Here is a 252,004-nt window from a genome sequence, read left to right on the forward strand (position 1 = left end):
TGAATGACTGCGTTACAGTAATTACCTAAGAGTATTAGAAAACACAGATATTTACATTATGAGTCATAGCAGTAGCAAAATTACACTTATGAAGTAGCATTGAAAATAATTTCATGGTTGGGTGGGGGGTGTCACCATAACAGGACACACTGTGTTAAAGGGTTGTAACATTAGAAAGGCTGAAAAAACACCACAACAGATGAATCTCAAATGACTGAGAAACATTTAATGAAATGTTCAACATTCTCAGTCATCCGGGAAATGCAAAGTAAAACTACTCTGAGATTCCATCTTACATATGTCAGAATGGTTACAATCAATAACACAAGTGACAGCTCATGATTTCGAGGACGTGGAGTGAGGGGAACCCTTCATTGCTGGTGAAAGTGCAAACTTGTACAGCCACTGTAGAAATCAATATGGCAGCTCCTCAGAAAACTGAGAATTGATGTACCTCAAGATCCAGTTGTACCACTGTTGGGCATATGCCCAGAGGGTGCTCCATTTTACCACAAAGATATGTGTTGAACAATGTTGATTTCAGCTTTATTCATTATAGCCAGAGACTGGATATAATCTAGATGTCCCTTGACAGAAAAATGAATAAAGAAAATGTGGTACCTTTACACAATGGAATATGACTCAGCTATTACAAAAATGACATCATGAAATTTGCAGGCAAATGGATGGAAGTAGCAAAAATCATCCTGAGTGAGGTAACCCAGAACCAGAAAGATGACAATTGAATGTGTTCACTTATAAGTGGATATTAGCTGTTAAGTAAATGGTAACTAAACTACACAATCTGTAGATCCAGAGAGGTTACATAAAAGGAGGGGGTCTATGTGATATGTATGATTCTCCCTGTGAAGGGAGAAAGAGACTATTCTAAGGATGGACTGGGAAGCTGGAAGTTGGGGGTGGAATCAGGTAGTGGGAAGACACAGGTGGAATGGGTGGGATTTTGCCAGGGGGTTAGAACCCGAGTGAAGGGGAAATTGTATAGAATTTACTAGAGTGATCCTAATGAGGATTCCTAGTAATGGGGAACATAGTGCCTTAACTGACTATCTCTTGTTGCCAGGCAAGGCTTCTCTAGTGGTTGGACTGGGTTGCATTCCTTTGAGATTGCAAAGTTTCTGTAAGGCTAAGGACACTGTCAACAAAACCAAAATGGCAGCCAACAGACTGGGAAAGGATCTTTACCAATCCTACATCTAATAGAGGTCTAATATCCAATATATACAAAGAACTCAAGAAATTAGAATCTAGAGAATCAAACAATCCTATTTAAAAATGGGGTTCAGAGCTAAACAAAGAATTTTCAACTGAGGAATATCGAATGACTGAGAAGCATCTAAGGAAATGCTCTATGTCCCTAGTTATATGGGAAATGCAAATCAAAACAACCCTGAGATTCCACCTCACACCAGTCAGAATGACTAAGATAAAAAACTCAGATGACAGCAGATACTGCTGAGGATGCAGAGAAAAAGGAACACTCCTCTACTGTTGGTGGGATTTTAAGCTGGTACTCTGGAAATCAGTCTGGAAGTGCCTTAGAAAATTGGACATAGTAATACCTGAAGACCCAGTTATTCCACTTCTGGACATATACCTCAAAGATGCTCCAACATATAATAAGAACACATGCGGCACCATGATCATAGCAGTCTTATTTATAATAGCCAGAAGTTAGAAAGAACCCAGATGTCCTTCAGTAGAGGAATGGATACAAAAATTGTGGTACATTTACACAATGGAGTACTACTCAGCTATTAGAAACAATAACTTTACAAAATTCCTAGGCAAATGGATGGAACTAGAGAATATCATACTGAGTACAGTAACCCAGTCACAAAAGAACAGACATAATATGCATTCACTGATAATTGGATACTAGCCCCAGAAAGTTCTGAAGAGCCAAGAAACAACTCAAACCCTATTAAACTCAAAAAGAAGAAAGGCCAAAATGTGGAAGCCTCAGTCCTTAGAAAAAAAATAAGTGTATAGCACCCTCTTAGAGTGTTGTACACCTAGACCTTAAATAATTAATAATTCAATCGCTAAGAATGCAGCCCTGTGGCAATCCTTGGTATTTAAAAATCATTATGTTTAATCTTTACACACCAAAAAATTTGACTATTTCCATGTTACATTTTGTTTTATATGTACTGTATGCTCATTGTAACTAGTAAGTTTTCAATGGATACTATCAAACCTTAAAAAAAATCAAGTACTGACAAAAATATTCATATATTTTTATGCAAAAGTGTTTTTTAAAAAATCTGTACATTATCTGTTGTTTAAAATAAAGTTGTTTAAGTGAAAAAGAGAAAAAAAATGAATCCTCCATAGTTTCTTCTCTTCTGATTTATTCAACTATGTACATTTCACGCCTAGGCTAGACCTAGCACTGACTTCCCAAATTGTTTGTTTGTTGTGTGGTTTCGTATAAGGTATTCAACCTTTTTGTACATCTTTTTTCCCCCCATATCTTAAAATAGGATTGTTTTCAGATGCCAGCAGTGGAGTTGGTACAAATTCTGAGACTCCAGGCCTAATGAGGCCTCTCCTGGCAGCTAGTTAATGGCCGCTGAAGGGGGAAAAGTCATTTTCTTTAGGTACGTGATCACTGGTAGGTTCCCCAGGCCCCATGGATGACCCTATGTTTATAGGCAGCATCACATGGTCTCAGTAGATAAATAAATGAATAAATAAATGACGTTGAGGGGCAGATATGATAGAGTCCCTTGGGAAAAATGAGATGTGAGTATGGAAATTGGTATGATAAGACTTACTGGATTCATGTATGAAAATTTTCAATACCTAAAAAAATGTAAACACTAAAGATGACAAATAACTACTCCATAGGTTTCCAATGCATGTTAACTGAGTCATATGGGTAGTACCTGACATATAACTGTACGAGTGTTAGCCACTGTGTTACTAGAAGCATTAAATGTTGTTGCCGTTGTCGCTGTTGTTGTTGTTGTTTGAGTATATTTTAAACAATCATTGCTAATTTATCTCAAAGAAAATAATAAAATTTAAATTCCTTATTCTAATTTTTTTTCACTTTTTCCCTTTTATTGAAAATAGATTCTTTCTCATTCAATATATCCTAAGTTTAGTTCTCTTTCTCTGTCTCTGTCTGTCTCTGTCTCTGTCTGTCTCCTGTCATACAGGTCCTTCACTTGCTTAGTTAGGGTTACACCAAGGTATTTCATTTTGTTTGTGACTATTGTGAAGGGTATCTTTTCCCTAATTTCTTTCTCCGCATGTTTATCCTTTGAGTAGAAGAAGGTTACTGATTTTTTTGAGTTAATTTTATATCCAGCCACTTTGCTGAAGTTGTTTATCAGCTGTAAACATTCTCTGGTGGAATTTTTGGGGTCACTTAAGTATACTGTCATGTCATCTGCAAATAGTGATATTTGACTTCTTACTTTTCAAATTGTATCCATTTACTTTCTTTTGCTGTTTAATTGCTCCGGTCAGGACTTCCAGTACTATGTTGAATAGGTAGGGGGAGAGTGGACAGCCTTGTCCAGTCCCTGATTAAGTGAGATTGCTTCAAGTTTTTCACTGTTTAATTTGATATTGGCTGTTGGTTTTCTGTATATTGCTTTTACTGTGTTTAGGTACGGACCTTGGATTTCTGCTCTTTCCAAGACTTTTAACGTGAAGGGGTGTTAAATTTTGTCAAATGATTTCTTAGCATTTAGTGAGGTGATTATGTGTTTTTTTTTCCTTTGAGTTTGTTTATATGGTGGATTATGTTGATGGATCTCCTGTATTTTTTGGGTTAGGAGCTTTTTGGTTTTTGCATCTTCTCTGTTTTATGTATGTTTTCTATGTTGTCTTTGGCCCCTGAGATCTTCTCTTCCATCTCTTTTCGTCTGTCGCTGATGCGTGCATCTGTGACTCGGGATTTCTTTTTTAGGTTTTCTATTTCCAGGGTTGTCCCTTTTTTTGTGTGTTTTCTTTATTGTTTCTATTTCTGTTTTCAATTCCATCATCTGTTTGGTTGAGTTTTTTTGTAGTTATTTGAGTGATTCTCCTGGTTCTCATGTAATCTTTTATGAGAATTATTCACAAGCCTTTAGTTATTACAGGACAATAAAATTAAAATAAGTGGAGGAAACTATAAAACCAATAAAATATAAATTAGAGATATTCATTTAATGTGATAGGTAAGATTTGGTTGAAAGGAAACTGTTACTTATAAAAACTCATTTTTCTAGCCTTGGGTCATCTGGCTGCCTGTAATATTTTATATGATGACTCACTTTTACCACCTTAAGAAAAGTTTAACTAGAAGGAAACCTTTGTACAGACTTTCATGATGTCACTTTGTCTTCATGTGCCGAGGTGTCATCCCCTAAGTATTCAGTCCATCCCAGTTCCTTCTCATTAGTAATGATCTCTGCTGGCAGCACAGTTAACACACCAGTCATATAGGTAGGCATCAAAGCTGAGTGGAGCATGTAGTCACCAAAGCAAAACACCCATGTTGTCTTCTAAATGTATTATCCTAACACGAACATCAAACTATGCTGCCTTTAAAAACTGGCAGAGAACTCTTAACCCTTCACAGGTCTTGCCAACGACATTTGACAAATAATAGTTCACTGATTTTTTTCCCCTGAAAGACTGGAGATATCACTAAGTTTAAAAAATTTTTAAAAATTTAAATTAATTTTTAAAGGAAAGCACATCTTATAAGGAAGTGATAATATGATTTTAAAGGGATGATGATGTGGGTAAGAATGGATTGTTTGGAGAAAAAACACCACAAAATGGAATATATGTTGAATCTGGTATTGTAAAGCAAATTTAATTTTATAATTGATCCAAGAAATACTAAATCTGCTTATTTAGTATTTAAAAGCAGTGTAATAGGCAAATCAGAGTAGCAAGCAACATAGCTCTTAGACATTAAAAAAAGTCTCTTTAAATATGTGATTGGACTGCTAAAATATCATTGTTGATGGAGCACTTAAAATGACACTCACTGTCCCTGCACTGTAAATTCACATTAACTGAGACCATTTTTTCTTAATCAAACTACACCATACACTCAGAAAAATCAAAGTTCTAGAGAGAGTTAAAATGAAACAACTACTCTAAAACACACATTTGTTAACATTTATGTTGAAAAATGACTTTTGGCCCTTTGAACTCTCAACTGTACAATAAATTCTTCCAATGTCTGAATTTCCCACTCCTTGATGAAAACATTAGCCAGCTACATTGCAATGTCAAATGCTAAAAGCAAGCATGGAATGCATCTGTTTCAAAAAGTCTAGTAGAGGAGAATGCTCAACATAACCGCACTGAAAGCATTACCTAGAATATATCAGCAAAGCCATTTTTAATTGACCTGAATTCAAGGGTAGAAATAAATATATTAATGTTATGACCTTTCTTTGATGTGATACATTTATCTAAACAAATGGACAAAGGAAATAGATGAACCAATAATGAACCCTGTACATTATGACTTGAAATTTGAATTTAGTTTTATTTTTTATTTTTGGGAAATACATTAATTCTTGAACATCATGGCATAAAGGAGAGAGCAAGATGCTCTCTTAAACTGTTACATGATTTCCTGTTTTTATAAGTTGATTCAGGTCCTTATAAATAGAAGTCCAAAGAAGACAGAAATACATTTTAGCTATATATAACTTTTTACATATTACTAAAGGCTATGTGCTTATTTGATGTATGTAATATATAATGATCAAATCAGTGGAATTATTATTTACTACAATGGAAACTTTTATTTCTCTGTTACTCAAGTGTGTGTGTATGTGTGTGTTTACATGAATATGGGTAAGCATGCATATGTATTCTCATGAGGGTGGAGGCCAGAGGTCAGCTTTCAGTCTTTTCCTTGAAGCTGTCTGTCTTGCTTCTTGATCCAAGGTTTTAGGTTTCTCAACAGGTTCTTCCATGCACATGTCTGGCTGGGAAGACTGGCTAGAGAACTTTGGGAATCCTCATGTTTCTACCTCCCAAGAATTAGTGTGATAAACACATGGCACTAGACCCAACTTTTTGCATGGATGCGAGAGATCAAAGCTTGCATGTTAGCTACTTTTCTGACCAAAATTTCTTCTCAACCCCTAGTCCCCTCTCTTATTTCTTTAAAAAAAATAAATAAGTTGTAAATTATAGTAAGCCTACTGTGTTGTAACACTAGATATTTTCTACACGTAGAATTGTATTTTGATATCCATTGTCCGACTTCCATTCCCCACCCCCAACTTCAAGTGATTATTCATCTACTCTATAAAAATCAACTTAAAAAAAAGTTCTTGCATCTGAGAGCATGTGACATATGCCTTTGTATACTTAGTATACTTCAGTTAACAGGACATATACTTCAGCTCATATTGATGGAAATAAATATTTTATTTCCATATTGAGATATATTTTATTGTGTTACATACCACAACATCATTATCGGTTCCTCTACACACTGTGTGTGTTACTCTTCTTGTTTCTGTAGCCAGATATATGAGAAAAGCTACTGTGTAAGAACAGTTCCCTGGGCTCTTATGGTTGAATGTTTTGTTTGTAGTTGCTGAACTTGTAAGAAAGGATCAAGAGATAGGGCCTTGTTGGAGGAGGAATGCCACTGGAAGTGGATTATGAAGTTTCAAAGGCACATGTCCCACCTAGCTTTGCTCCTTCTCTTGTGTGCTTGTGGATCTAATGTAAGCTTTCTGCTACTGCTCCAGCATGTGCCTAACTGCTTCCTGCTGTGCTTCCTTTTATCATGGAAATGAACCAACCAACTCTATGCAACTGTATGCAAGACTCCAATGAAATGTTTCCTTTTATAAGCTACCTTGGCTTCCTCACAGCAAGAGAATGACAACTAAAAGAGTAACTTAAAGGAGAAAGGATTTATTTTGGCTCACAGTTTGAGCAGATACCCCATCATGGTAAAGAAGACATGGTAGATGGAGTTGAGGAAACTGGTCACATTGTATACATAATCAAGCAGAAAGTCTGGATACTGGTGCTTGTTTTCTCCCTTTGTTTCAGTCTCAAACCCCATCTCACGGATTAGTATCATCCACAGTTAAGGTCTGTTTGCCCACCTTAACTAACCTAACATAAAAGTCCCTTGATGACATACTCAGAGGGCTACCTGGTAAATAATTTTTGATCTTGTCAAACTGGCAACATTAATCGCCACACCTTAGTTAATTCTATAGACCTCAGCTAATGAAAATTTTTATTATACAGACCTTTTTACATGAATGCTTAGATTTACCCAAAGATATTTTATGTTATTTGAGGCTATTATGAAAGGTGTTGTTTCCCTGATTTTATTCTCAGTCTGTTTGTAATTTGTATATAAGATGGCTACTGAATTTGACTTAATTTTATATATATCCAGTTTGCTGAAAGAGTTTAACAGTTGTAGAAATCCTGGTGGAATTTTTAGGGTAGCTTATGTATACTATCATGTCATCTGCAAATAATGATACTTGGACTTCTTCCCTTCCAGTATGCAGCCGCTTGATCTCTTTCAGTTGTCTTATTGCTCTAGCTTTAACTTCATGCACCAAATTGAATAAGTATGAAGAATATGCACAATCCTGTTTTGTGAAAAGATTTTAGTGAAATTTTTTTGACTTTCTCTCCATTTAAGTTGATGTTTGCTATTGGCTTGTTGTATATTGACTTTATAATGTTTAGGTATGTGTCTGTATCCTTAATCTCTCCTGGACTTTTATTATGAAGGGGATTGGATTCTGTTGAAGGTCTTTCCCAAATCTGATGAGATGATTATGTAATTTCTGTCAATATGTTTATATTCTTTCAATATATTTTTATGGTGGATTGCATGTATTAATCTTTGTATATTGAACCATTTCTGAATCTATTTGATCATGGTGAATGATCTTTTTGATGTGTTTTTGGATTCAATTTTCAAGTATTTTATTAATCGTTTTTGTATCTATGTTTATAAAATAAAATGGTGGGAAGTTCTCTCTCTCTCCTTCTCTCTCTCTCTCCCTCTCTATCTTTCTATCTCTGTCTCTGTCTCTGTGTCTCTGTCTCTGTCTCTGTCTCTCTCTCTCTCTCTCTCTCTCTCTCTCTCTCTCTTTCTCTCTCTGGCTGGGTCTTTATATGGTTTGGGCATGAAGGTAAGTGTGGCTTCATCAAATGAACTGGGCAATGCTTCTTCAATTTCTATTTTGTGAAATAATTTGATAAGTATGGTGTTCACTCTTCTTTGAAAGTCTGGTAGAATTACTACTGTCTGGACCTGGGCTTTTTTCTTTTTCCATTGGGAGTCTTTTAATGACTGTTTCTGTTTCACTAGGGGCTATAGGTCTATTTAAATTGTTTATCTCATCTTGATTTAACTTTGATAAGTGGTATCTATCAAGAAAATGATACATTTTCTTTTGTTTTAACTATTTGGACTATTCATTGCTGGCTATGGTAGGATTGTTATATTACAGTGGAGCCATAGGGCCCAGTCTTGTATTGTTTATTTTTTTGTTAGTCTCTAGGTTGGGATTGGGAAGATGCCTTGTTTTGTCTTTGTAGGATGGGTGTTTCCCCCCTTGGCTTCTGTTTTCTCTGTTTTAGTAGAGTTTGAAGGCTGTGTGTTACCTGGTAGAAAATTTTGGATCTGGGAGTCATGGCCATTGGAGGTACCAGGTAAAGTGAGTTTCTGGGTATTGGAATCTGACTCATAGAGATGGGGATAGGGTTGGGCTCTAAGAAGGATCACAGAAAGGAGTAAAGTAGAATGTTCCACCAGGATCTGGTCATTTAATCTCTTTGTATTGGAGGAAGAGAATGAAGACAGGTTACCCCAGAAGGTCTGCTGTAGATCTGGGCATGAGTGACACTGGGGGGTTGGATCTAGAGGAATGGAGAGAGAGGTGAAGATCTGCAGAAAGACTGCTTGCTTCCCTGACAGGAGTGACCTAGTGTTTCACAGGGAGTGCTGCCTGGAGTTGGGGGCTGGGATAAAATGAGTAGGGGGAGAGAGAGAAGGAGGGATGGAATGCATGGGAGATGTGTGGGTGGTGGTGGATAGGAAGACTGCAGCAAGTGTTCTTTTGCAGAGCTAGGGGTGAGTCTCAGGGAACAAAGGGAGAGGTGAAGATGGCTGTCAGTCTGCCTGCTTCCTTTCATCCCATTTTTTAACAGTATATGCTGGAGATCTTCCAATGACCTTATACTGAAATGTAGCTTCCTTGCTTCCCTGCCCCATTTCTTAACAGTATATCTTAGACACCTTTCAATGACTTTACATTGAAATGCTGTGTTCCCCCAATGGCTGCCTCTATTCTGTTGTGTGTAATAGTTAATTAATTCTTTATTTATATCTTTGGAATTGTTTACAGTTTTCTGGCAGGAATGGCAAGTACAAAAACTATAGTTGTTTATTTTCAATTATGTAAAACTTGGTGACTATGTCAGTCAGAATAAATCAAGGTTATGATTACATAAATTAATTTCTTACTCATGTTAAGCTTTTAGCAGGTTTAGGTGAGTCATCAGAAAAATTGTTTCAATGTGTTGGTTCTTAATTATGGGACACTCTGTTCTTATATTTTACCTACATCAGCAAAATTTTTTTATCATCACCGTGAACTGGAAATCCAGGTAGTGGCAATCATAGTGTCCTGGAGAAGATGACCTTTGCTACTCAATTAAAAACCTAAGAAAATCAAATAGTAATGTTTATCTTCATGAGATCAGGATATATCCTTGTTCTTAGGCCTAGAAATACAGGAAGTCTCAAGTCTGACACACAGAGCCGGATTCAGTGATTATGGAGAATAAAGGAGTTCAAGATAACAGAGGTTGTAACTGTGAGAGAGCAGAGGAATGCTGGTAATCAAATCCTAGGCTTCATCTGTGAATGATCAGTTAACTAAGATAGGACAAGGGCTTCAGGAAGAAATGGAATGAGAAATAATACAAGCTCCTCACACTAGAAGAATGGTCTTGGCAAACAGTGGACATGGAATTTCCAACTGGAGAACAAAAGGAGTGATAGTGGTGAAAGAGAAGTTGTCGTCTTAGTTTGGTGGGCAAGGAGTTGTCAGGAATAAGAATGTGAGTATGGTGTTCTGCCGTCAGATCAAATGGTTGGAGAACAGGACTGGGGAATCCACAGTTGATGCCACTAAAACTCTACCCTCACAACTGGCTTTGGAAAATAATATGAAATAAGGTTCCAAGTCAGAGATGTAAAATCTGTGTGACATATGACAAGACCATTACAGTATTGCTTCTGGGTTTATGAGCACGTCATATATTTTCGACTTCTAGAATCTAAATATAGAATGATTATTATAGAAACTAAATCTAGAATAATTATTACTTTTTTAAAAAGCAATCATCTGTTAAAAATTATACAGCTGTCGCACACTTTACTATATACTCAATTGTGCTACTTGTCTGTTTGGGTAGAATTGGTTTTTGTCCCAAATGTCCCCTTTCTATGGAGTCAGCCACTTCAGAAATCTTGGTGCCCTGTTTCTCTCTTGCTTCTGTGATGGAGACTCATCCACTTCCATACATTCTACCTTGTAGTTTCTCTTCAAACCTCCATTAATTTCTCTACATCACTGTCATCAGCATAGCTTAAGCTGGAATCATATATCCCAGATGTTAATATTTTGTAATTGGTCTAGGTTCCTTCACATGGGCTCCCTCTAAATTATCACCCATATGATCCATACTTGTAAACAGAATTAATAATACATACACACCCAGGACTTAAAATTCTTCAAATGTTTTTCTATTGACTTTAGATTTGAGAAAAAAATACTGTTAATGATCTACAAGGATATTAGTAGTTTGGTCACAATCTACATTGACTTTATAAACTCACAACACAACGTGTCTTGGTCATCCAAAACAGCCTGTCCTGGCTGTTTATTCATCTGCCTCTTCTCTCCCTGTCCTGTCTCTGATTGTGCAAATTCCATTTCCCTGTTGTGAATGCTGTTCCCACCATTCCTCCTCTGAATGATGTGAGTGCATCTTTCCAATCTCTGCTAAAACTGTTCTTTAACCAATGGAGCTGTCTTAGTTCATTTTCTGTATCTATAACAGAATTTGGGTAGCTAGGTAATTTATAAAAAGTACAAATTATTTTTACACATAGTTCTGGAGGTTGGGAAATCTGAGAGCATGATACCAGTATCTGTGGGGATTAAAGTGAGGCTTTTATACTACTTACTACATCTCATGGCTGAAAGTAGATGAGCGAGGGGGCATCTGAGAAACAGGCAAGCTCAAGAGTTCCTCCCTTTTAAACAGCCTACTCCAGTGTTTCTTAATACAGTCCCTCGTGAGTGGATATTCACTAAGTAGAAAAACACACAAATCTATTTTGAGGTTTCAAAAAATGCCAAAACAGAAAAAAGGAAAGGAAATGTATGCTGGGCTCAAGCTAGAAAGAAGGGAAGAGAAACTTTTGGAAAGTAAGACAAAACAAAATACCAGTAGATTTGGTGAGCAAGATGTTAGAAAGGCCTTGAAGAGAGAAGCAATAGATGTAATAGCCAGACTTCAGGAAATCAAGGGAAGGGAGGAATACTTCCAAGTATGTAGATTGTTCTTTTCAAGAGAGCTTGATCAGGCTTACACCTAAAGGTAGAGGAAACAAGCTATGGTGTGATAAGAGAAAATAATTAGAAATCAGCAATGCAAAATATTAACTACGGGGAGACAATGTACGGAAGAGCCAGAATGCTGAGCTTTACATCGACAGCAGCAAAGCAGCTCAAGTTAGGGGAGACTCAAGAGGAAACATTAATCACCCAGTAGGTGAAAAGGCTCATATGGTTTCTAGTGTTACATGCGGGGAGAGCCCTATAACTTCACTGTTATGGCTTATTTCCACAGGCCCTTGACTTTGGTGAGGATCCTTGGAAGAAAAGAAGCGTCTACTGAGAGGACAGTTGGTGCTACCTAGCTAAAGGTCTAATTGTGAAGGTTTACGATTGTGTGTCCAGCCCTGAGTCCTGTAGTGAGAGCCTCGAGGCTCCTGGCATTTTAGTTTCCTAACCTGTGAAACCATTATCTGTGAGGGTCAGCACTGAGCGAAGGTTGACCATGCCATGTCTACATATACATGCCAATTTCAAACACATCATCAAATTTAATGTCCATATTGAACCTCTGAGGCAGATTCTATCTTTTTTTAAAATTTGGTTTCTTAGCATAATAGTAAGGGGTGGGGGAGAAGCGAATGATATTCTGAAGATAAAAGTTGCATCTCTTGCTAGTCGGTTGGCACTAAGGCTGAGAGAGGCTTTCAGAACTGGTGTTTGGTAGACAAATAGGAGACCCTGTTGTGCTCTGCGGTACAGTTGCCAGAATTTTATACTGGGTGGACTGGGATGGAATGTCTGTTTCATGAGTATCATATCTCATGATTTTTCAGAGGTTGTATAGTGGTATGGATAGAGAATCTTATGGCTTTTACCTAGTGACACTGATTCGCTAGAGAAAGATATCTCAGAGGACCAAACTAGGAACTAAAAGGAAAACCTGGAAACCAAGAAGAAACATCTCTGCAGCACACTGAGACATATAAACAGTCGGCAGTACAGTCAGCAAAGATCCAGAGAGATCTGTGATATTTCGGGAGTCTGCTGTACTAGACTCAGGATTTTGCCTGAGGAGGAACTGGAGCTCCTGAGACTTAAAACTTTTTGGTCTGTTGATGGACCTGAAAGTCTTGAAATTCCAGATTTTCCTGAAAGTTATGGCCCTGTGGGTGTGATTTACTTTTCCTTATTAGAAGTAGTTTCCCTCTCTTTTGTCTTCCTTCTTCCCAACATTAGAAACTGCAGAAGATACTTATCTAAGTAGTATGCCAAACTTTCATCTCTTTCCTTATTAGTTCTCACCTTAAAAAAACAAAACAAAAGAAAATTGAACAGAGGTAGCTTATATACTGGGTGAACAGTGCTTCTCCCAGAAGCCCTGGGTTTTTAAGGGAAAATCTACAGTGCCAGGCTTGGGATACTTCCTTATAAGTTGCTGCTTACAGAAAGGCCATAGAGGCTTTAATGATACAGGTCATTGCCTTGTTCTTGGTTTCCCACTGTAACCTGCTGGCACAGACCCTATGCTGAAGACACTATACATGCTGGTTGTAGGATACAGAGCTGTGAAACTACAGTTGGCTTCTTTCTGGTTAATTTACATTATGCCAGAAGATGATATGCAGGCTGTCATGGAAGGAGAGTTATCACAAGTCTTACCCAGCATCTACATGCTATAGTATTAACGTGATAGACAAGACCTCATGATGGAGGAGAGGGTATATATGTGTATACACTTCAATGTTATCTGTCTATCTATCTATCTATCTATCTATCTATCTATCTATCTATCTATCATCTATCTATCATCTATCTATCTATATCTATCTATCTATCTATCTATTCAAATCTGTGTTTTTACCTGTAAAAGGAAGTAGCAATACCACACAAAACACAAAATTAGTTCTTTTGTCCTTAGGACCTATGACTTTAAAAAGTTATTGACATTTCTTTTCTAATAGAATAATTTTAATTATTATAGGAAGATACTATATATAAAGGATTAAACAGTATTTGAAAAATCATAGCTACCTAGTATATAACAGAGATGAGAAATCTAATTATCAGATGATCATAATGGAAATTTATATAGATGACATCACTCTCCAAAATGGTCAGCTAATGACATTTATGACAAGACTGAGGACAGCAAAATAAGTTTAATTTTTGGCAAGTTTTATGGGCCTGTCTTGGGACTAGACAAAATTACACATTTAGAGGAGATGAAGTTCCGGACTAAAGGGAGCTTGAATTTAAAATGGGAGATGAGTCATCCGCACAGCAGAGATTGCTTGTAAGCTCTCAAAACTCTGATTGTGTCTATAGTGGTAGTCAACCTCTGAGAACTGATACTTACAATTACTTCATTTTTAATAACAATACGCTTGACAAAGCACCAAGTAATGCGACACCAACAGTGGTCGTATGAGGTGAACATCATGAAGGGTTAAACAGGAGAGAGCACGTAGTTTAACATGAGGTCAGTATGAGTTTATGTTAGAGTTGACTGCTGTTATCCACAGGTGTGAAGTCACCACAGCACAGAGGGGCACTGGACAACACACAGGTTCATTTGAGCCTTTGGTTAAAATATCTCCCTCAGCAATCGATGACTATAAACACATATCTGTTTATATTTTGTTTTATTTATTTGCATGCAAGTGTGTGTGTGTGTGTATGTGTGTGTGTGTGTGTGTGGTGTGCTTGTGTTTGTGCATGTGCACATGTTTTTCAATGTGTAGACTATCCATGTTAGTCAGTGTATTTCTATATGTGCTGGGGTGCATGTGGAGGCCAGAAGCTAAAGTCAAGTGTGTTCCTTCTTTGCTTTTTGATTTATATATTGCATTAGAGCCTCCAGCTGAACTTAGATCTCATCAGTTTGGTAAGTATAGCTAGCCAACTTGCTTCCAGAATCCCCAGTCTCTGCCACCTGAGGGCTGACATTACATACTTGACTGCCATTTTTACCTGGCATTTTTTTCTATGGGTTCTAGGAATTAAGCTGCTGTCCTCACCAAGACATCTCCAAGTCTCCATTATATTTAAATCTTAACAAATATAAAACATTGTGATTTGGTAATATCAAACCCAGGACCAACAGCACTGTACCTAATGTTTGAGTGACATTGAATATGACCATTTTCTTTGTAAAGCTCAGCTAGATTTCTTGTGCATACGTCTCAATAACAGGTCAACACTTGTGGGTCAGTTTAAACAGAAAAATTATGAATAAAGAAGAGAGATGCAAAGCACATGGCATCAAGGAGACAGTGAAATGAGACTTGTTTGCACAAGGAAAAGCTGTTCTATTCAACTGAGAACATACAATTTCATATATTTCTTTAAAGGACCTCAAAAGTTTAATGGGTATTGATTTGGCAATTGTGGTAGTGGGCAGTGACAGTGGTCGTGGACCTGATAAGTTTTAACACATAATAAAATCATGACTAATGAAGACAGGCTGTGTGTTGTCAGCCCAGCGGGCATCATTGAGGAAGTGGCTTTGCAGGCAGTTGGAGCTTAGCAGTGAAGATGGTAATGGTGCATGAGCTTTGTTCTCATGGGCTATCACACTCTCCAGGTTCTGACCACAAACCCCATCCTTAGTCTCGTTTCCCATGTTGTCCTTATGCTGGATCCTTGAACTTCATAGCTTATTACAGGAGTTTTATGATAAGACACAAAAGACGTCTAACACACTGAATAAATACTCTCCAACCTTTCTTCATATCTAAAGTAAACTTCTGTCTGTGAATTAGAGAAGTCTGAAGATTTCATTCTTGTAAAAAGTTATTAAGTTATGAAGTAAAAGTTTTTAAGACTTTGGCCAGCTGTGGTGGTTTGAATAGGCTTTCCCCTCTCCCCAACCTAGACTTATATATTTGAATGCTTGGCCCATAGGGTTTGGCCTTGCTGTAGTAGGTATGGCTTTGTAGAAGGTTTGGCCTTGTTGTAGGTATGGCCTTGTTGTAGAGGACCTTGCTGGAGGAAGTGTATCACTATGGAGGTGGGCTTTGAGACCACATATGCTCAAGCTATGATCAGTGAGACAATCTCCTCCTGGCTGCCTGCAAATCAAAATGTAGATCTCTCAGTTCCTTCAACACCATGTCTGTCTGGATCATGCCATGCTTCTCACCATGATGATAATGGACTGAATCTCTGAGATTGTAAGCCAGTCTCAATTAAATACTTGCATTTATAAGAGTTGCCTTGGTCATGGAGTCTCTTCACAGCAATGAAACCCTAACTAAGATACCCATCCATTACTAATCTTCAAACAGGAGAGATTAATACTATACCCACATTCAACAGAGCTGAAATAAAAGATTGGAGGGTGGTTAACGAGAGCCTTTCAAGTTTCCCTACTCCCTAAGTTAGCTTATGCTATCTTGGACTGCCTTTGTTAAGTGGGAAAAAATGAGCCTCCACCCCCCACTCTATATTTCAAACATTACATCTCAGTAGTGATAAAAATAGCATGTAGGTATTAGTCTAAGATTATTTTTTCAAGATTTGGCTCAATACCAAACTAAAACTTCCATGTGCTCCAGTAAACCTAGTGTTTCTCATAGGTTGCTATTTTTGATCCCCGTTGCTATGACAATGGACTTTACATCAGCAGAAAGGGGATGAGGTATTGAGTGATTTATACCCACTGTTTGATATTTTAAGCCATTCACCACTGCCCTTTTCCTTTTCTGTAGAAAGAGTATATAATATTTTTTCTTGTAGAGTTTTAGGATCTTCAGATAGGGGACTCAAAAAAATCCAGCCGTCTAAAATCATGACCATTGTCTCTCTTACAAGATGTGTGACTAGAAGCTGCAGTGATCCTAGAGAACACAGAAGTCACAGTTACTGGCCTCATCTATTCAGAACTGTTCAGTAGAAATGAAAGTTCTGTAAGACATTATTTCTAGAATGCCAAGCTCGGGGGGGGGGTCATTTAAAATTATTATTAAAATAAACTAGCTCAAGAATGACTAAGAATGACTAATTTCCCTTTGAAGGCTAATTTGTTCCTTGATAAGTCCAAGACTACAGAATCATCACTAAATAGGAAGGTTTGTTTCCAATGGTGTTACGGAGGGGAAGCTTAGCAACTCTATGGCTCATGTTCTGTGGGCATTGCTATTGATTATACATTAAAGGAAACACTTCATTGATCAAAAGTCAGTTAGGAAAGGGGTCATTGGTACATGAGGTTATGATTTGCTTCCTTGGGCTAATCTCTCCTCAAATCCCCCAAATACAGAGGTAAGGGGTCCCCTCCATCCACAAATAATACATTGACAGTCTGAACATTTGACCAAGAACTCAGGGCTTTGAGATTCTCAGTTGTCAGCAAATATTGTAACTTTAAAAGAAGATTTAAACTGGCCTTAGGATCGGTGAGCAGAGGCCCATATAAACTTACATAGTTGATGGTAACTTGAAAATAACACTGACTTCCAAATGGTTAGAAAGTGTTTGAATTCACTGGAAATTAGTAACCAGTTTAGTATTTTATGGAAACCAGCCTCCTTATTATTTCCTTCCAGTTGGGGTTGGGGGACATAAGCCATTTTTACAACTCTTATTTTTTTTGTTTTAATGCAGAGAGAGAATGATCCAGCTGGCTGTAATTATTGTGCTAAAATGAATGAATCTTTTCCTACTTTTGTTTTTCTGGTTCCCCTTCTTTCATATGGTACCTCCCTGTCTTTCCCACTTCAAATGGAGAAGAAAAAAATTTCCCATCTCCCATTCCTGTGCCATCTGGAAACCTGCAAGCTAGGTTTCAGTCCTGACCCGATGGACATTCTTTATTGGTTAGCATCCTTCCCCAAAGAAGCTTCTCCTTACAGCTGATAGAGCCACCACTGAAATGTACGACTGGACACAAGACAGAGATGAATGGATGCGGAGGATCCCAGCCCCTGTGAAGACATCTGTGTCCCAGCTCCTGTGTCTGTGGCTAAAGGAACATAGAGGAAGAGGGGACAAAGAGACTCTAAGAGCCAGACTCTCAGAAGCTCTGCTGTGAAACAAGTCTCTTTTAGAGATGGCTGCACAAACAAGACCGCAACCATGGGGCTATACCAATAGATGTGTTAATATGATAGGAGGGAAGTTTCATGCGATCCCACCCCTATGCAAAGAACTATGGGATACTAGTAGCTGCTGGGAAAAGAGAAAATTAGCCAATGTAACAATTCTAATGAATGAAAAAGAGGCTATCAATTTGAGACCAGGAGGCCATGGGAAAGGTTGGAGGGAAGGGCTTGAGGGAGGGAAAGGAGGGGAAAGTGATATAATTCTATTTAATTGAAGGGCATGAAAATTGAACTTCAAAAAATATTTGGAAAGGTTAAAATTCGTTTCAGTTATCAGGTTTCAAGTAATATATGTGCATACATGTGTAAACATCTCCATACATATTCTTCCATCTGATACTGGACAGACTTGATATTCAGGGTTGTTCTCTTTAGAAAACAAACTATATTAGCTCTGGGTACTCAGTTCCTACTGATCAGAGAGCATTAATAATTGCGTGATGTAAATTTTATAATTCCAGTGTTCCAGTGTTCAGTGAAAGGGCGGAATAGAGAATGGGAAAAAGTGAGTTTCCCTTGCTACAGTTCAAATGTTTGCTTTAAAAGCACTTAAGAAGTTCCTGGAGAAGCTCTTGCTCTCTCTTTTGGACAAATACAGCTTGCTCCTCCTATGGGAAGGTTGATGTTACCAGAAGAGTTTAAATAAAACGTGTGGTACAAGTCAGCACAGGCCGAATGCCTCTGAATGCCTCGGAGTTCTTTTGGTTCTTGTGCTGGCGAGTGGGTGGAATGCATATGCAGGATTTTTTTTTTAACATGAGGAATTCTAAGTACTTAGAATATCTGGGTGTAAGAAGACTCAAGGTAGTCACACACCTCCTCATTCGAGGACTCTTCCTTCTCATCAACCCTTCCCCATGCCCCCCCTTCTCGTGGGAAGGCTCTTGACTGCTTGCCAAAAATAGAACACCAAAAGGGGAGAGCCCCTCCCCCACTCTCCATCTATGTTTTCTTACATCTGCAAGCATAACTCAATGCATGTGAAGAAAAATAATCCATTTTTTTTCTTGTGATAACATGTTTTTCTGGAGGCTGTGAGGAGGGATAGTGAAATATGAAGTCTTTGGTTCTGTGTTGAATTCATATCATCTAATTATTACACTAATGTTTTTTAATTGTGAAAGCTGTGTCTTAAGTCCTCACATGATAGACAGAATGAAGTCTTGTGCAAATGATGCATTTGTTAGGAAAAGAAAACTAATAGTGAGGAAAACTTGATACCTGAGCCCCAAGCTCAAATTGCTATAGGCAGAATCCTGTGGTACTGATGCCTTCATTGTATTAAAAGACAAAATCCTTTGAGTAGGGCTCAGTGATTTGTTCCCTTTCAACTCTGCTGAAAGGATGTTGGGTCTCTAATGATCAAGTCATGTTTTTAATTCTGAAAACCAACTTTATGTTCTCTTGCATAAGCATTCTTCCTAAAAAAAACTATAGTATTTTTCTTTCCTCTCTTTTTCTTCAGACTTTTACAAATTCTAGACCCATGAATCCATTAATTGATGAATCTACAGTGTCATCTGGATACCTTCCCTGGGGTAATCAGGCTGCTCACTGAGGCCAGAGAACTCTTTTGTACATTATCCGTGAGACTGGACAGCTTAGCTTACCTAGTTCTTGGTGTCTCAATTTGCTCATTAGTAAAGAGGGAAATTATAGAACCCATCTCATGGAGTAGCTGAGACTCTGGGAAAACGTTCTATACACGTGGGTGCTCCTAGTGTATAGTCCAGGGACAGCATTATTCCTATGCAGTTTTTGCTTGCTTATCACTCAAATGGCTTTTCTACTCTTCCACCTGAGTTGGACCCTTTCACATGTTCCTTATGTGAACTTCATCAGCCAGAGGAAAGGGAGTTGAATTTTATTCCTTCTCTTCCATCAGCTCTATGCTCAGTTTATTATCAAATCCTACTGACTTATAATATGGTAAAGGTTCTGGGCTAGAGATATCATTCTCGCTTATTTTGGCTACATGGAGAAACTTCCAGGTGATCCTTTTTTTTGAACTCACTCTTCCATCCTTTCTCCTTACCATAGGCATAGTGGTTTGAAGGTAACCTGATCGTACCCACCTCAGGTCCCATAGTTTCTTAGATACTAAGAGCACTTATGAAACTCCTAACCACTGTGTAGGGAATCTCTCATCAGGTTTTGCTTGCTCTCTGCTCTCTGACCTCTAGTTAAAAGCTGCTCCTCCTCTCTGTCTTCCTCCTCTTCTTCTTGCTCCTCTTCTTCCTCCTCCCTTTCTTCTTTTTCTTTTGTGGTTCTCATGTTTCTGACTGCAGGGTCTCCTTGTTTTTTCCTTGGCCAAAATATTTATTCTCTCTTCTCATCCCATGGTTGATTATTATTAATTAACCATGGTTAGCTTAAATGGTATTCCTTTGGTCAACCAAGTTGGGTCAGTTTATCATATATTCAAATTGGTTCATGCTTTATTTTTCATAAAATTCGTTAAAATGCAACTTTATCACCACAGAGCTCTCTTTCAGCTGGGAAGCAAGTTCCATAAAAGCTGTGTTTTAAGTCCTATTCACCACTCACCAGCACAGCTCCTTGAGAATATTTGACATTCATTAGATGTTTATAACATGACTTTCCTCACTTGAGAACTTATAAATAGTTAAATACACAGGAAGTCCTGTATTTTAAAAATATACATACCAGGTGTAAGGCATGCAGCTCAGTGATAAAGTGTATAAACCCAGGCACTGGATTTAATCCAACAATCCCCTGCCTCCTAAACCATTGCCACCAGCTAGTGCAGTTTTTAGGTACTATATTCTAGACAATTGACAGCACTCACTCACTAAATGCTGCTTCTGAACATTAGGTTTGATTGGGCTTTATGGCTTGCATTTTAAACTTAATGTAATTTATATTAGTGGCAGTTTGCTATTTTTCTCACCTATTGACAGAACTTACCCACTAGATGTGTGCTACCAGGGTGAAAACTCTTGAGTGCTCATTTATATTATAATCTGAAAATGGTTTCAATGCTATTAGGTGTGAAGCCAGAGCTAGGTGCCATGAGGGAACCGAAGTACATAGGAGGCAAAGAACCAACTGTTTTATAACACCGGTCTTTAAAAACATCTGGGTGAATTAGTTGAATGTAAAGTTTGAAAGCAGCTTTCAAATTAACAGAGGAGGTAAGAGAAGCCTTTGGGTATCGTGATTACTTGTTTTTGTTGTTGACTTTACAAAACTCTTCTTAAGGGAGGAACAATTTATTTTGAATCTCAGTTTCAATCTGTCTTAGTGAAGAGGTTGTGGCAGAAGAGCTCAGTTCACATCCGGTAGGGACAGGAAGCAGAGAACAAAACAGGAAGCAGTTAGGAATAATATGTGGCAAGGATCTGTCCCAGGAATATACTTCCCTACATGTGTGGGACCTCCACAAATACCAATTACTTTTTGAGAATGTGGTAGACTCTACACATTCAAACCATACTATGCAAATGCAATAGATTCATGGTGGGGACAGGATCTACTAAGAAACATTTCTACCTCATCTTTCATTCTTCATCCAAATTTAGGACTTTGAAAAGTAATAAGCCTCAAGATTGTTTGCGTTTCTCATCTTTCCTCTTATTATAATCATCCAGGGAGATAGATGCCATTTATGATGTTTGAGTTCTCTCTCAGTTTAGTTTGAGATGCATCAAGGGCATGTTTGGTGCTCTTCATGGTATCAAACAAACACATCTGTTTGGGGAAGGACCCAACTCAGGAAGGCAACCTTGGGCAGCAAAGGTTAGGGTTGGGGAGGAGTCTCCTGTTCAGGTGTGCCATTAGTGCATGCCACTTTCTTAGATGTCTATTGATAATGTCACATAAAAATGTTCATGATCATAATACCGATCTTCAGAAACATCTGGGTAAATTAATTGATTTTTAAATTAGCAACTAAAATGTATTAGAACATGAACAGTAAAATTATCAAACTATGCCGAGGAGAAAAATATGATTGGACTAATAATGCTTGGCTTTAAACATACTTTAGTTAAAGCTATTCTAACAACATAGGCAATTGAAGTAAGTGTGTATTTCAACATTTGTGGAGGGGAAGCTATATCAAAATAAATTCAATTATAAATCAAGTCTGAAATGTAGGGATAAAGAGATCTTGGGGCTCATCTTTTATTTTAAAGTGAAGGCTATAGGAAATCAACCTTAGGTGGCTTGCCTGGGTCACACATTAACTTTGTAGGGTTTTTTTTTTTCATACTAGCTAATTTTTAAAGGAAGTAGAAATAGTGATGTTAATTCTGGAGATTTTCCTTTAAGATAACTCACAAGTTTAATATTATACTTATCACTGTTTCTGACAGTGTATTAATCAAAGATCTCTAGAACTGTAGTTCTCAACTTGTCAATTATGAGTCCTTTGGATGTCCTGCATATCAGATATTTATATAACAATTCACAACAGTAGCAAAATTACAGTTATGATGTAGCAGCAAAATAATTTTATGGTTGGGGGGTCACTACAACATGAGGTACTGTATTAAAGAGTCATAGCATTAGGAAGAGAACCACTGCTCTAAAAGAACAGAACAAATACAATAAATATATACTGAGATGGGGTTTATTAGACCGGCTTACACAATATGGTCTTAGTCAACCAACAACAGTAGTCTCAGCGGAGAGGCTGAGAACTTGTTACTGTTCAGTTCATGAGGCTGTACGGCTCAGTCATCGTGACTTGAAGGCCTGAAGACTTTCTTGAGAAATGTTGGTGTTCAGCCTAGACTGGACGGCAGAAACTGGGTTCTGACATAAGGGCATGAGGCTTACTGGAGCAGCAACAGTAGTGGCAGATGTAGTATAGACAGAGTCTCTAGCAAGACGCACAGTTAATCAGTTACAAAGAAAAGCCATTTTCTCTAGAGCCTTTGTCTGGGCCACAAGAGGAAAATGTTGCCCACACTTAGTGTGGATCTTCTCGGCTCACATAACTCAATCAGGAAGAGTCCTAAAAGGCGTGCCCAGATCTAGGCAATGTGACAACCAAGATTATCTGTCACAGATTGTGCAAATTTTTGTAACTCTGACATTAATCAATGAATTAAATCAATTACTCTTTATTTAGCATCTATATACATTTAAAAATATATGTTAAAATTGCAATTATCATGAACTTTAGTGTAACTATAAAAACGTGTCATTGTAAAGACATTTATGTTTCTAGCAAACAAACCCCATTTGACCTCATGTTTCTTCTTGCCTACTCAGATTTCATGATTCTGAATAAGAAATGGTAAATCAATGCGACCTCATTTAAAGAATGATTACTAACTGTGCTTTATGAAACAGTTGACAAAATCTGGGGCTTTGCTATCAACATGTAACATTGTTTGCACCAGACATCTTGAAAGGCTAGTTTCCAAAGGTGCCAGGAAAAAAAAATCTACTTGCAAATAAAAATTCTTCCACTAAAATATGAGCAGATTATTATTATATTTTGTATCAGTTCATCTAAACACAGGACTAAGGATTATGATAACATTAAAAATGGAATCTTCCAAGACCCACAGATTCAAATCATAACTGCTATGTTGTGTTGACTAGCACTTTTGTTGACTCCGAAGGCCTGGTGCTTCATAAGAATGTTAGCGTTCAGTGTCTGTGTGTGGCCACATTTATGCAGAGTTGATGAAGGGAGGCCTTTGGCTCTTGGCAGCTGATTCTTTGTGTGAGGTCATTATTTTCCCTTCCCTCACTGGGATAAGGTAGTCTCTATATTTCAAGGATCATCTCATGCTGACGGCACAGCATCTGGTCTGCATAGCTTATGTCTAAGGTCCCGGAGCCTCATACTGGTAATCATTTTTAGATTCATTTCTCCGTGGATGGTCCACATGTTTTGTTTGTTGTATTATTCCAGATATTGTTTTTCTTTGATATCTTTCTTTTTTTTTTCTCACCATACTTTTAGTTAACCAAGATACACTCAGATCTTTAGGTGCATATTCTACTGGAGTTGAAGAATTTTGGAGTCATCTTATTTTACACACACACACACACACACACACACACACACACACACACACACAAACACATAACCTATACCTTATGATACAATAATCATCATTATGTATGATGCTTTGTATTTATTCTACACTTTATAAACTCTATGTTTATATCTACCAGATCATTCTATTGCAGAAAGAAGACAGTGTGGCACACCGAAACTCTCACTGGTTGAACTTATTCCTCTATTTAAAAAAAAGTTAATTTAGTCACAAACATAATTACACTTTTTATATGTCTTTTCTCACACGTTGGTTAATTTGCTGAGAATTCTGCTTAATGCCTATTTGCAACTTTAAAATGTTTTTCTCTTTACCAAAATGTATTTGTTCTTGTTGTTCACAAAGTTTATAATAATTGAGTGGGGTGTTTTATCCTTTTCTTGGTTTAGGCTGAGATTGCCCAGTTATCTGGTACCAACTCTTACCATGGCTATTAACATAACAGTCTATGATGGCAGAGTTAGCCTCTGATTGCTGCTATTATAAATGATTTTGAATGTGGTAGACTATTTTCCAGATGGTTGAAAGCAAAAAAAAAAAAAAAAAAATAGACACTTATAAAATTTAATATAAGGATATTGGCATGTGGACAGAAGCTTTTAATTTAGACATTTAATTGATTTTAAGTGAACTGATTTTAGAATATTTGATTTTTGGCATAATGGCTTGATTCCCTAAGAAATACACTATGTCATTTGAAGTTTACAGAAAGTCTGATTCGCATACTTCTGAATAATTCTTCTTGTTGGGGACAAGGGGATGCACTTCATATTCAGTTTTCTTGGCACAGATGAGTTGAAATGCTGTGACTCATGCCGTGAAGCATAAGCATTACCATTTTATACTAAATGAGTATTGTAAAATTTGATCTCTTAGCTAAAGTGGCATTTGGCAAATTTTTCTATTATTATTATTTTTCTCTTTGCAATTCACTGTAGTCTGTATGGGAGTGTCTTTCATAATGTATACATGCTCTCTATATTAAACTCTTACCCAGTGGTTTTAGGATCTTTGCATAGTTCCTGTTTGAATCAATTATTATATGGCTGATAATGCGAAGAAAGTTTTCTAAAAACGTTATTTTTATTTTTTTATGTGTATGGATGTCTTTACACTACATGCATGCAAAAGCACATAGAGAATATCAGACTCTCTAGATCTGGCACAACAGATGTTTGTGAGCATCTGGAGTTGCTAGGAATTGAACCTCTTCCTCTGGAAAAGCAGACAGTGTTCTTGAATGCTGAGTCATCTCTTCAGCCCAAAGCTTCAATAAGATTTCTTCTATGTGCATATATTAGCTGCTTTGTGTATTACTGAGATAAAATGCCTGACAAAAATAAGGATAGAAGAGTTTACTTTTCCTTATAGTTTAAAGATAGAATCCTCCCTGGTGGGTAAAGGCACAGAAGAAAGGGAATAAAGCAGATGATCACATTGAGTCTGCAGTTGGGAAGCAGAGTGATGGGTGTTGGTACTCAGCTCACTTCCTCCTTTGCTTCAGTCCAGGGTCCCACCCACATTGTATTTTCCACCTTTACTTAACACAATCTAGAAAATCCATCATAGTTTATTCAAAAGTTCATTCTTGTGGTGATTCTAAGCCAGTCATTGACAATCTGGATTAGCCATAGATTTTTCAAACAATGATTTATTATTATCACCACTATACTTTATAATCAGCTTCCCTCAACTCTGAAGTCATGACTATTCTTGAGTTTTTATGACTTTTCTTCATTAGAGTTTACACTTCTCTATGCTTAACACACACACACACACACACACACACACACACACACACACAAACACATACGAGAGAGGAGAGAGAGAGAGAGAGAGAGAGAGAGAGAGAGAGAGAGAGAGAGAGAGAGAGAGAGAGAAGAGACCTTAGTCTTATCTCTCAGACCCTTTGTCTGGGATGTAAAATCATTAATATTTGAAGGGGACCATATGGAACTTAATGTTCTCACTGTTACTAAGTCTTTGCCCCTTTCAGGCCAGAGCTCATAGTTAAAAATAGGTCAAATTAGGCTAGGTATAATGGTGTGAAGTGGAAATCTCTGGTTTCTTTGGAGACTCATTGTGTCCTGTGATGTCTTTCAGGAACTGCCTTATGAGAGGTTATTTTGCTGAAGCAGACACATGGGAGGATATTTTGCTGAGAACAGACTCTCAGTGTTTTTCTGAATGCTGCCTAGAAAAAGGGCATGTGATGTTTTGCTGGAGTGGATGGAGGGAACACATGATGTTTGGAAAGAGTATAAGTATAAACCAATAGACAGTGGGTGACACTGTGGCATTTGTTTGCCTTGTCACTCCTTGCTGGTCTTTGTTGGGTTTGCTGACACTTGTCTTTGCTGACAACACTGTGGCATTGGTTTGCCTTGCTTTGTTCTCTGATGGTGTTAGTTGTGACTACATAGAGCCAAACACACCAAAGAAGTTCTCATGATATCCTGGTAGCTTCTGTTCTGTGTGGTCTTGGGCCTATTGGTGGAGCCTTGCAGCATCTTATGTGAGCTCAACAGCTGATATCCTGATAATGAAGATTGGAACCGTCTCCCTCCCCCCAATAAACTATTTCTAAACAGACCCACACTCTCCTTCTCCCTATTAAACTTTTATTTCCATTACCTTTGGTGGGTGGGCAAAAAAGGGAGGTTAGAGAGCCATTATCAAAGTAGGTTTCAAGAAATCTAAGTTTACAGTGGTTAGTGCCTTTCCTCTCATCACTTAGAAAGCAAAGGCACGCAGATTCAAGTGTATTGAGGCTAGCCTTCTCTACATAGTAAGACTCAGGCTACCCAGAGCTACATTTTAAAATTATCTCTGTGGTAGTTTGAAAGAAAATGGCCCTTGTAGGCTCATGGGGAATGGCACTATTAGGAAATGTGACCTTGTTGGAGTGGGTGTGGCACTGATGCAGGAAGTGTGTCACTGGGAGCGGGGTTTGAGGTCTCAGATGCTCTAACCAAGCCCAGTGTGGCACTCTCTTCATGCTGTCTGCACCCAGATAGAAAGCTCCAAGTTCTTCTTCCAGTACCCTGTTTGTACGGCATTATGCTTCCTGCCATAAAACAATCAAATGTCTTCCTTTATAAGAGTTGCCATGGTCATGGTGTCTCTTCACAGCCATAGAAACCCTAACTCATACAGTCTCCAAAATACCAACAAACAAGTCCTCCCCCAAACCCCCCCACACAAAAAGTACATTAAATTGGTACATCTTGTGTCAGGACCTGGCCTTGTGAGTTGACCTGATCCTTTCCTGCTAAGATACTTTTTAATAATCACATCTACACTAGGTCACACTGCCAGCGGCTTGGCTCTTCTAGTTCCGTTCCTAACCTCTCAGCTTAGGATAGAATACACATCTGTGACTATCTGACTTTAAACTCTCTATGCCACATCCAACCACAAGGCCTAACCTCATATGTTGTGTGGGGGCCTAGCTTGGTGTGTCTATTTGTTCCTATCTTGCCTGTTTACTCCCCAATACTGAAAGGTGTCATATAAGGTGACAAAGGAGGGTAACAATGAATACAATTAGTAGTCCTATCCAGCTATGATGCTCACGAACCACAACCATGACCAGCATGTGGAGATGTCCCTAAAGGTTCAATAGTGACAGAAAAATCCTAACAGTAACCAACAGCTGTCTACTTGGACTTAAGACCCGCCCAAGAGAAAGGGAAATACTTCATGGTACTGGAAATATAGCCAGATACACATGACTAATAAAGTCTTGGATTTTAGAGCAGATCCTACCACTGCCATTTTCTTAGACCAATACAATTCTTACCCTTATATCTTGTAGCTCTTCTCCTCATCAAAGAAGCTTCTATTTGCAGCAGACAGAGACCATTATTGAAAGCCACAGTTGGTTGAAACTGGTTGTTGGGTGCCAAGTTCTTATTGATATTTTTACAACATAACATCCACATGTAAGGTTCAGGAAACATCAAGGAAGAGAGAGAAGCAGAAAGATTATAAGAGCCAGAGGACCAGTAAGTCTGTTGTATGATTGTGTCTTCTAGAAATGACAGGGAAGCTACCCCCATAATACTTCAACAATATGGCTGCCCAAACAAGACCAGAATAATACCACACATAGACAGGGCAACTTGGAAAACAGAAATCTCATTGGGTAAATATGACTATTGCCTTAGACAATTGTCACAAGTAATTAACAGTGGCTGAGAGAGATAATTGAGATGAGCCTTATAATTGATTATTCAACACCAAGTAATCAGCCCAGAATACATAAGCATGCTACACCACAAAATGAACCCATCATGTTGTATTTATATATTTATATATAACAATAATAGTTAAAGAAAGAGACCACGAGGAAGGATATTTAGTTAGGAAACATCATTATTTTATAGGGATATTAAAAATACCCATGTACAGGCTTTTTAAAGCATTTGGAATTTGAACTTTACTTGGCCCATATTTTTTTTATTTCTGTTTTAATATTGTCCACTGTAACACCAGTTGGTTACACACAACTTCAAAGGAGAAAAACCTCCCACAAGTCTACCAGGAAATTTGCAGTGATAAAGACACTGATGATTTCACCAAATATTATTGTAGTTACTGGTATTGTTATTGGTATTTTTAATAATGCTGGAAAAGGAGCGAAAGGCCCCATTCATCCTGGGTAAGTGTTTTATCACTGAGCTATATTTCCAGACTTAAAAAATACTTTAAAAAGCGCATGTATACATATTTGGGTGGGTGTGTAGATACAGGTATGTGATCATATCAATCCTAATGACTATAAAGTTTATAAAACTCATAACCAACACAATCTTGCTAAGGCTTTAACTATTTTCTCAGATCCAACCTCTCAAAAAATAACAGGTTAGGTAGGGCTCTGTTTAAACTTTCTATTAAGAAATTCATTCCCAAGGAATTAACCAGGAACAAAGAATCAAATGACGATGTGTCTTGGGATGGCTTTTGTACCACCCTGTATCAAATATTACTGCTTCCTCAGTCTTGGAGAACCTCCTTCCAAGAGGCTGCATTAAACTTCATAGGGATGAGATAAAATTGTTCCACCTCTGAAAGAAGAATTTTAATTTGAACTCTTATGTCCCATTGTTCAAATGATTCCTTTGTAATTAATTGCTCACATCCATCAGTTACAGGTGTGCCTGTATATATTCTGAGCACTTGAGGTGGGACAGTTTGCCTCAGTAGCAACAAGACACTCAAAGACATAGAAGGTGAAGAATGATCTGTTGAATCCCCCTACCCCCCTTGTCTCTCCCTAGTTATCCTGTTGTTGCTCTGTGTGTCATGGATGTCCCGAAGCTTTGGATCAGCAGGCATGGCCCTTTCACAGGTCCCAAGTGTTAGCAGATAATACAGATCTTGGGGTGGGCCAGCTCAGAACCCCGACTTTGAGCTTGGGTGGTAGCTGACCGGGTCATACAGTTATCTCTTCCTTATCCACAACAACACAGCTAGCTTTCCAGCGTTTCTCAGTCTAGGCTACCCAATGTTACCATTGGCAGAAGGCAGGGTCAGCTCTCCTGCTATAATGTCCTCCGGGTTGGCTCATCTGTATGTGTGCCCCATGGGCCAGCTCCGTTGTGCTGCCCAGTCAGACCCACTCTCCCAAGCGCTGCAGTCTGCCAGAAGCCGGAGCAGCTCTCTTGCTCTCTCATCCTTGGGGCTCACCTGTGCCTTCACCATTGGGGCGAGCTCCACTGTGTTGCCCAGGTGAGGGTTCTAATTTCCCAAGTGCTACAGCCACAGACAAGAGAGGGTCTAGCTCCTCTGCTCTCTGGCTCTCAGGACCAGCTCTCCGTACTACTGACTACCACAGACGGCATCACTCTCACACCACGCTACCTCATGGCAGATGAGGCCAGCTCTCCCATACTCTTACCTTCAGGGCCAGCTCACTTCCACCCCCATCACCAGGGACAGCTCTGCTGCGCCGTCCAGTCCCAGTGAGGTGCTCTACCAGGTGCTTCAGGGGATAAGGGACAGGGCTAGCTCTCTTGTGTTTAAGCTTTCCTGACTACCAGAGGTGGGGGCAGGGATAGTCTCTGTATCAATGTCATTCTAAGGCAGACAAATGGAGGAGTCAATTCTCCTACAGTCACACAGCGGGGGGTCTGTTCCTCCACTTCCTCACCATTAGGGCCAGCTCCAATGTGCTGCCTGGCTAGGCACAGGGCCCACTAGGAAATGACAGGTGGGTGCTGCCACCAGTGACAGGTGAGGCCAGTTCTCCAGAGCCAGTGAGGGACAGGGCCAATTCTGCACATCCTCTGGATATCCACATGGTCCCTAATGGGGACACCAATGCTGACCCTTGCTGATGCTTAGCCAAAGTCCCAAAAATGGCCCTCAGCAGCAGCTTGGGCTGGGACATTGCATAGTCATAGGTGGCAGAGCTGGCCACTCACAACAGGCTACTCCACCTCACCCTGGAACCTTCAGTTCCACCTCTGTTCATGACGCTCTATCTGCTCTACTTCTCTTTCTCTTCCACGTGATCACCACACACTCACACACTGTGGTGACCCCTGATGAAGGCTAACCATGAAGTTCACAGGCCCTTAGATGACATCCTTTGGCAAGCCAGTGTCTATGGCCTGCCTATGCCATGTACTGGAGGGCAGGTTTGTGAGTGGCATGGTGGTCCCAGGCCTGTGTCTTCTTCCCATGCTGTGCTGCATAGTGCTAGGCTGGGCTCTGTGTTTCTATGGGGTGGCCATGTTGTGGGGGTAGAGGGCAGGTCAGCGGGTGTCTTTCTTCACCTGTACTGGGTGGCATGGTGGAAGGCACTTCTCTGTCTTCCTCCTCCCACTTTATGATGCCTGGATTTGATCACATTTGTTTTGTTTTGTTTTTTATACATCCTAGGCATAAGACAACTTTGTTCACCAAGCCAGTTATCAAGCTATGATGAACTAAGAACAGCCATTTCTTCTGCTCCTGACTAATAGAACACCACTCACTACCAAAAGGAGTCTCTTTGCCCATTGCCAGGGGATGTTGACTGGTGTGTTTTTAAATTTTTTTAAAAGACAATGTCCAGGACTTGCTCATGTGGACTATCTGGTCAAACTGAAATGGGAGTAGATAAATATGAGGTATTTTTCTACATAGTAGGACCTTTGGGTCTCCTATGATCACAGTGTGCAATTTTAAGCTGACAATAAACTCAATACGCATATAAAATGCAGTAATAATAGCTCAGGCAATTAATCTCGACCTGGTCATCTGACATAGTTATTTGTTGGAGTCACATGAAATCTGTCCTCCATTGACATCATTTCAAACGCTCAGATGTCTTTGCTTTACTTGGGTGGGGTTATTTTTACTAACAATTGGGGAGAAATGAGTCTTAGTGCATGTAAGCTAACATTTTGTACTAGTGAGAGCATATTTTGGTAGGGAGAAGACAAGGGCTAAAAATAGCAACCTGGAAAAGCCATTTTTTTTTAAATATCAGGCTGATTCGATTGAGAAAGGTTCTTGAACTCTTGTCTTAAATATGTGGTCTGTTTTTCCTTTTCAGCCAGCCTCAGCAACAAGAAAAGGTTGATACTGCACATCAAAAAGTTTATGGCTTTAACACAAATAGAATTGTGTCTATGGAGAAGTTTCTTCTAAGGGGAAAACTGGCTAATTTTGGCTCATTTCCCTAGAGTCGCAGCTTCCTATCTGGGAATTCAAGAAGCCTGACTGTAGTTGGGACAAGGCGGTGGGAAGAAGAGACACAGTGGAATTTGAGAGTGCCCTTTTGAACTAGAGGACAGCCACAGAATCCACAGTTTTAGAATTAGGATTATGGCAGCATCTTGAGGCAAATCATGCATGAATCTGAGTTCTGCAGACACAGGACCCATATGTCTTGAATCTGTAGCCACCACACCTGCCTTACAGGATGCATGCACCAGCCGGCTGGCATGAGCCCCTGGTCAGCTGATGTCAGTTCAGTGTGTAATCAGATACTGGGGTCATAATGGCTTGAAAAGATTTGCTTTTTCATACCATTGTGATAACTGGAAATACATGGTAAAGAGTTTTTTTTAATGTAAAAAAAAAGAATAGATTTTTCTAAAGTGGCAAATTGGAAACCCCCTATGTTTGTACACTTCTGTGGGTTTGCTACATCTACATCTATGGAATTATTTCCCAGATTTCTGTTTTATATGGATGATGAGGATTGGGCTGAGTTCCTTCTGTGTGCACAGTTAAAAGTCTACCAGCTTTGCCATCTTCCTGGTGCCTATATGTTGTCTACATGGTAGGTTCTTTAACTTGTATATGCAATATTCTTGAAAGACTTGTGTATTGAAGCAGTGATTCTCAACAGGAGGGTGGTGACCCCCTTGAGTCTAATGATACTTTCATGCTGTTCATATATCAGGTATCTATCCTGAATATCAAACATTTACATTACAATTCATAACTAGCAAAATTACAGCTATGACATAGCAATGAAAATAATTTTATGCTGGGGGGGTCACCACAGCATGAGGTACTGTATTAAAGGGTCACCACATTAGGAAGGTTGAGAATCACTGTGTTAAAGGTGTGGTTCCCAGCACAGCATTGTTGAGAGGTGAGTAAGTTAAGTGGTGAGGCGTGCTGTTGACGTGATTTTGGGGGGCCTATCTCTCTGCATTACAGACTGCCTCGCTGTATGCTCCAGTGCGATTGCCACAGACTAGAAGGCAAAAAGGCCAAGTGATCATGAAATAATACTTCTGAAGCTCTGAACCAGAGTAAACCTTTCCTCATCTTAAGTTGACCATCTCATGTATTCGTTACAACAGTGGGAACCCACTATTATCGCAGGCATTTCTCACATTTTGGCAACTGTGCTTACTGCATTCAGAAGATGTAATTCAACTTGAGAAATATTGATGTTTCTTCTTTATCTGTAAGTCCCTAAGATCTAGATGTCACATACTCATTTCATTGATGGTCTTTAAAAACTTAAGGAGTTTTGTTTGTTTGTTTTTTCCTTTAAAAATAATCTCTTATAAAGCAATATTTTTATCTTAAAATTAAAGTTTTCATATGTTTACACATTTATTTACTTTTTTCTGGAAGAGCTGAGGTTGCAAGGAGGAATACAGGAGGGATTAAATTCTGCTGTCTTTCATTCTTGAGTACAAATGTTTTCACCATTTCCAGTATGTTTTTAACTTGAAACACACACAGGCATATACATATATACATGCTTACACACATACATGCACACTTATTCACACACAACCTAATGATTTTCTCTCTCTAGTTTGAGAAAGGCTGTTGTAAGAAAATAAGGTTATAATTTATGGAAATTCTCTTTGATATGAAGTGATGTTACAGAAGAATTGTAGATTCATAAAGGAATAAAAATTATTAAATGATTTCATCAACATGACACACATCACCTGTAAACTTTTATTTTCAAGAACTGTGTGTGTGTGTGTGTGTGTGTGTGTGTGTGCGTGTGTGTGTACTTTGTACTTTAAGGCAGTACCAGGACCAATGGACACTTTGGGGAAGACAAGGGGAATGGTCTATGTTCCTGCATTCCCCAGTCTCCACTCCCATAGTCCACTTTGTGCTACATACTTTGTAACAGAATTTGCTGTCACAGCAGTGGCTTTGTTCCCTTGGGGATCATGCTGGGTACAGAGAGCTTGCTCCCAATTCCCTCCGAATTTCCTTCTTGGGAGCTTCGTAGTTTCTACGGCTGGTTGATTTGAGTGGAGGAATGAGACACGAGTGACAGAGGCCTGGCTCCTTGCTTCATGTTCAGCTTCTTGCAAAGAGACAGTCCTTCCAAGGAGTCTATGGGGACATGCCAAGGCCTATGCTGAGACTGACATCCCATTCCAACTCTCCCGATGTCCAATCCATGGGAGCATAACTGATGTACACATCTCCCATTCACTCATCTGTATGAAAACATCGGTCTTGGGAGATCATACATGACCAATAGTCAAGTCAAGGAAGCACTTAATTCAAATAAAAGAGAATGGGTTTTTGGTTTGTTTAGCAAGGCAAGACAAATGGGTTTGCTTCTCTGCCAGCAGGCATTTTGTAAGCCCATTGTAAGACTTTCATATATTATACACGGAGTATAGAAATCTCGTATCTCTGACAACCTCTTTATTCTGAGGCAAGGTTTCACAAAGGTCTCTTATTCTTCCCTACATGGGAAGATCTGTCCAACAAGGGAGATTCAACCAATTTGGGCAAGCCCAGAAAAACCCATAGAACTAGCTCAGATGATCTTGTTTGGGTTTCTAAATTGGCCAAGCAAACAGAACAGTGATCAGAACTCTCCACTCTGTATCATGTAGGTGATCTACAATTATATAATAAAGGATGTTTGCTAACAGAGCTGGGTTGCCATTAAGAGCATGACAATACAGTATAAACCAGGAATGGGAGTACCTCTATGGGTTTATGTCTGACCAGTAACCAATACTCTCTCTATTCCTTTAGTAATCTTGTATTTTTTGAATTAGTCATTTTATTTACTTACATTTCAAATGCTGTCCCCCTTTCCAGTTTCCCCTCTGCAACCCCTTATCCCATTCCATCTTCCTACTTCTATGACAGTTTTCACCTCCTCCCTCCTTACCACCCTTAAAGCATCTTTGAGCCTCTACATGACCAAGAGCCTCAATTTCCATTGATGCAATCCTCTACTACATATGCAGCTGGAGCCATGGGTCCTTCCATGTGTACTCTTTGGTTGGTGGTTTAGTCCCTGGAAGCTCTGGGTGGTCTGGTTGTTGGATATTGTTGTTCTTCTTTTAAAATTGCAAACCCCTTCAGCTTCTTCAGTCCTTCCCCTAACTCCTCCACTGGGGTCTTCTCTCTCAGTCCAATGCTTGGCTGCAAGTATCCATATCTGTATTGGTCAGGCTCTGGCAGAGCTTCTCAGGAGACAGCTACACCAGGCTCCTGTCAGCAAGTACTTCTTGGCATCAGCAATAGTGTCTGGGTTTGGTGTCTGCAGATGGGATGGAGTAATAGTAAATGGTAACAGTTTGTATTGAGTCCCAGTAGCTGAAGGTGTGCCTGAATTACTAAGGGGTAAGGATGCAAAACACACAGAGAGAATACAGAGCAACACTTGCTTAGAATGTGAACTTAGTCTCAGAACACCGTTTTGTAAAAAAACAGAGGAAAGAATACACCTTCATCATATAACTTGTATAAATAATTAGAACCCCAATTCTTCTTAGGCTTGGACCATCTCATTTGACTCTTTTTTTTTGAGGGGTGCTGGTGGTTAAGTTTTAAAAAGAGCAAAAACAAAATCCCATGAATATTTTGCTGAATCCCTTCTCTTCCTTTGAATTGTTTAGGTAGATTAAACATATTTGAGACAGCATTTAGATTGAAATACCTGTACACCTCCACCTTCTTAACTCAGTTCTAGGATAACATTCTAATGTATGAGAGAAAAAAGTAAGTGAGCTATAACCCCATTAACAAAGTAACTTTCAGTGTTCCTGTTGCCTGTCCATCGGGCTATATTGGGATAGTTAATGGAATATGAAGGTGACACAAAATGCTTTTATTTCACCCTGCTGTGACAAAAACAAGATGCTATTCCTAGTAACAAAAAGGAAGTCAGGCATGAGACGCCATGCAAGGTACAGCTCATCGCTAATTATTATCACTGAATGGGAGGGAATGACTTTCTTAGCTGGCTTAAAATGTGGCAGCCAAGAAAAACTCCAGATGTAGATTCAAAGGATAATTTTCTTTGCACAGTCTTTGCTGATTGTGTTTATAAAAGTAAATGTCAAGGTAAGCTTGGCAAGGAACAAAAGAAATGAGTTCCATTCCTCCAGTCCCATTCCCCAGATGGTGTCTTTTACCTTTCTGAGTGAGCACAAGTCTGAGGCCCGGGCTCTTCTGGGAAACAGCATGCAAACACTCATGGAACAGCAGGGCGGTCATTTTTCATATACGCTTTGTTTTCATTTCTGCGGCTTGGAAAGACTGAGTTTCCAAATGCAGAAATCCATGTAATTGCTCTGCGACTTGAGACCTGGCTTGCACTCTGGACTTTGTAAAGCAGCTAGGTTTAAAAAAAATGCATTTGGAAGAAGGAGTGTGAGCTTTGGATTAGAACTCCCCTTTCCGTGCTTTACTTTTCTATCAGACAAAACCAAGTTTGTTTAGAGAATGGAAAGGTGTGGATAACACTTGTCATTACCTTGGCTGATCTTTGCTTTATGCATTTTTTCCCGTGACTGCATCTACGCCATCAAGTACTATGTCATAACCCACAAGTGTTCTGAAATGATCTGTGCCTGTGCTTTATACAATGCACTGAATTTAATAAATGTGTCAACTAATTTTCCCATTACTGAATTGGATTGTCTTTTTGCTACTCAATTTTTAAATTTCTTTCTATATTTTAGATCATTATCCTCTGTGGGATGAATATTTGCCATTTCTTATCCTAAAGGATGTTTTCTCTATTGATGCTGTTGTTATACAGAACTTTTAAATTAGGTACAACCCCAATTATCAATTCTTGCTATTATCATCTGACCTACTGAAACCCTGTTTAAAGAGTTCATGCATATGTCCATATCATGAAGAGGCTTTCTCTAGTAATCCAGTTTCAGGTCTTACATCTATCTTTATCTATACTGAGTTCATTTTTTATGAAGTGAAAGAAAGAGGATCTAGTTTCCTGTTTCTACATGGAGATGCCAGTTTTTCTAGACCTGTTTGTTGAGAAGGTTTCTTCTCATTTGCACAAATTAGTTGTGGGTGTTTGACACCACATAGTGTCATTTGGAAGCATTCAATTGATTGACCCATAGGCAAGTCTATCAAGCGTTTTCTTAATTAATGATTGATATGGGAGAGCCCAGCTCACTGCAGAGGCTGCCAATCTTTGACAGAAAGATACTTGTTTTAAGAAAGTAGGCTGAACAAGGCATGAGGAGCAAGCCAGTAAGAAACATTTCTCTATAACCACTTCACCTTAGGTCTTTAGATTCCTCCCTTAAGTTTCTTCCTTGACCTCCTCCCTCAGTGATTGAATGTGACCCAAGTAAGATTTTGGTCATGGTGTTCAGCATAGTAATTAGAAACCTAATTAGGACACCAATGTGGGCACCTTTGTCAGCAATGAGAACAATTAGCTCAGCAACTTGTGTTGCTACCGTCTCTGACCAGCAGAAAAGGAGCGGTGACACAGCTTTCTTCTCAATGTGGTTTATTCAGGAACCTTACAGCATGCCAGTGAAAATCTTTCTGTCTCTTTCTGTCTCTCTTTCTGTTTCTCTTTTGCTTTCCCCCAAGTGCAGTCCCTTTTATCCTCTCTCAACTCCACCTCCTCAGTCCATGTTGCATAGCTGCAGTTCATAGGTCCTCGTCATCTGGCCTGAACTCGAGTCATGGGTGCGCCTGCACACCTCACAGGGTAGGAGTGGCTTGTCTGGGGGGGGGGAAGTCAGGTGCTAGTCACAAGACTAGGCTGGAGTCCTAAGCGCCATCTTTGAACTGCCGCCACACCCGCTCTCCACAAACTTGAAAATCAGTATTGGGGATTTCTCAAAAGTTAAAAATTCACATGAAATATATTTGTGGTCATTCCTTCAAGAGATCAAAGTCAACTTATTATAGAGATAACCGAATTGTCTTTTTTTTTGATTCACAATATTCAAAGTGTGAAATCAGCTTAGGTGCCAATCAACAGATTGTACTGGCTCATGTTTTGTCCATGTGGCACAGGTTAGGGTTATCTGAGAAGAGGGAAACAAAACGAGAAATTGCCTCCCTATGATTGGCCTTTAGGCAAACCTCTGGGCCGTGTGTGTGTGAGTGTGTGTGTGTGTGTGTGTAAGAGTGTGTGTGTGTGTGTGTGTGTGTGTGTGTGTGTGTGTGTGAGTGTGTGTGTGTGTGTGTGTGTGTGTGTGTGTGTGTGTGAGTGTGTGTGATTGATGTGAGTCAGGTCCAGTGTGGGTAGAGCCATATACCTTGGCTGGTAGTCCTGGGATATATCAGAATGTAGGTTGCACAAGCCATTAGGACAAGTAAGCAGCACTTATCCAGATTTTCCTGTCAGTTCCTATCTCCAGGTTCCTGTTTTGAATTCCTTGCCTGACTTCCCTGTAAGATGAAATAGACCCTTTCTTCCCCAAGTTGCTGTTGGCCATAATGTTTTATCACAGCAATAGAAAAATAGCTAAGATGCCAATGGATAATAATGAAGAAAAATATTATATATAACACATTTTTCATTTATAAAGAAGAGTGATGTGTTGTTTAGAGGAAAATGAATAGAATCAATGTTCATCTTACAAAGTTGAACATTGCATACTTTCTCTCAAATCTGGACTCCACAGGCAAGGAGGATGAACATGAATGTATAAAAGATATTTTGATGGATGTTTGGGAGGGAAAGAGAGGAGTGATAAGAAAATCTAATAAAGGGGTGAAATGACAGACCTACACATATGTAACTACAGAAATGCTAAAATGAAACCCTTTGCATTGTCCAGTTATTAGGTGTTGAAATGTTGATCATAATGTCAGGAAGACACCATTTTTATTTATTTATTTTATAAATTATTATTATAGCTCATAAAATTTGTTCCATAAATAATGTATGATGAGAATACACATTATTTTCTTCCTTCTTTTCTTTTCTTTTTCTAAGAAAGACTGAGGCTGCCACATCTTGGCCTTCTTTCTTTTTGAGCTTCATAAGTTCTATTTGTTTTTTTTTCCATTTCAAAGCTTTCTGGAACTAGTATCCAATTATCAGTGACTGCATACCATATGTGTTTTTTTGTGACTGGGATACCTCACTCAGGATGATATTCTCTAGTTCCATCCATTTGCCTAGGAATTGTTTCTAATAGCTGAGTAGTACTCCATTGTGTAAATGTACCACACTTTCTGTATCCATTCCTCTGTTGAAGGACATCTGGGTTCTTTCCAGCTTCTGGCTATTATAAATAAGGCTGCTATGAACATGGTGGAGCATATGTCCTTATTATATGTTGGAGCATCTTTGGGGTATATGCCCAGGAGTGGAATAGCTGGGTCTTCTGGTAGTACTATGTCCAATTTTCTGAGAAACCACTAGACTGATTTTCAGAGTGGTTGTATCAGTTTACAACCCTACCAACAATAAAGGGGAAGACATCATTTTTTAAGGTCAGGAATTGTTCTTTAATGAGGGCTGGATGCTGCTGTCTCAACATCAGCATCTTGAATCCTATTTCTTTTTATTAGCTTTGTTTTTGTTTCCAGACTTACCTAAATAGTTTTGTATTTGTAACCTCACATTGTCACTGTTGTCAGTTACTTCCTGCTGTTTGATTTCTGCCTCATCGCTTTCTGGAAATTTTGACTGTCACCAGTGACGTTTTAGGAAGAGAATGTAAAGACCTTTAAAGGCTGATTCATTGTCTTGACCTTCCCATAGCAGTTGCCTTTTTGATTAGCCACAGTAAACCTTTCCTTATTCTCTAAATTCCAAGAAGCCATGCTATGAAACTGATTCTCAAAACCAGTATGTCTTCTTAAGGGAATCGCTGAAAAGTTATCTCTGATGCATCTTTGTAATATTCTACCTTTATGGTTGTAAATTTCACAGTTCCCACTGTTGTTCAAGTCTAGAGGCATCTTTGTTCTTATCTGAATTTTCCCCTTCATTTCAATCATTACAAAACTACTGTGGTGTTTTGTTGTTGTTTTGTTTTGTTTTTGTTGGTTTGGTGTGTTTTTTTTCTTCTCCATAAATCACTTTTTACTAAATATGTCACTCCATCATAAGTCACTCCATCATATTCTGTGCTTGGGAATGGCTGGAATCAAGCTACTGAGAAACACATCTGTCCTAATGATACATTTTTTAAAATAGTAAAGCACTTCCTGTGAATATGTGGGAAAAACACCCACCAGCATTTGTCATGGATATCAGAACATTGCTCAATCCCCTCATCTTCCTGCAGTAGATGGGAACTAGCAGACACACACAACTGGACAATTTGTAAAGAATGAGAGATTTTGGAGCTCTCATTTCTAAATGGATGTCTTCATGAAAGCCCTCCCTTCAGGGTTCAGTGGTCTAAGTAGAAGAGAAGGCAGAAAGATTGCAAGAGCCAGAAGAGATGGATAATGCCAAAGAAACAGTCTCTTCCAGGGACACTAGGACTGGTGCACATACAAACTATCAGAGACTGTGGCAGCTCACACAGGACCAGCATAGGTTTAAGCCAAATGAGGTCTCAGCACTGAGAAGTATAGAGGAGTTCTGTGAACTATTGTAAGCTATTTGTAATTGATACCTGCTGGGAAAGGGAAACTCAGTTATTTCCAATGTAGTTACACTGAGTATATCAACTACACTCAAGTCCAGGCCCCATGCCTAGGAGTAGTTGACCAGCACAAAATAAACTCTATGCTTATGATTTTTTTTGGGGGGGTTGCATTTATTTATCTTATGCTTATGTGTACAGTGTAGCTGTCTTCAGACACACCAGAAGAAGGTGTCAGGTCCCTTTAGAGATCATTGTGAACCAACTGGTGGTTGCTGGGAATTGAACTGAGGACCTCTGGAAGAGAAGTCAGTGCTCTAAACCAATGAACCATCTCATTCAGCCTGGATTAAAAAAATGTTTTAGTGATTGTTTATTTGTCTTGGTTACATTTTGTGCAGGTGGGTTTTGTTTGTTTGTTTGTTTGAGACAGGAGAGAGATGGCAGGGGAGGAGCTGGGAGACAGAGAGCATTCAGTTGGTAAGGTAGGTGGGGAGGCTCTGAGGGGAGTTGTAACAGTGGCTTTACAGGTTTCCACTCCCACCAGAAATTGGATGAGTGTTCACTTTACTCTACAGGTCCTTGCCAGCATGATTTAAATTGTAAATACAATTTAAGATGTGCTGAGGTAGGCCAATTTGGTCTCAAGCTCGAATTTGGATTGCCTGGGGGCAATGTTCAGAAATAGGGACTCAGTGATAACATGAAGAGCTGGATACTGGAGCTGAGGTGCAGCGGAACCATGTGCCGAACCTTAGAGATGCTAATGCAGAAAACCCAAAGGAGTTGAAAGTAGATGCTATGCAGGGGACAGCTTGTCAGTAGAGAAGGACAAGCATGTTCTGGTTGACACACTCCTAGGGACGGAGTAGGGACGCCCAGGACACGGCAAATCTGCATTTTCTCATTTCTGTTTAGGTTCTTGAGAGCAAACCTGAAAAGCTGGAGACGTGACTCAGTGGTTAAGAACACTTGCTCATGCAGAGGACCCAGCTTCAGTTCCCCAGCACACACGTCATGACTCACAACCATCTTCAGTGCCAGTTCCAGGAGACCTGACACTCCCTTCTGAACTGTGCAGCCACAAAGCATGCATCTGGCACGCACACATACGTAACTTGTACAGGTGAAACAGGTCGGCTGGCTACATAGCAAGGCTAAGGTTTCCTAGGCTGCTTTGCCAAAGCATCGTTTGTCCATGAATTCCTTTCTATGAATTTGTTGTTTTAACTATCTCAATCAAGTACTTGTTTTACAGTGTCTTCTCACCTCTGCAACATGACTTATCTAGCTATTATATGATCTTTCTACCCAGATTACATATTTGCTACCTGTTCTTCCCTAGCTATTTGACATACAAACTAGGATCAATTAGCTCTTGATTAGAAGACACAGGATCTGTCTTAGCTATCCTATCAGCTAACTTAGCTCTCTATCACTCATATGTGCTCCCAAGGAATTCAAGATGTCAGAGTATGCTGGCAAGCTTATAGAACACACTCTGGGCCAGGAAATCATGCAGCCACCAAGGAATCCCTGAGGAAGAAAAAAGCCAAGAAACACAAGTGTCATGGAGAGATGAGCCTGCTAAGTACTATGTCATTGTCATGACTGCTGCCATGAGCTTCATCTCAAACTATGCTGTGTTTCCTTTATTTCCCTCAAAACACCACAGAGCATCTAGTTAAACAACCAACACCTGCCCGTGAAGTACATGCATGCTTTCATTTGTGGAGGGAATCTCTGTTCCTATATTGTTTGAAGAACATTAGGTTTAACTGAGTTCTCAAGTGGAGGCTTCCCAAGGAGGAGATTGTTTAGAGTAGAACCATCAGATTCTAGGCGGATTGAAAATGACAAATTTCTACTAGCCACCTCTTCCCTAAGTCATTTCTTTAAACCCACACTCTTTCTTTCTTTTTAAAAAGTTGAACAACTTTATTTTAAAAAACAAAGATAAATGTACAGAGTTTAAGCATTTTTCATAAAAGTATATAAACACATTTTTATCACTACTTGATTTTTTTAAAGGTTTGATAGTATGCATTAAAATCTTACGGGTTACAATGAGCATAAAGTACATGTAAAACAAGATGGAACCTGGAAATAGTCAAAGTTTTTTTGGTGTGTAAAAATTAAGCTTAAGGTTTTTCATTTTCATTTTTTTTTTTTGGCCTTTGCTTTTCTTGAACTTCATATAGTCTGTGAATTGTTTCTGGGGTGTTCAGAGCTTTCTGGGGTTAGTATCTAATTATCAGTGACTACATATTATGTCTGTTCTTTTGTGACTGGGTTATCTCACTCAGGATGATATTCTCTAGATGCATCCATTTTCTTAAGAATTTCATAAAGCCATTGTTTCTGATAGCTGAGTAGTACTCCATTGTGTAAATATACCACAATTTTTGTATCCATTCATCTACTGAAGGACATCTGGGTTCTTTCCAGCTTCTGGCTGTTATAAATAGGGCTGAAATGAACATTGTGGTGCTTGTATCTTTGTTGTATATTGGAGTTTCTTTGGGGTATATGCCCAGAAGTGGAATAACTGGTTTTTCAGGTAGTACTATGTCAAATTTTCTGAGGAATTGCCAGACTGATTTCCAGAGTGTTTGTACCAGTTTACAACCACACCAACAGTGGAGAAGTGTTCCTATTTCTCCACATCCTCGCCAGCATGTGCTGTCATCTGAATTTTTGATCTTAGCTATTCTGACTGGTGTGAGGTGGAATCTCAGGGTTGTTTTGATTTGCATTTCCCTGATGGCTAATGATGTTGAGCATTTCCTTAGATGTTTCTCAGCCATTCCATATTCCTCAATTGAGAATGTTTTGTTTAGCTCTGTACCCCATTTTTAAATAGGGTTGTTTGATTCTCTGGTGTCTAGCTTCTTGAGTTCTTTGTATACCTTGGATATTAGGCCTCTATCTGATGTAGGGTTGGTAAAGATCTTTCCCCAATCTGTTGGCTGCCATTCTGTTTTCTTGGCAGTGTCCTTAGCCTTACAGAAACTTTGCAATCTCATTCAGTCCCATTTGTCGATATTTGACTTTAGAGCACAAGCCATTGGTGTTATGTTCATGAAATTTTCTCCTGTGTGTTCTAAGGTTTTCCCGACTTTCTCATCTGATAGTTTCAGTGTACCTGGTTTAATGTGGAGATCTTTGATCCACTTGCATTTGAATTTAAAAATATATTATATTGATCATATGCTTTCCTTTAAAGGGTTAATGCCCCATGAGAATTCTTGGTAAATTTTATTTATTTTCATGTTGAACAAACCAAAAGAGGTCAAGTGGCATTTTATTACACACTTTTATTTTTCTAGGAAAAATGGGGTGAATGTTCTATTTATAACAAGAATGAAAATAAAACCAGATGGGGTCTACTTAGTTGTTATGAGCTGTGCAAAATACTGGGTACCTGCTAACAAATTATTACATTCATTTGTCAGAACAACCAGTTAAGGTAGGGCCTATTGTTTTGGTCCTTTCATAGAAATGGACATCATTGGATTCTAGAGAGATGGTTCAGAAGTTGAAAATGTGCTGTTCTTCTAGAGGACCCAAGTTCAATTCCTGTCAGCAATAATGGATGGCTCATAGTAGCTTCTAACACTACCAGGTGTCTGACAGACCCTTCTGGCTTTTTAGGGTAACTTTATACCTGTGGTAGACACATGGGTACATGCAGATTGATTGTGGGCCCCAAGGGAGATAGTAACTCCATGGGAAGACCAAAAGAGTCAACTAACTTGGATCCTTGGGACCCTCAGAGACTGAACCACCAACCAAAGAACATACGTGGCCTGGACCTAGGCCTCCCCACACATATGTAGCAGGTGTGCAGTTTTGTCTTTATGTGGTATATGTGGGATACTTTGTCTGGTTTCAATGAGAGTGGGAGTGCCTAGCCTCACAGAGCAGAGGCTTGAAGTGCAAAGTTGAGGGGACACACAGGTAGGCCTCACCTGCTCAGAGGAGAAGGGAAGGATGCTGGGAGGAAGAATTGTGGGAGAGGGAGGGCAGTGAACAGGATGTAAAGTAAATAAAAAAATAAAAATAAATAAATATTTGAAAAAGAACCTTTCACAAATGAAATGGATATTATTGGTAAAAGAACCTTAGTAATATTCTCAAAGTTACATAAAGAACTGGAATCCAAAGCCTCTTCAGTATTTTATATTGCCAGGGAAGCAAGAACAGCTCAGAGAACTTGTTCTTTTGTTTGATGACTAACTCCTTAAGTTTCTCAGGGTTACTTAGGAGACTGAAATGCAAATTCTCTGGGCCTCTACCTCACCAGCAACTGTGGAGGTGGGGGCAAGAAATCTGTATTTCTGCACACTCTCTAGCTGATTCCAGAATGTTTTAATGTCTGAGAACAGACTGATATTCTGATTATCTGTAACAAGCATCCTCATATGGATTTATACATTCATGAAGTATGCTGAAGCCTCAGTATCTAATTGCTGTATTCTTTTCTGTATCATTATTTACTTATTTGTATTTTGCCACATTTTTGTATACGTGTGGACCTGTTGCTTGCATGTCTTTCTGCATGTACCACATGTGTGCCTGGTGCCCCCGGATGCCAAAAGGCTGTGTTAGATCCTCTTGGACTGTGTTTTTTCTTGTGAGCTGTCATGTGGATATTGGGAAACAGACTCCACATTTTTAATCCTTGTACTAATAAATTCCTACTTTCACTGATTTTTTTTTCCCACTTTCAAATATTATAAATATGTTCAGGCTTTAACATTTGCTCCTTTCTCTATGCGGAATGTATTTTCTCTAAACAACTATAAACAGGTCACCGTTCATATTACTTCTGCCATTATGTCCTTTCTTGTCTATTCTGTTTAAAATGACTTTTCTCACTCTCCAGGCACATTCTTGAGGGTGCCCCACCTCCTACCTTCCAAGGTTGCCTGTTTCCATTCTTTATGATGGCCCTCAGGGCTTCAGTCCCATTCTTCCCCCAATACTTGATCATGTTTCCTCTTTCCTCCCTGCGCCCCCCTCCCTCCCTCCATCCCTTCTGTGATTGCTTTCTTCTCCCTCCCAAGTGGGACTGAAGGATTCTCATTTGGGACCTTCAGCTTGTTAGCCTTTCTGAGTTCTGTTGAAAGGGAGACACTTTAAATGAAATACCCAACATTAGGGTCTGGGAACTTGTAGAGTTCACCTCCAGTAGAAAGACAGAGCATCAAGTGGAGGGATGGAGTTGCCATCCCACAGTAAAAAAATTTGACCCAGAATTGTTCCTGTCTGAAAAAACAGCAGGGACAAAAAGGGAGAAGAGCCTGAGTTAAAGGAGGTCCAGTGACAGGCCCAAATTAGGATCCATCTCAGGAGGAGGCCTTCAAGGTCTGACACTATTACTGATGCTACGGTGTGCTACACACAGGACCTGCCCTTTGAAAGGCCCAACAAGCAGCTGACAGAGTCAGATGCAGATACTTACACTCAACCAATGGACAGAAGCTGCTGATCCCTGTGGTTGAAATAGGGAGAAGCTGAAAGAAGCTGAGGAGGGCGACCCTATAGGAAAATCTCAACTAACCTGGACACCCAAGATCTCTAAGACACTGAGCCACCAACCAGGCAGCATACATCAGTTGATATGAGGCCCCCAAAATCATATATAGCAGAGGACTGCTGGGTCTGGTCTCAGTGAGAGAAGATGTGCCTAAACCTCTGGGAGACTTGAGGTCTGTTGTGGTGGGGTATGGAAGTGAGGCTGGGGGCATCCTCTTGAAGATGGAGGGGTAGGAGGTGTGGGTAAAAATATGAAAATGAATGTGTCAAATAAACATGCTTTTATGAAAAAAATGACTATTTTCACTCCACTTAAACCTTTCTAGCTATGTTTTCATTCTCTGTAATTTCTCTTCCCCTATTCTCCCTATAATAGATTTTAGGTGTTTGATATGTTTCATTTATTTATATTTATTTCTTACACTTTCTTTTCTCTCCTTCCATGCTCCTAGAAGGTAAGATCTACCATGGTAAAGATTTTCTCTATCTGTATTGCCAGAAACTAGAATTTTGCTTAGCACACAACAGTATTATATAATTATTTGTTGACCAGATTAATGTTCTCATTTACACTGAATTACATATTTTTATCAGTTTTGTAAATGAGATTTTGCTAATTTAGAAAGACTATTTTTTCTCTTTTACTGAAAAGCTTCTTTTTTCATATAGTATATTCTGATTATGGTTTCCCTTCCATAACCCCTCTGAGATTCTCCCACCTTCCCTTCCATTTAGGTTAAAATGTGTTGGTCAATCTAAATACAATGAATATAATGAAATGTTAGTGGCTAATATCGTTTCATATTTTAATGACTTCTAGGTTAGTAGGAGAAAGATGCCACTGAATTTGCATTTTACTAAACACCCAGTTACAGCTTAGCTACATTTGCTTCTAGAATATTCTTTGTGAGTAATTGCTCTTTTTTTGTTTATATAACAAAGGTCACTGATAGTAAATTTCAAAAGGATGACTTTCACTGCTTGGACCATCCTTCAATGAACAAGTTTAGAAACAGAATTGACTAAAATCTCTTGCCAAATTAGATAGATGACCCAAAATAGAGCAGAATATTGATGTTCAGCTTAGCACTCAGGACTTCATCTATGTTCCAAACGATAATTAATGCTGAAAAAATCTGGCACGTTTAATTCTAATCCTGATTTTATAGTTGAGGAGAAAAAAAGGGGAAGAAATTAAATGGCTTATTTAAAACACATCAAAGATTAACAGCAAGCTGGGGGTCCATGTAAGCCTCTCTGCTCATGTTTGGAAATTTATTCCTGTCTTGATCTATTGCTAGTACAGTCATTAGTGGCTGGGCCTAGAAAGTTGATAATTGAAAACTGGCCTTCTCCACTGCTATTCTGAGGACTGGAAGCTTCCACTGAAATTTCATTTCTGGGCTGAGACCTGGATTATGTTGAGAAAAGTGGATCTCTAACTGTATTTGTATCATTATTTTGATTTCTCCCAACTCTTTAGATAGAGGGTTAAATCAATAGGCTTCATGAAAATTATACAAATCTCCACGTGTCCAGATGTCAGCATAAGAGCATATCATTGTGTGTTAGTAAATTTGAGGTTGTGGTTTCTTTCTTAGAGGTGATAGGGTGACCACATAACACATTTGAGGACCATCATAACTCAGTTATAGAGATGTACAGGAGAGTTAATTAAAACGCACCATTTCCCCATAGGGAACAGAGAATTCCTTCTGAATCTCACCTGTGGGTATGGACTCCTTTATTTTAGAAAGAAAGTATAAATTATTTGTAATTATACTTATAAAATAATCAATTTGCTGGTAAGATTATTTTGTCATTTATACACACACACAGCCACATACATACACATTCAGGCATATATACATACACAAATGTGTGTGTGTGTGTGTGTGTGTGTGTGTGTGTGTGTGTGTATGTGTATAGGTGTGGTTTGTTCCTCAAATGATTGTCATGGAAAAGTTTCTCTAGTTGCAGCAAGAATTAGATGAAATGGACCATGTTGAGGGTTTGGCAGAGTACTTGGCATATGACAAGTACAGCTTAGTTTATTGGTGTTATCAATCCTCTCGTCCTGTTCCTCCTTGATATTAAATGATGATGGCTATTAAGTCAAGATGGAAACAGTTTCCTCAACGTGAATATGAATGGGGGATAGTAGGTGATTATTTTTTCCTTGCATTTAAAACACTGGCAAGGAACACTTTTACAATCAGATACGAGTCTGACTATTGAGTACTGCAGTAGTCAAGTCACTCGAGGACTCAGAACTGACATTTCAAGCTACAATTAGGCAACATAAGGCAAAAATATATAATCTTATCTTTTACAATGAAGATGAAATGGCAGGGGCACAATATCTGGCTACAGGGGACAAGCAAATCAGTTGTCCCCAGACTGCAGAAGCTAGAGTGAAGCAGAAATGCCACATTACTATTGAGCTGTTGCTTTTCTCAGGCCTGAGATGCTTTTTCCAAGTGAGTGGATGTGTAGGTCATTCCTGTCCTAGGCAAAACCTCTGAGCATGCTTATTAGGACAGACATGTAGATTGTGTGTGTTACCTAGCAAATTATTAACTTTGTTTCAATTAGCTCTTTTGTTCTGCAGAGAATGGAAAGCTAAAACTCCACATTTCCAGCCTCCATTAAGGTAGGGGTATCTGTCTAATGTGATTTGAGTTTAGTCTATCAGATGAGTTCTGTAGATTTATGTTAAGTCGATACATGATTGTACAGTAGAGAGGTAGGCAGAGAAAAGGTAGGAAAATGGAAGAGGAACAGAGATTTAGGGAGCAAGATGGAGCTGAGAAAGCAGACCTAGATCCAGGTGGACTTAATCGGCTATAGGTAGATATGAATATTTTAAGGGTTTCTGTAGGTCATTTAATCTCATATAAAAGGGCAGTTTGTGTCTTTGTCCATTGAATGTAATCTTATTGTATAGAGAGTTTGTGGATTGAGAATTTAATATATAAACCTGTATGAAAAGCTATCAGGCCTTGGAGTAATGTTTGTGCTGGGTGGTAGTGGAAAGAAACATGCTGGGGGCAGTCATATCTACCCGAGAAAGAAACTGCAGGGCAGGCAGAGTGAACCACCTGGGAAGGGAATTGTGTAAAGGGGGTGGCTTGAACTGAGTGACAGATTCAGTGCATTTAGATCCACACTGGAGAGGTGCCCACTGGAATAGGACTGAGGGGGCTGATAAAGTGATAAGTCATCATTTTTAATATTTACTGCAACTGAGTTCATGTGAGACTTCTGTTCAGGTCTTGAATCATGCAGTGCTGAGAGAAAAAGGAGGAAACATCAGCTGTTTGTTTGGTGCAGATGTCCCCAAGTGCCTGGAACAGGGCTGGTCTTAGAGGTAGCTGCTATTAGAAACTGCTTTCTTGAAAGCCCATTTCTATGGTTGGTTCTTGGCAGTTGTTGTAGGATTCTCTGCTCAAGTTTATTAACTTATCTACTCTATACTCATTCTGTAAAACTCTTAATATTTGGGAAGGGTAGTGGCCTAATTTTGTCTAAAAAGCCTTGAATGTAATTCACAGGCTATAGCTGAGCCTTCACTAATAAATTATTTTCTCTTGGTTAGAGCTTTTAGTGTTGAAGTTCAATGACACATGGAATGATGACAATATGTTGGTTTGTTTTTGACATATTCTGTTTGATTTTAATGTTTTCCTTTTTTCCAAATTGTAAGTGATTTGGGGGACTGTGATATGAAATTATTGCTTAAAGACCTTTGAATTTCCACAATTCCTATCACACTGACATAGGTGTGGTGAGTGCTGATGAATACTGGAGAGATTTAACAAGGAACTGTCTAAGTTAGGGTTTCATTGGTGTGAAGAGATACCATGACCAAGGCAACTCATATAAGAGAAATTTAATTGGGACTTCCAAGTTCAGTTAGTTGTTCAGGCCATATTCACCATGGCAGAAAACATGGCAGCAAACAGGCAGATATGGTGCTGGAGAAGGGGATGAAAGTTCTGGCATCTTGATTGGAAGGCAGCCAGGAAAGAACTGACCCTTCTGTACCGGGAAGAGCTTCAAAGCCCACTGAAACACTTACTCCAACAAGGCCACTCCTCTTAATAGTGCCACTTCCTAGGCCAAGCATATTAAAACTACCACATTTTATTTTCTGGACCTCACAGGCTTGTTCAAACCTATGAGTCTATGGGAGCCATACCTAGCCATAGCATAATGCAAAATACATTTATTTCAACTTCAAAGTCCCATGGTTTATAACAGTCCCAACAAAGTTAAAAAGTCCAAAGTTTAAAGTCTCTTCTGAGATTCATACATTTTCTTAAATGTAACCTTGTACAGAGTCAAAATAAAAAAAATTAGAAGATATACCTCAAACTTTACAGAATATACATTACCATTCCAAAATAACATAGTGAGAAAATACTAGAACTAAGCAAGACCAGAAACCAGCGGGACAAACTCCAAACTCTGCATGTTCATGTCTGATGTCAAAGTGCTCTTCAGATCTCCATTTCCTTTCATCTTTGTTGCTTACAACAAACTTCTCTTTTGGGCTGGTTCTACTCCATGTTAGCAGCTTTACTCTGTGGGTATCCCATGACTGTGGCATCTCTAACATCTTGGGATGTCCAAAGCTATGTCTGGGATCCACACCTGATAGTTTGGGCTTCTCCAAAGGACTTGGGTCACTTCTCCACTTCCCTCTGGAGCACTTTCACCATAAAAGCATAAACAACAAGCTTTCCCAGATGTGATCTTGCTTTGAGGTCACCGTTCTCTTAATCTGTTTATCTCCTTGAGCATAGGATCCATTTCCGTTCTACTTCCTGGTGCCCATTTATTCTTAGAACCACACATTTTGTACTTTTCCTTTCTAAGCTTGCTATACTTCATCAAAATACTCTTTATAAAACTAAACCAGAGAGCAAAGCCTATGCTGGGATTTTCTGAGACTTCCTTTATCAATGCGATTAATTGAAATCTCTCTACCTTAGCCTCAGGTGGATCAGGACAAAAAGCAGCCATACTCTTCACCAAAATATCACAGTCTCTAGGGCCACATACTAACATTCTTCTCCTCTGAAACCTTTATAGCCAGGCCCTCAGAGTTGAGATCACCCTTGGCATCAGTACCTTTCATATTCAAACTAGGATGCCTCATTAAACCCCTCTTAAAGCATTTTACTGTTTTCCAATATAAAGTCTCAAAATCTACATTCCTCCAAACAAAAACATGGTCAAGCCAATCACAGCAATACCCCAGTTCTTCCTACCAACTTCTGTCTTAGTTATGGTTTCATTAGTGTGAAGAGATACTGTTACCAAGGCAACTCATACAAGGGACACATTTAATTGGGGCTGACTTACAGGTTGAAAGGTTCAATCCATGATCATAAAGGCAGAAAGCATGGCAACATCCAGGCAGTCATGGTGCTAGAGAAGAAGATGAGAGTTCTGGCCTCTTGACTGGAAGGCATCCAAAAGAGGACTGACTCTTCTGCACTGGGCAGAGTTTCAAAGTGACATTTCCTCCAACAAGGCCATATCTCCTAATAGTACCAATCCCTGTGCCAAGCATATCAAACCACCACAACAACTTAGGAAGGCTACATTTGAATCACCGTGGCTGGGGGGGGGGTAGTTTATCTAGAGCTGGGACAATAAAATGATCACTGATTTCTGCTCAGTTTCTCTTCCTTTCCTTTGAGTTTCAGATACATCCTATCCTTCACTCTGTCATTCTGAGGCATTCCACTCAAATGTGCTGCTATATACTTTAAGCTGAGCATTCTTCAAACTGAACTTACCGACACAGTCAAGCCTGCCTTTCCATTCAGCATGCTGTTAATGAGTCAGAGACCCATTTACCATGCCATTTAAGCAATAAAAAGCTGAGAACAAAGTTGAACAGCAACAACTCCAGAGTTAAGCTCACTTGGTTAGACTCACCCTGGCTCTATCATCTGATGATTAGGCTAAGTAGCTTAATTTCTGATTACTTTAGCTTTCTGTATAAAATGTGACTGACAATCATACCTTCTGTTAGAAGGGTTTAGAATATACATATAGAAAGTGCTTTTTACTATTGTTATTAGATATGTGTTTAATTTTTATCAAGGTTTTAAATGATGTTAATGTTGTGAAATTTGTGCTAAATAAAAGATAAAAGCCAGTATCTCAGAAAATACAGAGATGCCAGTAATTTTTAATATTTAGATACCCCCAACATTTTTAAAATAAATGAATATAGAATAACTTTTACAAATTTACCTCATCTACTAACTTTATCTCTAAAAATTTGTGACCACAGGTAGGGTTAAATCCTGAGCACTGGTTAAGGAAGTGACAGTCTGCTCTGTAAAATACACAGAGAACCACGATGCTTATATAGCTCTTATAGATGTGCACTAAATTTTGACAATTATTTATTCTGTACCTCTGATTTTTAGAGAATGCATTGGTTGTAGTTTGTCAAGTTCCCTAAATTTTATATTATATAAAGTAGGATGGTGACATCAGCAAAAAGACACAAAAAATTTTACAACTAGGAATTAAAATTAAGATGTGCAATGATCTTTCCATTCTTATCCTTTAACCTTTATCTTTAAATTTCAGTATCTGCTGTGCAATAAGTTTTCAGATACATGAAGACATCATACCAATATTAACCATACCCAACGTCTATACAAGTTAGTGAGCCATTTTCCTATTTTGATGGTAAAGTGACTTTAGAAGACTAGCTTTATAGACATGAAAATGTATCCCGAAAGCCAGAAAACTGGTCCATGCTCAATTTTCTGACATAGAGGGGAGATGTTGCTACATCCAGAAGATGCTAGCACTCTGAACCCCTGATGTAGGGCCCTTCCTAGTCAAGTTCTCAGGATCTCCAAGACTCAAAGGATCATCTATCACTTAAGGTTTTCTTTTCACGTCAATTTCAAAAATGGAAGGAACTGGGTTAACTTTTAGGTCCCTCGGATTCTATACAGACTCTGCAAAGTTCATAATTATAAATGGCCTTTCCATCAACAAATAGAAGGGAATTATTTTTGTCTTTTAAGGTTAGCAGCAGGGTTCATTTTGGAGATGCTATTTGTAGAAAGCACAGAATGGCCGCTCTGAGAATGTTTAATTGGACTTAAGTTCTCTGAAAGAGCAGTGAGTCTTCGACTTCTGAACCCTCTCTCTAGAACCTAACGATATCTGTTCCTATAAAGGGACCAAAACAATAGAACCTACCTTAATTAGTTTAGAATTTTCCTTATTCCTGAGGTCAGTCAAGTCAGGATAACCTGAGATGAAGAGAGAGCTGTCTTGCTTGCTCAGTGTCCCTAGGAGAAACTTAAATTCTGTATGACTTGCTGTGTTTTAATTGGGAGTGCTGACCTTAGCTCTCATGACCCACATCAGTCAAGTCTCCTCCTCCCACCCTACCCTCAGTCATCCTCCTGAAGCACAAATACGTTGACAGAAGGCTGCCATGTTTTTTATTTCTGTAGCATGTGTTTTTTTTTTTTAATTGTGAACCGGAAATGTTAATGTTTGTGAGTGCTTCCCAGAATCTTGCTATACGAAGTTACATAATATAAGGGAGGAAGGATTGTAGGAGTAAAGGACATCAGAGGAACTTGGCCCACAGAATCAACTAAGCAGAGCTCATAGGGTTCCTAAAGACTGAAGAGACAATAACGGAACATGTATGGAAATGAGTTAGGCCTTCTGCATAGATGTTGGAGTTTGTAGTTGGCATTCTTATGGGACTCCTAATGGAGTGAATGGTGTCTCTGACTTTTTTTTTTTTACCTGATTTGGTACCCTTTCCCTCTTACTGAATAGTTTTATTCCAGCCTTGATATGAAAGTCTGTTCCTAGTCTTACTATCACTTGTTATGGTATGTTTGGTTGATATCCTAGAGAGACCTGTTCTTTTTTGAAGTGAAACAGAGGAGGAATGGAGCTGGGGTGGATGGGGGGTGGCTGAGGAAGGGACTATTAGGAGTGGAGGGAGGGAAAACTGCAGCTAGGATGTAATATATGGGAAACTAAACCCTACTAATGTTCTGATAGTCAAAAGATTAAGATTTTGAAGCTATAATAGTCTCTTAGATTGTCAGTTGAGGGACGGTGGACTTGAATTTGTATTTGGTGCTAGGGTGACTGGATACACCCTAGCTTACAGATGTAGACCCACCCATTAGATTGAACAAGCTTTCTTTATATTTCTACCATTCCTCTCTGTTTATCTTCCACCTGGAGTTCTGTGACACTGGATACAATTCTGGACATGACACTCTTGCATTGCAGGTCTTCTGAGGAAACTCTTGAGTTAAGATTGCTATCGGTCAAGCATGTACTTCATGTTCTTGGGGACAGCAGAGGATGTGTGGATGCAGGCCCATCACAGCTGATGTGACGTTAGTTATTCTTGATGGCATTAAGTTAGAACTGGGACGCCAGATTTGCTCACTGGTACCCTACTCTCTGCTTTATTTGTAGAATAGAGACTGCTCATGTAAGAGAGGGAAGCTATTATTCATGTGTGCTGTTTCTATGCCTAGAAAATCTTTCATGCTAAATGATAAAATGTTAGTCTGGGAGGGGATAATCTACACTCACAAAAAAACTTCTTGTTTGGATACAGAGGTGCATATGTCTTTCGTGCATCGAAAGGTACCCCAAAATTCCTTGTCACTTTGTGCCTCTCTTAATATAATCTGTGACAGCAACTGTAGAAAGGAGTATGTTCTCTTTAAAATAGAGTCCTACATGACCAAAGGCCTTTGTTCTCTGTAAATTTTCTTTGGAGGTTTTTGTTTACCTTGCTGAGCCAAACTTCTTTCAAAAATTCTATCTGTCCTCTGTGTGATACTCATTTTAAGAATGCTTCTTTGTCTATGTAGCTATGACAGAATAATGTGTTCCTTGCTGAGCAGGAGGTCAAGTAATTTCTTATCCAATAAAAATGAAAAAATGAAGCTGTTCAAAAGAAACTTCCAAGTGTCTCTGTAAGCTAAGCTTCAGAAGGATACCTCAGCAGCTTTGGAGACCAGATAGCCCTGCTTAGGACCTACCCCTCATCTCTGTTTATCTTCCATTTGGGTGGTGGGTAATGTGACAGTCTTTGGAGTTTTGCAATTTCTAACACAAAAACCAAATATTACTATTTCTGGAGACTGCCCCCCACCCTGAAGCCCTGTTATATACAAAGCAAAAATCAGAAGCAGGTCTAAAGTTTACTAATAGTAACTGTAATTGGTTCTCAGTAAAGTCCTGGCTGCAGGGGGCAGCTACCGTTTGTTGAGTCATGGATTAACTGATGTCTACAGATTCATTTCCCAGAAATATGCATGTAACTTTGAAAGTCTCAAATCTGGAAATCTCATGTAAGAAGCAGAGAAAACAAGTAGGTATAGAGGCTTTTAAAATGTCTTTTTAAAAAAGTTTTGTTTCTATACATTATGTTACTTCTTATGTGTGTTTTAAAGAAACAATAATTACCCAAATAATTTAAATTGTTTAACCATGAAATTATTTAAAACTGACATAGTAGATAATAGACATCACAACAAAATTATGTTCAAAAGTCCATGTTAAAAAGCTAGGTCCAAAGAAACAATCACACTTTTTTTTTGCATACTGATTTATTTGGAGACATTTAAAATAGGTGCTGGAACAAATAGTGACAAAGGAAGGACATCAACATAACTCAGCGGACATGGAGCCACACTCATGTTTGAGTCAGCACTGCCTTCCCAGGGATTGAGATTTTGACTCTGTTTGCGGTCTTCTTTACATGGACTCCTTGCATGCTGTGAATTGTTCAGAGGGGGAAAAAGATGATGGTGGTGACAGATGGAAAATAGTAACTAAGTCAATAACCATGGCAAATGAGGATAGCTGTCCAGCATAGGAGAGTTTGAGCACTACCCTCTACATATAGAGCACCAAATAAAGGGCTGAATGAGGTCCAGCAGAAACAGCTGAGCATTTGTTCACCCAGGGCTTTGCAGTTCACTCCACAGGTGCCTGTAGAGTTAGTTCTCTTTACAACCGTAGAACTTAGTATTAGCAAATATTGTCATCCTTCTATTTCAATGATATTAATGTCAGAAGTGGAAAATCGCTGTCTACTCCAAATTGTCATGAATGGGACATACATTCTAGTGTCTCATGTCATTTTTCACCCTGTCAACAACAGCTCATTTCTCACTAGAGACACAAATTCAGGGAGAATTTGTGAAATTGAACCTTGTACTCTTAGGGCAGAAGGAATGGAGGTTATTTGAGTGTGATGACCTCACACTTAGAGTTAAAGGTCTTACCTACAAAGGGTAGACTTGGGGAAGAACAATGGCTGAGAATGGTAGTAGAGAACAGGGAACCAGTTTCTTTATTTCCTGTACTGTTGGAGATCATCCCCAAATAGTAAAGTTTAATGATGAGAAGAAAATGGTTCTTTAGAAAATCCAGGGGCGGAAGGGGGGATGCCTGATACATTTTTGTTTTATTCTTTGCTAATGAAGATCCAGAGTTTTGTTTCCTCTCCCAAATTTCAGCTCAATGCTGGAGGGTCAGAGGTGCTGGAACAAATAGTGACAAAGACACGGTATGTTCTGAACCAAGTGACAAAATAGATGCAAATAAATAACTGAACTTGAGGGCGTCCATCCAAAGAACCCCAGGAACCTGGGAGCAAAGCAGTCTTTGGCTCTTAGACAATTTATAGTCACAGATGACTTTTAACTCTTAAAATTTGAGGCTATATATATCAGACTTGGTTCTCTGGTTCAAAATATTCAGCCTTTGTCATCTTTTATCTATCTATCTATCTATCTATCTATCTATCTATCTATCTATCTACCATGTATCTACCTTATTAATCTTTAGAACCAATTTAGTACAGCATTGAGAGAAACACACTTATATTTTGCATTTATCATCTGCCTCAGTCCTTTGGGGCTGCTATAACAAAGTGCTCTCTGTGTGGTGCACATACAACAGAAATGTGTTTCTTATAGTTCTAGAAGGTATAAAAAGAAAGAAGAATGTATAAGCAGTTTTGGGGTCTGATGAGGGCCTGGAGCCTTGGTCATTGATGCCTATCTATTCACTGGATTTTCACATGACAAAGGAGATGGTGGGGGACTGAAAATATTTTTCTTTTACTACAGTGCTGATTTCATTCATGAAGGCTCTGCAATAATAAATTAACCATTACTGAATCCACCTACCCAACCCAATACCATTATTGTGGTGAAGATGTATCTAGTCTAGTCTCCCTTCCTCTATACATACAGAGTGCCCCTCTATCAATATTCCCCACTAGGGTGGTTCATTTCTTTCAACTGCTGAATCTGTGCTGGCACATTGTGATCACCTAAATTCAGAGGGCATCTTAAGGCACGGGTCCTCAACCTGTGGGTCATCACCTCTTTAGAGAGTGAACGACCTTTCACAGGGGTCACCTAAGACCATTGGAAAACACAGGTGGTCACACTATGATTCATAGCAGTAGCAAAATTGCAGTTATTAAGTAGCAATGAAAATAATTTTATGGTTGGGGGTCGGCACAAATGAACTGTATTAAAGTGTCTCAGCATTAGGAAGGTTGAGAACCACTGCATTAAGTTTTCTTATATTTTCCTCCCATGTGGTGAGAGAAAATATAAGACAGAGAGACTTCATGTGATTCTGGGGTTTTAGGCATGTAAAATAAGCACTCAAGTAAAACATTTGCTAATAAACAAATTAAGAAATAAACTGTTCTTTGGAATACATAAAATGTCATCATTTACTAAGGACAAACAGTTGCCCATGACTGAGACGAAATGAATACACGTTTTTTGCTTTCACATGAAGGACTAAATCTTGTTTAAGAATTTGATGCGGTAGGACATAGAACATTTCCAGCATGTCTCAGAGCTGATTGATATTTTGGGTTTTATAATAATCAGTATTTTGGGAGGGGCTTCCCATAACTATACAGTACAAAATGTCAGTTCATGCTCATTTCAGAAGCAGTTGGAAATTCTGTCTGAATTGTAAGCCAAAATTTATTTAATGCATTTTTTATAAAGCTTGTCAGCAACATGAGCAGATATTCTTTAAATGAAGCATTCGAGCATGACACAAACCTAAGATATGCTAAGTTGGTACTACATGTTGAGGCATAAGAGCATTAATAAGTCTTTGCACTCCATAACTAAACTATACATTTCTAGAAGAGGGGGAAACATCTCATCTACAGTAATAAAAATTGATAGCAAATAATAGTCTAGACTCTTGAGCTAAATTAAAATGGAGACCAGGCATGAAGAATTCCAGAGGAGACAAAAACCAGTCAGGCCCCAGAAGTGACTTTATCCTTGTTTGACTTGAAAACATAACTGAAACTCAACCTGAGCTATTTCTTGTAAATGCCAATATGAAAAAAAAAATGAAACTAAAGTTCAACCCATAAAACCCACAAATTAACTTTTAAATGTATAACTAGGGCAGACCAAATAAGGTAATTTTATAGACAGAACCAAACATTTTTTTTCTTGTATATACTTATAAAAGATGTCTACTTGCAATTCCTGCTCCAGGACTATGTCATTTATTAACCATTATTTGTTCAAATAAACGCTTTCTAAATCTACTGGTTCTTGGGACCTTTAAGCAACAACAGTAGCTTTGAATATGACAATTTAGTAATTTGTACACATACAAATTGGAGCTGTTATAAATAAGACTTAAAATATCCATGTACAATGCATCATGGTGTGTGTGTGTGTGTGTGTGTGTGTGTGTGTGTGTGTGTGTGTGTGTGTATGAACCAAAGCTTTGAATTCTTATAGGTAAGTACTAAGGAGGATTATATTCCCGTGATAAAAAGTGTGCTTGGCTTCATACAAGACAGCGAAACCAGGTTGGGTTTGTAACTCTGTTAGTAGACTGTCTAGCATACACATAGAATGGTGATATATTGATTCCCTTCTCCTTGGGGGTCATTGATCACTGACTCACGAGGGCAGAGGAAAGCCAAGCGGTGAGCAGGGATCAGGCGGCTGTGGATAGGACTTCTGGAGGCAGCTCCAGTAAGACAGTTCTACTTTCATGTTCAGGGATAGGGTATGTAAGGGGGATAACCTAGTACTTGATCATCATGTGGGAAGAAGAGCCAAGTGGGACTTACATGCTGAAACATGCAGCACTTGCAGGAAGCTCTGTGCAGGGTCATCCGCCAGCCAGGTCAGACATCTGTGCTTAGAGACACTCTCCAGATAAGGTCAGTGGAGAAGGGAAAGCCCCGCTGAGAAAGGGAGTCCTCCATTTTATGCTGAGCTCAGAGAGCTATCTGCCCATGGTGGTCTGCTACCTTAATAGCAAAGTCTTCCAACAGCGATGCACATTTATAACCCCAGCTCTCTGGAAGTCGGAGGCAGGAGGACCGGAAGTTGAAGGTTACTCTTGGTTACAAAATGAGTGTGAGGACTACCTGTGCTACAGAAGAGCTGTTTCACACCAAACCAAACAAGAATAAGCCCCTAACAAAGTGTCTCGCAAAATGGCCATGCCCTTCATTCTGCAGCCCCAACAGTGACAAATCAGAGTCCTTGGTGCTTTTTCCACTGGCCAGCATTGGATGCTTGTTGTCAGCGTTGATGACATGATGCCAGCTGTCTTTTCACATGCTGATTTGTCATCTGTGTTGTAACTCCATGTCTTTGCCCTGTTTTAAAATGGGGGTCTTTGTTTTCTTATTGTTGAACTGTAGGAACTGTTGTGAAGTGTCGATGACAGTCTCTCTGTGCCAGTTGTAAACATTGTCTGGAACTTCACTTCTCATTTTCTTGACATTTTATTCAGCTCAGCAGATATTTTATTTTTTATGGATCTTGCCTTCTTTATTAGACTTTTAAAGATCACTTGCCCTATGTAAGTCACCCAAGGCTTCTTTGTCAGCCTATAGGAGTTTTCATAATTTCAACTTTAAATCTGGGTTTGTCATCTACTTTGCGACAATGTTCCTGAAAGTGGTTCTAGATATATTTTTAACGAGGATATCGAATTCTAGCATATTCAGTGAAAATACTGTCCTTTGCCAGAGAAAGATTGTATTTATGAGTCCACTCTGGGTTCCTTTTGTGTTCTCTTCTGTCTTTTGCTTCATAAATGCCACTGTCTTGATTCTTGCAGTCGGATAGTATTAAGCTGTGTCAGTCTCTTCTTAAACTTTATTCTTCTCATTTAGCATTGCGCTGTCTATTATGAATCCCTCGCCTCTTTCCATGCCTTTTAGAATCAATTGTTGACATCTGTAAAATGGCTCTGTGAGATTTTGATTTGGATTAAACTGAGCCTGTAGGTCACATCGGGACACACTAATTTGACTCTGCAGGACTCATCAGGATTCCTTCTTTCCTTAACCCTGGGTTCATGCATCATTATCAGTTTACCCTAGAGGTGGCAGACATGTGCCGATAGTTCCACTCCATGGCTTCCTCATTCTTGTCTGCTTACTCAGCTCCTCTAGTCATTTGTGTCACTGATGTCCTAAGTTAAGCTTTCTTTAATTAGATCCTGATATGATTTCTGTTTGTCTGGTTGGTTGGTTCCCATTGATGAGTGAATATAAAGCATTCAAAATAGTACCTGCACAATAATTTTTCTTATGCAATGGGTATAAACAAAATAAAGAAAGTGGAAATTTATCAATCTATAAGGATTTTTAAAATTCGAGGAAAGTACTATACAGACTCACAACACTTCATAATTTCCAGATCTATAAAGCTCTGAAAACTGAATTTCAAATAAAAGTGTAGAAAACTTATTTGATTGCAAATTGTGAGTTGAATTGTTATGCAGCTATCTGGAGCTTTTATAGTTGTTTATCTATAAGTTTTATTGCAGCAAGATTAATGAATTGCATTTCATTAGACAACCGGACTCCAGTGAGGAGGTCAGGCAATAAATGGAATTTGAACATATAAACTCCAAATGACTGGGTTTATAAATCTACTGGATCTGGGCACAGGGTAGAAGTTGTACAACTCTAGAACATTTCAACCCAGAAACTAAGGGTTAGTTTTTGAAATAGGTCCCATGGAATTGGGTGAATGGCAGAGACAAATAGTAAGGGTATTCCGAGTACGAAGGAAGTTACAGAGAAAGCTGTGGGAAAGGGGAACATGAGTACATGCAGTAAAGTAAATAAAAGTAGGAGTGGGCAAAGAAGGGGGATGAGTATGATCGATATACATAATAAAGCCATCCTATATTGGACATTATTTTTAGGAGTTGGAGAACTTTTAAAGATAACAAATTCGACTTGCAAAAAGGTCATTAAATGGCTGGCTTAGCAAGGATGTATTGGAGATGGGGTACATTTAACAGGCTGCTTTAGTAGGAAAAGCAAGTAAATTGAAATAAGGCAACATAGTTCTAAACAAACAGAGATGATATGAATACAGAGTCTATAAGATATGATAATTAGTTTTATGGGGTGACAGGGTGGGAGGGAAAAAAAGTCAATAGAAATATCCAAGGCAGACAGCACGAGTTGGGAGATGAATGTTTAAGTTAGAATATAGTGAAGGAAGTAAATATGAAAGCCATCTGGAACCAATAAAATTACTGAAGATGGCAAATAAATGTCTGCTTCCCTAAAGTCATTTGTGGATTCACAGGTTGGGTGAAAGTGATTTCAAGTATGTGCATCATTTGAAATTAGCATATGGAGATCTGACTTTGGAATGGAGAGATTTGCTTTCACAAGCACTTCAAAATAAAAAGTTGTGCCAATGCTAAAATGTAAATTGATTTCTGTAACTAAGAATAGAGACCCCCTCATTTTCATATTAGAAATTCACTTCCCTAGTGCATAGGCTGCAGCTCTACAGGCCCAAGCTGACTGGTCACACATTCTAAAAAGAAATTTCAAAATGATTTCATGGTTTAAACTTTAGGATGAGTTCACATGGCCACTCAAGGGTGGTCTGAAAAGTGTTACTCCTCATAAGTGGTTTATTAGACAATGTTCCCCTTCCTTTGTGCAATGTCAGCCACAAAGCCACAGACTTTTTTTTTTTTTTTAAATCATTGCCTAAGTAGCGTTGAAAGTGCAAAGTCATGTAGCAGATGTACCTTTCTTATTATGGAGACAGTGTCTTTCTTATAGTCAAACATGGTTTCTAAATTTACAAGTAGTTTCTTTTGACCAAGTGTCTCTCTTTGTGGTTAGAATGGGCCAACCTGTGATATGTGTCTACCAGGATGCTTTCACTTGTTTGTCAGGATTGCTATAGCAACATAACAGAAACTGAATTTTACCCTCCTAGGCTTGGATGCTAGAAGCCTGACATCAAGGTGTCAGAGAGCTATTGTGAAGAGGTCAGATCTGTCCCAGGCCTGACTCCTTAACTCATGGACACTGTCTTTCTCTATGCCTTTTTGCCTCATTCCCCCTGGGCTTGCCAATGTTGCTATAAATTTTCTCTTTCATAAGAATGCAGGTCACTTTGGATCAGGGTCTACTCTGATGTCCTCATTTTGATAGATCACTTTTATAAAGTCCCTGTCTCCAATTAAGGGCACACTTGGAGGTACTAGATGCTAGGAATCCAGCATTTCTTTTTGAGGTACATAGATCAAATCATAACACATTATCATTAGGTATGTTCCTGTGATTTACATATTTCTGTTCCCCACTACAATTTGGAAGAGGCTACTACATAGATTCAAAACTGGAGAGAACTTGGCTGCTGTGGGCTCACAGTGAGCCTTGAAGCTTACTAATTGGAAGGTGACAATTTGTTTATGGAGCCGTCTGTTAACTGTACAATAGTGTTATTTTCTTGGGATAGGAGTGTAGCTAAATGGTAGAGGATTTCCTTGGCATGCATTGAAATTGTGAGTAATTTCTACCACTGAGATTTTTTTCTGTAAAAAAAATAAAACCTATTATGAATATATATGAATATAGCACAACTGTTTATCTGTGACTAAGAGTAATAATGTTGATATGGATAAAAACCATGAAGAATGGCATTACCATCCTTTCAAAAACATGTTCACTGAAGCATTGCTTTTAGTAGGAACAACTAAAAGAGACATGCCTCCCTGCTTATAGAATGCACAAATAAATATTATATATCTCTGTATAGTGGACATAGTGTGCTTAGCACAATTAGTTTTTATTTATTACCTATGGTAAGTTTCTGATTGCTGGGATGTGTCCTTTGCTCAACATATAAGTTATTTAACTGAGCTATATATGTATGTATGTATGTGTAGCTGTATATATATATATATATATATAATGTAGACGCTCTATTAACTGATGAACATATCACTGATCAGATTCTATTTTTACCACTGATCTATCGTTCTGGGAAAAGAATGAAAAAGAGGGAGACTGGTCTGGCCTCGATCTCTGCCCAGAGCCATAGGCAGAGCAGGCACACTGTGGCCTGCCTGCAGAGAGCTGAGCACCCAAAGGAGACACAGGAGCGTTCTCTCTCTCCTGAGCTCACGGGTGAGCCCACACTCTCTCTCCACTGACTATCTGGGGAGAGACCTCCTGGAACTCTGAGGGTGCAGTTATCACGCTACTGCTTGGGTCTCTGCCCTTTAGGCCTCCATCTGCATCCAGAGCTAGAGCTGGCCCATTGCCATCAGAACTCACAGCCTGCCCATAGAAAGTTGAACACCCAGGACTGATCTTCCTCTGGAGCCAACTGGCCCACAGACGCACAGGAAAGACAAGCTACATTCAGGGACAACAAGATCAACTAACATCAAAGACAAGAAGATGGCAAAAGGCAAGTGCAAGAATCAAAGCAACAGAAACCAAGACAACCTGGCAACATCAGAACCCAGTTCTCCTACCACAGAAAGTAGTGCATATCTCCAAACACCAGAAAACAAGATTTGGACTTAAAATCGTGCCTCATGCTGATGATAGAGGGCCTTGAGAAGCACATGAATAACTCTCTTAAAAAATATAGGAGAACACAGAAAAATAAGTCCTTAGAGAAACACAGGAAAATATAAGCAAACAGATGAAGAAATTAAACAAAACTATCTAGGATCTAAAAATGGAAATGAAAACAATAAAGAAAACACAAAGAGAGACAACCCTCGAGATAGAAAACCTAGGAATGAGGTCAGGAGTCATGGACACAAGCATCACCAACACAATACAAGAGATGGAAGAGAGAATCTCAGGGGCAGAAGATAACATAGAAAGAATTGACACTGTGGTACATTTACACAATGGAATACTACTCAGCCACCAGAAACAATGACTTAACCAAATTCTTAAGAAAATGGCTGCATCTAGAGAATATCATCCTGAGTGAGATAACCCAGTCACAAAAGAACAGACATAATATGCAGTCACTGATAGTGGGATGCTAACCCCAGAGGCTTGCACTCCCCCAGAAACAACTCACAGACTGTATGAAGTCCAAGAAATAAAGAAAACAAAACAAAAAAAATATTTACAAAACAAGAAGACTTTGACTATTTCCATGTTGCGTTTTGTTTTGTATGTACTTTACACTCATTGTAACTATTAGGTTTTCAATGCATACTGTCAAGCCTTTGAAAAAATCAAGTACTGACTAAAAAATATATTCATATAGTTTTATGTAAAAATTATTTTAAAATCTGAAAAAAGTACTGACAAAATGTATAATTTTAAGCAAAAAATGTTTAAAATCTGTACATTTATTTTTGTTTTGTAAAATAAAGTTGTTTAAAAAAAACCTTAAAAAAAAAGAAGAAAGAATTGACACAACCGCCAGAGAAAATATAAAAATTAAAAAGCTCCGAACCCAAAACATCCAGGAAATTCAGGACACAATGAGAAGACCAAACCTAAAGATAATGGGGGTAGAAGAGAGCAAAGAGTCCCAACTAAAAGGCCCAGGAAATAGCTTCAACAAAATTATAGAAGAAAACTTCCCTAACCCAAAGAAAGAGATAACCATGAACATACTAGAAGCTTACAGAGTTCCAAAGAAACCCCTCAAGACACATAGTAGTCAAAACATCAAATGTTCGAAACAAAGAAACTATACTAAAAAGCAGTATGGGAAAAGGACAAGTAACATAAAAAGGCAGACCAATCAGAATTATACCAGACTTCTTAACAGAAACCATGAAAGCTAGAAGATCCTGGACAGATGTTATACAGACCCTAAGAGAACACAAATGCCAGCCAAGGTTACTATACCCAGCAAAACTCTCAAGCACTATAGATGGAGAATCAAGATATTCCAGGACAAGACCAAATTTACACAATTTCTGTCCACAAATCCAGCCCTACAAAGGGTAATAGATGGAACACTCAAACACAAGAAAGGAAATAACATCCTAGGAAAAGGAAGAAGATAATCCTCTTGCAACAAAACCAAAAAAAGAAAGGCACACAAACATAAATCTACTCTAACAACAAAAATAATAGAAAAAAAAATCATTATTCCTTAATATCTCTTAATGTCAGTTGATTGAATTCCTCAATAAAAACACATAAACTCTCAGACTGTATATGTAAACAGGACACAGTATTTTTGCTGCATACAGGAAACTCATCTCAGCAACAAAGACAGGCACTACTTCAGAGTAAAAGGTTGGGAAAAAATTTCCAAGCAAATGGTCCCAAGAAACAAGCTGTAGTAGGCATCCTAATATCGAATAAAATAGATTTTCAACCAAAAGTCATCAAAAAAGACACTTTTTACTCATCAAAGGTAAAATCTATCAAGATAAACTCTCAATCTTAAACATCTATGCTCCAAATACAAGGGCACCCACATTCATAAAAGAAACTTTACTAAAGTTCAGAGCGTATATTGCACCACAGTAAATGATAGTGGAGACGTCAACACCCCACTTTCATCAATGGACAGATCATGGAAGCAGAAATTGAACAGAGACACAGTGAAACTAACAGAAGTTATGAGCCAAATGGTTTTGACAGACATCTATAGAATGTTTCGTCCTAAAAAAAAAAAAAAAAAAAGAATGTACCTCCTCAGCACCTCACTGCACTTTCTCCAAAACTGACCACAGTGAGGGCCAGGCCTCTGTCAGCCGCAATCAGGATCTTTCGGGAAAGACTGTGCTACACAAGCTCTTTTACAACTGGACCAGCAGAGAACCTCGGGCCCAGTGAGGTCAGGCCTTGAGTTCTCAGAGTGCAGAGAATGCTTTGCTGTGCTCTCTGGAAAAGTGTCAGGGTTCTGTCAGCTGGGGATCTGCCAGGAAAGGCAGTGCTCAAAGATCAACTCCACAGGTGCTTTTACACCCAGACCAGAGGTTAGCTTGACTCAGGCCCAGGGAGGTCACACCAGGAATTCTCAGAGAGCAGAAAGTATTGTGCTCTCTGGAAGAGGGTCCTTTATAGCCTAGAGAAAGAGCCAGGTCTCCGCAAGTAGGACTCAGGACCTGTGGGCAGAGGGCTGAGCTCCCAGAACAGCCTCAAAAAGAACTCCCACACCTGAGCCCACAAAGACAGAACTGAGTCACTGCAATCAGAAATCGCTGTTTGCCCACAAAAAGCCAAACACTCAGAAGCAATTTTCTTCCTGAGCCCACAGGCCCTCAGATCCACAGGAGAGACAGGCGCCAGTGACAAGATCACCTATAATCTGATAAAACTCTCCACTAAACCCATCTGGTCCTGGGCTTTTTTGTTTGTTTGTTTGTTTGTATGTGAAGCCTTTAATGACTGCTTCTATTTCTTTAGGTGTTATGGGATTGTTTAGATAGTTCATCTGATCCTCATTTAACTTTGGTGTCTGGTATCTGTCTAGAAAATTTTCCATTTCCTCCAGATTTTCCAGTTTTGTTGAGTATAGGCTTTTGTACTAGGATCTGGTGATTTTTTTTTTTTTTTTTTTTTTTTTTTTTGAATTACCTAAGTCTCTGTTCTTATGTCTCCCCTTTCATTTTTGATTTTTTTTTTTTTTTTAAATTTGGATACTCTCTTTTTGCCATCTAGTTAGTCTGGCTAAGGGTTTATCAATCTTGTTAATTTTCTCAAAAAAAAAAAAGCTCTTGGTTTTGTTGATTTGTTGTATAGTTCTTTTTTTCTCTATTTGGTTGATTTCTGCTCTGAGTTTGATTATTTCCTGCTGTCTACTCCTCTTGGGTGTATCTGCTTCTTTTTGTTCTAGGGTTTTCAGCTGTGCTGCTGTCAAGCAGCTAGTGTATGCTCTCTCCAGTTTCTTCTTTGGAGGCACTCAGAGCTATGAGTTTTCCTCTGAGTGCTGCTTTCATTGCTTCCCATAAGTTTGGGTATGTAGTGGTGTCATTTTTGTTAAATTCTAAAATATCCTTGATTTCTTTCTGTATTTCTTCCTTGACTATGTTATCATTGAGCAGAGCATTGTTCAGCTTCCATGTGTATGTGGGATTTTGTTGTTTTTGTTGTTATTAAAGACAAGCCTTAGTCCATGGTGATCTGATAGAATACATGGGAGTATTTCAATCTTCTTGTATCTGTTGAAGCCTGTTTTGTGACCGACTATATGGTCAATTTTCAAGAAGATACCATGAGGTGCTGAGAAGAAAGTATATTCTTTTGTTTTTGGATGAAATGTCCTGTAGATGTCTGTTAATTCCAGTTGGTTCATAACCTCTGCTAGTTTTGCTGTGTCTCTTCTGTTCAGTTTCTGTCTCCATGATCTGTCCATGGATGAGAGTGGGGTGTTGAAGTCTCCCACTATTATTGTGTGTGGTGTAATACATGCTTTGAACTTTAGTAGGATTTCTTTTATAAATGTGGGTGCCGTTGTATCTGGAGCATAGTTGTTCAAGATGGAAAGTTCATCTCGATAGATTTTTCCTGTGATGAGTAAAAAGTGTCCTTCCTTATTTGTTTTTTTGAAAATCTGCTTTATTTGATATTAGAATAGCTATTCCAGCTTGCTTCCTGGGTCTATTTACTTGGAAGGTTTCCCCCCAGCCTTTTACTCTGAGGTAGTATCTGTCTTTGTCTCTGAGATGAGTTTCCTGTATGCAGCAAAATGCTGGATCCTGTTTACATATCTAGTCTGATAGTCTGTGTCTTTTTATTTGGGAATTCAGTCCATTGATGTTAAAAGAAATTATGGAACAGCGATTTTTGTTTCCTGTTATTTTTGTTGTTAGATGTAGATTTATGTTTGTGTGCTTTTCTTCTTTTGGTTTCCTTGTGTGATTTTATTTTGCTTTTCCTTGGGTGTAGTTTCTTTCCTTGTGTTGGATTTTTCCATTTATGTAAATTTGGTTTTGTCCTGGAATATCTTGGCTTCTCCATCTATGGCAATTGAGAGTTTTGCTGGGTATAGCAATCTGGGCTGGCATTTGTGTTCTCCTAAGGAGTGCATGATGTCTGTCCAGGATCTTCTAGCTTTCATAGTCTCTGTTGAGAAATCAGGTGTAGTTCTGATTGGTCTGCCTTTATATGTTACTTGTCCTTTTTCCCTTATAGCTTTTAGTATTCTTTCTTTGTTTTGAATATTCAGTGTTTTGACAACTATGTGTTGGGAGAAGTTTCTTTTCTTGTCCAATTTCTTTGGAGTTCTGTAGGCTTCCTGTATGTTCATGGTCATCCTGTTCTTAAGAGCAGGGGATTTTTCTTCTATGATTTTGTTGAAGATATTTACTGTGCCTTTTAGTTGATATTCTTCGCCCTTTTCTACACCTATTATCCGTAGGTTTGGTCTTCTCATTGTGTCCTGGATCTCCTGGACATTTTGGGTTAGGAGTTTTTTGGTTTTTGCATCTTCTCTGACTGTTTTGTGTATGTTTCCTATATTGTCTTCAGCCCCTGAGATCCTCTCTTCCATCCCTTGTAGTTTGTTGGTGATGCTTGCATCTGTGACTCCTGATTTCATTTTTTGGTTTTCCACCTCCAGGGTTGTCTCTTTTTGTGTTTTCTTTATTCTTTATATTTCTGTTTTCAATTCCTTTATCTGTTTGGTTGTGTTTTCCCGTAATTCTTTGACTGACTTTTTCCTCCTTCTCCTGTAATTGTTTAAGGGAGTTATTTATGTGCTTCTCCAAGATCTCCAGCATCATCATGAAGTATGATTTCAGGTCTAAGTCTTTTTGGCTCTTTGTAGTCAGGCAGTGAGTTCTGATTGCAGTGACTCTGTTCTGTCTTCGTGGGCTCAGGTGGGAGAGGTGTTGTGAGGCTATTCTGGGAGTTCAGCAGTGTGCAGGTATTCTCTGGCCTCAATGAGAGGAGAGGAATTTGATCCAGCCAAAGTGCTGGGGTAGAAGAGGGAGATTGGGAGAGGGAGCACCTTCATGGAGGCAATGGGAGGGGAGGAGGGATCAGATTGGTGGAAAAGGCATAACATTTGAATTGTAAATACAAAGAATATCCAATTAAAAAAATGAAAACACCCCATTAGAGACAAGGGTGTGTGGGTGTGTGGGGGAACCTGATCATAGAAGCAGGGGTATGGGGATGGGATAGAGGGTTTATGGAAGGAAAACAGGGAAAGGGGATAACTATTGAAATGTAAATAAAATATGTCCAATAAAAATTAAAAAGAAAAAAGTGAAAGAGAAATCAAATAATGGAGTGACAATATCAAATGATCACAACTATACTCTAATTTTAGAACTTAGACACTGGCGTAAGAAGTCAGTAAAAATACTTTTTTAAAGTATTTTTGTAAAAAATACTTCTTTTACAGTGCCAACTGAGGCTCAAAGAGATCAATGTTTCTGAACTTACCTCCTATTTAGCATCAGGCTGAATAGTAACGCTGATGCTGCAGAGAGGAGGCACAGACACTGTGGATGACATCATCTTGTTGCTCTTTCTGAAACAGCAGTCTTTTAGATCTCCAGGTCAGTAGAGGGTTGGCTGATCTCAGCCAGGCTGAACTGGGTGGTCATGTGGGTATCATCTGGGCTCACTCCTATGTCTGGAAGTCAGCTAATGTAGGCTTGGCTTGACTGGATGACTTGGCTCTGTTTTCTGTGCCTCATTCTTCTTCTGGGATCAGTGGGACAACTGGAGCATGCTGTCATGGCAATGGTGGTGGAAAAAGTGAGCAAGTACATGTGCTTTAAGCCCTCTGTGAGCCTCAGGATATATTATGAGTTAAAATTTTATTAGTGAAGTCAAAAGGCTTCAGCCAAGACAAAGAGAAACATATCCTCTCTTCCCACTAAGAGGAATTTCGGAGTCACATGGCAACTGGTATTGATACAGCCCCCCCCCAATCTCTTGCTGTGTATCTTATAAAGAATCACTGACACAAACCTACCACAAATGGTATGAGATAAAAATGGGAGAAAAGTTTATAGGATGTATTCTTCTCATTCCAAGAATATAGTACATGAATCTCTGCTTTAATGTACAACATTGCAAAAATTAGCCATCTTTAACATATAGTAAATAGAGTTTATATTAAGTATTTGTATTACTGTATAATTATAAAGAATAATGCTATTTATCAAATACTAAAATATAGTATACCTTGAATTTATGAATGAAAGTTTCTTTTTTAAAAATTGAACAACTTTATTTTAAAAAACAAAGATAAATGTACAAATTTTAAGTATTTTTGCATAAAAGTATATGAACACATTTTTGTCAGTACTTGATTTTTTTAAAGGCTTGATAGTGTGCATTAAGATCTTACTAGTTACAATGAGCATAAAGTACATGTAAAACAGGATGTAACCTGGAAATATTCAAAGTTTTCTTGGTGTGTAAAGATTTAAGCATAATGGTTTTTTATTTTCTTTTTTTGGCCTTTATTTTTTCTTGAACTTCATATAATCTGTGAGTTGTTTCGGGGGTGTTCAGAGCTTTCTGGAGTTAGTATCCAATTATCAGTGACTGCATATTATGTCTGTTCTTTTGTGACTGGGTTATCTCACTCAGGACGATATTCTCTAGATGCATCTATTTTCTTAAGAATTTCATAAAGCCATTGTTTCTGATAGCTGTGTAGTACTCCATTGTGTAAATGTACCACAATTTTCGTATCCATTCATCTACTGCAGGACATCTGGGTTCTTTCCAGCTTCTGACTATTATAAATAGAGCTGCTATTGTGGTGCATGTGTCTTTGTTGTATGTTGGAGCTTCTCTGGGGTATATGCCCAGAAGTGGAATAACTGGGTCTTCAGGTAGTACTATGTCCAATTTTCTGAGGAATTGCCAGACTGATTTCCAGAGTGGTTGTACCAGTTTACAACCACACCAACAGTGGAGAAATGTTCCTCTTTCTCCACATCCTTGCCAGCATCTGCTGTCATCTGAATTTTTGATCTTAGCCATTCTGACTGGTGTGAGGTGGAATCTCAGGGTTGTTTTTATTTGCATTTCCCTGATGTCTAATGATGTTGAGCACTTCCTTAGATGCTTCTCAGCCATTTGATATTCTTCAGTTGAGAACATTTGTTTAGCTCTGTACCCATGAATGAAAGTTTCTAATTTATCATTCAGGGCTTGATTTGGGGAACAATATGCCTAAACTAAAAGAGACAAAATTATACAGAAAAATCAAGTATATAATGACATTTTCCATCAATGTAGAAGAAGAGTGAGGGGAAACTTTCCTGGCAAGAAGAAATTAGTTGGTGTTATTAGTGGAAAGGACAGATAGGGTAGGGGACTTGCATAAAATTAAATATAAATGTTATGTTGAACCCATTTACCAAAGTATCTCTAGATAAGTGCTTTCCCCTTGTTTAACAGAGTCCTGGGAAATCACATGATAGTTGTTTAATTCTCTTCTCTTTCTACACTTTCTTATATTCTTTAGAATTTATAAATCTGGAGCGAAGACCCAAGGAGCTTGGAACTTGATAAGTTTTACTTTTCTCCTAGCTTCTGACCTATCCCCAACCTTACTATTATTTTTAACTTCAAGTAGAATGTGCACATTCTTATATTCTTTATGCATTAAATACTTTCCAGGAGCTGCCAATGTGTAAAGCATCATATATGATGTGGGTAGGGCTGATGAGGTATGGTGACCACATGTCTGTATACAGGTCAAAGACAAAGGAACTAACATGGTCCAGGAATCTAGAGATTCTGTATTTGCTTCTTTTCTCCTCTATATTGACTTCTGTATTCTGTGCCTCATGCTTTTATCTGTGAACAGCTTCAGCTGAGTTTTGTAGCCTTCTGGCTTCCATTTGGGTGTAGACCAGAGGATGTGCCAGTACGAATGAGAGGCTGAGAACAGCATTTGGTTCCTGCTAACCTGAGGACTGTAGTGACTACATTCATGGATGTCTACTTCTATTCAGCAGGTGAAACCACCTTTTTCCTAATGATGCACCTTGATCGAGATAATTCACAACTGTAAAGCTAATACATATGTTGAATGCCATGTATTGATAATATATATTTTCTTCCAGAATGCAGGACTTTCTGGATTAGTAATACCTTATTTCATTTTTATTTATTTTTCTACACTTAGTTTGGGTTTGGAAATGCCTTTTTACTCTGTCCTGTTTGACTTTTCTGAGACAGTAAGGATAGAATGAATGAACAGTGTGGTATCTTTCTCCTCTCCCCCCCTCCTCTCACACGCCTTGTTTTTTTTCCTTTCTTTCCTTCCTCTCCTTTCTTTTCCCCATCTCCTTTCCTTTTTCTTAAATACTGTGTGGAGGAGGTCAGGAAAATAATGTATGAGATCAGAAGAATGTTTGGGCAAAAGTAGTGATTTATGGAAAGATATAAACATTTTGGCCGATGATGAGATACCTATGATTTCATCTTAAAATTTAAGCTGCTAGTATTACTCATGAATTGCATCCCGCCTTGCACTTCTAGTCCCAGATCTCTCTCTCTCTCTCTCTCTCCAGATCTCTCTCTCTCCAGATCTCTCTCTCTCCAGATCTCTCTCTCTCTCTCTCTCTCTCTCTCTCTCTCTCTCTCTCTCTCTCTCTCTCTCTCTCTCTCTCCAGAACTTCTATGTCTCTCATGGTTTCTTTCAAAAAATTAGTCTACTTCCTCAGTACCTATGACGCATTAGGAATAGGTATAAGTAAGTATTCAAATGTTTAATGGTATGTTGTGTTTTTCCTGTAGAAAACTTTAGCTTAGCTCATAGACACCTTGTGTAGAATTACATTGAAAGCTCCTGCTTGTTGAATTAAGGTAACTCAGGCCTGCCATCAGTTTCCTTGTGGAGCTAAGCCCCTTGGGATGGAACATCAAGCAAGACTCTCCTCGTCTGTCCTCTAAATGATGCTTAATGTGTTTGCTGACTCATCCTTTGATGGTCATCTCTGTTTATATGAAGTCACACTGACCCACTTTTGTTCCCCAAACAGTGTACTTGATGATTTTCCTGGATCTGTTTCGACAATGTAGTTTTTCTTTCTTCTCTTTCTTCAACTTATTTGCTTCAAATGAACAAATGCCTATTCTACTTGGACTCTATCATAAAAATGATTAGTTTCCACAGCTCTTTGGAATTAAGTTCATTCTCATTGTACAGACTGGGAATTTAGGCCCAGAGTTTTTTTTTTTAAACCCAGAATCACATAATTGATAAATATGTAGATTGCTAAGGTACAATTAATTAGAATTTCTGATATTTCCAAATTTTGTGTCTCAATTTGTCAGCAAACCTTGTGTTTATATATTGAAATTCTTGAGATGATTAGGTTAGGAAGAAGAAAAAAAGATTCATTTGACTTGCAGTTATGAGGTTACTGCTCCAATAGTGTTTCAAGGAGGGGGGTTGGGGATACACAAATTGCTGTGAGCCTCTGATGAGACAACACAAAATGGAAAGTGTGTGTCAACTCAAATTCAACAGCAAGGAAGAAAGAGAAGAGACTGGGATCCTCTGATCTCTTTCAAAGGCAAGTTCTTCGTCACCAATAGACCTTTCCACCAGGGCTCATTACCTGAAGGTTGCCTACCTTTTGTAGCTTCCATGCTGGATAGTTTTATGTCAATTTGACACACAATAGTGTCATCTGAGAGGAGGGATCCTTAATTGAGAAAATGTCTTCATAAGATTGGGCTGTAGAGAAGAATGTAGGGAATTTTCTTCATTAGTGACCAGTGTGAGAGGACCCAGACTTTTGTTGGTAATGCCACCCCTGGGCTGATAGTCCTGAGTTGTATAAGAAAGCAGAATGAACAAGTAATGAAGAGAAAGTTAGTATGTGGCACCCATCCATGGCCTCTGTACAAGCTCCTACCTCCAGGTTCCTGTCCTTGTTTGAGTTCCTGTTCTGACTTTATTTGATAAAGATCTGTGATATGGAAGTATGAACCAAATAAGTCCCTTTCTTCCCAGTTTGCTGTTTAGTCATGGTATTTCAGCTCAGCAATAGAAACCCTAACTAAGTCCACCATAGGATCCAAGTCATTAACACATGGAGCTCATAAAAATTCACTCATTTAATGAATAAACTTGGAACTCATTATATACCCAAATTATAGGGATTCAGAAATGATTTAAAAGCTTTCATATTTTGAGCAGAAGACAAGACAGTAAAGACATACAGCACAAAACAGAGAAAAGTTAAATTGTGATAGACAACAGTATCATAGGAAAATTATGGGAAACCAAGAGAGTCTTCTTGGAGAACTTGAAGATAACCCTTTAAGTGTAAGACTCTCTTTAATGCAGTGGGTTTCAGTTTGTGATAGTTGATGCTGTCTTTACTTGAAAATTTGTATTTAAGTAGTTGTCTTAAGTAGATAATTGTGGTCTTGTTATCCTTTTAAACTTCCTTCCTGCAGGGAATGATACCTCTCCGTACTCTGTTCTGTTCCCAGTAAAAGCAATAAAGAGTTCGGGCCAGTATGAACTCACAATTAAGTCTTTTAAGTTTCTTTTCTGCTAACTATGCAGTTAGTAGTTTGTTTTTCTTTTTCTTTTTAAGAGGCTTTTGCTTGTTATTTTTTTCTTTTATTGGATTTTTAATTTATATTTAAAATGCTATCCCCTTTCCTGGTTTTCCCTCCAGAGCCCTCCTATCTCATCCCCTCCCAACCCCCTTCTATAAGGGTGCTCCCCACCCACTTATTCCTTCCCACCTCCTCACCCTGACATTCCCCTACATTGATCCTTCACAGAACCAAGGGCCTCTCTTCCTATTGATGCCCAAGAAAGCCATCCTCTGCTGCATATGTGGCTGGAGTCATAGGTCTCTACATGTGTACTCTTTGGTTGGTGGTTTAGTCCCTGGGAACTCTAGAGGTTCTGGTTGGTTGATACTGTTGTTCTTCTTGTGGGGTTACAAACCCCTTTAGCTCCTTCAGTCCTTTATCTCATTCCTTCATTGAGGACCCCATTCTCAGTCTAAGGAAGGCTCAAAGACTAGTTTCAAGATGCTATTATTTGATGTCCCCTTTAAGACATAACTTACCTAAAGTTATCCTTTAGTTAAGGTGAATTTAAACTAAGTGAAGCAATGAAGCAGGCACATCTCCATGCCTCCACACACAATGCCTTATCTGATGAACACTGCCTTCCTTTGTTCTAAAAACATCAGCTGCAGGAAACCTCAGAGTTTATCTCACTAGCATCCTACCACTTACTGAGGTCAAAGAGCAAACCAAGGGTGAAAGTCTACAGAACTGAAAATATTCTCTAGTTATTTAATAATTTTCACTCTTTTACATATGTAAAAGTCCAGGCAGGGTTTTTTTCCGCTTCATTCGTTGATTTAGTAACAGCTTTTGACTTTATGATGTCTTAAAAATGTAGCCTGCAACCAATAACCCAACTTGAGACCCATCCCATAGTCAAGCACCAATCCTTAACACAATTAATGATACCCCGTTATGCTTGCAAAGCTATTGCAGAGTTATGCTTGTATCAAGTTGTCCTCCAAGAGGCTCTACCCAGCACCTGACTTAGATATAGACACCCGCAGCCAATCAGTGGATGGAGCTTGGGGAATGTTATGGAAGAACAGGAGGATGGATATATAGCAGATGTGCAGTTTGGTCTTTATGTGAGTCCCGAACAACTGGAGCAGGGACTATCCCAAAAGCCATTGACTGCATGTGGGATAAGGTCTTCTAGCTGAGTACCTTTTCTGGCCTCAGTGGGAGAGGAAGTGCCTAGTCTAGCAGAGACTTGAAGTGCTGGAATTGGGAAGGGTTGTATACCTGGGGGGGGGGGGGGGGATGCCCAGCTGCTTAGAGGAGGAGGGGAGAAAATTTTTAGAAGGGTGCTACTGAGTGGGCAGTGAGCGGGATATAAAGTGAATAAGTAAAAAAAAATTAAAAATGTAACCTAAGTTTTAATAGGAGTAAATATTGATTTAGCTAACAAAATAAGTATTTTCAAAAGATAATATGTTCAAATGTAAGCCAACAGAGGGTACGTCATTTTTCATTACTTAAAATGTGCTAGTTTGGTGGAGAAGGTCAGAGTTCCTATTCCAGGATGGGAAGATATAATAATAATATGAAAATGATATATGGAAAGGGTAAAGCTCTGAGAATGATGGTGTTTAAAGTTTCCAACCTGTTTGCCTTATACTTTCAACAGCATGCTAGCCCAAGAATACACAGATGGGTGCTAAGGCTGTAGCAAGTTTTCCTGGAAAATGTGTCACATTGAGAGGCGATAAGTAACTTTATCTTGGCAGTGGCTCCTGGCTCACTTGGAGCGTATTGTTTAATAGATTTTTCTAAGTATTTTCCTAATAGGGCATCTTCCTCACAAGCCTCAGTGCCAAGGGCTTTATCCTGGATTTTACATCTTTCCATTCCATTTACTTAGGGAAGTGAGCTGAACAATTTGTAGTGAGTTTGAAGTAATTAGGGTTCTGTCCTCTTTGCCCTTCCTCTTTATTCCCCTTTCTTTTTCTATTAATTTGGGAACTTGTCTATCCAAGAAGTTTCAAATGGTATTTCTAGGTTTGTGACTCTACCTTACTAAACTCATTCCCAATCTCAGAGACCTAGAGCTATAAACTTATTCATTCTCTGGACTACTCTATCGGACTGCCCATTTTCTATCTACTTAACCTTGTGGTGTTTGGTTAATTCTGATGCCTCTTTCCTCTTTCGTCTTCCTACTATCCCCACTCTCTTCTCCCTGCAAGGCTGTACACACAGCCATCATAGTGAAGAGTTTGCTATGACATGCCTAGGCCACTGCAAAGCTCACTCCTCTCACTCGTTCAGTTCCCCATGCTTCTGCCTTTTCCTATTGCTTCCATCTCTACTTGACCCCAAAAATATGAGAATTATTATTTTACTCTTTATTAAAAATTAGGGGAAGGGGTTTAGCTCAGTTATAGCAGGCCTTTCTAATGAAGGAAAGGTATAAAATTTGGTCCTCAAAGTCAAAACTGATTGTATCAGGGCTAGATAGAGAACTTAGAAGGTTGTTTGTCTTCCAAGCATAGGGACCCTAGTTTGATCTGCAGAACCCACACTAAAAAGGAAACGGCAGATGTAGTGGCACATGCCTTTAATTCCAGCACTGGGAAGACAAAAAGGTAGATTTGTGGATTCATAGGGTTTCTTAGCCAGCCAAGAATGTTTAGGACAGTAAGAGACTCTTTCTCCAGAGAAAGGTAGAGGATGCTTGAGGAACAACACCTGAGATTGTCTTTTAACACACATATGCATGGACACACATGTTTGTGTGCCTACATACACATGCAGAGACACACACAATCCTGCAGGCAAGTGCATACTCATAACACACACCATTGTCTGCTTTTTCTGTTTACCAATTCAGGCCAAATATCCCAGTCCTACATTTTATTTTTTTCTTCTGTTTTATGTTTGAATTTACAGAACCCAAAACTTAATACTCTCTCTCTCTCTCTCCCCCCTCATGTGTGTGTATGTGTGTGTGTGTGTGTGCACATTTACACACAAGTATAGTCAATTCTGGACATGTAAGTTGCATAGTTTTGATTGCAGAAGTTCCTCTCAGATTTCTTTGTACATACTGAATCTCAATTACATATGTACAATATGCTTTGCCAAACAATGGCATTAATTTTAAAGTTTTCTTGATAGTTGATTGACATACATTTAGTAATATATATTTAAAATGTAAATGATTAATTTCCAGTCCATAGGATTGCCTAAAGCCCTTCTTATGGAAAAGAAAAAGAAAACACAATGCTAATTTTAACATATGGACAAACTCATCAAGCTACACAACCATCAACAAACAATAGACATTCTCATTATCTACAAAAGGTTTCTTTTGCCTCTGCAATTTGTCTGTGCCATTCTTTTGAAAAGAATGACTTCATCCTCCCTAGGTAGCCACTAATATGCTTTCTGTAATTACAAATTAGTTTGTAGAATCTGTATTTTATAAGAATGAGATATATAAATCACATGTCTTTTTTTGTTTACAGTATCTTATTCAGCATACCTTTTGATGTACATTCTAGAACACATTATTATTCTATGAAGGAGGAGTATGCCATCATTATGAATACACATCTGTATACTAATACAGTCCTCTCATCATGACTTCTGGGTTGTTTTCAGTTTTGTCTATTATAAAAAATGACTTCTAAGGAGATTCATGTGTAATTTTATATTTATAAATGAATTCATTTCTCTTTGTTAAATATTAAGAATAGCCATACGTTTAAATTTAAATTCTTTGTAAAATGATTGTGTCATCTCACACTCCCATCAACAGTGGATAAGAAATCCAGTTGTTTTCTGTAATTCCTAACTATTAAAAAGATTTATAGTTTTTATTTTGATCTATACTACCCTAATGACTAGTGATAACATTTAATTAATTAATTAATTAATTAATTAATTCGTACATACATACTTATTTATCTTAACTCCTGCTCACTGGCCTCCCTTCTGGAAAGTCTCTTCCACAATCCTTATCCCATATACTTCTTCCCTTCTCCTCTGAGCATGTAAGGGCCCCCTGGGTATTTCATTACCCCAGTACATCAAGTCTCTGTGGGGCTAGGTGTATCCTTTTCCACTGAGGCCAGACCAAGTAGCCCAGCTAAAAGAACATATCTCACATGCAGGCAACAGCTTTTTGGACAGCCCCTTCTCCAGTTGTTTGGAACCCTCACAAAAACCAAGCTGCACATCTGCTACATATATGCAGGGAGTCCTAGGTCCAGCCCATTTATATCCTTTGGTTGGTGGTTCAGACTCTGAGAGCTTTAAGGGTCCAGATTAGTTGACTCCATTGGTCTTCTGTGGAGTTCCTATCTTCTTTGGGGTCTGCAGTCCTTGTTCCTATTCTCCCATAAGAGTTCCAAAGCTCCATCCACTGTTTGGCTGTGGGTGTCTGTATCTGTCTGAGTCAGCTGCAGAGTGGAGTCTCTCTTTCAGAAAACAGCCATGGTAGACTCCTATTTGTAAGCATGACAGTGTAATTCACAGTGTTAGGGATTGGTGCTTGCTCTTGGGATGGGTCTCAAGTTGGACTGATTATTGATTGGTAATAATTGGTAATTTCCTTAGTCTCTATTCGATCCCCTGTCCCTGCATTCCTTGTAGACAGGATAAGTTTTGGGTTGAAAGTTTTTGTGTATAGGTTGGTGTCCTGTTCATTTTACAGGGGGTTGTGCCCGGCCACAGGGGGTATTTTCTTCAGGTTTCCTATTCTCAGTGCTGTGAATCATCCCCATTGGTTCTTGGGCACCTCCTTTATCTCAGGCCTCTGTCTCTTTCTGGAGGTGCCCCTTACTACTACCTTCTCACTGCAGTGAGTTACGGATTTTCATGTACTTATTTATTCTTTCTTTCTCTCTCTCTCTCTTTCTCTCTCTCTCTCTCTCTCTCTCTCTCTCTCTCTCTCTCTCTCTCTCTCTCTCTCACACACACACACACACACACACACACACACTTTGCATTTTACATCACAAAGTTGGAATGGGCAGAGGAGGTGGAAGATGGACCTTGAAGGAGTTATGGGGAAGAATGGAGTGTGAACATTATCAAAATTTATAGTATATAAAATTCTTAACGAATTGAGAAAATATCACATTAAAATTACTTTTCTTGTCTTAGCAAATTAACAAAAGACTAACAAGAATAAATTCTATGCCCTATTTTTGAGGTGGGTTGTTTATTTCCTTGGCATTTTATTTTATTGTATATTCCAGGTACTTACTCACTCTGTCAGATGGAAAACTCGTAAAAATGCCCCCCTCACTACTGTTCACTTGAGTACTACTGTCCTTTGTGGTACAGAAACTTTTAAGTTTCATTTATCAGTTGTTGATCTTAAGTCAGTGTCTTATTCAGATAGTCCTTTCCTGTTCCTAGGAGTTTAAACATATTTTCTGCTTTTTCCTCCAAGAAGAGTTTTGTTCAGAATGAGAGATAAGGATGAGATGTCACTCTTCATTTAGCTCTCCATTGTGTCTAGCCCCATTTGTTGAAGATGCTGTCTTTTCTGTAGCGCATATTGTTGGCTCCTTTGTTAAATAATCAGGCGGGTTCAAGAGTATAGATTTACATGCGGGTCTTCAACTCTTGTTTTATGCTATTGCCATGTAGTTTTTATCATCACAACTCTGTGGCACAACTTGAAATCTGGAAAGGAGATGCCTCCCAAAGTTTTTTTGGTTTTATTTGTTTGTTTTGTTTTGTGTATGATTGCTTTGGCTCTCCCTGTTTATTTTGACAACTTGCTAGCACATACAAATTTAAGAATTGTGTGTGTGTGTGTGTATGTGTGTGTGTGTGTGTGTGTGTAGAATTGTATTGGAATTATGGTGGAGATCAGAATGAATCTGCAGACTGTTTTTTTCACAATATTAACCATGCTAACACATGTGCTTGGTATAGTTTCCTCTGCCCACCCTCACCTTGGTATATTTACTATTTGTAAGCAGGAAGGGCACTGGGTTTTTGGTGTTAATTTTGTATTCTGCTACGTTGCTGAATGTATTCATCAAATATAGGAGTATTCCGATGGAGACAGTAGTGTGTAGAACTATATTATCTGCAAATGAAGATACCTTGAATTCTTCCTTCCCCATTGACATTCCTTTTTGTTTTCTTTACTTGTCTGATTTGTCAGGTTAAGACTTCAAGTCATATGTTTAACATGAACAGGGAGACTAGATATCCTTGCCTTGTGTCTGGTTTTAGTGGAAAGTTTTAGAGGTTTTATGTTTAGGGTGCTGTTGACTGTGAGCTTCCTATCTGTTGCTTTTATCACATTGAGCTATGTTCTCTGCCTTCTTATTCCCTCCAGGATTTTTATCACGAATAGACATTTGATTTAACACAAGCTCTTTCTCCATCTAAGGAGATGGTCATATGGTTTCTGTCACTTAGTCTATGTATGTGTTGGATTTAAGAATTTTACTTATAATGTATATTTTTCATCCGTTATCCTTTCTTATTCCTCTCCTTTTCCATCTGAACCTCTTCATCTTTTGAAAAAAAAACTCTCCTGTAATTAATCACAGTAGCGTGCATAAGCATAATGAATATGAGTGATGTAAAGTTTTTTTTTTTTTTTTTTTTTTTTTTTTAACTTGGAGCATGCAGACTTACCAGTAGCTATATTACTGATTCCTCCGGTGGTAAGTGCTAGCAGCTCCTCAAGCAGAGTGAGTTCTCATGAACTCCTTCTCCATTCATGACAGGATGTGGAATGTTGACTTGACATCTTGTCTACATACTGGCAGCTGTTATAACTCATCTTGTCTACATACTGGCAGCTGTTATAACTTGGTGAAACCTCACTTTCTGTCCTAAGGCTCCAGGTAGTTCTCCTCAGCATCTTTCACTATTCCCAGTCAACCTCTCAGATAACTGATGGCTAAATTAATCTATCCAGTGCACTATGGTTTATACTAATTACTACTTTCAAGCCATCAGTACATGCTCCCACCTATTAAAACACACATTTCATGGACAATCTACTCTGTGAGCCTGGTCTTCTGAGAGAACTTCCAAAGATGATACACACACACACACACACACACACACACACACACACACACATATATATATATATATGGTCTATTATATGGTCTATTGTTTACTTTTGCTTCTGTGTCTTCCTCATTAGATGTTTGCTAAACTCTGACAGAAATGGCATCTAGTTTATGATAAATGCATATTACCAAATGACTAAAAGAATGGGCCTGATCCTACATATAAGTTGGTAAAATGAACTAGAAAAAAATTTTCCGTGGAGAAATTTCCATATTAGTATTCATTAAGATATTCATAATCTTTGACTTTAAAAGAATATTCTTGAAAAAGTATTACAAGGATATCTTTTAGTTGGGAAATGATATTTTGAGATATGACTCATAATAAGGAAATATCAGGTGGACTGAAAGCAGCAATAATTAAGTACAGTAAGATAAAGTCCTTCAACTGAACACTACAGTGTCAAATTATTGTAAAGAATAGCTGGGATAAAATTTATCTTTTTCTTTTTTGCCTTAATTTCTTTTTTTCTTATTTTTTAATAGATGCTCTATATTTACATTTGAAATGTTGTCCATTTCTCCTGCCTCGCTCCTATCTCCTCCCCCTGCATTTGCCTACACAAAGGTGCACTCTCTCCTAATCACCTTCTCCACCCCATTGCCTTAGCATTCCCCTACATTGGGAAAACATGCCCTTCCTGGATCAAAAGCCTCTCTCACATTGATTCTAGACATTGGTACCTTCAGCTACATATGAAACTGGATCAATAGGTCTCTCAGTGTGTGCTCAAAGGCTGGTGTTTTAGTCATGGGAGTTGTGGAGGGTTTGGTTGGTTGATAATGTTGTTTTTCCCATGAGGTAGCAACCTCTTTCAGCTCCTTCAACTCTTTCTTTAGCACCCTCATTGGTGTTCCCATGTTCAGCCTGATGGTGATCGATCATATAGATACATGCCTGATCATATAGATACAGGCATGCTCACCTGTATCTATATGAGTCTGACATAGTCCCTGAGGAGGCATCTCTATCTGGTTCCTGCCAGTAAGTACCCCTTGGCGTGAGCTATAGTGCTTGAATTTGGTGGCTGCATATATATGGTGGATCCCCGGGTGAGGCAGCTTCTGAGTGATCTTTTCTTCAATCCCTATTCCTCTATTTGACCTTGCATTTTCTCCCATGAGTGTTTTGTTCTCTCTTCTAAGAAGGACTGAGGCATTCCCATTTTGACCTTCCTTCTTTTTGAGCTTCATAATGTCTGTGAATTACTTCTTGGGTATTCAGAGCTTTCTGGGTCTAGTATCCACTTACCAATGAGTGAATACCATGTGTGTTCTTTTGTGACTGGGTTACCACACTCAGGATGATATTTTCTAGTTCCATCCATTTGCCTATGAAATTCATGAAGTCATTGTTACTAATAGCTGGGTAGTACTCCATTGTGTAAATGTACCACAATTTATGTATCCATTCATCTACTGAAGGACATCTGGGTTCTTTCCAGCTTCTGGTTATTATACATAAGGCTGCTAAAAACATGGTGGAGCATGTGTCCTTGTTATATGTTGGAGCATCTTTAGGGTAATGGCCAGGAGTGGAATAGCTGGGTTTTCAGGTAGTACTATGTCCAATTTTCAGAGGAACTGCTAAACTGATTTCCAGAATGATTGTACCAGCTTACAATTCCACCAACAGGAAAGGAGTGTTCCTCTTTCTCCACATCTACACCAGCATCTGCTGTCACCTGTGTTTTTGATCTTAACCATTCTAACTGGTGTGAGCTGGAATCTCAGTGTTGTTTTGATTTGCATTTCCCTGTTGACTAGGGATGTTGAGAATTTCTTTAAATGCTTCTCAGCCATTTGTTGTTTCTCAGTTGAGAATTTTTTGTTTAGCTCTGTACCCCATTATTAATAAGATTATTTAATTCTCTGTAGTCTAGCTTCTTGAGTTCATTGTATATATTGGATATTAGCCCTCTATCAGATGTGAAATTGGTAAACATCCTTTCCCAACCTGTTGGCTGCTGTTTTGTTTTTCTGACAGTGTCCTTAGCCTTACAGAAACTTTGCAATCTCATTAAGTCCCATTTATTGATTCTTGATCTTAGAGCATAAGCCAATGGTGTTCTGTTCATGAAAATTTCCTGTAAGGGGCCGCAGCCAATGCCCTGCAAAGATGGCGTCGGTTTCCGGGGCCGTGAGTCAGCTAAAACTGACAAACAACCTAAAAGCGCATGCGTAAAGAGCAAGGCCAGCCAAAGTCACAGCCCATCTTGGGGTGTAATCATCAGACCAGCAGCGAGCAGCCAATCAGGTAGAGACACGTTTCCCCAAGGGTATAAAACTGGGTGCTTTTCCTCCCTTCGGGGTCTTCCTGCACCACTCGCAATAAAGCTTTGCTGCAGAAGGATCCTTGTGTACCGCTTCTGTTCTTGCTGGCGAGATGGTGGCACGGGACAATTTCCCCTGTGCCTATGTGTTCTAAGCTCTTCCACACTTTCTCTTCTAATAGTTTCAGTGTACATGGTTTTATGTGAAGATCTTTGATCCACTTGGACTTGACCTTTGTACAAGGAGATAAGAAAGGATCTGTTTTCATTCTTCTGCATATTGAGTGCCAGTTGAACCAACACCATTTGTTGAAGAGGCTGTCCTTTTTCTACTGAATGTCTTTAGCTCCTTTGTCAAAGATCAAGTAATCATAGGTGTGTGGGTTCATTTTTATGTCTTCAATTCTGTTCCACTGATTTACCTGCCTATCTCTATACCAATACCATGCACTTTTTAGCACAATTGCTTTGTAATATAGCTTGAGACCAGGCTGGTGCTTCTCTCAGAAGTGTTTTCATTGTTGAGAATAGATTTCGATATTCTAGGGTTTTGTTATTATAGATGAATTTGCAAATTGCTCTTTCCAACTCTATGAAGAATTGAGTTGGAATTTTAATGGAGGTTGCATTGAATTTGTACATTGCTTTTGGCAAGATGGCCATTTTTACTATGTTGATCCTTCCGATCTATGAGCATGGAAAAATATTTCCTTCTTCAGAGTCTTGAAGTTTTTGTCATACAGATCCTTTACTTACTTGGTTATGGTTACACCAAAGTGTTTTATATCATTTGTGACTATTGTGAAGGGTATTGTTTCTCTAATCTCTTTCTTAGCCTGTTTATCCTTTGTAGCAGAAGGAGGTTGATTTGAGATGGAACATTCTTAAAAGTCATGTCTTCTTTCAAAAACATTGAAAATGTTTTTTTTATTTGTCTTAGTAATCATATTTTTTTAAAGTGGTCAAAGTCAGGCACGGTGACTACCTTCTATAATTTTAGGACTTTGTAGGCTGAGGCAAGAGGATTGATGTCAGTTCAATGCCAGCTTGGACTATATAATGAATTCCTTACCAGCCTGAGCTACAGAGTGAGATGTTATCTGAAAACCACTAAACTAAACCAAAATGGAAGTCCTGAAATATGAAAGTCATGGTGCTATTATAGGAACACACCCCCTTTATGTAGACTTCTGCTGATGTTTTGATAACAGGTAATGTCCTGACTAAGGGCAAGGCACTAATACAGTGGCTTTCCAAACTACAGAACAAACCCAAATTAGCTCAGCAGTTCAGACGCTAAACACTCTCCTCTCAAACTATATCTTCATGATCATTTTTTTTTTTTTTTTGATACACATTGAAGTGCAGAGAAGTTAAAGCTGTGTGATGCTGTACTTCCCATAGAAAATGACTTCATGGCTGCTCACAAAACACCCTCCACTCCCCACCCCTTTTTTACTACTGAGGAAGTCACCATCTTTAGCTGAGTTATGTTGTTCCTAGTTTCCTTTTAAAGCCTGAAACTAGACTTTCTAGGAAAAAAAGTCATCTCTTCAAGGCTTTGGGAAGGAGAAATGGCCCATCTAGGGGAGAGAGTAATTAGCACCCCTGAAAAGAAGATAGTCTGAACAGGTTTGTGCAGTCTGAAGCTGGAGGCATGTGATTCATGACTCTCTAGGAACACTAGACTCCAAGCACTCACCTCTCAATCAGAGTTGAAACCTCCATGCATGACTTGCTGAGTTAGTTTTCAGAGAAAGAATAACAACATTGAAGGGCTCTTTTGATGCTGACTAGCTACAGGCAAATTCAACAGCAGAAAGACCCATAGCAATGCTGGCTTCACAGCCATTTCCTTCCGTGCTTCCTTCCTTGCTTCCTTCCTTCCTTCCTTATTTTCTTTCTGTCTGCCTGCTTTCTCTCTCTCTCTCTCTCTCTCTCTCTCTCTCTCTCTCTCTCTCTCTCTCTCTCTCTGTTATAAACATCAAGTATGTAAAGAGCAACTAGGTGACCCAATGACAGGCATCATTCCTTCCACTGTCACTAGTCTACCTTGGCATGTAGGGGCTCAAAGAAGATTTAATTCAGTTTTAGAAAAGAGACAAATGAGCCCTCTCTTAAATAATTTTCTCTTCTTAGATGATGAACAGCTAGCTTCTAGACACTAGATCTTACCTCTGGAGGTGCCCATTCCTTCAATATGAGAAAATGAGAAATATGACTATCTCTCCATGCCCTTGAGACATGCAGAATGATCCAAAAGGAAATGATGTCAGAATAGGAGCAATCTGGGCAGAAAGGAAGTAGGTGTAGTGTTTAGGGACATTGACTCTGAGGTCAGATCACTCTGTGATGCAAGGTTTGTTCTACTACAAGTTAATATTAACCTCACTGTGTTGCAATTTCCTCGTCTGCAAAATGGGATGATGATAGAATGACCTCACACCATTGTTTTATGATTTCCATGATTAAATGAAATGATGCGTACAAAACTTAGTGTCTAGCCCATAACTGCCAATGTTACTTCAAATGACTGTGTCTTCAGGTTTAGTAGAAAGTGTTAGAATCAAAATTAATTGATGTTTTCACAATATATTACAGAGGGTTTTGGTATTCCTACTACAAGGTACAAACACAATAAAACATTTCTTAAAAATTACTTGCATTCTAAGAAATGCATGCATTCTTAGGTGAACATCACAATGTTTCTTCAAACTCAGTGACTATGATATCACTATTAGCAGATACAATCTTATGGAATCATCACAGTATGTGTGGCCAGTTGTTGCCTAAAATGTTGCTTTGAGACATGACTAAGATAATAGAATAAAGAAAGAGCGAGTTTGGTGAGGTCAGGAGGGCATAGCTCATGAATGCCCAGCACAGTACCTAAGTGAGTCATGTAGTCAGCACTGGGTTCCATCTGGAAAAAAGTTTACACTAAGCATTCATGATTAGCTTTTAAAACAATCTTTGGGGCAGTCTCCTTTCTGCATTTTCTCCTGTACCCCATTGTATATTAGCAGTATAGTAATGACTTAATTTCCCCAAAGGAGAAATGTTTGCAACAATGAATTCATTATGGTTGCTTCCAAATGAGTTGTTTCTTCCTGGATTCCTAAGAGGTCAAGAACTTGACTCTATGATTAAGTTTCAGATAGGAAACATTGGGGCTCACACTAGACCCTTTGGCCTTCATCTATTCAATAAGGCATCCTCTGCATTCCACAGTGTTCTCACCTGGCCCACCTTGCTATTTTTCCTGATCTTTCTGATTCAATTCCTCACTTTACATAAAGTGTTCCCCTTCACCTCCAACCCTGTTTTCCCTTTGTTTATTCCCCCTCTTATCTTGTTCCAATATCTTGACTATTTCCCCCTGGGTGCATATTCTCCAGACAAGAGACAGAGTCAAGTCATATTACTTACCCCAAACCTTTGAGGGATTGATTGCTTAGTGGACAAAGGCGTGATCTACCAAAACTAATGACCTGGAATTCAATTTCCAGGTCTCACAGGGTAGAAGAAAAGAACTGATTCCCACAATTTGTCCTCTGACTTCCACATCCAGGCCAGGGTATATGCCTACACACACACACACACATACACAGTACACTCAATGTTAAAAAATATTATAAAACTTTGAATGTTTTTCATTACATTTCAAACCAAAAAAAAAACCACCTGATAATCGTGCTCACTGCACTGAAACTTCTTCAGCACTCACAAATACATAGAACTAGCCTGACTGCTGCTCTAAGAGAGCTGTTCTTCCTTTATTTTTGTATATCTGGATCTGTGTCCTCTTCCCTTTTATATATCCCACGACACAGAGTATATTTGCCTTGCTATGGTAGAGTTCAGCAAGAAACCAAAACTTGGCTTCCTGAGAATTCAAACTCCATGGAGTGCTGCCCTCTTTTGGTTATAACAGCCAAGAGTCCCGAACACCAAATATGGAATAGTGCTGGGTGACTCATCTTTTCCTTGCAGTCAGAGCCCTCATGGAAACAAACAAGGCCGGGTGAAATAATTCCACTCTCCCTCTCTTTTTTTCATCCTAACTGACTTCAAAGATTATTTGTTTAGGGAGATTGAAGATAAAAATCTGTATAGGAAACAGAACTTTCATATATAGTAAGCATAAACTCCAGGAAAGCCAATGATTACTTTGAGCACATCCAGCGTGCCAAGGATCTTCAGATTAACACAGACTTTTATGTATAAGTTAGGAGCTGCTCACAGCAAACGTCCTAAAGGCCCTTTTAGATTAAGGACAACTTCCTGATTTAGAGACTGCAGAGGCAAGTGCAGGGTTAGTTTTCAGACTGCTATTAAGCATCTGCACAAGGAAGAAATAATAGAGAAGCTGGCCTAGAAGGTAAAAGTCGCCTTCTTTAGACCTTGTGGCTGTCAAGCCTGCATCAGCCATTTGGTTCTTGAATATTTAGTAGGAGCAACGCAGAGGATGATTTGAGCCCAGTGAGAATTAAAGTCACATTTTTAACAAAGGCTGATTGACGAGAAACTGACAGGAAATAGTGGCCCTGAGGAAATCTCAGAGGATGGAATTGTTCTAGGAGAGTATTATCAGAAGTCATTTCACTTCTCTCTTTCTCCCTCCCTCACCCCATCTCTCTCTCTCTCTCCCCCTCTCTTCTGTCTCTGTCTCTCTCAGTGTCTCTGTCTCTTAATACAGATTGGTGCCTAGCCTCACTCAGCAACTGATGGAAACAGATGCAGAGACCCACAGCTACACATTAGGCAATGCTTGGGGAATACTGAGGAAGATGGGGAGGAAGGATTGCGGGAGCCAGAAGGGACAAGGACACCACAAGAAAACTCACAAAATCAACTAATCTGGACCCATAGGGGCTCACAGAGACTTAACTGACAACCAGGGAACCTGCATTGACCTACATCAAAGCATATGTTACTGTTGTATAGTTTGCTCTTCTTGTGGGACCCCTAACAGTGGGAGCAGGAGCGATCTTGACTATATCCTGCCTTTGATACCCTTTCTGTTCCTGGGTTGGCTCCCCTAGCCTTAATAGGAGAGGAGGCACCTAGTCCTACTGCAACATGATAAACCATGGCTGGTTGCTGTATACAGGAAGCCTGCCCTTTTCTGAAGACAACCAGAGGAGGAGGGGATGGGGGGAATGGAAGGAGGAGGTAAGAGAGCAAGGGACTGGGAGGAGGAAAGGAAGGGGAAATTGAGGTCAGGATGTAAAAAAAAGAAGTGTTCTAGGACTGTTGATTTTAGAATGCTCTATGTCTGCTGTGAATCTTAGTGACCATCAGTGGATACAAAGACAATGACAATAGGCAGGCATGAACTATTAATAACGGGAAAACTCAACCGAGAGTGGCCTTGAGCTTTATCTCACATGTCAGTAAAACCCAGCTTCCTTGGATCTGAAAGGGAAAGGCATTCCAACACTGAAACTCATCAGGTGACAGGAAGCCCTACATCTCTTGGAGGAGGATAGGTTTGTGGGCTGGCACTTGATGTGATCTTGGCACTATCTTTGATTAGGAGCTAATGTTAGCAAAAGGATCAGGTGTCAGTCATGAGAAGAGCTGTCTGCCACTGTCCTGAGAAGGTCAGCAGATCGCTACCCCTTCTTTTTGAAATGTGATCTGGGATCCACAAACAGCTACAATGAGTTGGATCACTGCCACATGCTCTAAATTGGGCTAAAGAGGTTGACTTCATGCCAAGACTTGATACAGGATGCAGCTTGAAATATTTGACTGGGGAGGGGGTTGGGGCTTCTTTTTCATTTTCAATAATGCTATTTGAGGAGATAGGATTGTACTGGGACATCAAAGAGCAAATTAAGTGTGATTTGTCATGCACTAAGTAAAGGGGATCCAAAAATGTCTGAAACTTGCTTGGGTTCAATTTTAGTTCCTGTAGATTACTTGGCAGCATCAGGAAGATAATGTTCTGAGAGAGGTTGGCCTCCTAAAATATTACACGTGCAAACTTTGTAGAGAGGTCCATCAGAAACAAAGGAAATCAGGCTTCCAGACAAGTATATGATTGCATGTATAAATACAGTTTCTTTTATTTGCGTGTGAATTTGCAAGCAGCACCTCACTAGAGCTGAACTTTTGCTGTATAAATAAAACCATCTGGTGTATCCAAGAATTTCAGTCTCTAGAGAATAGGATCATAAACAATCGATCCTCCACAGGCTGCCCAGTGTTTTAGTATGAGGGAAGCTTTCCCACAGTATTACTTCTAATTGTTCTGGTCTTTTTAATTTTCAAAAGTTTCAAGTTCGCTTTTCCAATCATGTGTTTTTATATTTTAGGGGAAAAGTCTACCCCATTATTTTGGCAATGTGACAAAAGAACAATGCACCCTTTCAGGTGTGTTGATTAATGAGTTTTCATTTAATATATACACAGGCAGATTAATTGTATATTTCAAAGAGGAAGAGTTTCATTCCAGTTTTCTGATGGGAAAAAAAGACACAGAGTGATAAGTTCAAGGTCCCATGTCCCATAACTATTATCTTCTAAACATGATCCAGATTTTGTGAGTCCCAGTTGGACAGTCTTTTTTTTCTCACAGTGACTTTAATTTCATGTTTATTTTCATGATTATCAAGCATGTCTCTGGATTAAACATAGAAAATCTAGTCTCTGACCAGTTGGCCAAGTAAGATCTAACACCTAGGGCATTGGTTAAGTTTCACAAGGTTAGATTTCTTTTTTTTTTTTTCTTTAATCTCTCCTTCCTTTCCACAGGGAAACATTCAGTATAATCTACTTTTTAGGAAACGAATTCTAAAACTAGAATATATTTGTTTGGAAGACCAAAATAGACTGTTTGTAAAAGTCACATCATTGAAAGCTGATTAAAGAATATTCACATCCAGAAAGCTGAACAAGAAGCATTAGAGGCAGAAGGCAGAGAATCAGCTTCCATGTGTAGAAGGCTGGACCTCACTAGTCCAGGCATGGCTTCCTAAAGCAATTCTAAATGTTTAGGCTAGGTTAGTGAGTAACTGCAGCTCCTAGAATGGCCATTCATGGGATCGGTGTGGATAAGGGTTCTTATCTTTATCCTAGGACACCTGTTTGTTTAGTAATAATTTAAGTGAACTTAACACATCAGGTATTGAGGAGAAAGGAGGTTCAGGTAGAAGAAAGAATGATTTAAATAATTGAAAATCTTTCCCCAACTTTGTTGCCACATTTTCTGGGACTGATCAGATGGCCAGTGTAGACTTAGTAAGTGAGGTATAGAGATTCCCTATCTTGGCTTAAGAAAGAACTGGCCATGGAACCTCAGAATTTAACAGTATTTGGGTTCCTTTTAATCTGGAGAAACAGCAGTGTTGTTATTAGTGTGATTTATGTTGGCATATGTGTGGCAATTATCTTCACTGCTTTATGCATACACGGATACTTTCTGAGTCATTTGTTTGGGAACAGTATGCACTCTAGACCTTGGTGGACCTACCTAAAAGCCTTCCCCAGTCTAGGAAAAGATGAACTTCAACTAATACAATTTTAAAAACTGTAAGGTTTTAAAGTAATAAAAAGATACAAAGAAGCTCAAGAAATACTTAAAGCTAATATCTGCCCTTTCCTTTGAGAGTCCAGGCTTCACCACTATGTAGCAAGTATGGGAGCTTGGTGAGAAACTATTCATGACTTAGCTTTTACTAAAACCATAGGCAGGGCAGGTCATTGTATCTCAGCTTGAGAGTGAATCCAAGTTTTGTTTAGTGGTAGTATTCTTAGTGGCTCCTTTTTAAAAATAGTTTTTCCTTTACTGTGTAGTTCATGTTTTTCCCAGACTGGAAGAGTGAGCCTTGGTAAGTCTGCAGCTAATACAGAAGCCAGCCTGTCCATTCGAGAAGGCTGGGGTTTTTATTTAACAGGCTTTCCACTACTGCAGGAAAGGGTACAAGAGGGCTAGGTTATTATACAGTCCACAGGCCTTGGACTGCTATTTTGTTTTACCTTCTAGAGTTTGTCAAATTTTGTCAAAAGATATCTTGAAGCTTGTTCTAATATTGTTTTCTAAAAGAGAATTAAAACATGCACATGAATTAAACACACACACATACACACGCACACACACACACATACTTAATGTTTCTTAATATATTCAAGTCAACTCAAAAGAACCAAATATGGTTATGTTTTATAAAGTTTTATTCTGTTTTGTTTTATTTATTTATTTTGTTTTATTTGTCTCTTTAAAAATGTAACAATTAAACAGTTGACATCCCATGATAAGATACCAAGTTTTTGTTGGCATCTGGGTCTATACAGGCTTTGACATTACTTAGTTTAATGATGCAATAGAAAGCAACAGAAATTAGCAAGAGTGAGTGAGTTCTGGTCCTAGCTTCATCATAAGAGCTCTTTGACTTTGCACATGGGAGGAGGATTTGGAACCCACTACAGCAGGTTTACTGTGCTGCATCTGGTGACATTAACTTTTTATTGGCTCCGACATGAAATCTCATTTAGACTTGCATTCAAGGACATGGTATTGGAATGTGTGCTACTTCACTGGTCATCTGTTAGTGGACTGACAGATTCTTCTCAAGAATCCAGTATTTTGCAAATTGTTTGTGAAAGAGACATCAATGCTGGCCCTGATCATTTTCCCCTTTATTTCTTCATTCATCTTTCACTGTTTCCTCTTATGGAAACCAGCATGTGGATCTTGAAGATTTGGACACACTATTTGTCTATTGCATATGTGCAAGGTATACAGTGAACTTTTGGGAATGGAGGGATTTTTTTTTTTTTTTGATCTGGATGAACACAGAGGAAAACATCCTGCTCTGCTATAGCTTCCATTTTCACATGTGCCATGATCAAATAATGGTTATCTATCTCCTACAGAAACCCGAGCAGTACCAGAAGGACTCTTCCCCCTTTCTCGACAGAGTTGACTGTACAGTACCAACCAACTTCCAGGCTCTACCAGGAAGCGCCCTTCTTCCCATAGAATCTTTCCTCACCTCATTTCAAACCCTTCCTCTTTTCCTCTCACCACAGGATGCTTCTTTCTCATGGATTTTAGCAGAAAAACAGAGGTGTGCTCCATTAGATTAAATGTGCATTTTTATTTGGAAATGTTGCTTTCAGTAGAATGAATACACTGTTGGATATTTCTTTTCAAAAGTAAGTTTCTCCAAGGGGCTGGTAAGAGATCACTTCATTGCAACCCTGGTTATGAAAAACAAAAATAGCAAACACTTTTAAGAAGCAGAATATTTTCAAAGAAAATGCCGTGTTAAACGAAGTGGGAAAAGAACACCTATACTTTTGTCTAATGTTTTAATTTATGTTTAATAGGGTCAAATATCTGTCACAACACAAACTTTTCGTAGTTGATAAAATTTAAAAAGTAGAAAGTGTTTTTTTTTTTTTAATCATGTTTACTTGTGTGTGTGTGTGTGTATTATATGTGTTATGTGTACTGCTTGGTGTGGAGGCCAGAGCCTAATGCTAGGTGATCAGTGGCTCCCACCTCATTTCATGAGACAGAGTCTTTCCCTGAATGTGAATATTGCAATTCAGGCAGTCTGAGTGCCTACTGAGCTCCTGGATGCCCTGTTGCTACTTCTCTGAGCTAGAACTGGAGGCCTACACTCCAACACTCTGATTTTTACATGGCTGTCAGGGATCTAAACTCTGCTTGTGTGGTAAGTATTTTCTGTATCTCTAACCGTTCATATTTAAAAATTTAACTGGTAAAAACCCTGAGAAATGAACACAGGGTATATATTGAATAAGTAAAGAATCAGTTATCACCCAGACAATGAACAGTTCTCCATTCTTAGATAGAATAGGAACATTCACAATATTGTTTAAAAAATGAGATTAGACCTAGAAAACCACTGGTAGAAGTATAACAAGAAATAGAGGGTTTAGGCATCTTTGAGAAGCCCCCTCAACACCTTAAACTGAAGAACTCAAAATGTCCTCTAGGTGGAGCACCAGGCTTTGCTTTGTGACGATAAATATTCCTATTTTTGTAAAAGTAACCTCAAAACTTCATTTTAAACAGAAAATAATGTAAAGAACTGAATTTTTTACCATGACTACTTTTACTGTAAATTCTACCTTTAAATGAGAAAAATGTAATTTGTGTGATGTAGTCTAACCTTTTTGTTATTTATTTATTTATATTAATTATATTATTCATTCACATTTCAAATATTGTCTCCCTTCCTGGTCTCCCTTTCACAAGCCCCCATCCCCCTATCTTTTGCCTCTAAGAGGGTGCTTCCCTACCCACCCACCAACTCCTACCTCATGCCTCTAGCATCTCCCTTCTCTGGAGCATGGAGCTTCCACAGGACCAAGTGCATTTCCTTCCACGGAGACAAGATAAGGCAGTCCCCTGGTACATAAGTAGCAGGGACTATGGACCAGCCCATGTACACTTTTTGGTTGGTAGCTTAGTTTTTGGGATCTCTAAAGTGTCCAGTTAGTTGATACTGTTGGTCTTCCTATGGAGTTAAGTTCCTTCAGTTCTTCCTCTAACTCTTCCATTGGGGTCTCCAGGCTAGTCCAATAGTTGGCTGAGAGCACCTGTATCTGTCTTAATCAGGTGCTGGCAGAGCCTCTCAGGGGACAGCAATACCAGTTTTGTTTTTATCTGCAAGCACATCTTGGCATCAGCAATAGTGTTGGGGTTTGGGATGTGCATGTGGGATGGATCCCTAGGTGGTCCCTAGATTATCCAGTCTCTGGATAATCTTTCCTTCAGTCTTTGTTCCACTCTTTGACCAGTCTTTCCTTTAGACAGGAATGACTCTGAGTTAAAAATTTTAAGATGGGTGGTTGGTTCCATCCCTCATTTGCGGGCCATGGTCTTTTAAGGTTCTATCTTCCTGCTGTTGGCATTTTAGCTAATGTCATCCCCCACTGGGTCCTGAGAGCCTGTTGCATCCCTGGTATCTTGTATAGTGATTACCCCTATTTTCTACTGCACATTGCCATATATTTCTTTTGTTTCTCCTGGTCCTCTGGGATACTCTTCTGTTTCCCCCCTCATACCTGATCCTGGTCCCCCCTTTCCACTCTCTCTCCCTTTTTCCACCCAAGTCCCATTCTCCCTTTGCCTCCTATGCTTATTTTGTTCTCCCTTTCAAGTGGGATTGAAGTATCCACACTTGGGCCTACAAAGAACTCAAGAAGTTAGACTCCAGAAAACCAAATAATCCAATTAGAAATCGTGTAGAGAGCTAAACAGAATTCTCAACTGAATAATCTCAAAAATAATGGCAGAGAAGCACCCAAAGAAATGTTCAACATTTTTAATCATCAGGGAAATGCAACCCAAAAACAACCTTAAGATTCTATCTCACCCCAACAAGATAAAAAACTCAGGCAGCAGTAGATGCTTGTGAGGATTTAGAGAAAGAGGGACACTCATCCATTGCTGGTGGGATTGCAAACTGGCACAATTTCTTTGGTAATCAATCTGGTGGTTCCTCAGAAAATTGGAAATAGTTCTACCTGAAGACCCAGTAAAACAACTCCTGAGCATATAGCCAAAAGATGCCCCATTATATCAGAAGAACACATGCTCTACTATGTTCATAGCAGCCTCATTTGTAATAGCCAGAAGGTAGAAACAACCCAGATGTCTCTGAACTGAAGGATACAGAAAATGTGGAACATTTACACAATGGAGTACTACTCAGATATTAAAAACAAGGACATCACAAACTTTGCAGGAAAATGGATGGAACTAGAAAATAACATCCTGAGTGAGGTAACCCAGATACAAAAGGACACACGTGGTATGTTCTCACTGATAGGTGGATAGGTGATAGCCAAAAAGTTAAGAATACACAATACAATGTATAGACCATATGAAGCTTAACAAGAAGGTTGTAATTTATTCTTGGAAGCACCACAGTAAAGTGTATTTGTCTCTAGAATTTACACAGGTTAATCACTTAGATCCAGAGCCTTGAGGTTTCAGATGCAAGAGCTGGGGATGATGCTACAGGTTCCTGCAAAGGACTTAGATATGCCTGAGAGGGAAGGGTGTTGAGGATTGACCCCAGGGTAGGAGGAGGCATGGAGTGGGAAATACTCTTTAGGAGGCAATGGGGAGGAGGGATGGAATGAGTAACTATGGGAGGGGGAAACTGGAAGAGGGGGGCAAAGACTGGAATGTAAATAAATAAAATAATAAAAAAGTAGCAGCATGGCGAGTCTTTATTGCTCTAGTTGCCCCTTCCCGATATCACTGAAATTTGTTTTTCTCTTTTGAATTTTGTTCCTCCAAGTACATGGAGTCTTGGAAAGCTAATAAAGGAAACCAAGGAGTCCCGGGAAACTTCTATGTATAAACAAACATTAGGCATGTGACCATTAGTCACTTGGAAATTTTCAGTCTTCAGTAGTTTGTAAGGAAAATGAAGCCATCGTAATTCTTTACCTTAGGTGATAGCTAGCATGTGAGCCACACGCCTACTTGACCTCATTGTTCTGGGGGATCCTCTAATGATTTATTTTAAAATACAATTTCCCTTTGTTCTTAAACTGGCCAAAGTCAATACATCGTATTTTTTGTAGCCAGAATACTTAAGTATTTCCTACATGTGTCACATTTTTTAACCACGAAGATCCTTACATTAAAATGTTAAAGCATTCAGAAAAGTCTCTGTAAGTCACCAAGAACAATCCAGGACTAAGTCACACAGACAAATCAGGACCTTCTTTTCCAGTAACCCTAGTTGGAAACACAGCTGCAGTATTATGTTCTCCATCTTCTTAGCTATGAGTTTTAATTATAGTTAAGACTAGCTGACAATGTAGTTATAGTATTCACTGAATAAGAGACAAACACTTTCTATTATACCGGAAAATATGCTAAAATCATATCTCAAAATAGCTTTTACATAGATTGTTTTCTGATTATAAAATTACACACACACATACACACACACACACACACACACACACACACATATACACACATTGCCCTTTCCACCCCTTATCTTAAAAATCTATGTGAAATGAATAAACTTCATGTTTTCTTGTTGTAAATTAGGAAAAACAAACTCTAAGATGGCAAAATACTATGAGCAAAAAACACGGTGTCTGAGTCAGACTGAAAGCATGAGAAATAAGGAGGCATGGCACTTTTTTATTCCTGCTCTTAAATCATTCTTGCAAACATCTGGCTGAAATCTGCTATTTATGCTATTTAGGAAATACATCACTAAACCTCATTTTTTTTCGTTCAGTTACTTTTTGTATATCTAGCAAGTGAATCTCTCTCCACTTTGAGAACTAAGAATGTAACATTTAAAAAGAAAATTATTTATTTATTTATTTATTTATTTATTTATTTATGACTATACTGCAACCAGTCTGTGGCCTAACACAGCACTGTGATCTATGACTTGATGGGTCTCCTGTATTGACAATGAACTCTCCTAGAAGCTGTGAAGCCATTGATTCATAATGACATTTTAAGACAAAATTTGCAGTTTGGCCCAGATTGACAAGGCAGAGCCAGAAAGTATAGAATTCCAACATAGACACTGATTTCCAAAAGTGACCAGCAGAGGGCTTCTCTGTTCTTGCAACAAATGACTTTAATGGGCAATAATACCTCACACAATTGAAAAATTACTTTTCAGCAATATTGTCTAGGTTTGGTGACTGTATATGGGATTGATCCCCAGGTGGGGCAGTCTCTCGATGACCTTTCCCTCAGTCTCTGCTCCAAACTTTGTCTCTATATTTTCTCCTGTGAGTATTTTGATCTCCTTCTAAGAAGTATCCATCGTTTGGTCTTCTTTCTTGAGCTTCATGTTGTCTGTCAATTGTTTCTTGGGTATTCCAAGCTTTTGGGCTAATATCTACTAATCAGCAAGTGGATATACCACTGTGTTCCTTTGTGACTGGGTTACCTCACACAGGATCATATTTTCTAGTTCTGTCCACTTGCCTAAGAATTTCACGAAGTCGTTTTTAATAGCTGAGTAGTACTCCATTATGTAAATGTACTACATTTTCTGTATCCATTCCTTTGCTGAAGAACATCTGGGTTCTTTCCAGCTTATGACTTTATAAATAAGGATGCTATGAACATGGTGAGGTCAAGAATTGGATGCTTAAAGGATCCAAATATAGCTGTCTCCCAAGAGGCTCTGCCAGTGCCTGACAATTACAGAGGCAGATGCTTGCAGCCAACCACTGAACTAAGAATGGGGTCCCCAATGGAGGAGTTAGAGAAAGAACTGAAGGAGCTGAATGGGTTTGCAACCCCATAGGATGTATAATAATAACAACCAACCAGATCTCTAGAGCTCCCAGGGACTAAACCACCAACCAAACAGTACACACAGAATGGCCCATGGCTCCAGCCACATGTAGTAGAGGATGACTTTTTGAGGCATCAATTGGAGGCGTGTCCTTGGTCCTGTGAAAGCTTGATTCCTCAGTGTAGCAGAATGCCTGTGTGGGGAGACAGGAAGGAATGGGTAAGTGGGTGTGGGAGCACCCTCATAGAAGCAGAGAAAGGAGGGATGGAATAGGGGGTATCCAGAGGGGATGCTGGCAAAGGGGATAACATATAAAATGTAAATTTAAAATATTCAATAATAAAAGAGAAAAACTGATTTTCTAATGGCTGAGTATTTGGGTTGGTCTTAGAGCTTTGTTAGCAGATGCAATGTTCAAAATGAGCATATTCACAAAAGCACTGCACTTTTATTGTTTCTTTCTTTGTGATAAATTTACAAAATTGAAAAATGGAGTATTATGACAGTATGCTTTCACTTTTCATGAATTTGATGTACTGTATTATAATTTGAGACATTCTTTTGTGCTATGAGAAGTTTGTTTTGTATATATGTGTTTCTACTAATATGATATTAGCAGATATGGCATTTTTAGATTAATGGAATCTACTTGCTTATAAAAAAAAGAAAAACCACTTTATTAATATATATGCTTGGTTTTGGGCAGAAATCAGTTTCTAGACATAAGATTTGTTGAATAGAAATAAAACAAAAATAATGGTTAGAGGAACCAAGTTTATATGACTTTATAAAGTTTAATATTTGACTTAATTACTGTACTATGCTTTTGAAGAGCATAATGTTTATTACTTAGAGAAAAGTATAGGTATAATTCTAACAGTTAGTGAGGTCCACTCAAATTAGATATTGATATATACAGTGATCAACCAAGGCTCTTTAACTGGTTTACCGTGTTGTGCTGGATCCAGCTTTTACTGGCTTGTGAATGTTGATTACTAATTTTGCAGGAATTTTATGAGCCAGTTGCAATTATGTTGTAGCTCAAAGTAGTCAGGAGTGTGAAGATTTATGTCATGGGAACTTGAGGATAGTCTTTTATACTTAAATAAAAAGGCAACCATGGGAGATTTTTTTGATGTCTCATGTTACAAGTATGTTCTCTGCTCATGAATGTTTTGCCTAGACTAGATAGATGTCAGCACAGTTGCCCTGGGAAGTTGACTACAGACCTTCACATCTTCATAGATGTAGTTGGCTCTTTCTCCACTGCTAAGTGAGCTGGAGGCTAGACATGGCAGCACCCTGGTCTCATGTGCAGAGCAAGTTGTAGTGATGAGATTTAAGCAGAGAGGTGTGAATGTGGCTGTGAGCACAGCTCTACAGTTGCTGTCTCTGCATTTTTCTGACTATTTACTCCTCTCTGGTCATTTATATGATGTGGTAAATGACCTTTTGCAAGGTTGATTTGCATTTCATGACTATGTTTCAGCAAAACAATTCATACGGCATCTGCCAGGACTGATGTAGTAATACTGTTCTTTATAAACACGGTAGGATTTAAGACTTATTAACACCACACTCAAGTAATAAATAATGATTTTTGTGTAGTTGATCTTAGAGCACTGTCATCTGTTCTGTTTAGATGACTTTTAATATTCAAGTTCCTTTCCTTGCTAATGTAGATTTGAGGTTTGGTGATGGCAGCATCAACCAAATCCACATGATCATCTGTACTGGCTGGTTTTCTGTCAATTTGACACAAACTCAAATTATCACAGAGAAAGGAACCTCATAAAATCTACCTGTAAAGCTTTTTCTCAACGAGTGCTCAATGGGGGGAGGGCCCAGCCTATTATGGGTGGTACCATCTCTGGGGTGGTAGAGCTGGGTTCTATAAGAAAGAGAGATGAGCAAGCCAGGGGAAGCAAGCCAGTAAGCAACATCCCTTCATGGCCTCTGCATCAGCTCTTGCTTCCTGACTTCCTTTGGTAATAAAAAGCAATGTGGAAGTGTAAGCTGAATAAACCCTTTCCTACCCAACTTGATTCTTGGTCATGAGGTTTTGTTCAAGAATAGAAATCCTAACTAAGACATCATCTCATTAAATACTAAGAAAGCATTCGACAAAATTCAATACTTTTTCATGTTAAAAGTCTTGGAAAGACCAGGAATTCAAGGCCCATTCCTAAACATAGTAAAAGCAATATACAGCAAGCCAGTAACCAACATCAAACTAAGTGGAGAGAAACTTGAAGCAATTCCATTAGAATCAGTGACTAGACAAGGCTGCCTACTCTCTCCCTACCTATTCAATATAGTAATTGAAGTCCTAGCCAGAGCAATTAGACAATAAATAAAAAAATATCCAATTAAAAATAAAAAGGAAGATGTAGGAGTTAAAGATAGCTTACTTGTCTTAGTGTATACCTAAGAAGTAAAATCTTAGGTCTGGGTATGTCATTCTCTGGAAGTGTGTCAGCCAATAGCTGGTCAGAGACTTTGCATGAGCCAGTGATCTCTACTACATAGTTGGTATTTCCCTAGTATGCCTATGACACCACACATTTTTGTTGTTACTTTATAAGTGTAATATTGTTATGGTCATGCATTGTAATGTAAATATCTGATATGCAGAAAAACTGATATGTGACCACAGTGAAAGCGTCCTTTGCCCAGCAATGGGGTCGCAATCCACAGGTTGAGAACAACTGCTCTTATTCAGGAGTTTATCTTAGAGAAAATGGTGTCATCTTTCAGGTAGACCAAAGAGCTAGAGGAGTTGCCCTAAAATCCTTTCTTTTTGCTTACCAACACTGTTTGTGTTAGTACACTTGCTGTTGCAAGATCTTGCTTACCTCTGGCTCTCTCCCATAGCCTTGACTGTGAGCTATGGTCTTTAACTCCCTTTTTTGGTCTCACTGGAAACTCAGTTGCATATTACCCTAAGTTCTAATGTTTGTCAATTTAACTTGATATTATTTAATTAATTTGTTTATTTATTTGATACAGAACCTTATATAGCCTAAGCTTCTTTTATATTTACTATGTAGCCCTGACTGGTCTTGAATTCCTGCTACTCAACCTCTCAAATACTAGGATTAGAATCCCCAATGATCGTAGTACATACCTTTAGTCCTAGTATTCTGGAATGAGAGGCAGCCTGGATTACAGAGTGAGTTCTAGGACAGCCAGGGCTACACAGAGAATGTTTTTCTTGAAAAACAATACCACCACAAAAAGAAACATGAGCTGTTTTCTTGGCATATTGGCATTTTTGAAATAAACTAACAATTCAGTTCATTATGTTTGAAGCTGACATCCACAGAGTCACAGTGTGTGAATTGGAATCCCACAGTTGACACACCAGCATAGTTGAAATAGCCCCATACTATAGGGACTTGCCTTTCCACAGACACTGGCTTTAGTACACTTTAAGAGAAACTGCCTCCTCAAAATGGTTCCCTCTTGAGCATCCTTTCCTGTATCTTTAGCACCTTACTCTTTATGAGCAACTTCCATCGCCATTAAAATGACTTTGTGAAGCTACCTGGAATGGTGCACAAAGTACTAGTACTCTGGAAGACGAAACAAGATTTCATTGTCAAGGTCAAACTCTACATAATGAGTTTCAGGCTAGCTTTGCCACATACTGAGACACTCCTGCCTCACACTCAAGCAAATAAGCAGGAAAGAAACAAAACCACATGACCAGCCAATGAACTGATCAACCAACCAACCAACCAACCAACCAACCAACCAACCAACCAACCAACCAACCAATCAGCCAACCAACTACACAAACAGAAAACAGACAACAAAGGATACCTGTATTTCTGTACATCAGCAGCTCTCTTACCTTCCTAATTCTGTGACCTTTCCTCAGGTTATGCTGAGCCCTAACCCTAAAATTATTTTTGTTACTACTTTATAACTGTAATTTGATACTGTTCTAAATCGGAATGCAAATATCTAATATTTCTGATGGTCTTGGTGCTCCCATGGACAGGTTGTTTGACCCTTAGGTTGAGAACCTCCACTTTATCTGAGTAAAATCCCTTGCAGGGAATCATGCTACCCAAACTTGCATTTTATCCAAGGACTATGGCAATGAAGGACATGACTAATCATTCAATTACTCATCCCGGAAGTCATGACTCTTCTCTCTCCCCACTAAAAAGAAGAGGCCCCCAAGAAACAACAGCCAAACAAATCAGAACAAGATCTGTATTGTATGGGAGAAGAATCTATTTTCAATAATAAAAAATAACATGACATGGAATAGACCTGGAAAAAGGAAAATAAAAAATATTTTTTTTTATTTTTTAAGATTATAATTATATCATTTCCCTACTTTTCCTCTCTCTCTCCAACCCTTCCTACATGTTTTCTTGCTCTCTCTCTCTCAAATTCATATATGGATAGGTATATTTGTGTATGTGTGTGTGTATGTGTACATTCTTGTACTTGTATACTTGCATTTGTGTGTATATGTATATCATGTATGTACTGTAATAAGGAAATGGAGGAGATAGTATCTTCAAGAGGGATTAATATGGATTTTATGTAACCGTGTATAGTTTCTGTTCTTATAAATATAATGACAACCTTGACTATCAGTTCTTCTTGGCTCTCTGTCTTGCTATTTGATCTTTTACCATAGTTCTGCCATTTTAAATCGATCTTCCCTGAGGACCTTACTGAAGTAAATTTTTCTTAGATGTTCAGGCTAAATATTTGTGAGCTAAACATACACCCATTGGAAATAAAAATATTTGCTATTGCAGTAGGAAATTAACTAAGATATACTTCTCAGGAGTAGGTCATTTTATTAGGTAAAAATTTTAAGAAGAAATTCAGTTACTAGGACATATATACACCCACACACACAAACAATGTACAAAATAACATCTATGTATGAAATTGGCTCATGGAGTCTGAGAAATCTATAATCTACAATTAACTAGCTGGAGATCCAAGAAAGCCAATAGTTTAAGCCAGTAGTTAAGTGTCACATAAAACTGAACCTAAAGAAAGAAAAAAACTTTTTGGCTTGTTTTAATGTAACTATATATAAAGAACAAAATTTCTCTAATTTAATTAAAAATTTTTTTCTTTAGGCCCTCAGTGGATTAGATGAGCCCTACTTGTATTGGGTAGGGCAGTATCTTTAATCAGTTTACTGTTTTAATGCTAATGTCACCCAGAAACAACCTCACAGAAAACTCAGAACATTTTGTTTTCATACCTAGACACCCTGCTATCCCATAAAACTGACACATAAAATCAATCATCATAAATGTGCTTCTTTCTGTAAGCTATTATTGTGTAGCAATTTCCCCCAAGATAAAATACTCCATCTTGAAAGAAGCTGGTTAAGATTCTGAATACCTTCCTTTAGAGAGGGAAAGCATTCCATACTGTAGGGAAGGCCTTTAAAACCCAGGAAGTAAACAACTCAAAAGAACCAGGAAGTCCCTGAAACCTACCAGATTCACTAGCTCCTTCTCCTCCCAGAAGGCTTATAAAATAATTAGAACTACCAAGAGACAAGCTCAGATGCTTAGAAGAGGTTTAGACCAGCCAAACAGTGTGGAAAACAAACTAGTTTAATTGTTTGGAATACGTTCAGATCAACTGAATTGCCTCTAAGAGATATTCTCTGACTTGTTGGGCTGCCTGTAAGCTGTGCAATGACTTTCAGAGATCCATCTTTCATGAGCTCCCACCCATGCTGATGTGCGCTTTTGATGATGTCTTCTAGTCATTTCTCTTTGTGTAAGTAACCTATTACTTGTACTCTTCTAGGTAACCGTGGTAAGATCATCGGTTTGCCAAGATGAACTTTGGTTGAATCCTTACCTGTTGTTGATTTTCTATCTGGGACGAACAGAAATTTATTCATGTCTACCTAAGAATTGTGTTACAGAACAGCTATGTTGTAAACAATAAAAAAATACTAATAAAGTTAAATAGAAGTTATTGGAAATCAGTTGTTTCTTTGCCCCTTTCTGTGCAACTGCCTCATTCTATTTCTCAATGCAGGAATACCTGATTATGTTTTCTTATTTAATAACATAAATGTGAATGAAAATGGCTTCCATCTTCAATTCTGTTTCGGACTTCAAAGGCACGGCCCACACCTTAGGACAACAAATATCTTTTGTCACTCTGGGACAGCACATGTATTTATTTGATTGAGAACCAAGTACTTATATGGTGGACAGAGAACACAAGTAATTCATTACTATTACAAGTCATCACTGACTTAGTGACTTAACACAAAACACATATAACTGATGGGTCTGGATATCAGAAATCTGAGCTTATTCCATGGGCTAACAACAAAACAGTGGCAGGGCTACTTTTTTCACTGTCATCTTTTATAGTTTCTGGAGGCTGTCTTCTTCCTCCATCAGCATTTTACTCTGACTCTCAGTACTTATCATCTCTACACTGGGCCCCTGGCCTTTTGTAGAATAATCTCTTCATCTAGAAAGCACAACCACAGCTTTTATGTGTGATTCATTTCCTAGGTTCTTTGAATTAACACACAGACATCTTTTCCTAGGGTTTAACAAGAGAACACTACATCACAACTAACCAGTTGAGAGTTTTGTGGATATGTTGCCAATGGACCAGAGACTGTGAGTGAGTCGGAGGAATTGCTTTGTATAAGGAAGATAGAAAGAGTAGGAAAACTAAATAACATGTCCATGCCATCTTTCCAAACAATTGGCTTCTCTGCAGTGAGCAAGGATGTCTGCCTTTCTCCTCTCCACTTAGTTTTCTTCACATTCTCCTTCTTTGTTTTCCAGAGGAATTCACGTCATTGTATTTATAATTTTCCTATATCCCTTTCCCCCCTACTTGTCTTATATTCTCTTTGTGTAAAGCTAGACTTATTCATTTTCAAAATTTAGATGCCTAATGTCCTTAGACTCAATCAGAAAACACGCATTATAGGGGAGATAGGCTTGGGAATCAGTGCATCTGATATGCTCCCTAGAGAATTCCTGTATACACTAGTTAAAGAGCTGCCACTGTGTTCTAAGTAAAGTTGATAAACTTATCTTGTTAGAAGAGAAGCCGAAGAAAAGCTTCTAAGGGAACTAGGGCATTCTCACTGCAGCTTTTGGGAGATAATGATAACAAGTTTGTATGTAACTTAGTAAGAGTCTAATTCAGGTCCAGCATAGAGAAGAGGTCATGTCAAGATAAGGGGTACATTCTTGCGGTTTGATCAACTGTTATTCAATTCTCATGTCACAACGAATTACTTGGTCTCCTCGGTCGTTTTCATACTGATCTGTGGTCTGCTGAAAATCTTGACAATACCATATCTCCAAAGACAATTCACTAGCAACCTTCCCAGCTGAGAGCACCTGTGTGATCAAACTGACATCTAACATCATCCAGTTGTTACAATGGCAAACATCATAAGCAAGGTTGCTGGTGTTTGAATTGGAATCTTATTATGATAGCAAACCATCCAAACATGGCACCGGGGAATCTGATTAGTTTTGTCTTACAAATTACGTACTATGATCCAAAGGGGGGTTGTTTTGGTGTGCTTTCTTAAAAAGCACCAATTTTGCAGGTGTTTGATTTGAATGATTTTTACTTATAATTAAGCTGATAAAGAAAACAAATATTAAAAATGTACAGAAAGAAAAGCATGTCTCTGATGTTTGTTGTTGCTTTTGGGGATATTGTAGTTTATATGACATCAGAACTTACTAGTAGGGGGTGATAAAATGGTTAACCACAAAAATCATTTGATGGTTCCATGTAGATATAAGTGACATATTCAGAAACCAAAGCAAGAATGGATTTGATTTCCTTCAATTTGAATTTAGGACTTGAATTCATGCTCTCTGGTCTGGGAACCATGAAGCTGAGAAATCAACAAGAAATGCCCAAGAACAGTGGTAGCAGTAGACACATTGATTGATTGATTGATTGATTGATTGATTGATGACTGCTGGCGGGGCGTAATGGCTACATCCTTAACTCTGGTGCTCAAAGGATTATCACAGAAAATGCCCTACCAACCATATATACAACACACAATATATAGAACACACAACTGTAAAGCCCTTAAAGAAGTTCACCTAGAAGGAAGCAAACTCTGTAAGTGGCATCACCATTCTTCTTCAGGACAGTAGTCTTAAAGGTAATGCACACATGTTGATGATACAAGCAGGGATCAAAGGCACAAGAGATTAACTCCCTATCACAATGTTCTAGGTAATGAATGTAAATGCAAGATGTGGTAATAGCGTAACAAGCACTACAAGAGGGGAAGTAAGATCTTCACAAGAGGAAGCTAACCTGTGGAATATTACTTCTTTTCCAATCGGATAGTGCAAACCAATCACTCCATGGCAACCTGGATGTCCTTATAAACTCTAGAGCAATAAACTTTTAGGACTAAACTTAAATGGAAATCCTGACCAAGACAGAATGACTTATGAAGTATTGCATATCCTTATATGCCAAAGTGAAGATAGATCACATCTAAATTAAATTATGTGAAACACCAGAGAAATAGCTGAACAGTACACGGCTTGAAAGCATATGTAGAATTCTACAAACTATCTTATTACAATAAGAATGTGAAACCCAGGGAGCTAAAATTCTTTTAGAATTTGATTTTTTAATTTAAAGATTGATTCTTTTTGGTATCTTGATGATAAGACAGTGTGTTGGGTTTAGCAAAGGTAATGAAGAATGGTTGAATTTTATTAGTAGACTATAATATTATAGGACCTGAATGTTAGTACTTTAGATTTGATCTCAATTCATGTAAGTGAATCTTACATAAATATCTAGGGGAATAAATAATTCTCAAAGACAACACATTTTATTACAGTGTTCCTTTATCACTGACATATATACCACAAGGTCAGAGATTTCATATTATTGCCAGTTGTTTTGAATGTACTGTGTTGAGGCTAACAGATTGTTAGGTGTCAACTTTCCAAACGTCATATTCCGTGTGAGAAAATTCACAATACAGAAAGGGAACTGCTTATTACTTATTCTGAGCTTACTCTGAGCTTGCCTCAGGATTCTTTTGAACCTAGTATCTCGTCATAAACTGGTGGATGACTCACATTTTGTCTAAGTTCTTTTGTCAGGGTAGAAAGAAATAAAAGCTGTCATTTTGACAGTAATAATCACACATAGCAATAGTCATAAATTCCCTTATTTTGTGTGTGTCTCTGGGTTTAATCTTTCATCTAGACTCTCAGTTCTGTTGGAGCTATTCATGGAAGTCTATTTTGCTTATTTTAATTTTGACTGCCATTTCAGGTAATAAGTTCATGATGGAGTTGGTTGAGAAAGAACTTGGCATTTAATTATTGCTTTCTTTGTAATTTCTTCCTTATGAGTAACCTTGATATAGAGGGGCAGAAGACAAGCTACAGTAAGCCTCTTCTTCAAAAAGAATGGCCAAATTCAGGATTTTGTTTTGTTTTGTTTTGTTTTATTTTTTTGTTTTGGTGTGATAATTTTGACTGCTTTTTTTTTTTTTAGACAAAACACCTGCCAGGTTCTGAACACACAGTTTAAAAACAGAAAAATAGAAAAAAGTGAGATGAGACAGCCTTGGAATTTTTAATCTTATTTAGCAAAAATTGAAGTGATGCTTTTGAGTCAAAAGATTCCTATGAAATCTGAGGGAAGAAAGCAGTTGTTCGTTTAATTATTTTCACATGCTGTCAAAGTTTATATGAGAAATATGCAGTTCACATGACTTTTTACTGTTTCCTAATTCTTTCTAGACAGTTTTCAGTTGCATTAAAAAGAATTAGGTTTGTAATCAAACTATTGAATCATAAAGTTTGACTTTGATTTCTTTTTTTTTACTTCGATTTCAACTCAAGATTTTTTCTGTATGTGCATCATTTGTGAAAAAATTAAGTTTCAGGAAAAATTCAAGATGTTAGTAAACAAAAACAATTCTGAAGCATGGTCCATACATCTGTCATATCAAAAGTTATTTATACAGGAAGCCAAGTTATAAAGTAGCCAGGGGCATAGGAGAAAAAATTTAGTAATGTATATTGATTTAAAACATTTTACACAAAAATTTACTTTTCTAAGTTTGAGAAAGTTCTTTGGTGGACAAATCTTACGTTTCAAACAGAGTACAACCCTAGCTTTACAGTTATCTTATATTGACCCACTAAAATGGAATTCTTTTATACTTTTGACTATGGCTTCGAGGGTACATATTTCGGACCAATTTAGAATGTAAATATAATTACTAATTGGACTATCTGTGTAGACTTAGGTAATTGTCTAGTTAGTTCAGAAACAATAGACTAGTAATCTTATAGTAAATACTATCAAATACACACTTTACTTTAAAATGCATGAATTAAAATTTAAAATGAGTGTGCACATGTGTGTCATAGACAGGTACATTACACTTTATAATTTTAATACTGTCTCTTTGTATGTATTTTATGCTTACTGTTTTATTGAGTTGGTATACACTTTGTTTCTTCATTGAATTAGCTGTTATTTATCAGTGGAGACTAATTAAGTCCACATGCAACAATAACACATGATCAATGAACTTGGGACCATAAGAGAGAGCTATGTAGGTAATGGATATTGGATGAGTGAGCCACTGGATACTTTTAAGTCATTGCAAAGGAAGTGTCTGGGAAAGAGCAGACAGTGATAACTGCTGTGTAATCAGATGTTTCCTGATATTATACCCTATCTGCTAAGTGGGAGGGACAAGGGCAAGGAGAGTCATAGAATCTGCCATAGGAAATGTGAACCCATGGCCTAGACATGGCTTTCACTCATTTGTGGGCTTAGATAATCTCTCTGGAGTTCATTTTGAAAGATGATAGTTCTTTTCTGATGCTGTTCTATGCAGCCAATTGCTTCTGGGGAAGAATGCCTCATGGCTAGAATAAGAACACAGACTCCCCACCCCCACTCTTTGGTAATCTAATCAGGCACTAGTCGTTTAAGATGAAAAAAATAGATTATCAAAAAGATCTTCAGTGCCCACTGAGTTGTTTAGTTTTCTTTTTAAAGATAAATATTAGAGATATATTGTTTTGTTTTAAAATCTACACTAGTTCTACAATGTTTAACAGCTCGATGTACCGATGAAAATGCCAACTTATGTAGGCACCATAATAGGATTTCAGTTGAAAATACATGTACATAGTTTTCATTTACTCTTTAAGTTTTGAGAATAAGATACAATATTGTAGCTAATGTAGGAAAAGTTCATTAGATTTCATCCCTCCTGTTTTCAAAGGCTACTCCTTTGGAATAAGTTATTTAATGATGCTAGAAGATATAAATAAGTATTGTTTGGATGATCCTATCCTTCGAAATTACGAGAAAGGCTGATATTGGCTAAAAAAGAAGGTGTATGATGGGCAGGTGTGTGGCTGGCTGTAACTAATCCGGGCTCGGGCAAGAGCCTGCTTTGCATTGCTGATGAGAGACCCAGCCAAAGGGCTGACTGTGAGCTCTACCTAAAACCTCAGATGCTGTGTTGTTGGAAAGCCTGGGGTTTTTCTTTCAGCTGCTTTATCCCCAAACTGTATTCATTTGAATCTGAGCACACAACGAACTTGTAAGATGCCATCATCGTGAAGACCGACAAGTTGGTTTCGGTCCAGGGAGAAAGATTTCACTGAAATGAGCATTGTGAGGAAACTCAGTTTGATGGTACCTTGGCGTGCTCTCTCTCTTCCTATACTGCTGGTTTCGTTACGAGGTAAGAACTTTTGTGTCTTCACCTTCATTTATCACATCTCTCTCTCTCTCTTGAAGCTGATATTGTTTCCTTTTATGTTAATTCTCAAGCATTTTGATGTCGTCAGAGCACATATGTACTAAATCATATTCAGACAACTTGACTGGATTCTTAAGAATGTAGAGAATTTGCATCCTTGGTGTATTTTGAATTTTTTTAAAGTGGCTTTTTAAAACCATGCCTTTGTCACTATATGCAGTCATTCTAACTTACTTCTTTCTCAAACATGATTTACAGTGATTTCCCATATGTAATTTAAGCATTTGAAACTTTAAATAATGACACAGAATATTTAAGGTTACTTCATGTCAGTAAAATCTAAAAATTAAAGAGAGTTTTTAGATCAAACTTTAAAATTTGAGGTTACAGATTAACTTTCCATTTTTATAACAAGCTTACTTGTAAATTAATTTTTATTAAATGTTTTTTTTAAATGGAGATAACATTTAGTTACATGTAATTTTTTTCCTTTTTGATCCCTGATAAAAGGTTTTGAGCTTATAGGGGAAATGGAAGAAATGACAGACATGTGAAAGGCACAGAAAAGTCCCAATCTTCTCATGACAGAGGCACTTAGCTCTCAAGGAGAAAGATGCAGGATGCTGGGCTGGATGCTGTTCAGAGACTGTGGTGGGGCATTGAGACTGGCTTCTTCAACATGATCATTTTGTTTAGCATCATGCTTAACCTTGCCAAACGCTAAGTGTTAGGTCCAGCACTAGAATAGCTCTACAGCTCTACGTCTGGCCCCCCTCTGTTGTGGGACAGCACTTTGTACATTTATAGACATTGGTCATGTTGTATGATGTCACTATGTACATCTACGGACATTGGCCATACTTTTAGGACTATTGCTCGTCCTAGGTTTATTACAGAGCATTTGCTGGTCAGCATCCTTTGAAAAGAATAAAAAAATAGCAATTCTCAATGTATATTTTAGCATGTGGGTAAAAGAATGATCTGTTAAATAGCAGAACCCAGACCAAGCTCTGTCCTGTAGTCTCACCAACCTGTATTTATCTCTGGCAGGATACATCTGTGCATCATCTATCCTGAAAGAAACACCAGAGTGAGTATTTCTTTGTCTTTATGCTCTGAAACATCAAAGGAATGAAAATGTGCCAAACTCAGTAGACAGCTATGTCCATTCTTAAAATAACAGGCGAAACATTGACAAAAAACATGACATGTTCTATGAAATATTTCCAAATATTAGAAATGGCCTTCACTTTTTTCTTGTGAGAAGTCTTGGTGTTATCCACTGCTTGTAGGACTAAAGAAACTTTTTTTAATTTCAAATGTTTGTAAAGAAGTTATATCAAGCAATATGTCTCTTTACATTTTTCCTGTTGACACACATTATTGACTATAAATATACGACATGGCTACATAAAGTAAAACTACTTTTTGCCATTAAATGACTAAAATGGTTCTAGAAATAAATAATGAAAGATTTTTTACTACTTTGCTTAGCGAAAGGCAAATTATGCTTATTTAATTTTTAAAAACATCTTTATTGATAGATGTAATACAGAATATAAAATTCCATAAAACAGATGTATAACTTAGTGAATTAATGATTTGGTTTGGATAACTGCCAATTAAATGTTCTTACATTTATATCACTCTCATTTTTTAGTGACACAGAACAGATGAAATTAGAATATTATGTATGGGAAAGTAAAAGAACCTTTGGTAAATATCTACTTCATCAGATTCATGAAGTTCTAGGAAGAAAAAAAAACTATGCCTGTTGGTGCTACAATGTTACACTATTTTGTTTATCTCTCAATCTCAAAGTTCCTTCCTAAAATTCAGTTTATATCAGAGCCTGAAGAGATTTGGGGACAGTCCCAAATTTTGTAAAACGAGACAGCTCCACCACCCAAATCTCACCCTTCCATAGAGGGGAGGGGGCCCTTTAAATGTTAAACCAAGAAAGGCCTCTTTGATAAAAGTGATGGAGATCGGAGGAAAACACCAGCTCCCTCTGGGGAAAGGCTGTTCAGGTTGCCCAGGGGCCTCTGACTACACAAGTTCTTTGTGTTTTCTTGCAGAAGTGAGTTCTATGAAAATGAACAGAGAAGGGTTCTGTTAGCAGAACAGGTAGGTTATGCCTCAGATGGAGAGAGGCAGAGAAATAACTCATTCTGCTTTGGAATCTGCTGTCACCTCAACAATGAGACCTTTGTGGAGGGAATGAAATGCTCAACACAAGATAGGAAGGAGCAGGGAGAGGCCAAGGCATTTCTCTGCAGATTTTATTTTATTTTATTTTGCAACTCTCAAATATATTCTCAGTCCACATAGTTTGTTCAGAATGAAACACGTTTTTCTTCCTTCTCATTCATCTCAGTTACTTGTGCTTAGGCTCCAGTGTTGATGGGGGTTAGAGACCATCAGACCATCTCTTTGCTAGGACATTTAGATGATTTAGAAATTATCCACAACACTGGGCAGGACAACAGCAACAGGGCAAACACATATAAGAGCAAATGGAGAAAGACTAAAATGACACAAGTTAAAGACTGAAAAGCAGCATTAGACATATTCTCATGTATTGACAGACAGATTTCATGTGTTTAAAAACATCCAAGTCATGAGTATTTCACAAGAGCAGTGTACTGTTAAATTTGAGACCTTGTTGCCTGCTTCCTTTCCTATATAAAGGATAGTGGATAATATGCATTTTCATCAGAGTATAGTTGGAATGTTCAAGTGAATGAGCTTTAGAGAATATTTCTCTGTGGGAGACAGATAAGTTATATTACAGGTTTTATGTGGGAAAGACAGGGTTTTCTATAGAAGTCATGTCATTTGAATATTAAATAGTCAACAGCTTAAATATTCAAGGAAGGCTTTGACACCTGTTGAGATACAAAGTATTTTCTTCTGAAGTTAGTTTTGATTATGTTTAGATGTGTGGGTGTGTGCACCTGGTCCTGAGGTATAAGACCTCCTGGAGTTGGAGTTACAGATGTTTGTGAGTCCTCAGATGTGGGTGCTGGGACTTGAACTCGGGTCTTGTGGGAGAGCAGCAAATTCTCTTAACCAGCGAGCCATCTCTTCAACCTCTGAAATATAGTTGGTATAAGTATTTCCTGGTAGGTTCCTTCCTGTGTGTATTTTATTATAGTAAACTGAAGGGAACAAAGATAGGTCAAATGTGATAATATGGCAGTTCAGATGGTGAAACAAATTCTTTTTTTTTTTTCTCTTAAGACTAGAGATTGTTGTGTATGATTAGATGTTTGGTGTATTTATTTGTATGTGTGCAAGTGAATATGCTGTATTTGCCCTGTGGAGACCAGAGTTTGATGTTAGATATCTTTTTTTTATTACTCTACATAGAGTCTTTTATTTAACCCAGAGTTTGCTGGTCAGTGAGCTCCAGGATTCCTTCCTTAGTGCTAGTATTCCAGGCATATGATGTTTTTATTTATACTTTGAGAACTTCATATAACATATTGTAATTATGCTCACTTTATCTCCTCTTCCAATAGTGTCCATATCTCCCCCTACCTTCCCATGCTCCTCCCAAATTAATGTGCTCCTTTTGTTTCTTTATAATTCCTTACCTAGTCCAGTTAGTGTTGCCCATATACTTATGGGTGTGGACATATCCCCTAGAGGTTGGTTGCCTTACCAGGAACTAGTGCTGTGCATAAATCTGCCTCTGCCTCTTCCAGAGTCATGGACTGTGAGTATCTCCTCAGTTAATCATGGCATGGTCTCGTCCCCATTTCATGTTGGACTGTTGACTGGCTTTATCTTGTGTAGACCTTATTCAGACAACCACAGCTATTATGGGTCTATCAGTATAGCTGTTCTATTACGTTTAGAAGATACTGGTTCAGTCTAGTTACCCTGACCTCCATCTCTTACCATCTTTTGGCACATTCTTCCTCGATGGTCCCTGAGCCTTGGTTGTGGAGTAATATAAATGATTCATTTGTGGCTTAGCACTCCACAGATGTTTATTCTTTGCATGCTGTGCATTTCTGTGTTAATCACCATCCACATCATAAACTTCTCTGAGGAGCTGAACTAATCTATAAACTTAGATATAGGAATTTAGAGGGCAGATTGATACTATGCTTATTTAGCAAAAGAATAGTAGTTGGTTCACCTCTGAGGCCTATGAGCTGCCCAACCATGGTTTATTGACTAGATTTACAATACCAGGTATGTGTTTCCTCACACTAGCCTTAAATTGAGTCAAAGTTCTTGGTGGACCATATAATGTCTGTGCCACTATTGCATCCATAGGCATTTGATGCCATTCAGACCACTCCTGAAGTTCACAGGGTTCACAACGAGATAAGTTATCAATAGGTAACTTCCCATATCCCCTACATGCTACTTGTCACCTTTTGGTACTATGAAAGCTAGACAAAAGGGAAGAAGCTTCCTGATGAATACCAATTTGATTTCTTCATGCTCTGTGACCAAAGTTTATTGTACATGGCGTTGGCTTTTTATGTGGATATCGGAGATGCAAACTTAGGCCCTTATGTTTCTATAACAACCACTTTATCCACTGAATCATTGTCCTGTCATTTTTTTAATTTATTTTTTTATAATTAAGATTGGCAATGGAAACAATATTTCAGTTTAGGAAACATTTTGTATTGGAGAAACTACAGTAGGAGGATTGTAAGTTTGGGGCTAGTCTGGACTATAGAGTGAGACCCTGTGTGAGAACAACACCAAAAAATAACCGAACCCCTCATATATCATGTGAAGTAGTTAAGATGAAGTTTTTTTTTTTTTTTTTTTTTTTTAAAGATAAGAAGGAGGTGTTTGCCAGTGGAGCATAGTAACCAGAAAAATCTATCTATATAACTCAGAATAAAATCTGTTGATGAAAAAGTAAATGTACATTCTGGCAAACACTCTCTACTGAAAAACTTTCATGAACTGTCTATCCCCTAATAATGCAAAAGAAATAAAAAAAATAAATGAAAGCTCTGTGGATGGAACTGAACCTGTGCATTTACAAGCCATCAGGATCTGTCCTACATACTCACTAGGAATTGGGTTCATTCCTATCCTCTCCTACTAAGTTAGGAATATACTTGCTTTGTCTTCTTATCCATTTTAGGCAGGATGAAGAACAGGAAGGAGGCTTGCACTTCTGTTTCCCGTAGCCAGTGGACACTTGTCGAGATCACTTAATGTCGATTAAGGTTTCAAGGGAGAAATGTGACGGGGGCAGTGAGGTTACAGTCAGGCAGTTCACTGCTCAGAAATAGGCTTTAGGGCCATTCATGCTCAGTTCATTCCTCTGCTGTAAGCAAACAGTGCTGATGGATGGATAACTCTCCTCAGAAATATGCTGGCAGTGACGTAAGCAATTAAACCCTGGGCATAGACTTCTATAAATGGTGTACATGTTGGTTGTTTCTGTGACTTCTCTATTCAGGACATGTCTCTGTGGTACTGAACATCCTCCTGTGGAGGTGTGATCTGGAAGGAGAAAGAACAGTTGCCTTCTTTTACCAGTCCTGTGGATATGTGCACCCATGGACGAATTCTTAGTATTGCATTTGTTGATTCTTCTGAAGCAGGTACTGAGACCAAGGCCTAGGTGCACAGTCTCTGGAAAATATACAAGGGAGGGTCAGACAAGAGTGAGAGAAGAAAGGGAGAAAATGCAATTCAGGGGATGTTAATGGGGGCTTCCTGTTGAAGACATCTAAGACTCAGTCTCATTAGGAACATGATAGGTAACCTCTCATTCTTGTTTCTGCAAAGGATGGGGAAGCTGGAATATTTATCACCCATCGATTTCTGTTTCCCTACTGATCGAAGAAAGGAACCACTGTGCCTGAAATATCCTAAAAGCCCTGCTTGGACTCTGTCCTCAGGCTGAGATAGAAAGAAGACTGGGTTTAGAGTCGGAGGTTCTACATTCCCACAGAAACCCAAGTGAATATGATAGGAGCTGAAGAAGATTGCTGGAGTTTGCTTTAGTCATAAAGCCCCAAAATACCACGAGACGCATTTGAACTACATCTTTTTTTTTCCAGTTCAGTTGGTACTTTTTGCAGGTGTGCCAGGAGTCATGTCATGCAGAATAGCCATGCTTATACATTTAGTAGCTTCATGTCTCTAGGAATCTGCAAAGAAATCATTTCTGTTCAAATGGTTCATTGAATCTGAGTTACCATGAATTATTTAATGTTATGTACATAACATAAGAATGAAAAGGCCCTGCTTGTTGAAGTAACATATCTGTTCTGAGTTCAGAAATGCTCCGAAACTCTAATACTGAGTGCAGAACTTGACACTTGCAAAATGCATTATGGTGTTGGATAAACTGTTAAGTGGTCACTGGGATTTCTTTAGAGGGGGTCAAAGTTGAGTGGAGTAAGAAACAAATATATGTATTTTGTTTAGTCTAGTGTATAGCCATTCATGCGCTCATTTTGTATGTATGTGTGTGTGTGTATGTCTGCCTGAGTATATGTGTGTGGTGTGTATGTGTGTAACATGTGTGTGTTATGATACCATGGCATATACATGGATGTCAGAATACAACGGCACCATTATTCTTTTTTATTTATTGGAAACCGAGGCTACGTGGACGAGATAATTTGTTCCAGTCTTTAGGTCAGTGTGAGGCAGAGTTGAAGACACTATACATTTGTCAAACATCAAAGATGAGGGATGGTTTCCATTGTAGGGATTGGGATGAATTATCTCAGAGGCAAAGAGCTTCGAGAGTAGTTTTTGGGCTCAGCAATGCTAATGCCTACTTGATTTAGGCAGCTGGAAACCGTAGGATGGAAGAGAAAACTGAACTTGGCATCGTGGTGGGACCATGCACATGAACTGCTGAGGATGATTTGTTTGAGGACAAGGCAAGTAAGAGTGGAAGGGACGGAGAAGTGAGGATAAAACATGGACCAATTTGTGAGGAAGAAATAATTGTGAACTTGGAGCCCTGGAATGGGAAAAGGAGTTTGGAACTGACTGTTTTAAGAGTCCTCAACAAATGAGAGAATATAATAGAAGTATCACGTAACATGGGTGAGTTCTGTGTAAAGAACATACTGAGGAACTAGGGACTGGACCAGTGGGTACCTGTCACGAAAGCAGGGACCTGCTTGTGCTTTGGATACTCAGTAAAAAGCCAGGCAGAGTGGGGAGGTGCAGACAGGAACATCCTTGGAGCTGATTGGCTAGTCAGTTAAGCTGAATCCCTGGGCTCTAGGTCAGGAGACCCTGTCTCTAAAAATAGAGAGTAGAGAGGAAGTCGAGGAAGGCAGAAAATGTCAGCCTCGGACCTCCACAGGCAAATTCACATCCCTATGTGTGCACACGTGAGGATGTACATACATGTACCCCCCCCCCCACATGCACACACAGGGAAAATGCTCAAATAAAACTTCTCATGTGTGAGAATAAAGATCAGAATTAGAAGTCAAAGATCTTGGTCCTTACATCACGTCACCCGTCCTTCTTATTCTGAATCCCGCTCCAGTTTCCCTAACATCCCCAGGTACTCAATTTGATAACCATGTGGCAGTGTTTGAGTGTATGTCTTCAGGTGAATCTAAAGTACCATTGGCAAGGAAATGATCTTGAACTGTACATGCAATTGGAATTGAGTTGCGCTGATAACCTAACCTATCAAGTGATCAGCTTTAGCAATATATAATTATTCACAATAGTTCTTAAATCACAACATTTCATATGGATTGTCAAAGACAGCAGTAGTTTCTTTCTTTCTGACCTTTTGTGACAGACACTACTCCGAAAGCTTACAGGTCAGTGTTTTCCTCCATTGCTAAACCACACAGTAAAGCGACTGTCATTACTGTTCCCATTTTACAGATGGACAGATGGAGATGCTAAGCTGATAGGAAATGTGCCTAAATAGAAGTAAAGGGTCAGAGGGTTTTAACAGTCTGGTACGCAGGCAGATCAGCACTGACCTGTATCAACTTAGTGTATCAAACCCTTCAACTCCTTTTAACTCACGTGTATCTGAAACCCGCAGAGAGCTGTTACTATTGTATGAAAAGAATCAGTTAAGACAAATAAAGTGCCTTTTCCAGACTTCTTTCTCAGAGGGATGATGAGTGACTAGGGTAAGTGTAAGAAGACGGAGGGCATAGAGGACGAATGCCTTGTGTAAGCAGCCAAAGAGACGAAAAGAATAAAAATGCTTGAAGCCAGCTCTTCTTACCATCACCCCACGGGAACCTTTTCTGCTTTCCTGAGGTGGTCTCCACAATGAAAAGATACAGGAAGTCGGTGCTTTATAATTTCTGTATTTGTAAATGATTTCCAGAATTCCTCTGTTTGCACATTTGGCTTTTGTGAAACTAACTTACATTTATATTTCTCTGTTTTAAAGTTTGAAGCAACCTCTCCGAGATATTTTTTCCATGAAGCTATTAACTGGGGTGAGAGTAAAATAAAAGGTCAGTTCTCCCTGTTGTCTGTTTTCTGAGACAGCACCTGGGTGGGGGGCGGGGCTATGCTAAACCTTGCTGTTCTCTGTTTTCTGAGATGGTCCCTTGCTGTGGGGTATGTTAAATCACTTCTTGGTTGCTTCCATAAGTACTGGGAGGACTGAACCACCCTGGTAATGATAGCAATCATTTACGTTCATGTCCTGTGCAAATCCAAATGATTTTTAGATCGTCCAGAACCAAACATTTAGACGAAGCTGCCAACACTATGACTGGAGAGAGCATGGAAGGGTAGCAGGAGGTTTTCCTTTTGTTTCTAGTCAAAGCCTTGTTCCTTCCCTCCCCACCGGCTGCCTTTTGTCTTAGCAGTATACTATTTCTGTTCAGCAGAAAGTTGGTGGTAGCTTAAAGCTTAAAGAAATAATTCTTGTCTTGTCTGAAGTCACAGTGATTCTTTTTAGATTGAGTCTGATGTTTGCTTTCAGTAGAGTAAGCAGCTTTGTAAATTCTTTTCCAAAAACAATGTGTTCGTTTATCTAAATATGTAGACACCTGCCCAGAGTGAGATAGGAGTATCTTGAAGAAACCTCACACTGATTGTAAGTTCATGTAAAACACTTTCACCTGGCCCCACCCCCTCAACTCACTTAAAATTTACTTAGACATCTGTAGGCTTTGAAATGTAAAGTGAAGGCAGTGGACATATAAGGGGAAAATGATAATAAAGTACTTTGTTTTTCTTGGGTTTGGCAGACCCTGTTTGTTCTTACAGTCAGACACGTGTCTTGGCAAATGTGACATCTTCCAGACAATCCCAGCTTCTTTAGTGATATTTCACAGAGACTCAAAACTGTTCTCCACCCCTGATGTGTAACTGGGGTCCTTTCAGCCTGAGCTTTGCAGTTTCTATTGTCTTCTTAACAGAAGAAACATTTTCCTAGCATTCGGTTGCCTTCTTAAATTCACTCAGGAGATGCGGTTGCGATGATGAGAGTACACTTGTGGCGATTTGCTTATTTTTAATGTATTTATTTGGGACACGTTTTCTTTCTACGAAAGAAAGTATTGGGGGTTGGGGCGAAGATGTGACTTTTGCTTCTGCTTCATCTTTGTTAAGCACTGATTTCCAAAGACTGGGTCATTTATAACCGAGCCTCAGTACTCATGGGCAAACTTCAAAGGAAATGTGTCACACTTCTCATCCAAGGTGGGAGTTTCCTTTTGAGTTTTATGCTTTGCTCGAGCCCTCCCTGAAGTGAGCAAGGTCTGAGTTATTCTTCAGTACAGAGCTTGCTCCTGGAGAAAGGGCTGGTGGGAAGTGTTCCAAACTCGGGTGCAGGGAATCTTCTACAGCTTGGGCATTTCTGGTTCTCATCATCTCGGACAGGGATTCCTTACATGGGAACTTGACCTTTCAATTGCTGGAGGGAGGCTAACCTTTTCTCTCAAAGTACTTTGAGATGTGAGAGCCTGTCTTTCTTGCTTCAGAGCACACATAATGAAATGAATAGATAGAGATTTGATGGCTTAATTCTTTCGTACCACAAAGCAAAAGGCCCGGGTTCTGTTTAAGTTAACAGCGTTACAGTTAGTTCAAGCTAGATCATGACATACTGTGTTTATGTGAGGTGATCCGTGCCAGAAGATAACTTATTATTTTGTCCCTCAGGTTCGTGTCCTCATGAATGCCTTAACGGGGCTTTCTGTTCTAAGACGGGTACGTGTGACTGTCAAATATTCCAAGCTCTCGGGACAAGGTGCCAGATTGGTAAGTTTCAGGGATATTTATGAGAGAATTATGGGAGATGAACAAGAACATTAAGTCATGATTTGGTTGGAAGTGTTCATCCTGTGGGATTTGGGACATTAACTAGGGAGTCAAACGTTTATTTTCATCAGTTTGAAGTAATGTAGAGACACTGTAAAAGAAAATAGACGTGTGCACTCGCCCTTCCCATCGATCTTTATTTCCCCAAGTATTTTCACCCCCTAGTTTTTGGCATTAGCCCAGTAGAACCGTCTTTTTGTTTATGTCTCTTTCACTCAGGAGATTTTACTTTAAGTGTTTCTTCTTTGTATTGTTAGTTGGACATTAAATATTTATATTAGAAATAGTACTGATAATTCTTTAGGTACTGGGGAAAAGGTTTCATTTTTTAGTATTTTTATCCACAGTGTCTAAGGTGGGATCTTAGGTTAGTAATTATCATCAGATAATAACCAATATTTCACCATTGGCAAGACATACATGAGGTACAAGGCAGGGTGTATGTGTGAATGTTATGACATCACTTCACTGATGCTTGATAGATGAGCAATACTGAGTTGAGTGTCTAAAGAAAAGTGCAGGGTATAATACCTACTGTTAGGGAAGGTTGCCTGCAAAACAAGCCATTGCATGTCTTTCCTGAGTGGACCAAAGTTGCCCTGAGCTGACAAATTTAGGTAAATGTTTCAAAAGGAGAAGAAACAAAGATACCTCCTTATCATTTGTTTTTTCCCTGGATTATATCGAAACCCACCTAATGACGTTTTAGCAAATGTTTCTGTTTTTTACATTATTATGAAGTGAAGCATTTAAGATATAAAAAAATGGAATGTGGATGGTGATGTTGCTCAGATGACTTAGCAGGGAGAAGCCCTTATTGCCAGGACTGAAGTTCTATCCCTATAACCCACTTAGGCATAAGGAGAGAAGCAGTTCCACAAAATTGTCCTTAGACATTTTTTTTTTTTTTTTTGCTGTAACCCAATGTGACCCACCCACAGCACACTCAACACAACGATGGATATTATTATCCACCACACAAACAAAAGGAGACCAGAGTAAGAGGGTGTCTAGAGGAGAGGCATGATCATAATAGATGAAGCCCTTTGATTTACAATAAATATTGTTTGAAATTTCACCAGTCTGAGGTCATCATTTTGAGATTCCGAGAAACTGAATGGCTAAGGCTTTCAGCTCAATTTTCAGGCACACATCCGCATCATTTATTTATTTATTAATTTTTTTGGTCATCATTTGTTTTTTATCTTTGGATACCATAAGGAGATTAAAAAAGTCTTATGGAGATTGGAGCATTCACATGCTGCCCGCGCTGTTCTAGAATATTCCATGGTGACCTTTTCTGAGTCACTCATTTGCTGTGTCATTGTTACTGTCTTCTTGTATCATCTTTCTTACTCTTCTTTTCTTCTGGATCTGTCTCTTAGAAACAACAGTTAGGGGAGGTTCTAACATATGTCCTTTATCACAACTAGAAGACTTTTATTTTTTAAAGGAAACTGGATAGTTTTTAGAGTAGCTGATAGTTCAGTGTTACTTGTTTTTATGCCATGGAACACCCAAAAAGGGACAATGATTCTTATTTCAGTGACAATTATAATCATTGTGACTGAACATTTTGAGATCCATGTGATTTATTTTATACTAGTAAATATATTTTTTTAAATTTCCTTTCAGTTCCAAACATGGGAAGTGGCAGAGATGGTATTTGCAAGACCTGGGGACAGTATCACTTTGAAACATTTGATGGGATCTACTATTACTTCCCAGGAAGCTGTTCTTATATCTTTGCAAAGGACTGTGGTAATTTGGTGCCTCAGTACACAGTATGGGTAGGTGGTACTTGACTTTAATCAGTTAAAAATATCACCCCAGGAAAATAATGTTTTTAAGAATATTGAGCAAATAGACAATAGACAAAGATACACATAGACAGTAATTATAGAACACCTAGGGCTCTACTATTAATGGAATGGTCCAAATCTGTGGCCAAATGGAGTGTCATTCAACTGAGAGAATGACTGACATTTTTGCCACAGGGAGTGAATCCATGAAAGAACATCTTACAGGCTGTGGGGAAATATCCTGTGTTTACTTCTGTAGTGACTCTTATCAAAATCCCTGACATTTGGGGTTTATTGATAATTTGGAAGAGGGTAGAGTCAGATATTTAGTAATGTCATTCATATTTTCTCCCTCCTTTCTATTTTGACTGAGATGCCTTTTTTGCTTTGATTTTTTTCAAGTGTTATTCCTGGGCTAGGGTATATATTTCAACAGTAGAACACAATTTTAGCATGCCCAAGGCCTGGTTTGGATCCTTGGCTTAAAAATTAGATGGGTAAATACAAATATAAAACAAAACAAAAGAAACCTTTTGTGTGTAGAGGAAACTGCTGTTTATGAAAGGAACCCCATGGATTATAATATATAACTGCCAGGTAGATTCATCCATCATGACTGGGCTCATACAATCAGCTCTTGGTTTCAGAATTCCCAAATCCAACAAATTTCTAGGAAATATCTCAAAATTCATCTGCAGTTGTTTTCCTGTCCCCTTTCTACCCCTGTAGGACTCCTCTTGACAGAGCATCTCTTTCAGAGAGCATCCCCCTTTCAACCCTTGCTTTTGGTGCTCCATCATACTTGCTGTTTCACAAACCTCTGTCCACAGCTGGAGACCACTCTCAGTTACTTCCTGTATTGTTTTATTTTTTTCGTGTTTCTTGGAAGAAAGGAAAGGTCTGATGACCAGGGAACTTGCGTATTGGTAGGATTTACTTTGAAAATTCTCCTAAGTCCTCTGAGCTCATGGCCTCTGTTGGTGGAGGTGCCTGGTCCTACGTTTGAAGTCCACTACATTTTTTAAGTTAAATGTCTAAAAGGGAAGAGATGCTTGCATGCAAAATATGCATCGAAGGACAAGTTTGAATCCTCGACCTTAACATGAAGAACATTTCTAGAAAATCTGACTTATTTAATGATTTCTGAATATTTTTTCATTCAATCATTTTCTTGTTTCTTAAAACCATAGTTATCTTTTCTTTTTTCCCAGTAATCTGAGATGCCATGACTATATGAAGGTCATGTATTTTGTCCTCTACATAAGGGGCCTTTCATGATTCACCTTAGGAGCACCATTTCTTCCTTTATTTCTTCTATTTCTTTTTCAGAGTTCTGCTGCTCATGCCTCAGAGTTCTTGGACTGAAGGATCTCTTCATTTGCTTATTGATTCTTTTCATATTTTGCAGAATTTTGCTTTTTTGTTCTACACTGTGGAGTTTTCTTTCAAACTCACACATCTTCTCATCTCATTTCTCCTATCACATTGTTAATATTTAGTTGTTTTTACTTAATTTTTTCCTAAAGAGTATTCAATGATCTTTTTAGAGATGTTATATGATCACTTTTCTGTCTGATACTACTTCATCTCTATATGTGTGCATAGCATATATAAAACTTTAGTGAATCATTTTAGATTTAGAATTTAATTATATAGATCACATTTTTTTTTCAAAATAAAGAAATTGGTGCCATCTCTTTGATTTCTTTTTTTCATTGTTTCTTGGGTTCTGTCTTTTATAGTATGGAGACTTTCTTCAAGTGATAAATGATTCATGAATATTTATTCACATTTGAGGACAAGTGTTTAAAATCTGGTTTGGGAATTACTGCTATTTTGGGAGGGCTTCTTTGGCTAATGTGAGGTTGAGCAGAATAGTCTGGTTTCACTTGAACTGCACCCATTCTCCCTGTATTGATATCTGTCAACTTTTCTCCATTTTCTTCTCCAAAGAGAAATTCTGCAACAGTTGAATGGGATTAGAGGATGGGTTCTTGGAAATTAAAAGTATTTTAGTCAAATTCCTTCCCTTGGCTTCTGTATTTCTTGTCTCTTGTCTAGTCCTCCCCTGATTTTTCCACATACTCCACCCTTTCCAGAATTTTTTAGCCTGACATCATAAAGTCCTCCCCCTATATCTTGACATGTGTACACGTCTTTTCTTTATTTAACATTCCTTTTTAATGATATACAACACTACGTATTTTATTTCCATTTTGTACATTTTCCTGTTTTCTTGCAATAGGATATGAATTTAAGGAAGCAGATATTCTTTCTCTTTTGTTGATGGTTGAATTTCAAGAATGTGGGCTAGTTTTGGATACATAAGAAGTTATCAATAACATTTAGTACTTACACATTGAATTTATATCTTTGAATGTCCTAGTAGTAGTGATTTTCTTATTCTTTTTATATTTGAATGTTATTTTCTATTTGGTTTCCATTGCTCTGTGGTTTTGTTATTTATATTTTAGTTTTTGAGCTTCAGAAATTAATGAGATAAGGTAAGAGAATGTAACCTTCATTTTTCTCTTCTAACTGAATCTTCTACTCTTTCTCCTTGTGTTATCACCTTCTTAGTAAACTGAATTCCTTCTAATATCTGAAGAAATAATTATTATTATCTTTATCATTTAGTTTCTCTCTTTTCTAAAGTATCTGGGAGTAAAGAAAATCTATTTTTTAAATGAAGTCTTGTTTACTTTGTTAACATATAAATATAGTGTGATATTGTGCTTCATTGAAAGATCTTTTATGATAGTCTAGAGATGTCCTAACAGAAGCACAAATAATACAAATGTGTCTTCTTGTGGTGCTTATGCCTTTTCTCCCCCAACTACTTTTTACCCCCCGGCATATACCATACAGCTTCAGAAAATTACTGCTTAACACGTAGAGGTTATAGTGAGCTTACAAGTATCCTGAATTAATTTGCATTTTATAAGATTAACTCTATTGTTTGCTTTTGAGCTAACCATGTCTTTCCTCTTAAAAATTCTACTTGTAAGCGGAGTTCTCATTTTGTAGGGTACCATGGGACCAATGATGTTGCAAGATGTAAAGGTATGCTGTGGGTTTAGTCAGCCATGTGGATCCCCGCAGTAATTCCTTATGCTTTTCTCCCTCCCTCCCTTGCTCCCTCCCTCCCTTGCTCCCTCCCTTGCTCCCTCCCTCCCTTGCTCCCTCCCTCCCTCCCTTCTTTCTTTCCTTCCTTTCTACTTTCTTCCAGGTCCATAACAGCCCAAAGTGCCATGGTTCCGTGTATTCCTGTTATCGCTCAATCAGCTTATTTTTTTCAAACCAAGAGGAAATTCGAATCTATGGGCATGAAATAAAAAAGAACGGGCTCAGGTAAGATGAGGGGAAAATGGTGTATGAATGTGACACCGGACATTAATTGAAAATTTAGATGTCTCAGGCCGGAAGTGGATTACAGGGAGGAGGAGGAGAACACTTGTTCTTCAAGTGACTTTCACGGGAGTGTCACAGAGACAGCAGCTCCCCAGGCGGTATGGAATATAGCCGGTTCACATCGTAATGTGTACGATGCAGGTGGGTCTGCAGAGCTGCACACCGGAGGGTCGTGTTCTCCAGGGGTTATCATCAAGAGCTACGTTTATGTCAGTCAACATTAATTACTTTCAGCTTCTTCAGTATCTTCTCTTTTCCTTTATTAGCACAGCTTACAAAAATTGACTTTATTTTCTCTTGCAAGGTACTCTGGAAGTCGTTCCAAGTCTGTGAGCATGAGGCTTGGGTGTCGCTTGACAGTTTCTATTGAAGCCCTGACAAAGACTCTGAGCCAGTAAATAGCTGTCCTTGTTGATACATCAGTGCAGCCATGGTGGCTTCCTGCCTGGCAAAGATATGACCTGAGAGTTTGGGGAAGGCTATGTTTATGTTAGACAAGAGATTCTGTACAGTTAAAACTAGGAATCATGGGGGATAATTTCCCTTCCAATATAAATAATTACAAGGACACCCAGTTTTAAACATTTCCTAGCTGAGTTATGCCAGGATAAGTAAATAGTGAGATGGAACAGTTTTATCCATCATTCAGAACTCACTGTTGGGGATTGGAGCCATGGAATTCTTTTGAGTGAGGTGTAATGATACTGTTGCTTACCCTCCATGCCAAGTCAGCCTAGGGCAGGAGCATCTTTATAAGAAGGGTATTTTGAACAAAGCCTCAGGGAGTGTCATGTCAGTCCTGCAACCAGGAGCAGCCCTCACCGCTTTAAGGATTATTTATTTTATCAATGCCTTTCCCTGTTTTTGTTACAAGATCTTGCCATACATCTCTTCTGGCCTGGTACTTGCTATGTAGACCAGGGTAGCTAAGAACTTCTCTTACCTGAGTCCTCCGAATGTTGGGGTTGGGAAAACAAACATGTAGCAGAGGGCTCAGATTTCCTGGCTTATTGTTTTCTTACCCTTTTCTGTTATTTTATTTAAACAAACTTGTTTGTTTTTAAAGTTTTAATTGTCCGTATAGGTTTAAGCAAAAACCTTAACAGAGAAAGAGAACAGCACTATATGCCAAGAATAGCATACACTCAGAAACGCATGCATGCACGCACACACACACACACACACACACACACACACACACACACACATGAGGTGCTTTAGAGAAAGAGAGAGAGAGACAGACAGACAGACAGACACAGACAGAGACTCACTTACACTGTGCTTTATAATTTTATTTTGATATGACTACCTTAATAAATAAAAGTGAGCTTCTCAAATTTATTTTATGATTTGAACCTGCTCGTTACTGCACCACATATAAATGAAAGGGGCACGGTGTTCTCTTGTTCTCTTTGTGACTCACTATGCTTTTGCAATGTCCATTTTGTTAGTCCTTTCTGATTGGAGATAAAATGAAATCAAGCCAGAACCCAAGGGCATCACATATTTTGGCTATTGCTTTTCTGTACTTCAAAACTATTGAGCAGACATTTTAGATTATCTTTAACTCTATGGATAAAAAGTATTCTTTAACCCTCACTCTTCCAAATACTAGTTTCTGTACTCAACAGGTCATGTATGTTATTTATTATTTTCAGCACTGAAAGGTCATGTATGATTTTCATGGCTATATATCTCTGGTGTTTGAAACACCTAGTACGTTGTAAATATTGACTTTACGTCAACAAAACTTTCTTTAGCTTCTTGTTTAAATATATTAAATTTGCCAGGAATGTTGAGATTTGCTATAGAAAGAAACCTTCGAGTTTTTCACTGCATAGTTTTTTTTCCTGTGTAAAAAATTTTCATTAATCACTACTGAAGTGATCTTGAGAACATGGCATGTATAATTTTTACTAAGTCATAGTTCTGGCTTCACATTGCTCTGTTTTCCAGTTTGTCTCTGCCTCACACAGTTGGGCAGGTGCACTTTGAGAAGCTAGCTGACTACATTCTGGTGAAAACAACCTTCGGATTTTCCTTGGCTTGGGATGGAATATCGGGAATTTACCTAAAACTCTCTGAAGAGCACAAAGGGAAATCATGTGGCTTGTGTGCAAATTATAATGGCATCCAGTCAGACGACTTCGTGATTGAGCAAGGTAAGGAGAATCTAATGTAAGAACGTAAGAAAGGAGCAGCCCCTTTGAGTTGTCTTCCTTCGGCCAACAGCAGATAGTAGCTAGATCACTTGACAGGTGGTGGAAAATCCTTGGCTACCCTTTGTCCACTCCAGTGATTTTACGTGGATGTCAAGATGGAAAGCATTGTCTGGTTACTTGCCAACATTTGATACAGAACTTGCTCATATAGCAAATGTTAAGTGAGCATTTAGTTTATAACTGGAGTTTTATGGATACTATATATACTGCTCTGGGGTCTTGGGAATGATAGTGAACAAAATGAGCAATTCCCCATCCTTGGTGTTCATGGTCTAGTGATTGAAACCTTTTGGCTTAAATGTGTTTACTTTGGGGGAAAAGATATTTTGTATTCAATCTTGACAATAATAAATTAAAATGACTGCCAAATAATAATTTTTGTAAAGATGGTGGAATGAAATCAGGATTACCCACTTGACAAAGAAACTGGAAGGGGTTTTATATGATTTACTGGTTACCTATTGAATCTAAGGGATGAAACTCACCTCAGTGAATCACAAGTTACAAAGTCTACTTCTGTTTGGAGACTATGGAGGAGTAAGAGAACTATAGGGCAGGACTATTATTCATGTGCACATAACAAGGTTAGATAGACAAGAGCATCGTTCTCCGTACCCGTGGACCTGGCCTGGACCATGCTTCCAGTGTTTGTAGTTCTGTAATTGCACCACTGAATCTTTCAGTTGCTGTGGAAAAGGAATTTTGGACTAATTGAGTAATCAGTGATAGTAAAAATATACCTTATTGTTTGTCATAATGTACATTTTGAGCACATAGCAACATTGTTGCTAACCCTCATATTATCTTCTATGGTGTTTAGTATTTTCTTAATTTTATACCAAGATTACAGCCCCCAATATAAAATGCTGTTGGCTGATTCTATTAGAGTTGGATTAGATGTTATTACACTTAATCACAATTAGATACAACTGTCAACAATTGCCTTTAAACTGGTTTGTTACCGAATATTGTTCTGTATTACAAACTTAATGACAGTTGTCTGAATGTTGTACTTTAATGAATGTTAAAAGAACATTCCTGAGTATGTGTTTTGCAAGTCAAAATGTAGGATGAAAATTCTGCTTTGATATTTGTTACACTTTTTAATGTTGTCAATGTGACAGTATATATTTTTATAGAGTGTCAAGGATTAAGTGAGACACTTCTTGTAAACATGTAGATTGCCCATCACGTGAATAACATGGATAATACTCAGGTCATGTTATCTACCTTGTAATTATCTCCAGGGATCCCACAGGAGTGGAAATACATCTTTGTAGATTTTTAAGATGGCCTTAGGAAAATGCAAACATTTTTACTTGCACTCCATGGATAATTTATCATCAGGTTTTGTTTACCAAGAGGTAGATTAGAGAGCCTGGCTCCAATGAGTCAATTTTCTCAGATACAGAATAGAAATAATGAAAACAGCCCTCAGTGTCTCCCAGAGCGTGAATATCTAATGAGAAAATGTAAATGGAAGTGTGCAGAAGTCCGTGAGCACAGTATAAATGAACAGGATCAGAAACACTGTGAAATGGTACTTGCATCCATTAGGTATTGGAAATGAGAAGGCTTACAAATTTGGAGTCCTGAGACTATGGTAGTTAGGAAGGAGTATTTGGAACAAACACAAAATCAATCAAATAGTTATTCTTGATTTAATTTCCCTTCTGATCAAAGTTTCATGAGAAAAATAATACTCAGTCCATTTCCAGTGTGTGAGTTGGACAAGGTTTCTTTGAATGACTTCTGCCAAGACATTGAGAACCCAGTGTGGAGGTGAACATAGGAAACAGCATCTGCCTTGTTAGTGTCAGGAAGATGGACCAGGCACCTGTATGCAGAGACAGTCCACTCAGAAGTCCTGGAACAGAGATTAATTTTAGGCAATGAAGTATGTGAAGGGAACAAGCAAAAGTCTATTAGGTGAAGAACAGTTGGGAAGACCGACAACGTCAAACTGAATTAGGGCTGTGCTTTCAGGGGAGAATCAGACTCTTGGATGTCAGAGGGAGAAGCCAAAGGAAGGCAATTTGCTCCTTCACAGTCTGGCATATAGCTCAAGGCAAAAATCATTTTAAAAACCTCATTTAAAGAGAGAGAGAGAGAGAGAGAGAGAGAGAGAGAGAGATCTTGCTCTTCTATTCCTTCACATGTCATAAAAATCCAGAATAATTTCCAGAGGCAAGCCTTACGCCTTTGGCTCTAAGGTGTCTAGTGTTTGTTTAAAGCTCAGCACATGCTCTCGCAATTGGACCAAGAGTTGGATAGTCTGATGGAATATTATTGAATATGCAGCTTCCCAAGAGTAATCAAAACTGTTTCTCCTTGCTTTCCTACTTATCCTTCAGAGATGACTTTACAAAGCAAAGAGGCGTCTCAGAATTTGTGTCAGGAGGAAGGACTTAATTTGTTGTCTAGCTCAGAACTCCATGTCCCTAGCTCATGTCTCTGTCTTGCTTCTCACCAACACAAAGGACCTGCTCCAAAACTCGATAACATAGCAATTCTTCACAATTGCATCCCCATATGCTTGCCCCATGCATTATTCTACTTATAACATCTTCCATAGGAAGTATTTGTAATTTAGGTTTAGTGGGCTTCTGAGCTAATAGATATGAAATAAAGTCTTAAAATAAATGACTTGTATGGATTTTACTAATACAGTGTAGTAGAACTTGTTAGACATTGGAATCAAAAGCTAATGTAAACTCTAGAGCTGTGGTTCTCAACTTCTGTAACCTTACCGCCCTCTAATATAATTAGTTCCTCGCCTTGTGGTTGACCCCAACTATAAAATTACTTTTGCTGCTTCTTCATAGCTGTCATTTTGCCACTGTTATGAACTGCTGTATAAATATCTGATATGCAAGATATCTGATAAGGAACTCCAACATAGTTTTGACGCACAGGTTGAAAAACATGCCCTAAGTTATTGGCCAGGCTGTTTTGTTGAAATGAGTGGGAGTTTTGGAAATATTTTTGTTCTTCAGACTTATGAAACTGTTACTCATTTCAAGTATGGTGTTTACTTTTGAAATAAAATATGGTCAGATCTCTACTTAAGTAGAACATCAGGATTTCTTTTTCACTTTTAAATAAGTGTTTTAGAGCAGGTTTTGTTCAATGTGTAACGTATCCAACAATTCCAGAGATCACAAAGGAATTCAGATCTTTTTGTAGGATCAAGGATATAATTTAATAAATATTGAACATTTATCTACATTTTCCATTCATGCATTTGGTAAGTATAGTTTGAGCATGGGCTACATGTGACATACTAAACAAAGGATACAGGAATAAAACAGTAAAGTCAGTCTCTCATTTATTGCAATAGAAGGTGAAATATATATGGAAACAAATTAAAATACAATTTCTGTGAGAAATAACAGCTATGTCAGAAAGTGGGAAACAAGATAAGAACAATTGAATAGCCAATGTACGCAATGATCTGAAAATTATATTTAGAAAGTCATATTAAAGAACTCTTAAATGAAGAGAGGAAACTGACTGACCAAAGAGTGCTTCCTTAAAACCTGTTTAATTTTTTCATTTAATATAATTTAATACTGAGTAGATATTATCTTATTATAAATTTTATGAATTGATTTTAAAACATAATTGTAATAAAATACAATTTTTAAAAAACCCGTTTATTTTTAAAATGACCCTGGAGCAGTGTACATGCTAGGAAAAGAGCTCTATCACTAAACTACATCCCAGCCTTCTTTTTCTTTTGAGGTTGAGTCTTGCTAATTTACCCAGATGGAGACTGAACTCACTTGTAGCCAAAGAGAGCTGTATGCTTGAGATCTTCCTGCTAGACATCTGAGAAAAGTGGTTTTGAAGGAGCATGAGGCCCAAGAAGCCACTGGTACTGAGTTGGGGATGAGCAACTCCCAGAGCTGAGGTGGCTGGAAAAGGTTGTGCAATGACTAGGTCAGGAGGAGGACGTAGGAGGAATGGTGGGAACGTTAACAAGGAGCAGAGCATTTCTGTAAACAATGAATGTAACCAGCATTTGCTAGTAGCTCCCACACATAAAATACCTTCCTATCTTAAATGTGCTCAGGGAGAGCAGGGAAATCTTTCACTTAAGACTCAGATTAATCAGCACAGTTGTCATCACTGTCATGTCTGGGTGGCAGAAAAAAACCCAAAGTTCCAAAATGAAATCCTTCCATCTTAGAGATTTGAGATTCAGCATTATCTAAATCTGAGGCAGGATTAATTTCCATATCTTATCTTGAACTTACTTAAAGGCCAGATGGTGAGGCAACTTAAACCCGATCTGTTACAGGCCAACTGTCTGCTGGATCACATATGAACTCTTAAATACTTCCCCTTAATTATTCTGGGATCAGTTAGGCTTCTTAATACTTGAGTGCCTTTAAACCATGTTTCAATATACTGCTCATAATATTCGGATGAAACAGAGTCACCTTTTAGATTTATTTTTGTTGGATTTTTCTCTAGTCTCACATCCCCTCTACGTGTCTTCTGAAGTGTTTTTATGGTTTCAATACATTGTTTTGTTGTGTTGTTTACTCTCAAAATGGAAGAGAACTTTTAAAAAAAGTGTGCAGGTGTTTTGGTGTATATGTCATTTGCGTGTGCATTCATGCATGTGTAGATGTGTACGTGTACACATAAGTGCATTTACATGTGGAGATCAGAAGACAACTTCAGGTTTTGTTCTCAGGATCTCTCACTGACCTGGAACTCATCAGCTATGACAGACGTTCTGGCTAGTGTGCCCCAGGGATTCGTTTCTCTTGGCCTCCCCAGCATTGGAATTAAACGTGTACGCTGCCGTGCCTGGCATTTTTATGTGGGTTCTGCTGATCCAACTCAGGTTCCCATGCTTGTTTGGCAAACCTTGGCTGAGACATCTTACCCAACTGGAGGAATGATTTTAATAAGGTTTGAGAAAATGACACTAATACAACTCTGTTTATGTCTGAATGCAATAGAGGACTACACAGAAGACATTGCTATGTTTGCAAATAGCTGGCTGGTGCTAACTCCAGATGATGCTAAATGTGTCCCCACTCCCTCAGACTTTCCAAACCCATGTTCCAGTGGAATGCCAGCATTTGAGGTGAGTTCAGTATAAAAAAACAAGTTGAGTATGTTGGGCTTAATACTTATCTATTTTTGCATATTTAGCATTCAGTATTTTAGTGCAAATATGGTATAATTAAATTATTGCATTTAGATTATGTAATTGCAATATGGAATTACCTCACATTAATTTCAGAAGTAGGGGATATAATGGGATTCATCATTACAGTAATTCATCTAGAAAATACATAGCTTGAAAATTGTTCATTGCTTTTTTATGTGTGAATGATTTGCCCTTTTCTGGTGGGAACAGAGAATTCTGCCAGTGGATTAGTACAAAGTAGAATAGATATACTCCTGTGCCAGTGAAGTTTCTGATGATTGATACCTGTTTTTGTTTTTGTTTTCCATAGGCAATCTTCTTCAAATGTCAGATATTGTTACAGTTCCCCTTTCTGAGCTGCCACGAATACATTGATCCATACTTATATATTGCTAGCTGTGTTAATGATCTGTGCAAGTAAGTGAAACAATTAAAATTTGCAATAAATTTCTTCACCCCCCCCCAAACCAAGGGCAGATATACTCCTGTAACAGCCATTTCGGCAGCTTGCTACAGAGTGCTAAATATACAGCCCACCCTGGACTAACAAGTAGTTGTGAGAAGCTGACTAACAGGTAGTTAATTGCTTTACATAGAAGATGACAAATCTAATAGCTTTTGAATATTTCATGCCATTGGCCCCTTTTCAGATTCTAGAGATAACTATAGAAACTTCTGTGCACTAATGTTTAAAGTCCTCAAAATAGAGCAATGTTATAAAGGAAACTAGTGGAAGAGTCATCTAAAGAGTTAAAGAAATCACCTTCTAATAGACATATTTCTGGAGGGTGACACTATAGGAAGACCAGCAGTCCCAACACACCTAAACCTCCAAGATCACCCAGACACTGAGCCACCAATCAGGGAGCATACAGGAGCTGGTCTGAGAACCCCCCACCCCCTGACACATATACAGCAGAGGACTGCCTTGGTCTAGCCTCAGTGAGAGAAGATACACCTAATTCTTGAGAGATCTGAGGCCCCATGGAATGGGCAGCTTGGCATAGTGTGGGGTGTGGGGTGTGAGGACATCCTCTTGGAGACAGGGGTGGAGAAAAGGAGGAATGGGATGAGGAACAGTTGGAGGCAGATCAGTAGGGGGATAGAAACTGGACTGTAATAAAAGATTAAAGATAAAAAGCTATAAGAAAAAGTATATTTTATATTTAATAACTGTTAAAATTTGATACCATGAGTGGTGCAAACAATAATTTGTAATTCTCCAATTATAATGTGAAATGAGAACACATGAAGAAAAAACAAATAAGGTGTTGCTGACAAAAGTCACATGTTGCTAATAACATAACATTGTGATATGAAGCCTTTATGCACAATGGAAGGAAATGCTCAATTTCAACTGGAGGTGACTAGAAATAAACCTTTAATGTTTTTCTATTCATGGCCATGAATTGCTTTATGCTAATTGAGTTATTAACAACATCTGGAATAGAAAGTTGTCTAGGCAACAAATTGATCATACTGTCCATCATAGAAATTATAAAAACATTATCCATCACTGAACCCTTTTTACATTTTGTTTATTCTCAGTTATCAAGTACATGTGATTAGTCATCTTGAAGATTTGAGGGTACTTCAGGGATTTTTGTATATTTGAATATTTAATGAATGCCAAGAAATAAAAATAGTATGCTTGAATGGTTTTGTAGAACAGCTGAGTAATTTTTGGTAAAGTAAACTAGTTGAAGTTTTAGTAGCTTGTTATGATCTCTACTTTTATCAAAAGTAATATAAAAAAGGTAGAAATAGTGCTAAAACTATGTTACCTGTAAATACTCTTCTTTAGAGCAATTTCTTATTATAAAAATATATTGAATGTATGGATGTTTTCCAATTATTAAAGCAAACCGATTGGCCTTATGGCTTGTCTTTGATTTGAGTGCAGTCATGCCTTGACTCATGTAGACAGTTTCCAACCCCAGGCGATCTTAAATGCGTATAGAGCTCTCAAATAGCTTTTCTTCTCCAACAGTGCTCAGTGACTTTATAAATTTTTGAAACATTCATCTCTCTCTTTTGAAAAAGTAAACACCATGTGTTTTATCATTGTTCTTTTTACCCAAACTGGATTTTTCCCTTTTCCAGATGCACAAAGGTAGGCATGTCCCAATTATACAGAGTAAAAAAGGTATTATCTTCCCACAACGGCTTGTGCCCATTGTTTGGGAACTTTCCTAAATGGCTTTGTCATACTCATCTTTAACACCCATTTCTTCTTGTGAGCTGAGACAGAGTATCTTTTGGTAGGTTCAGGGAAGTCATTCTCTATTTATTAATTTGGCTGCTTCAAAAGCCAAAGTAACGTGGATAAAATTAAATGGAAGGATTATTCTTTTCTCGTGTAAAGTCCAAGGCAGTAATTGCTTTTGGATTAGCATCATGGCTCTGCTCCATGATTTTCACAGTGACTCCGCAGTCTTGTTGATGCATGATACCCTTGCGCTATTCTCGATTTCAAGACCCAACCTCACTCTTAAGTCTTCATGTTAGCTGTCAGAAAGGGAGAAATGAGAAAAGGGGTAGCATTACTTTTTTACCCTGGAAGGTGGATATACATCCTATAGCCCCCATTCGAAGCCTGTTGGTCTAGGATGTAGAAACATGGTCACACCCAGAGGCATAGAAGGCTAGCAATGTCTTTTGGTCAGTAGCCATACATTCAGGAAATATGCAACGTTATAAAAAGAAAGGGAAACTGGAGAAACCCAGCTCTCCCCTATATCTACTTCATATAAACATTTTGATGAAAAAATGAACATTTTGGTTTTTAAACTGATTTTCCTTTCTCCTGGACAAATGTATCAGAACCGTGACATAGTTACTTTGTAGTGGTTTAAATTAGCTGACCCTTAAGGCGTGTGTATGAGGTGGAAAGGCAGGGTTAGGGACAGGACAGGAGACTATATGAGAAGATGTGTTTGAATTTAGTGAATCCTGCCGAAATGGGAGCAGGACACTATGATTCCACTTCTCCTAGCATTTCTGGGCACACCTTCCTACCATCTTTCTGTCCTTTCCTTAACTAGCAAATAGAGATTCTTTTCTCTTCCACTGTTATGGAAATGATTCAGAAGGATCCTGTTCAAGGCGAGCTGCTTGAAAACACATTCATTTCTTGCTTATATTATGACACATTGGAATTGACTTGACACATATTTTTCTTTAATCATTTTTTTTTTACAGTCTGATCTTTATCCCCTTCCCTATCCACCCTCTGACTGTTCTTCATCCCATACCTACCCCCATCTTTAGGATGATGTCCCCTAAGGCCTCAAATCTCTTGAGGGTTAGGTGCATTTTTTTCTCACTGAGGCCTGACCAGGCAGTCTTCTGCTGTATATGTGACTTGACGCCTGTCTTTATGCTGACCAGTTAAGCAAAGTCACACACGTGGAAACAGAAATTCTAGTGGGATAGAGAAGCAGGTTCCCAGCCGCAGCACACTTCTTTGCTTGCAGCTTGTGATGGAAACAGAGATCACGGACCGCACACAAGGCTCCACATGAGAGGTAGTGTTTGGATGGGAACAGTACACTCCTTGTAATTGTACCTTTCTGGTTTTCCTTGTAAGAACTCATCATAGAAGAAATTGTTTTAATTTTCTGCATGTCAACATCAACTGAATTAGAAACAACTATCATTTAATGCTTGTTTTTCCCCATCTGAGATAACATCCAAGTGGAAAATAAGTTCATTATCTCTCAGTAATTAAGGATAACAATTCCCTGTTTGCCTAATCCTGATGCTTTTCATCAGGTGCCATAAGACTATGTGTCTAGCATGGAGTAACACAGATGCCCAGTAAATATCAGATATTTTAAATATTTGTTGCACCACTTGGCAAGCCCCAGATCGCTCTCAAAGTCCATATTGATTGTAGAAAACACAGGCACATTTTAAGTAAATGTCTCCCAGAAACTCAACAGTTTTCACACGCACTTCTTTTCAGAAAGTCTTTTCTGTTTGCACTTTTAGAACTTTCTGAGCTCCCGAAGTTTATGTGCACAGGCTTCTCCTTGGCCTTCTAAAGCTCTATTAATTGGACTAGATAAGCTAGTTGGTTCTAATTACAGTAGCACAGAATAAGGGCAATTTGAGACGGTGGCTTTTCTATCAAAGACCCAAAATGTTAAGAGTCACAAAATGAAACATTCTTAAGGTCATTAGCTTTTAAAGATGCTTAACTATCCAATTTTGAGTATGGATTGGGTTGAAAACCAAGCTAGCTACCTTATTATAAACCTGTTTATTTTGAAAGCGCCTTGTTAATCTGCTTTGGGAACTGGCAGATCCCACAAGAAATTATTGTTTAGAGAGCTTCTAAAGTGATTACAAGAAAAATAATTAGCGATAATTTACTTGTGGCAATGTTGTAAAACTGTCTAGCTTCAGCGAAAAGCTCAAAAATCTCCTTTTAAATATTAAGTTGAATATTATTTATAGTCTTTCAAAAATTGTTTGGACTGTTATGGCAAGAACAGCCACAGAAGGACTGTAATGCTTAGGAGGGCCACAGATTATTGGGCAATTCAGTATGAGGTGTTTGGGAAAAAATGTTCATCCTTGATATTTTTGTAGAACTATAAATTTATGTTTTAACTTCATTTAAATTTTTATCTGATTTTAACGGTTATTAAGCTCTGAAAGGTCCAGGATACCTTGTGTAGGAGTAAAAAGATATACAATTTTAAAAAATTTAAATATAAATATTTTTCATTATAGTTTTTACTTGACCCATAGAGAAAATATTGAGACTATGGAGAGACGTTGTACTAAGGTGTTGTACTAAATAACATAGTACTAAATTTAGGTAGGTATATTCATCTAGGTTCTCTTGTTTGTGTGTTTTGATCCTTCCTGTCTCCTATGAGGTATGTCATGGAAGACACACATTCTGACATCAGCTAGTAGCAGTGTATTCACCAGACCCCCTTTTAAAAGCTATTGCTTTTAAGACTCAATAGCTATGTCTACACTCCCATGTGAACATGCTCTGTTTATTATTATTTTTTCCTTTCTAGAACGGATGATGATGAGACTTACTGCCGAGCAGCCACTGAGTATGCTAGAGCGTGTTCCCATGCTGGCTTCCCCATTCAGGACTGGAGGGATGACTTCCCAGCATGCAGTACGTTTACCTTTTCCCAGCCCTGTATTTTATAAAAACAAGAATAAGACCCAACCAACTTTGTCCTACAATTCAGAATTCAGTTTACCCAGCTTCTCAAAACTAATCTATTACACGATTTCTGAACAAAAATATAATGGTTTACATATTTGTAAATTTCCATATTTCCTAAACACTCTACTTTTGAAAGAAAGATGATGACATTACCTCATTACCCACTCTCTGGTCATTGCAGCTGATAAATGTGATGACAGTTTTGTTCACCGGGATTGTATCAGTTGCTGTCCACCGAGCTGCACGTTTGATAAGCAGTGTCTTGGGAGCAGTCTTCAGTGCCTCGATGGGTGTTATTGTGCAGACGGTAAGCACTAATAGAGAAAGCGTGCGACGCTCCCCTAAAGTGGTACTCGATTATGTGAAGAACGCATCTTGGTCTTGCTGTCCATTGCCTAGACATCAGGGCCAATGCAGATTATGACATTCGGTCCTTGAAGGAACTGGGAGAAATTGCTTGTTTGTCTTTAATAAAAGGAATGTGGTTTTTCTTGTTCTTTTTCTTTTTGGTAAAAATTTCAAGAGACTCAGATTCTAATATTTTCAGTTCCCAAGATGATAAATTTGTTCTTTCAGCATTTATAGATCTTTAATACTTTATACGGTTTTATTTTCCAGACCATGAGAGTTTAGGGAAAAAAATCTTTCACAATTTTTCCATTATAAGATTTTAGTTTAAAGTTATGCTATGGAGATACCTAATTTATGAAAAGACCAGAAGCCTATAAAGAGGCTGTAACATGCTCAGAACCTTCTCTCTGTGTCTCTATTTCTTTGAGTATGAACATGCCTGGTGTATTGTGCATGCATTTGTCTGCAAGCAGAGATCGAAGACAGATATGATGTGTACTTCTCTATTATTGTCTACCTGATTTTTGATATAAGGTGTTTCTTTGAACCAAGAAACTTGTTAGTTTGGCTGTACTGGCTGACTGCCATGTTCTGGAATCTACCTTTCACTAGTCCAGTGCTGGGCTTGAATGAGTGCATCACTAGTCCAGACTTATGCATTCTAGAGACCCAAACTCAAACCCTAATGTGAACTCAGCAAGCACTCTACCCACTGAGTCATATTTTCAGCTCAACCTCTTCCCCACCCTCTGAAAAATACAAACTAGAAATGTAGAATAGGTGTGAAGATTTGTGAAATGCACCTTGGTGTGCAAAGGACTAGGTTCGATCTCTAGGTCCTCAAAAATATTGGAGGTGTTAAGTGACTTTTTCCAGCTCCTTTTCTGAGTTAACACTACAGTATACTGGGGTAGTCTTAAACAGGCCATAAGGAGCTTATTTCAGACCAAAACTCCATGTGTTACCATGTCAACACTTCTTCCTATAAAACCTTACTATGAAGAAGGCCAGTGAATGGAAGGGCTGATTTACATTCTGCTCTACCCTTATTTCATTTCACAAAGATATAATGAATGCACTACATCGGACCATTGAGTAGCACTGTCTAGTTCTTTGATATCTGGCTAATGGTAGTATAAATCCCCTTTTATCTTGGATTGAACAGGACATAAACCAAGGATATACCTTCTCTATTTTTCTTTCTTTCCTTTCATTAAGTTCAAGGAAGTACTTTTCAGTTGCCTTTCTTCTCCTTGGCAGACTTTGAGACTTTGATGGTAAGTTACAGGAAATGAAAGTAGGAACTCATTGAAAGAAACCTTGAGAGGCAGGTTTCTAGAATACTCACTGACAGTCTAGGAATTTTTTGTATCTAGAACTCACTCTAAGCATGTTATCGACAACATTTGATTGACTTGTTATCTATTCAAAGACTGTAACCCTTATTATTTCTCTTGAGCTTGTTACATACATGTCTCTTAAGCAGGCCTCATAATGGACAATGGAACTTGCATCTCTTTGGAGAGCTGCCCGTGTAGTTTTCATGGACTAGCATATTCAGTCGGTTCAAAAATTGAACAAGAGTGCACTGAATGGTAAGTAGTCTGTGGGTAGAGAATGATTTCTGAGTATTTTTTCTATTTAACACTTGGTCATGACAGGTGTCTTGCAGAGTAAACTTGTTGATGCAGTTTGTCTTTTACTTGAACTGCACAAATTGTTTCTCCTTATGTGCTTGTATTCTTATTACTTCCCTTGGTGATTTCACAAAGTCTCGTGCCTACCCCATCTTGTTGTTTATAATAATTAATTAACACATAGTTTTATTCTTAGAGCTAGATGTCCTTCCTGGGTTTATGTACTTAATACTTTATAAAGTGACTGTCTATTGGCAGTTTGGGTGAATGATCACAAAGATTTACGAGTTCTTATTAAAACTAGGTCAGACTTTGGGTAAGCATAAGATTCCTCCAGGACAGTCCCTGGCAGAAATAGAAGCCTACATGACCACAACTCTTCTCTTTTCTCTCAGCATACCCAAAAGCCATGCAGGCTTATAACTAACCATATTCCCAGTAGCTTTCCTCAGAAACTCCTCTATTTGTGAATACGGGAAGGAGCCTTTGCCTTCCACTAGGAGAGAGCTCTTTCTTCTTGTTAGTGTCCTATGACAGCAAATAGATACATAATGGTTACTCATTTACCAGTCAGCCAACTTGTAACTACTACTGTAACTTTTTAGAGAGGTTTTTCTAGTCAGATAATAGAGAGCCTATTAACTTAATGTATTTCCTATGTTTAGCAATATGCCGAGGCAAATGTTAGCATATGTTCTGTTATGCTAATAGTTTTCTAATTTTGTTTAGTGTATGTGTTGGTGGAGTTTGGAACTGCACTGAGCATGACTGTCCAGGTAATCTACTAAAACGTTAAAAGCCAAATTTTAACATCTGAGGAATATATATATATATATATATATATATATATATATATTGATGTGGCAAAAAAAATAGCATTGATTTGTTTAATTGATCTCATCTATGTAAGAATATACTAAGATCTAACTTCCATATAAAGGATAATTGGAAAACTGAATACCTGGCCACATCAAGTAGGCAACTTTAATACAATTTTGTTAAAATAGGTAAATATAAGTATCCTAAAAGCATATGGAAAAGCCATCATTTAATATTTAAATGAAATTTCATATCTTAATTAGTCAGATCATTAGATCTAAGTAAATGATTTCCTTTTGAGGTACGCCTATTTATGCTAAGTTGTCCATTTTTTTTTTTTAAGCCTTAACTCACCTTTATATCCCTCTCTCTGTCGTCATCTTTGCTTATCCTCCGTAGTTCAGTGTTCTGTGGTGGGTGACTCTCATTTCACCACCTTTGATGGCCGTCATTATTCTTTCATTGGCTTGTGTCAGTACATCCTTGTGAAAGGAACGGGAAAAGATAGATTCACAATCACCTTACAGAAGGCTCACTGTGAACAGGTAAGCACAGCCCCGTCAGCAGGGGAGTTATCACACTTCAAAGTCCAGCTTCACACCCCGATTTCTTGACAGTGTTGCTAAAATAATTCACCATTATTAATGTATTGATTATTTATATGTCATTACTATTAATATATCTTAAAAGAATGAATCATGTTCATCATTGGTCATAATTATTTTTAGATAGGATCTGGTAAGTTTCACAGCATTCTAAAGGAATGTATAACATATAATTAAATAATTTATGTAATATATAATTTTTATATATTATAATATTGTTGTTAGATCTTTTCTTTAAATAAACACACTAATACTTTGTTTAAAAAGAAAAAAATAATTTCAAAAAATTTCCAAAATCTTTAATAATCTTTAATTCCAACAAAAGGTCCTTTTCAGCAAACATTAAACATTAGTTTCAAATTGAAATAATTCTTGCTGTGTAGCACAGGCTAACCTTAAATTTGTACCAATCTGCCTCCTTCAGCATCTGTAGTGCTGGGATTATTAACTGTGAGCTGCCATACCTGACTTCAGCTCTATTCTTATATTGAAATTTATTAATGTTTGAGTTAATTTTATAATTAGTCCTAAATAACTTGGCTGTTTTCTTTCTTGATAAATTTGTCAATTGTAATAAGTGAGAAGCTATGTGTTATGAAAACCAATTACTGTTGATTTGTTGCAAATGTTATTAAACATTATATAGATATGATTTAGATGTAGATGTAGATATATAGATATCACAGCCTGATTATTATATATATATATATATATATATATATATATATATATATATATATATATATATATATATATATATATATATATATATATATATCAGAAATCCACACTCTTTCTCTGTTTTCTCTTTTTTGTCTCTTCCTCCCTTCTCCCACCTTCCTTGTCTCTGTCTTTCTTTCTCTCACCACTATTTTGGCTTTTCTGCAGAACCTGGGCTTGATCTGCCTTCAGTCCATAACTCTAATTCTGGAGGATGACTTTAACAAACAAGTGACACTCAGTAGGGGAGGCCAAATCCTCACCAGTCCCAACCAAGGCTTCACCCTGAACGGTAAGAAGCAATGCTGTGAGTACATTAGCGCCAACAGCAAACCCAAGCGAACGCACCCATTTTCCTCTTGGTTGATGTAAGATTTACTGGGTGCCTGCGCCACTTTGCCAAACACACTGCAGGCTACAATCCCTATTGTTTTTCTCAAGTGGCCTAGAATTTTCTCGAGCAAACAGATTCTCACAATAAAATGAATTCGACACAAGAATTTGTATAGGGCTCTAAGGATTTACTGTATGGCTTCTGAGGTATAGCCCATGCAACACCAGAGAGAGGACTTACAGGGTCAGATGGGTTTCTGAAGGAGGTGATGTATCACTGAACATTTGAAGCTGAACTTAGGATGAAGGATGAGGAAGGGAGGGGTAGGTCTCTGTTTTGGAGATAACTGTATTGACATCACTACGTTCTGAACAGGGTCAGAGGCAACTCAGAGCTGCCATTAGGGAAGTGGGTGGAGTGCAGACAATGTGTAGAGGGCTTCATACATGGGAGTTTCCTGGGATGAACTTGTTTATGTCTGCTTTGCAGCAGAGACATTAGGAATAGTCTTTTACTCTCACAGTGAAAACTCGCTCAGAAATGTTCCAGCCCCTGTTATACATCACATGTCAATGTTACACAAAAATCATACAAGGAAAACTCATGAATATAAAATTGTTACTGTTTGGCCATTTTATGAAATGGTCATCTCACACACTTTAGTCAAATATATGGAAATAAACAGCGAGTCTTAAGGAATTGTAGTTCATTTCTTTCTTATTTTGTCATATATATATATATATATATATATATATATATATATATACATGCATACATATATACATACATACATACATACATACATACATACATATATGAGTTTGTGTGGAAGGGCTTCTGAGATGACAGACTTCAGACATACATCATGCAGCATGTTATACAGTGAGGCACGGCAGAGCCAGGGAGGAGCTGCTCCAAGGCAGTGACAGTGTGACAATAGAGATGGACAGAAAACAGGCTGACTGTCTTTCAGAACACAAGTGACCTACACCTACTGTTGAATCCAGTTGTGGCTGTGTGGGAAAGCAATAAACAGAGTCAAGTGCTCAAAGAATATTTTTCAGATTTATGGTATTTAGAAAAATTGACAACAGTATATGGATATCATATCCATAAATATTATGACAAAGGGGCAAGGAAGAGCTTTTGGTGACAATGTCACTAGCTTAGTTTTGAGGACAAGTTTGTCTCTAAATGTGTCTCATAAAATAACAATTACCAAGGGACATGCTTTCCATTTTTGTGGCATTCACAGACATTTGGAAAAGTTTTGAGGGAATTGGTACTTTCTAATAGATCATGGCTACTTTGGGGTAACAAATCACCTTACACCACATCATTCAGACACAAATATACACACAAGCCATATCCCCAGACAACATACACAAACCACACGTACACACAGACACACAAATAACATAGGCATGTGCATCATGCGCCACACTGCTCCACATCTCGCCCCCCCCCCTGCACGGTATGCCTCCCACCACATGTAGACCCACACATTACACCCCAACCTCCACACCATACATACCACTCAGAGAACTCCACACCACACCTCTCCTACACCATTCATCCCACCACACATAATCAAACACACGCACACATGCACACGCGCATGCATACGCATACGCATATACCTATACATGTGCACCACACACATGAACACGTACCTTATGAAAAAGATGATTAGAATTCAAATATCTACCATCAAGATGTTTGTCAATGGAGATTACATGCCAACAGCAGCAGTCTATCAGAAGAGTAAGGGAACGAGATGAAAGGGGAGAAGCTAGAGAAAAGCAATCAGCCACTAGGGATAGATTTATCCCTGGAACATAAGCAAGACCTGCCAACTAGCTAGCAACCTCCGGATGTCATAGATGGAGAGGCTCAATGTTGTTCACTGCCATTTCAGAACACTGCCTGCATGTGCCGACACTAATTTATGTATGTACTTTTTTTTTTTTTTTTTTTTTTTTTGCAGGCATTGTTGAAATCCAAACTCTGTCATCCTTATTCATTCTTCTCAGAACCACCTTTGGTTTAAAGATCTTGTTTGCTATTGATGGAGAAAGAATTTACATCCAGCTTTCCAGCGCCTGGAAAAGAAGGACGTTAGGTCTGTGTGGCACCTTTAACGGCAATATCAGGGATGACTTCCTGTAAGTATGATTTAAGTGCAGCTTGTTGAGTTTAGTGGCTGTCAGCTTAGAGGACAGAGATTTATTAAAATGTTTACATAACTGATAGGAGGTCAGCAATCACTGGCTGGGAGCTTCACGTACATCATCATACCTGTATAGTTATCCACTAGATTAATATTTTTGTTTCATTAATTAGAGAAGGAACCAAGACTTCACTGGAACAACAAATCATCCAGTTCCTTGTCTTATGGCTTCTTAAAGTTTTCTCACTCAAAACCCCATTACCCATGAAAGCTTATGCAGTCCTGGGAATATAAATACATTATACACACACACACACACACACACACACACACACACACACACACACACACACAATACTATATATATATATATGTATAAACATTGTTTTGCTAAACATGTAATCTTACAATTTATTAACAATGAAAGCAATTTTGCATAAGAAGAAAACGAATGTGCTTGTTCAGTTTTCTATAAAGAAATAAGTTGAATATTCCATACTACAGGGCATATAGCATCCTGTACATTTCTTAGGGTCACTCAGGTTTTGATTTTATAATCAACACTGAGAATGTTCTTTCACACAAATATATAGTATAAAATGGCAGATATTTTTGAAAATTCTGTCCTAATCTTAAGCCAAAATTTAATGACTTTAAAAATATAACTTACAACAAGTAAAACACTAATTCCTAAAAAGCAAAAATTCTAACGTAATACAGTCCAAAGATATATTAATTTGATACTTATTTGGAGATAATGGTTGCATAAAATATTAAAAATATATTTCCTAAAAGGAAGCCATATGTTTTTGTAAGAGTAAAGGTTTTTATACAGTAGAAACACTGCAATTCATTACATTCGATAGTCTCAAGTCTGAGATGAGGTGCTCTAGGAAGCATTTGTTGATGTGTGGTATGGCAGTGTGTGACACACAAAGTGTGAGTTGTGTGTTCAGATCCAAAGTTGCAGTGGAGTCATGGAGTGCTACATAGGTGATCGTTGAGAGAAACACCTGGATTCATAACATATCTGATGTGAAGTGGTGTGTGTGCATGTGTGTGTGTGTGTGTGTGTGTGTGTGTGTGTGTGTGTGTGTGTGTGAGTATGTGTGTGTGTGTGTGTGTGTTTTGTGCACCCAAATTCAACACTGAATGTTACCACTCAGGTGCCACCAACCTTGGTTTTTTTTGGTCAGGACCTCTATTGGCCTGGAATTCATTGACTAGGGTAGGCTATTAGGGTATGATATCAGGAACCCAATTGGTTCTACCTCCCAGTGCTAGGATTATAACTGTGTACCATAAAATTTGTAAATGGGTTTTGAGGCTAAGAAAAGGTCTCACAGAGTTCAGACTGGATTCAAATATGAAGTATAGGCAAAGCTGGCCCTGAATTCCTGATCTTGCTTCCATTTCTCAGGTACACTATAGGTGCGTGCTTCACACATGACCTGATCTGACTTGAATTTGGTTTGGGTAATCGCACATTGAGAAACCTTTGCATGTTGCCAAACTTGTCATGGTCCCCCTTTGTTTACATGATTCTATATGTGGCATGAACACAGTTTAAGACACTGTGAGTTAGCTCACATCCTTGGATGGAAGCTTGAATTTATGTAGCATCTCAGGATGTGGGCTAATGGCTGTCTCCTGGCCTCTTCTCTGCTGCCTTTCCAGTTCTGCGGTCATTTGGCCTGAGGCTCACTGGGGACTAGTTAAGTGAGATAACATACTGCTCGTCCTCCAGGGACTGGTATTGCATTATCAGGCAGGGGTTTAACCATGACATTGAAAAATAACCCCTCTGATGGATGTCAGGAGTGGTGCTGAGCCTGGTTCAGGGCAGGGTTAATGGAAGGGACATATTGCTCAGTGGATGAACAGAGTTCTATTAGTCAGCATGATACTAAAATCCAATGTGACAGATGGCTGAAAGTTGCCAAGAGGCTAACTAACAAATATGAGGTGCCACAGTATATTCATTAGCTTGGCTTAACCGTTACACAGCAGACACACATAACTTTAAAGAATTATATTGTTTGTCCTAAATACATGAACATTTAACCTGCCCACAATATCAATTAATAAAAGATAACAGATTCTAGTGAAGAAATAGTCAGTGCTGTGTGAATTAATAACTAAAAGTGCACATAACATATTAAGGTAATTACAACAGAATAGATGTTGCCCTTTGTGGTCATAGCCAGAAACACAGTACAAGTTTAGAGGTCTCAGTGGGCTGAACATCCAGGGACCATGTCATAAAAGTGTGGTTTGCTGAATAACACTGTTTTTTGAGTACCTTCACATATAATCTTTCCCTCTGGGGTTCTTCCCTTTTTAATCTTGATTTTATGTCCAAACCAACTCAAGCATTTTTGCTTTTAAAGATTAGTTCACATCTCACCAGAATTACAGTTAGATTAGTTCATCATCACCCATCAGTTGTTTACACCAAACGGCCAAGGTTAGTGAGAATTAGAGCATCCTTGGTCCCAAGGGTTACAGGATTCCTGCCTACCCTGGACAGTCAACCAAACTAAACAGAACTTTTAACAGTGCATCAAGAAGCTCACTGAATGGGCAACGATAGCCAATGCTTTAATTAAAAACTTTAGCAAGCAATATTTATTTTATATTATCTCATGTAATTTATTTGCATTTAGCTATTTTTTAAATTTACTTTAGGTTAGAATAGCAATGTATCATATTTTTAAAACAGAAACCATGCTAGGAGGCTTGGCTCAAATGCCCAGAAAAGACATTAAAGTCCTCTTTCTTGGCCTTGTTGTTAGAATGGGCTAGCAGTCAGTGTTTAACAAATGGTAGACCTGTCTGCCAGTCTGCAGGCACCAGTGTCCTCTGTGCATAAACATTCGGGCCTGATAAGAATACAGGATAATATTTCAGTCACAGATATCTCTCGAACATTGTTTAGCTTTCCAACTAAAGTAGTTAAAATTCTTTACTTGACAAAGGTTAATGTGAAGCTACAAACATAGTTTAATGGAAAGATATTAATTGAGAATTTATTTTACATGCCCGTGAGGGCAAGTCAAGTAAGTTTGGTGATCTGAAAGGCCATTTTATAAAGCGAAATACAATAAATAAACAGGCCAACATTCTGGTTCCTATCTTTAACAAATTTATTGTTTTAAGTCAACGAAATGAAATAAGAGAGCGGAATTCTGGGTAGCTCCCCCTGGGAACTCTGAGATATTTTGCTTTCCCTGGGAAGAGGTCTGGAGAAGGAAGACTGGGAACAGATGGACAAGAACATTATTACAAGTCAGGGAGTTTCTTGAGTCTCCTCCATCTGAACAAAAGGGGCCTTTAATATTTGGCTTCTTATAGTTCTTTCTATACATTCTCCTTTCTATGTCCCTGAAGAAGTGGTCTCAACTAGATGACAATTAAGCACTCATCTTCAAAGGCACTGAGAGATGGGAGTTGAAGCCCACCCTCCATTCCGACACAATGTAGCCATGCCAGTCCCCCCTTTTTTTAGATGGAGAGCCTAAGACTCAAGAAACTCCCCGACTTTTAATAACGTTCTTCCCCATCTGTTCGCATGAGCACAGACCTTAGGTTATAGGCAAGATATTCCCCTAGGAGTCGCCTTGATCTATATAGAGTCTTTACAAAGTCCAGCACAGTGTCTGATAGTGAAATCACTTAATTGAATGAACGGCTTTTGAAGGTCACTGAAGGTGAGATTTCATATTTGTTCCCTAAACACTGTAGTCCCACTTGATGTCCCGTCTTTTTGCTAGGGGTGGATTCTACAAGTCCCCTCTCCTCACACGGTAGAACATTTCATGTAAGATTCCTTCTTTTGAGTCCTGACACCTGATAGTCTATCCCTTCCCAGGTCTCTGGTACATTCTAGAGGGTTCCCCCACCCCCACCTCCCAGGATTGCCTATTTCCATTCTTTCTGCTGGCCCTCGGGGCTTCAGTTTAAAAGGGTAGTGTTCCCCTTCTGCTCTGGTCTGCTGAGAAAACTGAACAAGTTAATAAATGTGAAAGAAGGAGGATTTTACATCAACTTTCGCACCAATTTTAATCTATGTTTGCTAGTATTTCAGGCCTTCCAATATAAATTGATATAACGAACTAAGAATATGGACTGCTATATGCTGTACTACGTTCGTGTCAGTAACTTGAATAGACCTGTGAAGTATTTCTGCATTTACACATTCACCTTAAACCACTCTCAGATTAATTTTTGTTTGTGTGAGTGACGCTTGGTTATCAGAGCAGAGTCAAATCTGATCCTTAGCTTTCTTGGACACCAGCTTAATGAAACTGATCAGCTTTTCTCTGAGCTTTTTGTTGTCTTTATAAACTCAGCACTAGGGCGTTTTCTTCACAAGGCAGAAATGAAGACTCAATAACATTATGTATGTTTCTAATTCAGCCCCTTGAAAAATCTCAAGTACAGGAAGCTGACACATTTATTTTACTAAAACTACTAGAGATCTGTTTGCACATTAAGAAAAAGTATTTACTTATTTGGATATTTGAAGGATATATTAAAATAAGAGAAATGAGAGAGAGGACAGTGACCATTTTCTTGCCCTTCTAGGTCTCCGTCAGGTATGATTGAAGGAACCCCACAGCTTCACGCACATGCGTGGAGAGTCTCCTCCACGTGTTTCGCGCCTGTCCATGTCCCGATGGTGGATCCCTGCAATATTAACCAACAGAACAGTAAGTCCTCCTTTCCACACGTAGACTTAGGGGAGCTGTCCAGTATGTTACACTCATTTTATAATCTTATGCTTTGATTTTAAATGATGATTTATTCATTATGACAAGAGCTCTGCTATTCCTCATGTGCGTCTGTTCAGTCCTGTGCTGACTCCACAATTTTAAAGTGTACTTAGGGCTATTGAAAAAAACAGCAAACAACCTATTCTTTTGCATTTAAAAAATTAGGCATCCTGGGTATGTATGACTTTCTTCTCAAACACACGGTGCATGTTGGAGTTTTCAGATGGGGGAAACACTTGAAGACTGAGGTTATAGTTTCAGGATGCTCAGCTTCAATTTCCTAATGTGATGACTCAAGAGCATCTCCTCTTTATTCCTCCTCACAGCATCTGCCATCACACTGGAAGCAGGGATTCCACAACCTAAAGATTGGCTTGTACTATTTAGCAGGCAACCCTCTGAGATAGTCATGGCCCAGCTTTGCAATTTTAGGAGCACAACTCAAATGCCTAGAATTTTGGACACACACTCACACACACACACATACACACACACACATTCACACACACACATACACACACACACACATGTTTGCATGTCCCCCAAATACATTTTAAACTAAAGCCACAATAAACAAAATCAAAGGCTGGTTTGCTTCCCAATAAAAAATGTCTCTCTGGATAAAATCTAATGTTAGTTAGGCATTTTGTTACTTTAAATCATTTTTACTTTCCTAGTTTATTGCTTTCATAGAGTTAATTTTTATATGTTCCTAACACTGGCTGAGAATCTATATTCAGTGTCCACATTTTGTGCTGGTTGTGTGTGAGTACTATGCTGCCTCGTATACAGTTTTTATTTTAAGCTTTTTTGAATGTACTGGAAAGAACAGATAATCTTGTACCCAATACTTAAAGAGAGTGATCTTTTTATCCCAATGAGGGTTGTCATTCCCATCTCTGTCTCTTTCTCTCTGTCTCTCAGTCTCTTTTTGTTTCTGTCTTTATCTCTCCCTGTCTCTCTCTATTCTCAAGAGTAGACCAGCATCTTGGCTTTTATGATTTACTACTCTTAAATCCATTTCCATTTCCCCCTTGACTCTATTCAAGGATTTAAAAAACAAATTTACTTCTTCAACTAATTGCACCTGGTTTCTCATCTTATTTGTTTCTAACACTGTCAATCTCCTTCTTGCTATTATGGTAACTTTGTTATTTATTAGGTTACTGTGTAAAGGTTTAGGTGGGGTTCACTTGATAAGCTATCTCTTCCATCTGGACTTTATTTTATTACACTCACTATGGATTTTCCACCCCTTTCCGCCTGCACTCTATGTCTTCTGTGGTATATGCTTCAGAGGTTTTCTTTTTTACTTTTGCTGTGAACTCTGATTTCCTAAAAATCCCAAACAGGTAAATTCACAGAGACATCAAAATTAAAAATAGACAAAAGCCACCACTTTCAACATGACTCTGGATATTTTCCCATAAGAATTTTCTTGAGTTACTCTTTATTTAATAACAGTGGAAATATGTTTCAATCTACAAATACTTAGAGCACAATAGAGTGGCCTTGCCAGTGCATTATTTTACTTTTTCAGGGTTTGGGATGAGGAATTTATCCAGCAACAGTGTATAGTCTTTTTTTTTTTCAAGTATGCTTACTAATTTGATGCAATAAACGAGTTCTTGGGTATATATGCCTTGGAGCTAGGAGGAGTTGAGGGAGCAGTGAATACAATCTAAATACATTGTATAACATTCTTAAAGAGTTAATGAGAATGTAACAGTACAAAAGAAAGTGCTGGACATTCTCAACAAAACCCATTCAGTATTGTTCCTTGAAAGCGTAAAGGATCTGAGGTCCAAGACAAGGACAGTACTAAGACTGATTTTTATCTCTGAGGGAGTCAGTTCCAGCAAGGCCCACTTACATCATGGAACCACTTACCCCACCTTGTCTCTTTCTCTGAATGACACTATCTCCCTGAGCTCGTCACACCTGTTTGGCCAGTTCCAAGCAAGGTTGTATTTGCTCTGCACTGACTTGAAGGTGCTATTGTGGAAACCTGTTTTAAATAAAATAGTGATAATTACATGGACGTCAGAATGGATTCTAATCCCTAATTTCTATTCATTATTCTTCCATTTTCTTTTCATGCATGAATTTATTACTCATACCCAACTGAGCTTCTCATGCTTGCCAGACAGTGGACACTGCATTGTGTTGAATGACTCTGTGGCATCTGCCTTACTGCCTTTTACCAGTGAGATTCCATTGGAATGCAGTGATTCCCCATGATAATGGTGTTTTCTACAAACTTATCATTACATCTATTATCAGGGACCACTTTTGTTACACACACAGAGGCCAGGGGAGGATAATCCCCAGTTTCTCCCACCAGGTTTCCAGAGGTGATCCCCAGGCATGGGCTCACTGTGGTTACTACTTCTACCAATCTGCCCATTGTTCATGCGATTCAGGTGCAGTAGATGGTTTTGTTTGTTTGTTTTTTCTTTTCTTTTGTTTTTTTTTTGTTTGTTTGTTTTTGGTTCAAAGACGATTGTTGAACTTACTGGCTCTTATTTAAATGACATGTTTCTAGAAAAAGGGAGATAGTTGAGTAGTTTTGGTACCCTATTCTTAGGGAAATCTCTGGCCTGGTATAGGAAAGACTCATGGCTTCTTCTTTGTCTGTTAGTCGGGTATGCAGCGCACTGTGATGTCATCCACCAGGAGCTCTTTGCTCCCTGTCATGTCTACGTCAGTCCAGGGTTGTACTACCAGCTGTGTCGCCATGATGCATGCAAGTGTGGAAGCTCCTGTCTGTGCAATGCTCTTGCCCACTACGCCTACCTGTGTGGTCAGCGCGGCGTGCCCATAGATTTCAGAGCTCAGATCTCATTCTGCGGTGAGTATGACGTCACAGAAAGATGACCAGGTAACTCTTTAGACAGCTTCATATTCATAATGGACACTTTTAATATTTCAGAGGGATCTCGAGATTGTATATAAATTATTTTAAACATTCTTACAGTGTATATGTACTGAGAACAAATGAATACCAGGAGATATGTCAGAAAAAAGAACTTATAATGTAGGACTGACTAAAATATGCTCGCTTAGTATATGAGAGACCATTTGAACTCATGGAACTAGAGGAGGGAAGGTGAGAGGGAGGGAAGGAGGAGAAAGAGAAAGAGGGAGTGAGGTAGAGACACATACAGAGAGAAAATATTAATAACAACTGGTTATTTGTTATTAAGTTAGAGTATGATTTTGTATCTCAAAAGAAACATTAAGGATAATTTGAAAAAAAATTGAAAATATTTTTATTCAGGAAATGTTCTATGTAAACATTGTGGAGTGTGAGACAGGAGGGTGCTCTGTGACACTGCTGATCTGGGGTTGAATAGGTCTAATGCGCCGTAGGCACCGGTTGTTTCGTGTTCTTAGACTCTAACACTCCTGGTTATGGTGACTGCTGTTCCATTTAAGGTAGAGAGATTCTGTAAGTGTTAGACAGTCCTACGTTTGTTTTTCCAGCTATAACCCTTGGGCTTCCTGTTTTTTTGTAAGTTTACTGAAAACCTGTTGATTCATTATTTAGTTGCTGTAAGAGCAGAGCCCAGAGCCTGCAATGCTGGAAACAGTAGCCTTTTGGTCCCTTATGCAGAATGTCTTCTGACCCCTGCTCTAGTCCTTCCTTCCCTGGAGGCTTCTCATCTTTGAGAAATCAGCTGAATGGTCTTTCAGTTCCTTCATGTTTTCCCTGTGAGCTAATCTTTAATGACTGAGCCATCTCTACAAGCCGAGTCTTCTAATTTCTTGATGTTTCTTTTGTGAGCCTTTAATGGTAAGCCATCTTTCCAACTTGGGTTTTCCAATGTCTTATTATATAAAAGATTTCCCATCCCTACATGAGTGAAATCTAAGATCTAAGACAACTAGGATTAAAACACATCTCCTCTGCTTCAAATTATGTGTTGTTCTTTTTCCCTCCTCTTTTAAAAAACAGATTTATTTATTTATTTATTTATTTATTTATTTATTTATTATATATAAGTACATTGTACATGTCTTCAGACACACCAGAAAACACATCAGATGTCTTATAGATGGTTGTCAGCCACCATGTGGTTGCTGGGATTTGAACTCAGGACCTCTGGAAGAGCAGTCAGTGCTCTTAATAAATGAGCCATTTCTCCAGTCCCCGTTTCCCCTCCTTATGACACCTGGAAATAATTTCAACTTACATTACACACCTAACATCATTTTAATTATGTTTGAATTAGAATGGTAGAAGTATTTGTTTCAGTGAGTTTTAGACTTTAGTTTATTTTAAATAAAGCGAGACCCTTTAAAAGCAGTATCTTTTCTTTTTAAAACTTTCATTTAATTTTTAACTTAATATATTGCTTTGGAAAATTTAAACATGACTTCTCTATGCCATTCTGCTTCCGTTCCCCCCAGCTCCTCCCACATCTTCCTACCCCCTCTCAGAGTTATGACCTCTTCTGTAATTGTTATCGTTGCATATGTGTGTATGAATACAACCTGCTGAGTCCTTTTAATATTGCTCATATGTGTATGTGTCTAGGGATAAGCACTTGGAATTAGATAACCTATAGGGGGGCGATTGTCTCGGAGAATACTGACTCTCAGCAGCCATTCATTACCTATAGGTCTTCATCTAGGGGTAGGAGCTCATGAGATTTCTCCCATGGACATTGGCATGTCAGCTGATACTGTCATTGTGCAGATACATTTTAGATTATTTTAAGTAGCATGTCATTTTTAGTTTCATGTGATCAAAAGAGATATTGTTTTAAAAACAATGTATAAACATGATATATATATATACATATATATATGTATATATGTATATATATCGATAAAATAAAATTGTGTCACATTTGTAGAGGAATAAATGCTTACTTAGGTGTCTGATGGTGACTGGATGACTGTACTGGTTAGCTTTTCTCAACCTGGTACAACTAGGGTCATCTGGGAAAAAGAGAATCTCAACTGAGAAATTGCCTTCTTCAGACTGACCCGGGAGTGTAACTGAATATTTTCTTCATTGCTGATTGATGGAAGCGGTCCTAAAATACCATGGGCTGTGCCACCCTCGAGTAGGTGTTCTTGAGATGTTTAAGAAATGGTATCTGTGAGTGAGACAGATGCAGAGGCTCACAACCTAACACTGATGGAGCTTGGGGAATCAATGAAAGAATTGGGGGAAGGATCTAGGGCCCTGGAGGGGATAGGAACTTCATAGATCAACAGAGTGAACTAACCTGGGGGTTCTCAGAAACTGAATCACTAGCCAAAGAGCATACATGGGCTGAACCTAAGCCCCATGCACAGATGTAGCAGGGGCTGTCCCTAAAAGCTGTAGTCTGTCGTGGATAGCATTCCTCTAACTTCACTGCCTTATGTGGCCTCAGTGGAAGAGAATGAGCCTAGCCTTGCAGAGACTTTATTTGTTGGAGTGGGGGATACACTAGGAGGATCTCAACACTCTCAGAGGAGAAGTGGATGGGGTATAAGGGGAGGGACTATGTGGGGGGACTGGGAGGAGAAGGGGGGCAGTAATCAGATATAAAGAGAATAAATAAATAAATTAATGGGGGGAAAGTGTAGTTGAATATGTGCCTGAAGAGAAGCCAGTAAGTACCTTTACTCCATGGCTCTTGACTCTGGTCCTGCTTGAGTTCCTGAGTTCAATTTTCTTTGTGATGGACTGTGGTGAGCATGTGCAAAGCCAAATAAGTCCTTCCTTCCTCAAACCAAACTATGATAAAAGCCATGCACTATAAAGATTTAAATGTGACACAGGTATTTCCTCAAATGGTTAAAAGTATCTTTCATAAGAACAAATAGATATGGGACAAGAATTAAAGATGCCATAGAATGTGTAAGTTAACAGCATCCGAGAAATAGGACTTTCACCTACATACATGCTATTAGTGAGGTCAGGAATCTCTCTCTCTCTCTCTCTCTCTCTCTCTCTCTCTCTCTCTCTCTCTCTCCCTACCTACTTAGCTACCATATATTTATTTATTTATTTCATTTTGTTATTAAATCGGTCATGTGTTCACTGGTGTAAACTAGTGTATGTCTAACAATCTATATTTTCTTTGGGTGTATGAGTTTTTAACATGTTTGTTTGCCTCCGAGACAGGCTCTTAAGTGACACTTGTTTGTCCACAGCTGTGGTGTGTCAGAAGGGCATGCTGTACCACCACTGTTCCTCATTCTGCCTCCGTTCCTGCACCTCTCTCTCTTCCCCTGAGCAGTGCAAAGACGACTGTGCTGAAGGATGTAACTGCCCGGAAGGCAAATTCTATGAAGACACACTTAACTTTTGTGTTCCCATGTAAGTCACAGAGGGTACTTGACAATGGCCAGATTGTATGGTATCTTCTTTTCTCTAATAGGCCAAATGAACTTATGCAGGAAAGACTCTACTAGTTAACCCTGAAGTTTATTCCTACTTGATTTCTCCACACCCTAATAACAAACAAGGTTTAGAATTTCTTATTATACAAGGGGTAGAACTGTATTTTCTATTCTCACTCAGAAACTTTTTGACCCTCATAAGAAGTGAAGACTTTTGTTTTGCACATAGGGTTAAAATATACAGCAGATGTGTTTTTCCGAAGGTTGTTCAGTGACTATTCTTGGGATTAAACAAACAGTCCAGAACTATTTTGGGCCCTCAAATCTGTAGCTACTAGTTAGTTGTCTGTTATTTGTCCAACATAGCTTTGTGTGGTCCCATAGAGTGGGGGAAGTCTACAGTGGCCAATTATAGAGCATAATGCCATCTGTCATTCTGTTTGTGTTGGAAAAATATATATCTTGTTTTATTAACTTCATGTTTTCCCTTATAGATATCACTGCCGGTGTCATTATAGGGGGAGTGTTTATCAGCCAGGGGAACTCATCCCAACACCCTCAGGCTTATGGTAGGTGAGCCTGGGGACCCCCAACAGAAGTTAGGGGAAGGACTGAAGGAACTGAACGGGTTTGCAACCCCATAAGAATAACAATATCAACCAACCAGACCCCTCCCCACCCAAGCTCCCAGGGACTAAACAACCAACCAAAGAGCACACATGGAGGGACCCATGGCTCCAGCTGCATATGTAGCAGAGGATGGCCTTATCTGGCATTAATGGGAGAAGAGGCCCTTGATCCTGTGGAGGCTCAATATAGGGGAAAGCCAGGGTGAGGAGGTGGGAGGGAATGGGTGGGTGGATAGGGGAGCACCCTCATAGAAGAAGGGGAAGGGAGGATGAGATAGGGGGTTTCTGGAGGGGAAACCAAGAAAGGTGATAACATTTGAAATGTAAATAAATCAAATAACCAATTAAAAATATATATCTCAGTTACATTAGAATATGGGATGTCTAAGACATGTACTGGTGGTTTCAGAGGAGATTTTTAAATTTAATCATCATGAGGCGAAACAAAAGTCCTTTAAAATAAGCTCTTGTTAGTAGATGTTAAGAATAGGGTAGTAATTTGAACTATATCCTGAGGTCTTATAGGTTTATGGCTCATCTACATGGCTCAAAAAAAAAAAAAAATGTCAGTCCTTGAATAGTTCTGAACAATAAGACATAGGGAAGTCATTTATCAAGCCTTGTTCAATACCACTCACAGAATAGCACTCATTTTGGTTCTCTGTCTGCTAAACGTGCAGTCCCATCCACATAGTGCCTGTTTGTTGGCACCCCTTCCCCAGGATCCTCCTTCCAGTTGCACTGCAGGTGCTCACAGTGGATCCCACGTGTAGATAATAGAGACAGGTCAGCAGGCATGGTTTCTACTGTCCTGGCTCTGTTCTGGACATGCTGTACAGATTATCAATTAAGCACTCATGAGTATAATGGCAAAAGAGAGGTCCTGCCATCTTGTTCCAACCTATACATAAGCAGAATGAGGCACATGTAGTTAAGCAACCTGGTAATAATACTGGGATTTATGCCCAGGCACCTGGCTTGGCAGTGCTTACTCAACTGCAGACCAAGCTTCATAGATCATTTTCAATCAACAGCAAACTATCATTCACACTCAACTGCCTTCATAATTAAATCCCTCCTTTTCACACCCCCCATTAAAAAACAAAGAAACCATTGAGTCTTTTGTGTGTAGAATATACTACTTTCTGCAGTTTCCTAAGCCAGAATTCTAAGACTCATTCTGACTTCTTTCTCACGTTCAACCTACCCAGCCTGAAAATTCCTAACCCTTGGTTTAACTTGGTTTTATTTTCTTCATGTAGGTGAAATCCATTCTTCCCTTCCTGGTCTGCTGCGTTAACAGTGACTCACCTTCTCTTCCTTGTCCCCCTTTTAAAAGTTGTCTTTGGTTTACATTACTATAACAAAATACCAGAGGCTGACCACTTTATACAGGCTTCCTCAGCTTATAGTTACAGGGGCCCAGAGTGTTGGTCTACAGGCAACAGAGAGTCAAGGAAGCCAAATCTTTTTGTCATAACTCACACTTGTAAACAGTTCAGTTCTGAGATATGAATAATGATTCACTTCAGGTAATAAGCATATCCACCCTTTTCAGAAGTGGTTCCTTCATGGCCAAACCACTTCCTGACTTAATCTGCATCTTCTAAAGTCTCACCTCTGACAGCATCACTGGGGGGCCAATCCTTAAAGCGAGTTTGGAACTAAATAAACTAAACCAAAAACAGTGGCATATTAGTCTCCTTCTGAGTGCTGGAAGAGCCTTCTTTTGGATTTCATATCCTTAAAATTATCTATTTAAGTGTAGAAAAACAAATCCATCCTTCCTTAGTGTCCAACATAAAATTATTTAGCGTAGTGTCACCCCTGTCAAATGTCCCCAATCCAGAAAGTATGATATGTAGAGCTGGCTGTCTCACTTTCTTCATGACGTTGGCAGTCTGGGCTAACACAGCTCTGAGTGACATTTTTAGCTTAGGGATGCATGTGCGTGATTTTCATATGATGTGCCTCTTGATATGTTGGTTTCTTCGTTTTGCAAATTTAGAGCGCATGGTCTGCTCTAAGCTAAAGGGAAATGTTGCCAGGGTTTTCGAGGGTCTGGTGTGTGCGCTCCCAGTGTGTCATGCTCTTAAGGAGTCTCCAGGTTCATGTGTCTCTACATGTTTTCCTTCTTCGTGGTACAGTCAGTTGCATGGCACCTGTGACTCAGACCCTCTTCAGGGATGCTGCTGGGATGATTGTCTTGACGTTCAGACTGACCGTCTCATTTCTGAGGTTAAAAGCCTTTGGAAGCTCAGCTCAAGGAAAAAAAAAACTAATGTCAGAGCAGGGGCTGGGTTTACCTCCGTGTGCCCACCTCATCTTCTGGCACCTGATTAAGCAGAGCAGTGTTTTGTATCTTGGAGTTTATATATTCTGATAGAGCACTGGAATCTTCCTCACTGATACAAGTCTTAACCTCTACCCATCCTTTAGAATAGCTCAGAATGTATTACTTCCGTCCACCCAAATGTCAGTTATGAATAGAGTTTTAATCCTTTTCAATGCCTGTTTTTAGATCTTAAGTGTATTTCTGTGTTGAGTGTGTCATGTTGTATATATCAATTGTATATTTTCCTTTGTTACTAGAATATAAGCATTTTGGGTCAGGTATTAGCAATACTGTGGAGCTTTAAATCCTCCTGTCCCTAACAAGGCCCCTTACATGGAAGTGTTTGATAAAATATGTCAAAATTAGATATCTTCCTAGGAGCTGTACTGAAGGGAACAATTTATTTGTGTCAAATCCAAGATTTAGGTCTATAAGTTAACTATTTCTTTACTTTTAGCCAGTGTTCAAATGGGACCGTGAAATGTGATGAGCCAGCAACACCCTCTACTGGTGAGTCCCAGATAAAGGTTTTCCTAGGAACATGTATCTCAATTACTGCCTCATACTCTGACAGAAGACTCTCAGAAGTCCCCTTACCTAAGCATGGGCACATAATAGTATCGTGCAGTCAGAACAGTATTCCAATGATTCCTGACATTTTTCACATCACTAATTACAGTATTTGTAGGGCAGTGAGAAGTAAGTGTATGGGGCTACTTAGAGACATAGACAGCCAGGCATGAAGCCTTTATATTGTCTACCTCAGCACCACATAAAGGGGTTGGATTATAACCCAGATAGTGGTTGTAACATAGTCCTGGATCAGAAAGCAGAAAACTCTATCCTAGACCAACACTTTTCAGCTGGTAATCACGCAGTGAACAAGCAATCTTGTTAAGACTTAGTTTCCGATTTTGAATGGGAAGCCATTTCAGGGATTCTGAATACCTACCAACGGTCAAGGAAATGTTGGTGCTTTCTAGGTTCTGGGATGTGTCTGGTAGGCAAGGTTTTAGGATGACGTGTAACAAATGGAACATGGCAGAGAACAGGAGTTTGGTAGCCCAGTTCTGTAATCCAGCACCGAGGAACTGGGGCAAGGCAGTTCAGGATTCAAGGTCAGAGTCAGCTGTGCACAGTTAGAAGCAAGCCTGGCTTATGTAAGACTGTTGCAAAGTGGAAAATAAAAACAAAGAGTTTATAAAACATATCCATTACTATTTCTCTTAGACTGTAACTTTCCACTGGAATATGTATTCTGGAGATCTACAAATTAGAGGTCCATATAAATCTGTATTTTTGTCAGATTATGGACAGATGATAACTCTGGGTTTCCATTCTGTTAAATTATGGTTGTTACTTATTTGGATGTACATTGTTATACATCACCTTTGAGTCAAACATAGTGGTATGTGTTTATACTTGTTAAAGAGGCCAAACTGGAGGAAGGAATCACAGGCCAACCTGGACTCAATAGTGAGACCCCGTCGCTTACAACACAAAACAAGAATATTAAAATGCCCTTTGAATTACACATTCTAGATTTACTTTGTCAGGACTTAGGTCACTGTGAGGCTTCACTACAGGCCTCAAAGATAACACAATAGCTACTGGAAATCTTTCCTATGCCCCTTTCAGTTTGGGGTAGCTCACAGCTAGAGCGGGGGTTACTAGGTAGCCTTTCTCAGTGGAGTCCTCACAAATCGATTCCTGTGGTCCCACACAAGTGTCTTATTTGGGTCCTCACAGCCGCAAAGCCTTCTGGGAAACAAGTACTCCCCACACCCCCGTCATGCCTTGTAACGGGGCCTCTGTACTCTCTATACAGTGCACTAAAGATAGATGAAAATAAAGACCCAAAGGCAAGACAAGATCAAGAAGTAACAAGTATTTATTATGGCTGTATAAATGTTTAAATATGTATTGTAGTCTTTAGTCCTTAAAAATTGGTGTTTGAATTAATCAACGTTACATTTTTTTTCCTTGTTAACTCCAAGAAAAGTATATTGGTAGTTATTTTAATGAATTGCAGGAGAAGGCAGTAAAGGTTTTCAGGTTTGAAACCGCTTTTGGGAGTTTTGAAATGGAACAGACTCTGGCTGGGTCATGCGGATAAGCTAAAAAACTCAAGGATTACAGAACGAGAGCTCTTTCTCTATAGCGAGGATCTGGTCAATGGGTTTTGTTCGGATGATTTGTGGAGAAGACTTTGGCCCAAATACAAAGTTAAAGCCATATTTTCCATGCTTGTATCTGAAGTACACGCCTGCCCAGAAGGGAAGGAATATTTTGACTGCAGGTTTCCTGACCCCGACTTACCAGCTGGTGGTATAAATTGTGAGACCACGTGTGCAAACCTGGCCATGAACTTCACCTGTGCTCCATCCTCGCCCTGCATCAGTGGTTGCGTTTGTGCTGCAGGGTGAGTTCCCCTTTCTCGATAGTACAACCATTCACCGTTTAAAGGAAAATTAAAGTCTCTTTGAAACATTCTTGGGGCCACCTAGAGAAGGCTAACTGGTTAATAGAGCTTGCCTGTCAGCCTAATGGCCTGAACTGGATCTCTTGAACCTACAGAAAGGTGGAAGGAGGTAGCCGGCTCCATTAAGTTGTCCTCTCACCTCCATATCCATATTATAATACACGTAGGCCCATGTATGCACACACACACACTCATATACACACACACTCATACACACACACACCACATACACACACACATACACACACACACACACACACACAACACAAACACACACTTAAAATAATTTAAAAATACTCTTTACAAAGAGTAGCCAAAATCTTTGTTGTGAACAGTGGTTAGTTAGCTTTGAGTTGGTAGATTGTTGTAACTATTTTGCTAGACTAATTTGACATTGTGCAATATAACTAGTGTCATATGCACCATGCTGAAGAAGGAAAACATTTTAAGGTAAGGTTGGGACTTTTTTCAAAACCATATTTGTGTGTGTGTATGTGCGTGTGTGTGTGTATGTATATGTGTGTATATATGCATATATGCAATTTTATTTATGTTTTAATGATTATATAACTTTATATATGTGTTTATCACTATATATTATATCGATATATATTTCATTGCTGCAACGGTTGTCATTGACATTACTTTGTTACAGTGAAACAAACTTCTTTAATTATAAATGTTATAGGTTCACTGCATTGAGGCTAACCTGGGGGGTACTCTTAGTGAGAATTCTGGTTTCATTCACACCAGAGCCCAAATTCCAGTTTTGCCACTGTTAGCTGTAGGATTTTCCCCCCACATATTCTTCTCAATTCCCACTAGGTAGGCATTGTAAGATGTATAAGATATCATAAGACTAATAATTGTGTGTGTGTGTGTGTGTGTGTGTGTGTGTGTGTGTGTGTGTATTATAGAGTGTATTCAATATCTATGATTCACAACTTAATTGCAGGCTGTCTACTCTATATGTTTCATTCAGTTGTAGAAATAGGATATACCTGGACAAAGAATCTGGAGACCTTAGCTTCACACGTATATACAGTTTTCCCTCCTCCTAGTTGTCTAATGATGAGAGAGAGAGACAGAGAGACAGTCAGAGAGAGAAAAACAGAGAGACAGAGACACAGACAGAGAGACAGAGACAGAGAGACACAGATACAGACAGAGAGACTGAGAGACAGAGCAAGACAGAGAAAGAGACAGAGAGAAGGCCATCTCAGGTAAACAGGTCGCTCATTCTTCCTCAATGAACAAGTCCCACAAAGATATTCCCAGGATCAACTCATAAAAGTCAAGGGCATAGGAGGGAGGTCTTGTGGTTTATCTCCCAGGAGAATCACCTTTGTCTAAACGGCTCCAAAGAGCCAAGTATCGTGGAATGGTGTCAATCTGCTTAGAAGAGAAGGGCATACGAGGGAGAGAAAGAAGGTCACAGTAAACAAGAGTGCCCACACACACGAGGAAAAAAAGGTTGGTGGAAATCAGGCCATAGAATAAATGAAGAAGGAAAACAATTTGTCAAAAGGACAAGGGCAAGAAAATATTTGTTGTGGTTAAATAATTAAAACCCAGCAAGGTTGCTAAGCTTTTTTTTTTTTTTTTTTATTGTGGCTGTACAAGGCCAATGACATCTTTGCTTGTAAATTTACTTCAGATAGAGGGCTTGCAGCTGTTTACTATCTATAACCCTTGACCCTCTTCCTTGTGACCTTTCCTGGCTCATGTGGAGACAATACCTCAGCACATCATGCATTTCCCATAGATCCTTACAGGGCCAGAGTCTATAGAAAGCCTACACAGATCTGGTTTAGGAGCCACTACACTGGATAAAGCAAAGTAGAGGAAAAGCCAATATAAATGCTTTTGAATATTGGTACTTCTTATTCAATAGCCTTGGGCAAGTTTCAATTTTTTTTTTTTTAAATGAGTATAGCAGTATTTGTTTTATGGAAAGCTGAGTACATCACAGTTCACCAGTTACGTTGTAGGTGCCCAGTTACTGTTGGTTACATGCTCCTTCCTAGCCTACAAAATAGATGCAAGAAGACCGTATCTTCCTTCTTCTCCCAGCTTTAGATTAGGTATGAAAACCCATCAGTTACCAACTAGTATTCAAAACCACACATTAATAATAATAAAAAAAGGAATGGAAACTACTCGGTCTATTTTCATTTAAACACACCTAAGTCAGTTTATATCTTAGCACCGAGAAACAAGCTTGTTTCTTTAGCAGAAAACGTCAGTGGTTTCATCATTTACTATTTCACCAGGGACGGTCAGACTCTGTGTAGCAAACAGTGGTGGGCAGGACACCTACTTTCCATTCAGGTGTGCTCTTTCTGTTTCTGTATTAGAAATGGACTCTTGTTTTCTGTATATGGTGCCATATAAGGAAAGGTTAAGTAATATCTGATCCTGCACTTGGCATTTAGAAGGGGGAAACCTGATTCATTCTTCAGTGCGAAAGATAGTGTTGAGTAGGATAAGATGATAGACCGCAAGTCCATCTGGCACTTTATAATCACGTTTCTTTTTCATTTGGAAGGATGGCAGAACACAAAGGAAAATGCTACGTTCCTGAAAGCTGTCCCTGCATTTGGAAAGACTGGGAGTATGTCTCAGGGGAAGTCATCTCTACGCCATGTTACACCTGGTAACAACAGACATTTATTCCACAGGAGTCCCCCCCCCCCAGCAATTGTATCAATTTCAATTTTTTTTACTGCCACGACTTGACATGTGTGACTAGCAAAAGTGAATCAGATTAAAGTTTGCACATTGGAGCTGCAGGCTCTTAAATAGCTACTTTCTACAAGGGGACAATGGCATTTAAAATATATCTTTGTTGACCTAGGAGAGACGTGTGAAATGGGATAACTTGGCAACCTAATAGGAGAAATACTGCAAACTTAGAAAATGCAAAGTTTTCTAAAGGGAGAGGCTTATTCAATAAACATTTGACTGTTTGGAAGTCAGTTATCAGAGCACCACAAAAAATAGTTATGTTTTGGTAAAGTTTCCTTAAACTATGCACACGTGTTCTAAAATTTTGATGATAGCATCCACATAGCTTAAACTATCTAAAAGTGGGGAGGGTGTGGATTGTGCTCTTTGTGACTTCATTCTGCAATCTATTTTTTCTGTATCCCATATTTAATTTTGGTGTCTGGTGCTTTAAATGTAAATACCTGACAAATTTGTCAGTGTAATAGGCATTCTGAGAATGAACCAGGGGCCTGGAGAGATGGATCAACTGTTAAAGGCTCAGCTCATAACCAAAAATCTAAGAGAACGAGCTGGCCGTAGGCATAAGGATCGTTGACTAAGACTGCTTCTGAGAACACAGTTAGGCTACTAGAAAATGCTGGTGTTGTAGTGATGCCCGTCAGGACCACTGGATGCTCTTTCAGAGGACCCTGGTTTTATTTCCAGTCTCAGGGGATCCAGCCCTCCTTTTTGGCTGCCACGGTGTTATATACACACACAATACACAGAAATCCACACAGCCAAAATACCTATATATAATAAAATAAAAATAAAATTCTAATCAGAACCTAATTGCTCCATAAGATAACACTTGCTATTTTTTCAATAGTGTTTGTCGGCGGGGGATGTTCAATTGCACATATTATCCATGTCCTGCGGTGTGCACAGTATATGGGGACCGGCATTATCATTCCTTTGATGGATTGGAATATGACTATATCAGTGACTGCCAGGTGTTTTTGATAAAGGTTGGTCTTAATTACTTGCTTTTTTTTTGATCTTGTATAAATATTATGTGAAGAATATGTTGTTGATGGCATACCATATTAATATATTCCATTAATAAAACTTATGAATACCATCGTTATTTTGAACTTATTTCTTTGGCTTTAAACTCATCTTAAGCTCTCTTATTGCTAAGCAATAGACTAATTCTTTAGCCTCATACCATTTGCCTTGTCTTTAAAATAAAAGTAATGATTATACCTAGCTCCAATGGTAGAAGGAGCTTGACTACATAATAATTTCTCATTAAATAAAAATTATTCTAATTATTGTTACTTTGGTATAAAGTATACATACAACACAGTAAGCCATATATTTTATTTTTATGAATTAAAAATCAAGAGAGATTCTTTTTGCTTCTAGATACTATCTTGCTAATTTGGTGGTATCCTTTAGAGAATTCTTAGATTTGTACATGTTAGAAAATCTTAAAATATCTCGTATGTATAAAATATGTAGATAACCCATATGCATAGTTTATACACCACTGATTCCAGAATTATTTTTTAAATGAAAAAAATTGTAATTCTTCCAATGCAGTCAAACAAGAAAAATAAAATGAACACCACCACACCCCAATAATTAAACAGGTGATTAGTCTATTTTTTTGTATATAGGTTTTACGTCACATTATGCTTACCTGTGATTCTGTTTTATAAGCCTGTCTCAAGAAAGTAGAGTATAAAGTCCATTTAAACAGGTCTCCAAAAGTTAAAAATCAATGAACTCTAATGAAGCTTTTCTTTACATATTAAAGAAATAAAGTTCTCTACGAGGACTCCTTTCACAAGTATCGTAGTAAGCATCATTGAGTTACCACTTGTAGAGGGGGCTGACATTTATGAATAATTTTAAGTTTCTTATAGAAAAATAGCAATAAATTTGGTGGCACATAATTATGGCATTTTCAAGTATTTTTTATATTTTAAATTATTTTTTATAACTTAAATTTCATACATGTGCCGTGCATTACAACTAGTCTTGTCATTAGGCTTTAGATGACAGCATCTTTGAGAGTTCATGTGTGCAGCTTTTCTGTCATTTACAGAAGCCACTGTCACACAGCACATTATATATTATATATCATATATTATATATTATGTATTATATTTTATACATCATATATCATATGTCATATATCATATATTATTATTATATAGAATACATTATTATCATATATCATATATCAATCATATATCATGTATCATATAACCTGTCATGTCATATCATCTGGAAATGAGGAAATATTTGAATTCTTTTTTACTTGTAGCCTTCACTTCTCTACTCTTGTTTTATTGCTCCAGAAAATGTCTTAAAGTGAGTGGGGGCAGTATACAGCACTGTTGGCTCCTGGGTTTTTTTTTTTTTTTTTTTTTTTTTTTTTTTTTTTTTGTTGGGGGGAGATTGCTTTAAATTTTCTCTATTTTTGATGATGTTAGCTATGAGTTTGTCAAAATAGCCTTTATTATGTTGAACTATCTCTTTCAGTGGCCCAACCAATAACATGTCAGACGGTGGAAATTCTGTTTTGTTTTTTGGTATGTGTGTTGTTTGATTAGAGCACATGAAAAGGCACAGTGACCCACATATGTCCTATAACTTGCCTTTTCTGACTCGTACTGATCTGTCTTGTTCTTATGTCCTGTTGTTTTAATAGTCACCATGAAATAACAGGTTGCTAATTTTACTCTGATTATTTTATACCTGTGCAATTAGATTGTATGCCACTATTCTTCTGTGCAATGAATTATATTTCTTTTGGGCTTCTCTTAGAGACAGCATAATTATGACTAAATTATAAAGTTAAAAATCATTGGTTTGACTTTTTTTTTTTAAAGTCTCACTACTTGGTAGAGGAAGAGCAGTTAAATGAATTGCTTTTACTTGTACTACATAGCATTTCTAGAAAACTCAGATAACTGCCTGCACTGAGATGATTACTATCAACACTTTTAGACTTTAGTATCCATGATGCACATCATCTGGGGATGCTGCTAAAGTGTGGATTCTGTTTCCATAGGTTGCAGTGGAGCCTTGGGTTTCAGATACCAGGTGGTAATGATGCTCTATGTCTGAACCACACCCCCACTAGGAAGGGTGGAAGTATTTGTACAAGAAAACATAATGGAATATCTGTATATTCATTATTTTTTGAAATTCTTTTCTTCTGAATACTTTAATTTATAAGGAGAAGAGGGAAATTTTTGGATAGCATTGTATCAAGCATGTCCTGTTTCACAGAATATGTTATTTTTGTTTTAAGATATTTCTGTGATGCCATTTCAAATGACAAGTTCTCCCAAATGGTATTTTCCTTTTAAATATAAAAATAATTTACAACTCCCTAACCAGAGCATTTATAGTCTAACTCGTATTTCACTGTCTATGCCAAAATTTGTGTGACAAGGGCTCTTTCTCATGCATTAATTCATTTAAATTATGTCTACTTATTAATTATAAACTATCCTAATAAAGACATATTTACTATATATCTCTCTACCAAGGCTGATTTATTTGAGAAGTTATAAAGTTTTAAGGGAATGATTATGTTTCTGTTTCTCCTTTTCCCCTGCTCAATTTATTTGGGAAACTATGGGCATTTGACGTACTTGTACTTAGTAACTATCCATTAATGTTTTCTACCTAGGTAGAAAAACATCTTTATTACTCTTTGCATTAGAAAACAGCATCAGCCACTACATTTTCATGTTTGCCTTTTTAGAACAATTTTAATTAGCATATTATTAAAGATTTATTTTATGGATCTGAATGTTTTGCCTGCATGTATGCATGTGCATTGTGTGTATGTGTGGTGTTCACGGAGGCCAGAGGAGTGTGGCAGATGCCCTATGGGTGGCTGTGAGCCACTGTGTAGGTTCTGGGAGCTGAATCCCTGTCTGCTAAGAAAGCAACACGTCTGGAAAATGTTGCTTTGTTGTTGTTTCCCACAACCTCTGGCCTTTACAGTTGTTTTGGTTGGTCCCCTAAGATCTCTGAACCTCGGAGAAGGGGTGTGATATGTATCACACAATTAGGACTGAGTACCCCAGTCTTTCATTCTGTGCACATTGACCAGTTGAAGGTGTCTGTGTTAACTGCCATCTACTACAGGAAGGAATGGCTCTGATGAGGACAGTCACAACATTTTTAAGCAGGTGACTCTGCAGAAAAAAACTTTCAAGTAGAGTGTTTGTTGTGGTCAGGAAAATGCTGAATGATTATGGGCAGTTTTCTTATTGGTACTACAAAGAAACAGAGCCACTGTGCTGAGCATTTGTAGTGAACATTTGGTCATAAAACATAAAATGGTGTGGCAAAGAAAAATCAGTGATTAGCCAGTGTAAGCTAATTTTCATACTCTTGAAATATGATTATTGCCAAAATCCTCATTGCTTGAATTCTTACCAGTTTCACCTTTTTGATTGTACCATTTGCTTAGCTCATACCACCTGCCCAAACTTCCCATGGTAGCTTCTTTTTTTCTGGACCTATCAGTGCTTCCTTTGGGAGGGGAAATGGCATCTGGCATTGGTCTGACTGGAGGGTCTAGAGCCAATGACATCTCTGAAGAGCAAATTTCACCTTCTTCTGTCAGCCAGCTCTCCATCATCTTTGTGTTTGATTGCAAGCCCGGGATTTTCAGGTGGACAAACTTATCTTGAGTTTCACTGGGTCCTAAGGAGTGCACAGTAATCAAGTATTCACTTTTATTTCACACATGAACTTTAAAGCATTAACACGTAGTGTTATTTTAAAGGCACAGTGTCTAGTTTGGGTTGTTTTTGCTTATCACTAGATTGCATGTTTTCTTAATACAACCATGTTCCAGATATAGCATTTGCTATAACTTTTTTGAGTTATATTAGAACTTGTTAGAATTCAACAATTAAGATACTCTTCCCCTTTATTTATTTTCAGTTTGCTTTTTACCACTGCATTACATAGCACATTATTTTGGTGTCTTAAGAGGATTTAGAGAAAAGGTCATAACTGTATTTTGCAAAGCCAGATATGGTTTAAGAGGAAAAAAAATTCACAATGTTAAAAACTTCCAGCATTCTGACCTGTGCTGACAACTCCACAAAGAAGACTGTAGAGGGTTTTTAATCCAGCAATGTGACTGCTCTGATCACATCCAAATACCTTCTAGGTCTCTGTGATCTGGCTAGAATGAAAACATGCTTTTATTGCATGTCTTTAATTCCGAAAAATGATATCTAATTGAGGGGCAAAGTGAATAGTCAGAGAAAAATTTGACAGAATGAGTCAGAGATAAGATATGCCCAACTCTCAGGAGAAAAGCTATTGGAGAGCAGCAGCAATGAGAGAGAGGAAAGGGGGAGGAGAAGGGGGAAAAGGACAGAGGGAAGGTAGAGGGGGAGAAGGGGATCAGGAGGAGAAAAGGAGAGGGAGGGGAAGTGGAGAGGGGGAGGGAGAGAAGGAGAAAGAAAGGCTGAGGGAAAGAGGGAGAGGGGAAGGGGAGGGGGGAGAGAGGAGAGCACAGTTTGTCAGTAAGTTGGGAGTTGAGTTAGTTGGAAGTCAGTGCACTGAGTGCAGTGCAGTGGAGTTGAGTTCATTTGTGAGTTCCTGCCGTCCAGTGCAGGTCAGCAGAGACAGACGAAATCAGATAATAAGAAGGAGCCAGAGGATTAGAACAGAGTTCCAGAGTTACTTTGAGGCCAAGCAGAACAAATCAGTGACAAAACTGAGAGAAGCCAGATTGAATCAGTCAGCTGGAGAGGAGTTTGAGCCAGAACAGCTGAGTTGAGCCAGCCAGTGTTCAGAAAGAATTAGCAAAGGTGAGTTCATTCAGCAGTAGGCCTCTGAGATGGGAGTTACATCTGGCCAATAAAAAGCTATTTGATAGGAGACCATTGGTTGTTTGTTTTTAATAAAACCAGGAGGTATACATTCTATTTTCCAGGTTTCAGAGTCAAGCTCTCATTCCATAAACCTACAACAGGCAACAGTCACTGATGGGTTTCTTCCCGTAGCTTGTTTTCAATGTTCTCCTTAGCTCATCCTTCAAAGGATGCTGCTACAACCCCCGAGAGCTTTCTGAAATTTCTAAACCTTCTTTAAGATTTCACACACATGTACATAAACAGACTGTACGTTCTGGTGAATGGTGAAGTGTGTCTCTGTGTTGTGTGTATGTATATATATGTGTGTGGGAGGGTTGTGGCCCGAGGCCACAGAGGCCAGAGGTATCTACCTAAATATTTCCCCACTGTACATTTGAGACAATGTCTTTTATTGAGCCTGAGCTATAAAAAAATGGCTATCCTAAATAGCCACTGAGTTCTGGGAATGTATTTCTCTGTCTCCTAAGAACTGACAATGTAAATGCTTGTCACTGGGTCAGGATTTTTTTTTTTTTTAAAAGCAGGGATTTAGTGATCCAACTTAGTTCATTCTCCTTATGCAGCAAGTACTCTATCCACTGGAGAAATCTCCTCTAATTCTTTGTAGTTTCCACCCTATTTTCTTTTATTGTCTTCTAGTAACTACTGATTTCTAGTTCTTTGTTTCTGATCACCTGGCCTACTTTTGTGCTCTCTTCTCTAGTTGTCTTAATACTCTGGCTCTTACAGGTTCTGTCTTTTCATGTTGCTTCCATAAAGTTCCACATTGATGTGATCCGATAACACCTCGCAGACACAACCCTGTTTTGTTTATTTGTTGATTCGTAGGTCTCTACCAGCAGGGACTTGGTAGAGAATGGTTATCTTAAAAGGGGGTTGAGACTTATATGTGACAGATGCTGACACTACCCTGTCGAGCAAAATACTGTTCTACTTTGAAAGGTGCTGACAGGTCAAGTGTTGGAATCATTAGAAGGTCTATTGTTTATCATCGCTTTTAGCATGGAGAGAATAAAGAGCTTTAATACTGACCTTTTCCATCCAGCTTTGTAACTGTTATTGTGTTGCCTAGTAACTGTCACATTATTTCTAAACCTAATATTAACTTGAAGTAGATCAGGAATAGGAATTATAGACGCACAACTCTCAGCATTGCTATTGTCTCAAGTTTTTGTCAACATAGCAGGGTGTTAGAAGACAGAACATATAATATAGAAAATTTCTTGACATTTCTGATTCAGTATAAAATAACAGAGCTAACATTGAGGTACTTTGATTAGTAATAACAGAGATGTAATTGTAATAAAAGCCTTGCAGCCTACTTCTTTTATCTTTTAATCTAAACAACTCTTCCTAAGAGGAAGAACAAACAAAACCCTGCATTATTAGCTATTTTTTTCTGCTTTAAAAACCATTCGCAAGAACACAAAAGTATGGCATTAATTTTTTTTAGTAGAACAATGCTATAATCATCTTAATGGTCCTTATTATGGTGCTTTTAAAAGTTTAGGCAATGCTTTGGAAAAGGATTGTTCAGAAAGAAGCCAAGAGCTCCCTGCACTTATCAAGGAAAATGAACCACACCTACACATTAATTACTCTGTCAACACCATTCACTAAACCCTCTCCTCTAGGCACTGCTGAAGTAATTATTAACAAGCCAATAATAATTTGGCCAAACTAAGATATATATCGATTTAGTGGTCATATTGCTAGTGATGTGAAAAATCTATGTATAGAGAATTTACATGAAAATCCATATGCTTGTAATAATATTTTTCATGTTATTTCATGAGGAAATCACATTCTCATCTGTTTCAAAAACCATATTGGAAGTCTATATGGGGCTTTGACATGGTTTGTGATTACATGGTAATGCTCCAGCCCTACCTAATATAACCAGGACCATCTTGATTTATGTCTGTCATTGTACCTCTCTTCTCAATCTAGAGCTGACGCCATGGGATGTCTCTGTCCTTCTCCTTTTGATGAAATATTCTTTAAAGTTAGTGAAGGGTGAGGAATAAATACTTTTGACATTTAGAGAGAGAGAAAGACCACTTTGGAAATTTGCAAAATAGTATAAACAGTTTTCCCCTGGAAAAGTGGTAAGTATATGAGCTGGCGAATATATTGTTTCACCTAATCGTTCTACACGTTGTGTCTAGGACATTGAAATTTTACTCATAAATATATACAATGATCCTGGCAGATACTCAACAGGGTTATAGTTGAGTCTCATGAAAGGTCTGGTTTAGTATTTTGGAGGAATCTTCATAATGATTTTCATGGTGTCTTAACCAGTTAATATCTTCTTCCCTGTCTATAAAGATTCTCATTTATCCTCTCTCTCATTATTATCTTTGTCATATACTTTCTGGATGAAAGCTACTCTGACTGGGATGAAAGGGAATTGTAACACAATTTCAGTTTACATTTTTCTGATGTTGAATATTTTTCCATTTTATCTGATGTTGAATATTTTGCATTTTATCTTTTAAAAGTTCTCTTTTAATTTCATTTATTGACCACATAATGTGCTTTTATTAATGATTTAATTTTTGTTTTTTCTATATGCTCCCATAATTCTATCATATCTCTCTTTACTTTGATTTTTTTTTTCTGTGAAGAACCTTTTAAATTATGTGCAGTGTAATTATTTTCAGTTCTTGGCATTATTCCTTGAACCGTTGGAATCCTTTTCAAAAGTTCCTTTTTTTTTCTGCTTGTATCTTAAAGCAGTGTTTCTCAATCTTTCTAATTCTGTAACTCTTTAATACAGTTTCTCGTGTTGTCATGAGCCCAACTACAAAATTAATTTTTGCTATTCCATAGCTGTGATTTTGCTACTGTTATGAATCACAATGCAAGTATCTGATGTGCAGATGGTCTTAGACAACCTTTGTTAAAAGGTCATTTGACCTCCAGGTTGAGAACCACTGTTTTAGAGTCTTTTTTCTTTTTCTATTTAAATTTTATTTAATCTTTTTTTTTTCAAGAGTCCAGATTTTCTTCTCCTCCTGGTCCATCCTCTGACTGTTCCACATTCAATTCTGCCTCCCCTGCTATCTCCACAAGAATGTCCCTGCCCCAGACCTCTCCATTCCCTAGGAACTTCAGTCTCTTGAGGGTTAGGTGCAACTTGTCTGACTGAGCCCAGACCCTGCAGTCCTCTGCTGTATATGTATTCCAATCAACTGGTGCACGCTGCCTGTTTGGTGGCCCAGTGTCTGAGAGATCTTGAGGGTTCAGGTTAAATTGAGACTGCTGGTCTTCATACAGGCTTACCCTCCTTCTCAGCTTCTTCCAGCTTTTATCTAATTCAGTCACAGGGATCAGCAGCTTTTGTTCATTGATTGGATGTAAATATTTGCATCTGACTCAGCTGCTTGTTGGGTCTTTCTTAATAGCTTCAGAATAATAGAAATTCAGGCCCTATGTTTTGATCATGGATCCATTTGACATTTTTTACAAGGTGATAAGGGAGGCTCTTGTTTGACTGTTCTGTGTGTAAATTTATTTTCCCTGGAACAATTCATTGAAAAGGCCTCTTTTCCCCTGTGTATACCTTTGACATTTTTGTTAAAAATTAGATATCTTTTGTTGCCTGGACTTAATTTTGTTTCTCTGTTCAGCAATCAACATATCTGTTTTATGTCAGTACCATGCTATGTTGTTTTTCTTTCTATGACTCTGTAGTGCAACATGAAATCAAGTACTGTTGCAATTCTGGCATAATTCATTTTGTTTAGAATTGCATTGGCTTCCCATGATACTTTGTGCTTTCTTACTAAAGTTAGTATTGATTTTTCTATTTTTTTTTTATTGAGAATACCAACAAAATTGTGATGGGAATTATACTGAATTTGTACATTGGTTTTGGTGGCTGAACCATTTGTGATACGTTAATTCTATTGACATTTGAGCAAAGGAATTTTAAACCTTCTAGAATCCACAATTTGTTTAGTAGTTTAAAAATTCATTGTAGAATTTCTTGGTTTCCTTTGTTAGGCTTGTTACTAGACATTTTTTTTTTTTTTGAAAGATGTTTGGAGATTGTCCTGAAGCTGTTCGTATTTTAATGTTAATTCCACTTCCCCAAGAAGGGCTGCCTAGTCACATACTCAAGAGGTGACTTCACCTGAACCTTTCCATTTTAATTAGTAAAATAAAGGACAGCTAGTGACTGGGCCGGGCAAGGGAGGTGGAGAGGGAGATCAGAGAGGAGAGGTCAGATCAGGAAGATGGATGGAAGAGAAGGTCCAAGATGAACCTCCACAAAGACCAGCTAGAGCCAGGTGGGCTTAATTGGCATTAAACAGCTATGAACATTAAGGATTTTATAGGTCGAATATCTCATATAGAAGGGCAGTTTGTACCTTTTTCTATTTGAGATAATCTTGTTATGTAGAGGGTTTGTGGATTAAGAATTGAATACATAAACCTGCATGAAAAGCTATCAGCCTGTGGAGTTGTATTTGTGTTGGGTTTTGGGGTAAATGAACACTGAAGGACAGAGGCAGAAAGCAGGTGGTGGAAAACCACCAGGGAAGGAAGTTGTGCGAATGGAGTGAGAGCCGGGTGGCGGCTCAGACCAGGCCACAGAGGCTCCGAACTAGAATTGGGCGGGCAGAGTGAGGCGCAGGGCTGATAAAGAGATAAACTTTTTTATTTTTTAATAATTACTGAAACAGATGTTATGCATGATATTGTTTTTTTATTTGATTCTAGGAATTTAGAAATATTCTGTCTAAGTCAGGGTTTTTATTCCTGCACAAAACACCATGACCAAGAAGCAAGTTGAATAGGAAAGGGTTTATTCAGCTTACACTTCCACATTGCTATTTATCACCAAAGGAAGTCAGGACTGGAACTCAAGCAGGTCAGGAAGCAGGAGCTGATGCAGAGGCCATGGAGGGATATCACTTACTGGCTTGCTTTCCCAGCCTTGCTCAGCCTGCTTTCTTATAGAACCCAGGTCTACCAGTGGAACCCAGGGATGGCACCACCCACAATGGACTGGGCCTTCCCCTCTTGATCATTAGTTGATAAAATGTCTTACAGCTGGATCTCATGGAGAAATTTTCTCAACTGAGGCTGCTTTCTCTGTGATAACTTCAGCTTGTGTCAGGTTGACACAAAACCAGCCAATACAGGTCCCCTGATGTCCTGCAGGTGGTGGTGCTCAGCACTTTCAGCTTAGCTTTGAACTAAGCTGTCAGGTCGAATCCAAGAAACTATTTTGAATTTCCTTACATTTGTTGAGACACGCTTTGTGTCAAAATATTTTCTAGAAATATTTTAAATAATACATTTCCATGGGCTAGTGAGAAGAATGTATCTTCTGCAATGTTTGGCTGGATTATTACGGGAGTTTGTTAAATTTATTTGCTCTATCACATAACTAAAAATTGACATTTCTATGTTGGTGATTCATCTGGATTACCTATCTGTGAGAGTGAGGTATCCTTGTCACTCATAGTTCCTTTGTTGAAGCAATTTATATCATTAAATATAGCAATATTTGATGAATATATATTTATAATTGTATAATTGATTTTTTCATTTCATGTGACTAATTTTAATTTGGAATCTATTATGTTGGATGTTGGTATTTCTATACCTGCTTGTATTTTAACTGTATTTGCTTGGTATAGTTTTCATTCCTTTCATTCTAAGGCTATGCGTTTCTCTTTCCAAGTGAGGATACAGTTCTTGTATGCAAGAAATAGATAAGTCCAGTTTTAACATCTATCATCCTAGTCTATGCATTTTGATTAGAGAAATAACACCAAGGCATTCAGAGTTACTACTGAGGGATATATATGAATTTAGCTGTTTTTATGATCCTCACACAGTCTTGATGTGCATTGGGTATTTCTTGTGTTAGTTTTGCTACCTTCTCCTTGTGATCTGAAGTCTCTTGTTCTCTTCAGTGAATAGAATCCCGTCACATACTTTCTACAGAAATGGATTCATGGTCGTGGATTACCTTTAGTTTGTGTTCATTATGGGAAGTTTTGTACTGTAATTGTGAAGGTTGACTTTGCTCAGCTGTGTATTATGACTTGGCAGTATGGTGTGATATAAAGCATCACTAAGCGTATAGATGGAAAGGAAATAAGTACATTGAGTCTATTAATCATGAGAAGAATAGAGAAGATAAAAGTAAATAAAGGGGAAACATCAAAGGGAAAGCAAGAATTGAGGGCTGTTTCATTGAAGGTAAGACAAAAATAAAAGGAGTTAGCAGTGCAGTCAGACAACCTAAGACTATCTTCAGCACTGGAGGTTGAGGCAGGCCTACACCCATTCTTTGAGGAAACTCGTTCAGAGGCAAAAGGAAAGTAAATGAACAATGCAAAGCAAAGTTGGTCCACTAAGTTGAAATTAGATATTAAATAAGACAAAACTAAAAGAGAAGAAAAGAAATTGTTTGTGGGTGCAACATATCTGCATATCTCTTGCTCATGCATGGACGCCAGCATCCCTTGTATAGTCCTTCAAGTACGACAAGCCTGCATACTGTGGTCCATTTTACCGGATGTCTCAGCTCAGATTTTTATGTCCTCCAAAATGCATGATTTCAACTTTAAGCTTTTCTCTGTAGCTAGTGATATCCTGGAGGCCACTCCAGTGACACTTGTGGTAGGTTTCCATAGTAAGCAATGATGGAAGGGACAGTTGGCTCTAGGGCCACTCAGCTGTCAACTCTGTGGTAATAGGATCTTTGAAAATTGGCTTTTTTTGTAGTAAAACCTTATGATACTATACAAGGCTGACATGGAAGGAAATCAATCAACAACTGTCTCTCTCTGCCTGTGATATCTATAAAACACAACAATAACCAGCATCGCAAGCTGTGCTCAAAGATGCAATAATAGAATTTATATCTTGGTGGTGACCAACAGCTCTCTAATTGGACTTACAGTCCAGTCAATGGGAGGTAACTCATGCCTGGGACTGTAAACCTAGCCAACTGCCCATGGCTGGTGAGTACATGAAATCAAAAAGAGAATCAATTGTTGGCATGTCCTTAAACCAGGACAATTTTAACTGCATTATCAACACTTAGATTTATACCCACCAATGAGTACAGCTTTTGTCCCTCATCAAAGAAGTTTCTTGCAGCAGACAAAAACCATTACAAAAAACTAAAACTGGTCAGAATGTAGAAAACACTTGACCATGGGGTACCTGGCCCCAAATGATACATCTACAACACCAATGCTTTTCCCAAGGTTCAAGGAATACCATAGAAGAGAAGAAGAAACAATTGAAAAGGGCCAGAATTTCTGCTGGTAGTCTCTGTCTTTTATATCTGACAGGGACACTGAATCCATAGCATCTCAACAATTGGCAATTGGATCATTAAATAAAACCCGCATAAGGATGCTACCAGTTCTCTCTCTCTCTCTCTCTCTCTCTCTCTCTCTCTCTCTCTCTCTCTCTCTCTCACACACACACACACACACAAATACAAACACAAAATTCCCCCCCCCATACACACAATATAACAATAATAATTAGGTAAAAAGGTAGAGAGAAGGAGGGGGGAGGGAGTTGGCAGTGAAGGAATCATTGGAGGGAGGATAACGATGGAGAAATGATAGAAATACATTATACATATATGAAACTTTTAAGTTGAGAAGCTTCGAAGCCCAAGGTTACAAGTACAAAAGAACCAGTTGGAGGCAGATACTTTTAACTTACTGAAGCAAAAAAAAAAAAAAAAAACCATGGAAGTGTCACTTCAATTTCTCACGACATCCTTGATTGTATATTTAGGTCAGTGTCATTCCAGAGATGCTACTCTCAGCCAGGACATCGCCATGGCAGTGGCTTGCATAGGGAGGCAATGAGATCACCAATAAAGGAGCACACTGTGGTTCCTGTATTCTCTCCCAACTTCTAGGGGATCATCGTAGGGAGATAAACTTAAGTTCCATGTCTCTCAGAGCAGTTATAACCCGTCACAGGAAAGCCAGGAAGAACACTGGTGACTAATCCTGGCCTAGACAGTTAACAGCAAGATAGTATCACTGCCCAAATGGTGGCATATGCCATTGCTTAAGGTCAATGGCTTTATTGATTGAGAAGATGGCTGTGGGATGAACTCTGACCCATAAGCATCTATCAAGCCCTGATTGATTTGAATATTGTTTCTCTTGCACAAAGGCCATTCGTGTGTGGTAGGGAAAGAATGTTTGACACACACATACTGGAGCTGGAGCTCTGTATTGTCCTCATCAGGACCATGTGACATGTAGGGTTCTCACACGGCTGTAATTGGAGTGTGTTTGGTGATGGAAGTGCCATAATCCCAGCCTAATTTGGTGAGTGCAGGGAGCACTGGCCATGATCACTTGCTCAGTGATGCTAAGTGAATGGGTATGAGAGAATGGGAGCTCAGAGAGTCTGAAAATAGAGTACATTCCAACTATCTATCTGCGTCTTGGAAGGAGAGGTCCATGTCTGTATCGGCATGCTGCGAGGCTTTGGCTTACAATAATGTCAATGCTTTAAAACTTTGCTTCCAGCAAGCTGGCTTTCTTAAACAACAAAACTTTTCATTTTTCAGTAAAAATCAATTCACGTGTTGACAGAATTAAATGAGACATCCAAGCAAAGCCTCAAATAAGTGTACTCCTTTGTCTGCTAGTCCATAGCACAAGTTTGCATCTACCTCAGTTCTTCTTTGAATGTAGTAAGCAGTCCAAAACTCCTAAAAGAAAGCAATATATATATTTTTTTTTCTGAAAATGAAAATATGTATCATTTTAAAGTAACAATATATATTTAAAAATCTAAGTTACATACACACACACATATATATGTGTTAATAAAGAGAACTAAAATGGTTGTTGAGTAGAGCTATGATAATGACATGTATCTAAAAAGCTTTGCTAGAACAAAATTTGAAAAAATATTAGGAGCAATTAGTTAAATATAATTTTATTTTTATTAATTAATTTTAGTTAAATATAATTTTATTTTTGCTTTGGAAGTAGACCCCTTTTCAGTTATAATATAGGCCATCATAAACATTGTATGTCTTTAAATTTGTTATAAAATATCTAGAATATACATATAGTGTATATATTTATTGTGCCAATAAAATGTTCTTGACTTATTTCAGAGTACAGATGATTCTGATATATCTGTGATTTCCCAGAACAAGAAATGCTTTGACAATGATATTGTTTGTTTTAAAAGTGTTTTGATATCAGTTGGAGACACTGAGATCTACCTCAATGATGCTCCTTACAAACAGGTTAGTGAGTCCTTTCTTTTGTGATAATCACAACTTCTACCAATGATTCAGAAAAAAAAATTAGACATGGTTTGGATATATCTAGATTTTTTTCTCTGTTGTTTCGTGTGGCTTTCGTATGAACTGTACACTGCATGTACTGTCCTTATACTGTCTTCATATTTCAATCATCTCTATGATCTTTCCTTCCCACAAGCAGTGCTCTGACCTTGGGAATCAATATCTGTTATATGAGTTCCTTCAGTAGCCCCTCATCTGTCTTCTTGAGATGCTGGTTAAAGCTCTATCTTTACCCCACCCTGCTCACTGCAGCAATTCTGGCTTTCCTCATATGGAAATCTGACTTTCCGTGTCTCTCAGGTTTCAACGCTTTCAGATTTCTTCCTGTTGTACTGTTAGGTTCTTACCTATTTGGCTGTTGTCCTCCTCTTCTGATTCACCTCTGGTGGCCTTCTTTCAGCACATGTCCCAGGAGTAGAATCTTTTCAGTTATTTCACATTTTAGGTTCTTTTCACTCTCATCTGCACCTTTAGAAGAATTGGTTTATGAAGTCCTCTTTCCACATAATGGTATGCCCTATCTCCTTCAGAAAATTTCTTAGGAATTTCAAAAAACCCTGATAGGTCATCATCAGCCCGTAGTCAAATTCATTGCGTGTTTATCTGTCTTCCCAGTGTGTCTGTGAGCAACTTATGAGGATCATTGTCTCTGTCAGTTACTGTTGTATATGTGGAGTTTGTCCAATTAGGAGATGTTATCAGTTTTATTTATTCCCCTACTTATTTACTCATCCAGCCACAATATGCGGAGCATACTGAAACTTCTGCTCAAGTTTTTTAGCATCCCCATCTGTCAGCCACTTGCTGTATTACTTCAGCAAACCTAACTGAACCCCTCAAGCTTCAGCTTCCCCTCAGCCTGACAACTGAACCCCCGTTCTTCAGTTCTATAAAGATTGTAACGAAAGGGCACAATAATGGATGTTAAGACCAGATCTCGCCTTCCTTTCAGCATCTTTGCTATTTTTATTTTTTTCACACAGAGACATAACCTCAAGTAAATCCTTGAAGAAGAGATGGATTAGCTAGATGAAGAGGGATGAGGTTATCATCGCAGGGAAATGACCCCATTCAAAGGAGCAGAGCTGGAAAATAGAATGTTGATAGGAGCAATTGGCTTAGGTTCAAATGCAGTCTCTGGGATGGCCAAGAATCTGGTAGGCCTGTCCCTAGCAGAGAGAACAGGGAAGGTGTGGGAAGCTGGAGTGAGTGACTGTCGAGGGTTCAGACCGGAAGCTCAGCTGAGCTTTATCCTGAGGTTGAAGTAACATGGCAGATTGAGAATACATGAAACCTCTCTGCTAAAAAAGAGGAATGTTTTCCTGTTTTAAACAAAAGACTGCACTTTTTCACTTTGGATGGGACTTTTAATTTATAGAATCTGTTCTGTCCCTGGATTTTTCGAGGACCTCTATCCTAATACATCTTGAATCTCAGGTAGAAACATTGAGAGTAACCACATAGTGACCAAATGAAACAAAATGCCTTCCATAGTAATGTTGGCATCTTTAAAAAGTAATTACAGATGTTCTGCCCAGCCCTTAGATGGCTATTCATCTATAGGTAAAGGTCTTTCTGTGACCAAGGGTGCTTTTTCAGAAGGGAAGCAGTTGCCAAATGCTCATATGAAGACACTTTTGAACATTTCTGAAGTGATAATTGCAGTTTTACATAACTCACAACTTCCAATTTTCACTGTTTCACTGACGGCATGATGAATCTCCTTTATTTAGATTGTGTCAAAATGAAGTAAGGTTAAGAAAAGTCACAAGAATAGGTTGATCCCAAACAAGTTCCCAGCTAAAATGTCTTTCTGAGTGATCATAAGTGAACATATAGTTAAGTGCCACTCACTTCATAACCAATGTGTTGCTCATTCAGGGAAATGAATAAACAACCCTCTGTTTTATGTAAATGTACAATTATAAGTCAATCAGGTATGCAAGTTAAAAATCTATATATTCACCTGAGCTCTGAAATGTTGTAATTATTTCCATTTCTGATGTATTTTCCCAGAAGTGTTTGCTTTTGTTTGAAGGGCTATCCTTCTAAAGCTTTCTATTTTGGAGAATTCATTCCCAACTCTTTAAACAGAAGTGTTAGCTGATAACTTGGAAAGTAAGGAGGGCAGCCACTTCTTTTGATTAGGAACGACATTCTTGTTCCAAGCTGCCTTACCTAATATAAGAAGCATTTTGTACCTAATGGCAAACAGAAAAGATGTGCTTTTGATTCAGAACAACTGATTTAAAACCAGACTGCTGCAATAGGGAGAGATGATACACACAAGCCAGGAAACAAAACAAAACAAAACACCTGCTCCAAAGTACAATGCAAATGAGAGGTGATGTCGTCACACAATGAGTTAGGGACATATCAGGCTACACAAATTATGAGGTCCACTAATGAAAATGTAGGGTCTATTTTCCGTTTTTGTTTTTTTCTTTAAATTTATTTACTTTATGTATATGTATGTGTATGCATATGTGAATATATATGTATATGTATGTGTATATGTATATGATGTATATGTATATGATGTATATGTATGTGTATGTGTATGTGTAAGTATATGTATATGTATATAGACTGTAGCTGTCTTCACATGAACCAGAAGAGGGTATCAGATCCCATTACAAATACGGATGGTTGTGATCCGCCATGCGATTGCTGGGTATTGAACTCAGGACCTCTGAAAGAACTGCCAGTGCTCTTAACCACTGAGCCATTTATCCAGTCCCCTCTTTGGTTTCTTTTGTCACAGCATTTTTCTGTCCATTTGATATGTGCTCTATTGGACACACGTCCCTTTATGATGAGTATAGACCTTCTTAGTAGACGGCCAAGTCCTGTCGCTCTTTGTACTTGGTTCCCATGCTCAACCTACCCTTATCCTGGCTCTGTGCTGTGAATGCAGTATAGCAGTGGTCCCCTAGGTAGAGGCTGTGAGGGAAGTTAAAAACCAGTGCTGAGAGGTGGGTGATGCCAGATGAAGACTGCACAGGGTGTCACGGCACAGGTGCATTGTCTTTAGTCTACTGGACTTGGCTGACAACTCAGATTCAAAAGTAAACTTGATTTCAAGATGGAAATTACAGAGCATTAAAACTCAAAGTGTGGATCCAATAAATCAGTATATAAATTGGTATGTATCAGTATATTTGGGACTGAGAGATCTTGTGTGGCCTAGTGATGAAGGGAGCATTTGAGTTAAAAAGGGAATAAGGCAATTATGCCCCACTCCTGGACTATAGGATCTAGCAGGAGGAATGTCAGGTATATAGATCTGAGATGGTTCAAATGATAATGTGATTATTCCAGCCCATGAAAATAGTAGATTGGGCACTAGAAGAATTTGAGGCAAAGTAAAGTCAGTTGACAGTATGGATGGTTATAGTACTAACATAGGACATGGAAAACACCTTATATATGACTAAGTGTATTTCCTCTGTCCTTTGAAATGTTTGCTTAAACACCATTCTCTTATGGTATTCTCCCACTATATTATTTATTATATGGAGAGAAGAAAAATAGATCCAGGATTTTATGCTTCCAGTTTTTGTTTTGGCTGAGATAAATCAGTTTTCTTCTCATTAATGCAACCATGTATTTTCTTTCTTTTTTGATGACTTTTTAAATTGAATATTCTTTGTATTTACATTTCAAATGTCATCCCCTTTTCCCCCCCAGTCCCACTCCCCCTCCCCCTCCACTTCCTTCCATGAAGGTGCTCCCTCTCCCCATGCCCCTTTCCCACCTCAGCTCCATGGTATTCCCCTACACTGGGAGAATGTGCCTTCACTGGACCAAAGGCCTTTTCTCCCATTGATGCCAGACAATGCCATCCTCTGCTACATATAAAACTGGAGCCATGGGTCTCTCCATGTGTACTCATTGGTTGGTGTTTTAGTCACTAGGAGTTCTGAAGGATTTGGTTGGTTGATAATGTTGTTCTTCCCATAGGGTTGCAAACCCTTTTTTTCTTCTTTGGTCCATTCTCTAGCTCTCTAATTGGGATCCCTGTGCTCAGCTCAATGCTTAGCTCAACTGAATCTGTATGACTCTGGCAAAGCCTGTGAGGAGACATCCTTATCAGGCTCCTGCCAGTAAGCACTTCTTGGCATCAGCAATAATGCTTGGATTTGGAGGCTGCATATGGGGTGAATCCCCAGGTGAAGCAGTCTCTGGAAATTTTTCTTCAATCCCTGCTCCTCTATTTTTCCCTGCATTTCTTCCCCTGGATGTTTTGTTCTCCCTTCTAAGAAAGACAGAGGCATTCATTCTGGCCATCCTTTTTTTTTTTTGAATTTTATAAGGTCTGTGAATTGTTTCTTGGTATTCAGAGCTTTTGGGGACTATTATCCACTTATCAGTGATTGCATACCATGAGTGCACTTTTGTGACTGGGTTAACCATGTATCTTCAAGATCGTCGTGAGCCCAATTCAAGGCCATGGTCATAGTTACAAGTACTCTGGCTTCCCAATGCACTTACTTGCTGTTTAATCCTCTTACTTTCAAGCTTGGTAAATTATCGCCTTTGTGCTTCCAAACCATAGGCTAATACTTCCCTGTTCAAATCTTTATTGCTTATACTTTGAATTGTCATTGTTAGGTAGTCCATGCTTCTGCACTTGACTACTTTCTTACTTTTTTACTGTCTGGCCATATCTTGGGTGTCTATCACCCAGCCTTTGTTTCTTTGTTTAACCAATTCCTTTGTCATGTCATCTTTTCCTTCCCATTCTTATCACAATTTTCTGGTCTCATATATGAAAAAGTATTTTCACCTTTATAATATTATTGTGACCTGTGGGATGGGTTCATCAAAAAAAGAAAGAAAATACATGGTTGTATTAATGAGAAGAAAACTGATTTATCCCAATGTGTGTGTGTGTGTGTGTGTGTGTGTGTGTGTGTGTGTGTGTAATTTTTTCAGTTGTCAAATTATTTCTAGAAATTCTCACTGGACTATTAAATCATTGCATTTTGCCAAATGTAATAACATCAGGAGGCTGGTTTTATGTGGTAGTTAAGTACTGAGAATCATAGCAAAGATACGATTTTCTTTTGACATGCATTCTTCATCCGCAACCTCTCATATCCATTGTTCCTTCAATTCTTCATGTTCATTCTCTCTTTCTCTTTTCTTCATTGTTCCTGGATTTTCTTTTACTTTCCCCATGGTCTCTTGTTGAGCCCATCCTCAAGTTTATATATATATATTTTAAAATTTAAAATTTCTTATTTTAAATTTCTTATTTAAAACATTGGTTTTGTATTAGAGAATTAAAAAAAAAAACAAAGCAAGAAAGTATGTGAGATATATACTGGAAAGCATTACTGTATTTACTCCTTTTGTTAGAAACTGTGATACTTATTCTAAGACATTTTATTCTTTTGGAAGAAGCGATCAGGGTTTTTCCTGGAAAGCAAACCTGAATACCAGCTGTGGAAGGCTGGGTTCTACATAGTAATATACTTCCCAGAGGAAGATATTACCATTCTGTGGGATGAGAAGACAACCATCCACATCAAAGTTGGGCCACAGTGGAAGGTAGGCCAACCTATTCCCTAAATGAAATGCCATGGTTGAAGTTGTGTTTGAAGAAAAGGATAATTAAACCAACTGTTAGGTAAAATTGGTTTTTCAAGAATTTCTTAGATTCTTGGTAAACTCTGGAAAGCTATGTTTGAGCTAAGTTGTTTTCAAAATTACTAATAATACCCCATGTAAAAAACTTCAGAGACTGGAGTATACTCACACAGCTGGCATGACATGCAAGTGGAGCAACGGAATATTACTTAGCAATGTAAAGGAATACTCTATTGACTTCTATGATAGAAATCAATCTTAGTTCCCTTTTAAACTTTAACATCATAATGTCTGTCGTTGCTTTGTTTGTCTTCTTTTTTTCTCCTCCCTTGAGCTTGGTTGTATGACTTATCTTGGAAAAACAGATTCATTGTTATAATATTCTCTTTGCTCTATTATGTGCCACATTGTAGGCTTTTTAAAAAAAAATATAAATTGACATAGAGTACAATTGTAGTAGTAAGTAATTAGTAGTAAGGTATTTTAAAATTACCTTGTGGCTCTATGCATTTGGAAAAACATATAGTGTCTTGATCTAATACTGTATTCTTGTATAAAACAAGTGTATCAATACCCACTGCTTACTTTCTGATAAATCACCCATCTGTCTCCACAATCAGGAAAAATACCATTACATTGCCATTGCTAATATCCATTGTTTGCCTTCCCCCAAAATTATATAAGTGAAATTGTTTAGTAATTTTTGAGATCTTCCATCCTTGACCTGATAAAATAACTATAAAATTTATCCATGTATTATAAATTAGTGATTTTTCTTTATAATATTGTAAACTGTGATATGGGTGTATATCACAGTCTAATTTTTCATGGGTGAAGAAGTAATTGGTCTTGAATATATGCAGTTTTTAAGACATGGGTCTCATGCACAAGTGACATTTCTTAGAAAACATGTTACTTTAAAGAGCTGTTTTCCAACAGTTTGTGTTGAGGAGGAATTTCAAGGAGCATCAATTTAAGGTTTTAAGAATCATTTTCATCATTATTGTGGTATCATCCAATTTTAAAGTCTTAGAGGACCCTCTATCTAAAAGTAAAACAAAAAATTTACAGTATTATGAGAAAATCCACTGGTCAGTGCTGATATAAGTAGTTCCTGTGGTCCCTGCTTTCCTTCCTTCACAACCTGTAGTGATCTCAGTTAGCTTTATTGTTTGAACATTTCTACTGTTACTGAACCTTAAATATATAATATGGTGGATTTTTCTTTATAAAAATTATCTATACTTATAATATATATAAATATATAATATGTGTAGAAATGTACTCCAGTATATACTTTTCTACTTACATTATTAGAATACTAATACTAAGATGTTACAGTAAGAATGGATAGCTAATACTTGAAGGTTGGTAAAATATTGGGACTATCAAATATTATAAACATAATTGCATTGGTATAGACTCATTTTCTTAAAACATGTATTTTAAAATATTTCATTGTAATTTCATTACTTTAGAACAAGCTGGCAGGATTGTGTGGTAACTTTGACAAATGTACTTCAAATGATATGACAACATCTAATAACATAGAAGTGCGAAATGCTCAGGTGTTTGGAGACAGCTGGGCCTTAGGACAGGTAAGTCAAATATATAGAATTTAGAACAAATATATTTATCAATAGATTATTCTGAGGAGTAAATTATTTATCTTATTTTTAAATTTTTTTTAATGATTCTGTGTGAGTTTCACATCATGCATTCCAATCCAATCCATATCTTTGTCCCTCCATAGTTAACCTCACCCTTACAACTTCCTGCACCCCAGAAAAGAAGCACCCCCTCAAACCAAACCGAAAACCAATCAACCCAATTAAAAACCATCTCTCTGTGGGAGCTATGATGTTTCACAGTGTGTCCCACCGTCCATTTTGTTCATACTTCTTTACTTACAAATGTTCATAGCAAGGAGTCATTGGTCTGGTTTGAGGTCTCTGGCTTCTGCTACACTATCAATACTAATCCTCACAGGAACTCCTCTTGGATATTCTGTTGTTGGCCTGTGTCATGTAGGTTCTGCAGTTTAGATTCTGCAGGACCAGCCCCTTCACATGCTCCAGCAGTTCAAAGATATAGTTGATGATGGGGTGGACAACTCAAAGCCCTGGATCTAGGCCTGGGAGGTAGCGGAGCTGTCCAGCAGCCAGCTTTCTAGAGTCCACTGCCACCAGGGCCAGCTTACCTTCTTTGCCCAGGCAAGGGGTGGGATCAACTCTCCTACAATGCCCAGGCAAGAGACTTTTTTACATGATGTTTTCATAATAATAGTTGATGGAGTTTCATATTTACTTTTTATATAATTCTTGAGACTATATTTTTTACCAAAGTTGTCTTCACATTATAGATGAAAAGATTATGTCTCAAGGAGGTCTGTAATTTGTATAATAGAAGTTATATGCCCAGAGAAAAACAAAGGTGACATTTAGACTTATACCTTCTCTCATATTTTTCAAGCATAGCAAAATACTTTTTTCTCTAAATTAATTCAGTAGATTTTGCTTAATATATGGTTTTTTATTATAATATAGGCACAGAATATGAATATGATATTCTCTTGCACTGAAGAATTTTTATGTCTTAGTTACTAGGTGATGTAGAAAATTACCAATAAAATATATGGAAATAGATGGGTGTTTAAGTAGATATGCATACCAAGTAGTGGTTTTAAGAATTTAAGGAAGATTTCTGTAGGATAAAGTTTATAGTGGTGGTTCTCAAACTTCCTAACGCTGTGAGCCTTTAATTCAGTTCCTCATGTTGTGGTGACTCTCAACCATAAAATTATTTTTTGTTGCTACTTCATAACTGTCATTTCACTACCATTACAAATTGTAATATAAATATGCAGGACATCTGATATGGGACCCATGTTTGGGTTCTGACCCACACGTTGAGAACCACTGTTTATAGAAAGGAGAACGGAGAAAATGTGAACAGGGGTGGAGAGAATAGAGAACAGAATACAGCTCAGAGGGTTCATATGGTTACAACATGGTTAGAAAGAAGAATGGCTGAGCGATTAAGGGTAGATCTTGGAATGTGCAGATGCAGGAGGCTCTTATGGTACAGCCAGCGAAGCTGTCAGGAGAGATTAGAAATCTAACAAAACTTGAGAACATTAAAAATGAAAATTCCCAGTATTTATTGAAGACCTTCATTAAGAGGGATACATTTGAAAGCTCAAAGAAAAATCTCATACTGTCTGGCATCAGAAATATTAGTTGGGAGTTCTTCCATAGGCAAGGCCAAGAGTAGGTATATATGTGCAGGGATGGAGCTCAGAATACAGTAGAAATAAGTGTGGGCCTTTTTAGAGACTGCTGTCTATTTTGAGAATCACATTTGAGAAAGCTGTGACTGAAAGATATTTAGCAGAAAATGTCTAGTTTTGAAATCCAGTAAATCGACCTAGCATATAAATAGACTTAGCTCGTAGCAGCATATTCAGGCAGTTAAAGTGAGCACAGCTGCATCAGGTGAGGGGACTGGTGCTTTCGAGGCTGCGTTTTGCAAAGAAAGGTAGGAGCAGGTGGTTCAAGAAGAGCCAGTGTGGCATAGGATAAGAAAACCAACAGATAATGTTAGTGCTGAATCCACATCAGAAGAGACACTTAAGACAGATTGAAGGTGAAGAAAGTGACTTCAGAATGAGAAACTGCCTCTGTGCTTAGAATTGAGAAATTGTAGCTGGGCATTCTCAGGGAAGTTTTGGAGATTCACATTAGAGAGAGCAGAGGTCAAATTTCAGAGTTTATAGACATTGAGTCTCTGGAGATTATAGAAATTTGTATATACATCCAATACCTAAGAAGGTGGTCTGTACAGGACCTCAAAAGGTGGTCTATACATCTACTACTGCAGAAGGTGGTTTGTACATCTAATACCCCAGAAGGTAGTGTGTACACCCAATACTGCAGAATTTAGTCTCTACATCCAACACTTGAGAAGGTGGACTGTTGCAGTAAATATTAAAAAGATGTGTGGCTTATCTCTTTATTGTCCCTCGTGGTCTCACTCTATGGATGCTGCTCTAGTGTGGAGTCAAGTGCACGGACTCTGTCACTTGGTCCATGAGCTACACTCTCCACGAGATCCCCTTCCCAGGCGGTTTACTCCACCCACCCTGGTGCTTCTGCCCTGGCGTGTTTCTTTACCCTACTACCCTGCACAAGCATGACTCTAAGGCCTGAAAACTTTTCATGAAGTTTTATAATTACATTCTCAATTCACAAACCCTTTATACCATAAAATTACATCAAATGGACAGAGATACAAACTGCCCTTCTATATGAGATAAAAGACCTATAGAATTCCTCAAAATATTCCTATTTACCGATTGCCAATTACAGCCACCAGGATCCAGGTCTGCTTTCTCCAGATCCATCTTGATTTCTTCTCTCAATCCTCTCTTCTTCTGTTTTCCTACTTTTCTCCATCTGCCTCTCCACTGTCCAATCATGTATCACCTTAACATAAATCCACAATGGTCTGTGCATCCAATACCTCAGAAGGTGGTCTGTGCATCCAATACCTCAGAAGGTGGTCCATACATCCAATACCTCAGAAGGTGGTCTGTGTATCCAATACCTCAGAAGGTGGTCTGTGCATCCAATACCTCAAAAGGTGGTCCATACATCCAATGCCTCAGAAGGTGGTTTGTGCATCCAATACCTCAGAAGGTGGTCCATACACCTAATTCCTCAGAAGGTGGTCCATACATCCAATGCCTCAGAAAGTGGTCTGAACATCTAATACCCAGAAGAGAGTCTGTACATCCAATACCTCAAAAGATGGTCTTTACAGACAAAAATGAACAAAATGAAACATTAAGGGGGACATTGAAGCTCATAGAATTATATTTGAAGATGTTACAGAAGTGAAAAATTCAAAAGGATGAATTTTTCTCTAATATCATTCTTTTTAATACTTAGATGCTTCTCAGAAGTGACTTCTGTTATCAATATATAACCTGTATGGTGGAGATCAGGCAGTAGGTGAACATGTCTAAAAGGGCGAGGCTATGCTAGATACTACTGTGATGGATAGAGTCAGGTCAGCTCCTTTGACTTCAGAGTTTCAAACCTTGTCTTTTCCCTTTGATTTTCAACAGTGTGAAGACCTTGTTGAGGCGCTGAAGCCCTGCGAGGCACACCAGAACAAATTTCCCTATGCCAAGAGAGAATGTTCCATTCTGTACAGTGATGCTTTCGCTCCTTGTCGCAATGTGGTAAATGGATGCTTTCACTAAAATCTCATATATAAAGACCTGCTGCTGTATATACTGGGATGAGTAGGATAAATTCAGCCACTCATGTGTCTCAGGTGTCCTACAGTCTTGTTAGGGGACCTTTGTTGGTGTTTTTCCTGTATAAGCAACACATTTAGTTGACATCTTTTCCTCCTTACCCCATCTTATCTAACAGTGTACCTCTGCAAACGTTCATTTTAATTCATTCTAGTTGATGAAATGCAATGTGTCCACAGTATTTTGTAAATATTTGTAATTTATAAAGGGAATAGATGTTTATTTGTCCTTAGAAAACATTTCAAGTGGGCATTCTATGTAAGTATAGTTGAATAGGATCCTGTTGGGCATACTTAAAATATTATTAGAGCAATTCTAAGAATGTAACTTAAATATCTAACCTTCTTCCTCACATGATAATTTTGGGTTGCCAGAAGTTGCGAAAGTATTTAATACAGCAATTTTTCTTCTCTCATATAATACATTTCGACCACAGCCTCCTCTCCACTTCCCCCAGCTCTCCCTACAATGCCCCCTCTAAATTCACTCCACCTGCTACTTCCCTTCATATAAAATTTTCTATAGATCACAACCTACAATGTATACATATTTATATATAAACAGATATAAAAGGTGAAGCCTAAATATAAAAAGTCAATCAAGAAGGTAATTAGTAGGTGGTGAGAAAGACTAGGAAGTGATTAAAAGAGAACACATGGGACATAAGAAAAGGAAAAAAAAAAATGTGCCCTAGGTATTGTGTGGGGGATCAGAGATATTGAAGATGAGGCAGTGAAGAAAATGGGGAAAGGAGAATACTAAAACAAGGTGTTTAAAACTGATACAGTGTTACTTAATGCATTGTATTCTACTTTAAAAAAAAATAAAACTGCAGTTTTGGATATAGTATAAAGGAATATCACCACGGTTACTTCCAAAGATATGAACCACTACTGACTTTCTTTATTCTATATACATGGAGACCATTCTTCATTTTAACCAAAACAAAGCCACAGTGAAAATAGTACAGCAGTGGACAGCACCGCAGTTGTGTGCTGCCAAAAGATGTTAAAGACGTCTGCAGTACAGTGAGACTCTCCTTACGGACTTCATTTTGCTCAGTCAAAAATCCAGGTTTTCATGTCAACATGTAACATGTTTATAATTTGTATTTTAAACACGTCTGCTGCAAGCATTGATGTGATATACGCGGTTATAATACTAAAACTTTCAGCAATTTAAAGGAAGTCCAAGGCTGTTTGCTACATTAAGAGAACATGGATGGACTAGAATCCAGTTTATTGAAGGGCCCTTATTTTGAGATTTTAACACTTCTTAGGGAGGCAGTTCCTTGACAGGCAGTATGGTGTTCATTCTGGACCCAAGCCACAGAGTTTTAAGGGTCCTCTCCCTGCTGCTGCTGCTGGGAAAATTGCATTGACACACAACATAAAACAGATTACTGACACAGAACTTCTCTTGTGGCACATTGCCACACTCTATCCAGTGGCATCAGTGATTTTACAAGGGCAATGCAAAGAAAGTAATTAGGCGAGTATCAGACACTTAAAGGAGGCTGCACATTGCTATAAACACATCAGCATACCGACATCTAGGAGATAAGAAAGAGAAGAAAAGCATCATGCATTTAGAAACAAAGCAAGCTTCTTTAATGCATGGGGGTTATGCCAATGGCGATTCAATTCAACAGCGGGCTTTCAAAATTCCAAAATCTGCCTTAGAGCAGATGCCAAAAAAAAAAAAAAAAAAAAAAAAAAAAAAAAAGATCTGTTATTGTTGATTTTGCTAGTTCTTTGAGGTGGATTTTCTGAGTAATTCCATTTTCTTTGGCAGCACAGTGGGTTGAGACAATAAGGTCTGTGTAGGTGGCAGTATTGTGCTGATGACACCCGTGCTGAGAAATGTGTGCTGTTCCTCTTCTCTCATAAGTCTGAATTCAGTCACACTCAGTGCTTCTTGAAGCCACAATGTCTTTCTTTTTACTTCCAGATCGATGTTACGTCTTTCGCCAAAAACTGCCATGAAGATACGTGTAACTGTAACCTGGGCGGGGACTGTGAATGCCTGTGTACCAGTGTGGCTGCCTATGCCTACAAATGCTGCCAGGAAGGGGTGCCCGTTCACTGGAGGTCACCCACTGTCTGTGGTGGGTGCCTTGCATAGGACACCACTAAGTGGGCATTTAAGAAGATCCAAATTAACTGTTGTTTTGTTGGGGGCATAATGTAATGAAACTCAGGGATGGATAATGAGTTTTAGTTGTCTAAGTTTCAGTCTCCTGACAATCACATATTATCACATCAGAGAAATGTTTTAAGTTTTCTATTGTGTTTGACTACATATGGTTCCTGCAACTTTTGAAATATAAATTACATACATCTTCACAGAAATTGTTTATGATTCCTATCTTCTTACGCTTGTGAAGTTTCATCCTTCTGATAATAAGGAGGTTCTTTTTCAAAAATTCAACTTGAGTGATTTCCTTTCAGATTTGACTCCTTAATCATTTTATTTACTTATGTGGATGGTTAGACATCTGAGGAACAGATTACAATTTGGACAGTTTCCGTGATTGGCTTTTTTTTTTTTTTTTTGCCAAGCTTCTGTCTATCTTTAAAATAATGTCACGAAACCTATTTCATTGAAACACATCATCCCAAGAAGTACTCTTTGAGTAAGACACCATGGGCACACTTGTATCTTGGCACCAGAGTGGCTGAGACTGGAAGATTACTGTGAGTTTAAAGCTGACCTAGGGTGTAAGTGAGACTATTTTAAAAAGATCAGCTACACACACACAAATACACACACACACACACACACACACACACACACACACACACACACACACTCACACACACACTCACACATTCATGTACGTGCTCCCTCTCACACACACATACTCATATACATGCATGTGCTCTCTCTCCCTCACACACACTCATATACATGTGTGCTCTCTCTCTCTCACACAATACTTACACTCATATACAAGTATGTGATATATCTCTCTCACATACAGACACACACACTCTTATACATGTAAAGGCTCTCTCTCTCACATACATACATGCTTATACTTATATACATGTATGTGCTCTCTTTCTCACACACACTCATATACAAGTATGTGTTCTCTCTCTCTCTCTCTCTCTCTCTCTCTCTCTCTCTCTCTCTCTCTCACACACACACACACACACATACACACAGTTGCCTTTGCTCATTGGAAGTTTCTGAGTAACTATGTCAGCCTCTGTTATTTTATGTAGTTATTAATAAATGCATGTCTCTGTGTTGCACATACTCAGATAAGTAATATTTAATTTATATGCAACTTAATACCTACTCTTCTTTTTTTTAGCCCTTGACTGTGAATATTATAATCAAGGTATGTGACACATTAATAAATATTACTGCAGTATTATGCCATATATTTTTCAGATAAAACTTTCTGGACAGTTTATACTGTGAATAAAACACAAACAGTCCAGGAATTCAATGACAAAGTTAGAAAAGCTTTATCTCCTACAATAGATCTAATTTTCTGAGGACTGGTGTTAAAGTTTATCTTCTAAAAACCAGTGTGTAATTAAGGTTAATGTTCTTAGATGGTCTTCCAAGGATAATTTAGCAGTGACACAAGTGAATGAGCAATTAAATTAATTTTTAAATATACTTAAAATATTAAATTATAGCAAAGGCACAGCCTGCTTAAAACAGACTCATCAAAATGGAGAGAAAATGCAGTGCTCTTGGGTTGGGGAGGAGAATTAACAAGAAAATGACAGATACTGATCAAAGAACAGAAAGTTTTAGTTTGCTAGAGTAACTGTGGTGATCAATACAGATTATTACATATAACTGTGAAACTTGTTCACAACTCTTAAGGTTTCCATACTTTTAAATGGGCAAGTTTCTCTATCTGGTCTTATATGTGAGTGCCCAGTGGAATGATACGATCAGACTAATTAGTGTGTCTGTAATCTCAGCGTTTACTGTCTGTGGTGAGAACCCTTAAAACCCTTTCCTCTAGCTATTCAGGAGTTAGCCAAAAGTAAGAAATAAGACTTTTATTATTTATGACAGCACGACTGAACATAAAAGAAGTTGTTAAGCGGAATAAAATAATCCAGGCAGAATGAAATTCTTTTTTCGTCCATTACGTGTGTTATTCATAACAGACGCACAGAAGTGGAGAAAAACCCAACGTTTAGCAGAGGTTACAGGGGAGGCGAGGGCAGACTCTGATCAAAGAATAGCAAGTGTCACTTTGACGAAATAAATTCTGGTGATCATTAAGCATCATCATGGCCACAGATAAATTTTATTATGTTGTCAAGGACAAAGAAACAAAGTTGAGAACACGAGAGACGTACTTTACCACTGCTGCAAACATTAGCACATTGCCCAAGTAGAAACTTAAGCCGGTGGCAATCAAAGCCTTTCGCTTCAGCAAGCATCCTGCCTTGTAGCGGAGCATCTGAGCCGGTGTTTTACACAAGTGTGAGAAGAGGTGGATGAGGTCCTCAGTGCAAAAGTCAGATGGCAGCAGATGCAGGGATGCCATTTCCTCAAATGATACAACGAGAAAGACGCAATTACTGGAACCTAGTCTGGACAGGTGACATGTTGTCAGTGCCTGGGCAACTCCAGACTGTGGCGGATGATACAGAGTCGTGGTTGAAGGAAACGAGAGCCGGCATTTCATCTCAGCGAGGGAGGTTGCTAATGGCTTAGGTTGTATAAGGAAACCTCCATAACTTCAGAGATATGGAGATGATTAAGAAAAAAAAATGGGTGGAGGCTTGTGCTTCTGTTACATGCAAAAGAAAATTTGACCAAAGGTATGACTTGTAACAAAATTGTTATCATCAGAGAAGCAGAAATGTGTACACACACACACACACACACACACACACACACACACACACACACACACGAGTATGAAAAGAAGAGAACACTAGAGAGCAGAAGACAGAGACAGACAGACAGAAACATGGAGAGAAAAATGCATAAGAGTCAAAGAGCCAGAGTCTCCGGGGACACAGAAGGAGAAGGGGAGGTGAGACCGAAAGCTGGGATTGAGTAAATCAATATTCTGGACTCCATGATTTAAAATGTAATTGATTGGCTAATAATAGCAACAGTAATAATAAAAGTAACTCCTGCTAGCATTTTTATTTAAGAGGAAACTGAGACATGACTGAATTATTTTGCCAAAGGCACTTAACAAAATTAGGATTAACTGGGACTTGTAGTCACCTAGGACTTCGAAGGCACGGAGCCTGCAGTCTTTACTGCCTTCTAGGTGTGGTTAACACTTCTGTGCATGAGGAGGTGACTTTTTGACTTCCTCATTTAAAACTGTACTCTCCCATGGCTCTGCTTTGGGTCCTCTGTTGTTCTTTCTGGCCTGTTATCTGCAGACCACTGGGCATCCTGAGTTACAGCTACTTGAGGCTTGGTACTTTTTGCTTCTGTTGAGTTGGTGGTCTGTTTTCTTTCTTTGATTGAATATTTTTAATTTACGTTTCAAATATTATTTCCTTTCCCAGTTTTCCTTCCAGAAACCCCCTATCCCATCCACCCTCCTCCAGCTCCTATGAGGGTGCTGTCATACCCATCCACCCACCCACTCCTGACTCCCCGCCCTGGCATTTCCCTACACTGAGGCAGTGAGCCTTCATAGGACCAAGGACATCTCTTCCCATTGATGCCAGACCAGGCCATCCTCTGCTACATATGCAGCTGGAGCCACAGGTTTCTCTATGTGTGCTCATTGAGAGCTCTGGAAGGGGGATTCTGGTTGGTTGATATTATTATTCTTCCTATGGAATTGCAAAGCCCCTCAGCTTCTCCAGTCCTTTCTCTAACTCCTCCATTGGGTACCCCTTGCTCAGTCCAATGGTTGGTTGTGAGCATCCACCTCTGTATTTGTCAGGCTCTGGCAGAGCCTCTTGGAAAACACCTATAGCAGGCTCCTGTCAGCATGCGTTTCCCAAGAAAAAGCAGGAAAGTAATCTCTTTTAACAAACCCAAAAGAAGATAGCCACACACACACATAATTCCACTGGTGGTCCATTTTCTATTGTGTTACCTGTTGTGTTAAAATGATGGCTTGTAGGACAGATCACACCAGGCCAACACAATTCCAAAAGAAAGTTTTCTTTGGGATGAGGGGGGAGGACAAAGGAGGAGGAGAAGAAGAAGGAAAGAGAGAGTAGAGAAGTGGAGGTCTGCCATGAACATTTGGAGAGAAAGGGGGAAGGGAATAGGGAGAGAGGGAGAAAGGGGCGAAGGGACAGTTGTGAGCAAGAGAGAGTAGAGGGGGTAAGCAGCCCCTTTTATAATGAGTTAGGAATATCTGGCTGTTGCCAGGTAACTGTGGGACAGAGTATACCTGGCTGTTGCTAGGTAACTGTGGGGCTGAGCTTAGACAAAATGCTAACATATTATCAAATTCTCAAACCACCTTCTTTAGTTCCATTTATGATACCTTATTTACAGTATCAGAAGGTGAACAGAGGGTATCCATCCACGAGGGGACACTGTGAGATTCGGAGGGATAGGCAGAGAATTGATCTTCTATGTTTCAAGTAATAGGGAAAAGTGTCACTGTGCCCAAAAGAAAGAGTTTATTGCAGGAGAGATAGGTGACTGAAGAAGATTATAGAGTTGTAGAGGTTGCTGATAGAAATTATTAAAAAAGGAGTCACAACATTGTTTCACAATCTGTTTATGCTAAATAATTTCACAGCTATTATAAACTATCTTGGCTTCTCAGCACACTGACAGCTGAACTCTCTTTCCCCTATTCATCTCCTGTATGTCAGAAACTGTGCTCTAAAGGTAGTTCCACTATTGAAAGAAAATACAGAAATAAATAATTGTCAGAAGACAAAATCAGGAATAGTGAAAGCTGTGGCTTGAAAGCATCCGTGCCGTGTGTTAAGATCCTCATGGTTGCTTTATGTCATTTTCTTAGAATGTTAGGGGAATGACATTATAACCGTATGTGGACTTTAGGATCCCAATCAACATTGTATATAACGATGTTCAGAGTGACTTTATTCGATAAATGTTTTACTATGCTTAGTTATATTAAGGACACTAGTAGCACAGAGATTGGGTTGATGGAACATTAATCTCATAATAAAATTGTAATTAAAAGTATTAATAAGTATGGTTATCATTTATATATTTATTTTTATGAGATGAGGTTTGCAGAAAAATTCCTCTGAGGAGTTTCAGGTCTGGTTTTAGGCATCTTATTTTCTCCTTATTATAGACTCGTTACTGGTGAAAAATTAAAATTTCCCAAATAGTAAGATATTGTATATTGTGTATATTGTGTCTTTGAATTCTTGTTTTTTCTACAATGCAAATAGAAGAACATCATAATGTGGAGCTACTAGTGCAGATAAATATCTTAAAATTTTTATTTTATTTATAATCATCATTTAGTGTATGTATCTGTGATTGCATTTGTGTGTTTGTATGTATGTGTGCACATGTATGTGTGGGAACATGTGCATATGCACGTGCATTTGTGTGTGTGTGTGTGTTATAGCATGAACGTGGAAGTTAGAAGAGAGCCTTCATAAGTCAGTCAGGTTCTCTTTCCCACTGTTATTTGTAGGGAATCATACAAACTTAGGTCATTGGGCTGGGGCAGAAATGACTTTTATCTGCTGAGCCATCTCATAGACTCTGATACAGATAAGCTTCATATGTTTTATATATATATATATTTTTTTTTTTATCCTTGGATGTTAGACTGGAAAGTCATCTAGATAATTTTTTTTTTCTTAGAGGCAAGAGAATTTGAAGAGCAAAAAATTAAGTCATTTTTCCACTCACTTTTGTTTTATATATAAAAATAATTCATGTATGGACCCACATGCATATTTTTATTTATAAATATATGCAATCATTCATATTTACAAAGTTTAAATTATATATTTTAAATTTACATATTCTAAACTAAATTCTTGGGTTTTTTTAGAAAAATAGTTGTCAATTTACTGGTGAATAAATTTTAATTGCCTAATATTTATTGAGTATTTTTACTTTAAAAAACCTAATTTGCTATGCTAATTTAAAATAATTTTACTTGTACCTTTACCAGGGCTTGGAGAAGGACCGTATATGCTGGCAAGTTATGGGCAAAGTGGCCTTGTTCTCGGGGCCAATATAACTAGTAGAGCCATTTTCTCTTTACCAAGAAATAGTGGTCATGGTAACTTATTTTTTATTTTTATGATCACTCCGGGCCTTTTCAAAGAGAAGACATCCTGTAAGTATAATTGAAAATGCAAATTTGGGTTTTAAACTTATAGTTTTTCATTAACCGTTCCTCAGGTATTAATTGGAGATTTCATATGTTATGACATTTTCTAAGTTCCCCTGAGGAATAGAAAACAAACTCTCGGCATACAAAATGGCTATTTTACATATAAAATACTTCACTTATCTATTGGCATTGTTATGTTAGAAATGTAGATATTTGATGGGGTCTTTTAGGTATTAAGTAACTCACTGATTAAATGTTTGTGGTATTAACCCCAGAACTTAATTTAAAAATGTTTAAAAGACTGTGCATTCCTGACACTTAAAAGACTCTAATAGGCGGTTAAAGTGAACGGGAAGAATTTGATTTGGTGTCACGTGAGTTGAGTATGGAAGGTAGATGTCAGACTGTAGACAATAATGACAGAGTTTTGTCCTTAGTGTGTCTCCTTTGTCCTGGTCTCAGTGTCCTTGTCCTGAGTTCCTTCAACTTGTCTTCACTTACTGACTTGTAGCAGCAAATTACTTCCCAGGCTTGTATCTGTTTGTCTTCCATTCTTCCCGGTGGGCGTGGCCCCACATGGCCTGTGAGGCTAAGCCATGTTTTTATTGAAGTCTACCCAGAACCATACACAGATTCTTCTGTAAGCACAAGAAACAGGCGCTTGTGACAATATGCTTTTGTTTTTGTCCTGGAAAATGAACTCTCTAAGTTCTGCAAATATGAAGTTTTAACTCGTAATTAGTTACACCTGATTTTCTTTGTATGAAAAAATTATTTGATTTTTATTTTGCATTTTTGGCTTCTCAGTCATGATATTTGCCAGTTTTAGGGACAAAATAAACGTTCTTGGTAACTTTGCATTTGCTAGATTTCTTGATTTTTTTTTTTATTCATAGTAACTATTGTTCTTAAAAGATACAAATACTGTCTTTTCCAAAAATCAGCACAATATTTTAATGAAATAGTTTATAGCTTGAATCTCATAATATGTACAATTTCAAAGCAAATTAACAAAATACAATCATACGTATCCAATGCTTTATAAAGTCCGATCACTCATTAGCCATTTTGTCATCTTTTGAAAAATATGCAGTACTATTGAGTATATAACAATTCTCAATGTAGCAAAGTCACATATGAGAATCATTTTTTCTACAGACACCACTGATGTGAAGAGCAGTTGGTTACACACTTAAGTTAGTACTTTTCCTGTTTTCTCATTCTTTTTCTATCACAGTTTAGTGCTTTATAGATTTTATATGTGAAAACCTGACAGCCTATAAATACATACATATTATTTTTTTCCCTTTTCCAATACAATAGGTAAATTAAGAACCAGAACTTGCCAGAGATTGATTTGGGGAGGGTTCATTGCTCTCCACCACATTTAAAGTATTGGTTTTTCTATCTTGAAAGCTTTCAATTCATGCCCAACATGGGCGATGTGGGCATTAATATTGCATGGCAAATATTTGACCATTTTCAACCTTGTCAATGCATATTGTAAGGTGATTGCCTATGTTATACCTTCCCCTGAGACTCTAAGTCATTAATATACTCTGTTTTTACAGCATTGGCTCTTGTTTCCTTGGAATCTGCTGAAAGGCCGAACTTCTTTCTCTATGTCCATGACAATGACTCTCTTGGCTTGAAGCTGTGGCAGGCAAACCCTGCATTTCATCAGAGAGCAACATTTTTCCACCACCAAGGCCTCTGGATTCCTGGTTACAGTGCATTTGAATTATACAGCAAGAAAGGCTACTTCATCGTTTTCATGGATTCTAGTGTCAAAGCATCAAAATATGATGATTCAGAAGAATTCAAGCAGTCAAGTAGCTTCAGCATAGAAGGTGTGCTTCCTGAGACCTCCAAAGAGGAGCACAGTCTTAGGCTGTGAAGACAATGTCAGATGCTAACATTAGGCATCTGAGTCTGTGTGCAGGCCATGTGAGACACTGATATTAGGTGTCTGAGTCTATTGCAGGCCATGTGAGATGCTACCATATCCAAGTCACATGACCCTAAACTTTCTACTCTACAGGCTGCTTATCAGCTAAAGAGAAGGAATAATGCTGATTTTATCTACTATGCTAAATGCATGGATATAAATGCATTATAATAACTCTAATAACTTTATAATTATTTCTCCATATATTACTAATAACACTTATTGGGTTTTTACACCAGAAGCTAGTTACTCACATCTCATGAAATGGTCTAGTATCTGTATCTACTTTTCTTTTCCTATGAAGGCCTTATATCCATCTGATTTTTAGGCTCAACAGAAGCATATTTATCTCTGTCTCCTGAATCTAAGAGTGAATGCATTTATTGACCTATGGAAAGCTTCTTTGGGACAAGGTTGATCAGATTTCTGAGAAAGGGCTCTTGTGGTCTACCCCTGAGGAGATCTACCTGTCAGAAAGCAAGCCTCTCTTTGTACAGCAGAAGTCCTGCTCCCTTTCAAAATGCAGTGGCTAGATTTCTGTCTGTAGTCTTCCAAATACTGCTCTGTATTAATTGATCCCTGAAGAAGAAGATCAATACTGCTAATCATTTGCCCTCTCTACTGTGCACGGGCATGTAAAAAGCTCTTTAATGGGTGGATTTCAGAAAACCCAATATGCACTTTAGAAGTATTCTGTAGCATAAACCCTTGGTTTCAAAAGCTTTAAGTCAAACAGGAGTTTTGGATAAATGCAACCAATAGTGTGACTGTAGCAAGGGGCTCAAAGCAGGGCTGCAGGAGCCCCAATGGTTTCAGCACTTGTTTATGTCTAGTCAGACAGAGGGACCAGGACAAGGAACTCTATCATTTTCCATTAGGTGCTGGGAACCACAGAGACTTAGGATTCACACTGAGCCAGTGTCTTACTCCCAGCTTCCCTGCTCAGAATAGCAGGTCAGAGCAGGTTGTGTCTTGTATTTACATACTCCAGATCCAGGTCAGCAGAGGGAACAGCCTCTGGGTTCCACTGACTTTCCTAAGCACAGACTTTTTGGGATGCCCAGGCGTAGGGAGGCTGGCCCAGGTTAGCCTCTGTAACAGTTTCCCTAGCACATTTCCATGACATTCTGTAGTGTAAGAAGCCCAAGTGGGACTCTAAAAGTTATGAATTGCCAAGACCATCTGGGGACATTTCTACTTCCTCTAGACTCTTAAGAAATAAATACTGACATGCTTGTATAAGATCTTATAGAGTGCTGTGCTGATTTTATGTGAAGTTGAACTTAATAAGCATCTATTTCCTCTTTAATCCAGATGTCTGCTCTGCTAGAGTCAGATCTAGGTATCCCAGTCATGGTAAAGTGAAAGATGATCAGTCGTATCAAATGAGAATCTGATCACTAGAGGCTTCATCCTCTGGGAGACTCCAGTGGTCTCTGCTGGTCTTAAAGCCAGGAATACAATTTTTTGGTATCCAGGAAGCTGAAACTCTAGCTGGGCTCTGCATACACAAGCAATATTTCTCAAACAGCCCATTTCCTTGTCATGCTTTAGAATTAATGTCTTCAAGGGAGAAGACTCAAGATATAGGCTTAAATGATCTGTTATAAATTATACACACACACACACACACACATATATATGTATATACATATATATATCAGGTAAACCTGAGCTGTTCCAAGAAGAGTTTTACATGATGTAGGAAAGAAAATTTATTGCCAGAATTTGCTGGAGAAAAGCCCTTAAGCTAAGTATCTTCTAGAGCTACAGACATTTATCTGTCTTCCAATCATGCCAATTTATTCTCTTGTATTCAAGCAATACTTACCATGTCTCCATGTCTGAGACAATGTGCTAAGTTTTCTCAGAAGAACAAAGATGAAATGCTCTCGAGAGTTTTGCTCTTGAGCTGTGTTTTATTTCCCTTTTCCTTATTGATTGGGGGACTGTCAAGATGTTTGGATGTTATAATAAAATTTTTAGATTGCAAGTAATATTTCCTCAGTAGAGCTGTGCAAGGATAAAACAGAAAAATATAATGTTAAGAGTTAAAGCTCTCAGCGACTATGATGGGAAAACCAGTGAAAGTGTCACCAAATGTAAGAGACAGGAAAGCTAATGCGTTGGTGACTAGCTATGCGTTTAACCATTCAACATGAGCACCATATTCTGGTTCCACTGGGAATTGTAATGCTTTTACCCAACAACCTTGTTGGTTATAGAACACTGTGACAAAAGAGGAGCCGAACAACATGGGGGTTCATATCAGAAATTATTAGTTTTCAAAATATGTGCCTCAATGTGCATAACCCCAACTTCTTCTTGTTGTCTCAGAAATCCAGGCAGTGGTACCATACCGGAGGATGTGTGAATGGAGATATGAACCTTGTGCTACTCCTTGCTTTAAAACATGCAGTGATCCAGAAGCCCTAGCCTGTACATTCCTTCCACCGTAAGTAACACTAGTCCAAAGGCCCACAAATTCCAGTAACAACAGATTCTATCTCATGTGATTTCTGTGTTGGCTGAAAAGTAGAAAAACAAATCCAATATCTGTTCCACATGCTAACCTATGGGTTGATTGAATTTTAACCTCAATAGGTACTGAAGATCTATATTATATGTGAGTAATTCTGCTTACTGCTTAAATCTAATTGTAAAAAGAATAGACAAAGGCCTTGACCTCATGTGACCTACAGATGGGTTGAAGCAGAAAATAAAATAAAAGTGTACATATAGAATATGTTGTGCTGTTAGTGCTATGTGTTTTAGAGATAATAAGGAAAATAAGGGGAAGAGGAAGAGGAAGAGGAGAAGGAAAAAGAGGTAAAGAAGAGAGAGAGGAGAGAGAGGGAAAGAGAGAAAGGTAGGGAAAGGGAAGGAGAGAGAGGGAGGGAGGGAGCGAGAGAGACTGGTAGTAGGGAAAGAGGACATCTGGAAGTTGTGATCTCATCAGCTATCTGAAGGAAGCCAGGCAACTGGCCCTGTGTATATTTGCAGAAGAAACTTTTGATCTGAGAAATATGTGAAGGTCTTGTGGTAGATACATATTTGCTATATTTGAAGTTCAGCAAAGTTGTTTTAAGGAAAATGAAACATGAATAGACATGAAAGAAGCAGGAGCTGTGACCAGAGAACCACTATGGCTGGGAATTCTATGATGAGGCCTTGGTGATTTACTGTGCAACAGAGAACATCAACATACATCATTCAAAGAAATGGCAAGATCTAGTATGTGCTCTATGGATGTTGAACTGCAATAGACTGTTGGTGGTGGAACAGGGCAGAATATGCCAGTTATGGAGCTCACAAGGGATTTGGCTGATCTAGGACTTTTCAGAGGTCATGTGATCAGATTCTGGAGATGAATGGTGGGGGAGAGGACTTGAGTACTCCAGAGTGATCCCAGAGTTGAGAGATTGGAGCTGGATGAACTTGTCTCTTTCCCAGTGTTCCTTGCAAAATGCAGTTCTTATCCCAAAGTGGCATAAGATATTTTATTCTTCATCAAAGTATGAGCACCCAACTCTTCAGAATATGGATTGCAATTGCCCCCAAATACCATGTTTCTATTGGAGAGTGGTTCATATGCTTTTATACTAAAGAATGAAGGAAATATGTAGATAAAAGTATTTTTTAAATACACAAATAAGAATTTGAAATTGGCAGATTACAGCAAAGTGCAAAATATTTTCTGTGGGCTTTGGAAGAATCTGAGCTTTTGGGTCAGTCGGAGCTAGTCTGATATGTTTTGCTGGTACCTCCCCAATGATTTTATTTGATTTGTAAGATTTTTAGGTCATATGAACAGTAGTGAGCAAAGGTTGGATGTTAACAGAGACTAAATTTAGCCCAAGAGATCTTAGCTCCAGATCTGCAACATTCCAGCCCCCTTCATCTGGCAGGTCTTACTTGCCATTCACTAGCCTTGTAGAACTTTTAACACATGGGTGGCTTTCTCTGGGAACTTCAGTTTAGAAAGGTGAAGACTGGACAGTTATCAGAATGTTCAAATCACATAACTCCACGGAAGGCTGTCTTGACCTTTGATGAGAAAAGGGAAAAGTTAGGAAAAGGTGTTTACTATCAAGGATATTAAACTTAAGACTGAGAATCCTTCATAGAGTTTGATGCCCTGGACAGGAGGAAGAGGCACAATGGAAGCAGGAAGTGCAGGCAGCTTTCACGAGCAGGCGTTTTTGCTGGGATGGAGGAACAGGGAGAGAGACTATTTTGGGGTCATTTTATATTGAAGCCCTAGAAGCTTCTTCTCAGAATGATTATTACTATCTTGGTATTGTAAAATTCCCCAAGCATGTGAATAGTGAGACTTGGGCTATCTTAGGAGCTCTCCGTCTGTCAACAGCACTTTTAGGTGGCATGTCCCAAGACTCTGTGGAATGGCTAATAGCACTATCCCCTCATTTAAGAGCAGGCCAGCTGAGACTCAGAGGTCACTCAGCTCGAGCTAAGCCCCACAGCCTGAGAAAAAAGAGTTTGACTACCTGTGCCCCGAGTGTCAGGTTCTGTAAGTGGAGAGGAAGGATAGGAAATTCTACTTGCTCTCTTTATGTGGAAAGAAATGTATGTGCATGTTTTTGTGTGTTTATGTGTGCATGCGTGTGTGGTGTGTATAATTTTTTACTACTTTTTGGACTTATTCACACTCACAAGTGTATTTCATCATGAATCTTCTGGTAGCTACGAGGATGTGAGGATGCTGAACAACCACATGGTAATGACCCCAGGGAGCTGGGGAGGAAGTGAACTCTTATTACTTATTATTGTCATTATTACTGTTACACTTATTATTACACTTATTAGCCATGTCTAAGGTGACTAACACCAACTCTCCAATGCCTCATGTGCATGGTTTTAAAGTTATTCCTCTTAAAGGGAGGATTGGGGGTGCCTTAAAGATATTGGAAGAAATTTATACCTGCCAAGATCTTTCTTCCTTCTGTCCATCCTTTCTTCTCTCTTATCCTTTATGCCAATGTGTCTAGGCTGACTTTTGATTGTGCCTATGGCTCAAGGGGACTCATGCACTAGGTTGGGCTTTAATGTGACCCTGCTCCCTTCTTTAAAGTGTCCAAATGAACCACCAATCACTCTTGTTGCTGATTATTTGAGTTTCTGTTACCAAGCAACTGTTGAAAAATAACATGCTTTATTAAAATGAAGTACTGTTTGTGAGAAGCCACGTCAAGCAGGGGACTGTAGAGCACATATGTAGACTCTCATTATTTGTCTTTTATCATAACTTTTTCATGCTGAGTGATTCTATCGCTTGGAAGTTGGGCACAATATTAGCTGCATGACAAGGCAAATAGGATCCTGACATGTGTGACTATAAAGTTACTCATAAGGAGTAAAATAATGGACTTTTGGAAAGTGGTATAACAAAATGGGTTCCTTTACAAAGAAACTGAAAAAAATAATTGAGTAATATGTGTATATATTTAAAAAATAAGGATTATTGCACTTGACTATAATCTATGGTCTTTAGCTTGCCAACTCCCTTATAACTTTAATTTCACTTCTGCTGCCTGATAAAGTTTCAAATGGGATTATATTATTGATTAGAGTTTTATTACTCAAGTCCATTGTATGAAGCAAGCAGCCGATCACGTAGAAACTAACTAGTCATATTTTAAAAGGATCATTAGTAAATGTGGTATCTAAGACTTTGCAAACCTTCCCTCATCAAGCCTTAGCCTCACAAACACTGCCCTCTGCTGCTGCTGACCCATCCTGTCATGTTTGTGTTTATTGTGAACAGAAAGGCTGAGCATCTTTCTCCAAATAATTAGCAGATGAAGGAATGGGAAGTGTTTTGAAAAAAATAAAATAAAAATACTATCACAGCCTGCTAGTGTATTTGAGGGGCAGATAATCAGCTTTTGCAAATGAGAATCCTCATTAATTTTCTGTTGCATGTTAGAATCTAATAACTAGACTTGGCTGCACGAGGAAGATTACATTTTTTTTCCCAATAAGGATACACTGGACACTAGCTTGAACCAGATGGCAGGGAAATAGGATCTTAGTCATATTTTGGCTTTCTTCCTGGGGAAGAAGGGTAGCCGACATGCTGCCTTCTGGATTGTGCACCTACTCCTCCAGATAATGGCATCTTGGAACTTTTGAGACTTACTTTTCTTCTGTATCTCAAATGAGGAATGGGTTCTTTATTCAAACTCCACATCCTAGGTCTTGAACATGGTCCTCCCCCAGCTTGCAACAACAAACACATCCACCCGCATCACTGCTGCGATTTTTGGTGCAAACTCTTAAAACTCCAGAGAACTTCTGCCTCAGCCATTATTGCTCCCTGCTTATATAAAAAGATCCTCAGCTATGTATCACTCCTTTTCTTTTTCTTTTTTCATTGAGATCTCAAGTCTCTTTTCCGGGAGCATAGCACTGAATAATAGGCAGGGAAATCAATTGCTGATGGTGTTTTGTTCTATAGACCTCTTCAGGGCAGTGACTATCAAATATCATAGTGATCCATTCAGACGTCGAATGTATAGAAAATGAAACTATGGGCTGAATAGATGGCTCTCTTGTTTAGAGCACTTGATTCACAGAAGACTAAACTTATGTTCCCAGTATTCACAACGGGTGTCTCACAACTCCCTGTAACTTCATTTCCAGGGAATTTGACATTCTCTTCTAGATTTGGAGAGCATCCACACATACATGGTACACACACACACACACACACACACATACACACACACACACACAAATTTAAAATTAAAGAAGTTAAGTAATAACGCCCTATAGCAGAACAAAACCAACCAACCAACCAACTAATCAGTCAACCAAACAAATATAAACCAAAAACCCTAAAACCCTCACAGATTGTTCCTTTATGTTTCTATCCATGTCAGAGAATACAAGCTTAGAGTGAACCAGACATAAGTATGTACTTTCAACATTCTGTGTTCAAATTCTACCTTCATAACTTTCACCACAGCTCTTATGTATGAGCCCCTGGTTTGCAGCTTTATGAATTGCAGAAGTATTATGCAGTCGTGGCAAACAGAGTTCTCCCAAGTGCCAAGTAATGGGGATGAAGAATGCTTAGACATACAAAACCTCAGGTACACATGTTTGACGTAGATTTTTCTCTTTACACTTACTTTATTTATTTTTTCATTAAAGGGTTGAAGGGTGTTTGCCATACTGCCCCAAGCATATGATCCTGGATGAGGTGACTCTTAAATGTGTTTATCCAGAAGACTGTAAGTATGAACCTTGCTTAGTTTACTGTTACAAATAAAAAAAAAGTATGATATTTCCCTGGGGAAAATGGTTACAATTAGAAGTTTGAGACAGAGAATAATAACTTATTTCAATCTCCTTCCCATGGAGCTAAAACAAACAAACAAAAACCACAACAACAAATCCAAACCAACCCCAAGACTTCCCAACTGTTTTCTACATTTATACCTTGCTTCTCACATGTATCTTTTATATTTTCTTTCTTAAAACAACTTCCTTGAAGCCAAAGAGCTGTATGTAGATGAGGTGGGTCTTGTTTTATGAGAATACAGATCAATGCAGGGTATCTCTATTTATTTGCAGGCATACCACTGATTCCAACAGAACCAGCATTAATGCCACCAGGTAAGCTGTCATATCCAGGGACTGGATAGCATTGCAATTTATCCCAGCTGCCAAAGGACTACCAAATTGAATAAAATCCCAGAAGTGGCTTTTGTTTTTTAAAGGGCTGTGTATGTGTGTGTGTGTGTGTGTGTGTGTGTGTGTGTGTGTGTGTGTGTTGTGTATGTGTGTGCATGTTCTGTAGTTGTTCCACTTCTTTATGCATTTCAGTTAGTGTATACTATTAAGGATTTTTTCAGAATCCATAGTAATGGAGTTGTTTTTCAGGAAATATGAGCTTATGAGCTAATGTTTATTGTAAGCTTATTATATAATAGTCACTGGGTAAGTACTCAGCCTGCACTCCATGCTTATAGATATGAGGAATTGATCTATCTATCATTGTAATTATTTATGTTGGGGAAGGGCCAGAAATCCTACATCATTGAATGTAGGAATAAATAAGTCTGTGGAATAAGACTGAATATTCTGTCATCAAGGACATAAACTGACAATTCTAAATACAAGTGTTTACTTTGACATCACAAATCAATATTCAACATACATCTCAAACCTACTTAACCACAACAATTTACATTTAGAATATACTTCATAAATTTATACTTCATAAATGTGAGCAGAATGGCAACATATCTATCAATTGACCTACCTACCTACCTACCTACCTACCTACCTACCTACCTACCTATCTATCTATCTATCTATCTATCTATCTATCTATCTATCTATCTATCTATCTATCTATCTATCTATGGTGTCTATTTAGTAATAAATACCAACAAGCTTAAAGAGTATTAAAATTAATATAAATGAAATGTTCTGTGACTGGAACATATTCTATAGTCATATACTGCTGGTGACTCTGATAATTCTGGGTACTATTGTGTCTTTTGCTATGAAGATCATAAAAAGTTCCGCGTCACTAGACTCCTCTGTGCTTTTGTTCTATAACAGGATGAGAACTTTATATCGTTTTACTTGGGAAATGACAGTTAAGTCTCTATTAAACCTTGTTTTCTACATGAGGCAATATCTAGATGTATGATAACATGAACATTGTTCATATGATCCGTAAATGGGATTTTTGACATAGAGTTTAACTGTCCTTTAAGATAGAGATTCTAAAATAGAACACAGATAAAGGTTACCTACAGAATTAACTAAAATTCTATAGAAGTGATCTTGTAGATGACAAAAGACTCTTCAAAAAAGTTTATGTCTGCATCTTCATGTTGGTCTCTGTATATTGTTTCATGTCAAAAGGACTTTGCTGATATAAAATTATTGAGTTATGATTGTACCTTGAACTTAGAGTCTTGACCTGAATTACCCGTTCAGGTTTAATATAGTTATGAGGTTTTGATAAGCATGAGGGCACCTTTGTTAGGTTTCACTTTTGTAAAGAGACACCATGTCCAAGGCAAATCTTAAAACGGACAACATTTAACTGGAGCTGGCATGTAGTTTCAGAGGCTCAGTCCATTATCTTCACGGTGGGAATTATGGCAGTGTTCATGTAGACATGGTGTTGTAGAAGAAGATGAGAGTTCTATGTCTTAATCCAATGGCAGGCAGGTGGAGACTGTCACTCCCACACTGAGTAGAGCTTGAGCTAGGATGTCAAAACCTAACCCAGAGTGACTCACTTCTTCCAACAAGGCCACACCAACCCCAGCAAGGCCACACCTTCTAATAATGTCACTCTTTGTGGAACAAGCATATTTAAACTGTAGGGGCAAAGGGTCAGTGATGACATGAAAAAAATGATGTGACAGCTGAAATGTGTGTGTGTGTGTGTGTGTGTGTAGAAAAGAGAGAGAGAGAAAGAGAGAGAGAGAGAGAGAGAGAGAGAGAGAGAGAGAGAGAGAGAGAAGAGAGAGAGAGAGGTTTACTGTATTAATGGGGGTAGCATGATCGAAGGATTCCAGAAAATCCACAGAAGATGAGAGGGCCAAGGAAACACTTTCTTCCCTGAGGCTTACAGAAGCTAGCAGCACTGGTACATTGAATTTAGCGTTGTTTTCTAGAACTGCAATATACTAAATTGGTGATGTTTTAAGCTGCTAAAATTTGTGATAATTTGTAACTGCCATGGGCAACTCTTTACAGTATGTAAATGATAAACTGCAATTCTAGTTAGGGAAGATTCTAGCAGCTTTCTTTGGCTCTTTTGTAACTCTTCTGAGCGAGTGTTGCAGAAGTTTCTCTAGTACTAATAGAGAGCAGTAGAAAGTGCCTTGTAGATGATCCTGTTAACAGGGTCTTTCCCTTCTGTGTGTTGATTCTCCATCACACTCAAACTGTCTCACCACATGGTCCAAAGCTTTATATACTCTCTGCCTGAGCCCAAGCTGGAGGCTGACAAGGGAAAGGGCCAGATTCACAGTTTGATGCTAAAGCCCTATGAAATTTGTTACTATTGAGGGATACTTGGTGATTCCCTTGATATTTTTATCTGTTTAGAGAACTATGATATGTCATTTAATCAATGGGGCTGTTTATAGAGACTTCATTGAGTGCTTGCATTCTAGAATCAGAAATCCTGAGTTAGAATCTGCCCATACTATTTACTAGGTATGTCAATGGCTTAATTTCAGTTTCTGTAAAATTACAAAGGTATTTTATTATTTCGTCTGCTTCATTGAAACTTGGGAAGAACAAAGGAAATAACCTACATAAAATTTCTTGGCTTTTTTTTTTTTACCCATGCATAGTGTTTGTTTATGGTGGCCCCCATCCCACTAACAAGGATATATTTTCCTTTCTTATAAATGCAGACATGGCTACTCCATCAGACATGACTTCAACCCCAGGATTGGAATGTGAGGTATGGCTCTGTGTCTTTCAGCTGCCCATTGTTTTTTATAGCACTTACAGAATTCCAAGCATCACCACTATATGAACACAAACTTTCTCTGGTACAGTGTCAGGTATTTTCTAAAAATGAAGCAGAATTATATTTTTATATAATTCATAGTTAAAATAATATATACATTATTATTTTAACTATGATTTCAGTGTGTGTGTATGTGTGTGTGTGTGTGTGTACATGTGTGTTTAGCTGTGAATAAATATGTCATAACCCAGTTCTAGAACTTCAAGTGTCTTCCTCCTTGCCAAGCTACTTAGCATGAATTCTAAGGCCTGAGCTCGGGTTTTATGCATGAAAGGTAAACACCTTCCTGACTGATATATCTCTATAGTCCACAACTGTATCCCCTTATCTCAGCTGATTCTTACTAATCAATATCTGGGTGCAATAAGAAAAACCAAGGAACAGGTTAATAAAATCTTAAGAATGATATCTTAATAAAGAATTACCCTATTCCAGTTTGTGTGCTTTTGTTTTATTATTATTATTATTATTATTATTATTATTATTATTATTATTATTATTATTATTATTGTATATGCCTATTTGTTTTCTAAAGAGAAAAAAAAAGGGTGTGGACTTGGGTGTGGAGGGAAAGTGGGAATGATCTCAGAGGAGTTGTGGGAGAAGAAACCATAAAATAGAATACATTGCCTGATAATATATTTTCAATAAAATTAGAAAAATAGAATTATTTAGTGGGATTTCTCAATAAATCAATGATTTATAAAAATATTTATTGTGTAGATATTACATGTGAGTCTCTATGCAATGTATTGGTGTACCATAACCAAAAAAAGAAAGAATTGTTGATCTGCAGAACTAATATTTTTCAGGTGAGATGGTGCCTTACTTCTCAGATGCTACACATCCTCATTAGTTACTGTTCAACTAGTGCTTGTCAAGTACCACATCTGGCCAAGCATAGTGTTCAGGTGCCATCCACAGAAATGAAAAGGTTAAACTGAGGTTAAACTGTGTCTAGCATAACGATAGAGTTAAGGCATGACTAGGAGAGCAATGAGCAAGGGAAGAACAAAACAGGAAGTAAAGTGATTAGGTGAGAAGACTCTTATGAAGTCTGTGGTTTCTTCTAAGTGATATAGGAAGGCACTATAGGTTTGTAATCATAAAACAACCATATCTCCCAAACCGTTTCAGAATCAGCTTGGTGTTGTCTTATCTGTGGGGTATAAAAGACTATAAACGGCAACAGAGCCAGCTAGCATCCCAGACACAAGCAGATGGTGGCCTAGACAGGGGTGATGTAGACAAATGACTGGGCATTGAATCTGAATTTGAAAGAAATTAGATGTGAGATGTGAATATTAGAATTATCAATAGTTTTAAGACTTTAGCATTGACAAATTGGAGGGGTGGATTTAATAAAGGAGTGTGATAAAAGGGAAGATCTGAGGCAAGTATGAATTTAGTATACTCAGAGGTTCCCAAGGTCAGCCTGGTGACATATGCGTACAATCATAGCAAGTGGGGTACGGAGGCAAGAGAATCAAGTGTTAAAGGCAATCCTTGCCTGTCTATATACTGAGTTCAAGGGAGGCCTGGGCTACCTTCAAACCTTCATCAAAAAAGAAGGAAGAAAGGAAGAAAGGAAGTTTAAATATTATGATCCTTCATCAAAAAAGATGTATATACACACACACACACACATACACACACACACACACATACAGCTGTGGATGTGTTTTCTCTCTCTCTCTCTCTCTCTCTCTCTCTCTCTCTCTGTGTGTGTGTGTGTGTGTGTGTGTGTGTGTGCATCCAAGTGCACACATGTATATTATGAGGCATTTATTGAAGTCAGAAGACAGCTTATGGAAATCAATTTTCTCCTGTGATGTTGAACTCAAGGCAATGAGACTTGGTAGCCATGAACATTTATTTGATGGAACATATCACTAGTTGCACATGATTTATTAATGAAATGTAATTGGATATGATTAAATTATAAGTTTTACTGAACAAAACTGCTCACAAAATGATCTAGAAAAATTCCAAGCAAACACATGATCTCACCAATATTAAAGAAAATCCTAGCTATATGTTGTTTATTGTAGAGATGCTTCAACAGAAGTTGGAGCAAATTTTTAATTGTTTTTAAAATTGTTTTGATTTATGAAATATATACTTATGAGAACAACATAAATGCAAAATTTAAAGCTCAAGTGAAAGCATGTGGGGACTTGTAACTTAACTAATTTTGCTCTTTTAATTTTCGTAGCCTCAACAATTTGATCCAGTTTATAACTGTAGCCAATATATCTGCATTAACATGGAGTGGACATTTTACAACTGGTCTCTGAATTGTCCGAAGGACTTGGACATGCCAGACTGTGGGTTCCGAGGATGGCCTGTTCAAGTGAACACTGATATATGCTGCCCTGAGTGGGAATGTCCCTGTAAGTTTGCATTTCTCATATGGTGAACAATGTCTGAATCAGAGAAGAGTGTTGAGGTTTTCGTTTGTTTTGTTTGAGCTTATGTTACCAGACCAAGTTGTTGCTATATGACTTTTTGAGTTGCTTTTGCCAAAAACAAACCTAAGATGTGTGTGTGTGTGTGTGTGTGTGTTTTCTTTATATAATTTAATGAGGCATTCTTTAATATATTTTCTAATTTATAACTGAGAGCCTTATAAAGATTCAAAATTTTAAAGTCGTATTGTCAGAGTCCTGTATGAATAGAATAACTAGGTCTTATAATTGTCTGTGATCATGCCTTTTCCTGATATGAGCATCTCCTGGACAAATCGCTACAGCAGAGTGCTAAATACCATTTCTAGGCTTTCTGGTCCCTAGAGCAGGTCTGAGAAATTTATGTTTAACAAATGTATTTTAAAAACAATGGTATACATACCTATATAGTATTCCTTAGCTAAAAGCCCCTCTCACCATCCTCTCTCTTATCTTCTTCTCCACACAGAACTACAGGCAAGAGAAAGTGATATTTCTCAGTAATGTGGCTACTTATACATTATCTCCACCAAAGGAAACAATCCCTATATATGCTTACACAGCCAAACTTGATTAAAAGCAATGGGACACACACATACTTGTGCACGGATGCATGCATATAAGTGTATACACACAAACAAACCCATAAACCATCAAAAACATAAGAGCAGGAGAGGAGTTGGGAAGAAGGTCCAGCATGTGTTGTACACTGTTTTTGTCTTAGGTCGGTGCTCCATGCTGTCAGAGCTGAGCATCATTACATTCGATGGAAACAGTGCCGCGCTATCCAGCATGGCGTCTTACATCTTAGTACGAATTCCCGAAGAAATTGTAGTTGTTCACGTTGACAAATGTTCCATGCGCCAGGTATGTTATAATCCATCTAGTAGTCACTTGTTCCTAAATTCCTAGCTCATGAGCACTGTCACATCTAGGATTACCAATATGGCATCCTGAATATTGAAAACAAAGAAATGTTCACATAAAAGTATGCTAATAGAATTATAATGTAACCATGATTGTTTTGAAGGACAATCAATATATTTTCTTTAAACTTGTTTCTTTCCTTTTGCTTTATTTCCACAGAATGGAAATGCCCTTAAAAAACCAGTGAGTATTTGCAAATAATTTAGTAAGTTAATTTCGCTTATCACTAAAACTATTTAATATCATCAAATTTTAATTTCTAAATAAAGGCTTCTTCTGGACGGATCTCAGGACTTTGCTTTAAGAAGCTAAATGTGACAACATCTATACACAAAATACTTATCAACAGAGTGACAAGAAAGGTAAGAAAATACAATGAAGATGTTCTCACATAGGATTAAAATAGGAAATCATGCAAAACAATAATTTCCACAGAATAAGGAATTAAATGTATTGCTGTATATTGATTGTTCACTGGGCTAAATATTTTTTTCATGGAAAGTTAGATGTGTTTCGTAGTTTGATATTTTCCCTCCATTTATATAAAGTCATTTCTAATATTTATCCTTCCTGAGACCAAAGCAGGGCTACGGTAAACCTGCCAACACTCTCAGATGATGTGTGAGTCACCAAGTTTGTCCTTCCCAAGTTCATGTTTCAAGTCAGATGAAGAGAAAGGATGTAAAAGAGGATGTAGGAAACAGTAGCAGCAAATAACTGACCATGGAAGAACACAGGAGAAGGGCAGACTGTCTGGTTTGGAAATATTGGCACTACTACTAAAATAGAAAAAAACCCATATTTACATTTATTGTAATAACCTAAACGTATGCAAAAAAGTACAAAATGCTCAAATGGAATTGAATAGCTTTACAGAAAAATTTCTAATACCAAGGAATTTGTTTAACAAGTGAGATGAGTTGTTTGGATGCATCATTCAGTACTGAATGAGTCATTCAAAAGAATAAGAGAAAATGTACAATGTTTTGGTTTCACAAGAATAGCATATTAACTTGCTTTCTAGATACAATTTACTCAATTACCATACTTCCATAGATTCTGGGATATAATTAATATTAATATTAGTGTAAAATAAGATAGAGTTTAAGTAAAAATCTAAAGTACATAGATACAGTAATTTTTAGATGATAGAATTTACATAATTTAATTTTGATTGAAGTTGATAGACTATATAGTAAATAAACTCAAATATAGTTGGTGCTATTATTTTGAGTATTTGAATGAAGAGGATTACTTTTTATCCCAATTTGAGCTTATTTGTGGCCAATTGCTAGTCATCTGTTTAACTAATAACTAGTTATAAAATTATTCTTAGAGGTGATAAGGGTCATATAACACCGATTCTGATCTCAATTAACATGCAGTTGTGTGGGTTTTGTATGCATGTCTAGAGGTTGGAATGGGGAGGTCCAGGATACCATTGTGAGTAATATATCAGAGAAATACGGAAAAGAAATGACACAAAAAAGGTCAAACAGGCTTGTGTGGGGGAGGTGACTCCTGAAGTCTTAAGAGTTAGAGTGGAAGAGACCACAGGAGCAGATACAAAGATAAAGAACCAGAAGATTGATGAGATATAACTTTACCAACATAACTGTTACTCAACAGCTCATATCACTACAGTAACTTCAAACCCCTGTTTTTAAAGGAATCATCTCCTTGTCCTGCCTACATTAAGATTATCAAGTGGACAGTCTGAAGATTAAGTCCAAAATCTATACAAAACCAAGGAAGTATAATCACTGATATTCTTAATCTTTATTAAGTTTGATAGAAATTTCTCTTGAAAATTATTACTCTTGAATCCTGATTTAGAAGAAAAAAAATTTGTTATCTTAAATTAGTATTAGTAAATAATTGTCTAATTACCATATATTGAAGGTATAAAAGATAAGCAAATATATGAGACAAAATTACCTTACAAGAAAAATAAAATACAAAGAGACAACTCTGTATATATCAAGGCATAGTAAAGTGTAAACAAGAGAGACATGGAGATATCAGAAGGCATGTGATGACAGAGAAGTAAAATTTTACATGCTAAAACATCTGGCATTATATAAAAGCCTGGTTTTAAGTTCTGTATTTTAAGAAATATTCTCCTAAAGTCTATGCATATGTTATTCTAGGTAGATGTGGATTCTATTGTTGTGCCTTTGCCCTTTTCAAGTCATGAGCTTCTCATAGAAGACTCTGGAACAATGTATGTGATTACTACTCCTGCTGGCTTAATCATAAAATGGGCTCACCTTACAGGAATCATAGATATTCACTTCGGTCCCCAGTTTAACTTGTCATCTTACACAGAAGGGCTTTGTGGTGAGCAATGATTTTGAAATGTCTCATTTTAAAAATGTATTTTCCTTCTTACACTACATTGTTTTGGACCCAAATAGACCACTTCTCAGGTTGAGATGTAGTTTTTATTTTTAATTCTACATATGAGTACATTAGAAAGATTATGAAATAAATAGTATTTAAGGTTGGCTATTATATTATAAAGCATAGTTGTGGATCTTACTATACTATATACTTGTAATAACTTGTTTACTGAAAGTTCATTAGTTGTTAGTTATATTTTAATTCACTTAACTATAACCTGCATTGTGAAATTGGTCCCAGGGTTATCTTAATTTATGTGATAAAAATAAGATACACAAAGGTTAAAGTCTTTTTATATATTTGCTTCTTTCTTGCATTTTTATGTCTAAAATCTGGATAAAACATATGCCAACTTAGAAGAGTTCACTTTTCTAAAATATTCACACCAGTTCTATTGTGAAGTATACAGTTCATGTTTGCCATTATCCAGAGGCTTAGTATTTTCATATTTAACACACACTTAAAGAATTATAAGTCAAATTAGTTTTATCTGCAGCCATATAGCAAAATTTGGAAATAGACCTGCTGTCTCTTTGAGAATTCAACATAATGACTTTTCATAGTGATGTGATTTAAATATAATATTAGTTTTTTGAACTGCATACACATTGGTATTTTGGTAAGTATGACTTACATATTTTTTTACTATTGAGAATATGTTAAAAGTAGCACAAGATTTTATGGGGACATAATGTTATCATTCTAGAAGCAGTTATTATTGATTATAAAAATCAGTTAACTAGTTATTGAGTAATAAAGACAACTTTCAGAATTTATATTTATTTATAAAATTCACCTTTTATACATGGATTGGTTTTTATTTGATTTTCATCATTTCTTTTTGTTCTTGTGAAGCTAGTCATTTGGCTAACTAGATTCTAAGTAAGTAGTATAGGGAAAAGACTAGGGTTACCTTTGTGCTAGTCACAGACCAGTTCCAAAGTGCTTTGATTCTGCAGTGGGAGATGTCTGTTAATTGAAGTGATGTCTGTGTTTTTCAGGACTGCTATTCTGAGTGCCAAACTAGTGATAAAGTGTGAGGTCCAAACTTAGGATTCTAGAAGGGACTCCATTGTTGGCATCACCTCCTTTATAGTATTGTCAATCCCTTGCATGGTGGCTAGAGCAAAAATATTTTTGAAATGTATTTGAAACTAAAAACATATTTTGGCACTATATCTGACTATAAAAGTTTAGACATAAAGAAAAACAGAGGAGGAAATAGTATGTAAATTAGTTAAATAATTAATGGAAAAATACATAGAACTGAGAATTCTTTGATTCATGACGTTATCTATAGAAGTCAACAATCTATTTTGCTGATAGTCCTGATTTGGAGTTATAATTTTATGCTTAAATAAAATGTTTAATTCACATGTTTTATGGTATACAATCCTGAGAGTTAAGAAAAGTGACACATTAATGTGGGGTAAGATATGGGTGAAGTTTAATCAGGAGCCTGGGGGCATTTCTCTATACTTTGCTTGAGTTTAGACTTCACAGATGAAGAGTAAACTAATGTGTCTGGTCTTCCTTAAATAATTTTAAGGCTCTAAAATGAAAATAAGTCAGAATACTTGGAAGAAAGATTATTTCTAACCACCAATTCTAGTTCAAATACCGACAGTGATATCCTCATATGGAATTTATCTTTGTTCTTCAAGTGACATGCACAAACTCTAGACAATATCTGAAAGGTGTGTTCATACATTGTTTCCTAGATAACTCTACACTGTGTAACATTAATAGCTAGCACTAACCACTGCAATGACCTATTCCTGGAGTTATGTCATGAGCTAAATAACAGAAGAAGAATTATTGAAGGGAAAAATTTAGTATGTTTAGAAAAGGGCTTTTTTTCTGAGAATGGAATTCTCAAGTTTTGAGGCTGAAATTTATTTATCAAATATTTGCTGTTCTAGGATGCATACACTTTATTTTAACTTAAGGACTATAGGAACAGAATTCTTATATACAAGATTTTCTTCATATTCATTTAACATAAACAATTTATTAAAAACCATCATAATTTTAAAGGATCTTTCAATGCTATAGTCAAAAGATACACAAATTTAGCTGTTTCTAATCTCATTCAAGTCAATTATTCATCCCTTTAACAAAAAAAATTTAGCCTATTTAGTTGCATTGCCTGCATTTTGTGATAGTGGAAACTTTTTCCATCTAAAAGCCACATGTTCTTTCAAGGAATTTGCAATGACAATCCAGATGATGACCTCAGGATGCAGAACGGCACCATTATTACCAACATGGAAGACATAGAGTTATTTATTGGGAGCTGGGAAATTGAGAAATCATTTGAAGTGACAATGAGAAGACCTGTGAGGAACTGTACTGAGTATGACTGCAGCCATTGTATTGAGTTACTGAACAGAGAAGGCTTCATCCCATGCCATGACAAAGTAAGTTAAAGGCAGCCAGAAACAAGAGCATCCTCATTAGAATTTCTGAGGGGAAAAAGGTATCAATAGGCTTCCATTCATACCATGGTGTTCTTCTACTCAGAATAAGTTCTCTCCCATTCTTTTATTAGTATGTTAGAAACTTGGTGACTCTTATTCTTTATGAACTTATAGGAATAGGAAAAATAATTATTGGTTTTGTTCTGTTACATTTTGTTAGAATTGTATAAATTTTATGGAAATGGATCTCCTTTCCACAAATAAATGACTCTAGCCGAATGAGATAAATGGTGCTTGATATTCATGAGATAAAATTACAGACACTGAAGTCTTAATCCATTCCTATAATGCTACATTCTAGGTGTAGATTCCTGTATCATGGCCATTGCAATGAATTTAATTGATCTTTGTGTTCTTTTGTTTCCTCAGCTTATCTGACTTTTTTTCTCATTCTCTTGATTTCTCAGTTCAAGTCATTAGTAAATATTTTAAGAGATCTGTGTTTATTAAATTGTTTTTTTAAAAAAGGATAAACTAGTACAGAATTTTATATGCCATTTAATGGAGTTAGTGACTCTAGCATATAATAGGCACTGTGCTAGAATCCTGAGATGCACAAATAAGGCTTCCCTAGACCTTCAAGAAATCTAAAAGGAGGGAAATCTGTGAGTAGACATTTGTAATACAAAATAGGGAGATGCATATGAACCCAGCCTTGGAAAAGCCTTAGGGAAATATACATATCCAAGATGTACAGAAGCACAAGAAGACAGAAATGAGGAGGACAGAGAAAGCCCTAGACACAGGAAATAGAAGGGAACATTTGATATAAAAGTTTACAAAAGGAGAATACCAAGGAAGTTCAAAACATTAGATATAGGTGAAGGGGAGTGTAGGAAGAAGAGGAAGGAAGTTGTAGGTGGGAAGGAACTCAAGATGTATGACTATACTAGACAGAAAAGAGCAGATTCTGTGGTCAGCCTGGACCATGAATTCCCTGGGAGAGTGCACAAAGGGCTCAAAGTGGGCAAAAGAAGTCTTTCTAGAGGAGTTGTTTTACCTCAAAATTTAATGTTTAATATTGTAAATGCATGCACATAAAAATAAAACACACATGAATTTTTTATTATTCAAATCCATTTTAAAGCCATTATCAATTTATTTACTTTTTAAAGTTTATTTTGTCATGTCAAGCATAGTATTACCATATAGGTGTTTTAGTTAGGGTTTCTATTCCTGCAGAAAACATCATGATAAGAAGCAAGTTGGGGAGGAAAGGGTTAATTCAGATTACACTTCCATATTGCTGTTCATCATAATTCAGGACTTCAACCCAAGAAAGTCAGGACTTCAACCCAAGCAGGTGAGGAAGCAGGAGCTGATACAGGGACCATGGAGGGATGTCACTTACTGGCTTGCTTCCCCTGGCTTGCTCAGCTTGCTTTCTTATAGAACCAAGGTCAACCAGCCCAGAGATGGAACCATCCACAATGGGCTGGACCTTCCTCATTGATCACTAGTTGAGAAAATGTCTTACATCTGGATCTCATGGCGACATTTTCTTAACTGAGGCTCCTTTCTCTGTAATAACTCCAGCTTGTGTCAAGTTGACACAAAACCAGCCAGTACAATAGGCCTGGTGAACTTGACTTGTTGTGTAGACCAAGCTGGCCTCAAACTTGCATCAATCTTCTTGCCTGTGGATCTCATGTACTGGCACTGAAGGCATGCTTTTCCTGGTTTGTTGAATGGTTTTGGGTTAGTTCAGGGCCTTTGAGAAAGTAAAAAAAGTGACATAGTTTATTATATGGTAAAATGTATCTATAGGTTTCACCAAGAGACTTTTGTGAAAAAATGTGGATCAACTACACCTACTTCTGGAGCTATGAATGTGATGCAGTTTCTGCATATGTGGCTCTGTGTAACAAGTTTGATATCTGCATTCAGTGGCGCACACCGGACTATTGCCGTGAGTTAACTCTAGCACAGTGAAAACTCCTAACCATTATAGAACATTCTCCTCTTTACAACCCTTTCTTCCTTTCACCTTTTGTCATAAAATTACTTAGTAAATCTAAAGTAACTGGGAGCAAGAAAAATGACACACTGTATGTGGTGTCACTAAGCTATAGCCATAAGAAGGAATCCGTTTCTGTGCACCATTCTCCTGTCTACTGTGTTACTGGGGGAATCGCCATTCCTGATTCATAATGAATATCTACCATATCCAGGTTCACTGTGAGACTGTCCCCGATTAAGATCTTACCCATTAGTACAAACTTCCACAACCTGAGTATTCATTTTTGACCAGCATGACTTTTTAAGAACAGTGGAAATCAATAAGAGTGTTCTAAAATATTGTTTAGAAACTGCTCAGCAGTAAATGACTGGTCCTCTATAGGAAGCATTTTTTTCTTGTTTTTTTTAATTTTTTTTTACATTGGTTTCAATTACATATTTAAGGAGCATTTCTGTGTTTATCCTGTAGAGACATAATATGTCCTCTAGTTGCATAGAGCAGGAACTTTTTTATATTTAACTATATTTGTGTGAAAGTGACTTGGACTAAATATTGTGGATATATGTATATATTGTATATGTTTAAAATATTGTATATTATATTATAGATTATAATTTTATATATTATATATATATGATATCAATTAAATAAATACTTTAAATTGCAACATTGAATCCTATCTAAACACTTGAAGGATGCCTTTATTTGGGCTTATGTAGTAAATGAAAAATAATCTTTAATGAAACTAAAGTTTATAGAACTTCTCTCTATAAAACAAGCAGACCCCTCTCTCAATCAGAATTTACGTAGTTTACCTTGGTTATTAAAAAATTTTGTTCTTTATTGTTTACAGCCCTGAGCTGTCCAGAAGGAAAGGAATATCAGCCCTGTGTGAGACCATGTGAAGCAAGAACGTGTCTCAATAAATGGTTCTACGGACACACCTCATGTGTAAATTTGAGAGAAGACTGTGTGTGCAAAGATGGAACTATTCTTCACCGGCCAGATAAAACTCTATGCATCCCAGAGCAAGAATGTGGTAAGGACTAGAGTATAAAATGATTGCTCAGTGATGCAGCAATCACACACAGATGTGATATGCAATATTTTTAGATATTAGAAATACATGTTGAGGGAAACTAATTAAAGATGACCCAGGCGTTGGAAGAAAATAAAATCGTAGTTTTCTTTTAATATCACTCCACTTGGATTTAAATTTAGGATCTTTTGTGATGACGGTCTTCAATCTTTATGTGTGTGTATATTAATAACTAGGAAAAATGAGGTAAATTAAGAATTAAAGCATTTTGTGGGATCAATTTAAGTTCTAATTGTTTTGTGTAGAGATCCATTTTTGTCTCTGTGAGTCTCAGGGTATGTATCAGTAAAATAAATAAATCAATGGTACTTAGTCCTGAAGGTTAGACCAGAAAGACAGAAGATAGTTAAAATAACATTTTGTGCATTTAGGAGAAAACAGGTAAGTACTCTAGGTTTGTGTTCAAGTTAATTTTAGCATATTATCTTCATGGTTATGGCAGGTTTAAAAAACATAGAATTCTGGATGTTATAGCACAGCACTTTGTCAGTCACATGGGGCTTAATTATGGCAAGAACAAAAGTAATTTTGTCAATAATTAAATGGGAGGACAGGTGGATTAGAATAAGGACACTTTCAGAAACAAAATTGTGGCTGCCAGCAAGGCAAGTAACTGTGGAAGGTAGTAGGAAATGACAATATTTTCTGTGGACTTTATTTAAATATTAACTTTGGTTAAAGAAAAATGCAGTGTATTAGCTGAATCAAGACAAAGGAATCTGGTAAAGTACAGAGTCATGACTTGTTACTATGTTGGTGGATCAAGCCATTGTCAAAAAACCAAACCAAAACAAAGCAAAACACAACCCACTATGACATGGCTTGCTTTAGTGCTCAGCTGTAAATGAAATGACATTGCTGGTCTTTTGAAGTTTGTACAGACAGTGAAGATCACCCCCGCAGTGCTGGGGAGATTTGGAATGGTGGCATTGATGAATGTGCTCTCTATCAATGTCTGGAGGATGGGAGCATTATTCCTGTAGATCCTGTCTGTGAAGAAGAGCCTTCCCCCATCTGTGAGCGAGAAGCTGAAGTGGTAATAGGCTTTGTTGATAAGCTGACCTGCTGTTCTAAAGAAGTCTGTGGTATGTATAGAAGAAACTGGAGCCCCGTAAGTGGGCACCCAGTCTGAAAAACGTGTCAGGTTAACAGTGAAGTACTTCCATAAAAGACATTTGTTTTCAAAGCAAGTTGTGTGAATACATGTTAAAAAAAAAACTTGTCAGTAAATATTAATAAGACGCAGTAACGTGGGACAAGAATCGGGACTCAGAGTCTCTGACTTGTGACAATAAGAGATGCAGGTTAATTTCAGGAAGTCCTTGGAGCTGGTGCTTTCCATATGCCTCCCAGTTTGGGGCGGGATGGGCTTCACTGCAGAGTGAGAACACATTTGTCAGAGCCAGGTCCCCACTCTGAGTCGGCAGCAGAAGACCCCAGTGGCACTCAGTACAATTGTAACACTGTACTGCTTATTTCTAGGCTGTGACATGACTTTGTGTGACAGGACCATCCCGATATGCACAAGCAGCCAGAAGTTGATCATTGGCTATAGTGTTCTTTCTTGTTGCCCACAGTATGAATGTGGTAAGTTAATCCACTGTGGAAAGTAAGACAGCTAATCCATGCAGAATCATGGATTGGGCCCTCTTCCAGTGGGTATCTAAGAGTGGATTCATTATAAGAGATTGTGAAGTTGCTAATGCCCAACACAAGCCTTTATGTTAAGATTGCCACTCAGTTCAGATAGGAAAAATAGTATTATCTTATTTTAATTCATTTTATTATTTCAACTCTTACAAGTGTTCAAATACATTTGTGATTCTGCAGAATGTGATACCTTGAAATGTCCCAGTATTTCAACACCAGTCTGCAGAGACGACCAGTTTGTGCTTCAAGTTCGACAAGGAGAACCTTGCTGTTTCTACCCTTCCTGCGGTGAGTGCTCTCAAGTCGGGATGCAGTAAGAAGAGTAAGGATATGGGGAATGTCTATTTGCTTTGAATTTCATGGGACTTTTGAGAAGCAGCATTATGTCATATAATGGGAACTGAACTGAAGGAGAAGGGCAGAAAACAGAGTACGTTGTAAACAACTCTCAATACTATTACAGCCATTACCTACTCCATCCACAAAACTCTCAGTAGCTGTCCAAGCATAATCAAAATAATGGAGCCAAGACTCTTCTTTAACGTGGCAAATATCTATCTTTGAAAGAGAAACCTTAGCATGGGCTTTCAGAAGACTAGAATAATGCACTGTACTATGACATGTAATACCATAATAAAATGTAATTTCTATATATCACCTGTGAACTATGATGGGCCCTAGAGAGGATAGGTGTATATAAACAAAACATCTAGGATATAGCCAGTGGAAAGTATTCAGTTTTATGAACTAGAGAGTGAATACTATGAAGAACTCCACCCCTCCTTCAGCCCTGCCTCCAGTTCAAGCCAATTATTATACTAGACATCATATGACATGTACTAGAATTCCTTTAAGTTTCCATGACTACTGCAAGTGGCTAGATCAAGCTTGAACAAAGATATAGGGGCAAGTACAAAAGCTCAAGAGGAAGAAGAAATGGCACATCTATCAGTTTCCTGTTCTAGTGTGTCTTTGTTCTCATTTCCTTCTAAAGAGATTCTGATTAAACAGACATGGGTTTTCCCACAAGGTAGATGGTCAGGATAAGGCCCCTTTATTAACAGTCTCTGTAAGGACTCTGTAGATGAGTCATTTGTCAGAGTCATTCAGAAATTTTTCAGATCTGGGAGGGATGACTCAACCATAAGTGAGACTAATCAATGAAAAAAATAATTAAGGCAGTAAATTCACCATTGGTAGTTTGCTTTAAATAAGAATAAATTATTCTGTAGGTAAATGGCTTATATTTCTGATAGATGTCATCTTTTATATTGTACTTAGAAAGCATAAAGTTGCACATTTAGGCAGTAAGGAGCTATGCATTATTTTCTCCTTCCCAATGAAACATATTATACTCTATTTTGACTTGGTTTATAATCTGAACTAATCCTTAATTTTATTTCTCATAGTATGACTTTGGTGTTTGCTTTTCTAACCTTTAGTTTGTAAGACATGCACTGAACCGGCTCCACAATGTACTGATGGGGAATTCCTCACAGTTAATCTCCATACTACACATTTGTGTTGTCCTCAGTACTACTGCGGTAAGCCCATTTAAAAACATTTACACCATTTAAAAACATTTAAATGTGTCTCTGAGAGGTCCAAAAAGAGTTAGATATTTAAGACATCTGGCGTATATATAGCGACACTGTTAATGCAGACTCCTTTGTCTGGCTGGGGTCTTTGTTGGATGAACTATGTTAGATAGTTCAATTACCATTGCTAAATGAGCATTCGTGCTATCCTCAGGAGCACTTGGCAGGTAGGAGGTGGAAGAAGCAGCCTCTGGGAGCTAGAAACTGCACACCTTGGAAATGAAAGCTAACTAATGAGGACATGCAAGTCCACAAGATTCATCTCTACCCGTTTGATTTTGCCTCCTAGTTTGTGAGCCAGATCTTTGTCCTCCACCATTACTCGAATGTGCAAAAGATATGAATCTGGTGAAAGAAAACGTATCTGGACAGTGTTGCCCGAACTGGCATTGCGGTAACTCATTTTCTATCTCAAAGTTTGATAACAATGAGTTGATGTATTCTGAGTCAGGTAACCACGTTGGCTTTCTGCCCTTCTAGAATGCAACTGTGAGAACCTTGTCATGCCAACTTGTGAAGTGGTAAGAATTGGTATTTTTTTATTGCCTTATTGTTTTGTTCAAATCAGTAAAATCAGTATCTTCTCCCCTTATCTGCCTTATTTCTGAATTTTACAAAATTAATAGAACTTTCCTAGTTGTGTTATGTTGACATAAACTAAACTGACCCTATTACATGATAGTTATCCTCTTATATTTTATTAAACAAAGTGGCCTTCCATGGTGTTACGCATCTTTTGTCCCAGTATTTGTGAGGCAGAGGCAGGTAGATCTCTAGGAATTTGAAGCTAGTATGTTTACATGGTGAGTTCCAGGCCAAATAGGGTTAAAGAGTAAGATCTGCCAAAAGAGGGATTCATAAAATAATACATATTTATTTAATAAACAATTTTATTTACTAATGTTATATTATTGGAGGTACTAAAAATGAAGCAGAATATTGGAAAAACATTATCGTAATATTGAAAGGCATCCAAATAACTCTTCCAATATGTGCTTTACAGAAGAAAAACAGGTATAAATATGGAACTGTTTTCTTTTTTTTTCTTAAGTTATCTATGACTATGTAAAGAGAAACATTTCGAGGATTTAATATTCTAAAGTAACAGGGGAGATTAATAGTGTTTTATGTATCTTTTCATCAAATATTTCATTTTATGCTTTTAGGCTTAGAAAAGAAGTCTCACTTCTTAGAAAAGGTGATGTCTTCCAAAAAGACATTCTTACATTTTTCACTTCTCTCTTTTGCTTAATGTGTATGTCCAGAAAGCCTATTCTGGTATTCAAGGCCCAAGCTCCTTTGGGAAACCAATGAGGTGCAGTATCACACAATGGGCCTTCTCTTTGCTGTCACTATTTCATTGTCACTGTCATCATTGTTAGTGTCATTTAGCTTTATACTTGCTCATGTGCTGTTATATATGGTTTACAGAGATGGAGATGATATAGAATAGCTTTTATAGAAAATACGTTTCTAATTTTCCTCTATTTTAATTGGTTATTGTACTTACATTTCAAATGTTATCCCCTCCCCTGTCTCCCCTCTGCAAACTGCCTATTTCATTCTCCCTCCTCTCTACTTTTATGAGGGAGGACACCTACCCACCTACCCACTCCTGCCTCACTGCTCTAGCATCCCTCTACATAGGGGCATTGAGTCTCCACAGGACTAAAGCCCCCCCTCCCCTCCAGCTGATGCTAGATAAGGCAACCCTCTGCTTACAAAAGCAGCTGGAGCAACGGGTCCCTCAATGTGCACTCTTTGGTTAGAGGTTTAGTCCCTGGTAACTTTAGGAGGTCTGGTTCATTGATAATGTGGTTCTTTTTGTGGAGTCACAAACCCCTTCAGCTTCTTCAGTCTTTCCCCTAACTCCTCCATTGCAGTCCCCATGTTGAGTCGGATGGTTGTCTGTGAGCACCCACATCTGTATTGGTCAAGTTCTGGCAAAGACTCTCAGGAGACAGCTATTTCAGGATCCTGTCAGCAAGCATTTCTTGGCATCAGAAAGTGTATCTGAGTTTGGTGTCTGCAAATGGCATGGATCCCTAGATGTTGCCAAGCCTTAGACACACACATCCCAACTCAGTGGTGGGCTTTGTGCTTTCTGCCACTACACCCTTTGAACTCAAATATGTAGTCACATAAGAAAACACACCGAACTATTCTGATCCAATAAGTATAATTTGATAACCTTTGTAAGTCAAATGATTTTACATAATTCTATCCCTTATAAAACATCCCTAACAATCTTATTTATGAAGTGATGAGCTGAGAGAGACATAAACATCTGCCTCCATCTTCATTCCTCCCAGATCTCTCTACACTCCTCCTCTTCCATTTTCCTAGCCTTTTCCCTGCCTACCTCTCCACTGTCCCTGGAGACATATATCATATGTCACCTTGAAATCAACCCACATGGACTAGCACCATTTGTTGAATATGCTCTATTTTTGCACTGGGTGGTTTCAGTTTCTTTTTCAAAGATCACGTAATTATAGGTCTGTAGTATAATTCTGGGTCTTCAATTCTATTCCATTGATCTACTGGAATGCCCCTGAACCAATGTCGTGCTGTTTTTCTTTTTTAATCGTTGTTGATCTGTAGTGTAGCTTGAAGTCAGGGATGATGATTCTCCCACAAGTTCTCTCATTGTTGAGAATAGTTTTTGCTGTCCTGGATTTTTTTGTTATTCCAGATGAACTTGAGAATTGCCTTTTCTATCTCTATGAAGAATTGTGTTTCAATTTTTATGGGGATTGCATTGAATCTGTAGACTGCTTTTGGTAAGATGGCCATTTTTACTGTTGATCCTGCCAATCCATGAGCATGGGCAATCTTTCCATCTTTTAGGTCTTCTTCAATTTCCTTCTTCAGAGACTTGAAGTTCTTGTCATACAGATCTTTCACTTGCTTGGTTAGAGTCACACCAAGGTATTTTATACTATTTGTGACTATTTTGAAGCGTGTCATTTCCCTAACTCTTTTCTCAGCCCATTTATTCTTTGAGTAGAAGAAGGCTACTTATTTGATTCATTGTTTATTTTTTTTAAATTCTATTAGAAGAGTTTTTAATTTCTCATCTTGTTGAAATTGCCTTTAGATTAAAGTTATAAAGCAGCAAATCAATTAACACTTATGAAAGTACAAATTAGAAAGCACCATAAAATGTAATATATTAGCTAGAAGGAACAACTAACTATAAGATAGTAGTATAAATTTAGTAGAATAAATTTTTATATGAAGAATCACATTTCTTTTTTAATATGTATTATGAAGATTAAAAGCACTGTGGAAAAGGAAATGCTTACAAGCAAATACTTGAATATTTAGGCCTAGACCTGTAATTTCTTAGAGGATGCTAAATCATTTCCAACAGTGTGAGGTTTGAACCTCAGGCATGGCAAAAGTTACTAATAGCTGCAGGCTATACAGTACTCAAGGTGGGGAAGGTGGGTGTGCCAACTCAGTCCTGACTCATTATATACACTGGGCCATTTATTTCTTTCCACAAACTATGTGGCCAGTGGCCACATTGTTTCTGTTTTATTGATGATAAAAACAAGGCAAAGATCAGTAAAGTACTGTGTACTTGTCTGTATAACTAGTGAAGAGTACATCAAGTTCTATGTGCTGTAATCCTACTCCTGAGTTGACAAGTAGACTCTGCCCTAGACTTACTGCTCTGCCCTTTACAACTTCAGGATCAACAAATGTGGTAGATAAGAACATTGAAGTTCAAAGAGGTTGAAAAGCCTGTGTTCAGGAGATGGTTTAGTGGTTAACTTTACCTCACAAGAGTATAGACAAGAGTTAGGAAACAGTGCTCCCATATAAATGGTGGGCAGGCACCTCGCCTATATCACTGGCACATAGGACAAAGATAGATCTTCAGGGCAACCTGGCTACCTAGACTAGCTGAAGAGATGAGCTCCGAGGAGATGTTAAATACCCTGCCTCATGTGTAAGACAGAGAGGGGCCAAAGGATAAACCTGTTGCCCTCTGGTGTCAACATGCATGCACATTGTCATTCCTGAACATAAAGCATACATGCACCCGTACACATAATAACATGTGTATACACCTACCACCATATACACCTACCAGCATTGAATAATCCACAATTACATTTTATTCTGATTTTTTTTCCTGAATGTTCTTCAAACTAAATTCTACTCACTGACAGGTTGGTGAAGTATCTCCACAAGTGTCTACCTCAGCACCATTATTTATAATGCTTATTCTCAAAATAATTATAATAAGTCACATGATAATTTCTCTTAAATAGGGAGAATTTGCGACAATAGATCAAAACTTTCAGACTGACTGTGGATGTGTACAATATCTCTGTGGTAAATATTTTTAAAAATACTTTTTTTTAGGTAATGCATGCGTGTTATTGATGTCTGTTGTTTAGCACTCGTGCCTTTAAACATATTTTCTTTGAAAAATATGACATAGTAATTCAGTTGTGAGTATTCTTTAAACAACTATTATTTTTTTCATAATATCCCAAAATTATCTGAGAAATTTGATAATAAGATGGGAAGAGGAATTATTTTTATGATAGCACTTTTAAGAGGATATTAGAATTTTTTGTATCACTTTAAAACAAGTTATCTAAAATTCTGAACATATTCTTATTCATCGTGTTATCATCAGTATTAGCATTTAAGAGTATGAAATATTAGATTTCCATACTATGTATTAGTGGCTCATAGAAGGTAGAATATTTCTTCAATGGGTTAAAATGCTTCAAAAATTTTTATGTGACAACTAAAGGAGAACCTCGAAGTTAGAGGGAAGGAGGGCTTCTGGGCTAGATCAAGCCCTCTCCCAGTGTACTCTAATATGCCACAGTTTATTTCTACTAACATAATAATCGTCGAAGTCACAAAATGTTACAGCATCCCACCATGAAGGGTACTACTATGGTTGTATTCAATGTTACATTCATCCAGTGCTCAGGATCTGTGTCTGAAGAAGGGGCAGCAATGCCTTGCTCAACTCTGGGAACTTGTACTTCTGGAAGTTGCTACAAGATAGTGTTAATACAAGTGACCCTACAGGGATGTATGTATGGTGTATACTATATACTAAAGGATATCTGTGCTTTTGATGTTGTTGAATAAATTCTTGCATTGCTAAAAATACCGAATATCTTACTTGATCTTGAAAATTTGGTTCATTACAATAAAAATATAGTTATTAATATGTTCTATCTATTGATTGGTAAATACAAAAGGCAACATTGTAGGGTTTTAAAATATTTATTTATTTATTCATTCATTTATTTGTTCCATTCATTCTAGAAAAGGATGATGTGTGTGTGTTTCAAGAAACATCAGTACTGAATCCTGGCCAATCTCTAATAAAGTATTTGGAACAAGATTTTTGTTATTCAATTGAATGTCTGGATGAAAAAGATAACCATACAGACTTTCATTCTTTGAATTTTACAATGGTGAACTGTTCAAAGGACTGTGATACTGTAAGTATTTTTATAAGTTGCTCAGTGGGCCCAGTGAGTTGAAATTCTTCAGCCAGAGAATTCGAATTTGTAAATATGACTTCAACACTTGAATATCACCTTAACACTGTATTATTTTATGAGATGCATATTATTTTATGAGATGAGTATTTAATGCAGACACTCACTTTACTATGAATAACCTTGAGTTTCCAGAGTTGTCATGTACAGTTTGGTTGACCTGAGATTGTTGCACCTGCCTGATGAATGTTGACTGTTAGAGGTCAACAGGTACTTCATTTCTACGTTGGCTACTTAAAATAAATTATTGTTTGAAGTTTTTCACCTCGAAATTCAGGAATGCTTAAATATGTTCAGGGAGAACATGTTAGAGTTGGGAAAAGCTGTCAGGACTAATGCACTGAGATGCTTGTATTGTTGTCTGGCTAATACTATCCTGTTTATTATATTCAGCACCAGATATACATTTCATCCTCCAGTGATTATGATTGCTGTGGGACATGTAAAAATATATCCTGCAAATTTCATATGGAAAATGGAACATCGGTTATATATGAGGTATGTATTTTATTTCCTACACAATGTCCTATGGACAGTAGCCCTCTGTGGCATTTTCTTAAGGTGATTTTGTTGAATTACATTAGAAAATGCCATCTGCCACACATCTGCATACATTGCACACCTATTCATAGTGTAACCTCTCCATACATTAATGTATCTTATTATATTTAAAATTTTTTGACATTTTTTTGATAATTTTGTAAAAAAATTATATTGCTTTCTAAAGTAATTTTAATATAGACTTTCACATTTTTCCAAATATAAGAAATGATTTCCAGGAAAAGCTGGTATCTAATAATATAAGAGGCTAGTAGAGCCTGGCCTACCTGCCAGGCGGAGCGGCGGCTCATAGAGGCTGAGCAACTGTGATTGGGAACAGAAAATTAGAACTTCTGTTTCCACCCGGAGGCGACTTCCGGACGCAGAGCGGAGCCTGGCCTACCTGCCAGGCGGAACGGCGGCTCATAGAGGCTGAGCAACTGGTGAGTGGGAGACCAAGACTGCAGGGGAGCAGAGAGATCTCTGCGGAGTGCACACAGAAAGCGCACACCGTAACTTGCCTTGCCCCGGCCTGCCCGATCCAGTGATTGGGAACAGAAAATTAGAACTTCTGTTTTCACCCGGAGGCGACTTCCAGACGCAGAGCAGAGCCTGGCCCATCTGCCACCCGGAATGGAGGCTCATAGAGGCTGAGCAACTGGTGGATGGGAGACCTGGGCTGCAGGGGAGCAGAAAGATCTCTGTGGAGTACACAAGGAAAGTGCACCCCCTGCCTTGCCCTGCCCTGCCGTGCCTGATCCAGCAAACAGAAACAGAACGTTGGAACTTCTGCTCACACCTGACGACTCTGAGGCATAAAACAGGGCTCGACCCATCTGACACCTCAACCAGTGGAGAACCAGGGACACAGACCAGATACAAGGGAAAGGTAAGAACATATCACTGACAACAAAATGGCAAGAGGAAAGAGAAAGAGTATATCCCAAGGGAACCAAGACAATCTAGCAGCACCAGAGCCCAGCTCTCCCATAACAGCAAACATCGGAACTCCAAACACTCCAGAAAAAGAAGACACAGACCTGAAATCATGCCTCAAGAGGCTGATAGAATTACTTAAACAAGAAAGGGAAGAAAAGCAAAAGGATTCAGAAGCTTTTAAAGAAGAAACAAGAAAAACACTCAAAGAACTCAAAGAACTAGAGGAAAACAGAACCAAAGAAATAAAGGAATGGAAGAGGAAAATTAAAACAGAGATTGACACAATAAAGAAAACACTAAAAGAGATAACCCTAGAGTCAGAACACCAAAAAAAGAAATCAGGAATCACAGAAGCAAGCATTTCCAATAGATTACAAGAGATCGAAGAGAGAATCTCGGGGGCAGAAGACAACATTGCAAACATAGACAAAACAGCCAGAGAAGATGCAAAAAACAAAAAGGTCCTAACCCAAAATGTCCAGGAAATCCAAGACACAATGAGAAGACCGAACCTAAGGATAATAGGAATAGAAGAGGGAGAAGACTATCAACTAAGGGGCACAATAAATATCTTCAACAAAATCGTAGAAGAAAACTTTTCTACCCTCAAGAATGAGATGACCATGAGCATAAAAGAAGCCTTCAGAACTCCAAATAGGTTGGACCAGAAAAGAAATACCTCCCGACACATAATAGTAAAAACACCAAGCACCCAAAGTAAAGAAAGAATACTAAAAGCAGTAAGGGAAAAAGGTCAGATAACATATAAAGGCAGACCAATCAGACTCACACCCGATTTCTCAACAGAGACTATGAAAGCTAGAAGAGCCTGGACAGAAATCATGTACTCCTTAAGAGAGCACAAGTGGCAGCCCAAGCTGCTATACCCAGCAAAACTATCAATCACCATCGATGGAGAGACGAAGATATTTTAAGACAAATCAAAATTCACACAATATCTGACCACAAACTCAGCACTACAACGAATTATAGGTGGAAAACCCAATACAATGAGGGAAAATACAGCCTAGTAAGAACAAGAAAACTCCTAAACAAGAAAACTAAAAGAAGAAAAAAACACAGACACAACTCAACCCAAAAAAGCAATAATAGCAGGAAACAGAAACAACTATTCCTTGATATCTATTAACATAAATGGTCTCAACTCCCCAATGGAGAGACATAGACTATCAAACTGGATGCATAAACAAAATCCAGCCTTTTGCTGCATACAGGAAACTCATCTCAGAGACAAAGACAGACACTATCTCAGAGTAAAAGGGTGGGAAAAAAACTTCCAAGCAAACAGCTCCAAGAAGCAAGCTGGAGTGGCTATTCTAATATCGAATAAAGTAAATTTCCAACCAAAAGTTATCAAAAAAGATAAGGAAGGACACTTTTTACTCATTTCCGGGGAAATCTGTCAGGAGGAACTCTCAATCCTTAACATATATGCTCCAAATAAAAAATCACCCACATTCACAAAAGAAACCCTACTAAAGCTCAAAAAATACACTTCACCCCACACAATAATAGTGGGAGACTTTAATACCCCACTCTCACCAATGGACAGATCAGGGAAACAGAAACTGAACAAGGACACTGCAAAACTAGCAGAGACTTTGAACCAACTAGAATTAATAGATATATACAGAACATACTATCACAAAGTAAAAGAATACACCTTCTTCTCACCACCCCATGGCACCTTCTCGAAAATTGACCACATAATTGGACACAGAACAAGCCTCCATCGATATAAGAAGATTGAAATACTCCCATGCATCCTCTCAGATCACTATGGTCTATGGCTGGTCTTTAACAACAACAAAGACAACAAAAAGCCACATACATATGGAAACTAAACAATGCTCTGTTAAAGGATAGCAGGGTCAAAGAAGAAATAAAGAAAGAAATTAATGATTTTCTAGAATTCAACGAAAACGAAAACACAACATACCCAAACCTATGAGATGCAATGAAAGCAGTATTGAGAGGAAAACTCATAGCCCTAAGTGCTTCCAAAAAGAAACTGGAGAGAGCTCACATCAGCAACCTGACAGTACAGCTAAAAGCCCTAGAACAAAAGGAAGCAGATATACCCAAAAAGAGTAGACGGCAAGAAATAATCAAAATTAGGGCAGAAATAGACCAAATAGAAACAAAAAGAACCATTGAAAAAATCAACTAAACCAAGAGTTGGTTCTTTGAGAAAATCAACAACATTGATAAAACCCTAGCCAGACTAACTAGAGGGCAAAGAGAGAGTATTCAAATTAAAAAAATCAGAAAGGAAAGTGGGGACATAACAACTGAAACTGAGGAAATTCAAGAAATCATCAGATCCTACTACAAAAACTTATACTCCACAAAATTGGAAAATCTGGAGGAAATGGATGAGTTCCTAGACAGATACAAGGTCCCAAAGTTAAACCAGGACCAAGTAAATCATCTAAATAACCCTATAACACCTAAGGAAATAGAAGAAGTCATCAAAAGCCTCCCAACCAAAAAAAGTCCAGGTCCAGACAGGTTCAGTGCAGAATTTTATCAGACTTTTATTGAGGATATAACACCAATACTCGCCAAACTATTCCAAAAGATAGAATCAGATGGAATATTACCCAACTCATTTTTTGAGGCTACAATAGCCCTCGTACCTAAACCACACAAAGACCCTACAAGGAAAGAGAACTTCAGACCAATCTCACTTATGAACATTGATGCAAAAATACTCAACAAAATCCTCACAAACTGAATCCAAGAACACATCAAAACGATCATTCATCATGACCAAGTAGGCTTCATCCCTGGGATGCAGGGATGGTTTAACATAAGGAAATCCATCAACGTAATCCACCATATAAACAAACTCAAAGACCAAAATCACATGGTCATCTCATAGACGCTGAGAAAGCATTCGACAAAATCCAACACGCCTTCATGTTAAAAGTCCTGGAAAGAACAGGAATCCAAGGACCATACTTAAACATAATAAAAGCAATATACAGCAAACCAACAGCCAACATCAAACTTAATGGCGAGAAACTTGAAGCAATCCCACTAAAATCAGTGACTCAACAAGGCTGTCCAATCTCCCCCTACCTATTCAATATAGTACTGGAAGTCCTGGCTAGAGCAATTAAACAGCAAAAGGAGATCAAGGGGATACAAATCGGAAAGGAAGAGATAAAAACATCACTCTTTGCCGATGACATGATAGTGTACTTGAGTGACCCCAAAAATTCCACCAGAGAACTCCTACAGCTGATAAACAAGTTCAGCAAAGTGGCTGGATACAAAATTAACTCAAACAAATCAGTAGCCTTCCTGTACTCAAAGGACAAACATGTGGAGAAAGAAATTAGGGAAAACGTATTCTTCACAATCGTTACAAAAACTATGAAATACCTTGGTGTGACTCTAACTAAGCAAGTGAAAGACCTGTATGACAAGAACTTCAAACCTTTAAAGAAAGAAATTGAGGAGGATCTCAGAAAATGGAAAGATCTCCCATGCTCATGGATTGGAAAAATCAACATCTTAAAAATGGCCATCCTACCAAAAGCAATCTACAGATTCAATGCAATCCCCATCAAAATTCCAACCCAGTTCTTCATGGAATTGGAAAGATCAATGTGCAATTTCATATGGAACAACAAAAGACCCAGAATAGTGAAATCCATCCTCAACAACAAGAAAACATCTGTGGGAATCACTATCCCTGACCTCAAGCTATATTACAAGGCAATTGTGCTGAAAACTGCATGGTACTGGTACAGAAATAGGCATGTGGATCAATGGAATAGAATAGAAGATCCAGAAATGAGCCCTCATGTATATGGTCACTTGATTTTTGACAAAGGAGTAGTAAACATTCAATGGAAAAAGGACAGCCTATTCAACAAATGGTGCTGGTCCAACTGGCACTCAGCATGCAAAAGAATGAAAATAAACCCGTTCTTATCTCCTTGTACAAAGCTCAAGTGTAAGTGGATCAAAGATCTCCACATTAAACCAGATACACTGAAACTATTAGATGAGAAAGTAGGGAAAACCTTAGAACACATAGGTACAGGAGAAAATTTCCTGAACAAAACACCAATGGCTCAAGCTCTAAGGTCAAAGATTAACAAATGGGACTTAATGAGATTGCAAAGTTTTGTAAGGCTAAAGTCATCCTCAAGAAAACAAAACGGCAACCAACAGAATGGGAAAAGATCTTTACCAACACCACATCAGATAGAGGCCTAATATCCAAGGTGTACAAGGAACTCAAAAAGCTAGACACCAGAGAATCAAATAACCCTATTAAAAAATGGGGTACAGAGCTAACCAAAACGTTTTCAGTTGAGGAACACCGAATGGCCGAGAAACATCTGAGGAAGTGCTCGACATCCTTAGCCATCAGGGAAATGCAAATCAAAACAACCCTGAGATTCTACCTCACACCAGTCAGATTGGCCAAGATCCAAAACTCAGATGACAGCAGATGCTGGCGAAGCTGTGGAGAAAGAGGAACACTTCTCCACTGTTGGTGGGGTTGCAAGCTAATACAACCACTCTGGAAATCTGTCTGGCGATACCTCAGAAAATTGGACATAGTACTACCTGAAGACCCAGCTATTCCACTTCTGGGCATATACCCCAGAGACACTTTAATACACAACAAAGATATATGCACCACAATGTTCATAGCGGCTCTATTTATAATAGCCAGAAGCTGGAAGGATCCCAGATGTCCTTCAGAAGATTAATGGATACAAAAATTGTGGTACATTTACACAATGGAATACTACTCAGCCACCAGAAACAATGACTTAACCAAATTCTTAAGAAAATGGCTGCATCTAGAGAATATCATCCTGAGTGAGATAACCTAGTCACAAAAGAACAGACATAATATGCAGTCACTGATAGTGGGATGCTAACCCCAGAGGCTTGCACTCCCCCAGAAACAACTCACAGACTGTATGAAGTCCAAGAAATAAAGAAAACAAAAAAAATATACATATACTTACAAACAAGAAGACTTTGACTATTTCCATGTTGCGTTTTGTTTTGCATGTACTTTATGCTTATTGTAACTATTAGGTTTTCAATGCATACTGTCAAGCCCTTGAAAAAAATCAAGTACTGACTAAAAAAAATATATTCACATGGTTTTATGTAAAAATTATTTTAATGTCTGAAAAAACAGTACTGACAAAAAAGTATAATTTTAAGCAAAAAATGTTTAAAATCTCTACATTTATCTTTGTTTTGTAAAATAAAGTCGTTTAAAAAAAGATTCTTACAAGAAAAAAAAAGAAATATGAAAGAATTATTCTATGTTTCTATCTACATTTGAAATTCTTTTTTTCCTTCTATGTTAAATCAAGCATAAAAAGACAAAAAAAAAAAGAGGCTAGTAAAAATTATTATTCCCATGAAGCCGTTAAATTTTATTTTTGATTTATTGGATATTATTATTTTTCAAATTTATTATTGTTGTTTTGATAGAGGCTCTTTGTGTAACAGCTCTGAATGTCCTGGATTCGCTTTGTAGACCAGGCTGTTTTTGAGCTCCCATCTGTATGTTAGATGATTACCTAGTAGAAATAGTTACCTATGTACTTCTTCTTAGTGCTTTATTTCATATTGAGAACTCATTTCCATTATGAAACCAAATACATACAAACATGTACTATGAGTGTGGTGTAGTGGTGTGTGTTTGTGTGTGTGTGTGTGTGTGTGTGTGTGTGTGTGTGAGCATAGATGTCTAAATGCTTATTTTGTGTGCATACATGCTTGCAGTGATGCATGTTCACGTGTGTGTGCATCTGTGTATGTGTGTGTTCATATATGAATGTGTGCATGTGTGCAAGTGTGTGCATGAATGTGTGTGTGCGTGTGTGTATTCGGTATAATTTTGACATACAATTGGGGACATTTTTAGATGGAATGATAATGTTCCAAGAAGCTGTCTATCTTGTATTGGATTTGAGTAAATCAAGATTTAGTTAACATAAGGGTTCTATGTAATGTAGCAGATCTTAGCAAGTATAGCACTAAGTTTCCTTTTCATTCTCAGGAGGGGAGCACCTGGCACTATAACTGCAGCACATACGAATGTGTTACCACCGAGGAGGGAGCAACGATTCTAAACTACAGCATGGTTTGCCCTCCTTTTAATGAGACTGAATGCAAACTGGTTAGTACTTTGTTCTCTGTGGAATTAACTGTGATCTAAGAATTATGTTTTCCAAGGTCTTATAGACACCGTGGCATATCTCTGTCACAGTTCTTTAGTTTGCTATTTTGAGTTCACATTTGACTCCCTGAGAATGGATAATTTGCTGTCTCTAGGCTTTTATGTGTATATCCAAGGATAATTGAAAAAGCCTTAGGTCAGCAAATCCAGGCTTCCCTTTAATACAGATAAAATGGTACTTAATTGAGTTTTTGCTTTTTTTCTCTTAGACAAACACATCGACAAAAAATATCATGTCATTAATGCCTCCACATCTAGTGACATTTACCTTGTTTCTCTGATACAGGCCACTGGAGAATGTAGTGTTTTTCCCTGATTCTGTAGGTTTACTCCATCTTATCTATTTTCTCAGAGAAAAATCTATCAAGAGATATTTTTCAAAGTGATCTGCTTTTTATTTTAAAATAAACTCCAGTGTTAGTTACTTAGACAAAAAGTAATGAATAATGAATTTGTGAGATTTAATGGATAATGGAATTTATTCTGTTGCATAGAAAAATAGCAGAGGCTTCCTGTACTAATAGCCTTTAATAGTGATGGCTAACAAAATATCATGTGCACTAAGGTTATAGTTAAGTTCTGGAAAATGGATTTTGTTTTAAAAATAAAAATTTCTCAAAGAAAAATTGTCATCTTAACATTTATTATATTTAGACATTTAATTCATCAATTTAGTAGTCTAAATTATATTTGGAGTTGAAAATGAATGACATCTACTTAGAATAACTTTCATTATTTTATTTTCTTAAAAATATGTGGAACACTGTAAACGTATTACTTAAGTAGCATTTTCCCCTACATTTTCATATTAAGGAAGAGCCAATTCAGCGCTTAACAAGATACCTTGTTTCTTAGAAATTCTTATTGGGATTTGTTGACGTTTAATTATTTTTCTATAAAAGCTTTATGGTAGCCATTAAAATATTGTGAGTCGGCTTTCAGTTTCGAGTTAGGAGGAAATGTGTTTTTACTGTATGTTTCACCTTCTACCTGTTCTCTTCCTAGAATGAAGGGATTGTGAAGTTTTATAATGAAGGCTGTTGCAAGATCTGTAAGTGAAGCCATAGTCTACACAATGATAGATTCCCTTCTGTGGCTTGTATGACCATTGTGCTCTTCTAAAAGTTTGTTCTGAAGATATACTTCATGAAATCTACCACTTAGATGCCTTGTGATACGTGGTTGATAGTCCTGTCACCCAGCTTTATACTGTGGGATGCACATAAAAATTTTCATTTAATTTTTGGACATTTTGTTTTCATGGCATTTTCTAAAAATCATAGCCTAAAATTCTCTTCAAAACTAAAATATTACCATGAGTGCTGTGATAAAGAAATTATACTACAAAGAAGCCTGTGAGAAAATAGGAAACATTTCTAGGGACAAAATACCCAACTAACCAACAATGAATAATATTGTCCTAGATATTTATTGAATTAGATTTTTTTATTTGGCAAAGGCCATTTAATTTCCAGCAGTATTAGCTACCCATCTCTCCTTGAACAAGAGTAGCTTAATTTCACCTGTTGGAATTCCATGTCAGCATGTATTTTAACTAAGCCTCTCATAGATAAAGTCATAAGAAATTTGATAATGTAATTTTACCATTCCATAAACAAGTATAGGAGACAGAATTTGCCAATGATTTTTCTAAAGTGACAAAGCAGTTGGTGGCAGAATGAGGTAAGAATCCTGGCCTCTGGTGTCCTGACTCACACTTAATGCACTATTAACATTTGTTAAATATACACACCTAGGAATATATTATTATGTAATATTCAGTTGCATATTGGTACATGCAACTGTGTCATGCATGATTGTAAGTTGTTCTTTTAAATTTGAAATTAAAGAGGACATTTCAGAGCCATAGAATAAATTATGAATCATTCATGTATTACCATAATTAAATTTTACCACTTATCATATTAATGAATACTTATAATCTGAGTTACAGTTTTATTTAAAAACCGTGTTAATCAATTGTTTTTGTACATTACATATTTACATGTATTTAAATCTAAAAATTCATTATTCCACATTTGTAATACTTTTGACTAATAATAATGATTATTCTAAGATAATGAGGCAAAAAGGTGAAGATAATTATGAATCTAAAAGGCATAAGTTATATGGAAGGAGTATATTGCATATACAACATCTAAGAGTAGAGTTTAAAAAGTAATTTTATACTGACTATATGTTTTAAAACAATATGTCATTTCCATTCTAATTCCATTTACATTTAAATTAGAAAAGCAAGTTGCATGGAATTTCAATATTTATTTCTTATAATTTTAAATCATATGTAGCTATATTTACGTATACTACAGTTATAGTGGTCCATGGAGAAAGGCCAGAGGTGTCAGTCCTCTTGGAGCTGAAGTTAGGGGTTGTGGGCCGTGTGATAGGGATGCTGAGAACTCCATCTGGAGTAGCAGGCAGGGCTCTTAACCATTTACCTGTCTTTCCACCCTTTATATGGGCTTTTTGAAAAGAATACATTTTTTTTTCTTTTCTAGGCAAACGAGAAGAAAGAATATGCCAGAAAGTGATCATCAAGTCGATCATAAAGAAACAGGACTGTGTAAGCCAGAGCTCTGTAAGTAGAAAAATATCAGTGGTTACATAAAGAACATGTGTGTTCTAAAACTCTGTGGATCACTATAATGTGGTACTGGCAAGAGAGTTAAAAAAATAACAACACACAGTATTTACCTTTGAGGGTAGTTCTGCACTCTAATATTAACACATTGTAATTTTGGATTATAAATTATTCTTAGCATAAATAATCAATAGTTTTCAATGATAATTGCAATCTAGAGAGATAGGTACTCAATCTACATGTCTTTGTATTTTATATTTAGCATTGTGTTTGTGCTCAGGGAATGTATTCTGAGTTATTAATTTACCTGTTTTAGAATGCCATGTTCACTTCTATGATGTACATGCACTACAACATGATACGAGTGACAATAAATTGTTGAGCTAGAATTAAGTTATTCCATATATCGCTTTTCTTATGCATGTGCACGCCATTCTTTGAATTATGTAAGCATTGCTTTAATCAATAGAACTGTGCAACAACCCTTTGGTGTAAGTGTGAAACATGTGATAATCTAACATGTCCATAATGTTTTATATACATAGAAGATTGGGGAATGAAATGATAAAAAAATAAATAAATAAACGTTCTCACTGATCCCCTGAAGGAATCAAATAATCACCAGTATTGTCTGAAATCGCAGATCTCTTTTCTCATTCTCTGTCCTTGCAGATTAGTGTGGCATCTTGTGATGGGAAATGCCCATCAGCTACCATATACAACATCAATGTTGAAAGTCACCTGAGGTTCTGCAAGTGCTGTCGTGAAAACGGGGTGCGGAACCTGACGGTGCCTCTGCATTGCTCAGGAAATGGCACTGAAGTTATGTACACACTCCAGGAACCTATAGACTGCACGTGCCAGTGGAATTGAGCTCTTGCATTTGAAGAATGCCATACAACGCTGTCATGTCAGGCGACATCACCTTTCATCACTATAATTTAGACACATGGCAGACCTGTGCTCTATAGTGTGTTTTTACCCCTGTTGGGATTTGACAGCCTAGCAATGGGTTCAGATTGTGTATAGTCTTATTGGAAAAAGTAGATTTGTCGTTTTATTTTAGGGAATTAAATTATTCCAAGCTGTTTAGATGAAATGCTGTCACATTTAAAATGGTAGGGTAGGGAAAATTCAAGTATTACCATACAGTAGAAGATTGTGATGCAGAATACTTTCTATTTCAGTCTCTTGTTCTGTTGTTGTTTTGTTTTCATTTTGCTTGTTTTATTTACAAAGCTTTCAATACTGTTCAAACAGAGGTTGACTTTAATTTTTTTTTCTAGGCTTATCCATGCGATTAGTTGTAATTGGCTGATAGATAGCCATAGAGAGTTGTGGTCCTTAAACAGAATGTAGACTTGTAGGAGGTTGACTTAGTTAACACCTCAACAAATATTAGGAATGCTACTGTAGATTTCTCTTGTTTTTTACATGTGACAGTACCATAACATTTCTGGGACTTCCACAAAAATTTAGCAATAATGTTGTGAGTTTGTGTTAAGAAATGGATAGATACTTTTGGTTCTGGTTTCATAATCTTTTATTGTAAATGATATAGCAAGGTGAATTTTACAAGTTACAGAATCTTCCACTATTAAAAAGTACTGGATAGGATATAACCATTTTAAAGACCAATATCCATAGAATGTCATACATACAATAGTAGTTATTTCAATAATAAGGAAAAGAAAAACATTCATTATATAGATGAAGACCTGGAGCTATATTTTTATACCAGTAAAATTATTAATTATATTGTTACTATTTAACATTTAGTTTAGTTAATGTTTACTAATGGGGACTGTTTCTAAATATATCGGTACACTATGAAACCCAAGATCCATTTTACCATTAGAGCTGCTGCTTTTTCAGTGAAGGGATATGCAATTATCTGAACATATTCGTAATGTTAGGATGGAATGCTGCTTCACTGAAACTGCACCAAATCATTGGCATTTGCAAATGATTTGCTTGATCTTTGCAAATTTCCAAATCCTTTCTACCAGAGAGTATGTAATTATTTCAGTTTCTTCCATAGTAAAAAGAGAATGCCTTAGTGTGATTGTGAATAACAATGAAGTTCAATATCAATAAAAAGACATTAAAGTTTCATTGAAAAGCCAATGCTTGGGGTTTAATAAGCTAGGGCCAGCTTGAGCTAAGTGACTTGTTTTCAAACATTAATGTTTCCATTTACCAATCATGCTTCTAAGCAATAGAAAACTGTAGTTCTGAAGTGTTTGGACCTCCAGGGTGGCTTCATAATGGGAGAAAGTATTATCTGGAATACCCACCGTACATGAAAATGATTTACATTGTTTGTTTTAAAATCAGTGTTTTCTTTGCATATAAACATTTCTGTATCTGTGATTAGTAGCATATAGACAGAGTTAAATATTTTTGTCTAAATACATTAACATTTTACATAAAACATCATGTATCTCAAACAGAAATTTGTAATATATGTTACCTATCATTTTCCTTTAAGTCCTACTCCGTTTATTATCTATTTCTAAATATCAACTGATCTTTAAACCTGTTTGTGGTGAGAAGAGAAATATTTTTAGGTTATTTTATAAACAACAAATAAAATGAATACTGGTTGAAGTTGCATGATGTGGTTGATGCTGTTCTGAACAAGGAGGACAGAGGCAAAACAAGCCAGTCACAATTTTTGCTTCTGTGAAACTTCAAGTGCGAAAAGAAAGCAGTCCTTAACTAGTTATGCAAGTGAGGAAATCTCAATGGAGACCTGAAAACCTATAAAAATATAGTGTAAAGTATCTCTCGGGTCATCAGAAAGGCAAAGATGGACCTTCAATGATGCTGTTTGTAGGCATAATGTTTTTGCAAGTTACTTCTAAGAAGGGTTCAAACTCTACTCTAGCCCACCACCCAGCAGAGGTAGTGGAAGAGAAAAGTTATTACGGTATGGGGGAAGTGGACTTGTTCAGCAACAGTTCTCTGGGGGTGAGCTCAATTTTCTTGGGCAGCAGCTATTGGAACAGTTGAACACTACTCAAACAAAAATGTATTTGGATTTTTATATCCACCGACAACAGAATACACTGAAAACAAATCCATAATTTCCATGTGGCATAAACAATAGAAGTCCTAACAGAAAAGTAGGGAATAAATTAATTGTTATCTGGCACTGGGGAGACATTATTCTAAGTTTGACTTAATATACAGCAGCCTCCACACGAAGATGAATCTGTTTAATAAGAAAATTTGACAGGAGGAAAATCTGCACAAAAAAAAAAAAAAAATGAGAAATGTCAAAAGAAAACCGTGAAAGGGAATGGTGAGATGTCACAAACAGAAGGGGCATCCTGAAAGCAAAGAGCACCTGATAAATCGGATGACAAATGACTCCAGGAACCAACGGGTGCCATGTGCGGATGGCTCAGAGAGGAATGACAAACACTGGTGGGCCTTTAAGATGAATGCTAAATTATGATCTTTCTCATCCGACTGTCATACTTTGTAAAATAAGAAAAAGTCTGAGAAGAGACAAATTTTTTATATCATTGCTGTTGATTAAAATTATAAAGATCTTTTGGAAGATTTAGCAACATAAATCACTGAGAGCTCGTTTGTGTGTTTGTGTTTGACCATCCTATATAGGACATACATCTTAGACAACACATCCGCACAAACACAAAAAGGCATTTGCCCAAGGCTATCAGTGTTAATTAGAACACTTTGTAATGCCAGGAGGAATGGAATAAGTTGTATAAATCTGCATGGTGTATATTTGTGACTACGGGTGAGACACACACGCACTGCTCTCTAGAATTTTGTTGAGTTAAAGGAATCCAAACTCAGGTCTTCATGGTTGTGTGGGAAATGCTTTGCTCACAGAACCATTTCTTTACCTGAGAGTAGTCTTTATATTTCATTTTCGAATTCTTACCAAAATACACTAACTAACATATTTATGGAAGGAAGTTTGATAATTTCGTATATGGATAAAGTGATATGATGATAAAATTGAGGGCACCGTTTCCTCTCCAACATGTGTCATTTCTCTCTGTAAAGAACTTCCCAACTGTGTAGTTACTTTGAAATACATTATCAGCTGTTGTAAAGGACTGTTATCCTGCTGTGCTGTAGGATACCAGGGTACCCCCTTCTGTTCAGCTATAGTGGGGTGCTTGTTATCAGTCTCTCTGTCCTCTTTCCCACCAATCTTCCTGAGCTCCTAGCATCACAGGTTTACCCTCCCTCCTCCCAAGATATCGGTGGTTTTGCTTCCAGCAACTTGTGACAGTGTTTGATTTGGTCTCCATTTCCTACTTTATTTAACTGACTAAGGTGGTGAATTCTGTAAGTTCTAAGAGGGGAAGCAAGATGGTGTGATAAGTGTGGAGCAAAATCTGACTTGGGTTGGGTGGAAAGTACAAGGGACTGTCCGAAACACACAGGCTGAGACCTGTGGCTGGGCCAGGAATTAAGTGACCAAATGTCTCTAAACAATGCATATGGTGTGCCAAAGGACTTGGTGGGATGTGAGCATATCTGAGCATCTAATCCATATGAATGTTCTTTTTGTGCATTTTGAGGATTTTGAGGTCATACATTGTGGTGGTTTAAATGGGCTGGGAGGCTGAATAAGAAGGATTTGGTAAAATACAACCACTGTAGATTAGGAGGAAAATGGTAAAGGGTACATGGAGAAAGTTGCACTGCATATGATATGTTTTTGGAGATAAGGTCTAAATGACTCGGTCATCACTACGGTGCAAGCAGAGTTGTGAGGATTTCCCTGCAGCTGGTGATTAGATAAGTATTTGATGAGAGGAATTCATGGGGTAGCTAAGGAAGATATAGAATTTACTTTCCACACTGCTGTCTGGCCTATGAAACAACTGAGTGATATTACTAGTGTGTGCTCATATCCATTGGTCTAGTGTCAAGAAGAGAGATTTCTCTCAGAAGTTGTTAGCAAAGCATATAAAAGTACCCTGCAACTATTAATGATACTGTTATGCTTGAGATGGGAGCCTAGCATGGCGGTCCTCTGAGAGGCTCCACCCAGCAGCTAACAGAAAGAGATGAAGAGACCCATAGTCAGACATCAGATGGAGCTTGGAAAGTCTTGTGGCAGAGTGAGGGGGAATATTTGAAGAACCCAAAGAGGACAGAGACTTCACAGGAAAACCAAGAGTCAACTAACATAGATCCTTGGGGGCTCTCAGAAACTGGACCACCAACTAAGAGCTAGAATAGGCTGGACCTAGACCCCCCCCTCATGCCACCACACATATGTAGCAGATGTGCAGCTTGGTCATTGAGTGGATCCCCAAACAACTGGAGCAGGAACTGTCTGTGAATCTGTTGCCTGCCTGTGGATCCTGTTTCCCTAACTGGGCCTCCTTGTCCAGCTTGAAAAGGAGAGGATGTGCCCAGTCCTGCAGTGACTTGATATGCCTGGTGTGTGTGTGTGTGTGTGTGTGTGTGTGTGTGTGTGTGTGTGCGGGATCAGGGGTGGGGAATGGGGAGGTGGAACGTGATACCCAAGTGTGTTACCCTTTTCAGAGGATAAGGGGATGGGGGATGGGGGAGGATCTGTGTAAGGGAGTATTAAGAGGAGACAGGAGCTGATATTGGGACATAAAGTGAATAGTTTTTTAAAAAGTTGTGTAGGGCAAGAGTATAGAGAAAGGAAAACAGAGCTCACAATTAAGTAGAAAGACCTCTGCCACGTAGGTGTCATATAAAAACAGCCTAGGAAGTAGCCTGAGAAAGAAATGAGGAGGAGCTAAAGCTGGAATAGAAATGGGGAGGTCACAAAAATCCAGTGGATGCAAGGGACTGGAGTTATCTGTTAACTAATGCTGCTGCTGCTGAAGAGTCAGAAACATGACTGACAGACACTGGAAGCGCAGTGTGCTCAAGCCAGCCCCTAGGCTGATGGTCTGCTTATCACACCCATACTTCTACATCTGGCAACACTGGGCACTCTTAGACCCTGGTGCTGACTTTTCTACCTAGCTGCTGAAGCACCTGGTGAGAAACCTCATCGAGTCCACATGGTGCACCTAGTCTCAGGCTGTGTTTTTTCTACCTGTTTGAAAGCACCAAGGCTTTTTGTGGTTGCAAGAAGACAGATTCCTTCCCTCCTCTGTGTCTACCAGCAGCTCTGGGTTCCTTAGGTTTTGATATTTTTTTGTCAGCCTCCATGGATGCCCATCCCATCCTGAGTGGCCCAGAGAACTAGGTAAAGAAACTGACAAAGGAAACCTATCACTCAAGGGTTTGCAACCCCATAGGAAGAACAATAATATCAACCAACCAGAGCCCCCAGAGCTCCCAGGGACTAAACCACCAACCAAAGATTACACATGGAGGGACCTATGGTTTCAGCTGCATATGTAGCAGAGGATGGCCTTGTTGGGCATCAATGGGAGGAGAAGCTCTTGGTCCTATAAAGGCTCAATGCCCCAGTGCCAGGATGGGGAAAGGGAGAGAGTGGGTAGGTAGGTGTGGGAGGACCCTCACAAAAGCTGGAAGAGGGGGGACCACATAGGGGGTTTCCAGAGGGGAAACTGGGAAAGGGCATGACATTTAAAATATAAACAAAGAAAATATAAATTAATAAAATATCCAATAATAGAAGATAAAAAAGCCAATAGGAAAGAAGAATAGATGAATCAATATATATATATATATATATATATATATATATATATATATATATATATATCCATACAAATATGTAGAGAAAGATATATAATGTTGAGGAATTGGTTCATGTGATTTTGAAGGTCAATATATTTGCCCCTTGACTGGTGAGTTAAAAGTTACCTGCTATTATATAATACTATTTTGGTAAATAAACTTATACTAGTCAAAATAAATAAATAAATAAATAAAATTAAAAAAAGAAAAAGAAAAAAGAAAGAAAAGAAAGACCCAAATTTCTTAGTATATTCAATCCATGTCTTGAGAGATATATTTCTATTTTTTTTCTCTTAAACTCCTTAAGGGTGAAGTCAAATAAAGACTCAATTGGCATCAACTATGGATGTTCCCTGTCATCTCAACAGCTGCCTTCTATTCACTACACGTAAAGCGTGTCTGCAAACACTGAGAGTTTGTTTCCTTCATTCTTCATCGCCTGCTTATGTTCCTAACAGGCAGGAACAGGTAATTCAAATATTATAAGGTATCAGTTCATAATGGCATAAGGGAATGCAAGTTTGCTGGTTCACTGTTCGTTTTCTTTTGCTTAATTTACTTTTTGTTTTTTCACGTGGTAATTCCACAGTGCCCCATAGAGAGACAGTCTGGAGAACATTAACTCACCTCTCTCATTTTATCTTTAAGGCTGCCTTTTTTTTTCTTAATGAGAACAGTCTGGTAAACATGTTTACTAGATAAATTCAAATTAATTACTGATTTATTCAATTTTTTTACCCTGAAAAGGAGAAAAGACAGATTCAGTATCTTGGGACTGTAATTCCCAGCAGGAGAAAAGAAACTCTTTAATAGAAGTTAAAGGCTTTTAAGTCTTTGTGGAAACTTATTGGGCAAAGCTTTGAGATTAGTGTTCACATTACACAGAGAGTAACAGTAAAAGTTTGAAGCCTCAAATAATAATTTAAAGCGATTTGTGGTTGTGATATGCAGATTCATCAACTCTACATATTGAGTAGGTGTCCAGATGAGAGAGCTCAATGAATGGCGTAGATTCACAGACATGCTAATATTCTAAGACAACCGTCATTGTCAAGGGCTACGTACTGTGAATATTATGTTTGATGGTTATTGCTTCTCTAAAGTACAAGAGAATATTGAAGACTTTTGCCTGCTGATTAGCAAAGCCACTGACTCGTTTAAGCCCGACAATGGTCACTTATTGAAAATGTCATGGTTTGCTGAACCAAAGGACACAAAAAAGAATGGAGAACAAGAGTTTGCATGTGATAAAAATACATAGTGTTCATGTATGGAATTCTTAAGAATAAACAGGAAACATTACTTAGATCACTTGATGGCTTCCAAATTGGATTATAGCCACCAGAACCAACATGCCAATTCATCAGCAGTGAAGTATTTTTATAGCATAGGACTTTCATACTGAAGGTATGAAAAGGTATACAGAACCTTTTGTCCCCACCAGGAAATAAACAACCTGAGTATGGCTCATTTGTAACGCTGCCCGATTTCAGATAGTTTTTTCCTGTTGCAGGGCTCCTGAGGTACAGACATAAACACAGAAAAAGTCAAGATTTATACTACAGCAGAACAGCGTTCTAAAAAGCAGACGTTCCGAAGCTGGCGGCGGGGTCCGTTACTCTCAGTGGAGTGACATGTCAGGGCTCCACTAAAGAAGACAGAAGATGAGCAGTGACCACGATGAAAATTGCGGAAGCTGAAATCGAGGCAGGTAACTGATGAGGATGATGAAGTTAAAAGTTTTGCCAGCTGCTGTAGGGGAAAACCTCGCATGTGCATGCCTCTTTCCCCAAAAGAGACTATGGTGGGTCCATACTGTGAGGTCCCAAAACCCAAATGACAACAGAGCTGACAATATTGTAGATGACAGGTTGGGACCAGCTCGGGGTGGATGGACTCTGACCTGGTGAAGTTTACTTGGCATTCCTAAGAAACGTTGTAAAGTAGGTTTCTGTTTGCCAGGGGAAGCAATTGCCCTTATATCTGCCCTATGCCCACTATCCCTGAAAAGGGCATCTAGTTCTCTATTAACTCAAACTTGTAACCGACCAAAGGCCCACGCTACTTCTTCTTCCTCTCCTGGTAACATAACCCCTGACAACTGACAAGGCTCTCCTGCCATTCTTGCTGGAGCAGTAGCCAGGGTCGTTTTGAATTGCCCCAAATAATTCTCTTTGAAGCCATGGGGCTAATTCGATGTTTTTACTGCTCTCTTGTCCACACCTACAAAGCCACCTGTATAAATGTAACCCGAAGCTAGGCTACGTGATCTGTTTCTTTTTGCAATTTTCATAAGATGATAGGTTTTCACTCACATTGTCCTTCACCCGCCTCCGCTTCCCTCCCCTTGTGAGTACTGAACAAAATTCCACTGGGTTGTTTGGGGACTTGCCTCCCACTCCTCCCCCTTCAGTTTCATGTCTCCATGGAGACTTTTCACTCAATCCAACCCCAGGAGACAGCATTGTGGGCGGGGAAAGCTTAATAACCAGGGAAGAGCCAGAGCTCAGAGCAGGAGGAAGGAAGGGGAGGTGGGACCTGGATTATGCTTTGTACTTGGTGCGGACTTGGAACTTTCCCTGCACAGAGTCAGGGTTAGGGCAGACTGAGAAGCCTCAAGGCTGCAAGCATCCCATGTGTGCAAGCCTTGCGCGTTGACTAGCTAACCCTTTGGACCTTTCCTTCTGGCTTGAAGGGTTCCTGTCCACTTTGGCATCAACACTTGGTAATTCCTACTCATCTCAGCATTTGATGACTTCCACCACTACATCTAAAAAAACTGCATCTGAGAACAGCCAGTCTGTCTCTCTCTCTCCCAGAGGGGTAAACAGTGTGACCTACAGTCAGTCTGCACCTTAAGGAACAGCAAGTGCTTTCCATTCCAGCTTTCCTGTCCTTCCAGCGTATGTAGTTAACGTTCTAATTTACATAGAGACTTGGGGATGGATAAGCAGAGAACACAACTCCTACATCAGATAACCAGTAAAAGGAGACGTGTGGAAGCTTTGTGATTTTGTGGAAGGGTCTGAAGATTTGATAGTCCTCAGACTATAAATTTATTTATAACTATTTCTTTATAATTGGCATGTGTTTTCTCTAAAGCAAACACCTGCTTAATAGTAACTGAAGAGGATTTTGTAGGAAGAAGCTAGCTTTAGGGTGCTGATTTGAATGGATTCTGAGGACCTGTTTCTAACCAAAGGGCATTTGCAATATGAGAGTATGTAAAGCACAGACCCCCCTCCATGTTTCCTCCTCTCTCCCTACCCCCTCTCTTTTTTTCTTGTTTGAATTTTATTTGTTCCCTCCTTCCCCCCTTCCTTTCCTTGCTTTCTTTACTGAGACTTTGACACAGGGATTCTACAGTGGATAGCTCAGGTTGGCTTTAATTTAAAATACAGTCTAACAGGAAAGATGGCTTTGTAAGGATCACCATACAGGCTTTTAGGTGAAAATATTTTTAGAGTAATTTGAGTTGAAACTACCTTTACACGGTTTTCTACTTAAATTTCAACGTCATCAACAGCATTTGAAATATTTATTCTAACGATGGTGTCATTCTAAGACGTGAGGATTACCCATGATGCAGTAGCAGTGTGTAACTGTTCATCTAGTGGGGTCAAATAGTTTTGCACAATGAGATGTGATTTTGTGCAATTGCCCTGGTAATTCATTTTATTTTTAACACTTTCTTCATATTCAATTAAAATGATTTCTAGAAGCAAATTATTTTCCTATTTTCTGGAAAGTAAGGAAGCTTCCAATTTTATTAGACAGAGAGTATTATGTATCATGTACTCATTAATGACTTCCCATTTACCCGGATGGATGAGTGATCTATCTAAATTGAAAAAAAATAGTATTGAACTCTCTCTCTCTCTCTCTTTTACACACACACACACACACACACACACATGCACGAACACAGGTTAAAGATGCCAAATACTTTTGTTTTTAAGCTAAACATATGTATTTCTGATTAAACTCCACATACTTGACTTTCCAGGGAGAGAGTTAATTGTCACACTGCTCCAGTGACACTGTTGTAGTGTGTCCCCCCAACAGTAATTAACTAATGTCAAGATGCAATTGACTTGAATATGTCACTTGAGACAAGAAAG

General features: G+C 38.1%; 1 protein-coding gene across 2 annotated transcripts; it reads left to right on the forward strand.

Annotated features, from left to right (window-relative positions):
* Positions 1 to 109,767: 109,767 nt before the first annotated feature.
* On the forward strand, positions 109,768 to 242,069 carry OTOGL (otogelin like; the record flags this gene model as incomplete). Of its 2 annotated transcripts, none has more annotated exons than XM_080935537.1 (58): positions 109,768 to 109,819; positions 110,888 to 110,927; positions 111,916 to 111,964; positions 118,227 to 118,293; positions 119,954 to 120,052; positions 121,748 to 121,902; positions 125,144 to 125,265; positions 127,282 to 127,487; positions 132,524 to 132,651; positions 133,028 to 133,134; positions 137,757 to 137,863; positions 138,099 to 138,224; positions 139,755 to 139,863; positions 140,635 to 140,681; positions 141,124 to 141,269; positions 142,218 to 142,341; positions 144,371 to 144,548; positions 149,141 to 149,265; positions 151,970 to 152,179; positions 155,485 to 155,650; positions 156,168 to 156,242; positions 159,095 to 159,147; positions 160,897 to 161,059; positions 163,668 to 163,775; positions 164,718 to 164,856; positions 178,898 to 179,032; positions 184,499 to 184,648; positions 186,166 to 186,285; positions 189,816 to 189,932; positions 191,961 to 192,117; positions 193,333 to 193,359; positions 198,100 to 198,267; positions 199,836 to 200,114; positions 202,550 to 202,667; positions 207,389 to 207,468; positions 207,812 to 207,853; positions 210,631 to 210,680; positions 212,965 to 213,142; positions 213,921 to 214,063; positions 214,283 to 214,306; positions 214,393 to 214,485; positions 216,274 to 216,463; positions 218,732 to 218,946; positions 220,774 to 220,915; positions 221,820 to 222,005; positions 222,938 to 223,150; positions 223,548 to 223,652; positions 223,896 to 224,003; positions 225,158 to 225,259; positions 225,603 to 225,707; positions 225,794 to 225,834; positions 229,600 to 229,663; positions 230,624 to 230,802; positions 231,256 to 231,360; positions 238,415 to 238,534; positions 239,600 to 239,645; positions 241,114 to 241,193; positions 241,869 to 242,069. In XM_080935537.1, the coding sequence occupies 58 exons, from the start codon at positions 109,768 to 109,770 to the stop codon at positions 242,067 to 242,069; spliced, it is 6,984 nt and encodes a 2,327-aa protein (XP_080791663.1). The 2 variants fall into 2 exon arrangements, with proteins under 2 accessions (XP_080791663.1, XP_080791664.1); XM_080935538.1 differs by having other exon boundaries at positions 184,502 to 184,648.
* Between the last annotated feature and the right edge of the window lie 9,935 nt (positions 242,070 to 252,004).

Source organism: Micromys minutus (assembly GCF_963924665.1).
Source record: "Micromys minutus genome assembly, chromosome: 22".
NCBI classification, from domain to species: Eukaryota; Metazoa; Chordata; class Mammalia; order Rodentia; family Muridae; genus Micromys; species Micromys minutus.